General features: G+C 45.2%; 4 long non-coding RNA genes across 7 annotated transcripts; 2 read left to right on the top strand and 2 right to left on the bottom strand.

Annotated features, from left to right (window-relative positions):
• Nucleotides 1–113,675: 113,675 nt before the first annotated feature.
• On the bottom strand, nt 113,676–118,723 carry LOC127492931 (uncharacterized). The gene is made up of 2 exons (XR_007922764.2): nt 118,530–118,723; nt 113,676–114,216 (listed from the first exon to the last, which is right to left on the bottom strand). It is a non-coding gene; the product is annotated as an uncharacterized lncRNA (long non-coding RNA).
• Nucleotides 118,724–131,802: 13,079 nt separating this feature from the next.
• Nucleotides 131,803–136,018, bottom strand: LOC138849553 (uncharacterized). Its single transcript, XR_011388426.1, has 2 exons — nt 135,522–136,018; nt 131,803–132,908 (listed from the first exon to the last, which is right to left on the bottom strand). It is a non-coding gene; the product is annotated as an uncharacterized lncRNA (long non-coding RNA).
• An 11,281-nt stretch (nt 136,019–147,299) lies between these two features.
• On the top strand, nt 147,300–273,561 carry LOC127492930 (uncharacterized). 4 transcript variants are annotated; one of them, XR_011388422.1, is made up of 5 exons: nt 147,300–147,501; nt 149,240–149,767; nt 183,120–183,277; nt 263,098–263,209; nt 269,782–273,561. It is a non-coding gene; the product is annotated as an uncharacterized lncRNA (long non-coding RNA). The 4 variants fall into 4 exon arrangements; XR_011388424.1 differs by lacking the exons at nt 263,098–263,209; nt 269,782–273,561 and adding exons at nt 228,641–228,751; nt 231,256–231,663; XR_011388421.1 differs by having other exon boundaries at nt 263,098–273,561.
• LOC138849552 (uncharacterized) lies at nt 251,677–260,061 on the top strand. The gene is made up of 2 exons (XR_011388425.1): nt 251,677–256,327; nt 259,682–260,061. It is a non-coding gene; the product is annotated as an uncharacterized lncRNA (long non-coding RNA).
• Nucleotides 273,562–288,358: the final 14,797 nt, after the last annotated feature.

Genomic DNA, 288,358 nt, shown 5'->3' with positions numbered 1-288,358 from the left:
AGTCCATGCCAATTCATTATCACAAGAAATGTCTTGGGCCAAGTAATAGAGAAAGAGCCCTGGGTTTTTGTGCTTGGCATCATGGGAGACAGATGGTTTCCTGAGCCGTGTTTTAGAAGTCAAGTTAACTCCGTCTAGCATCAGAGTCTTCGGATAGCTTAGGTAGCTTTGGCTGCTGCTACCTCTTTGCTGACCCCCATGCACAAATGCATGGCCACCCTGGCCATTCAGGACAAGCCTGTGTATGTGGAGGGAGGGACCCTACAGGACAGGGTGCTTGACAGGGAGCAAAGCCATGTGGCCTGGGGATAACAGGGCTGAAACAAACAGGATTGGCCACAGTGCTTGGGGCGTGGGGTCACATGCAAAACTCTCAAGGCTCTCAGGACTCGAGCAGAAGGCGGGGCTGGGAAACACAAGGATCTCAGCTGGTGCAGCTGGTGCTGGAGGCTCATTCCCACTCTTCATTAGCCTGAATGCCTTCATTTTATTGCATCACCCTCATTGAAAGCCACATCCTACAAATTGTTGAACAGTTCCAATTAACATGGACTCTAAAAATAGTACCAGATGCCTTTTGAAGGGTTAATGATTTATTAATCAGGAACACATTAATACACATTTGTTCAAAGAGTTTTCCCCACCACACTTAGTTAAGATTAACTGACTAAGAAAATGACAGTCTTATTTGGGCAGAGATGAAAGGAAGCTTTCAGGCATAGAAAAGGCAAGAAGGCCAATTAGCACTGACCAAGTGTCCACCGTGTGACAAGCCCTCACAATAGCCATCCATGGTGATGCTGGCACCACAGTCATCCATTTGGTAGATGAGAAACCTGAAGCTTGAGGCAGAGAGCTTGAGTGAAGCAGGCAGAGAAAGAGCGGGACAGAGGCAGCAAATCAGGAGAGAGCCAGAAGCTTCTAGAAGGTGGTGACTCCCTCTCTCTATGCTTGGTGAAAACACCCTCTTCTGATAACATGCCTTTATCAGCCAAGACTCAGTAATCCATGGACTGAAGGTCTGTGTCTTCTCCCATTCCTATCCCCTAGTTCATACGTTTAAGCCCCGATCTTCAGTGTGATGGTATTCGTAGTGGGATTCTGGGGAGGTAATTAAGGTTAGATGAGACCATGATGGTGATGAGATTAGTGCCCTTCTTCTTCTTTTTAAAAGATTTATTTATTCATTTGAAAGTCAGAGTTACACAGAGAGAGAAGGAGAGGCAGAGAGAGGTCTTCCATTTGCTGGTTCACTCCCCAGATGGCCGCAACTGCCAGAGCAACACCAATCCGAAGCCAGGAGCCAGGAGCTTCTTCCGGGTCTCCCAAGCGGGTGCAGATGCCCAAGGATTTAGGCCACCTTCTGCTTCTTTCCCAGGCCATAGCAGAGAGCTGGATCAGAAGTGGAGCAGCTGGCCCTCAAACTGGCGCCCATATGGGATGCTGGCGCTTCAGGCGGTAGCTTTACCCACTACGCAATGACGCCAGCCCAGTGTCCTCCTAAGAGGAAGAGACCAGGGCATTCCACGTTTGCCCTGTGAGGACCAGCAAGAAGACAGCAAGCCAGAAAGGGAGCCCTTGCTAGGGACCAAACAGGCGGCACCAGCTCCTGGACTTCCCAGCACCCAAGGCTGTGGAAAGCAAGCTCCTGACATCTGAGCCACTCGGTCTGTTGTATTCTGTTAGAGAAAACTGAACTGGCTAAGGCAGTCATGCTGGCCACTGCGTTCTTTGGTATTGGAACATATTTCCTTTAAGTTAAACCCTAGCCACATAGTTTGGGCTTGGCTGTTTGACTTCTCTCCATCCACTCATTTGAAGTCATTTCTTGGTGCTGGCTTCTTGGCAAATGGTTGGTCCTTTCCACTTGTGTACTGATTCTCCTGAGTTTCAACCTTATGAGGCTCCTTAGTTTCCACGTTCTTTTGGGCATCCCATGTTCTCCCTCCCTAGAAACGATCCATTTCTCTAGGAAAATGGAATCCTGGTCATCTGGGGAAGGCGAGAGAAAAGGGAATGGTTGTGACTGGCAAGCGCTGCAAAGGCTGCCAGCCACCAGGCAAGTGGTGGTGGACGTCAGCCTCACACTGCTCCTGCATCTGCCCGGATGGACAACGATGCTGCAAGGGGCCAGTCTTACTGTCTTACTGCTACAGGAGTCCTGTGGTAGCAGCTGAGGGAGCCGAGGTTTCAGAGAACACTGTGTGCAGCCTGGCTGTACCTTCCCGGACCCCTATCAACGAGGCTACCCTCTTTGGTACCATTCTGTATCCCCTAACTCAGGATGTTTAAAGAATGCTGAGTTTTTCTTCTCTATTCAGGCCTTAATATTGTGCTTGAGAACAACTTCTAATTAACTTTATCCACTTAGAGTACAAAGAGTGCTAAGCCATAGGTGGCGATTTGAGGGATTTGACATAGAAATTTTTGGCTGGAGTCTAAACCCCTGGTACTTTGGTCAGCAGGGTTCCAGGAGGAGTTGTATGGTGAAATTATTCCCATACAATGTTATTTTGGCAAATTCTGGTTTACCCAGTGATTACAACCACTGTGTGCCTGGAATTGTGCCAGAGTTGTTGGGGATATGGTGACCCAGCCAGTGAGAGCTATTAGGAAGAAGGACATGTGAAAGCACCTCTGATATGGAAGGGAGGCAGCACGGTTATTGTAGCCTCAACTGGAACATAGCAAGGGGGTAGGAGCCAAGGACCCTACTCAGGGAGCAGGAAAGCTGGAATTGGAGGTGGGCATTGCATTTAGAAATAAAAAGTAATGCTTTAAGTCAAAAGAGCTACCATTTGTTGAGTGCTGAGCTTGTGATGAGTGTCTTAAATATGTCACCTCCTATAATCTTCACAATAACTCACTTTTTCAAATATCATAACTGAGGCTTGGACACCTGCAGTGACCTGACGGAGTCACAACGTTGAGCAGTACACACAGCTGCTTCCACCTGGGCTCATGGTCATTCTACAACTGAATCTGATCCTTGGGCAGGTGCCAGTCCCATCCACTCTGCCTGTTCTAGATCCCAAAGCAATGCAGATCAGTTAAGAACTTCTACAACTAAGATGAAAGTGTCGTTTGGTCACTTAGGAGATGGAGGAAGAACGCTCATTAGAGGAATGATAATTCCTGAACATCACTTGGAAAATTTCTCAGTGGTATCTGTGCTTTCTTAGTGGGAACTCCCTGCTCACCCCTTCCCAAGGGCTCATCTTACTCAGGACAAGAGCTGAGGTCTTTGCAGGGACCGGCCTCCGCACTCAGATACCCTCCAGCCACCTGCCCCCTCCCCAGGCTCTCCAGTCACACTGTTCCAGGAGTCTGTGCTTACTACAATTCCCCTCCCCACCCCTGCCCCCGGCCAGGTTCATGTCTCACAACCATGAAGAATGAGGAGCACAGATGTGGAAGAGGGTGTAAAGCAGAAGTAGTTTATTAAAAGAAGGCAAGGAAAGCGAAAGAAAGAGCAAAAGGGTCCCTGTAGCAAGGAACCATTGAGGACTGATTGGGGATTTTATGGGCTGTAAAAGGGGAAGTTCTTGTGATTTGTCTGGGAGAGGGACAGTTTCTGATTGGTTAATTGGGTGAACATTACAATTGAGGCTCAATGAAACAATAGAAAACACATGAAACTTTACCCCAAGACACATAAAGTTCTTGCTGCCTGTGTCAGTTACAATCGCACAGAAAACCTTGAGGAAAAGGACTAGCACACGAACGACATCAACGTCTGAACAGAGCCGGCAGCTTGACTCACCTTCAGATGGTGTGGGAGGGGCCCTGGTCCCTGTCCACCTAGCCAGGACTGTGCCTCTCTATCCGCACTTGCTGGGTGGTCCTGGAATCCTGTGGACCATCTTAGGGCTTTTGCACACAGTGATTCTTTTGCCTAAATTGCTTTTCCTCAGTTAGCTGCCTGGCCAACTCCATCATCCCCCTCCTCCAGAGCTTATTTACAACAGCTGCTCTCAGCTTTTTCTCCTTAGCAGTGACCTCCCAGCGTACTCATTTCATTTTTTGTCTGGATTTTCCTTCTAGAATGTATGTTTCACGAAGATGAGAAGCTTAGTCTGTTCCTCTCACTGCTGTGGGCTCAGAGTCGTTAGAGCAGTATCTGGTACTATTAGGTGATGGTCTAGTTTTGAATCATTGAGTAGGTTTCCTTGTTGGATAGCTTGGTTGGATAAAATGAAACACACATGCAAGGTATGCCCGAAGCTCTGTAGGAGCTGAAATCAACTTAGAACCAAATTCCTGTGCTGCTGTGCCTAGGTTACTGCCACCCTACACCTGCCACATCAGCTGAGTGTGGTTCTGGAGAGAATGGTGATGATACAGTCTGGTGCTTTTTTGAGTAGTCATGGCCTATTGGGTCCTTGTGAGTTGAGTTTGTCTTGGCATGAAAAGAATAATCACATTTGGGGGAATAAAAGTAATTACTCCATATTGCTTAATATATCTAATAACTGTTTAATAAAGGATATAAAAATTTCCCTGCTTTGCACCTTAGTAAATGTCACTCAATCTATAACCTAATTACTTCACTTTTCCATTTAGAAAATTAATTCATTTTGAAGGCATGAAAAAGCAGCCGAGACATTTTCCTTTCTGGCCACAGAATTAGAAACCCAGCCGAGTTTACAGACCTCTCCGTTCTCAGAGGTCAAGAGCAGAACTTCCCAAGTCAGCTAAATGGACTCCACTTATGTCACTGCTCCTTGAGTGCGACCCCAAGTAAATCAATTGGAGCCAGTGCAAGATTCTCAGGTTTCCCTCCCTCCACTCCCCCCTTCCATTTCCTCTTGCAGGAGCCTTGCTTCATGCAGAGATTTCAGCGGCAACCATTCAATACCTTGGGAGGGACCTCATTGTCTCTGCGTCTGGGACTCCTCCTTCGTGCAAAAGAGAAGGGCAACAAAGCTGCGTGCTATTTGGCTCGGCACTCTATATGTCTTTTCTTAATCATTTCTCATCTCTTTGTTAAGTGAATGGAGGAACAGATGAAAAATGATCACATTAATATTGTCTAATGTATGCCGGAAGAAAAAAAATATTGTTTAATGTTTCATAAATGCCTACTGTCGTCCAAATGTTATGCAAAGCGTTTTACATGAATTATCTCAATTAATTCACATAATGACTCCACAAGGTAGCAATAGTCATTATATTATTAATCCCGTTTTCCCTGGGTAAGGAAATGGGGGCATAATCTGCCCAAATCACACAGCTTATCAGTAGTCAAGGCTGATGCTGGGGTAAGTACTATTTTTTTTCCCTTACTTGAAGCAAAACTCAAATTTTTTCACTATCCTCTTAAGATCAGCAAGCTAGTGCATGGCAGGTCAGACTACAAAATATTCCTTCATTACATTACACATAAGTGGCTTCATGATGCCTGTGTGATGCTCCATTTAACACCAAGATAATCCTCGGATGCAGAATTGCGATCCACTGAAAAGGTGCCTGCTCAGCACAGTGTGCAGGCCCACGAGAGCGGAGCTGGGATTCCGCAGCCGGGTCCTCCGAGCAGTTCTCTGTGTGCCATCCAGCAGGGTGGGGCTTCCCCTGCGTTTCCACGCGGACACTCTCTCTGTCCTCCAAACGGGAGACTGACAAACCATGATGGAGGGAAGGCCTGGGTCCAGTGACATCTGTGGTTTCTGCTCTGCAGTGGGAAGGCTTGGGAGGAAGTGGAGTCCCCTGCAGTCCACCTTAGGAAAGCGGGACTGAAGATGCGACCCCGTAGCACCAAAGGCTGAGAAGTGTTTCTGAGAGGAAGCACATTTGCTCACGGCAGGGTCTGTCTCCAGCGTGTTCACAGTTTAAGCCTGGGCCCGGTGATTTCTCTGATGACTGTCAGTAAGCTGCTTGAAGCGGGATTTAGAATGGGAAGTCGCATGGCTATGGGCTGAGTGGCGTTATCAGACCACCGCAGTCTCATTATGAAAGCCGACACACCAAATACTAATTACAAGTTTTCTTTGAGAAGAAGACTTTCATAGATCCTTGCCTTTTTGTTCTTTTCTACTCAGTGACAAAAATCGATTGTGACTAAATCTGAGTAACCCTGGCTTTTCTCCCTTCTCTTGCTTCCTCTAAGCGGGAAGGGCACAGCCACTAACGCTCAGAGATCTCCTTGCAGGTTCAGCCTGCCCTAGGCTGACAGCTGTCCACGGGGCCTGTGGCAGTCCCTGCTTGGGTTTTGCATCAGCAGTTGTTATGGGCATGAGGGAGATGTCTGGCCAATGTCTGCAGGGTAAAAAGAATGAAGCTCTTTTCCCAGCACCACCTGACACAGTTCCCAGGGAGGGGGTTTGAACAGAGGAAAGGAGGAGGCCTGGGGGTTTCACAGGGCACAGGCTGCAGCTCCATTGGGGAGCACTTTTGTGGGACTTGACAGTCAATGGAGTTCAAATTCAGTTCTCCAGGGTGGCTGAGTGTGATTACAGAAGCCAGCGACGGAAAATACAAAGGCCTCCCCTTTCTCATTCTTGAACCACCAACTGTAAGTGCCGACAGATCGGTACACCATTGCTATTAAAAAGAATAATCCAGGTGGTTTCCCTTAGAAAGGAAAGCTCTTTTCAGAGTATGATGGATCGTTCACTCCTAAAACCCAGGAATTACTGGAGAGGGAGATAACGGGCTTCCCCCCTTAATTTTAGAGATTTATGAATTCAAACCTGTTCTAGGGTATGTGCAAAAGATGGATGGGGACTTACTGGTAGGATTAGGGTTGCTGACATGGACAGGTGGCCCCAGTGCACGCTGCCAGCAGCAAATGGCTTCTTTGTTCTTGTCTGTTTATTAAGATTTTCTACTAATCATGTTCACTACTAGAATTTCAAGGAAAATGCACAAGACAGCACAGAAATACAGAAAATGGAGCTTACTGAATAAGAAAAATGTTATTTACTAAGGTGGGGTGAGAGTTTGGCACATTCTCGCAGTTACGTTGTAGACAGAGCATGTGTTTAAAAGTAGAAAAACTGCACCTCAGTTTTGTCCACCAGGATTGTGGACCTTCCAGGAACTGCACTGCCTGCTAGGAATGGGAACTCATCGAGGTAATAGGAAATTAACATCCAGGTTTGCAGAAGAACAGCCAGGAGGCTGGTTGAGCATGCACCAAGGTCAATGCCATAAACAGTGCCATCTGAAATGGAGTCATTCCTCAGATCCATCAAGATTCCATTTCACTTGTCTGAATTTTCTATTTCCCCTAATAGTGAAAATTTACCAGATTTCAGAGAGAAAAATTTCTGTTATAAAACATATAACCTATACTTTGCATCCTCTTTGAAATCCACCATGTACTTTTGTGTGTGGATGTTCACTCTTAGGGAGAGAAGTGGGGCATTTGGTGAAGGAGGTGGCCCAGGCCACTCGGTGATGCAGGCTGGAGGTAGCATTGTGCCTGGGATGCAGTAGGAACGTAACGAGCTGTAACTGCTATGACTTTGGTGCTGTGTTTGCTGCCCTAGTTTGTAGATATCATGCATTATATTGTGATGATTATATGATAATATAAAATTGCTCCTGGTTGCCTATTTTTATTCTTTGAAAGCAGCAGCTCACAGAGCTCAACCTAACAGTCACAGGTCATAGTGAGAGTGACATGTAACTAGGGCGAGAGCAACCCGACCGTAGGTTGCCAGTGGCTCTGGGGACCCAAGGAATCAAGGTGGGGACTGGCACAACAGCCTTGCTGGGAAGTATTGAGCCAGGCTGGGGAATTGGAGTTCTTTACGAGGGGGCTTCCTGACTCCTTTGTATGTCCTGAGTGGCAGGAGAGAGGACCTGAGAGCATAAAGGGTAGGACTTTGGCTGGACAAGGATGCTCCATGCTCTGTTGGTGGCAGCAACAGACCCACCATCTACAGATGCTGAGTCTGATGTCCCTCTCTGAAGTTGTTCTTGGAGCAGACCCTACAGTTTGGATGTTGTGTCCCACAGATGCCTGTATGCAAAGGCATGGTCCTCCATGTGACACTCTTGGGAGGCGATGGCATCTTTAGGAAGTGGGGCCTCATGATAGGTGCTGAGGCCACTGCACCATGCACTCAGGAGGTAGCTCTTGCAAAAAGCATTGTTTCAAAAGCCTGCATTTGACTCCCCTCAGTCTCTCTCTGCTTCCTGGCTTGTCCTGGGGTCCTTCCTCCACATACACTCACGTCTGCTTTGGATCTGCACCACAGCCAGCATCATGCCTGCTGGACTTTCAGCCTCCCCAGTTATAAGGTAACTAAACCTCTTTCCTACATATGCAGCTTATCTCAGGTGCTCTGAGGCAGCAATGAGCAGCTGACTAATACACAGAGACAAGGTAAAGACAGTCCCTGAGGTGAAAGAGGTCAGTCTTCCATGGCCAGGAGGAGGTGAGATGGACATGCACTTGGGAACAAGGAGGGCTGAGTCCCACCTGCTCACTTTTTGTAGGCTTTTAAAGTGTGATATGCAATTTCCTTCCAGGTACCCTTGATTACCTACATTATCTTTTAAGCTTAGCTAATTGCTTGAGGATGTTTTGATGCAATGAATACTCACAAAGCAATTTCTTCTCAACCCCATACAGTGTCCTAGAGTTCAGCTCATGAACATATATGTGAAGATCCAATGAAGAATAATTATTTTCTCCCAATTTCTATGCTGCAAGTAAAACTATGCCTTTTTTGTGACAAATTTCTGAGTTGGATGTAGGAGCCCTTGGAGCCATTTTTAGACACGATTATCAATGAGCAAGATGTTCTCCTGAAAAGTTCCTGCAAAGTCAATACTGGCTCTTAGGGTGAGGCGTGAGATACGCACCTTGCAGTCTTCTTCATGTCAAAATTAATTCCAGGCCAATGGACACAACTTTGAGCTTTAAAGATTGGTGACCTTAATAGCTTTGGCAAAAAGCCTTGTGAGGAACTTTGCAAAGGATTCTGTATTGCTACATACCACTCATGGAAATGACTTCTGATGTTCGTTCCTGCACACTTGGGTTTATTGGTGCCAATGCCAAAAAACTATGGGTATGTGCCTCTTGATGTTTTGGATGTATGTTTTAATTACAGCAAGGCTACCAGCTATAACACGTAAGCCATGAGAGTTTGATTCCTAATGCAATTGAATTTATTGGTTGTGTAATAATTCAACAAGGGTGCTCAGTAGATCATCTTCCACAGAGTCACTCAGCCCCACCCCCCATGGCTCCCTTATCTTCCATGTGTGTCATCCATGCTTGCTTGGAAGGGGAAGAAAAGAGTGGTGAAGGTATGTTGGGCCTCTTAGCTCAGTCCAGAAAAGGTGCACCTCCCTTCTCGTGATAGACAGCGTGTCCAGTACAAATGCTACCTTTGGTGTCTGGGCATGCGGTGATGTGGTATTACAATCATTGTCAAACTTGGTTCAGCCATAAAGCTCTGGGGGAGGAATTTACCAGGAGTGCTGGGTGAGGAAGTGCTCCCGACTCGTCCAGGCAATGTCTAATATTGCACAGGACAGCGGACATGGCTCTGCAGCATCTCAGAGACGTGCTCACCAAGCTGTCGATCTCGTTTGTAGAACTTAAATACGATTGCTGACTCTGGGTGGTAGTTTGCCATAGTTCCCCAAGTAAATTCTTTTTCCATCAGTGGAGTGGAAGCAGCAAGGGAGGTTTGTGTACCAGCATAAGTGGAGAAGAGCTGGGGCTTTGAAGTCAGATCTTTGCTCTGTCAGGCTTCAGTTTACTTGTCCGGTGGGAGTTGTAATCATGCCCATCTCATGGGAGAGCAGTGAGGACTGGGTGAAGAGAGGCGAGGGCTTGGCATGACACACGCTCCATAAATAGTGGCTCTTCCATTCCCCACTCTCCTTTGGTAGATAATGAATGACCACCAACCCATGTAGCATGCCGCAAACCCTGAGCTGGAAGCCCAGCGTGGGTTTCAGGGCTACACTGCCGATGTGGGCAGGGGTGCTTGAGAGGATCCCTTCCCTTTCCAGCTTCTTGGGGCCACTGCATTCCCGGGCTCATGGGCTTTTCCTCGTCCTTCACAACCTGCAACAGTGGGTTGCGTCCTCTCCATCCTCGCTTTGCTCTTACCCATCCATCTGCCTTTCCATTTTAGGACCCTGTGATTTCACCCCTACCTTGGATAACCCAATCTTATCTCTAGAGTTCAGCCAGCTAAGCATTTGCAGCCTTCCTGTCTCTCCGCCAGGTAGCCTAACACGGTCACAGGTCTTGGGATTAGGGGATTAGGGTGTGGGCAGTTTGGGAAGCCATTGTTCTGTCCGAGGTTTTCTTCTGTGCTTACAGAAGTATTGGGGCACTTTCTATTCTGATTTACTTGGTGTTCTGCTCTCTCTCCTCTCTCTCTCTCTTTTTTTTTTTTTTTTTTTTTTTTTTTTTTTGCACTGACAGTGAACTGACGCTGTTAATACAGAAATCTTCCAAAGTAGTTTTTCTGATGTCTCACTCCTGTGTTTGCTCCATAGCAACTATTTTAAGCCAGGGGACCAGAATAGAGACAGTGTTTCATTATTTAAGGGTGGCTATTAGGAGCAGAATAATAATGCATATTATCAGTTTTCTCCTTGTAGGCGCTCGTGTCACTAGAAAATGCACTGAGCTGGGAGCCAGCATTCACCAGGGAGGCGTCTATTTCCACACAGCGACTCTGGGACACTCCACGTGAGCTCTGGCCCATGCGCAAATGTGGATGGAGGCCCTGCCCCGGAGAGAAGAGCACCTCAGTGGGCATCAGGGCTGGCCCCACGGCTGGTATGCATGCCTCTCTTTGCCCTCCCTGCATCTTCAAAGGCACCGAAAAGTGCTTCCTCGCACTGGGGGAGCCCGGCTGGCACCCTGAGCGTCTGTGATGCTTGACATCCCTGAGGGAGCACTACCCGGGCTTGGGGGCAGTCTCCCAGCTCCTCTGGCCTTGCTCCCTACCTCCTCCTCCTCCTTCTGCCGGGGGCCCTGCAGGTGGCAGCCCTGTGCCCAGGGCTCTGGGGTTGGGGACCGGGAACTGCTGCCGGCTCTGGTGAGGGTGGAGGGCACCATGGATGGCCTGGCTGTCAGCCCCAAGAGGGCAGAAGGTAGGTCCAGGCCGTGCAGGGAACTCGGAGAAGTTCTGTTGAGTGAACAACACAGACGGAGTCCTGTGCAGAGGTCGTCTCCACCGGCTGCTCAAGCCTCAGTGAGGCGAGCTGGGCGCGCTCTCGGCTGATGTTAGCTGGCCGCTGTGCGCCCTGGCTCGGCTCCTCCTGTGTGCATAGAGAAACACACCTAACAGGAGACCCCACCCACTCCACACCCTGCATGGAACTGTGGTCCCTGGCCCAAACAGAAGCTGTCCCTTCTCTCCAGCCCTCAGACCCTGGCCTGACCCTCCCCGCTGGTGGGCTCTGGGTTCTGGTTTTCCTCTACGAAGTGGACCGTTTCTCCAGTCTGCACCTGCCAGCCCAGCTGCCTCACCCCATGCCCAACGCTGTGATGCTCAACACTTGGCTGTGAGGAAAGTTACTGGATCTGGCCTTGCAGCTGCTCTGGGGCCTGGAGGGCAGCTCCAGGGGGTCTCTAGTGGGAACTGGGGTCATTCAGCAGCATAGACCCTGCGTTCTCACCTCACCCCTGTCTCAGACGCAGAGGACACCTTGGCCAGGAGCAGAGAAGCTGGGTCTGTCGCCCAGGATGGTGGAGAAGGAAACGCCACAGCCACTGTGAAGAACAGCATGGAGCTTCCACACTGTAAAAAACAGCTACCGTGTGATCCAGAATCCAGTTTCCAGGGATTCATCCAGAGATGCAGAAGTCAAACTCTCCAGGAGTATTCGCACGCCCCTGTTTGTTGCAGTGCTGTTTGCTGTAGACACACGTGCACAGTGTCTGTCAACAGATGAATGCGTGAAGGACTATCCAGTGGAATATTATGCAGCCTTCAGAAGGAGAGGGAGTCCTGCGATTTGCAACCACACGGATGCAACTCAGTGAAAGACACCAGTCACATGCATGATGCATTACGCGAGGTATCTAAATTCAGATTCATGGAATCAGAGTGGAACGGTGGTCACTGGGGGCCTGGGAAGGGGAAAAGCGGGAGTTACTGTCAGTGGGCAGAAGGGCAAGCAAGAGAATGAAGCTCTGAGGAGCTGGCGTGTAGCACGGAGGCCGATCTTCCAGCAGCACTGCTCCCACGCTGAATACAGACCTGATAGATAAATAGCAGGCCAGAGGTGAGAACCCCGCTCCACGCGGTCCTGGCATAACTTCCCTCTGCCCCTCGCCGTGGTGGCCTTGGGACGTGCTCGGCCCTTCCAGGCGTCAGTTCCCCATCTGTAAAGTAGTAGTGCCTCTCATTTCTAGGCACTTGTGAGAATTAAATGAATCATTGCTTTGTATCTGGCACAGGATAGTTTCTTAGTGTGGTTAAGGTTTTATTACCTGGTTATTGTTTTTATTTTTATTGTTTTAAGGAGGTGGTGTATACAGGTTGAGTATCTTTTATCTGAAATGCTTGCAACTGGAAGTTTTTCAGATTTCAGGGTATTTTCAGTTTGTGTAGTATTTGCATGATGAGATATGTTAAGGATAGGACCGAAGTCTGAATGCAAAATTTATTTAGGTTGGTATACACTTTATATACATAGCCTAAAGGGAATATACACTTTTTAGAATACTACTGTGCATGAATCAAAGTTTAATGGTGTGGCGTTTTCTACTTGCGGCATTGTTTTGGCTCCCCAAAAGGCTCAGACATTGGAGCATTTCAGATTTTTGGATTGGGGATGGTCAACATGTACTAAGTTCTTTTAATCGTGTGGTTGGATGACTGCTTGTCACTTGGATAAGCTCAGGAAAAGATGCTCTCCAGCACCATACGGGAGAACTAATGTGTGCCTAAACGACAAATTTGCACACTCACCTTTTTAATTTTCCCTGATCTCTCTTTATAAAAACTTGTTTGTTTATTTGAGAGGCAGATAGAGAAGCACAGCTCCCATGCATTGGTTTCCTCCTAAATGCTTTCAATAGCTGGAGCTGAGACAGGCCAAAACCGGAGCTGGGAACTGCATTGAGGTGACCCACATGGGTGGCAGGGACCCAACCACTCGAGCCGTCACCTGCTGCCTCCCACCGTGCACATTAGCAGGAAGCTAGAGTCAAGAGCCAGAGCTGGGAACGGAACTCTGACTGTCTGATGTGGGATGTGGCCATTTTACTTAACTGCTACGCTAAAGGCCCGCTCCAACCCTGACCAGAGTTGGCCCAACATTCAGATTTTTCCCTCCCCTTACTGGAAGTCTGTGTCACCCACTGTTGTTTTTTAAGTTCCATCGTGAAGACTGTTAATAGAAAGGATGAAGAAGTCCTCGTGCTTTGGAGGAACCCTCTGGTGGAGTGTTTCAGTGGATGGAGATCTGTGGCCCTAGCACTGGGCTGTCCCACGTGGACAGTCTCTCTGCAGAGGCTCTTCCTTGGCTTCTGCTTTAGAATCATGATGAAAATTAACCTCTGCCGCTTGAACGTTTTGTAGCTCTCTCCGACAAAATCAGCTCAGAACCCTGCATCCGTCTACTCCGGCTTAGAGACAGTGAATCCATTAAGATGGACATTACTGGTGAAATTAACCAAGTTTTCCCTAATGTGAATTTTTGCTATGGTGCTGTCAGAAAAGCATCATTTAACAGCAAGAAAAAAAGTTCCAGAAGTCCAGAGTGATATTTATCATCTCCTTTATCTGTTTAGCTACAGAGGATTCTTGCCAAATATGATAATTAATTAGCTCTGTGCTTCCAGCTTGGGGGTAATTGTCTCTCATTAGAGGCTCAAGCAGTCCCTACGTGGTTGCTCTGTGGGCTCCATCGCCTGGTGCTCTGGGAGACTATATATGGAAAGGCGACGGCCGTGTAATTATCAGTCAAAAAAAAAAAAGTCAGATGCTTACCACGTGGTTTTATATGGCTGGTGCTTCTTTTCTTTAGACTTTGTAAATAGAAGACTTGAGATGTGGGCTATTATCGAAATAAGAAAATAATACCTTTATGATCGATATATCTGACTCAACCCTGAATGCGGGAGAGAAAGGAAACCCAAGCCCTTTAAAATACATGTGGCATTTTAAAATGCATTGCTGTTCTTTGCTGTCCGGTAATTCGGTTCTTCAGCTTGGTTGTAGGATCTGATTTAGTTTGGAGCTGCTGTCTGTATCATTTTGTTATTGTTAATGCTATGCCAGGGACAAGCGAAGCGTAAAAGGCCATCTTTGTTTTCAGGGCAGCAATGATTTCTGTGTCCTTAAGGTTGAAGACAAACGGAGGCATTGCTTGAGCACCCAAAAGAATAAAACAAGCAAGTAGTGAGAGCATAATTGTATGCATGTTTGTTTTTAAAGAGATAGAGACACACTGCGCTGGTACTTTTATCTTCTTTCCTCTGGTCATCCCTGAAGAAAATCCATAACTTGCTGGCTTTGGTCAGCCCAAGCCCCTGTTGGGTGACCCCTTCCTCCCTGCCACCCTGAACAGCCACGCTCAGGCACCCAACCAGGCACATGTGTGCCACGCACCCCTCCGGGGGCATTTTTCTGTCTGCAAAGCCAGGAAGGCTGGGAAGCCAGCTCCTCCCTGGAGCACATTTGTGTCAGTGTGAGCTTCTCTGCAGCTGTTGGCGTGTGTGCGTGGAGCCTGCTTGGGTCACGCCGGCTTTCCCAGCAGTGTGGAAGGAGGGTGTGACCCCTCTGCTCCCCATCCCACCCCAGGCCCCTCCATCCACACCGACATTTGTCCCAAAGCCTTCCTTAATGCTGTAACATAATTCATTAGGACAGTCTTAATGAGCTGATAATTAGTCTGGTGGGAGGAGGTGAAGAGGGAGGGAACGGAAATGCCAGACCAGAGAAAGTTGAGCAGCCTGGGGCATCTTAAAGAGCCCTCTGAGAGCTTTTTGTCAACAAAATGGATCGCACTTGCAGGCAGTAAAACTTTCAAATGACCTTCATGTCAAAATATTAGGCTGATATTTTTCGCTGGATGGTGGTTTCATAAACATAAAAAGCACACATATCATTCAGAGTGCAGAAAAATTTGTCTCAAATATGCGGAGCTCCCCTTCTTTAGCAAAGACTAATGTAGCCTTCGTGTAGTGGAGAAAATGGCACAGCATCCAGCCTCTCCCTTCAGCCCAAACAGCCATTTACAGCAGCCTCGTGCACGCTCTTTGCAGTTATTTTTTTTAAACACTAAACTATAGACATCTATATATAAACAGGTACGCGTGAAAGAGATACATCCTAGAGAAGTTTCGCTTGTTTTTACGCAGGAAAATTGCCCATTGAGTTTTGCAGGGTGTGGAAAAGGCCAGTGCGTCGATACCAGAGGCGGGGCGGAGATGGTTGTGAACTGCAAATCCGCAGGAGTAGACCGTGCTCTTTCTCAAGGTTAGACCTCAGGAAGGCTCACAGCTGGTCGGACACGCAGACAATGTAAATGGATGTGTTCCAAGGAACCCTCCGTCCCGCTGTGTGGGGAGTGTCCGTGTGCTCCTCTCCGCAGGAGATGGCAGGCTGGAGGAGTCCTGGAGAGCTTCCGGATCCCAGACGTCACATCCAATCGAAGCAGCAAATCCCAGGGCCAGGGCCAGGCTGGAGAACCGAGAAACAACACTGATTAGAAGGAGACAGGAAAGCCAGTAATTGATAATGATTGAAATAGTGATTGTTTGGCACTTTCCTCTGAGGCTGGGGTCACCAGTCAGCAGAGGGCATTTGCACTGGGAGAGCACTGTCAGGGCTTCGCTGGGGATTCAGCCGCCTACGTCAGAACAGGCCCTGCCTCTCCCTGCTGCCTCTGGCCTGCCCGGACACATACAGCTCCTTCCTGTGTGAACCAAACATACAGCTCAGTTGTGATCCACTTCTTCACTGCCTGGGGCTTCCCAAACGTTGGCCGAGGTGTAGATCACCAGGACAGCCTACGCTAGTAGGATCTGGGCGGGTGTCAGCATCTCTGACAAGCTCTCCAGGGAGGCCATGACTGCTGGTCCATGATTGACAACCCCTGGCATTTGAAGTCACCTTAGGGTTTCATTCCACAAGACCGCGTTCTCAGACTCTCTGGTTTTAGCTTCCAGCTGCAGTTCGGGCTTTGACCAGCAGGCACAGCAGCAAGGGTGTTTGGCTGGAAGTTCACAGAACCACCTTAAGTACAGATGATTCAGGATGAGCCTATCAGACTTTTTTTTTTTTTTTTTTTTGAAATCTTATTACACTTGGATCTTATTATCTGGCTACTTTGAGGTTTCAAAGGGAAGGTCCATTTCTTTGATGTACATAACAAAGCTCTTGAAAAGAGAGTGTGACTCAGTTTCTAATGTTAGAAGTGAATACGCAGAGGCGTCTCTTCCCAGCCTGGGCGAGCATCGTTATGAGTCAGCCGAGGGCTTGGCTAGGCGGGGATACCATTCTAGACATACCGGAGAGATGCGAGCTAAACCTGGAGCTTCCCTTGGAAAGATCTGACCTTCAGAAGGGGCTCTGAAGATGGTTCTAACAAACTTAGACACAGTTCAGACTTCTAATATTTTTTCATTGATTACTAGAAAAATTATTTCACATGAACAGTACATGGTTTTTCTCCAAATCATCAACATGCTGCTCATCTTTGATTATTGCAATTGTGTGTCTCCAATGTGATCTAGTTTTTTTTTAATTTTTTTTTTATTTGAGAGATAGAGTTACAGACAGAGGAAGGGAGAGACAGAGAGAAAGGTCTTCCATCTGCTAGTTCACTCCCCAAATGCCTGCAAAGGCTGGAGCTGGGCCAATTGGAAGCCAGGAGCCAGGAGCTTCTTCTGGGTCTCCACATAGTGCATCTTCTACTGTTTTCCCAGGCCATAGCAGAGAGCTGGTTTGGAAGTGGAGCAGCCATGACATGAACCGGTCAGTGCCCATATGGGATGCTGGTGCCGCAGCGGAAGTGTAGCCCATTATGCCACAGGTTGGCCCCTATAATCTAGTTTTAATCAGTTTTTAGAGGAGTTCCAGATATCCTTGAGCCCCTTTCAGGCTGGCTCGTAGGGCATGGGGCTACCTTGGCATCACAGATTCCTTTCCTGGCTCATTGCCAGGACATCAGCCAAGTCTTCTGCATGGTGTGTTTCTACAGCCCTGTGTGCATGACCCATGTCCTGTGGTGATGGTCAGAACTACCTTATAAAGAGAGGTGATCCTCTGACTGAGTGCTCAACCAAGCAGTTTCCAAGTCCCCCAAGAATTTTAGGATCCATTCATTAAAAAATGATAGAATTACCAATAAAATGGCACCAGTTATCAGGAGAATTAAGTCTAGAACTGAAAAATACCAGGAAACTGAAAGAATATAATGTTTAACAAACTCGAGAACAAACTGAAAAGTTTGAAGGCATACTGTCTTTCCAGCTTCTCTGTTGAGTGCTTTAGTAAGACCAGTTTTTCTGGATGGTCTGGATGGCCAGTTTAGCACTAAAAGTAGCAGTTCAGGAAACTCCTTGGTCCTGGGCCAACTGAGATGATTACCAACCCTGAAATGCTTGTGTTTGCTGGTGTCACTTTCAGCAAAATAGTATCCTGCAAGGCTTGGTGGGGCCTCCAGGGCTTTCCTAACTATATTTGGCATCACAGGGAGGGTTCCAAGACGGTCTTCCTAAAGTCAACAGTATTAGCTGACCCTGTCCTGTCTGGCCCTAAGACTGGGAGTGCCTAGATCCACAGGGGGCTGCCTTTTGAAGAACGGACCTCTGTTGTTTGCCAGGAGAGAGGGGCGTGGTGTGAATGCATCACCTGGCTGTGAGGCTGGGGAGAATGCACTAACATGTGGGGACAGTCCTAAACTTTGGTTCATGTGCTATTATTTGCTCATGTATTGGCTCATCCATCTCTGCTCTGAATTTGCCAGTAACTATAGGCTTATCCATGGTGACTCAGTCATCTTCTGGTCATTTCTGGCCCAGACCAAATTTTCAGTTCATCGAAATTTATAGGAACTTTGGTTGTCAGGGGGAAATGTCAAGTGTGGAAGGCTCTGAAAGTCTGAGCAGGTGTGCTCAGGAACTTCTCGCCTTTTTTTTTTTTTTTTTTTTTTTTTTTTTTTTGCCAGGCAGAGTTAGTGAGAGAGAGAGACAGAGAGAGAGAGTTATAGACAGTGAGAGAGACAGAGAGAAAGGTCCTCCTTCCATTGGTTCACTCTCCAAACGGCCGCTACAGCCGGCGCTGTGCTGATCCAAAGCCAGGAGCTGGGTGCTTCCTCCCAGTCTCCCATGTGGGTGCAGGGACACACTGGGCCAACCTCCACTGCCCTCCTGGGCCCCACAGCAGAGAGCTAGACTGGAAGAGGAGCAACCGGGACTAGAACCCAGAGCCCATATGGGATGCTGGTGTCGCCGGCAGAGGATTAACCAAGTGAGCCGCGGCGCCGGCCCTTGCCTTTCTTAATGAGGTCAAAGATTGCTTCCCAGAAAACTCTCTGTAATACTATAGAAAATCTTTCTTCCCAGCTGAGAAAATGAAACAAGAAAGAGCCAAACAGGTATCAAGTTCCATTGGTCCTTCGTTGATCATAGTGTGTCCAGGCATTCCACTTTCACCAAGCTGATCACTGAGCCCCTGTGCAGTGCGGAGCATCACCTACGTGGGTTTCTGGGATCCAGAATTTCTCACTCCCAGCCTGGCTTCATTTGAATTTGCCCTGTCTAGCCTTTCCAGATTTAGCTTCTTGGATCAGATTCTACCATGGGTCAGAAACATTCTCCTTCCTCTATCATTAAAGTTCTAACCCTGCTGTTTAGTTAAGAGAGTTCCCAGAGAAAATGTGAGTGAGGAAAGGGATTGGCTGGGTGAGTGCTGTGGTGCTGAGCTGACCGAGGCAGAGAGCAAGCTTGAGCAACCGCAGGAACTGGCGTGTGGATTTTCTGGAGAGGGGATAAAGCCCAGCCACACAGGAGTGAAGGAGACTCCTCGGAGCCTCAGCAGACCAAGCTGGGTGCTGTGCTGGAGTGCATGCTGCCTCTGTGTCCTGCCATCTACTCACCCTCTCAGCTGAGCACCCCTTGGCTTAATGCTGCAAAGAGGTGAAGAGGTGGCTGTCCATCATGACCCAAGTTTAGCAAACTCCATGGAAAGAGAAAAAAAATCTCACCTGCAGATTCATGTAAGCAGCCCAGGCAATGGCGTCAGCTTTGCTGGGCCAGATGCCCACCTCTTGGTGCATGTTGTTGGACAGTGGGGCAGTGTGTCCATGCCTGTGTCCTCCTTGAAGCTGTGAGAGACAGTGCCCCCCTTACAGATAGAGTGGAAGTGGGGTGGCTGCCTCCTGGGAGCACACTCAGCCCAGAGCACACCACCTGGCCAGGGCAGTTGGGCTTGCAGAGTGCGACTCTACCCAAGAGTGGACATTTGAATCCGAGTCCTGGTATTCATGTGTGCAAGTGAGTAAACTTAAATGGGTGACTGAAATGTGCTCTCATCACTCTGAAATGTGTTATTCCGGTGTCATACCTAGTGATTAATTTTAAATATCCCACCGTTTCACAGCCTCTGATAAGAGGGATGGACAGAATGACTTCCGTTAACCAGTGGTTTCAGCAGGACTCCCCCGAGTCCTCGTAGCATGTTCTTAGCTAAAATTTGAATCTCGTGAGCTGGTCTGCAGGGCTTTGGCAAAGAAAACCACTCGGTTTACAACTCTGCAGAGAAGCTGTGCTGGGGACAGAAGACTCACCTGGGAAGATCCCTACCCAAAGGCTCATGGTTGGCAGGAGGGAGCATGAACCAGGACATGGCGAGCTCTGGCTCCTGTCCTGAGCCTAGGAGTCAGCCTCGCTCACCCTTCCTCCATCTCCAGGGCGTGTCCCCCAGATGTGACAGATCTAGCTGGGTCACTGCAGACATTGGGTCCCTGTGTTTTTCCAGTCCAACTTGAATTTCTTAGAATGCGAAGCATTTCCTGCTGTTTGCCTGGTGCTTGGCTCATGGTATTGCAATTTCCTCCTGATCACCCTGCTCCCGGTGGCAGAGCCAGGATGAGGAGTGCCAGCATCTCCAGTCCATGCCCTCTGAGAGCCACGTGGCCCGCACTTGCAGTGTCAGCCAAGCCCATGGGACCAGGGTGGCATGCATGCCCTACCCATCCTAATCCTGTGTACCCCCCAGCACTGTTGGGCAGATCTGAGTTCTCAGCCACTGAGTAACCCACCGATGGGGCTCTGAACAGATTGTCCATGGTCCTCAGACCTCAGCTGCCCCTTGGTTAGGTGAGGATGGGACACCTCTTGCAGGTGGATGTGAGGAAGCACCTGCTTTGGGGCTCGCCCCAGAGGAGGAAGGCAGTAAACACAATCTTCCTGTCCCTGCACCCTCCAGTCATGTCTGTTTATTTGTTTTGGTTTTTGCTCCTTCCTACTACAGACTCGTTGCTTCAGCCAGCCCGGATGCTACACTGGCCCACCCCTCCCTGTGGCTTTGTTCAGTGCCGTGACACAGCTGACCGTTGGGCTTTCCAGTCCCTGCCCCCATGGAACAGACTCTTCCCATGCCCAAAGACCGTTTCCCACCCATCGACGTCAGCACTGGTGGGTGCTGATGGCCCCTTGGTGAGCACCACGCCCCCTTCCTGCTTAGCGGCAGGGGCCAACAGTATGTAAGTGCCACCTGGGCATTAGCTTCTGACCCAGCACCACGTGGGCTCTGTTTGCCAGGAAGAAACTGGATGCTCCTTCAATTTCCCCATTATCCCTGATACTGGAACGTGTTGACATGTTTCCAGATGTTGCTGGAACCCTGTGACCTCCAGCAAATTGTCTGTGTTACACAGAGAAGAAAGAGCCAAAGTCGGAGTGAGGTGTATGCACAGAAGGCTCCTGCTGCCCTGGTCCTGGTCTCCGAGTCGTGCGGTGGGGCTCAAAAACTGAATGCACTCTTCCAGGCTGTTTCTAACCCTGAGGCTACGTAGAAAAAGGCTCTTGCTTCCTTTTATTTGGGTCAAGTTTTATGACATGATTATAAACCCTTGGGAGTTTGCACATTACTGGAGATGGTGCCTGAACTTTGATTATCGCAGTACAAGGGGTTTTTAAAGAAGTTTGCAGGGTGAGAGTGAAGTGAGAGGAAAACACTAGGGTGCATGGGTGGCTGATGGCCCCTTATCATGGACTGTTTGGGAGGCAGCCAAATGGCCGAAATGCCAGTGTCCGCCTGGATGTGTGACATATAATCAAATGGAGATCATATTTGTGAAATACTAGGAGGTGTAACTGAATTAATCTCCTTGTTTGAAATCCATGCATTGCACCTTTTTCTTTGTGGAACTGTATGCTGAGTGCCGAGTAAGACAAAATGTAGAGAAGCCCTTGTTGCTCTTAAATGTGTTGAAATCACAGTGAAGCCCGTCTTTGTCCCCCTAGCAATGGAGTGAGGAACCTCTTCCTACTTCCCCAAACTGAAAGAGTGTAATTTTATAAAATCTCACCATTTTCAAGCCCTGGAAGATGTATCCAAGGCAGCAGTATTTGGATGGAGAGAGATCTTCCGTGTGTTGGTTCCAAATGCCTGCAGCAGCCAGAGAGGGTCCAGGTGGAAGCCAGGAGCACAGAACTCAATCTGGTTCTCCCACGTGGGTGGTGGGGCCCAGACATTGGAGCTGTCAGTTGCCGCCTCCCAGGGTATGCCTCAGCAGGAAGCTGGATTGGAAGCAGAGCTTGGACAGGAACGTGGCTGTCCAGTGACCTCAACACTGTGCCACGTGCTTCCCCAGAAAAATGATTTTTAAGCCCTCTTTTAAATTTGAGAGGCAGAGAGATAGAGGAGAGATAAATAGAGAGTGAGAAAGAGAAAGAAAGAGAGAGATCCTGTCTGCCCCAAAGGCCCGCAGCTCCTCTGCTGGTCCTAACATATGTCTTCCACATGGATGCAGGCACCTGACCAAGGAGCCATCACCACTGCCTCCCAGGGTCAGCTGGGCATGGAATCCGATGTAATACGCAATGTGGGTCTCCTAACCGGCACCTTAACTCCTAGGCCAAATGCCCACCCAGCTTTTTAAAGCATTTTTTGGCGTAAGGCTTTCCGCATGAAAGGCTGTCCCTATATCATGTGCAGATCTCTGTGCGTCTGCAGAGACATTCACCCATGAAGCCGTCACCAATGTCAGAGCCATCAATGTATCCAGCGCTCCCCAAACTTCCTTTCTCCCTCAGCTGTTGCTTTCCTGGCGTCATTTGCTGTGAGATTTCACGTGGGCTGTGCCCTCTGAACAGGTTTTAAGCACAGTGAAGCGCACTGTATTGTCACTTATGTCCACCACGCTCCAGAGAAGAGCTCCAACTGAAGCTTTGTGCCCTGTGACCATCCAGCTCCCATTTCTCCTTGGCTGAAGCCTTCATAAACCAGCCTTCTACTCTCCGCTTCTGTGAACCTGACTACTTTAGATTCCACACACAAATGAGATCATACCGCATTTGTCTGTCCATGTCTGACCTTTATGGCATAAAGGTCAGTCTATACTATAACTAACATGGCAGGGTTTCCTTCCTTTTTTAAAAAAAATTTCTTTAATTTATTTTTATATATATATATGTGTGTGTATATATATGTTGTATATATAGAGAGAATATATGTATATAAATATATACATATATAAATATATAAATACATATATATGTATATGTTTATATAGAGAGAATATATATGTATATATCTCTATATAATTCTATATATAATTCTCTCTCTCTCTATATATATATATATACATATATATATACATATATATACATATATATAGAGATATATGTATATATATATATATATATAGAGAGAGAGAGAGAGAGAGAGAGAAAGAGATCAATCTTCTATCTCCTAGTACACTCCCGAGGTGGCCACAACAGCCAGTACTGGGCCAGTTCGAAGCAGGAGGCTAGAATTTCACTGGGGTCTCAGACGTTCAGGCCATCTTCTGCCGCTTTCCCATCAGCAGAGAGCTGGATTTGAAATAGAGTAGCTGGCACTGGGAATGGCGGCCATATGGGATGCTGGAGCTGCAGGCTGTGGCTTCAACATCTATACCACAGCGTCGGCCCCAGGGGTTTCCTTCTTGTATGAGTCAGAATAATATTCTCTTTCAGGTGCATACCCATTACCTTTGTCCGTTTTTAGTGTAGGGCTTTAAACTGTTTCCTTATCTTGGTTGTGGTGATGCATGTTGCACTGAACCCTGAATGTGGCTGTATGTTAGACACACAGTCATGATTTCACTCCCTGAGATGCACAGTCAGGAGTGGGATTGAAGGATCATACAGTAGCCCCATTTTCAAATTTGTTGCAGGACCTCAGACTGTTTTTGAAGATGATCACACCAATGTGCATTCCTGCCAACAGGGTGCCAACATTTCTTTCCTTCCACTTCCTGGGCAAGACTTGCTGTCCTTTGTCTTTTTAATAGCCATCCTAACAAGTGTGAGGTGAATTTCCTTGCGGATTTTACTTGCATTTCTCCAATGATTAATGATGTTGAGCACATTTTTAGAGACCTGTTGGCCATTTGTATGTCTCTTTTTTGTTTTGTTTTGAGCAATGTCCATTCATATCCTTTGCCCATTTTTAAATTGTGTTGCTTTTTTGATATGCAGCTGCACAAATTACTTGTACATTTTGGATACTAACACTTTTGCTGCACAAGTTACTTGTACATTTTGGATAGTAACACTTTAGCAGCTAAATGATTTGCAAATATTTTCTCCCATTTTTGTAGGTTGCTTGTTCATTTTGTTGATTTGTTCCTTTGCCATACAGAAGAATTTTAGGTTGATGTAATCCCACTTGTTTATTATGTTGCTTTTGTTTTCTGTGTTTCTGGTGTTATATCCAAAAAAATCATTGCCAAGTCCCCTGGGTTTTCTTTTAATGTTTCAGCGCTTAGGTTGAAGGCTTTTATCCATTTTAAGTTAATTTTCTGTACAGTTTGAGATAAGGGTCCAGTTTCATTCATTTGCATGTGGATATCCAGTGTTCCTAACTCCATGAATGGACAAAATTGTCCTTTCTGCATTGTGCTTCCTTGTCACTCTTGTTGAAAGTTATTTGACCATATATGCATGCTTTATTTTTAGGATCTTGATTCTGTTCCATTGGCCTATGTGTCTGTTTTTAGAATGATATCGTATTATTTTCATTATTTTGTAATATGTTTTGGAATCAGAAAGTGTGATATCTCAAGATTTCTTCTTGCTCAAGATTGCTTTGCATATTTGGAGGCTTGTATGGTTCCCTACGAATTTTAGAATCAGGTTTTCTGTTTCTCTGAAAAGGCTGTTGGAATTTTGATAGGGATAGAATTAATGTAGCATTTTGGATGGTATAAACATTTTACCAATATTAATTCTTCCCATTTGTGAGCACAGGATACCTTTTCATTTGTTTGTGTCTACTTCAATTTATCTCACCAATGTGTCATAATTTTCAGTGTGCACATGTTTCACCTTCTTGGTTCAATTAATTCATAAGCGTTTAACTTACTTTTGAGGATATTGTGGATAGAGTTTTTTTTAAATTTATTCTCAGATTTTTCCTTGTATGTTCATTGTATGTTGCTTTTGTTTCTGCAACTTTGCTGAGTTCATTTATGAGTTCTAACTTTTTTAGTGGAGTTTCTGAGATACTTCATGCAAGATCATGCCAGCCTCAGACACAGGTAATCAAGTTTCTTCTTTCAGATTTCAATGCCTCTCTTTTCTTAGCTTTGTTCGCCTTTCTATTATTTTACTAGTTTATTTTATGCATTGACCTTTATTATTTCCTTGCTTCTACTAACTTTGGGCTTATTTTGTTTTTCTTTACCGAGATGTCAAGTTAGGTTGTTTACCTAAGAATATTCTTTTTTCTTAATGTAAGCGTTTAATGCTATAAACTTCCCTCTTAAAATTGCTGTTGTAGCATAGTGTCGCTCCCCCTCTTCATGGAGGAACGACACAGAACCCTGCCTAGGCTTCATATCCGAGTCACGGCACCATTATGTCACTCCCCGTCTTCATGGAGGAACGACACAGGACCCTGCGCTGTTCTTTCGTCTGCTCGGCCCTCCCCAGGTTTGCTGCTGGTTCTTCCCGGGTTGGCTGCCGTCCCTTCCACCTCTGTGGAAGGGCGGTTCCCCCTGGCCACTTTCCCCACTTCCGCAGGGGAGCGGCACACCGCCGGCCGGCTCTCTCGGGGGCTGCACAGGTGTTCCTTCAGATAGATGTTTTTTGTGCATGTTGTCTCTCTCCTCCTTTATAGTCCTCTTCCACCAATCCCAACTCTGCTACCCACACGCCGAGTACGCTGCTCTCCTCCAATCAGGAGCAGGTCCTACAGTTTATTGGTGGAACTGGAGGCAGCTGCGTAGAAGTTGTTGCTCCCTTCTCAGCACCATATTGTGGGAGAGCAGATGCATAGAATAAGTCTTAATTCCAGTAACTTAGTCTAGTCCGAGTTGTTCCCAGTTGCTCCCCACAGCATAGTTTTGATATTTTATGTTTTATTTTTTATTTATTTCAAGATATATTTTTGATTTCCCTTTTTATGATTTTTATGCTTTCAGGAATTTGTTGCTTAATTTATGCATATTTATTAATTTTTCATTTTACTCCTGTTATTGATTTCTTTCATACCGTTGGAGTAGGAAAAGATATTTGATTGATTTAAACCTGCTTGAGTGGATTAAGACTTGCTTTGCTTTACCAACTGTTATGTCTTACATATGAGCTCTCCTGGAAAATGTTCCATGTGTGTGAGGAGGATGAGTATTCTGCTTTGAATTAAGTGTTATGAATATACCTATGGCTCACTTGGTCTATAGTCAGTTGTTTCCTTAATTATTTTTTGTCTAGATATCTAGTTGTTATTGAATATGGGCTGCTAAAGTTTGCTACAATTCTTGCATTGCTATGTCTTTATCCCTCTACAGACTTTTAAAATTGATTTATATATTTAGGTGCTTGGGTGTTTATGTATTTACAACTGTTATTTCCTCTTGTTGAATTGAACCATTTATCATCATATTATGACCTTTTTTGTCCCTTGTGATGACTTTTTACTTTAAAGTCTATTTTATCTGATAAAAGTATAGCCACCTATTTTCTCCTTTGGTTATCATTTGCCTGGGATATCTTCTGTTATTTCAGTTTCAATCTATGATTGTCCTTAAACCTAAAGCGAATCTCTGATAGGCAGTAAATAATAGCTTTGTTTTAAAAAAGATATCCATTTGGTCTTTCTGTATCTTTTGGTTAGATAATTTAATCCATTTATATTTATTATGGATAGACAAATATTAATTAGTTCAATTTTTTGGTTGCCTCTGGTTCTTTCTTTTTTGGTACATCCTTTGTTCTTTACTTCCTTTCTTGCTGACTTCTTTGTGATTGATATTTTTATAGTAGTGGTAGTATGCTTTGACTATTTTCTATTGTTTCTCAGTGTATAACTATAGGTTTTTTGTTTGTGATACCATGAGGCTTACACTAATGTCTTATAAGTGTTTACTTCTAAGATAACAACTGAATTGTAATTGCATCCAAAAACTGCATCTGTATTCCTCCCCTACATTTTATGTTATTAACATCTCAGTTTTTATCTTTTTATGTTAACAAATTATTGTAGGTATGGTTAGTTATTTTTAATACTTTTGTAACTTTTATACTAGCCTTAAAAGTGATTTGTGCACCACCATTATCTAGTGTTATAGATGCTGAATTTGAGTATGTACTTGAGTTTATATAATACAGTATCTACTATTCTGAGTTTGAGTTTATATAGGACTATATATATATATACTTAAGTATATAGTCATATTTTCCATCTTTTTTATAACAATGTATTGATTTATTTGAAATGCATAAATATATATAGAGAGAAGGAGAAGGATGTCGCTCCCATCTTCGTGGAGGAACGACACAGGACCCTGCGCTGTTCTTTTGTCTGCTCGGCCCTCCCCGGGTTTGCTGCTGGTTCTTCCCGGGTTGGCTGCCGTCCCTTCCACCTCCGTGGAAGGGCGGTTCCCCCTGGCCACTTTCCCCACTTCCGCAGGGGAGCGGCACACCGCCGGCCGGCTCTCTCGGGGGCTGCACAGGTGTTCCTTCAGATAGATGTTCCCCTTAGATGTTCCTCGTGCATGCCGTCTCTCTCCTCCTTTATAGTCCTCCTCCGCCAATCCCAACTCGGCTGCCCACACGCCGAGTACGCTGCTCTCCTCCAATCAGGAGTAGGTCCTACAGTTTATTGGTTGAACTGGAGGCAGCTGTGTAGAAGCTGTTTCCCTTCTCAGCGCCATATTGTGGGAGAGCAGATGCATAGAATAAGTCTTAATTCCAGTAACTTAGTCTAGTCCGAGTTGCTCCCCACAGATCCCCCTTTCTTTTTATTTTTTGGCGTTGATACGCGCCTGTCTTCGGTGCCCCGCGGCACACACTCTGCTCTGCTTGCTAGAGTTGCCCACAGGTGCTTACAAGTCCTATCAATCAGGCAAACCGAATCCGGGTCCTCTCTTCGCCATGTTGTGAGGAGGTTTTTAGGCACTGATGCGTGCCTGTGTTCGGTGCCCTGCAGCGCATGCTCTGCTCTGCTAGAACTGCCTGCAGGTGCTTACAAAACCTAGCAATCAGGGAAACCGAATCCAAGCCTTCTCATTGCCGTATTGTGGGGAGACTTATTGATGTTAATTCGTGCCTGTCTTCGGTGACCTGCGGCGCATAAGCTGCTAGCCGCCCGCAGGTGCTTATCGTCCTAATCAGGCAGACCGAATCCAAGCTCTCTCATTGCTGTGTTGTGGGGAGGCCTTTCTCTATTTCTCTATCTCCGGGCATTCCTATTTCTCCTATTTTACTTCTATCTACCAGCATTCCTATTTCTCTCATTTTACTTCTAAAACTTCTGTTTCTCTTATCCCTGCGGCTTCCCGGCGCCCGCCCCGAGGCTGCTTCTCGGCTCTGCGCAGCTTGGCTTCGCGCGCACACTCCGCGGTCTCGCACTAGCCCAGCGTTCCCTATCTACTTGTGCCCCGCATGCTCTCTCTGCGCGTGGCAGACTCCGCGAGTCACACAGCCCCAGCTCACGTTTCCGCCACTAGCATTCAATCTAAGTTCCCCGGGCTAACCTGGCGAATTCAACCTAGCTCAGCGTCTGCGCCTTTCAGTCTGGCTTCCCGTCCTTTGCTCCCCGGGCTAATCTGATGGATTCCAACCTGGCGGCCCACGTCTCTGCCTCCGGTTCCAGATTTTCGCCTTTTGCTCCCCGGGCTGACTTAAAGAATTCCAAACTGGCTTACATTTCCGCCTCGGCCTGCACTCGCGGCTTCAATTTCCCTAACATTTTTCTCTACCCGGTATGTTTCCCTAAGTTTTCTTCCAACAATATTCCTCCCTCATTTCTCCTGGCTTCTCCCCACAGTCCGTATTCGAGTCTGTTTGTTCTAGCTTTCACTTTCGCTTTCAACCTTAGAGATTTCTCCCAGCTTCCCCCCGTAGTCCGTATCTGAGTCTATGCCTAGGCTTTCAATAGCTTCTTCCGGCACCTTTTTCGTCTGGCTTTTCCCTAGGCTGTTTGCTAGTCTCTCTCTCCGATATTTTCCACTTCTTCCCGTTTCTTCCCTCCTAGGTTTCCTATCCGAGTCACGGCACCATTATGTCGCTCCCCCTCTTCATGGAGGAACGACACAGAACCCTGCCTAGGCTTCATATCCGAGTCACGGCACCATTATGTCGCTCCCCCTCTTCATGGAGGAACGACACTAAACCCTGCCTAGGCTTCATATCCGAGTCACGGCACCATTATGTCACTCCCCGTCTTCATGGAGGAACGACACAGGACCCTGCGCTGTTCTTTCGTCTGCTCGGCCCTCCCCAGGTTTGCTGCTGGTTCTTCCCGGGTTGGCTGCCGTCCCTTCCACCTCTGTGGAAGGGCGGTTCCCCCTGGCCACTTTCCCCACTTCCGCAGGGGAGCGGCACACCGCCGGCCGGCTCTCTCGGGGGCTGCACAGGTGTTCCTTCAGATAGATGTTCCCCTTAGATGTTCCTGGTGCATGTTGTCTCTCTCCTCCTTTATAGTCCTCCTCCGCCAATCCCAACTCGGCTGCCCACACGCCGAGTACGCTGCTCTCCTCCAATCAGGAGTAGGTCCTACAGTTTATTGGTTGAACTGGAGGCAGCTGTGTAGAAGCTGTTTCCCTTCTCAGCGCCATATTGTGGGAGAGCAGATGCATAGAATAAGTCTTAATTCCAGTAACTTAGTCTAGTCTGAGTTGCTCCCCACAGAAGGAGAAGGGGGAGAGAGAGAGAGAGGGAGGGAGGGAGGGAAGGAGGGAGGGAGAGAGGGAGGGAGATATCAGTCTTTCATTAGTTGGTTCATTCCTCAACTGGCTGCAATGGCTGGTGCTGGGCCAAGCTGAAGCCAGGAGCCAGGAGCTTCTTCCTAGTTTCCTGCGTGGGTGCAGGGACCCAAATACTTCAGCCATCTTCTGCTACTTTCCCAGGTTCATTACAGGGAGCTGGATTGGAAATGGAGCCACTGGGACTTGAACTCGTGCCCATATGGGATGCTGCCACTGCAGGCAGAGACTTAGACACCTACACCACAATGCCAACTCTGACATATCTTCATTTTACTAATTTGCATCCATTCTTTAAAGAAAAGATTTATTTGAAAGTCAGAGAGAGAGGGAGAATGAGAGAGAGGAGAGCTTCCATCTACTAGTTCATCTCCCAAATGGCTGCAATGGCCAAGGCTGGGCCAAGCTGAAGTCAGGAGCTAGGAGGTTCATCCAGGCCTCTCACATGGGAGGTAGGGGCTCAAACACATGGACCATCGTCCAGCTGCTTTCCCCAGGCCATTAGCAGGGAATGTATTGGAAGTGGAGCCGCTGGGACATGAACTGGTACCCACATGGGTATCATCCCACATGGGATGCTAGTGTCACAGGAGATAGCTTTACTCACTATGCAACAACACCGGCCCCTAATTAGTATCCCGTTCCAACTAGAAGAACTCTCTAGCTTTTTTTTATGAGACGGGTCTAGTGGTGATGAACTCACACAGCTTTGGTTTATCTATGAAAGTCTGTATTGATCCTTAACTTACGAAGGACGTTTCTTCCTTGTATAGTATTCTTGATTGGCAGTTCTTTTTCTTTTAACAGGTTGACCATCTTGTCTCCCTTTCTTCTGGACTGCAAAGTTTTTGCTGAGAAATCTGCTGTTAGTCTTATGAAGATTCCCTCTTAAGCGATGAGTCACTTGTCTCATGTTGCTTTCAAAATTCTCTCTGCCTTTAACTTTTGGATAAAGTTAAAGACCAAAATATGTTGAATTCAAGACCTTTTTATTCTCAAACTATTTGGGGTTCTTTGTACTTGTGGATCTGGATGTTAATTTTTCTCTGCAGATTTGGGACGTTCTCTGACATTGTTTTTACAGTAAAGTGTCGTCTTCTTTCTCATTTACAGCTCCTACAATTCCTGCTGTGCACATCTTGGTTTGCTTGATGGATTCCACAGGCTTTTTCATTCTTTTTCTTTTTGTTCTTCTAACTGGATAATTTCAGATGATCTGTCTTCTAGCTCACGGAATCCTTCTTGAGCTTCATTGAGTCTTCTGTTAAAGTTCTCCATTGAATTTTTTAGTTCAGAGATTGTGTTCTGCTGCTAAAGACTCTCTGTTTACGTATTATTTTCCAGAATGAATTGATGTCCGTGTGAGTTTTGTTGTAGCTCACTACACTTCTTTAGAAATGCTTTATTTGTTTTTACTTATTTGATAGGTGAGCAACACACACACACACACACACACACACACACATGGTGGAGGGGGAATGGAGATATCATTCATCCAGTGGTTCACTCCTCAAATTCCCACGTTATCTGGGGCTGGAGTTGTATTTTATTTTCTTAATGTACCATGTTTTCTTGATTTTTCATGTCCTTTGAAGTCTTGCATCGCTCTCTTCATTCCTGCATAAGTGCTCACTCACCCCAGCCTTTACTGACTGGATTTGTGTGAGAGAGACCTTCACCAGCGAGCTGAGCTAGAGGTTTCAGGGCTCTTCCTGAACTTTTCTACAGATGAGTTTATTCCATTTCTCTTTTACTTCTTTGTGGGGGAAAACTTAGGATGGTGTTGCTTCTCTTGATCCCTTGTATTTGGAGCCTATTATTGATTTTCCCTTGGGCAGTGGTCTGAAGTGCCCAAATTTGTGTGCCTCTTTACAAACCAGCAAAGTCAAGCAGCTTATGAGAGCCACACCTGCTGTTGGTGTCTGTGTGGAGTCTGCAGAAGCTTATCCTGGGTGTGCATGAAACGCACAAGGTGCTGTGCAGGGTGGATGCCACTTGATGCAGCCACCAAGCTGGTTGACAGGATCAGCGGTGAGGGCTCTGTGCTCCCTCTTCACCCTGTTCCTTGCTGCCTTAGGCCGACTCAGGCATGCCAATCCCCTCAGGCAGAGGTGGGCTTCCTCGCTGCATCCTGCAAGGCTGGAAAAGCCAGCCTTTGCCTGGCAGGAAGAATCACAGGCTCAGGGGTCTGTCTTAGCCTAGGTGAGCCGCTCTGGGAGGGGGCGATGATGACGATGTGAATCTGCTCCTCTCACTCACTGTGCACTTCATTACTCATGTTGGAAGTTTTGCTTCACTGGGGAGCTAGACCCTCCCAGCTAGAAGCTGGGCAACCCACAAGTGCTTCTTGTCCAGTGCTGCTTGCCAAAATGAGTGGGGATGGTGTCAGCATTGTAGTGTAGCAGATAAAGCTGCCGCCTATGACGCTGGCAGCCCGTATGGGCGCCAGTTAGTGTTGCTGCTGCTTTACTCCTGATCCAGCTACCTGATATTGTCCTGAGAAAGCAGTGGAAGATGGCCCAAGTGTTTGGGCCCCTGCACCCACGTGGGAGACCTGGATGAGTACCTGACGCCTAGCATCAGCCAGGCCAGCCCTGGCCATTGCTACAATCTGGGGAGTGAACCAGTAGATCGACGATCTCTCTCTCTGTCTCTGTCTCTGTCTCTCTCCCCCTCCACCTCCTCCTCTGTCTCTCCTTATCTCTCTGTAACTCAGACTTAGAAAATAAGTAAATGTTTTAAAAAATGAGTGGAGATGAGAGCTGGATTTTCCTACTCTGCCGTTTTGTTGACATCCTCAACAGCTTCTAATCACTAAGGTAACGGAGTTCAGAGGAGATATTTCAAAATATTTAAGTAACAAAACCCCATTTTGAAATACAGTTCATGTAGAATCCTGCTCTGGACTGAATTCTGCCCCTTCCCATTCTTGCCAAAGCCCTGACCCCCTGTGTGATAGTCTGAGAGTCAGACCTTTGGGAGGTTAAGGGGGAGATTATGAGAGGGATCCCATGAAGGGATCCGTGTTCTTAAAACCATGCAAAAACACAGTGAAAGGGGACCGACTGCAAGCTGGAGACGGCTCCCACCAGAACTGACCAGGCTGCGCTCAGACCACAGGCCGGTGTCTGAGATATCTACAGCGCACTTTCTCATAGTTCCAGTAGCTGAAGGTCTCAGATGAAGGTGTCGTAGCTGATGGTTTCTGGGGATGCCACCTTCCTGCTCTGTCCTCACACGGCCTCTTTTCTGTGCAGGTGGAGAGAGGGTGTGCAGACTTCTCGTGAAGACACATTCCTGTCACATCCTAGCTCCACCTAAGGCCCTATATCCAAATACAGTCACAAAGGGCTTCAACATAAAAATTTTGGGGAGATGTAATCCATTTCACAACAAAGGTAACTGAATTTCTAACCCATGGGACTGATGTGACATTTCAATGAGTGAATGTGGAAGAAATGCTCAAAGTACTACCTTGTGCAGGATAAGTACTCAGTGATTGCTGGCTGTTTTATCCCTGGGATATCATGGGTTCATAAAATGCATCCCATCCATATTATAGTGAGAAGTGCCCATAGTCGGCGCCATGGCTCACTAGGCTAATCCTCCACCTGCGGCGCTGGCACACCGGGTTCTAGTCCCAGTTGGGGCGCCGGATTCTGTCCTGGTTGCCCCTCTTCTAGTCCAGCTCTCTGCTGTGGCCAGGGAGTGCAGTGGAGGATGGCCCAAGTGCTTGGGCCCTGCACCCCATGGGAGACCAGGAGGAAGCACCTGGCTCCTGGCTTTGGATCGGCTCAGCGCGCTGGCCACAACGCGCCAACCATAACGGCCATTTGAGGGGTGAACCAAAGGAAAAAGGAAGACCTTTCTCTCTGTCTCTCTCTCTCACTGTCTAACTCTTCTTGTCAAAAAAAAAAAAAAAAAAAAAAAAAATAGAAGGGCCCAAACTGTGGGAAGAGTGGGCAGGTTCACACAGCTTTGCTCAGAACTGTCTTGAGAGAGACAGGTGGCGTTAGCTCCCTGTCTCGTGTGGCCTGAGCCTGGACACCCGTGGGACCCTCAGGGATGTGGGGACAAGTGAAGCTACTTCATGTCTTGGCAGTTGAGTGTGAAACTCTCTGGCTACCTGCCTTCTCTCTTCCCAGCATGCAGACCATGACTAGGGGTGACCTCAGTGTAGGACTTGTCCCAGTTGGGGGCCTGCACATTTCAGGTTTATGAGCAGGGCACTGGTCCAAGAAAGCCAGCAGCAAGAAATTCAAGTGCCAGGTTGGGTGCAGAACTTGGATTTCATGACTATCATGTTGGTATCTAATCCAGTACCTGACAAACATAGTGTTTGGTAATTTTTATTGAATCAATGAATAAGTGAATGAATGGTGGTTTGATGGCATATTATATTTGTTATAAGATTTATTTTATTTTTTTTGGAAAGTCAGAGTTACAGGGAGAAAGAGAGAGAGAGAGAGAGAGAGAGAGAGGTCTTCCATTCGCTGGTTTGTTCCCCAAATGGCTGCCATGGCCAAGGCCAGGCCAAAGCCAGGAGCCAGCAGTTTAATCAGGGTGTCCCCCGCGTTGCAGCAGCCCAAGCCCTTGGGCCATCTTCACTGATCTTCCCAGGCCATGAGCAGGGAGCTGGATTGGAAGTGGAGAAGCTGCGGCTTGAACCAGCACCGCTATGGGATGCCAGTGCTGCAGGCTGCAGCTTTAGGTGCTATGCCACAGCACTGCCCAGCACGTTTCTTTTAAAGAAGGGAAAGGGGAGGGAACATGGAGGAAGAGGGAGGAAAAGGGCTCAGCTGTTCTGCAAGACGGACGCCTCTGTCTCCACTCTGGAACCTGGCGTCATGAGCTTACACCTGCCTCACTAGGACACCCATTCTCCCATGCCCCTGGGCTGTGCTGAGACTGGCTCTGCCCAGGCTTCCTGACACGGGAGACTGACTGGCAGGTGTGAGAGTCCACGTGGCAGGAAGGTCATTAACCCGGAAAGGAAGAAAGAAGAGACAGAGAGGCAAAGCTCCTTTCTGTGTCCATCAGCACCCTTGCCATTCCTCTTTGCTCGTGCTGCTCCCGGGCGTTGGCCCATTGTGAAGCTTGGTGCAGAGGGAGACAGCAGCACGAAGAGTCACGGGAAGAGGCACACTGGGTGCCGAGCCGTCCTGGTGATAGATGTGAGTTCTGGGTGCCCACGAGGCTCGATTCTTGCATGAGTGAGGGCAGGCCAGGGTGACTGCACGTGCAGACACAGGGGCACACGCTTGGTGCAGATTACGATGCTGCCTGGGACACCCGCAGCCCTAACTGGAGTGCATGAATCTGAGCCCTGGCTCCACTCTGACTCCAGCCTCCTGCTGACGGGTACTCTTGGAGACAGCAGGGCATGGCTCGACTCCTGGCATCAGCCTGGCCCACCCCTGGCTGTTGTGGGCATTCAGAGATTGAACCAGCAGAGGGGAGATCTCTTTCTATCTCTTTCAGTATCACTGCCTTTCAAGTAAATAAAATAAACAAAAATAAAAATCCTACAATTAAAAAATAAATAAAATTAAATGCACACACAGCCTATGCAGGGGCGTGTTTCTGTGCCCAACTTTGAGAAACTTCTCTGATACGAGGGTGGGAAGAGCACACGTTTGGAAGGTGAGGGACCACGGTTCAAGACCACAGCCCACGAGTCACTCTGTGGCTTCAGCACCGCCCACGACTCAATTTTCTAAGATCAGAAGTTTGATCATCTCTGAGGCCCCCCCATCCCCTCCATCTCACAATGACATCATAGGATTTAGCCTTCTGCTGAAAGGACCCTTTGGCCCCCTGTGGCTCTGAGCGGGCACCGTGGGGTGGCCGTGAGAGCTGACCCTGGAGGCCGCCTGCCCAGAAGGGGGAGCAGCCTCCTGGATCAGCTTCCCTGGGCCTGCTCAGGACCTCTCAGGCACCCAGGGCGATGGGAATCTGCTCCCACAAATGACAGAAATGAGTCCAAAAATCAGGGCAACACAAACCTGTGATGTTTTCTAAGGGGTTGTGATCTGTGAGGAGAAGGAACCGTGAAGGGAACAGCCATGGTGGACTGGAAATGAGAGTCTCACAGATTATGGGTGCTTGTGGCCCCGAGATGCCCATTCCCGCAGCACTGCTTGTCCTTTGGTCAGCACACCTGGGTGGGTGTCCGGCTGGAGGTCGGGCCTCCTGGAAGGAGAGAGATAATCACCGGCTGAGGCCAGCATTTAGACCTATTGTTGGAGCACAGAAAAACAATTTGGGATTTAGGGGGTTAAAATTCCCAGTCGCTTTTTTGAAAATTGCCCCCACAGATGAATAATAAAAGACATTTTGGCCATTTGGTCATAAATAGTACAGTTCAATAGCGTAAGAAATCATGGCAACAGTGCAGGGAGACATAAAAACCTGAATTATGCATTAACGTGTCATGTGAGAAGAAAAAGTGCTAAAGAAATAGTGTAAGAAAAATAAATAAAACCACATTAAAAGTGAACATGTCCCATTTGGTCAGTTATGTCAAATGCAAAACAACAAAAAGCACCATTTGGAAGTTCACAACATTTTTAATTTTACTGCTGCCTTCTCCATTATAAACTCTATCAAGGTGTGAATAGAGTCCAGAGTGAAATCGATTTTTATGCCCACATCGAATATAAATACATTTTTAAAGAATTTGCAAGCTAGGATGTGGATAAAATTAATAAGCTAGAGCTGACACCGCTTCACCATCATTATTTTCTTTAAGAAACAGCACATTCCACTCAGTCTTCCAGAGCAGGTGTTGGCAAGCCTGACTCCTGGCTCCAAGGTAGAATGGAATGTGGTCCATGTGCTGAACGTGGCCTGATCCTCTCCTCTGTTTGGTTGGTATTAGCTGCATTTTCTTATTGTTATCAATTATGGCAACAACATACTGGCAGGTAATCTAAGGACTTGCACTTACTGAACTAAGTATTCTCATGGATATGAAGGGGAGGGGCCCACAAAACCAAGCCATAGCTCTGCCTTTTCTGAAAATAGGGAGCTTCCTTTATTTATTTAGGAATAAAAATTTTGTAAATACAACTTTAGGAATACAGTTATTCCTCTCACCACACCTGCCCTCCCACCCACACTCCCACCCCTCCTCCTCCTCCCTCTCCCCTTCCCAGTCCCATTCTCCATTAAGATTCATTTCAGTGAACTTTGTACACAGAAGACCAACTCTATACTAAGTAAAGATCTCAACAATTTGCACACACATGCACACACACAAAAAAACTTTGAGAACTAGTTTTACAGTTAACTCTCATAATACAACTCATTGAGGACAGAGGTCCTGCATGGGGAGTTAGTGCACGGTGACTCCTGTTGTTAATTTAACAATTAACACACTTATTTATGACGTCAGTGATTTCCCAAGGCTTTTTTTTAAAAAAAGCTTTATTTATTATTTATTTGAAAGTCAAAATTACACAGCGAGAGGAGAGGCAGAGAGAGAGAGAGAGAGAGAGAGGTCTTCCATCCACTGGATCACTCCCCAATTGGCTGCAACAGCTGGAGCTGCACTGATCTGAAGCCAGGAGCCAGGAGCTTCCTCTGGGTCTTCCCATGTGGATGCAGGGGGCCAAGGACTTGAGCCATCTTCTACTGCTTTCCCAGGCCATAGCAGAGAGCCAGATCAGAGGTGGAGCAGCTGGGTCTTGAACTGGTGCCCATATGGGGTGTCAACACTGCAGATGGTGGGTTTACCCACTATGCCAAGTGCTGGCCCCACACCTGAGGATTTTGACATGGGCTGCCTAGGCTATGGAAGCCTTTTGAATCCATAAACTCCATCAGTATTTAGATAAAGCCATAAACAAAGTGGAAGATCTCTCCTCCCTTTAGAGAAAAGTACATGGCCACTTCTTTCCATTGGGGTCTCACTCACAGAGATCCTTCATGTAGAACATCTTTTGCAGCAGTGTCTTGGATTTCCATGCCTGAAATGCTCTCACGGGCTTTTCAGCCAAACCAGAAAGCCCTAAGGGCTGATTCAGAAGTCAGAGTGTTACTTAAAGTGATTGTCATTCTATGAGTCTGTTGTGTGGACTTCTTCCCATGTTGGAACATTCTCTCCTTTTTAATTCTGTCTATTATTATTACCAAACACTTCATCCTATTTATATGATCACTTTAACACTTAATCCTATCTATATGTTCACTTTAACACTTAATATGAACACTTTAACATTTAAGATGGTATTTCTACCACCCAACTTGATGGGATTTGATGTCCCATGACAAGTTTTTAAAATGTACCCTTATAGGACGACGCCATGGCTCACTAGGCTAATCCTCCGCCTGCGGCGCCAGCACCCTGGGTTCTAGTACCGGAAGGGTTGCCAAATTCTGTCCCGGTTGCTCCTCTTCCAGTCCAGCTCTTTGCTGTGGCCCGGTAGGGCAGTGGAGGATGGCCCAAGTGCTTGGGTCCTGCACTCGCATGGGAGACCAGGAGGAAGCACCTTGTTCCTGGCTTCAGATCGACGCAGTGCACTGGCCGTAGTGGCCATTTAGGGGGTGAACCAACAGAAGGAAGACCTTTCTCTTTGTCTCTCACTCTCACTGTCTAACTCTGCCTGTCCAAAAAAAAAATGCACACTTAGAAGAAAATCCATGGGAATGTATGCAGAACTATACAGCTTTACAATTACAAACTTCCTACTCCCTCTCTTATTCCCACTCTTATTTTTTTCTGAAATCCATCCTCAATTGACTTTAAACACATATGTGTAACACTATGTTAAGTAAAGAGTTCAACAATTAGTATGAAGAAAAAATGAAAAATCAAACAAATAAAACTGTTCCTCAACAGTCAAGACAAGGGGAGCTCAAGTCACCCATTCTTGAGGTGTCAATTTCACTTCTTCAGATTTTGTTTTAGGTGCTCTATTAGTTCTCACAGATCAGGGAGAGCATACAGTATTGGTCCCTTTGGGACTGGATTATTTCACTACGTATGATGTTTTCCAATTCATTCATTTTGTTGCAAATGACTGGATTCCATTTTTTTTCCTGCTGTGTAGTGTTCCATAGAGTACATATCCCATAATTTCTTTACCTAGTCTTCAGTTGACAGGCATTTAGATTGATTCCATGTTTTAGCTATTGTGAATTGAGCTGCAATAAACATGGGGGAGCAGATAACACTTTTATTTACTGATTTCATTTCCCTTGGTTAAATTCCCAAGAGTGGGATGGCTGGGTCACATGATAGGTCTGTATTCAGATTTTCGAGATATCTACATACAATCTTCATAGTATCTTTACCAGTTTGCATTCCCACCAACAGTGTATTAGGGTACTTTTTTCTCCTCATCCTCACCAGCGTTTGTTGTTTTTTGATTTCTGTATGAGAGCCATTCTGACTGGGGTAAGGTGAAACCTGACAGCTAGTGATTCATGTGTCTGTTGGCCATTTGGATTTCCTCTTTTGAAAAATGTCTGTTTAAGTCCATTGGCCAACTCTTAACTGGCTTATTCATTTTGTTGTTGTGGAGTTTCTTGATCTTTTTGTAGATTCTGGTTATTAATCCTTTATCAGTTGTGTAGTTTGCAAATAATTTTTTCCATTCTGTTGGTTGCCTCTTCATTTTCCTGACTGTTTCTTTTGCAGTACAGAAACTTCTCAATTCGATGTAATCCCATTTGTTAATTTTGGTTTTGACTGCCTGTGCCTCTGGGGTCTTTTCCAAGAACTCTTTGCCAATGCCAATGTCTTGCAGGGTTTCCCCAATGTTCTCTAATAATTTGATAGTGTTGGGTTGTAGATTTGCATCTTTAATCCATATTGAGTGGGTTTTTGTGTAAGGTGTAAGGTATAAGGTATGGGTCTTGCTTCATACTTCTGCATGTGAAAATCCAGTTATCCCAGTGTCATTGCTTGAAGAGATTGTCCTTGCTCCAGGGATTGGTTTTAGCACCTTGCTCAAATATAAATTGTTTGTAGATGCTTGGATTGATTTCTGGCATTTCTATTCTGTCCCATTTGGTCTATCCATCTGTTTTTGTACCACTACCAGGTTGTTTTGATTATAACTATCCTGTAATGTGTCTTGAAATCTGGTATTGTGATATGTCCAGCTTTGTTTTTGTTGTATGATATTGCTTTAGTTATCTGAGATCTACTGTGTTTCCATGTGAGTTTCAGCATTATTTTTTCTGTATCTGAGAGGAATGTCTTTGGTATTTTTATTGGTATTGCACTGAATCTGTAAGTTGTTTGCAAAAGAATGGAGATTTTTATGATAGTGATTCTTCCAATCCATAAACATGGAAGATTTTTCCATTTTTTTGTATCTTCTTCTATTTCTTTCTTTAATGTTTTGTAATTCTCATCATAGAGATCTTTGACATCCTTGGTTAAATTTATTCCAAGGTATTCGGTTTTTTTTGTATCTATTGTGAATGGGATTGATCTTAAAATTCTCAATCTTCACCTTGGCATTGTCTGGGTATACAAAGGCTATGGATTTTTATTTATTGATTTCATAGCCTTCTTCTTTACCAAACTCTTCTGTGAGTTCCAATAGTCTCTTTTGGACTCTTTTGGAGGACTCTTTTGAATCCCCTATATATAGAATCACGTCATCTGCAAATAGGAATAGTTTGACTTCCTCCTCTTTTTTGGGTTTATAAATTAAGATGATGCTGGCTTCATAGAAAGTATTTGGGTGTATTCCCTCCCTTCCAATTGTTTTTGAATAATTTGAGAAGAAATGGAGTTAGTTCTTCTTAAATGTCTGGTAGAATTCAGCAGTGAAGCCATCCGTTCCTGGGCTTTTCTTTGTTGGGATGGTCTTTATTCTGTATTGGTTATTGGTCTGTTTCAGTTTTCTTTGTCTTCATGGATCAATTTAGGTAGTTTGTATGTGTCCAGGAATCTGTTCATTTCTTCTAGGTTTCCCATTTTGGTGGCATATAGCTTTTTCTTCTATTTCTGTAGTGCCTGTTATTACTTTTTTATCTCTAATTTTATTGATTTGGGTCTTTTCTCTCATGTTTTTCATTATTTGGGCCAATGATGTGTTAATTTTATTTAATTTTTCAAAAAAAAGCTCTTCATTTTGCTGATCTTTTGCATTTTTTTAATTCAATTTTGTTGATTTCTTCACTAATTTTACATATTTCTTTTCTCCTACTAGTTTTTGGTTTGGTTTGCTGTTGTTTTTTCTAGATCCTTGAGATGCCTTGGGAGCTCATTTATTTGATACCTTTCCAATTTCCTGATGTAGACACCTATTGCTATAAACTTTCCTCTTAACACTGCTTATGCTGTATCCATAAGTTTTGATATGTTGTGTTGTCATGTTTATTTGTTTCCAGTAATTTTCTGATTTCTCCTATGACCCACTGTTCATTCAGGAGCGTGTTGTTCAGTCTCCATGTGTTTGCATATGCTCTAGGGATTCCTGAGTTGCTGATTTCCTGCTGCATTCCACTGTGGTCTGAGAAGATGCATAGCATGATTTTGGTTTTTCTAAATTTGCTAAGACTTGCTTTATGGCCTAGTATGTGGTCAGTCCTAGAGAAAATTCCATGTAGTGGTGAGAAGTTGTGTATTCTGTAACTGTAGAATTAAAAGTTCCTTAGATATCCGTTAGGTCCATTTGGTTTATAGTGTTGATTAACTCTACTGTTTCCTTGCTGATTTTCTGCCAGGTTGGTCTGTCCATTGCTGAATGTGGGTTATTGAAGTCTCCCATTACTATTGTATTGGCGTCTATGTCTCTCTCTAGATCTCTTACCATTTCTTTTAAACAGCCAGGTGCCCTGTAATTAGGTGGATATACATTTATAATTCCTATTGAATTAATCCCTTAATCATTACATAGTGTCTTTTTCTCTTTTAACAGTTTTTTGTGTTAAAGTCTTTTTTGCCTGATATTAGGATAGCTACACCAGCTCTTTTTTGGTTTCTGTTGGCATGGAATATCTTTTTCCATCCTTTCACTTTAAGTCTACATGCATCTTTGTTGGTGAGATGTGTTTCCTGCAGGCAGCAAATAAATGTGTTTTGTTTTTTAATCCATCCAGCCAATGTGTATCTTTTAACTGGAGAGTTAAAAGATGTCTTTTAAGTTAAATGTCTTTTAAATAGAGAGTTGAGGCCATTTACATTCAAGATGACTATTGATGAGTAACGATTTTGCCCTGCCATTTTCCCAAAAACATTCCTTCTTTTTCCTCTGAATTTCCTTTGAACTTTTACTGTGAGATTTTCTTTCTTTACCTTCTTTCATAGTAATGATCATGTTTCTGTGTTTCTGTGTGCAGCACCTCCTTAAGCATCTTTCACAGGGCTGGATGGGTTGTTACAAATTCTTTCAATTTCTGTTTGTTATGGAAAGTTTTTATTTCACCTTCATTCATAAGTGAGAGCTTTGCAGGGTATAGTATTCTGGGTTGATAGTTTTCTCTTAAGACTTGGGATATATCTCACCATTTTCTCCTAGCCTGTAGGGTTTCTGATGAGAAGTCCACTGTGAGTCTAATTTGAGATCCTCTGAATATAATCTGGCATTTCTCTCGTGTGTATTTTTGAATCTTTTCTTTATGTTTTGCTGTTGTGAGTTTCATTACAATGTGTTGTGATGGAGATCTTTTCTGATCATGTCTGTTAGGAGTTCTATGTGCTTTCTGTACTTGGATGTCCCTTTCTTTCTCTAAATTAGGGAAGTCTTCTATTATTATTTCACTAAAAAGGCCTTCTAATCGTTTCCCTATTTCCATGCCTTCAGGATATATTCAGGATCTCCTAGAACCTGTATATTGGATTCTTTGATAGTATACTGTAGATTACCAGCAGTGTTTTTAGCTTTCTAATTTTCTTTTCTTGTTTTTGGTTTGACTGTATACTTTCCTGTGCTTTTTATTCTAAGTCAGATATTCTTTCTTCTGCTTCACCAATTCTGTTGTTAAAGCTTTCCACTGCATTTTCTATTTGTTCTATTGAATTCTTCATTTCATTTTGATTTCTCTGTAAGATCTCAATTTTGTGGGAGAGATTTTCTTTCATGTCATGTACAGATTTCAGTAGTTCATGAATTTGCTTCTGATTACTTCTATGTATCTTATGATCAATTTTTTGAATTCCATTTCTGGCATTTCTTCAATCTCATTTTCTTGACAATCTAATATTGAAGTGTTCTGTTCTTGTGGGGGTGTCATATTGTCTTCCTTATTCTTTTTTTAAAAGATTTATTTATTTATTTATTTGAAAGGCAGAGTTATAGAGAGGCAGAGTGAGAGAGAGAGAGAGAGAGAGAGAGAGAAAGAGATCTTCCATCTGCTGGTTCACTCCCCAGATGGCTGCAATGGCCGGAGCTGTGCTGATCCAAAGCCAGGAGCCAGGAGCTTGTTCCAGGTCTGTGAGGTGGGTATAGGGGTCCAAGGACTTGGGCCATCTTCTACTGCTTTCCCAGACCATAGCAGAGAGCTGGATTGGAAATGGAGCAGCCAGGACTGAAACTGGCACCCATATGGGATGCTGGCACTGCAGGTGGCAGCTTTACCCACTATACCACATCACGGGCCCCATCTTCCTTATTCTTGTTTCTTGAATTCGTGCATTTGTTATTCAGCATTTGTGGAGATACTCATTGACAGCTTCTCCTCCTCCTCCTCCTCCTCCTCCTCTTCTCTTCTCATTCTTCTTCTCTTTATCCTTCTTCTTCTGCTGTAGTGGTTTTTATCTTTTTACTATTCTCCTGTAGATAAGTGGAGTGTCTGCTTTCAGTGAATATCTAGAGGCATCTGGTGGGTGTGGTCAGGGAGCTTTTCAGTGCTCTGTGGTGAAGGGATTTCTAAGGTGATACACCCAGGGTTGGCATGGTAAATATCCTCTTTTTTTTTTTTTTTTTCAGAAAGGAGGTTTATTCTGCTCAACTGAGCTCCTCTCCTCAAAGGAGACTAGTGTCTGAGTGCTATTTGTCCACTCTGCCCCAAGGTCTACACAAAGGATCTGTGCAGTCCTCAGTGTAAGCTCGGATTCCCCAGCAATGTCCCCCACCAAGTAACCAGGAAGCTCTGAGAGTGTGGAGTCTCCCACAGCGACTGCCTAAAGCCCCACTTGCTTTATTTTTTTAAAAACCATTATTAATTTATTTGAAATGCAAACTGTTGGATACAGAGGGAGACAGATACACACACACACACACACACACACACACAAAACCTTCCATGTACTGGTCCACTCCCCAAATGGCTGCAATGGCTAGCATTTAGCAAGGCTGAAGTCAGGAACCAAGAACTCATCTGGGTCTCCTGCATGCTGGCAGGGGCACAAGGACTTGGGCCACTGTTTGCTGCTTTTCCAGGGTATTAGCAGGCAGCTTGGTCAGGAGCAGAGCAGACAGGCCTTAAATGAACACTCCAATGTGGGATGCTACATTACAAATAGTTGCTTCACCCTCTGAACCACAGTTTCTGCCCAGGAGCTTGCATGATAAACACCAACTTGGAGAACTGAACAGACCTGCTTTGCTTTATTGTTGTTTGGTTGTATTTTTGGGTAAATTGCCACAATTTTCTGTTTTATGGTTCAAGGAGAAAATGTCACACCAGCATGAAGGATGCCACATCTGGAATCACTGGATTCAGTTTGACTGCAGGATTTAAGATCCTACACTGGAGGACGGCCCAAGTGCTTGGGTCCCTGCCACCCATGTGGGATACTGAGATGGAGCTCCAGGCTCCTTGCTTTGGCCTGGCCCAGAGCTGGCTGCTGTGGCCATTTGGGGAGTGAACCATCATATGGGAGACCTCTCTCTCTCTCTGCTTCTCTTTCTCTCCCTGTCCCTCTGTGTGTGAGTTTGTGTGTGTGTGTTTCTTTCTATTTCTCTAACTCTACCTTTCAAATAAATAAAAATAAATCTTTACAAAACAAAAGGTCCAGTGTGAGAGCTATAGGGCTGGTAGATGAGGGGCTTAATCCATTTCCACCTGGTCTCCTGTTGTTCCTGTCCTGTCTGCCTCTTATTTCAGTGGACTCTGCTGTGCAGGGTCAGAGGAAAGGGCAGGGTTGTGCGATGAGTTCTCTAAATGCTGAGTCTCTCTGCCCCGTAAGTGTCACACCAAGCAGACCTTCCACGCCATATGATGGTGGTTGAGATTTCGGAAAAGATTTCTCATTTGGACTGGGAGACTTCCAAGTGCACGCTGAGGCAGGAACTGCTGAGATTATTTGTAGCCCAAACTTTATGCTTGAGTTAAAAATATATCAAATAAACAGTTGGTATGTACCCCCACATAATTTGTTGTATCAGGGTCATCAATTCCCATTTCAGGCTGTCACGGAAGCATTGAGGGTGCCATGGCTCCAATGTCTGTCCCTCAGAATTCATGTGTTGGAAACTCAATCCCCGGAGTCAAGTGCATGACATTTGCAGGTGATGGGAATTAGACAAGGGCTCCTATGAAGGCTTCCGTGGCTCTGTGAGAAGAGATGGGAGCCTGCAGCTTGCTCTGGCTGGCCACATCACAGCTCTGATCATGATGATGCAGCTGAAGACCCTTACCGGACACTGGGCACATATGGACACCATGCTCTTGGAGTTCTCAGTCTCCAGAACTCTGAGTCAAAGCAAGTCTCCATTCTCTACAGATTACATGGTCCCAAGCACTCTGTCACAGAAGCGGAAGATGGACAAAGACAGATGCTCTTAGGCTCGGGGTTCTTGTTACCGTGGAGAATTACTCATAGCCCAGCGGGTTGCCCGTGGAACAGTGGCAAGCAGCCAGTTAGAGCAGCCAACCCCCAGGCACAAGCTGTATCCTTCCTACTGCATATTCTTAAGGGCGCCGTGCTGGGAGAATGAATATCTTCACCACATGGCCTTCAGTACTTCATGGGCTGGGTATGTCTTATCCATTCCCATCAATCCACTTGGGGATTCCTGACTTACCTGTGCAAATTCTTACAATCCTCCCTACAGTGGGAGGGTTGGAATCAGCTTCAACTAGGCTGTAGAATTGGAAGCAACAAAAATCTTTTAAAATAAAGACCGAAGAGCTGTGGCTGGAGGTGCCTACAGGCGATGTGGGACAGGAAGATGAGCCTTCACGGCTGCAGCACAGGTCAGCTGGGAGGGCGTGGGGAGCCACGTGACCTCTGTCGGCAGGGCATTGGTTCCAGGACACTCACTGATAACCGAATCGCAGATGCTCAAGTGTCGTATGTAAAACAGCCTACGGTGCACGGACTTCTCCCACATGCGGTAAATCACCTCTAGATCCAAATCAAGAGCCGTGTAAATGCTGTGTACACAGCCGCGAGGCTGTGCTGTGCAGGGAATGAGGAGGAAGAAAGATATATACACGTTGAGCGCAGACACACTTTTGTTTTGGAACATGTTATCTGTGGTTGGTTGAATCCATGGATGTGGAGGCCACAGATCCAGAGGTGGACTACATTATTTTTTTTTTCCTCTATGAAACAGGATAATGATAACCACCCTTGATATGCAAAATCTTTGTGGTTTTGGGTGAGGTGAGAAAGGCAGCACTGAGAATTACAAATAGGCATGGGAAGTGGCCGGTCCTCCAAGATCTGGCAGGGTGCATGCATTGCTGTTGTGGCTGTAACTGGCTCTTGGCTCCTATGTGACAATTTTCATTAAGCCAGACATCATGTTATCTGCCAAATCAATTTGTCCCCCTTTTCTGAAGCTTAGGGCAATGTCTTCTAGTCTTATAATTTCAGTTAAGTAAATATATGCTATACACAAATATACCCATCCAATGACAGCTGATGTCTCTGCACTTATGTTGCTGGGTCGTTAAGACAAATTCTGGCCCACTTGTCACATTTGCTATACTATTTTCACCGAGGAGAATAAATATACAAATAACTGAATGGTTTTCTGTAGTCTTTTCTGTGGATGGAATTATGTTACCCAGACAAGGGTGGGCTCAAGGGGTCCTTTCAGTCTTGTTTATTTCAGGGTGCTGCTGCTACTGTAACAGGTGTATTTCTGGAATAGTAAAATTGCAGGCCGACAAGTAGGTTAAGTAGATAACTGCCTCTGAGCAGGTTCCACACTGGGGTTCCCAAAGTCCTGATCAAAATTGAAATCTGTCAAGATGGTGGAGAAGGGTGGCAACTGCACCAATGCTGACTTGTTTTGTACCAAATGAAATGTTGAATGCTTCTCCCTAGATAAAAAGAAATCATTGCTAACGACTGGCATCCATCACGCTGTCATCTATTTGATGCTCGCCCCTGAAGAGGGGAAAATGCAAAATAATATTTGTTTCATTGTAACAGGAAAGCAAATGCCTTGTCAGAAAAGTGTTATCCAGCGAAGAAATTGCTTGAAAGTTTCCTTTAGCTGACTAAAGAGAAAATGTAGTAAATAACTGGGGAAAATGACTAAGAAGTGCTTACAGAAGGCTTAGGTTAGCTGCTTGGAGACTGGCAAGATGGCAATTACAGAATGAAGGGATTAAAAGTAACATAAATGAAAAGTAGGAGGAAATGAACTCCATTCGAATCTCTAAAAATGGCTTAAATAAAATGCTCATTACAGGGAGGCTTCGAGAGGCCCAGGAGAAGCCGCGAGGATTAGGATGCGTGGATTTAGGGAGCCTGCTGTCGGCAATGTCGAGAGAGCGCTGTGGGGTGCCTTCCTTTCTCGGCATCTCTCCAGCCTGTGCCGTAGGAGTTCTGGTTCAAACCAGGGTGTTTTCAGTTTTGTCATCGGTGTTAATTTGACATTTCTTTTCTTTGGATTCATTCTGGGCAAGATTCCACAAAAATACATACTTCGAGCTTATACTTATTTGTGAATGTTCCTTTACATAAGAAAATCGTACCAAATAGTATAGCACAAAATGATCCCTGAAACAGTTACTGCAATTTCGGCATGGAAAGTAAGTGAATAAGCAAATGCACCTCTAATCTTAACTCGAAGGCATTTCCATAATTGACGCTCGGCAAGCCGACTGTGAGTGATGGGCTTGAGCGCTGAGGGATTTAACTTGAAAAGGCTCTGACACTTAATGATTTATAGCCATGTTCCTCCCTGAGCCGGGCCCAGTATCTGCTCGGCACAGAACATGACCGGGGCAACGGGGAGCCGAAACCTCATTTAGTTACACACGGCCTAAATGGCGTGCAGCCCCAAAGATCAACCTGATCTTAATGGGAAGCCAGCGCTGCCGGGATCCGAGAGCAGGCGGCAGGAGGCCCCGGGGAGGTGTTCTGGACTAAGGTTTATCTGCTCCCGGGCTGGAGGCCCTGCTTCCCATAGCTCTGTCTGTTGTGAGGCGCCCCAGAAAGTAGGCGGTTCTCTGGCACGTGCTATCGCTTTCCACGTGGAGCTATTTTGTCCTCTTGAATATTTCATCACTCCCTAGTCGGCTTCCCTTTGCTTTGCTAAGCACTCTCATTAGGCAAACCCCGAGGTGCTGAAAGATCTGAAGCCGATTTACCACCCTTTAAAAATCCTTATTTCTGGTATAAAGAGGAATCTGTGCCTTGGGAGACCATAGTGGCCACACGTGCCGTCACCAAAAGAACCTCATCACTGGTGCAAGCCACCCTTTCCAGTATCTGTAACCGAATCAACAGTGCAGCCATTAGACAAGTGGATGCGATTCGTCTCCGATTGACTGGGAGGAGTGGGACTACGTGCTAAGTCTAACATGCTTACCTCTGCACAACCTGTAATGACAGGGAATGCTTAGTGGCTAAATCAAGGCTACATGGGGGTTTGGGGAGTTGAACTATTCAGGAAAGAAAAGCTTTAAAATACAGAGGGCCCAAAGAAAGGTCTAGAGAAATTCGAGGAGCTGCAAGATCTGTAACCCTACCCCTCCATCTGAGCTCGTGGGGGCAGCCGTGTGCAGAGGGGACAGCAGACACACAGGGGCTACAGACCACCCCGGGAGATTTGTGTGCTCGGCACAGGTGCAGAATCCCAGCGTGTGTCTCCAGGGCTCAGAGCACTGAGAAGGGTGCTGAAGAAGCTGCCGGAGCTCCGCAGTGGGAAATGACCGTGATGATGGCAGAGCTGGGGTGACAGCAGTCCAGCTGGGCTGACCGGCGGCCACAGGAGGGCCACCTGGATAGAAGCCATCTGAGAGCGCATTTGAGGATCACATCTCAGCCCCCGCTCCACACACGCACCATGTAGAAGCGCACTGCACCATGCGGGTCCTTGACATCAAGACACAACTAGATCATCTAGCGATCGTTGACTAACGCTTAGAACTGTAACCCAAGCCCACGTTCAGATCGCTTCTTGAAGAGTTCTCTCTGTGGACTGACACACAAGACTGTCTAAGATGACTGTTGTGAGTTGCTTCCAACAGACGACCTTGCTGGGGTCCAGGTGCATCCACGAAGGGGATGGCAAAGGTTCTGAGTACAGAATCACAGCACGTGACTGTGGTCAACAGCAGGGGTGACCACGGTGGCTAAGCTAAGCTGAAGGCCTCATGATGAGGCCTAGGCCTGATCCGGGGGGACTGGTGTCCTTACGGGAACAGGAACGGTTTGGATGCAGAGACAGACGTACACGGGGTAACCATGGAGAGCACCACGTGACGAGCAGGTGGAGATGAGAGCATTGCTTCCACGAGTCATGGACTCCAGAGGTGACCAGCAAACTTTCAGAGTCTCAGGAGGAGCCGACCTGCTGCCTCGTGACCCTGGGCTTCCAGCCCCCAGAACTCTGAGAGCATTCTGCTTTTAGGGTTCCAGTCTGTGGTCCGTCCTTACAGCAGGCTTAGCAAAGTCATGTAAGCCTGTTTTCTGGATTTGCCAGGGTTCAGTGTTTTTTTTTCCTGAGCAGGTTACTGAATGAGGATTTACTATCTTCTGAGACAAGCCTCCTTTGCCCACCACACGCTCACTGGGACACACAGTGCCGTCATCACAGGAGGAGAATGCGGTTTCCTGACTTGGGTCCCCTCCTGTAGTTGGGGGTTCCCGGAGGGTCTCATGACTGAAGGTGGCCATGGTCACCTCTGCCTCTCACTGGGGCAAAGCCGGCTCCCCCTGCCCTCAGGGGCCGCCTGCAGCCACAGTGTGTGGTGTGCAGGGCTCTTGCTGTCTCTCATGTTGGTAGAGGGGTGGGGTCACCTTGGCGCCCCTCTGAGATGCCTCCTTCTTATGCCAGCAGCCACTCCTTTGTTCTGCCATCTGGGGATGTTGCCTCTAGAGAAGGCAGAAAGGCCTTTGCCTACCAGGCTGCATCTGGTTTCTAGACCGGCGTGGTGTGAGCCAGCGATGTGAGACATGCACAGTTTCAAGTTTTCTACTGATCACGCTCAAAAGTCGGAAGGAAGGGGGTGACGTTCACCGTATAACACGTGCTGTCCCGTTCTCTGCAGGGCACGCTTTCCGAAGCCCCAGCGGATGCCTGGAACTGCAGAGCACTGATCCCTGGGTACAATGCTTTCTCCTGGTCACACGTGCTACTGAGCCAGGTCAGCTTACGCAGCAGGCACAGTAAGGGATTAAGAACAGCAGTAACACAACAGAGCCATACGCAGTTGCAGCAGTGTCCTGTGACAGAAGTCATGTGACTGTGGCCTGTGCTCCTCTCCACCTCGCTGGTTGTACTGTCCTTGCCCTGGGTGTGGTGGTGTGAGATGGTACAGTGCCTATGTGAAGTGAAGAAGGAGGTGTACGCTGTGGGCCTGTGGCAAAGTGTGAGGCTACGGTAGGGGACAAACACTGCAACCTATGACAGTGGATCTGATAGCCGAGAAGGCTCCTTATTCACCAATGGGCAGGTGGGCAGTGTGTGCAGTGTAGACAGTGTATACAGTGGGCAGTGAGTGCACTGTGGACGGTATATACAGTGGGCAGTGAGTATACTGTAGACAGTGTATACAGTGGGCAGTGTGTACAGTGTATACAGTGGGCAGTGTGTGCAGTGTGGACAGTAGACAGTGTGTGCAGTGTGTACAGTGTAAACAGTGGGCAGTGTGTACAGTGTAAACAGTGGGCAGTGTGTACAGTGTGGACAGTGTATACAGTGGGCAGAGAGTACACTGTGGACAGTAGACAGTGTGTGCAGTGTGGACAGTGTATACAGTGGGCAGAGTGTACAGTGTATACAGTGTATATAGTGGGCAGTGAGTACAGTGTAGACAGTGTATATAGTGGGCAGTGTGTACAGTGTAAACAGTGGGCAGTGTGTGCAGTGTGGACAGTGTATACAGTGGGCAGTGTGTGCAGTGTATACAGTGGGCAGAGTGTACAGTGTATACAGTGGGCAGAGTGTACAGTGTGGGCAGTGTATACAGTGGGCAGAGAGTACAGTGTGGGCAGTGTATACAGTGGGCAGAGTACAGTATACACAGTGGGCAGTGTGTGCAGTGTGGACAGTGTATACAGTGGGCAGAGTGTGCAGTGTATACAGTAGACTGGGTGTGCAGTGTGTACAGTGTATACAGTGGGCAGAGTGTACAGTGTGGATAGTAGACAGTGTGTGCAGTGTGGACAGTGTATACAGTGGGCAGAGTGTACAGGGTATACAGTGTATATAGTGGGCAGTGAGTGTAGTGTAAACAGTGTATATAGTGGGCAGTGTGGGCAGTGTATACAGTGGGCAGAGTGTACAGTGTATACAGTGGGCAGTGAGTGCAGTGTGTACAGTGTATACAGTGGGCAGTGAGTGCAGTGTGTACAGTGGGCAGTGTGCACAGTGTGGACAGTGTATACAGTGGGCAGAGTATACAGTGTGGACAGTGTATATAGTGGGCAGTGAGTACAGTGTAGACAGTGTATATAGTGGCCAGTGTATACAGTGGGCAGAGTGTACAGTGTGAACAGTGTATATAGTAGGCAGAGTATACAGTGTATACAGTGGGCAGTGAGTGCAGTCTGGGCAGTGTATACAGTGGGCAGAGTGTACAGTGTGGACAGTGTATACAGTGGGCAGTGAGTACACTGTGGACAGTGTATACAGTGGGCATTGACTACAGTGTGGGCAGTGTATACAGTGGGCAGTGAGTACACTGTGGACAGTATATACAGTGGGTATGTACAGTGTGTACAGTGGGCATTGACTACAGTATGGACAGTGTATACAGTGGGCAGTGACTACAGTGTGGGCAGTGTATACAGTGGGCATTGATTACAGTGTGGGCAGTGTATACAGTGGGTAGTGAGTACAGTGTGGATGTGCTGGACAAAGGATTGAGCCATGTCCCAGTGGAATGGCTGTGGACAGCACAGGGTTTCATCACACTACTCAGGACATGTAATATCTTTAGACCTAGCTGGCTATGGGTAACAGAATCCATGGAAAATAAAACCCCAGATAAGAGAGGACCACAGTCATTTATTTACCCAATGTGCCCAAGGTATTATCATTTAAATCCTTAATTAATATAAAAAGTCATTGAACGATTTTAACCTGTTTTTGTTTTGCTAAGTATTCAAATTCCAGTAAACATGTTGCATTCACAGCATATCTCAACTTAAATATCCACATTTTTAGTGCTTAGTAGTTATATGGAACTATTGGCCAATGTATTTCTAGAACACAAAGCCTCTTCAAGTCTCCTGCCTTATTCTTTTGAGAGAGAGAGAGAGAGAGAGAGAGAGAGAGACAAGGAACTCAATCCAGGTCTCCCACATGGGCAGAAGAAATTCAGCCACTTGGGTCATCACTGCTGCCTCCCAGGGTCTCCGATGGAGGAAGTCAGGAATTGAACCCAAGCACTCGGGTGGGATGCATGGGTCTTAACTGCTATGCGAAGTGCCAGCTCCAGGCCTCCTCTCTTGACGTCGCACCTTTGCAAGGTCCCTGTCCCTAGGGCTCTGGCTGGGCATGTGGGGCAGCCCGTGGGTCAGCCAGAGCACTGTGCTCCTACACTGTGGGTGCAGTTCCACTCCAGCTAAAGGACTGGGGTCAGACCTGTGCTACCCACCTCTCCCTTCAGCTGGGATCTTTCTTTCACACTTCACAATCTATTAAGCAAAGAGCCCTGGGCCATCTTGTTTTCTCATCATGTTCTTTTTTTACTCTTTCTATTTTTACATGGACTTATCTTTGACCCTTAAAGAAATCACTGATAGGGCATTATTCTATATCCCTAAAAGAATGGCTGTCTGGCTAATTGATTCCCATTTGTCAGTTATCCAACAGCAGCTGGACTGCCTGATTCCTGATGAATCGCACCACGAGTGAGAATCTTTGATAAGACGAGGTGTGGTTTGCTATGGAGATCACTGTTCTCTGGTTCTGTTTGCTCTGTCTCCATATTTCTCACTCACTTAAAAGCTTTGTTGTATCTTTCACTCTATCAGGCAAGACAGGGCTGTAAATTCATCTTTACATGTGATTTCCTCTCTGGGATAACTCAATTATTCTGCTTCTGGTACTTCATTCCCTATTAATGGGGTTGCTTGAACTTTTTGTAGTGTTTCTTCCTAGTTTATTTGATTTATCGGCACTGTTTAAATTCCTGTTTCACACTAAATTCTTCTTTCTGATTCCATCTTACCTCTTGTCCCCATAATTTTATTCTCACTAATAAGTGCTGACATGTGTTAACTACCACGACTGCCAATACTGAGCTACAATTCATGTCACCCATTAATCAGTCAGACTGCTGGGATGGGATCTGTTCCACTGGTCCTGGTTCTTACCACAGCATGGTGCTTCTCAATCCTATTTCAGGCTTACATTCTGGTGCACTTGGTATGTTTTGCCCATTATGTGTCCAGGGGCCACAGAGCAGAGAAGCAGGCCGTGGGAGGTTGTGACTCCCACACCAAGGAGAATTCTCTGTTCTCTCAACCTGCGAGAGGGAGAGGAGGGCACACTCCAGCCGTGGTCTGTCCTCTTTGGTACCTCTGACGAATGACTGCAGGTTTTCCTTCCCAGACGGCAGCAGCGGGGATGGAAGACGCTTCTGCAGACCTCTGGGTCAGGGGATTCTGCGAGCCCCTCACTGCCATGTCCAGCAGCACCCTCCACCACTGAGCAGCAACTCTTGAATTGAAGGGTCCAAAATTGCTGCTTTTGAAAGTCAAGACTTGTCAAATTTTAGCGTCTTGTTGCCATTTGGTCTAACATTCCCAGCTCATCACATGTTGTGGTTGTAAGCTACAATGACGCCGATATCCGCTTCTCTGTGTTTGGGAAACCTGGGTGTTTCTGTGAGACTGCCGCCTGTGATGGTTCCTGGTCCTGTGAGACCCCATTGGCAGTGTGAGAACATGAGGATACACAGTATCTATGAAAGAACCATGAGAAAGAATTAGATGGAAAGCAGCAGGTAAAGGGTGGGTTCTGCATGCCAGCTTTGCTCTCCTGGAAGCACCGTGGGGTAATTCCTCAGCTTCCAGCCGCTGCTACCCTTCTTGGCTGGATCTCCTTCCCTGGGCAGCTGCGGTGCAGTGGTAAGCCCACCTGAGATAATGCTGGTTTGTCATCTGCCAGCTGTGCTAACTTATGGGCGGGGACTTGTACTTCTCCATGTTCCAGTTTCCTCTTCTGTAAGTGGGAGCATGTAGTATAATTACCCACAGCAGTGTTATGATATTAAATGATTTATATTAAATGCGTAAGTAATGCTTGTCTCTCAATAAATAATAGCTATTATTTTTATTGCAATAGGAAAAAAGGAAGGTGATTAAACCAAACCCATTGTGAACTCCTGAAGTTTAAGAAGAGAGTGCACAAAGGAAGCATTAGGTAGGAGCATGAGAGGCGACTGCAGGGGCAGCAATGGATGTTTTTCTGCTGAACAAACACCAAAGTGCTCCATGGATTTGGGTGTTTATGGGCTTCAAGGCTGTTAAATGAAGAATAGGTTTTGGGCATGAGAAGGTCGCAGAGGAGAGAGAATTAAGAAGGAACATCAAAGAAGGACAGTTGGTCAATAAAGTGGTGGTAGTCTAAGGTGTCAGACAAGGACTTTGGCCCCCAGCAAGTTAGAGTTCTCCAGAGAAGCAAAGCAGTAGATTCAACTCTCACGTCTACACCTATGCTGTCTATGCCCATGGCATGTCTGTGGCTAATGCTGTTTCCATGTCCAGGTGTGTGCTGATGGCTATTTTTACGTCTGTGGTTATGTGTGTGCCTATGTTGATGCTGAGGTCTGTGACTACATCGATGCTGATGCTTATATGTAGGCCTGAGTATGTCTGCTCCTGTGGCTGCTGTCTATGGCTATGGCTATGTGTGTGCCTGTGTTGATGCTTGTGTCTGTGTCCATGTCTACACCCATGCTGATGTCTGTGCCTGTGCCCAATTCTATTTCTATGCCTGTTGTTATGTGTATGCCTATCTGCATTCTCAGTGCCTATGAGTATGTCTTGCTTATTTCCCTGTATATGTGCTTATGGCTTTTCCTGTGTCTATGTCTAGCCCTGTGCACATCTACGCTTATGTCTATACCAACATCTATGTCTATGTCTGTCTTATACATGTGCCTCTGTCTTGTCTGTCTAGATAGAGATGAAGATAGATTGAGGTAGATAAATAGATCAATAAGAGGAGATTTATGATGGGGGTTGGCTCATGTGAATGTGGAGACAAAGAATTCCTATGGTCTGCTGTCCGCAGGCTGAAGACCTGGGACTGCTGGTGATATAATTCAGTCTGAGGCTGATGGGCTGAAAACTGAGGGATAGGGGGATGAGAAGGGTTGGGAGGAAGAGCTATTGCTGTAAATCCTGGAGTCCACAGGGCTGAGAACCCAGAGCTCTGATGACCAAGGACAGGAGAGAAGCGGATGCCCCAGCTCAGAAAGAGAAAGTGAGTTCTACTTTTTCTAGTTGGGCACTCCACACGTTGGTTTGTAGCCACTTAACACTGATAAGGGTATATCTTTTCCTTCACTCAATCAGCTGATTCAAATGTGAAGCTCTTCCGGAAACACCCCCATGAATAATGTTGTATCAGCTACCTGGGCATCCCTTAGTCAAGTTGACCTGGACAATCATCATCACACCAAGGAATGGATTGCAGAGAAGGAGGCTCCTTCCCCTGGACATGGTCTTTGAGAGAAGGGAAGAAGACAAGAGAGGAATGTGAACAGAGAGAAGACCACAACGTAGAAAGGCCTGGGGATCTCATGAGAGAGACAGAGCCCTGAGGGATCTACAAGCTGTGATTCAAGCAAGACTCACTGTGGTCCACTTCAAGAAGGGGATTTGGGCTCATGCAGTTGGAGACTGGAGTCAATCCAGGGTAGAAGCATTGGCATGTGGCATGCTCACGGACAAGGTCCTCGTCAGCACTTTGAACCTTTGACAAGCAACGTGAATTGACGGGGCTTCAGATGGGATCAAGAGAGCAGTCTGAAGTAATCACTGCTCAAAACCCTTATGATATTAAACCTATACCTTATATTGCTGTTAAGCCCCAAGACAATCTTACCCTGACAGATTTCTCAGGCAGCATCTAGCATCATAGGTGGTGGCTTTACCCACTATGCCACTGTGCCGGTCCCACCCCTTGCTTCCATTCAAAAGCAAGGCTCCATGGCTGAGGGAGAAGGGCCGGTGCTGGAGTTGATGGGCCAGGCAGGAAGGTGGGGAAGGGACTGGCAGTGTTGGCAGACCCCGGGGGCCCACAGGAGGCCAGGGTGAGGCTCTTAACATCATACTGAGGTCACCATGTTTGAAGGTGGTTTTATTCAGTTGAAAATTACGGGTGGCTCCATTTGTATCCTGTGTGAAATTGGGAAAAACATATTTTAGGAAGTGAATGCAGCAGTGTCTCAGCCAGAACTGGTACTCAAGTGAAATGTTTGGCAAAAACTACCAAAGAAACATTTCTGTCTCAGAAAGAAACAAATATAATTTCTTTGCACAATCTCTGTCTTTTGCCATGTTCTTGTTTGGAGTTTCCCCTGTCAGCCAACAAATGGCATAGTTTTGTGTTTAATTGACCCACCTGCGAGTGACTCTGGCATTGGAATCTTGGCATTGATTACACTGTTTCTGGCAAGCAGGAAGCTTCAAGGCTTAGATTTATGTGTACAATACCCAGACATGCACAGCCTTATGCATATGAATGTATTTAGTGACTAAATGTGGAATTCTAAAGGGCTAGAGGGATCTTCATGGTTTTCATTGTCTAGCGTTTGAAGGGAACATATCCCACCTTCTATTGGAAGATTTTTTTTCTATTTCTTTGCAACAAGAACAACCAAATGAAAAGAAGCATAATTTCATGTTTGTATTTGTATAAAAGCTGTCAATGATAAAAGAAAGAAAATTTTCTCAAATGTAATCTACATTTGACATTTTGTAGGTTGGAAGGAGATGTTTTCTTTTTAAGTTTTTTTTTAATAAATTAAATTACATTTTGCCATGATTTTAAACATTATTTTTATTCAAAAAAGGCAGAGAAGAAGAGGGAGAGAGGGATAAGGGAGAAAGGAAGAGAGAAATGGATAGACAGAGAGACATTTTCCATCTGTTAGTTCATTTATCATATGCCCGCAAAGCTGGGACTGGGCCAAGCCAAAACCAGGGACCCGGAACTCAACCCACGTCTCCCATGTGAGGAGCAGGGAACCAAACACTTGAGCCATCGTCTGTTGCCATCAGGGTGCATGATAGCAGAATATGGATCAGAAGTGGAGTGAGAATTTAAACCCAGGCACCCACATGTTGGATGTGGGGAAATGTGATGTGTTAACCTATGTACCAAGTACTCACCCCCTTGTAAAGATTCTGAAGAAATTTTTTAGTTTTAGGACAGGAAACCTTGAAATTTGAAGTCTACAACCTCTCAAAGTTCTAGCAAATAGTCCTTAGGGAAAGAAAAGGATGTATCCCATCTTTAGTTAGAGAATCATAATTGGCAATGAGTAGCTGCCAGACTGGAATTCTCAGGTACCAGCCTTTTGATGGCTACCTGTAATTTTGTCAACTTTGGAGATTTCAAGAACATAAAGTTAATTAATAATTAATCAGAATTTCCTCATTGATAGTCTAGTTCTCTAATTAACTTCATTTGCATACTGCTTCTATTTTTCCCTGAAATGGAAAATTCATGGACATCCTGGCTATTAAAAGGGGTTGAGTTAATTGGACTTGCCCCAAAGGGTAGAGTTAGAAATGTGCCAGGAGATTCCAATTCAATCCCATAAAGGTGGCAGGTACCAATGCCATATCACTAGTTAAAGTGATCAGTTTCAGTTCATAATTGATCATAATGATAAAATTAAGAGTCAAAGGGATCACATAAACAAGACTAGTGTCTGCGAATACTAACTGATAGAATTAGAAAGGAGAGAATGATCCAACATGGGAAGTGGGATACACAGCAGACTCATAGAATGGCAGATGTCCTAAACTGCACTCTGGCCTCAGAATCAGCCTGTAAGGCATTTGGATCTGGCTAAAAAGCCCATGAGAGTATTTCAGGCATGGAAAACCAAGACACTCTGGCAAAAAAAAAAAAAAAAAAAAAAAAAAAAAAAAACTAAATGAAAGATCTCTGTGAGTGAGATCCCAGTGGAAAGAACAGGCCATCAAAGAAGGAGGTACCTTTCTCTGAAGGGAGGAGAGAACTTCCACTTTGACTATGATCTTGTCTAAATAAGATCAGCATTGGTGAACTCAAAAGGCTTCCATAGCCTTGGCAACTCATGACAAGAGCCTAGGGTGATTACTGATGCCATAAACAAGCGTGTCTATTGTTAAATCAACAATAGGAATCATTGTGCACTTACTCCTCATGTAGGATCTCTGTCCTTAATGAGTTGCACAATGTGAATTAATGCTATAACTAGTACTCAAACAGTACTTTACACTTTGTGTTTCTGTGTGGGAGCAAACTGTTGAAATCTTTACTTAGTATACACTAAATTGATCTTCTGAAGCCAGAATCCAGAAGTTTCTTCTGGTTCTCCCACAAGGGTGTAGGGGCCCAAGGACTTGGGCCGACTTCCATTGCTTTCTCAGGCCACAGCAGAGAGCTGGTTCAGAAGTGGAGCAGCTGGGACTAGAACTGGTGCCCATATGGGATGCCGGCACTGCAGGCGGCGGCTTTACCTGCTACGCCACAGCGCCAGCCCCTCGCTGCTCTTTTCTTATCCACTGCAGAAAGGACTGGGTTTACTCTGCCCTAGTTGCCATGGATAGGCTAGCCCAGTGGTACCATCCCATAGCTGTGGCCTGCTGTCTCCCATGTGTGTCTGTGACTCAGCAGGCAACACTTCAGTGCCTGGATTGGGCTGAAGATCTGTCACTTGCCTCTCAAGTGGCTCTTCCACCCTTCTGCAGAGACTGCCTGAATGTTCCCGTGAAAGTCCACTCCTCCCAAGGCCCCCTGCGTGTGATCTCAGTTATCCACAACCCTGCTCCGGAATGTGTGACGTGAGCCAATCAGCCAGAGCATTCTCCAACCCTTAATAACAGGCTCATCATCCAAGCTGGCTCAGTCACAGTGAGTCTCAGACCCGCAGCAGGAGGCTGTTGCTTTCCTTCTGGGGTCTTGAGCTTGGGGAGGAATGAGACACTGCAGGAGCCTCATCCCCACAAAGGAGCGACCTTCAGAGAAAGGTTCCCACAGTAGCGGTGGAACCAAGAGAAGGGTGAGACAGTGAGTTCCGGCAGTATTTACACCTCTGGGTCAAGATGCACGCCAAGCTTTGTGCTGACTTCCGTCTGTCCAAATGCCTTTGGCTTGCACTGTTCTTCCACTTGCATCTGGAGAGAACTGCCTCATTCCAACTGATCTTCAACGACACACTTTATGGAAGGATTGAAGGCACCATCTTGTGGGACTCTGTGGAGGATATGCAATCAAGATAAAACCTGTGGTCCTGTCCACAGGGAGTTTGCAGTGTCAATTATTGGCGGCGATAGAAACGCCTCAGCCTACCCAGTGGTTAATCCACTCTGGCTTCCCTCTCAGCTTTGTTGAGATGAAGACTTCATGCCGCTTCTACTTTCTACATTTATCCTGCTGTCTCCAGTGATTGCTTTTGGCAGGGGTTATGTACACAAAGTGCTTGTTGGCATACAGTAACAATTTGTGAGGCTGTGTTAGAATAAGTGGCTGATCAGCATTTGATCACGGTGACATTTTAATCTTTGAGCTCTCAACATTTCATAAAATTTTGCAAATGCAGAAAATTTTTTTATTATTTCTAGAATGAAAAATGTGGGGGAAAGCAGAAAGGTTGTGGGGTGTGAAGGTTAAGGTCACTATGAACCAAGTGGACCCTCTTGGTCCATTCTTTTGTGAAGATGAGAGTTTGGCAAGACAGTTAATCTCCCAAGCTTCAGTTTCCTCCTATGAAAATGAGGCTAATCACACTAATCCCACAGATTTAGTGTGAGGATTAAATGCTTTAGTGTGTGAGGGTCTGGAGCAAAGCGTCTCACACACAGAAATTGCATTAACTGTGGACTCTGTAGACTGACTTGTGATAGAAATAGACAAGTATCAGAATTCTACCTAATGGGAATGGCTTTTAAAGTTATAAAATGTCTCATTAACTGCGTGTTCTTTTTGAATTATCATCCTAATAAGTCACTTGAAGATGGCATGAAATTGTTTATGTAGGTTTGTCAATTAAGCTTTACTTATTTGAAATAATAAAATGATGCATTTTAATGTGAACACTCACACCATGTAAAACATGTCAAGTAAAAAGAGACAATTCCTTCACTTTCCGTAGTTCAGATAGAACAGTGTTAGTATTTGGGGAGGAGGGCTTTATCCTGATATCCTTGAGTGAACAGAGAACATGTGTGTGTGTGTGTGTGTGTGTGTTATTGAAGATGGGTTTCTGTGGCTTGTGTTTTCCCCAAGTGATGTATTCCAGACATTCTTCAAAAAGGACACATCGAGGCATTTATGTGGTTGGAATTTGCAATGGAGAGGTCATAGCTTCTGTATTGCATTGCCCCAAGAGCTTGGATCATCTCTTATGGTGAGCAGTTGTCTGCTGTCTGTGACCAGTCAGTCGTATTTAAATGCTCCATTGCCTCACAGAGGAACATATATCTCATGAAGATATGTCTTATATTTCCAAGAGTGACCTATAAAAGCATACATTTTGGATTTCAGATTTGTGGAATATTTTAAATAAAAATTGAAAAATAGTGATAAAGAGAAATTTGTGTTGGTTTATTGCCAAAATTTTTGGTTTAGAAAGGTACTGAAATGTCTAAATTAAGGGACTAGTGTTGTGGCACAGTTAAGCTCCACCTGAGATGCCAGCATCCCGTATGAGCACTGGTTCAAGTCCCAGCTGATCCACTTTTGACCCAGCTCCTGCTAACATGTCTGGAAAAGCAGTAGAAGATGGACCAGGTGTTTGGGCCCCTGCAGCCCATGTGGGAGACCCCAGTGGAGTTCGGGGATCCTGGCTTTGGCCTGAACCTGCCCTGGCCGTGGCAGTAATTTTGGGACTGAGCCAAGAAATGAAAGATCTCTTGCTCAGTCGTCCCCTTTCTCACTGGCAATCTACATCTCAGATAAGTAGAAAAATGTTTCAAAAGAAGAAATGTCAACATTAGTAGTAGCTGAGTAATGTTTTATAATTATGGTTATAAATCAATACTAAACTTTATACTTTAGAAAATACATAGTTTTTCTACTCAAGCTAGCTCTATTTATGTTGAAACAATGAAGCATGGTAACCCGTAAATATATATAGGATTTCTTTTCAGTTAAATTTAAACACCTAAGAATAATTGTGTGTTAATTAAAGAGTTCAACCAATAGTATTAAGTAGAACAAAAAAATACTAAAAGGGATAAAGTATTAAGCTCTTCATCAACAGTCAGGACAAGGGCTGATCAAGTCACTGTTTCTCATAGTGTCCATTTCACTTCAACAGGTTTCCTTTTTGGCGCTCAGTTGTCACCGATCAGGGAGAACATATGATATTTGTCCCTTTGGGACTGGCTTATTTCACTCAGCATGATGTGTTCCAGATTCCTCCATTTTGTTGCAAAGGACCAGATTTCATTGTTTTTTACTGATGTATAGTATTCTATAGAGTACATGTCCCATAATTTCTTTATCCAGTCTACTGTTGGTGGGCATTTGGGTTGATTCCAGGTCTTAGATATTGTGAATTGAGCTGCAATAAACAGTAAGGTGCAGACTGCTTGTTTGTTTGCCAATTTAAATTCCTTTGGGTAAATTCCAGAGTGGGATGGCTGGGTTGAATGGTAGGGTTATATTCAGGTTTCTGAGGAATCTCCAGACTGACTTCCATAGTGGCTTAACCAGTTTGCATTCCCACCAACAGTGGGTTAGTGTCCCTTTTTCCCCACATCCTCTCCAGCATCTGTTGTTGGTAGATTTCTGAATGTAAGCCATTCTAACCGGGTTGAGATGAAACCTCATTGTGGTTTTGATTTGCATTTCCCTGATTGCTAGTGATCTTGAACATTTTTTTATGTGTCTGTTGGCCATTTGGATTTCCTTTTTTGAAAAATGTCTACTGAGGTCCTTGGTCCATCTCTCAAGTGGGTTGTTTGTTTTGTTGTTGTGGAATTTCTTGATCTCATTGTAGATTCTGGTTATTAATCCTTTATCTGTAGCATTGTTTGCAAATACTTTTTCTCATTCTGTCAGTTGCCTCTTCACTTTCCTGACTGTTTCTTTTGCAGTGCAGAAACTTCTCAATTTGATGCAATCCCAAATGTTAATTTTGGCTTTGACTGCCTGTGCCTCCAGGGTCTTTTCCAAGAAGTCTTTGCCGGTGCCGATATCCAATGTTCTTCAATAACTTGATGGTGTCGGGTCATAGATTTAGGTCTTTAATCCATGTTGAGCGGATTTTTGTGTAAGGTGTAAGGTACGGGTCTTGCTTCATGCTTCTGCATGTGGAAATCCAGTTTTCCCAGCACCATTTATTGAACAGACTGTCCTTGCTCCAGGGATTGGTTTTGGATGTTGATCAAATATAAGTTGGCTGTAGATGTTTGGGTTGATTTCTGGTGTTTCTAGTCTGTTCCATTGGTCTATCCATCTCTTTCTGTACCAGTACCATGCTGTTTTGATTACAACTGCCCTGTAGTATGTCCTGAGATCTGGTATTGTGATGCCTCCAGCTTTGTTTTTGTTGTACAAGATTGCCTTATCTATTCAAGGGCTCTTGCATCTCCATATGAATTTCAGCATCATTTTTCCAGATCTGTGAAGAATGTCTTTGGTATCTTCATTGATATCGCATTGAATCTATAAATTGCTTTTGGGAGAATGGACATTTTGATGATGTTGATTCTTCCAATCCATGAGCATGGAAGATTTTTCCATTTCTTGGTATCCTCTTATATTTCTTTCTTTAAGATTTTGTGATTCTCATTATAGAGATCTTTAACGTCCTTAGTTAAGTTTATTCCAAGGTATTTGATTGTTTTTGTAGCTATTGTGAATGGGATTGATCTTAGTAGTTCTTTTTCAGCTGTGGCATTGTCTGTGTATACAAAGGCTGTTGATTTTTGTGCATTGATTTTATATCCTGCTTCTTTGCCAGATTCTTCTATGAGTTCCAATAGTCTCTTAGTAGTGTTCTTTGGATCCCCTAAATAAAGAATCATATCATCTGCACAGAGGGATAGTTTGACATCTTCCTTCCCAATTTGTATCCCTTTAATTTCTTTTTCTTGCCTGATGGCTCTGGCTAAAACTTCCAGAACACACACACACACACACAGTGCTTCCATCTACTGATTCCCTCACCAAACGCCCGCAACAGCATGGCTGGGCCAGACAAAGCCAGGATTCCAGAACTCCATCTGCGTCTCTCATAGAGATAGCAGGAGCCTAAGAACTTGAACCATCATTTTCTGCCTCCCAGATATGTTGGTATGAAGCTAGATTGGAAGTGAAGGAGCTGGGACTTGAACCAGACATTCTGATATGGTTTAGTCATGTCCCAAGTGGTGGCTTCATCTGCTGTACCGTAATACCCATTCTGAAACAAATGAGCACATTTATGAAAGTTAGGAGATTTTCTGGAGTGATTTGAGTCCTGCTAGTACAGACCCAGGGAGGAAGCAGGTGAGGTTGAAGTGACGGGATTTCTGCCACCCATCTGGGAAACCTGGATTGAATCCTCCACCCCCGGCTTTCATGTGGCCCTGCCACAGCCGTTTGGACATTTGGGGAGTGAATCAGTATAGTGGATGGAAGTGCTCTCTTTCAGTGTGTCTGTCTTTCTCTGTCTCTCCAATAAAGCAATTTTGAAAAGTTGGAACCTTTAAAAAAATTTTTGGCATTGATTTTTAACTTAATTAGCTTATGGCAGTTTTGTATAATTTGATTGTAAGAAGTTTTTTAGATTAGTTTTTGAGGTAGGATGTGGTTGATTTTCGCAAGTGTTCTGTTGCATTCTGCAGCTGTTGAATCCAACAATCTCTTATACAGTCATTCAGTGAAACTTGCTAATTGAGGTGTTCAAATCTGTATTGCACCGACATCTGGTCTGCTTCTTTTTATTAGGTACTGCCAGGGGTGTGGTAAGTCCCCCACTGCGCTTGTGCATTGGTCCCACCAGCATCCCTTGCTTCCGTGTGGATTCGCCCCTGCACCAACCTCTCCAGCCCTGCTCATGCCCCCTCATGTACCTGCACTGGCTTTCTGAAACACAGCTGTAGTTAGGCTACACCACAGCTACAGCTCCCTCAGACAGCCAAGATTTATTGCGTGTCCAGGATGTATCCGACACTGTTATAAGCCTTAGGGATATAATCGCAAGCCAGAGAGATAACATCTAAGCTCTCACAGCACTTACACGTGGATAGACAATAGATAGATCAATGACAGATAGATTGATAGCTTCTTTTGTTGATATCAGGGTTCAGTTCAACTTCCTTAACGCGGCTTATAAATATTGGTCTGCTTTGTTCTCTGATAACCCCCACAGCCTTTTATCTTACTTAATGTCAGCTCCTTAAACAGACAGACCCACCTGTAGTCCCTTCAAAGCCCCGGGCATGTAGGCGTACAGCCGTACATGGCTTCCCCCATCTGTTTCCTGGCTGCTGTCTACTCATTCTTCCACTTCAGCTTAGATGTCCTTTCTCTGCGGAAGCCTCCCAGACCCCTGTCCGTGTTAGACACCTTTCCTGTGTGCCCACAGAGCGCTCTGTGCTGCACTTCCTGCTGTTTTATTTGTGCAACTCACCAGTTTGAACTCTGAAGTCAGAGATTGTCTATGTCTACTCTTGAATACACAGTAGTGTAGTCTAATAACTATTTCTTGAGAGCTTGTTAAATGCATGTGCAATTAAGAAGGTACCATTGCAAGGTGTTATTATTTCCTGTGTGCTATTAGTGCTCCTTCATTTCCGATACATGAAGATAGCAGAGTTATGAGGCATATCTAGAAAGGCAATGTGTGAGAGCATTCTGGTTTTTTGAGGTAGTTCTGCTGGTTTCTAGCATGTACTTAACCCCTCTTTGCTTTGTGTAGTTCAATGAAGTCTCTTTCCTATCCTCACCAATAGTTCATATAGATGATCCTATCCAAACCTTCAAGTCCATTTTGTGGGTTGTAAAAGGAATTCAGTGATGGATATCTAAAAGACAGAACAAAGGAGAGGACTCTATTGTCTTTGTATTTTTAGAGACTTGGAGATGCTGTTAATGACGTCTAAATAATACACTGTTTGAGATTTCACTTGGGAAAATCATGACATGCATGTTAAAAAATTCAAAGAATCAATGCATAAAGGATTGGATAATCAGCCTTTTGTAACACTCTTTAGTTCTAGTTATCTTGTAAGATAACTAGAGTTTTCCAAGTTTCAGGAAAAGACATTACATTTTTCATGTCTAATTTTTCCTCTTCTCCTTTTCCAGTATTGATGTCTCCCAGGTAGGGTGAGCCACCCCTGCCTCTGACAGCTCCATGTCATACCCACAGGCTAGCTCAGCACTCAGCCCCGCGGGGCAGCGTGGGGCAGCTCTGCAGCAGGGTGTGACAAACTTCTCTGTACCATTTCAGCATTCCCTTTGGCTCTGCAGAAACAAGGCTTCCCTTGTCACGTGCCCTGATATGATTGTGATGTCAAAGGCACTTAGCTTTGCTTTGTTGTCCGTTCATGCTTTCTCCCATCTTTCGATACTTTGTTTTGTGAACTGTGGGAGGAAATCTAGTGATATCTCAACAAGGACAACTTTGAAGAGGGTTAGTTGGTTATTTTACAGTGGGTAAGCAGTTCACAGAAAGAAAAGGAGGAGGTGTCACTATTGGGCTAGTGGTGGGGATGAGGTGATGCAAGAAGCCTGCCTGGCACACTCCTGGAACCTTAAAGAGGCTCCCCGTGCACCCCGGCTCACCATCTCTCTAACCGCCTTCCCCAGCATCTGGGGTGATTGGGAACAGTAGCCAGCAGGTATCAAGTGTCAGGATAAATTGTCTACTGCTGCATGAGCACTGGCTATGAAATTGATTTGCTATCTTTTGGGGAGTGTAGTTTTGTAATAAAAACAACATAAAGTTCAAACCCAACACATTTATTATTTATGTCGGTATTCAAATTCAGAATCAGCAACAAGTTTACACTCACTCCTCTGATGGGTCTCTCCCTTTCTGACTGGGTGAGGCGCTTTTCCCATGTTTTGCAACAACTGAACCATCTCAATCTGTGGACATCACATTCTTCAGAAATTGCCAGGATGCAGTAACCTCCCCCCCCCCAAAAAAAAAAAAAAAAAAAGAAAACCTTGGATTAAAACAACAGCTGTCCTGTTCATAGTTCAGCAGGTTGGAGATTGTGGCAGCTCAGTGTGGTCGCTTTTCTAGTTTCTGCTGGGTACACTCATGCAGCCTGCTCTGAGATCAGTCAGGGGCAGCTGGTCTAGGGCAGCTTCAGCTGAGAGGCTCAGCTCTGCCTCCAGGGATTCTCATCTTCCAGGCTGGGCTTGTCCTCGTGCTGGCTGGACAGGGTTCTGAGAGAACAAGCGGACTCGCACAGGGGCTCTGGGAGCCTGGGCTGGGAGCTAGCGTGCTGGGACTCTATTGTGTCTGAGTGGCCTAAGCAAGTCACAGGACCAGCCTTGGTGTAAGAGGAGGGGAAGACACAAGCAAGAGTGAAGGATGCGGATATTTTTGCGGTCTTCCTGACATTGCTGTATGCAGACTTCAGGGGAAAGATGGTAAGCTGAATAAAAATGTTCACTTTTGCTACTTCCCAAATTCCAGGTCAAATGGCAAAGCCTAAACGCATCAGACAAATGGAGAAGATGGGGGACAAAGTAGCACATGCTGGGAGCTGGGAGCACACGGGTGAGTGGCAGCAACAGTGAGGAAAACTGAAGCCCAGTCACCCCGGGAGAAAATCAGGGGGCTCTTGACTTCTGACCCAGAACCATTGGATTCTTAGGAGCTGGAGAGGTCGGAGATGCCCAGAGGCAAAGCAGGTGAGAAGCCAGGAGGATGGCTGAGAGTCTGCCGTGGGAGGGGCTGCATTTCCAGATCCCTCCCCAGCACTGCAGAGGATTAGAGGTGAAGAGGTCCTGTGAAGGTTGGGCAGGGTCTTTGGACTCAGGGACATCAGCCATGGAAGAGGCTCCCATGCTGTTGAGAAGAGAAGGATTCAGTGACAGTGAGTCTGCAGACGTGCACAGCCCTAGGCTTTCCCCCTTACTTGACTTCCAGAAGGGCGGCAGACACCAGTTTTGGAATCTCTCATACAGAAATTCCATCAGTGGAGGATCTATTCGACCCAAGAAAAAGTACCAAAAAACCAGGGATACCAACATGAACAGACCTGGTCACTCACACTCAGACAACCATCTGGTTTTTAGAGCCTGTCCTTACATATAAACAGACAGCTGAGATCACTAGTGATTTTAAGGAAGCCTAAATGTGAATGTAAATAGGAGACCAAGAAAAGCAAACAAGAAAAACAATTTACAGAAACATGAATTCTGAAGAAAGAAAATACTAAATGCAAAGCCCTTCATGAATATATTCAATGTGATTTAAAAAAATTGCAAATATCCCGACAAAACAGTACACTCAGAGGGTAAAAAATGTTATTTGAAATTAAAATATAGCAGTCATTTAAAAAAGTGCATGAGGGGAAGTGAAGATACAGTTGAGGAAATACACCAGAAAGTGAAGCAAAAAGATAAAATGATGGAAAGTAGCAGAAAAATTACAAAATAATAAACCAGTATCTCAATAGTAGGGGTCTGGAGAGAGACACTAGGGAAAACTGAGCACAGAAATAATCGTTGACATAAGAGAACATCTCATAACTGAAAGAGGAATTTCCAAATTGAAAGGTCAATAAAACAGTTTGGAATAGTGAAGTTAAAGTACATCATCGTGATATTTTGGAATACTGTGGACAAAGAGACGATTCTTTAAGCTTTTGAGAGGACAGTACTGGTGTCATCCAAATGATCTAGAATCAGGATGGTTTTGGACTACTCAATGTCTATATCAAAGGATAGAAGACAATGGGGAAAAATGGCTTCAACGTTCTGGGGAACATTATCTCTAGCTTAGAATATTTTACCCATCCCAATTCTGAATCAAACATGAGAATGGAAGAAAGACCTTCTCAGGCAAACATTTCTCAAAAGGTTTAACTTCCATACAACCTCTCTCAGGAATCTAATGAAGGGTATGCATCATCAAAGCAAGGCAGAAAGCCAAGGAATGGGCAGACCTGGGACCAGGGATGCAGTGAGCACTCTGTAGGAGAGACAAAGTGGGAATCCAGAATGAAGGCACGAAGGTCCTCTCAGTGCAGAGCAGGTGCAGGCAGCATGTGGTTACCAGCCCAACCTGGAGCAAGAATGGAGGGGACCCTTTAAGAGGGTGGAATTGATAGAATAATTGGTGCATCTGAATGCAGTAAGAAGAGATTTTGAAAATAAGTGTAGGGGCTGGCATTGTGGTGCAGCGGGTAAAGCCGCTGCCAGCAGGGCAGACATCACATATGGATGCCGGTTGGAGTCCTGGCTGTTCTACTTCCGATCCAGGTCTCTTCTATGGCCTGGGAAAGCAGTAGAAGATGGCCCAAGTCCTTGGGCCTCTGCACCCACATGAGAGACCTGGAGGAAGCTCCTGGCTCCTGGCTTCGGATATGCACAACTTGGCCATTGCGATCAGTTGGGGAGTGAAACAGTGGTTGGAAAACCTCAACCTCTGTCTGTCTCTTCTCTCTCTGTGTAACTCTGACTTTCAAATAAATAAATAAATCTTTAAAAAATTAAGCATGGAGTCTGGGGTCAAAATATTGGTAAATACATGAAGGGAGAGCAAATAACAGCAAGATTAAGAAAGTTATTAATTCAAGTAAAATTAGCAATGTGGGGGAAACAAAAGATTCACCACACCATGTGGTGGGATTAGCATTTACATAGATATAAGGATGCAAATACTAATGATCTGGCTGACTGTGACTGTGTCTGCATTGGGAAGTTGGCTATGGAAGGAAGGGTAGATATGGGTGGAAGGGGTTGGTGAGCAAGCCCACTGCATTATGCAAATCCTGGGTGGACCATTCCCACGGTGAGTGGATTCCCCAGAGAAGGGATCCCAAAGGATCCTTCTATAGAGGATACAGAGAGATCCACCTTGCAGGAGCTGTGCTTGCTGGCAGTGCCGTGGGCAGGGAAGAGAGCTAAATATTCAGATTTTGTGGTAGGAAATCACTTATATGTGCTAGAACACGGACAGAAATATAGATAACATAGATAGATAGAATGAAGACATAGCGCATAAACATGTACTTTGGAGATACAGAGGGAAATATCAAAAGAGACTAGTTTCCTGGGATACAGAAGAAGATAGAGTGGGGTATGTTGCTAGTCTTCCAATGAATTTCTAATGAATTTGGAGACTCTGACTCTTCATGTGCATCCAGCATGGATATATATAATTTTGATAATAATAAGCCTTTAAAACGGTCAGTAACAAACTGCATCATCTTTCAAGGATCAGATTGTCTTTGAACAGGGCTAAGGAGACAAATGGATCAAGACCTTTCCAAGCCCCTCCCACTGACCTGCCCTGAGTAGACAAGGACAATTTTAAAACAGTAAGGGAGGCAGGTGTTTGACCTAGCAGTCAGGATTCCAGTTAAGATGCCTGCATCCCATATTAGAGTGCAGGGGTTCAGTTTGCAGATCTAGCTCACAATTCCAGCTTCCTGCCATTGCAGATCCTGGGAAGCAACAGGATGGCTCAAGTAGTTGGGTCCCTGCCATTCATATGGAAGACCTGGACCAAGTGCCCAGTGCTCAGCTTTGGCCCAAGCCAGTCTTGGCTATTGCAGGCATTTGAGAAGTGAATTAGTGAATGGGATATCTCTCTCCTCCCTCTCTCTCTTTCTCTTGAATAAATTTTTAAAAGTAAATAAAAAGAGTAAGGGATGCAATGCCCCATATATAAACTGCTTTTATTTCCAGCAAGCTCAAGGAGATTAGGGAAAGAAGTAAACAGATTCATTTATTTTTGTATTTTTGTAACATAAAATTCCAGTTACAATTGGTCCAGCCCTAGGATGTGTGCTGAATAAATCAAATTGAAGTTTTTTGGCAAAGTTCCTTGAGGTTGAATAGGTGCATGATTGGGTATTTCATCCCCTCTCAGATAACATATCCACCTTGGTGTACTGAACAGGTTGTTAGTTTCTTGAAGAGGAGTTCCTTCCTTTTGCAACTGCAACTACAAGCTGAAGCTATGAACAAAGAATAAAGCTCACATAGCTGCCTCTTCAAAAGTCTGTTGTTGGCATCTGATGATTGGAATATGGAAAACATTATAAGAAAAAGTAATTTAGAACACAAGTACACTCTTGTGGGTTTTGCTAATAGCATGTCATTTAGATTATTGTTCTTAATGGTAGGACTATGGATAGATACTTTTTCTTTTCTAAAATTTTTGACGAATAAGCATTTTTAGCATTTTAAATCATGGAATTTGGTAAAATACAGCAGTTTATAAGCTACATATGTTCATGTGGCTGTTTTATTTTTAAACCACACACATATGAGTAATTCATCCTTTTTGAACAACTTCAAAATAGGATCAGACTTGAGCTGAGTGAGCTCTGCCTTCACAACTCAATGACTGTGTGGGCTCAGGTCGGACCGCAGAGTGGAAGACTGAGAAACCTGACATGTGGGCATGCAAACAATGACAGTATTTCAAGGGCAGGGGCACACTCACCAACTCAGGAGACCAGGTGTAACATCTAAAGATCAGTTTAAAATGGATAATTAAATGATCCAATGGCAAGACTGATATTTCCTCATTTTTCCAAGATGGAGTAAGAGGAATCTTGTATCCCTCCACCTGCAAAGACCTCCAACCTGGAGAAAATACATGAAACATTGGCTTTCTGGTATTTGATGTCAAGGAGAACAGGATAGTGACTCCTGAGAAAGGCAAACAAAGAAGAACAGCTCAATTGGGAAACACAGGTTACCATACACAGAATTTCCAAACCTCTGTGCAGGGAGAGGAAACCCATTTGGAGCAGGAAAAACTCCCTGTGTTGAAGAAATGAAGCCCAGAGTCCAGTGAGGGGAATCACAGGACACAGAACTTGGTTGCAAAACATTGCCTATAGAAAGAGCTCTAGAGATCAACCGAAGGTGCCACTTAGTCTTCTTCTAAGTTTCAATTGGTACTTTTGCCTGAGTAATTTATCCACCTCTGAGAGAAACAGCAACACAAAAGGAAAAGAGAGACAGCCCTCAAAGCTCACACAGGGTCAAGGCTGGTGCTGTTCATATCAGGCCAACTGGAAAACTTCAGGATTCACAGGGCATTGGACAGAGCACTCGGAAGGACTAGATTAAGATTGCTCTCTTCTCACCTAACAAAGTTTCAAAGCAAGGCTCAAAAGAATCAAACTCTTGCCAAATAACAGCATCTTAGCATGGAGCTCAAGATATTTATAGGAATACAAAAACACAAGAAACAAACAAATAAAAAAAAAACAGCATCTAACAAAATACTATTCAAAAGGCTTTTGGCATACAAAATAATGTTCCAAGTATGCAAGGAAGCAGGAAAGTACACTTCATGTGGGGAGAAAAATTGACTAATATACAAAGAAAGTAAAACATTAGATAATTACATTACATATCTTTTTTTTTATTCTTAACTTTTTTTTAAACTTTTATTTAATGAATATAAATTTCCAAAGTACAGCTTATGGATTACAATGGCTTCCCCCCCATAACGTCCCTCCCACCCGCAACCCTCCCCTTTCCCACTCCCTCTCCCCTTCCATTCACATCAAGATTCATTTTCGATTCTCTTTATATACAGAAGATCAGTTTAGCATACATTAAGTAAAGATTTCAACAGTTTGCTCCCACACAGAAACAGAAAGTGAAAAATACTGTTTGAGTACTAGTTATAGCATTAAATCTCAATGTACAGCACACTAAGGACAGAGATCCTACATGAGGAGTAAGTGCACAGTGACTCCTGTTGTTGACTTAACAAATTGACACTCTTGTTTATGGCATCAGTAATCACCCTAGGCTCTTGCATTGAGCTGCCAAGGCTATGGAAGCCCCCTGAGTTCACTGACTCTGATAATTTTTAGACAAGGCCATGGTCAAAGTGGAAGTTCTCTCCTCCCTTCAGAGAAAGGTACCTCCTTCTTTGATGACCCGTTCTTTCCACTGGGATCTCACTCACAGAGATCTTTCATTTAGTTTTTTTTTTCCCCAGAGTGTTTTGGCTTTCCATGCCTGAAATACTCTCATGGGCTTTTCAGCCAGATCCGCATGCTTAAGGGCTGATTCTGAGGCCAGAGTGCTGTTTAGGACATCTGCCATTCTATGGGTCTGCTGTGTATCTCACTTCCCATGTTGGATCATTCTCTCCCTTTTTTATTCTATCAGCTAGTATTTGCAGACACTATTCTTGTTTATGTGATCCCTTTGGTTCTTAGTCCTATCATTATGATCAATTGTGAACAGAAATTGATCACTGGGACTAGTGAGATGGCATTGGTACATGCCACCTTGATGGGATTGAATTGGAATCCCCTGGTATGTTGCTAACTCTACCGTTTGAGGTAAGTCAGCTTGATCATGTCCCGAATTGCACATCTCTTCCCTCTCTTATTCCCACTCTTATATTTAACAGCAATCACTTTTCAGTTAAGTTTCAGCACTTAAGAAGAATTGTGTATTGATTACAGTATTCAACCAAAAGTATTAAGTAGAACAAACAAAAAAAAATACTAAGAGGGATAACATATTAAGTTGCTCATCAACAGTCAGGGTGAGGGCTGATCAAGTCACCGTTTCTCATAGTGTTCATTTCACTTTAACAGGTTTCCTTTTTGGTGCTCAGTTATTTGTCACCTATCAAGGAGAACAAGTGGTATTTGTCCCTTTGGGATTGGCTTATTTCACTCAGCATAATGTTTTCCAAATTCCTAACAGGGATCACTTTTCAGTTAAAATTTAAACACCTAAGAATAATTGTGTGTTAATTACAGAGTTCAACCGATGGTACTAGAACAAAAAAAATACTAAAATGGATAAAGTATTACATTGTACATCAACTGTCAGGACAAGAGCTGATCAAGTCACTGTTTCTCATAGTATCCATTTCATTTCAACAAGTTTCCCCTTTGGTGCTCAGTTAGTTGTCGCCAATCAGGGAGAACATATGATATTTGTCCCTTTGGGACTGGCTTAATTCACTCAGCATGATGTTTTCCAAATTCTTCCATCTTGTCGCAAATGACCGGGTTTCGTTGGTTTTGACTGCTGTATAGTATTCTATAGAGTACATGTCCCATAATTGCTTTATCGAGTCTACTGTTGATAGGCATTTGGGTTGGTTCCAGGTCTTAGCTATTGTGAATTGAGCTGTAATAAACATTAATGTGCAGACAGCTTGTTTGTTTTCCAACTTAATTTCCTTTGGGTAAATTCCAAGGAGTGGGATGGCTGGGTTGAATGGTAGGGTTATATTCAGGTTTCTGAGGAATCTCCAAACTGACTTCCATAGTGGCTTAACCAGTTTGCATTCCCACCAACAGTGGGTTAGTGTCCCTTTTTCCCCACATCCTCTCCAGCATCTCTTATTGGTAGATTTCTGTATGTGAGCCATTCTAACTGGGGTGAGGTGAAACCTCATTGTGGTTTTGATTTGCATTTCCCTGATTGCTAGTGATCTTGAACATTTTTTCATGTGCCTGTTGGCCGTTTGGATTTCCTCTTTTGTAAAATGTCTATTGAGGTCCTTGGCCCATCTCTTAAGTGGGTTGTTTGTTTTGATCTTGTGGAGTTTCTTGATTTCTTTGTAGATTCTGGTTATCAACCCTTTATCAGTTGCATAGTTTGCAAATATATTTTCCCATTCTGTCGGTTGTCTTCACTTTCCTGACTATTTATTTTGCATACAGAAATTTCTCAATTTGATGCAATCCCAAATGTTAATTTTGACTTTGACTACCTGTGCTTCTGGGGTGTTTTCCAAGAAGTCATTGCCGGTACCTATATCTTGCAGGGTTTTTCCAATGCTCTCTAATCATTTGATGGTGTCAGGTCATAGATTTAAGTCTTTAATCCATGTTGTGTGAATTTTTGTGTAAGGTGAAAGGTAGGGGTCTTGCTTCATGATTCTGCACGTGGAAATCCAATTTTCCCAGCACCATTTATTGAACAGACTGTCCTTGCTCCAGGGATTGGTTTTGGATCCTTTATCAAATATGAGTTGGCTGTAGATGTTTGAATTGATTTCTGGTGTTTCAATACTGTTCCATTGGTCTATCCATCTCTTTCTGTACCAGTACCATGCTGTTTTGATTACAACTGCCCTGTAGTATGTCCTGAAATCTGGTATTGTGATGCCTCCAGCTTTGTTTTTGTTGTACAAGATTGATTTAGCTATTCGAGGTCTCCTGTGTCTCCATATGAATTTCAGCATCATTTTTTTCATATCTGAGAAGAAGGTCTTCGGTCTTTATTGGTATTGCATTGAATCTATAAATTGCTTTTGGGAGAATGGACATTTTGATGATGTTGATTCTTCCAATCCATGAGCATGGAAGATTTTTCCATTTCTTGGTATCCTCTTCTATTTCTTTCTTTAAGGTTTTGTAATTTTCATCATAGAGATCTTTAACGTCCTTGGTTAAGTTTATTCCAAGGTATTTGATTGCTTTTGTAGCTATTGTGAATGGGATTGATCTTAGTAGTTCTTTTTCAGCTGTGGCATTGCCTGTGTATACAAAGGCTGTTGATTTTTGTGCATTGATTTTATACCCTGCTACTTTGCCAAAATCTTCTATGAGTTCCAATAGTCTCCTCGTAGTGTTCTTTGGGTTCCTCAATAACGAATCATATCATCTGCAAAGAGGGATAGTTTGAGTTCTTCCTTCCCAATTTGTATCCCTTTAATTTCTTTTTCTTGCTTAATAGCTCTGGCTAGAACCTCCAGAACTATATTGAATAGCAGTGTTGAGAGTGGGCATCCCTGTCTGGTACCAGATCTCAGTGGAAATGCTTCCAACTTTTCCTCATTCAATAGGATGTTGGCCGTGGGTTTTTCATAGATTGCTTTGATTGTATTGAGGAATGTTCCTTCCAAACCTAGTTTGCTTAAAGTTTTCATCATGAACGGGTGTTGTATTTTATCAAATGCTTTCTCGGTGACTATTGAGATAATCATATGGTTTTTCTTCTGCAGTCTGTTAATGTGGTGTATCACATTGATTGTTTTGTGTGCATTAAACCATTCCTGCATACCAGGGATAAATCCCACTTATCTGGGTGGATGATCTTTCTGATGTGTTCTTGCATTCTCTTTGCCAGAATTTTATTGATGATTTTTGCATCTATGTTCATCAGTGATATTGGTCTGTAATTCTCTTTCAATGCTGCATCTTTTTCCGGCGTAGGTATTAAGGTGATGCTAACTTCATAGAAAGAATTTGGGAGGACTCCCTCTTTTTCGATTGTTCTGAATAGTTTGAGAAGAATTGGAGTCAGTTCTTCTTTAAATGTCTGGTAGAATTCAGCAGTGAATCCATCTGTTCCTGGGTTTTCTTTGTTGGGAGGGCCTTTATTACTGTTTCAATGGGTCTTTTTAGTTTTTTTGTGTCTTTCCAGTTCAATTTAGGTAGGTTGCATGTGTCCAGGAATCTATCCATTTCTGATAGATTTCCCTGTTTGCTGGCATACAAGTCCTTGTAGTAATTTCTGATGATTCTTTTTATTTCTGTGGTGTCTGTTGTTACGTTTCCTTTTTCATCTCTGATTTTATGGATTTGGGTCTTTTCTCTTCTTTTTTTAGTTAGTTGGGCCAATGGGGTGTCAATTTTGTTTATTTTTTCAAAAAGCCAGCTCCTCGTTTGGCTGATTTTTTGTAATTTTTTTTGGATTCAATCCTGTTGATTTCTTCTCTGATTTTAATTATTTCTCTTCTCCTACTAGATGTGGGTCTGGTTTGCTGTAGGTTTTCTAGATCCTTGAGGTGAATTGAAAGCTCATTTATTTGGTGCCTTTCCAATTTCTTGATGTAGGCACCTATTGATATAAACTTTCCTCTTAACACTGCTTTTGCTGCGTCCCATAAGTTTTGGTATGTTGTGCTGTTATCCTCATTTACTTCCAGAAAAATTTTGATTTCTCTTTTGATTTCTTGAATGACCCATTGTTCATTAAGGAGCATGTTATTCAATCTCCATGTGTTTGCGTATGCTCTAGGGATTCCTGAGTTGCTAATTTCCAACTTCATTCCTTTATGGTTTGAGAAGCTGCATGGTATGATTCTAATTCTTTTGAATTTGCTGAGACTTGCTTTATGGCCTAGTATGTGGTCAATCCTAGAGAAGGTTCCATGTACTGCTGAGAAGAATGTAAAATCTTTAGCTGTAGGATTGAAAGTTCTGTAGATATCTGTTAGATCCATTTGGGCTATAGTGCCCTTTAAATCTACTGTATCCTTGTTGATCTTCTGTCCTATTGATCTGTCTATTTCTGAGAGTGGAGTATTGAAGTCCCCCAGTACTATTGCATTGGAGTCTAAGTCTCCCTTTAAGTCCCTTAACAAATCTTTTAAATAAACCGGTGCCCTGTAACTAGGTCCATATACATTGATAATTGTTATATCTTCCTGTTGAATTGATCCCTTAATCATTATATAGTGTCCCTCTTTGTCTCTCTTAACAGTTTTTGTGGTAAAGTTTATTTTGTGTGATATTAAGATGGCTACACCTGCTCTTTTTTCATTTCTGTTGGCATGGTATATCTTTTTCCAGCCTTTCACTTTCAGTCTGTATAGATCTTTGTTGGAAAGATGTGTTTCTTGTAAGCAACAAATAGATGGGTTTTGTTCCTTAACCCAATCAGCCAATCGGTGTCTTTTAACTGGACAGTTCAGGCCATTAACATTCAATGTGACTATTGATAAGTGGTAACTTTGCCCTGCCATTTGCTAAAGATATTTTCTAATATATGCTTTGAATTCCCTGTGATCTTTTGCTGTGAGGTTTCCTTCCTTTACCTTCTTTCATATTGATGACCATGTTTCTGTGTTTCTGTGTACAACACATCTTTAAGCACCTTTTGCAGGGCTGGACGAGTGGCGACAAATTCTTTCAATTTCTGTTTGCTATGAAAAGTCTTTATTTCACCTTCATTCACAAATGATAGCTTTGCAGGATATAATATTCTGGGCTGGCAGTTTTTCTCTCTTAGTACCTGGGCTATATCTCGCCATTCCCTCCTAGCTTGTATGGTTTCTGATGAGAAGTCAGCTGTGAGTCTGATTGGAGATCCTCTGAGAGTAATCTGACGTTTCTCTCTTGCACATTTTAGGATCTTTTCTTTATGTTTCACTGTGGAGAGTTTAATTACAACGTGTAGTGGTGAGGACCTCTTTTGGTCATGTTTATTAGGAGTTCTATGGGCTTCCTGTACTAGGATTTCTCTGTCCTTCTCCAAACCTTGGAAATTTACTGCTAATATCTCACTAAAAAGGCCTTCTAATCCTTTCTCCATCTCCATGCCTTCAAGAACTCCTAGAACCCTAATGTTGGTTTTTTTAATAGTATCCTGAAGATTCCCGACAATATGTTTTAGATTTCTAATTTCCTCTTCTTTTCTTTGGTCTGACTGTATCCTTTCCTGTTCTCTGTCTTCTAAGTCCGATATTCTCTCTTCTGCTTCACCCATTCTGTTTGTAAGGCTCTCTATTGTGTTTTTCATTTGATCTATTGAATTCTTGACTTCATTATGATTTCTCGTCACTATCACAGTTTCCTGTTGTACTAGTTGTTTCATTTCATTTTGATTCCTCCTTAATATTTCATTTTCATGAGAGAGATTTTCTATCTTGTCCATTAAGGATTTCTGTAGTTCAAGAATTTGTTTTTGAGAACTTCTTAATGTTCTTATCAATTTTTTGAGATCTGCTTCTTGCATTTCTTCTAACTCATCATCTTCATAATCTTGAATTGGGGTGTCTTTTTCATTTGAGGGCGTCATGGTGACTTCCTTGTTTTTATTACCTTGGTTTTTGCGTTTGTTACTTGGCATATTGGAGATATTTGGTTTCTTCACTGTGGTGCTTTTTCTTGTTATACTATGACTCTAGATTAAGTGGACTGTCTGTTTTTGATGGAGCCTTAGAGGCTTGAGATGGGTGTGGCCTGAGAGCTCTGTTTGGTGTGCCAAAGGTGACACTCCCAGGTTAGGTGTGGTAGATCTCTCTCTCTCTCTCTTTCTTTCTTTTTTTGATTCAAAGGGAAGTAATTGCACACAGCTGAACGAAGTTGGAGGTAGTTAGCAGGCAAATGATACACCCACAGGAGCCAGATATCGGAAGCTCTTTCCCAAGGACCACACAGGGAATCTGTTCTGCCCTCAGAGTGGGCTCAGATTCTCCTTCAGTCTCCCACTGGGTTGCCAAAGTTACGGAATTGTAGTGTCTCTGGAGAGTACTCACATGAATTCCGTGAGTTCTCTTCCCCACCGTCTCTTTTTTCACAGTCTCAGTTCAGTAGCACCACAAATTTACTAGGTCCTAATCTCCTGTTAATTCGCCCCACCCAGAGTCAGGCTTTTCTGCTAGGCTCAGGGCCAGTGCAGACCTGAGGTCCCTCTGCTTATGACGTATGTCCAAGATGGCGCCTGCTCTTTGTCTTGCTCGCCCTTGAGAGGTGAGCCGAGAGAGAGAAACCCGTGTCCGTATCAGTCACTTTTTTTTTTCTCTCTCTCTCTTCTAGTTAGCCTGGTGAACTTTTTCCCTCCGGGGTCGTTCCCTCTAGTCTCCTCTTTCCGCTTGCCTGCTGGTGTCTCGGGCTATTGAGGTTTGGCTCACCTCGCGTTCCAGCGCTGGTGTGTTGAATCTGCCACTGGTGTCCCGAACTATGGGCTCCCACGCTCTCCACGCAGGTCCACTGTGAATCACTCATTCCGGAAGAGTTTCTTCTGCTGTTTCTTCCCCTACTCTTCCTTGAACCTGCAGTATCTCCACTTTTATTAAACTGTCTCTCCCCGGACTATCAGTGTGCTCCCTTCCTATTCCGCCATCTTGCCTCTACATTACATATGTTTAATAAGGTAGAGAAAAGATTAGGCATATGAATTAGAAAACAGAAGATATAAAAAAGAGCCAAGTTGAACTTCTTGAAAAGTACAGTGTTGGCGTGGAAATACATATTGTGTAGAATTAGCAGCAGTGTAAACATCACAGGAAGAAAGACTAATGAACTCAAAGTATACCAATAGAGACCATCCAAAGTGAAGCACAAAACAAAAATAAATGTTGGATATCAGTGTTCCATAGAGATGAGGACAAGTTAAGTCTACCAATATATATGCAATTTAATTGACATCCCCAGATCAAATGGAGCAAAAAATCCTTGAAGAAATGAAGACCAAGAATTTTAAAATCTGAGTAAAACTATTTGTCTATAGATTTAAAAGTCTGAAATCCCAAGTAGAAGAAATGTGAGGAAAACTGTAAGACATTATAATTAAAGCGTTTGAAGTGAGCAATGAGAATAAAATCTTAAAAGCAGTTAGAAGATAGAAAGATGCATTATGTGCAGAGAAACATTGATGGGAATGGCAACAGATTTCTTACCAGATACAATGCAAGCCAGAAGGCAGTGGAGCAGTATCTTTGAATTACTGAAAGAATTAAACCTGTCATTCTATGCTAAACAAAGTGGTTTTGGAAAATGCAAAAGCAAAGTAAAGACTTCTGGAGTTAGTGCAAAATTTATGGAATTAATCAACAGCAGATTTATGTTACAAGAAGTGTTAAAGAAGACCTTCAAGAAAAAGGAAAATGATAGCAGGTAGAAATCCACACACAAAAATCAACAGAAAGAAATGAAGAGTACCAGACATGGTAAATGTTTGAGTACATATAAAACCTTTGTTTTGCCTATTTAAAAAGAAAATGAGTGCTTAAAGCAAAAATAGTTAACAATACATATTTTGGTTTATATAAAATGATACATTGGTAAATGCTTAACAACTGGATTTCCAGGTTGAAAATGTATTACTTCATAGCCATTTCCTGTTTCCCTGCTAGAAATGCTCCTACCACTGCTGACTTCAAGTCTCCAAACTGGGACTAGAGGTGAGAAGAGGTACAGACTGTTGACTTTTATGAGATGACACATCTGGGTTTATGAAACAATTAAAATGAAGATAGCATATTTGAAAAAATAGAATAAAGGCTAGGGGAGGAGAAATGGACATATAATGTCTATTAAGTTCTGACACTAAACACAAGATGGTTTAATATTACTTCAAGATAGACTGTGGAGACACAGAGTGCCAGGAGAGTTAAGATGGCATAATAGGGAGGGAGCTTACTGCTCTAGTCTAGGGGAAGATAGTTAGAAAAGGTGAAAGAGCACAGTCTCAGCGAAGAGTTAGGGAGAAAATGGCAGAGGAAACTGTATGCAAATTAGTGGATCTATGTGGAGGGTGTGGACATGCATAACTCAGGACCTCAGCAGCCGAGAGCCTCAATACCAGCTTTGGAGTGAGGTGAGACCAGACTGCAACAGCCCAAGCCACTGCCAATAAAGCTGCAGGAAGAGCCTGGCAGGAGTCCAGCTTGGATCCTTTTGGGGGGCATTGTACCTGCTAACCTAGATGGGAAAAAAAAGGTGCACATTTCTCTTTCCCTGACCACCCAACACATGTCCTGTAACTAGCTAAGAGAGAATGGGTGCCATTTTGGACAACAGCTGCACTGGCTCATGTCTATGTGCCCAGCAGCCAGCTGAGAGGAGATGCCTGAGCCTGGCTGGGAGAATTGACAGGGGGCTAGGAGCTGGTGACTGTGGGAGGCTTGTGTGCTGGGACTGTGAAACCACTGTGGCTGGGACTTTGGGCAGTCACTGTGGGCAGCTCCACATACTAAGGGCTCCCTGATATCCTGGTGAGGGTCATTGATGCAGGATCTGTACTCACACCGAGGACTACACAGATCCTTTGTGTGGTTCTTGTGGCAGTACAGATGAAATTTGTACCCAATGGGGCTAGTGCCCAGGCATTGATTTCCTTTGAGGAGAGGAGGTGAGTGAGAGACTACAACAGAGCTGAATAAACTTACCCTCTGTTGAAAAAAGATTCATCATGCCCAACTTGGATGTCACCTTGGACACTCCTCTCACCCTGGAGCACTGAGCAGAGCTCTCTGACCACACCCAGCACATGCCTCTGGGTATTCACTGAAAGAGAGGCCACTCCACTAAGCCACAGAGGGATAGTTCAAATACAAAAGCCAATAAAAGGGAAAAAAAAACAAGTATAACCACAAAAGTCTAATCATAAACACAGCAATTCAAAAATCAAGAATAAGGAAGACAACCTGATGTCCCCAAAAGAACATAATACTTTAATACTAGAATGTGAAGATGAAGAAATTGGTGAAATGGCAGAAACAAAGAACTATTGGCCAGTTTCCCTGTTGAACATAGACGAAAAAATCTTCAACAAAATATTAGCCAATAGAATCGAACAATATGTAAGAAAGATCATTCAGCCAACGCCACGGCTCACTAGGCTAATCCTCTGCTTTGCGGTGCCGGCACACCGGGTTCTAGTCCCGGTTGGGCCGCCGGATTCTGTCCCAGTTGCCCCTCTTCCACGCTGGCTCTCTGCTGTGGCCAGGGAGTGCAGTGGAGGATGGCCCAAGTGCTTGGGCCCTGCACCCCTTGGGAGACCAGGAGAAGTACCTGGCTCCTGCCATCGGATCAGTGTGGTGCACCGGCCGCAGCGCGCTGGCCGCAGGGGCCATTGGAGGGTGAACCAATGGCAAAGGAAGACCTTTCTCTCTGTCTCTCTCTCTCACTGTCCACTCTTTCAAAAAAAAAAAAAGAAAGAAAGAAAGAAAGATCATTCACTGGGACCAAGTAAGATTTATTCTTGGTATGCAAAAGTAGTTTAATATTTGCAAATCAATCAAAGTGATACATACATTAACAAACTGAAGTATAAAAACCATATGATTATCTCAATAGATGCAGAGAAAACATTTGATGAAATGCAGTACCCTTGGGGCTGGCGCAGTGGTTCACTTGGCTAATCCTCCACCTGCAGCACCAGCATCCCCTATGGGTGCCAGATTCTAGTCCCGATTGCTCCTCTTCCAGTCCAGCTCTCTGCTGTGGCCCAGGAAGGCAGTGGAGGATGGCCCAAGTGCTTGGGCCCCTGCACCCACATGGGAGACCAGGAAGAAGCACCTGGCTCCTGGCTTCAGATCAGTGCAGCACCAACCATAGTGGCCATTTGGGGAGTGAACCAATGGAAGGAAGACCTTTCTCTCTGTCTCTCTCTCTGTCTATAACTCTAACTGCAAAAAAAAAAAATAAATAAATAAAAGAAATGCAGTACCCTTTCATGATGAAAACTTTAAGCAAATTGAGTGTAGAAGGAACATTCCTCAACACAATCAATGCTGTTTATCACAAATCCACAAGCAGTGTCCTTTTGAATAGAGAAAAGTGGGAGCATTCCCACTGAGATCTGAGACCAAACATGGCTGCCCACTCGCTGTTGCTATTCAGTATAGTCCTGAAAGTGTTAGCCAGAGCCAATAGGCAATACAAAGAAATCAAAGGGATACAAATTATGAAGGAGGAAGTCAAACTACCCCTATTTGCAGATGATATGATTCTATATATAGGGAATCCAAACAACTCCACAAAGAGACTATTGGAACTCATAAAAGAGTTTGGTAAAGTGGCAGGATATAAAATTAACACACAAAAATCAATAGCCTTTGTATACAAAGACAATCCCATAGCTGAGAAGAACTTCTAAGATGAATCTCATTCACAATAGTTACAAAAAAATCAAATACCTTGGAATAAATTTAACCAAGGATATTAAAGATCTCTACAAAGAGAATTACAAAACATTAAATAAATAAAAGAAGTGGGCCAGCACTGTGGTCTATTGGGTGGGGCCACTGCCTGCAGTGCTGGCATCCCATGTGGGCACCAGTTCAAGTCCTGGCTGTTCCACTTCTGATCCAACTCTATACTGTGGCCTGGGAATGCAGTGGAGGATGTCTAAGTCCTTGGGCCCCAGCACCCATGTAGGAGACCTGGAGGGAGCTCTTGGCTCCTGGCTTAGGATTGGCTAAGCTCCAGCTGTTGCAGCCAGTTGGGGAGTGAACCAGTGGATGGAGGATTCTCTCTCTCTCTCTCTCTCTCTCTCTCTCTCTCTCTCTCTTTCCTCTCTGTGTAATTCTGACTTTCAAGTAAACAAACAAATCTTTAAAAAAAAAAAAGAAGACCCAAAAAATGTAAAAATCTCCATGTTCTTGGATTGGAAGAATCAATATCATCAAAATGTCCATTCTTCCAAAATCAATTTACATATCCAAAGGGATCCCAATCAAAATATCAAGGGCACTCTTTTCAGATATAGGAAAGATGATACTGAAATTCATAAGGAAACACAGGAGACCCTGAATAGCTAAAGCAATATTATATAACAAAAACATAGCCAAAGGCATCACAATACAAGACTTCAAGACACACTACAGGGCAGTTATAATCAAAACAACCTGGTACGGGCACAAAAACAGATGGATAGACCAATGGAACAAAATAGAAATGCCAGAAATAAACCCATGCTTCTACACTCAGCTTATATTTGACAAAAGAGCTAAATTCAATCCCTGGAGAAAGGTCAGTCTATTCAGCAAATGGTGCTGGGAAAACCTAAATCATGTGCAGAAGTATGAAGCAAGACCCCTACCTCACACCTTACACAAAAATCCACTCAAAATGGAGTAAAAACATAAATCTACAACCCAATACCATCGAGTTATTAGAGAACATTGGGGAAGTTCTGCGAGACGTTGGCATAGGCAAAGAGTGATTGGAAAAGACCTCAGAGGCACAGGCAATCAAAGCCAAATGGGATTACATCCAATTGAGAAGCTTCTGCACTGCAAAAGAAACAGTCAGGAAAGTGAAGAGGCAACCGACAGAATGGGAGAAATTATTTGCAAGCTATGCAACTGATAAAGGGTTAATAACCAGAATATGTAAAGAGATCAGGAAACTCAACAACAACAAAACAAACAACCCAGTCAAGAAAAAGGAAAAACTTAAAAAGGCATTTTTCAAAAGAGGAAATCCAAATGGCCAACAGACATGAAAAAAATGTTCAGGATCACTAGCTGTCAGATTTCACCTCACCCCAGTGAGAATGGCTCTGATACAGAAATCTACAAGCAACACATGCTGGCAGAATATGGAGAAAAAGGGACACTAATCCACTGTTAATGGGAATGTAAACTGGTAAAGCCACCATGAAGGCAGTATGGAGATACCTTAGAAATCTGAGTATAGACCTGCTATATGACCCAGCCATCCCACTCCTGGGAATTTCCCAAGGGAAATGAAATCAGCATATGAAAGAGTTATCTGTACCCCTATGTTTATTGCAATAGCTAAGATATGGAATCAACCCAAATGTCTGTCAACTGAAGACTGGATAAAGAAATTATGGGATATGTACACCCTGGAATTCTACACAGCTTTTTAAAAAAATGAAACCCTGTTATTTGCAACAAAATGGATGCAACTGGAAAGCATTATACTTAGTGAGATAAGCCAGTCCCAAAAGGACAAATACCATATGTTTTCCCTGATCTGTGATAGCTAATAGATCACCTAAAAGATAATCTATGGAAGTAGAATTAACACTTCAATTCAGTGATTTTGAACAGCCCTTGTCTCTACTGTTGAGGAACAGTTTTCTTTTTTTCCTATAATTTGTTGAACTCTTTACTTGGTATAGAGTTAATCCTATGTGTATAAAGTTAATTGACAATAGATCATAGTAAAAAAAATAAGAATGGGAATAGGAGAGGGAGGAGGAAGAGGGGTGAGAGTGTGAGTGGGAGGGTGGGTACAGTGGGAAGAATCACTATGTTCCTAAAGTTATACTTATGAAATGCATGAAGTTTGTATTACTTAAATAAAAGGTTTCTGGAAAAATAGAGTATAATTCCATATAGATATTAACTCTAATGCAACCACCAGATAAGAAAATATGGGATTATAACTTATATTAACAGAGATATGAAATATAAACAAGACACAGTGAGCTTAGTTGCCTTTTCAGGTGATTTTTAATTATCGGGAAGCAGATGATCTCCAGGAGGATGAGAAACCAAAGTTAAAGCCTGTGACTGATAATAGATTTGATACCAATACCAGAAAGCACATTTGTGGGAAAAATCAATAATAACCAGTAAAATTGTGTACTTTTCTATCCAGTGGGTAAGTATTTACACTTCTGGTATATATAAAGAAGAAATTATTACAGATGCATACAATATTACTTACAATGGTGAAAACTGGAAAACCTCAATCTCTGGCAGCAGGATACCCAATAAATACAGTGGATATCTCACTATGCAGCATTAAGCAAATTCGTAAGAACTACACACATCAACATGGAAGAATCTCAGGAAAATAATGTTGGGAGAATAAAGCAAGTTGTAGTAGAGCATGTGTCTCTACTACTAATAATACTAGGCCTAGTATTAAAGTTTTAAAGACCAGTAAAAATTGCTCTATGTTTTATGAATATTTACAGTACATGAGCATCTGCACTATGAAAGTACAAATGAGAATAGCAGACATCAAAGTCATAAAAATCATTACCTGTAGAGAGGTTGAGGGAGAAATGGCTTGGAGAAAAAAAAAGAGACACTGAACTCTACCTCAAATATTTTATACTCTAAGTAGAAAAGTGAGGCAAACATGGTCTGATTTGCTAAGGGTCAGTGTTTTTCTTCTGTCTCTTCTTTCACTAGTATTTTTATTTATTTATTTGTTTGTTTGTTTTTTGTACAACTCTCTGTCTTGGTTCATTCCATGTGGATATTTTAAATCTTAAGCTCATAGGGAAGCGATTTTTCTTCCTTCTTAAGATCTGAAGGAGGGAAATAGATGGTGGGTGGAAGTGCCTCTGTGTAATCCCCAAGTCTTGACAGGGGTCTAGAGTGGACTGTAAACTTTTATCTTACTTTGAACTTAAATTAGTTTCTTTTTACTACCAGATTATTGCTCATGTAGAAATCATTGCATATATATTTGTGCACATAGGTTAAATGGACATTTTGTATATAATTTATTTTTGAGCAAAATAATTAGTTTCTGCCCAGAAGGCTTAATTGTGCATAAAGAAATTACATTATTTTCATCAGTAAAATGTGACTAAATTGCCTACCAGGGTTCTCTGGGTCTGTGGAAGGGCTTTGTGTAGAACGAAACTGAAATTCTGGTGCTGGCTTTGCCCTGTTCTGACTGTGTCAGTTACTCTTCCTCCCTCTCAGCTCCTCATTAGGAAATGAGAGCAATAGATGTCCCGAGGATCTGTGTCTTGCTGGACACTTCTGGTATCTAGTGTTGTATTCCAGTACTGAACCAACACACACCGAATGAGTCACTAGATGTCACCAAGGCAGATGACATTCAGTGTCTTGTTGTCTGAATAAATACATAGCATGATCTGCGGATGGAATTTTATTGTTATGGCCATTGTGTTAGAATTCTGTGGGGAGCTTTTACAGTCTCTGGGGAATTGTTTCTTAGATGATATTTTGACTGAACTATTTACAACAGTTTCTACTATTTGCACTATTAAAGAGAGAAACCTACATCGTCTTACTTTTTCTTTCAGAGCAAAGGGAAAGTGAGGTTGCACTGCATGAAAAGCTTGGGTTTATGAGAGATGGAAACATGAGATAAGATTAAAGACTTAAAGCTGTTAACAAATTAAGTTCAACTCATTTTTGAAAGGTGCTTTAAAGTTAAAAACGAGGCAAATGCGTATAAATGTGGCCCAAGTCATTCCTCGCTTCCAATTATCAGCAGGATGTGGTGGGAATGAGGATTGGAAAGTGTGTGATACGAAGTGTGTGGTGTAAGAGCAATTGTTACAGAGGAAGTCACTGGAATGTTGTTTAGAAATATGAAGGTGCTTAAAACGTTCATAGAAAATTAACCAAATGATTATTTTGGTGCAAAAAAAATTGAAATCCATATATATGGGATTTCAAGAAGTTCATGGAAAATACATATTATGAAAAAACCTATTCATGGATTTCCGATTATTTCTGCACCAGAATAAACTTCTCCCCATTTTCCATAAACTCTTTGAGGGACCCTCGGATACTCTTCCCAACTGTTTAGGGAACAGCATTTTTGCTTATCTCTTATAAAATGTAAATAATGTCTTTTTTTTTTTTTTTGACAGAGTGGACAGTGAGAGAGAGAGAGAGAGAGAAAGGTCTTCCTTTTGCCGTTGGTTCACCCTCCAATGGCCGCCGCGGCCGGCACGCTGCGGATGGCACACCATGCTGATCTGAAGCCAGGAGCCAGGCGCTTCCTCCTGGTCTCCCATGGGGCGCAGGGCCCAAGCACTTGGGCCATCCTCCACTGCACTCCCTGGCCACAGCAGAGAGCTGGGCGGAAGCGGGGCAACCGGGACAGAATCCGGCGCCCCGACTGGGACTAGAACCTGGTGTGCCGGCGCTGCAGGTGGAGGATTAGCCTAGTGAGCCGCGGCACCGGCCGTAAATAATGTCTTAACACAATTTTCAAGTTCTCTTACAAACTGTTCTAAAAGGTCTCATTTCACAGATGAGGGAATTCAGGTATAAGTCCCTCCCCCCCACCATGCTTTTTCGTTTTGGTCATAACCCAGCAATCCCGAAGCCACTGTGGCAAACATAAGTATTTTCCCTGGGATAGACAAAGCAGGTGGCCCCTTGATCTGACTGCTTTCTGGAAGCCTGGAGGAGTGGAGCAGCCTGGCCACACAGGTAACGGGGGCTGAGGCGTGACTGGAGAACAGACCAGCAGATACAAGGAATGGAGAGCAGAGAGAAGGACTCCCCCAGAGTTAGGCTAGGACTTGGCCCGGATTGGGGCTGGCATTCGGCTTAGGGTGTGGGTTACAGGACTATGTCAAGGCAGATAGACAAGGCCTGGGGAGGAATTTTTGCAGAAGTTCTGAGAGGAAGGTCAGCGAGGATGGAATCCCTAAGTCAGTGCTTAGGAGTGTGTGGGGGCAGCACAGGTGCATCTCACTCCCAGAGCCGGTGAGGTTGAATCACGCTGGGGCCTGCTTGGCCTGCAACGCCACTGGATGGAGCTGGGAGGCCCCAGAGTCTGATGCTTTTCCCAGAGGCTTACTGAGCAGGACAGGAGCTTCACAGGCATTTTTACTTACAACCCATGGACCGTGTGCTGTGTTGAGCAGGTGCCACCAAGCAGTGTTACCAGACAGGAGAAAGGAACGGGAGAAACCTCACCTGGAACCAACACCAGGCAGGGTTGTTGTCTGTGGGAGAGTTTGCCTCTGCTTGTTCCATTGCACTCCCCCTGGGGGGCCTACCTTTCAGTGTTTAACATCACAGACTCATTCAGAGCAGCTTGTAGACTGTGTAAGGATTTCCTGTTTGTCTTCCGCTGTATAAAGTGTTTTGCTCATACAGCTATGTGTTGAATAGACAATGGAGTTCGGCAGACCTGTACCCACATCCCAGCTCTGCCATGTAGCAGCTGTGGGATCTTGGGCAATTTAGCTCTTTTCTCTAAGCCTCAGTTTCTTCATCTGTAAAATGGGGAAAACCATAATTTCCTTCCTGGCTATATCCAGGAGTAAATCATATAACTGTAGTATATAGGAAATAGCGTGTGCTAATTTCAAAACCCAGTGGTTAAACTGTTGGGTGCCTGAAATTGGTGATGGCAGAAGAATTTGCACGACATACATTTGCAAACGTGCATCTTTCCTGCACCCAGACCGTTTCTCAGAACAGCTGTGCGAGGAAAGCCCCGGAACACAGTGCCTGCATGCGGTGCTCCGGAGTGCCGGATGTTGGCGTTCAGCACGCACGGTTTCCCTGGACAAACAGTGCAAATGGATGGACAGACAATGAACTTATCTCTAAACTGCATTTACCACGGGCTTATTAAGAGGGAGAATTGTTGGGGAAGGCACATTTGGCACAGTGTTTCGGCAAGGTTGCCACATGGGCTGCCGGTGTCCCAGTGATTGAACTCCAGCTCTGATTCTGATTCCAGCCTGCTGATCATGTGCGCCCTGGGGGGTAGCAGTGATGAACAAGGAATTGGATTCCTGCTCTACCCACATAGCAGTCCTGGACTGAATTCCAGCTCCAGGCTCTGGGCCTGGCTGTTGTGGGCATTTGGAGAGTGAATCAGTGGGTGGGAACTCTCTTTCTTTCTGTTTGTCTCTTGTTGTCTCTCTGTCTCTTTTTCCTTTCTCTGCCTCCTCAAGTTAATAAATATTTTACCAAAAAAAGGAGAAGGTCACTGAACCTAGCTCTAGGCAGAGATGCAACCAGTCAATTGAGAAATCTGGTATGTTGGAGTGGCAAGTTTCTGTACCAGCTGACCTGGATGCATATCCTCCAGAGGTTTTAGCCTAAGAGCACTTTCTGCTTTGAACTTTACTTCTTCAAGTGGGTAGTATCCTGGATTCACAGTGTTGCTTATCTGCACTGCCCACAATCTTAAACAATCAGAGCTGTGGGCAGCCACTCCTGCAGGTGACCTTCTAATGGATCTTGGGAACCATGAGTCATCTGTGTGAGAGTAATTAATGCTGATGCTCATACCATCAACGCCAGGTCTTTTGTATTCACAGTTTCTGGTTGATGCCCAGTGGAGGGACTTTGCACAATGTAGCCATACTACAATTTTGCTCCTTGTAAGTATCTTCAGTTAATGTGAAGTCATTATAATGTCTGCTTCTTAGTAACAAAAGGAAAGAAGCTACTATTGATTCTGACCATGTGTCCCAGACTGCTTAAGACAGTTTCTATTTTATATAATTTTATTCCTTTCAATTAAGGAGATTCATTAAATGTCAAGTAATGATTTTCCAATTTTATGTCCCTTTAAGACTCTAATAGGAATGGATCTACATATTACAAAAATAGTATAGTATCTTAGCACAAAACAGAGAGGAATGCTTTATATGACAAACATGTACAGTTATAACAATTAAATAGTATGAAGGAATACATTTAGTAACACTTAGTAACTGAAAAGAAAATTATCCAGTATTTAAATTGTCTTGGCAAATTCAAGGCGTTTGGTCAGCAGCCCCAGTCTTGGGTTGGAAATGGATGGTTGCAGAGCAGGACGTACTCACAGATGAACTGCTGTGTAGTCAGGACTGCAGCTTCAGCTTCGTGTTCCAGTTGGAGAAGAATGAAAGCAAATCATCAGCTGGGTCTCAGTGTCAGGGAAGCCACACCGCACAACTTTCACTAGAACAGGGACTAATTCTATAACATGTGAATAAGGTACATGAAACATGGAAACTTTTAAAAGAAATACTTTTTTCCTCCTAAGGACAGAAAGGAAGTGAGTTCCAAAAACAAAAAGATCTTTATTACTAACTGGACCAGTAAGAGAGGTGAGCAGAGAAGGGAAATGGTGCTTTGTGCCAAAGGAAAAGTCTAAGCAAAGAGCAAAAGAGAAACAAAACAAACACAGGGTTCTTCAGGTTGTGGGATTGATGCTATTTTGAGCACAATTATGTGTTCCAGTGACCGTGCTAGGGCTTTACTTTAAAACTTTGATTCTGATAATCGGCATGCGAGGCAGACAACGTCTTCCAGGGCATGGCTGCCTGTGCTAGGGCTGGAATTTGAGTGCAGATACTTCAGGTCAGGACCCACACTCTAAGACGCCGGCTGCCTCCCGCACACTTGTTGGGTCTCCGCTGTGCGCCAGGTCCTTTCCTGGCAATTGCTCCTTTAGTCCCAGAAAAACAACAGAAATTATTTTTTTTTTGGAAGAGTGTTTAATTTATGTAAAATATCACCATTGAAATCCTCAAAGGTTCTTTGCTATTACCTGAATGGTCATTTACACGATTCTTTGTTTTAATGGAAAACCAATCCTATAAATAAAGACAAAATCAGAAGTAAAACAGCAGGGAAAGGCTAAGCATATTGATCACATGTGTCTCAGGTTGGTCCTTTGGCTGGCTGGACTCAGCCTTGTTTAATAACGTGGCTCCAACTGTGATTCCAGATTTGGTGCTGCCCACAGACTTATCTGGGAGCATTATATTACCAATCAGGAGAAGTTTTATTTTAGTAACTCTGGAGCAAGGCCTACACGTTTGCTTTCTCAAGTCCTCTTCTTTGAGTCTTAACTTTTCTTATGTGCCAGATAGAGATGAGAATCGAATCATGCAGGTTGCTGCAGTACACGAGGTAACACACAGGGAGCCCTGGGCAAATATGCGATGTAACAGAGGCGCTCAAGACTGGCAGGGCTCTCCTTCTCAAAACACGCCCTTCTCGGCTGCCTGCCAATGTACCCCCTTTTTTGATGTAATATATAGCAGTTGATGTTGCCTTCATTTATGCTAAATTTTTATGTCTTGACTTTTTATTTCTTGAGACCAACCCCCTTAGAAAGTGAAGATGAACTTAGCTTTTTATGTCGTTTACAAATAATCCATTCATTTCAAGGCAGAGAGACATAAAGAGGAGAGAGAGCAGATGCAGATGGAGAGAGAAGAAGGGAGGAGAGGAGAGAGGCACTCCCACTCACCGTTCACTCCCCAAATGCCCACAGCAGCAAGTGCTGCGCTAGGCCACAACCAGGAGCCTGGAACTCCGTCTGAGTCTCCCATGCAGGCAGAAGAGACCCAGGGCTGTACCCATCGCCTGCTGCCTCCCGGGATGCCTTAGCAGGAAGCCGGAATCGGGAATGGAGCTACGACTTGAACCCAGGCACTCTGATAGGATGTGCGTGTCCCAGGTGACATTTTAGCTGCTGCTCCAAATGCCTCCCCAGATGGGCCTGACTTACCTGCAGCAAATATGTACTATTGAATAAATAATAAATCATATAGCAGCATATTAATAATATAGTCAATTGTATAATATACTTATTGTATAACTGGTGATCGTTCAGTACCATCATAATACATTCATATTAATCTAGTCATAATAATAATTAGTACTACATGCATGCGTCAGGCATGGATGTGAAGTGATGAAATGGTTTTCTTCTCCCCACGTCACTTGCTAGGAAGGCAGCGTCTTCTGTGTGTGTGAGATCAAAATGGGCAGAGATGGAAAGGAGCCGTCCTCCGAGGTGACAGGCAGAGAGCAGTCACTCACTGCCAGGCCATCTGCCCTGGGGCCAGGTGAGCCCTAGCATCAGGCCTGAAGACAGTTTCCTCGTCTCTCAAAATTTAAATTTCATTAAATAATACATGTGTGCAGTTTAAAAAGTCAAGTGAGATCATGTGCTGCTTGAGGGTGGGACTTGTCTGAGAGACGTGTCCTTGGGTGTTTCCATCACTGCGTTGTCAACACAGCGTGCACCTCCAGAGTCAGCGATGACGTCACTCAGTGGGACCTTTGTCAGGACCACGCTGTGCAAGGGGTCAGCCGTCGACTGGACGTCCTAGTGTGGGGCCTGTGTGATGCACCTTCCCAACACAAAGCCAGTGTGCTTCCCTCTGCTCCCTTTCCTAGGCCCAAAGCCACCCATTCCACTGTGTTGGTAATTCTTTGCTGTTTACCTGGACAGTCTGAGTTTAGACGTCATACGTCGCCCTTTGTGAGGGAGGGAAGGTGAGCATTAGCTCTGCTGTAGCACTCGACCCATTCCCACGACTGGGAGCACTGGATGCTGACACTGGCGTGACGTTTGCAGTTCTGTTCCTGTTGTAACATCCACACGCAGAGGGACAATGCCACCTGAGGACGGAAGCCGGCGGCAGTGAGGCAGCTGCGGGCCCAGGATGGCTGGCACACCACCAGGAGCTGAAAGGGACAAGGCAGGACGCTCCCCAAGAACCCCACACCAGGCAGGGGCCTGCTGATGCCTTGGTTTGTGCTTCTAGCTTGCACCGTGAGAGAACACATTTCTGTTATCTTAACCCTGTGTGTTTTTAAGGCAGCCCTAGGAAAACAATACAGCCCCATTGATTCCTCTCTGATTTCTCTCCATATCGATCCCAGCACAGCAGTCTGTTAAAGCCTATTATTTTGTACCTGGATTACTGCAATGACAATTTACTTAATTATGCCAGAGTTGCTCCCACTTAGACGCACCACTCTGAGTTATGAGCTTTGTGGACTGTTAGTCCGTTCTTGGTCCATTTTCTACCGCAAGCTCTCAGCAGTGATTGCCCTCAGCAACCTCAGTAGATACAGCTGAATACCAGGTGGTGGCCAGGATGGCACGTGGCACCAGGGCCGGATGAGGGCCTTGGGAGACTATTTAGGCTCCCTGGACAGCATCACCTCTGAGGGAAACCGCTGGTCTTGGTCTGTTTGATACTTGGAAATGGACATTCTTGGGCTAGTCCTGTTTAATATTCCTTCTCATTCTGACATCTGAGGCTTCCGTGGTCTTCATCACATCTGCCTGGGTGGTACAGGGCTGGGGGAGGAGCCAGAAGCCCAGGACAGGGGTCAGGTGCTGGCTGTGAGGACCTGGGCAGCTTTGGGCCTGTGCCGTATCTGGAAAAGGAAGGGCACTACACCTGATGGTCCCTCCATGGCCTCCAAGCTCCAGCCTCCCCTGAAGATGACGGGAGTGGGTAAGAATAGTATCCAGCGTTTGCTGAGGGCCTGTGCTGCCTCGAGGACTGTATTGGTCCCAGGCGTCTCCATGAGTCAACAATTCTACTCAACCTCCCGGTGGCTGCAGACAGGGTGAGCCTGCTGCGGTCTCTCTGTGAGTGAAAGGAGCCCCTTTCAGGCAAACTAAAACGTCTGTCATACAAACCACGAAGTTACGCATTTAGTCTTTTTTGTTGAAATTAGGTCATAACTGGCCGGCGCCGTGGCTTACTAGGCTAATCCTCCGCCTAGCGGCGCCAGCACACCGGGTTCTAGTCCCGGTTGGGGCGCTGGATTCTGTCCTGGTTGCCCCTCTTCCAGGCCAGCTCTCTGCTGTGGCCAGGGAGTGCAGTGGAGGATGGCCCAGGTGCTTGGGCCCTGCACCCCATGGGAGACCAGGAAAAGCACCTGGCTCCTGGCTCCTGCCATCGGATCAGCGTGGTGCGCTGGCCTCAGCGCGCTGGCTGCAGCAGCCATTGGAGGGTGAACCAATGGCAAAGGAAGACCTTTCTCTCTGTCTCGCTCTCTCACTGTCCACTCTGCCTGTCAAAAAAAAAATAAAAAAAATTAAAAAAAAAATTAGGTCATAACTGGGATGGCCAACACGGGCTGAGGAGTTGCTGTGCGCTCCCTAGTAGGTTAGGGGACTTACCTTTCCTGATTAATCCTTGCCAGGACGTGTCCACTGACCCTGCACAGCTCAGCTCCCCTTCACTCAGGCCCAGGAAGTACAAGAGTAAACAAATCCTACTAAGTCTCTAGTCTCCCGGAACACTGCAATTATCCGCCCCCCGCCCCTGTCCCCACCATTCTACAAATGAGTAAGCTGGGGTTCAGCCGGGTTAGCATGCTCACATCCTGTAAGCCCAGACAGGACCAAACTCATTTCATCCTGACTCTGCTGTCCCTGGGCCCTGCCACGGGGCTGTGCGTCTATGCGTAATATCACAACGTGGGGAAAAATGATCTGGCAGCCCAAAATATAGGCATCTGATTGCTAGGCGAGTTTTGTGCACTCAGTTTCCCTGTTCAACAGACGAATTGCTAACACGTTTCTGAATCCGTAGACCTTAGAGCTACTACTAGTGGTCGGTTTTCATGGGTGACTTTCCAATGCAGCAAGCATAACAATGACTATTTAGATTTAGGAGAGGGAGGTCTGGGACATACAATGGAATGTGAAGCTGCGAGCCACACTCTCTCTGCCCTTGTGTGGAACTTTGCACTTCCCCCAAACCTCAACCCTCAGAAGCTGTTGCTTGTTGAATATGGCCTGAAGAGATTACAGCAACATACTGTAATTTTTTGGCAGTGCTCTCTGTAGATTTATTTCCTGGTCAGTCAGGTGGGACAGACTACAGATGCAGACATACCACAGGCATTTGAATGTAGAGTCGAGAACTGGAGGAAAGAAAAACCAAAACAGAAATTGCTTAGTGTGTTAGGACAGTAATGCCTCAGAATTGCGAGAAGTTTCCGTAATTACACTTGCTTGTTTCCCCGGAATCAAGCACAGAAAGCCAAGAGAAGACAGCCTTGGTGAATAGACATGACTCCTTTTTATTTTCGGTAACAAAAAATTCACACTAGCAATAACGATCGTTTTCATTAATTTTTTTTTGGCTAACCTTAATGCGTCCTCATTTGAAGCAATGCAAGTCATGACCAATGTTAATGGAAAGCTTTTTCATCTAACTGTGCAGTTTCTGTCTCTTTAACCTCTACCCCCACCTCCAGGAGGGAAATCCGTCTTGCAAAGCTTTTAGAAGGAGGCGTGTATTTCCTGAAAGTGCTGCCTCTCCCCCGCCCCGCCCCCATATTTTTACATTACTTCTTTGGGCCACTGCTCCATTCATAGCATCAGGATTTTTTATTTTCCTGCTCTAAGGGCGGAAGAATTGGCTCCATTATATCTGGTAATTTATCAAACGGTTCTCCTACCACAAAGAGCGCTTTCCCCTCTCTCTGGGCTCCTGGCGGCTCCTCGCGCCCTGCCAGGGGGAGCCTGCACACTTTCCTCTTTTGAAGAGTTCACATCAGAAGCTTCCGCCACATGCCTCTAAGATTTCCCCTCCTGAGACGCTCCCCTTCAAACCCGCACTTTTGCCTCTTCCCAGGACCTTTCAATTCCGTGATGGCAGCCAGCGCGGGCTGTGCAGGCTGACCCCTTTGAAGCCAGGGCAGACGCTGTCAGTGGTCGCTTTGGAAAGAAAAGGGTTGGTGGCGACACTGGGGGAGGGGCTGGGACTGCTTCAGCCGGCAGAAGGTGAGCTCTGATGATCCCAGCCAGGTCCCCCAGGGCCCGGTCTGAGCGCTGATTCCGGTCTCTGGGGAAATGACTGGAGAAGCTGGAGTGCTCCCCACTCCTCAGTGGCACGCCTTTTGTGGGGGAGCTCTGGCATGTGTGAGCATCACCTGGGGGCACATAGACAAATACCAGTGCCCTTGGCAGGCCAAAGCAACCAGAGCCTCTCCGTGTTGGCAGTGGGGTCCACAGTGTCCACAGCTCTGTGGCAGGCCCGAGAACCCCTGCTCTGGCCCCATGCTCATCTTTCATCCTGGAGAAGGTTCTGGAAGGAGGTGGAAGACCTCCTGAACACCTTCCTCCCATCCACACCAGCCTCCCCTTCTTATTTTCTACTTTGCACCTCGGACGTTTGGAGGCCGTGGGAAGGAGGAGGTGGGTGGCCGAGGGTAGTGGTTCCTGGGCGTGCTGAGACGCCGCGCTGCAGAATGCCCACAGGGATGAAAGCACCTGCTGGGTGTGCAGTGATGGGCCCTCTGGGAGGAGCGTCTCATAAACACCTTCTTGAATTCTCTCTGGATGCCACCCGAGAGGGTCCCAGGCAGGCAGAGTGCTTGATGCAGCTCTCTCTCAGGGGGGCTTGCAGACGCTTCTCCAGTGACGTCAGTGCCCCCAGCACACACATCCTCTAGAGTTTGCTCTCCACTTCTGAGAACCCCAGTGTTCTGCTTGTGTGGCCAAGAAGGCCTGTTTGGGAGTAAAAGGGTAAAGCCTTGGAGCAAAGGGGAAGAAAGGCAGTATGTGCTATGTGACTGTGCTGCTGCTTCATGTATGAAAGAAAGAAAAGAAATTTGATTGAAAAACCAGGACATCTGTTAACTGGGCTGCTCGCACACCTGCTGATTATCCCCAGGCTTCTGTGTGAGTTCCGTACAGATTCAGATTTCACTAGAGATCCTCGTGAGGCCAGGGATCGAGGCCTCCAGGCACTGCTGTCGGGCTCCTCTGGTCCTGCCTGGGCCTCCCATCACAGTCTCCCCACTGGCAAATCTTCACCATGAGAAGTGGACTGAAGAGACGCACTGGCGGGAACATAGGCAAGGGTGCCTTTGAAAACTCACCCTTCTTACCAGAAAGTGACTGGTGCGGGAAAGTTAGCAAGTATCGGTCAGTTGGAGCAGTTCCACTGTTACAAGTGCCACCCTGCCACACGTGGCCCGCGGCTTAGAAACCTGCTCTAGTCTTTACTCAGAAATATACACATAGTTCTATTTTGTAAAAGATTTATTTATTTATTTATTTGAAAGCTGACGCTGCAGAGAGGGAGACAGAGGAGAGAGAGAGAGAGAGAGAGATCATATATCTTCCATCCACTGGTTCACTCTCCAGATGGCCACAATGGCTATGGCTGAGCCAGGCCAAAACCAGAAGACAGGAGCTTCTTCCAGGTCTCCCACGTGAATGCAGAGGCCCAAGCTCTAGGGCCATCTTCTGTTGGTTTTCCCAGGCACATTAACAGGAGGCTGGAGTGGAAGTGGAGCAGCCGGGACAGTAACTGGCACCCATATGGGATGCTGATGTCACAGGCAGTGGCTCTACCCTCTATGCCACGATGCTGGCCCCTCTGTTTTTTAAGATGATTTAAGCAGATGTATTACATAATTCAGGAAACTGGTCCTTCACTGTGGACGCTGCGGCTGCCCTGCTGTTTCACTTTTTCTCTACTTCATCTTAGATGTTGCACAATGAACACACTCTGGCCAACTCTTTGGGCCCTCCTTGTGCTACGCTGAAAATATTTTCTGAAGCTCCTAGGGGTACCAAATCCTAACTGCAGCATTACTGGTTCTTCTGCAATTTGCTGATGCTCTCCGACCATGATCAGCGTCAGCCACGGCCCTGAAGGCCCCAAGTCTGGAGCTGACACCACAGCAGCTTTGGCAGGCCAGGTGCGCCGGCTCCTACATAGGAGCGTGACTGGGACCACCCGTGCTGGTAATTCCAGAGAAGTTCCCCAAAGAGCAATTTCCAAATCAAATCAAAAGGTATGGACATTGCAATATATTTGCATAGGTTTTCTTTAGGTGCCTTCTCAAAATCACCCAAGCCTCCCTCCTCTGGTCCTCTCTGTCCTAGGGAGGCATGGACCCCTCTCCAGGAGATAAGAAATCTGTCTCTGGGGACCTCTTATGCCGGGAACCGGACCCTTGGCTGTGAATTCAGACATGAACGTGGCAGTTGGGCTGAATCGAAGTGGCGTCTCTTTGAGCGCTGAGATTTTAGGAAAAGATAAACCATAAAACAAGCAGAGCAAACAAGGGGCCAGGAGGAAATTCTCCACCTCTGCCAAAGACTGAAAGCCTCAGAGGTTCAGAGTGAAGAGAAATGGGGGGGGGGGGGTCGTGGCTAGGAAGCGTAGCCTGGAAGAAAGGAAATTGTTGCCCAAGAGAAGGTGTTAGCTGGGGTTGGGGCTGCTGTGTCTCCATCAGCTTCCTTTTGCTCGCAGTGTCTGGATGCAGACGGATGGGAGCAGGAGGCGGGGAGGGACAGGAGTGGTGCCTGCAGGGTGCTATGCGAAGACTGTCTGCCGCCAATCTGCAGCGGACATGTGTGTGTGAGAAAATGCGCCGGTTTTTCTCACCTGACTCCCACCCACCTGCCTTCTTGCCTTCCCCCTCCTTCCTATTAGGAATTTAAAGAATCCCAATTGAAATTCATCTTTCTGCTGTTACACAAAGAGCAAGGCTGATGGACAGAAGTGTGTGGTGCCAATTAGATCTGCAGCTCCGGGTCCCTGCCTGGGATTAGAGTTTTGTGCAATGGGCTCGCCTTCGCACAACCCAAATATCAGATAACATTAAGGTTTACATTCTCCGTAGAAAGCTGTCCTGAGAATTTATTGATGTTTGCTGCATCTGATTACTCTATAGCCAGAGAAGGCCAAGAGGAGAATCTTATATTCTTCCCGTTGACCTTTGGAAAGTAGCATCCTGTGAATGCCTCCGTCAAGCCCGTGACCTTCAAGCATCTAAGACTTCAACTTGTCCACAAATTACGCCACTTTTTTTCAGTGTTTTCTTTAACGGATATTAGAATGGCACCAGTGTTTGCCGCTGTGGGTCGGAAGAGGAGTTCTGGGAGAAAGGGCAACTTTGGGCGACTGCACGGCCTCTCCACCTTGGTCCCCTGGCCTTGCTGGCTGGGAACGCTTTCCAATGAGACGGAAACAGTGGAGTGTAAGAAATGCTTTTAAAAAAGCACTCTCACGCCAGATGGAATCTCAGATCTTGCAATTTTGTTTGTTTTCTCCCTTCTCAGCTGTTTCCCTTTGAAGTCAGAGACTGTGCCTGCTTTGTGTGAGTGCAGCTGTGACTGGGCGACCATGGTTTATTTTAAGACAAGAAAAGAACTGAAGCAAAGAAATACCTATTGTTATTTGTCATCCATTAGCAAAATTCAAATGCACCCAGCCTTGTGCAAATATGCAGATGAAGGTTCTGCACTCGGAGGCTCTCTGGCTTGGGGCTGGGGCCCCAGCAATGAAGGCGGAAGCTCTCAGGGCTTCTTGTCTGTCTGGGCTCAGGCGCCCCAACAACAATGCAGGCCTGGATTTTCGCATTATCCTCTCTGATCCCTGCCCACCGCCCCCTGCCTTAGTTCAGAGCTTTATTCCTTTGGGTCTGAAGGATTGTAATTGCTTCCTATTAAGTTTTCTTTAGATTCTGTATCTCTGAGCAATCTTTCCTGCTTACCAAGGCCCTGGAAATCCCGAAAGGCCACGTCAACCGTGTCGCGTCTCTGTCTGAAATCTTTCGAGGCTCTCTATTTCCTGGGGGATAAATTCCAAGTCTGCTGCTTACCATTTAAAGGGTTTCTTCATTAGCCACTTCCTGCATTTACAGTCTTTTCTCTGCATCCTTTTTCTGGAACATTCACTGCCCCTAAAATATAGTGCACTCACCAGGTGGACGTCACGTGGGCAGGACCCAAAGCAGACCCTTGTCTGCCCCGAAGCTGGTGTGGGTCACCCGTGGGAATGCTTCCCCTGCTCTGAATTTGATGTCTTCCTAGGATCAATAGGGACTTTAGCTATTTTTGGCCAACTTTCCAGCTTTCCAGATGAGAGAACTAATGCTTAAAAATGAAGTGAGATATCCGAAACTACCATTAATGATGAAAATAACTTCATGTGTTGACTACTTTTTATAATCAGGGCAAAAGTGTTGAAAACATCTCGTTGAGTCGTCTCAACATCCTAACTCTATTAATGAGGAGCTGGAGGCTCGGCGACTTACCTGGACGATAGGAAGCAGAGCTAAGATTCATACCCCGACTGCCTGGCCCCGGGCCCCTCACTCACAGCCACTGTCTCCAACACACGCTTCCCACAACCCTTGTCACACAATGTTTTGTTATGTTATGGATGTCTCTTATTTGCACATGGGTATTTGCAAGCCTCTAGGAAGTAGAGGCCTTAGCCTCCAGGTCTTTGCAACTCACAGTATAGATTCTTGGTAAGTGTGTTGGTGCTGCCTCTCCAGCTCAGAATCTGGGGATGCCGAGTGCCTGGACGAGGCTCCTAGAGTCCCAGCCATTCTCCTCTACACATTATGCGCTAGCAGATTGGTGCCTCGGTGGTGCCTTAGCCCCGTCACCGTGTCTGTGTATGCTGGAGCATCCTCCCATGCGCTCCTTCTCATGTGGCTCATGCGCGGCAAGGGTTCTACTTCTGCAAATCTCAGAGTTGATGCTGTAAAGACAAGAGTCTGAAGTGCCATGTTTTGAGCGCCTGCTTCCTTTACCAGCCCCAGTATTTCCTGATGTTATTGTATCTGCTAATTCCCTTTACCACTCCCGGGCCCCACCTCAGTTTAGTGCATTTTGAACACGAACATGAGTTCAATCCTCATAACGAGACTGTCTCACAGTCTCATCAAGAATGATCTCTGCCCCGGGAGAGTGTGTGATCTGATTAGGGGTGCCAGGGTCGACTAAAGACTGGTGGTTTTTTCAGAGCCTGTTCTGTGCTGGCACCTGTGAGGCAGCACACCCACGGTGCATTGTTCCAGCCTCAGAGCTGGAACCTAACTCTGGGATGCAGAGAGTTTTAACAAGCAAGAAAACTAATGCTTTAAAGACTCACAACTCAGTCCAGTTACACATCAGCTAAGAGGTGGGACCATGACTTCGACTCATCTCTGGCTTTAAAATCCATTCCCTACTCATCCAGATGCTTCAGTCTCAGGAGTTCCCTTCAGGTACTGACCTGCACGCTGTCCATACAGTGCTGATGGAGTTTGGAGAACTCTGGTCTGGGCGGGACTGGGGAGGCTATAATACTTTCCCTGAAATCATCCCCAGGTTTCCAATGTCCAGCAATGAACATGGCAATGGCCACATTGGAGGATGGGACCAATGAGACCAGTGGTGCCGGTCCAGTCCTGGCTCATCTTGTGATAGAAGAACATGCTGGCCTGTGAATGCCAGACACAGTATGGGACTGCACTCTAATGCAAACTTAGCCAATTCCTGTGATGACCTTGACGGTAACACTTGGAGACGTTCTCATGGTTGTCCCTCGACGGCAATGGCTAACAGATTGGACGACTATTGGTGAGAAAGAATGGGGTCAGGTGTTATTCCTACCTGCTGTGGTTAAGTGTCTTTGTTAACGTCTTGGAGAAAATTCCGGAGGGTACGTTTGCATCACTGACATGGGAATTGGCAGTCTTCTTCACAGTCTCTCTGTCTGGGACCATGACACAGTCTTACTTCCCTGGCCCCTGGTCTGTGTCAGTCCTTTCACGGGTTCTTTGCCTCTGCATAATCGCTGAAGGTGATGCAGGTCCTCGTGGCTTTGTCCTGGGCCAGCCTCACCATTCACTCCATGGATGTTGTGAGAAAAACTTACTGTGACAACAATATGCCTACATGACTCCCTTGTTTGATTATGTGGTCCATAATCAAATGATCAACTTGGGGTAATTAGCATATCTATTGCCTTAAATTGTCACTGCCTTATGAGGAGTACATTCAAAACCCTCTGTTCTTCCTATTTTGTACACAATACATGATTGGTAACCATATTTGCCCCACTGTACCATGGGACACCAGACTTCTTCCTCCTCTATAATTGTACTTCAACGTTCATCGACCAGTGCCTTCTCACCTTCCCTCTTCTCAGTCTCTGGTAACCACCGTTCCACTCTGAATTTCCATGAGATACACATTTTTAGATTGCACATATGAGAGTTTGTGTTTTTGCGACCAGCTGACTTCACGTAATCTAATGGCACAGAGCACAGTGTTTCATGCTTGTTTGTTTCTGAGTAGCACTGCACTGTTTGTCTGTAGCACGTCTCCTTTATCCCTTCATCATCGCATGGATGTTTAGGCTGATGTCATATCTTGGCTACGGTGAACAGAGCTGCAAGAAACACGGGGGTGAGGGGGGTGAGCATGTGTCTTTGACAGACAGGCTTCATTTTCAAGAGGACAGTTCCGACCCCCTGACTCCTGGGCTTTTTGGATGGACTGTCTCACGCATATGCGACACTCCAGCAGGCTCAGTCAACCCTCTCTCTGTCCCACAACTTGGAGTTGGGGAAGGCACCTGCCTTTTGTGTTTCCTTGCCAACAATCTTGGCTCTGACTCCCAGCCTCACTCTCCACTTCCTCGTGCCTCCCACATATGCCCACCCTTCCCTGTCTGTCACTGTTACCACGATTTCTGCCACCATCACCATTTGCTGAGGCCATGGAAACAGTTTCCTAATTGATGCCTCACCCCGTATCGGATCTTACCCCTTCCTTCCATACTCAGTGGTGCAGCCACAGTGGTCTTTTTAAACCCCAGACTTGACCAGGGTGCTGTGTTGCTTGGGACGACTCAGTGGCTTCTGTAGCCTTTGGCAGCATGCTTCAGGCAGAACCCTCTCTGCCTAGCCTGTCGCACCTGCTTGCTCTCCAGCCTCGTCCTCTGTGCTCCTGTGACTGCATGGAACACTCCAGGAATGATGGACTGTGGTTTTTAGCAACTTAAAAAAGGCCTGCATCACAGCTTTGTACATGCTGTTCCCTTTTTCTGGAATAATCTTTCCTCTGGGGAACTCATTCCTGCTCATTTGTTTCTTATCCTCTTGCTTTTCCTTTCCTTCAAAAACTCCAGTCCCCCAGACCTGAATTAGCTGTTGCTTTTCTGTGCTCACTCAGTCATCACTTACAGGGAGGTAGAATGACCGGAAGTTAGGACATCTGAAGGCTGGTGGGGAACAGGAACGCTTTGGACTGCAATGTTGCAGGGAGGTGCTGAGGTGTGGCCACGTCAATGTCTCTTATTAGCAAATCAGACAAATAGCGGAGACCCAGCTGATGAGTGCTCTCATGGTGAGGGTGAGGTCAACCCCACAGCTGCTGTCATGTTCACGGGCAAGCTTCACATGGATTTTCTGGCAGACAATGCATCTCCGCCTCCGAGCTTTCCTTGCTTAATTGAACAGATTTCTGTTACAGCCAGCTAGACTGCAGCCCCCAGGAGCCAGTGCTCTGTGGCAGGGCGAGATCGGTCTTTTGTAACACGCTTACCCCTCCGATTCCTTCTCAAGATTTTGTTTTTGTTGTTCAATTACATGAATCACAAGGGTTGTGACCCTAGAATTTGGGAAGAAAATGAAAAATTAACAAGAAAAAGGTGAATAGAGCTGACAGCTCATTGTCAATGCCAATTCTACCACCTACTCCTGGCTTAGGTGAAGAGCTCCATGAAGCAAATATGGAACTCGTGGCTAGAATTTGAAGCTATGAAGATTCATGTCCTTAGTTTTACAAAAACTACTAGGCTATTCCTGGTTTCATTGTTTTTGTTTGTTTCTGTTTGGATGCTCTTCTCAGTTGTACCAATGTTTGCATTACTCTGTTTGTGTAACAGTTAAAAGATGTGTATGTAAAATCCTACCGTATTAGAGAATGTGTTATGCTATAAACCATCTTCTAATAACCAAAACAGCATATCATCAGGACACTGTAGGTTCTCAGTGAATGTTGAATTAACTTGATGAATATTAGTAAATATATTTATTGATTTTAGCATCAGAGAACTCATTTTTTGTTTTTTTTTAAGTGTTTCTAATTTGCTTTTTGTGGTTTAAAGAATTTCATTTAAATATATATTAACTATTTTCTTTCAAATTAAGATAAAATGCAATGCAGGACAAACATGTTCCTGAAAAAGGTAAAATCATTTATTAGAAAGAATTGATGTCGTGGATTTAAAGAGAATTGTCATTTTAACTAATTCAGCTAATTAAATCCTGAGAGTATTTAATTCTTGTTTTATTGTTCATATCTTTGATGAGTCTTAAACAATCATGGAGGAAACACGCGGCACTGTTTTTGTTAAGAAGTAAATAGCTCTTCTCCAGTCTGGAGAAAGGCAGGATGTAAGATCCCATTGCTGAGATGAAGACAAAATATTACCTCCCCATACTGTAGCAGGGGAAGGCTACTCCTACAGGACAGTACTGAGGTACAGCAGACCTGGTGAAACCAGGATGAGCTGACCCAGCAGGACAAAGAGAAGAGAGGACACATCGTGTGCACGGTAGCACCTCATGCACGCAGCACGTGTGTGTTTTATGCTTCCTGTTCAGGTAGGGAAGTGGGCAAAATGAATAATTGAAAAACATTAAAAATAATTGATTTCATGTTTATAGGAAGCAATCAACTTTGAATTTAAGGAAAACTAGTTATTCCATATGTAAAGCCTCAATATCTCAAGTGTTTGGGGGCTCTGACATGTCCTAAAATGTTATTTATGTTCCTACAAGTGCTTTGTTCGATCTGGATGAGCCCCTTGGTTGGAGCTTTTACCAAATGTAGAGCATTTTCAGTCATTATTTCTTCTCTTATTCCGTCCACTTTCCTGAGATCTTGATTGTATCGTATGTCTGTCTGTCTGCATATGATTGCCCAACAGGTATCTGAGGCTTTGTTTGAATTTCTTCACTTATTTTTTCTCAATTTTTCAGATCTAGTAATTTCTATACATCTCCAAGTTCACTGAATCTTCTGCCCTTTCTAATCTGCTGTTAAGCTAAGCCTATAAAATTCTCATTTTATATTCTTCCAGCTCTAGGATCATTTTTACAGTTTCCACTTGGTTTCTGAGAGTAATCTGTTAATTCATTGTGATAATTCTTTTCTTTAAGTCTCCAAACACACTTATGATAGTTGATTTAAAATCTTATATCCTAACTGGAATATCCATATTAGCTGGGAATTATTTTTTGACTGCTTCTCTCCTGAGTTCTGTTCAGTTTTCTGTTTCCTCCATAGGGGTATTTTATTTTACAGGATTTATTTACTTTTTGAAAAGCAAAGTGACAGAGAGGGAGAAGAGGCAGCAGACAGAAACTGAGATCTTTCATCTGCTGGCTCACTCCCCACATGCCTGCAACAGCCAGGGCTACTCCAGGCCAGAGGAACTCCATCCAGGTCTCCCATGTGAGAGACGGGAACCCAATTGTTTGGGTCATCTTCTGTTGCTTCCTGGACACATTAGAAAGAAGCTGAATTGGACTTGAACCAGGTACTCTGATTTGAGATGTGGATGTCCTAAGAGGAGACTTCGCCCTCTGCACTAACCAGTGCAGTGGTGTTTAATTGTAGTTGGGACATGCATGTGCAGCTGGAGTGTGAATGCTGTCCTGTGGCCCTGGACAGTACTGATTTTTGTTCTAGTCAGCAGTTAACTGGCCTGGGCTCACAGTGTAGAACCCATCTCCCCTGAAGTAGGCAGAAGCTGGAATCTTTGCTCCAAGTTTTAAACTTCTAACAGCACTGGGACCTCTCTGTGACCACATAGATTAGGAGTGAAGCTTTATCCTCCCTCCTTGGTAGGGATTCCTCCCATCTTTGCAGCTGCTCTGCTGGCTGTCTGCTCTGTTCTCTGACGCTGTTTGCTGATGAGGTTGTGATGTTCTGCTGCACACAGTGCAAAGACCAGGGGGCACCACCAGGCAAAAAGCTGCAAACGCATGGATCTCACCCCATGCAGGCATCCATCCTTCACGGATCTCCGTTCCGGTTTCTGCATTTTGGGTTGTTCTTATGGCTTGAGCCTTTCTCAGAGGTATTATGTTATATTTTACCATTGTCACCTGGGGAAGGATGGCCTGACCATGCCACTGCAACATCATTGCTCTCTGGTTAAATTCTGATGACTATCAGTGATCCCATAATTTATAGGACATATTGACAATTTTTAAAAATGTGTTATTTTATACAAAGAATCAACAAAGGACAGGGAGATTATAGTAGAAAGGATTTGGGATGAAAATGACTTATTTAGTGTTTTTTATAACAGATTTCTAAAATGGCAGAACCGAAGACATTTAAACTACTGATTCATATAATCATTTTAAAAATTCTATCTCATAGATATTCATAGAAAAATATAATGTGATAGGTTAATATTTAAGATTAGTCAGGTATGGAAGACCGTTCCCAGCAAACTCAAAATCTAGAAGAACTAGGAAGATAGGCTCCCAGCTATGCTGGTGAGTGGACCGGGCACTGTGCTAACCCTTGTCCTGAGAGTGTCCCTTACCTCTGTGGTGCTCATGTCCTCTGACATGGTCCAAGTGACGGTTGCCAAGGGAGGGCTGAGCTGAGGGTCCTGGGTGAGGTGGACCGTCGTTTGGGCAGGAAATCCAGGAATTCTGATTGCACCACATGGCCTTCTTTACAGGGAAGACTCACTCAGGAATGCTGATGCTGCTTTTGAAAGCACGGGGGGGGGGGGGGGGGGGGATGGGTAAATGTGCAGAATGAAGTGTCAGGGAACACATTCCAGGAAAGTCAGTCTCCTGGGGTATGCAGATGAGGCGTGACCTTTGAGCAGTCAAGGTCAGGAAGGTGACAGTTCCTGTATAAAAGGAAGGGAGCATCCATGCTGATGGAAGTGCTGGGGGACCCACCGTGTGAGGCAGAGCCAGTCAGGGAAGAAGTGGGAAATTCAGGCTGACTCGGGCCAGAAACTGCCCTTCAAACCCTCACTCAAAGCATCCTCAAGTCTATAGTGAGTAGAGATTTGACAGGATCCAGGAATCACAGCAGATGCCCGTGCACAGTCACACAGGAAGCGGGGCTTCCGGTCACTGTGGAGAGAAACGCGCGTGGCTCTCCATGCATCTACTGGGCGAGTGTTTCTTGGTTCTTTTTTTGGGTTTACAAAGGATCCTCCCTAAATTTTGTTCTGGGATTAGAACTCAAAGGAAAATTGTTTCAAGATGTTTAAAAAAGATTTAATTTTCTTGTTTGAAACACAGAGTGACAAAGAAAAGGAGAGAGAGCGAAAGAGGAGAGACAGAGATTTTTCCATCCATGGTTCACTTTCAAATGGCCGCCACAGCCATGATGAGGCCAGGCCAAAGCCTAGAATTCCATCTAGGTCTCCCACATGGGTGGCAGGGGCCCAAGCACTCAGACCATCTTCTGCTGCGTTGTCAGGCACATTAGCAAGGAGCTGGATAGGAAGTGGAGCAGCCAGGACTCCAACCAGTGCTCTGATATGGGATGTCTGTGTCGTAGGTGGTGGCTTAATCTGCTGTACCACATTAGCCCTAAGATTTTTACCCTAGAATGGACAAGGCAGTTTATATAATCCTGTACAGACTGCTGCCCAAACAAAATACATGACACGGATGTGCAACAAGTCATAATTTAAATGAGTTATATAGGTGGGGACATTTTATTTTTTAAGATTTTATAAATTCAGTGTAAGTCAAAAGATAATACATGGACTTTTGATAGGGATGTTGTCTCAATGATGTACTGAGCCCAGTAGGAGAGGGACTTGGAATAACGAATTTAAAATGGCAATAAATGCCTAATACGTTTGTCCATGAGAGAATGAGTTCAAGAAGTAAGATATTCTGGGGGTTATATGGTGCAACTGAATAAGCAGATTGTAAACTCTGTGAACTTACCATTGAGTATATGCTTATACATTGCCAGTTTGAACGTATGGGTGGAAATAATTTTTCCCAAAATGAGTGACTTCTTGGAAGCCATGCTAATCACTTCCTTCCACCTGGCTGCTTGTGAAGTATTCGTCTCTGCTGGACCAGGTCTCCCTCATCACCTGCATGGCTCCTACTGGGATGAACGCCACTTCATTCCTAACATCAGACTCAGCCTGAGTTCTAGAATACGCCAATTTCTTCCAGACCACTCCTTGGTTTTTCCTCATTTCCCTAAATTTATATACAATCTGAATTTTCAGACTGATTAGTATTGGATAGGTAAAAATAACTTGGAGAAATGAAAGGTTTAATAATTTCCATTTTAATAATTATTTTAGCAAACTTTTTGATGTATGACATGCACAGAAGTATATAAATCATGACTATAAAACTCAATGAATTCACAAAGTGAACAATGTGTTCCACCACAGGCCCAGGCCGGAAATAAAACACCAGCAGCACCAGTGAGGCTCCCCTGTGCCTCTGTCAACCATCACCTCCCCAAAGGCAACAGCCATCCTGCCTTTCACAGTCAGAGCTTAGGGGCTGGTGCTGTGGTGTAGTGGGTTAAGCTGCTGCCTGAAGTGCCAGCATCCCCTATGGGCACTGATTTGAGACCCAGCTACTCCACTTCTGATCCAGCTCTCTGCTATGGCCTGGGAAAGCGGTAGGAGATGGCCCAAGTCCTTGGACCCCTGCACCCACACGGGAGACCCGGAAGAAGCTCCTGGCTTCAGATCAGCACAGCTCCAGCCATTGTGGCCAATTGGGAAATGAACCAGTGGATGGAACCTCTCTCTCTTCGCCTCTCCTTCTCTCTCTGTATAATTCTGACTTTCAAATAAATAAATAAATCTTAGAAAAAAAAAAAAAAGGTCATAGCTTAGGGACCAGTGTTGTGGGGCATCAGGCCAAGTTGTTGTTTGCAATGCTGGCACCCCATATCAGACAGCTGATTCAAGTCTTGGTCGCTCTGTTCCCTTTTTTTAAAAATTTATTTATGTATTTAACAGTCAGAGTTACACAGAGAGAGGAGAGGCAGAGAAAGGGAGAGAGAGAGAGAGAGAGAGAGAAAGAGAGAGAGAGAAAGGTCTTTCTTTTGCTGGTTCACTCCCCAATTGGCTGCAACACCTGGAGCTGTGCTGTTCTGGAGCCAGGAGCTTCTTCCAGGTCTCCCACACGAGTGCAGGGACTTAAGGACTTGGGCCATCTTCCACTGCTTTCCCAGGCCATTAGCAGGGAGCTGGATTCGAAAGTGGAGCAGCCGGGTCTTGAATTGGTGCACATACGGGATGCCAGTGCTTCAGGCCAGGGCATTAACCCACTACACCACAGTGCCAGTCCCTAGGTTGCTCTGTTTCTATCCAGCTTCCTACCAATGCACCTGGGAAGGCCCCAGTGTTTGTGTCCCTTGTTACCCACCTGCAAGACCAGTTTGAATTCCTGCCCTGGCTGCTGCTGCCGTTTGGGGAGTGAACCAGCAGATGGAAGATAGATGTAGCTCTCCCTCTAACTCTTCATCTGTCTCTAACACTCTGCTTTTCAAATGAACAAATACATCTTTTTAAAAAATAAAATAATAGATTAGGCCTGCCAGTTAATGAACTTTATGTAACAGAATCATGCAAAATGTATAATTTTTGTTCCTATTCTTTCATTTAATATTATGAGACTCACCCATGCTGTGGTATGCAGTTTTGGGCCATTTTCATTGCTATAAAGTATCTCATTTTATGGAAATACCAAAACGTGTTTATTTTTCTCATTGATGGATTTTTGGGCTTTTTCTAATTTTTGGCTATCATAAGCAATGCTGCTATGAACATTCCTGTATAAGCCTTGGGTGCACAGAATGGCACATTTCTATATACACAGTGGTGTGTCCTCTGGGGGTCGTAGATAGGCACCTGTTCAATATTCCTAGATACCACCAGACAGTTTTCCGGAAAGGTAAAGATACGAGCTCACATCAGCACCTTCAGAGCTCCAGGTGCCCCAGTGCCATTGGCGTGCTCGGTCTTTTTAATGCTAGCTTTACTCATGATCATGCAGTGTCGTGCAGTTGTAATCTGCAATTCTTCGATGACTGAGTGTTTGAGGATGTTTTGCGTGTTTATAGACAATTTAGATAGGTTCTCTTGAGAAGACTTCTGCTTGTTTTTCATTTGGGTTGTCTGTTTTTCTTACAGTTAGTGAGAGCTCTTCATGTTAGGTTGCAATGGAGGTGCCCCACAGTAAGAGATAAACGCAGCACCCAAGTGGGGCTCTCCCTAGGCCTCAGTGCTTCCTGAGGACCTCCTGGAAGTTTTCCATGAGCAAATTTCTCTGGCTTTTGATGTATTTCTTTAAATAAAAAGTTTATTTTATTTATTTGAAAGGCAGAGTTACAGAGAGAGGCGGGGAGACACACACAGGGAGAGATTCCAATGGCCAGGGTTGGGCCAGGCCAAAGCCAGAAGCTGGGAACTCTATGCAGGTCACTCCTGTAGGTGGCAGAGGCCAAAGCACTTGGGGCAAGTCCTGCTGCTTTTCCCAGGCCATTAGCAGGGAGCTGGACTGGAAGTAGAGCAGCCGGTGCAGGAACTATCGCAGATGTGGGAGGATATGGGATGCTGGCATTGCACGTGGACACTTCACCCGCTGCGTCACAATGCTGACCCCTGGTGCAATCCTTTGACATGAAGGAGACTCTCAATGGGATGCTGGGTTCTCGCTTTGCACAAACGGGGAGAAGGGGAAGAAGCTGGCGTAACCTGTGTGCTTGGTTACGAACGTTTGGCTCAATGCTGGGCTTGAGACCAACAACCCCCGGAAGGTGGCCACAGGAAGGCAATGTTGGCCATAAGTCCCTCATCAGGGCTGACATGGCAGGGAAATGGAAGGGAGCCGCAGCCCACAAACAGCTGGCGAGCCCTCAGGTGAGGGGTGTTTGGGTGTCTGTGATGTGAAAGCTGACCCCAGATGGGTTCCGGCAGACACTGCAGTGCCGGGGACCTGACTACAATTCTCAAGGCAAACTGAGGTGGCGCTGGTCAGCGCTGATAGTGAGGAAATTCTAACAGTCTAAGTCCCTCCTGTTGCCTCTGCCTGCTGGCCGGAGGTCTCCCCACGGGGTGGGGGTACAGGAGACGTGGCACTTGTCTGTCTTCCTTAGGTTCGTCACGTATTTGAAGACAGCCATCACGCTGCTGTGTTGCCTCATGAGTTTGCCTTTAGATGAAAAATAAGAACTCTTCTCCTTGGAAGAAACCTCTTTAAGTGGAGTACGTAAACATCGTCACCAAAATGCACTGAAATCGAACATGAGTAGTTTATCGAGGACATTTTCTTGTTCGATATGATCCATCATTTTCTCTTTTGTTTATTTTTCCTCTTATTAAACAGCGATTACCAAGCCATTCCCAGCAGGCTCATTAAAACCCTTAACTTCCTTTGTCATAGGCAGTGCCCCTCATTTCGTAGACCAGTGGCTTCCTGCTTGCAAATACTCACTGTTACTTCTTTTCTTTCTTTTTTTAGCTGTTATCATCATCAGAATAATTTTGCAGTGGGGATCTTTTAAGTGTATGACCCTGGTGAATACCAAAACTCTGTTTGAATTTCATTTATGCTGATGTTGTTCACATTTCAAGGAAATTTTCCAAATGAATACGGCGGGTCTTTCCTGATTTGTATGAGGAAGTGCCATTCACGACTTTGTGGAGTTGAAGTTTCCTAGAGCTGTTTTGAATGTACACTTATGTGTGCTTCTGCCTCTAAGACAGGGAAAATGAGCCAGGAAGAAATCTGGTGATTTACTGCAATTAAAAAAAACCCTTTGGCACATTGGGGCCGTGCTTCTTAGACTGAAATGTATGGTGCCTAGGCATTGGTTCATTCCTAGTCCATACTACGAGTCCTGTCTGTCAGGCACCCTGCTACAGTAGGGAAGATTCCAGGGCGACGATTTCCCCCATGAGCCTACTGCTGGCTAGAGACACCAATATACAAATAGGGGCTTGAGTTCTCACCATGCTCCTGATAGAAGGTGCTCAAAAAATGGGAACCCCTCCCACTGCTGCCACAGCTATCACCACTATTGCTGCGATTTATGCTTCTGGTGCTCCGGTTACTACCGCGACTGTCACCACTACAACCGTCACCACTATCACTGTTAATACTGATGCTGCTGGTGCCCCTACTACTGCCCATGCTGTTATTAGTACTGCTGTTGCTGCTACTGCTGTTGCTACAACTGCTTCTGTTATTACCATGGAAACTGCCGCTACTACTGCTACCACCACTACTCCACCTACCACCACTACTCCACCACCATTTCAGTCCTGTTGCTGGGTAGCTATCTGACCTTTGACAAATCACTTAATCTACTGTGGCCTTTACTTCCCCCATAAATTAGGCAATGGAATTAGGCAGCTGTTTCTGTCCTCAAGGTGGCCATAAGTGTGTTACCAAAAACAAACAAATAAAAAAACGATATAAAATACTTTGGGGAATGATATTTTAACAAGCCTTGTTAAGCCTTTTAAGCAGCCTTGTTAGTGGGAGAATTCCCCTGTAATTTGTTGATATGTTATGAATCTCTAATAGTAGGTATCAACTTGCTGGGCCAGCCACTTTTCTCCCGGGCTGCCTGAGCTCTCAGAAGTCACACCTCTCTTGTTCTGGGGAAGCGATTCCCCCCTGCCCTCGGAACTGAAGTACGTTATTTCTGACTCCTCTCGGGCTCTCATGTTCTGTGACTCCTCTCTGGAGATCTCCCAGTACAGGACGATCGCACATCCTCGTGTGTGAAAGACAAATTAGTGACTGTGAGTGCTCCCGTTCCTTTACAGCATTTCCTGCTTTGCACAGCAAACTGTGTGGTCACCTTCCAGAACAGTGGTTTTCTTTCTTTTCTTCTTCTTCCTTTTTTTTTTTTTTTTTTTTTTGACAAGCAGAGTGGAAAGTAAGAGAGAGAGACAGAGAAAGGTCTTCCTTTTTGCCGTTGGTTCACCCTCCAATGGCCGCCATGGCCAGCCCACTGCGGCCGGCGCACCGCACTGATCCGATGGCAGGAGCCAGGAGCCAGGTGCTTTTCCTGGTCTCCCATGGGGTGCAGGGCCCAAGCACCTGGGCCATCCTCCACTGCACTCCCTGGCCACAGCAGAGAGCTGGCCTGGAAGAGGGGCAACTGGGACAGAATCCGGCACCCCAACCGGGACTAGAACTCGGTGTGCCGGCGCTGCTAGGCGGAGGATTAGCCTAGTGAGCCGTGGTGCCGGCCCACAACAGTGGTTTTCATGCATCCTTACTGATTCTCCCTCCTGTGCTGCTTCAGTCTGCACAGCATTTCTCCATACAAAACAACTCACTGAATACTGAAAAACTGGACTATCATCCTGCTCGTCCACCTGTCCTCCACTGACTGCCACTGATTTCCTCTATCTGATTCACTGCTGAAGAGGAAATGAGCAACAAAGTTATGTTTCATTAGCTGTAGGCAGAAGAGTACGTATGGCACTAGGCTCTGTGACAGTGCTGCAACACACGAGAGAAAGCCAGAGGCACGATCTGTGCCTTTAAGAAGCTTAAAGTCTATCACTGCTGGGTCCTGGCTGGTGTGAGGCAAGGTCTTTTATGAGGTAGCAAGTGTATGAATTAACCAACAGTGTCCGCGAGGGTTAATAAGACAAACCATTGATCACCTCCCCTATAGGAGTTTTCCTAAGAAAAAAAGAACACATACAACAAAAATCTGAATAAGAGCATATGAACTGGGTGATAACAAGTTGGCTCCTAAGTGCCCATAATTAATGATATTGACTTGATATTAAATTATTAGTTTTTCCAAACTTTTTACTTCTCCTCTTTCCCATCATTTCTAGGTGCAATGACATGCAGCGGTCTCAGGGAGAGGAACAAAGAGGGAAATTTAATTTCTGCCTGGAGGATTTCTTGAACAACTGACAGGAGCAATAGTCTGAAAACCAAACTCATTCTGATTTACAATAAACAGATTTTATTGAGAAAATAATAGGAGTTTTGGGGGAAGTTAAGGATGTCAAGATTGAATATGAAGGACTAAGCTTGAAACACTGTGCACAGAATTTATACTAAATGCTTAAGAGGAAGGAGGAAGATTGGATGGCATTGTCGTTTTTCCTCCCCACACGGAAGTGCGACTTGAAAATGAGGCTGGCTTGGGAGTGTTGAAGGAAGGAGCTGGAGGAGCAGTGCTCTACACGTTCCAGAAAGCCTTCACCCCATGCTCCTCATCGCTGAATCCTGGAGCAGAAGCAGGAGGCTTCTCCTTTGGGGTGCACCTTCCATTTCAGGGTGCAGCTGGGGGGCCCCAGAACCATAGATTTCCAGTATAGATGGTAGATGGGCAGAAGTTTTAGCTGGATTTGCTGATAGCCTTGTGACGTTCATCTACCCCAGCATGGTGCAAAAGAACACAGCTGGAGGTTCTGGAGCATCCTCTCTCTAACAAAGGGTCTAACAGAGAACCGAGAAACCCAGAGGACTTGGAGTTGCCTGGAAGTCAAAACAAAGATTGAGAGGTTTAATCGACGCCGGAGAAAAGCATAACCAAACTTTGCCAGGCGCCATGGTTCAACAACAACAGTGCAGGTGGGTGACCAGTGGGAAGAGGGAAGCGCTGAGGGAAAAGAACACTCAAGTGTCCTTGGGTTCAGAGGAGTGATTGAAGGGAAGCTACCAGGAGAGAAGAGAATTTTGAGTCAGGACTATTAGCTTTTAGGTTGAAGTTACAGAGTTTCACTGAATTGACAATTTCAAACAAATTTCCCATTGTTGCCCTAAAAGAAGAGCTTGGAAAACCAAGCACACTGAGCCCTGGTCTTGCCTGGCGAGTTGAGGGTGTTCGTGGATGTTGGTAGTGTTCAAGGAGGGAACGGGCTCTGAGTCCAGCAAAGAACAGGAGCCTGGCTCCTGCAGCTCAGAGTCAACACTCCTTCATCCTAAAGCTAGGTCTGCCACATATTGTGAATGTGCATTGGCGTGCCCTAGCTCATCGCTAGGAACAATTATTTTGGCATGTGTTTGCATTTCTCTGGTGTTTGTAGCTTAATGAGGTCTTCCTTACAACTTGATGACCACGTCACTCTGGGTGAAGTGGAATCCTCTGCGGGCCCTGTGCTTTCTGTCATGTCCTACCTCTTAGTTTCAATGCACGCGTTCCCTGTGAGCTGCTGCTGACGGACATTCCCAACGCATGCCTGCCTTTCTTGTGTCCCTGGACACCACCTGGAGTTTGGGACTGGTTAACACCATCACCCTTCAGTCTGTCATGCGGGCATAAAAAGGTAATTAGGGCTCTCACACACCCACCTAGAATCATAACTGGCTTCAAGAACTGGGTGTACTGAAAAGTAAGTGTAAATTAGATTTTTAGAAACCAAATCCCCTAAATTTTTACCAAGTGGCCTGATAAAAGAATTCTATTTTGAGTTCTATTGTGAGTTCTTTTGAAAAATTAAAACATTTCTTTAAAAATTTTTGATTGCCATTTATTTGTTGGTTTAGTCAAGCACCTTTTTTTGTGCTGGTCACTGGGATAGGTACTTAATTCCCCTTGGCTATAAATCCATGTTGCTATGACGGGGTTTGCTTGGACTGAGATGTTCTTGATGCTAGCCTCTGCATCATGACAGTAGGGTCTCTTCCAACACTGTCTAGGAAAAATATCCAAGCATGTATTTTAAGGAAAATGATAGTTTTCCCTTTGAGTGCTTTAAAACTTCTCCTTCATTATTTTCATATTTCACCTTAATTCCAAAAAGCTTTGCATTGCTGGAAGCCATACGACCTGGCCAAATTGTTTCTGGGATGGCCGTGAGCATGCATTTGGGTGTTAGCCACCACAGGTGGGCCTGCTCTCAGTGGTGGGGCTGCTTCCACCTGGAATTCTCTCTGTAGCAAGAATGTGAAGGCTGAGAGAGAACAATGCATGTTTGCTTGTCAACAGTTTCAGCAGGAAGAATTATTTTTTTGTCAGCTACTGGAATTCTGTTTTATCATTCAGCAACCACTTATTAAAGACTTATTGCGTGCCAAACACTCTTAGTTGCTGAAGACAGAGAGAGAGAGAGAGAGATCTGAGAACAACACTGTGCTCAGAGTTCCTGGGCTGAGGGTAGGAGACAGGCACATGAATAAATAATTAAAACCTAGCATTTATTTATTCACTCAACGACTCATATGCTTATTATGTTTCTAAGATAAATGTTTTACTGGAGGTCATTGACAAGGTGTTCGGCAAGGAGCCATGGGGAAGCAGTTCCCCTGGCCTGCGGGAATGGGCAGAGGGGGAATGCTAGGAGCAGTTAGGTCAGATGGTAGGGAAGCAGGGCATTGAGTGGGACCTTGATGTTAGGTGAGGAGAGGACTGTAAGCAGCAGGGTTGTAGGATAAAAGGTGAACATGGATGGTGGGGAAAATACTCTGCACAAAAGTCCATGCTCAAATGAAACTAAGCTCCTGTCCCGTAGGCGTAAACAAGCAGGAGAGATGCATACGCATGTTTTCCATCTATGAGCTGCCTTGGAAGGAACCTTGAATCCGACACTAGAAAATCAGGCATGCATTAGTCATTCCTCACTGGGTATGTGCCACTTCTGGTCGTTTAAGAGTTATTCAGCTATTTCCTTTGGCAAAGGTGACAGCTTCTGCTCCTTGCCCATTTAACAATCCGCTGGATGCTGGATGCTTACTATAAAGACTACAATTCCCAGGCTCCTTTGCCACCATGCATGATCATTCGACTAAGCTCTGGCTAAGCAACTGGAGACTTCCAGGCTGGGGTATAATGAACTCTGACTCAGCAGGGAGATGAGCTCTTCGTTCCTTCTGTGCATTCTCTTCTGATGTCTGGAACGCAGATGTGATGGCCGGAGCCAGGGTTGACTTATCCAGAAGGCATACAGCCTGGTATCCTTAGTACTTTCAGTGTTCATTAAAAATATTTTACCTCCTTTTGAAATCATGTGAAAAAAATAAACCTTGAAGTAAAAAATATTAATACAATAGTAAAATACCAATGTAACCATAAAATATTACTGATAACTTTTTAAAGGATCCATGAAGGCAAAAGTTCATAGGGCCAACAAAAGTCCAAGTGCAGCTCTGGTTGGAGCCACACCTGGAGAAAGACTGAGTTAGACACTGAGATCCCAGAGAGTTCATGGGGTGGCCACACCCCCCATGGTGCATGCTGGGTAAGCTCCTGTACATTTCAGCTGCTGTGTGAGGGTTGCTGTTCCATGTAGCTCTTTGCAGTTCCTCACAAAAGCAACTGATGCTCCTTGACAAGACCCTGCCCAGCTTCTGGGTGACTGAGTGGAAGCAGAGAAGGGCTAGCCTCAACCTTCACTTGGCTTCATATGCACCAGCACCTCTCACGTGGTTGGCCCGAGAGCTGTGCTCCATGAGGCTCAGTGGGACATGGAACTCCCAAAGTTTTTAAGAAGTTTTTCTTTAACGTATCTCTCCAGTGTAGGGCTATGGCCCCGACGTGGGCTCTGTAGCTTTGTGCCTGTGTACAAATCAACTCCAGCTAACACTTTGGAAATTTGAGATGATTTTCTCACTGTAAAATCATGGTGTACAGAAAACTCTCTCTCTCCCTCTTGACAGGGTCTTAAGAAACAGGAAGTGGTTTTCTCCTAAATGCACCCTCACATTTTCCCCTTCATTCCAAAGCCAGCCTGAATTTTGATTCTGCCCGTCCCCTCCCATCCCACTGGCATCTGGCCCCAGGGGAAAAGCTCTCCCCACATAACACAAATCTCACACGGAGAACAAAGCAGAAAGGAGCAAGCTGCAACCAACCTCTTTGGAACCACATGAGTTCCAGCTGCTCAAGGGGCAGTCCCCGTGTGGCTTGGTGTGTGTGAGTAAGCTGTTCACAGCCTCACTGCAGAACTTTCTCTGCTCTCTTGCTTGGGTGTGAGTGGGTGGCAGGTCACAGGCTGGTTGATAACAAGGGGCTACTTCTGCACCACTTCCATTTTTAGTGGAATGGAGTGTGACTTGGACACGCTCCTTCTAACAAGGGCAAAATCATAAAGAGTGTTGAGAAAAGGTTTGGTAGAAAGTAAAGCATCAGGAGAAACATAGCGCCGATATTGTTCTCTCTGCCTGTGTCCTCTCCTCTCTTTCTCTCTCCTTCCTCTTTATTCCTTGTGTAGCATCACCCAGCCTAGACCAGGTTGAGGCTGCCCTGGGTTTACTTACAGGGAGTTTCTGTGCTTTGCTGATTTTCAGTGTGTCAGTAAAAGCCAGCTAAAACATCACCTCATACATTAGACACGACATCTTGCCTTCCAGCCTTGATCACAACAAGTAGGAGAAAAGTCAGCTTGCTTAGATAAAAGAGGTACACTTGGGTAAAGGGAGTCTGATGATTGTGGGGAAAATGAAAGAAAAAGATAATAAGATAGGTCTCAAATGGAGATGGAGTGAAGCAGCAATGAGCCTTCATTTCTGAAGGAAAATGAAGAGACAGGGTGAGGGTTACCTACAGGTGGAAATGAAGACCACGTGGGCCAGACGTGCAGGAGTAGTCAGTGTGCGTGCCAGGATGGGGGGTGGTGGTGGTGGTGTGGGACATTGTGCACAGACAGCAGGAACCCCCATCTTCCTGGCCTGAATTCAGCATGGGGCGCCTGGCTATTGCTGGCTGTGGCAGGTGTGCTTTTGCCTGGTGCCTGCAGTACAACAAATGGGTTTTCATTTTTCTCTTCTACTCCCTCTGCTTCCCCCCAACACTCCTTCTTCCCTTCTGATGCCTGTCAGTGGCGCTATGCTTAAAAGACCTTGAAACTCACCTGTTCTGCTGGTGCCGTATCAGCTTTATTGACACATATTTAAATCTTGCTTTTATTGTATCCTCCGGTGGTAGGATATAAAAGATACTAAGTCGTATCTGTTAGGTCTCTGCAGCCGTTACGTAATTGTTACATGCTCCATCACGCTTTATGGCCAGACAGTTGACTGCCTTGGAAGCTGTACCTGTAAGGTACTGGAAAAATAACTAATGTTATTAATAGTTTCATGGCAACAAGTTCAGCATCATTTCAAAACAAACTTTGTGCCTTTATTTTGCTTCTGTAAATGGAGCATGGGCTCTCTTGGGCTCTGAGCAGGGGATAATTCCACGGCTTCACCGGGAAGGGTCTCCGAATGCTGTGGAGTTTCTGTCCCCTGGTGAATGTTGTCAGTTTATGTGGCAGTTAAAGCCCCAAATGGCCTGTGCAGGCGAGGACAGCATAGAGGTTAGGCTGCCTGCAAATGCCTGCCCTGTGGCCAATCCATGGGGTAGGGCATGTGGCTGTCCCTTTCCAAAACACAAATCAAAGTAAGAAGCCAATATTAGTCCAAGTGATGGCTGAATGTTTATGTCCTCTCAAAATTAGCATATAGAACTTCTAGTCCCAAAGTGGTTGTGTCAGGAAGTGAGTAAGGTGCAGCCCTCCCACAAGAAGTCTGGGGAGAATCCTCACCCCTTCTCGCCATGAAGTTAGAGGAAGAAGACAATTGTCCGTGAACAACAGGCCCTCACCAGACACCAAGACAGCTGGTGCTTCCAGCATAGTGGGAAATCAGTTGCTGTTGTTGATAAGCTGCTCTGTGTTATTCTGTGCTGGCAGCCGAAACAAAGACAACTACCACCACCAATCATGGAATGTGAGGAAGTATTTTCCACTGTAATTCGTAGATAGCTGTTAATATTTCTGCTTTCACAGGACTTTATGTGGACTTCAATAACAAAGCCTATAATAATCATTTATTTTTGTTTACTTAGAAAGCTTTCTGTATCTGAACTCTGTGAATTCTTAGGGTGCTGGGTGAGGTCCTGGAGCCACAGTGGTTACGAAAGAGAATGGCACACCTCTCTGGGAGAGCTGGACCAATCTTGGCAAGTCCACAAGGTATCCATGCAACCACAGGCAAATGATAAGCCTCTCTGAATTGCTGTGTTTTCCTGTGCAGTGTCTACTGCCTCTGTCATTTGCAGAATCAACAATAGATATTAACAGCCTTTCCCAGAACCTATAACAGGGTAGATGTACAAGAATTGTTAGCTGAACTGAACTGAAAGAAACGCATAGTTTGCTTTATTTAAACACAAGTCATTACTGGTTATTCTGACAACACCAAAATCAAGTATTGAGAACCAAAGGTCTTCTCCCAAGTAATGCTTCATCCTGCATTTTAGAAACCTGCCTCATTTTATCCTGTAAGAAACTGCCTCTGCATTTCACAGTTGATCTCCATTTCAAGCACCCAGATTAATTTCTATAATCATAGTTTCATTTTGTCACATTTATATATCTTTTAAGAAATATTGCATGAGTCGTGTTGCAGCCTAAATATATCAGTTTTTGTTAACTCTGGAGAAGGCAAGTAGAGGGCATTTTACTTTTGGAAATAGGATTTGATACAGTGAGCCATGAAGATTTGACATGCTGGAATTGTCTCTTAAGGGAAAATAGACTCTCTAATGTGGTTCCAGGCAAGAGAGGGACTCACAGGCCAAGTTTCCATCAACTTGGCTGAATTTTGAGGGAGAGTGTGAGGGCATCCTACAGGCCTGCCACAGGGGTGGGGGTGGGGTGGGGGGTGATCTCTTGAGAATGGGGCTAGAATCCTTAGAAACAACCAGGCACTACCGGCTTGTGTCCTTGTTTTGCCCAAGCTCAGTTGGTCACTGTTGGCTGGTAGGAAACGTGGCTTTTGAGCGTGTCCGCTTGGCGGATCTCACCACTGTTGAGTCACTTGGCACTGACAGCAGCCACCCTTGCTAGGAAGGAAGCGTTTTTTCCCACAACACATGAAACGCAGAGCTGGATGGCTGGCGGGTTCCGTGGCCGGACCTGGCTCTGTTGGGTCACAGTTATTCTGCCTGGCAACGGTTTTGAAGAGGCCTTGGTAAGTTCCAGATGGTCGCCACTTGCCTCATTTGTCCTCCATTTGAAGGAATTTAAAAACCGCTTGCTTGTTTGCATGCCAGGGCAGTACAGAGTTTTCCACGGTGGCAGTTCAGTGGTAAGGAGCTGGGATTTACTTCTGTGGTCCTTTGCTTTGTGCTGTAGTTTATTTAGCAACAATTGGCTTCTTTGTCTGCTTTTAGAGTTGAGTATACATTAGGATCAGCTGTATGGATTAGCATCAGTTATATGCATTATGGTCAGCTACATGCTTTGGGAACAACAACGTGCGTTAGGTTCAACTATATACAAAAGGCCTTAGGGTCAGCCATATGCATAAGGAGCAACTCCACACTTAGGGTCAGCCGAATGCATTGGAATCAACTGTCTGAATTAGTATCAACGGTCTTCATAGGAGCTAGCTAATACAGTAGGGCCAACTGTAGGCATTAGGGTCAGCCATATGCATTCAGGTTGTCCATGCACATTTGGGTCAGCCATGTGCATTAGTGTCAGCATATGAGTTAAGGTCAGCCATGTGTGTTAGTGTCAGCATATGTGTTAGGGTCAGCCACGTGCATTAACATCAGCATATATGTCAGAGTTAACTATTACATTAGGGTCAGCATATGTGTTAGTGTCAGCATATGTGTTAGGGTCAGCCATATGTGTTAGTGTCAGCATATACGTTAGGGTTAGCCATGCGTGTTAGTGTCAGCATATGTGTTAGGGTCAGCCATATGCGTGAGTGTCAGCATATGCATTAGGGTCAGCCATATGCGTTAGTGTCAGCATATGTGTTAGGGTCAGCCATGAACATTAGTGTCAACATATGCATAGGGTCAGCCTTGTGTGTTCGTGTCAGCATATGTGTTGGAGTTAGCTGTTACATTAGGTCAGCATATGCACAGGCTCAGCCATGTGCGTTAGGATCAACGATCTACTTGCCCTGCTTTATCCTCCTGCACCGCTTCACTCACCAATGAACCACTAACGCCTACCTGAAAAGTGATATTTCTCAGCGTTGCCTTTTGAATTCCTGCCACTTCCTCTTCATTGACAGAACTGCATATAGGGCCCATGTGCAAGGAAGACGTAACATACATGGCCCAACGGTGGGTCTTTGTCCTCCTTGCTGGGCCCAACCTCCACACTGATCACACAGCACCTGCTACTGGAGCATAATTATATATGAAATTCTATGCAACACTCAGGTTTATTCTTTTAAAGGCCCCAGAAATGCTTTAAAAGCAGACAATAACAAAGCCAGTAAAGAGAAAAGGAAGTTTTATAACAAACCAGGGAAAAGCATAAAAGAAACACATATAAAAGAAAGAATAGGTAAACAGCACATTGAAAAGACAGGAAGTACTTCCAGAAAAGCAAATCATTTAGAAAAAAGAGTCATTTGGGAAAGACTGATGTGTCTGAAAAAAAAAAGTAGCTAAGAATGAAGCTGACAAAAAGTCAATTAAAAAAGAAAACCTTAAAGAAAGAAACAAATATAGCATTGCTCATGCCCAGTGCTCAACTGAAAGCTTGCGTTGCTAAAGAGGCCTCATTTGAACAGAAGACCAGCCCGGCATCAAGACCATCACTTCCTGTGTGCCCCAGGTGCCCAGTGTTCCCTTGGGAATGTGCCTACTGAAATGGGTGTTAACAGTGAGGGGCTTTAGAGCATGTCTGATTACTCAACGTGTATAAGCACAGTGAAGCAAAATGAGAGAATCAGAGAGAGAGAACGAGAGCGAGAGCGAGAGAGAGAGGAAGGAAGGGGACACTTTTTGAAGGCGATTTTCTTCTCTTTTTCCCCTAGCTCCAGGAGGCAAAGGAGATTGGTGGGTTAAGTCTTCATGGGTTGAATCTCCGTGTCCTTGCTGGCCTCCAGTGGGAGAACCCCAAGCCTGAGCCTCCTGCTGTCTTACAGGGCTGTGTGACGATGCCGTCTCCAAAGGGGTCTCCAGGTCTCTCCAAGGAAATGGCCATATTCCCCCAGTTACCACGTATCAGACTGCTGCGTGGGCTTGGGGAGAGTGGTTTCCTGAGCCAGGCCACCAGAAGTTCACAGCTAGGTCTCCATGGGCATTGGCAGCGTGGGACATCCCACAGCACCCCCTCTTCCTTGCACCCTCCTCACACCATCACCCTGCCCCTGAGCAAGGGACCACTGTCGATATGTCAAGGGCACTGTGCAAGTCATGCTGGGCGTGTCAGCGTCACTCCAGTGCACAAAAATAGGACTATGTGGGAGAAAGGGGAGGAGACATAGGGAAGCTGAAAAGGAAGGAAGAAAACGAGGCGGCACTTTCTCTTCACTGCTTCCTCTAGGGTCTTTGCCCTTCTCTAACTCCAGAATTACTATTGTTGGCAAAGGGGATTGGCTGAGCTGTTGAACACTGATGGGTTTCTCTTTATGTTGATGGAGGGATTCCCTATGCTTGGAATTTGTAATGTGGGTTTTTGATTTATAATCAGAGTTTGAGGGCTGAGTATAAGACCAGACTTTAGGTGTGAATTTGCTATGGCTGAGCAGTATTTGGTTTTCAAGATTCTTCATTTAGTCTGCAAATGCCCATTTAGTGCCTGCTCTACTTCAGTGTTGGGAATTGGGGTCAAAGCAGAGACCAGGACAGACAAGGGCCCCCTGCTGGCATAGCTTCTGTTAGGAAATAAATCAGTATAATATGAATGTCAGGGGACATGAGGGACTGTGAGAGGGCACCTGCGGTCCCCAAGGTGACAGAATATTATGGTGGCCACATCAGTGTGCAAGGGCAAGGGGAGACTCTCAGGGGTCCCAACCAAAGTACAAAGAGGGAGCCCAGGCTGAGTGGGGAAGCTGTGGCCGAGCCATCTCTCAGGTGGCACGGGGTGTGTTGTGCTTGAAGACAGGAGGGCCAGAGGGCTTTGCTGGAGTGAGAAAGACAGAGGGATGTAAGACGTGAGCTCGAGAGGTAAGCAGGACACGGTCATGTAGGGCTCTGCTATAGAAATAGATTCCCCAATGATCAGTAATTAAAGCTGTGATTCCAGTCTGTACAGAGAAATAGCAGCAGTGTGCGACGAGCCCTGGTACAATCCTCAGACCTCCGCATCCGTCATTTCTGATCTCCAGGACAGCCCTTGGAGGCATAAAATCCTCACTGCAAGGACAAAGACACTGATTCTGAGGGCTTGGGCGCCGTTGCAGGGCACCTGGCTGCTGGGCGGCAGAGCTCAGCGCTGCACAGAAGTGCTCTCCGGTCACCTGTAGAGCTGGTTTAAAGCTGATGCCTGCTCCCCTTTCTGGGAGAGAGGAGGTCCAGGGCGGGGCCCAGAGACCTAAGCATTCTTCAGCAACTCTCCAGGGCCTTCAGAAGTCAACTAAGGTTAACTTGTGGGGCAGAAGAACAGCTGCTTCTCAGAAAACCTTCATTAGCAAAGCAGTCAATTAAGCGAGCAGACAGACAAACATGGGCTCTTCCTGCGCAGGTCTGACACAGCACACATGGTTGCACCGTCCCACCTAACTCTGCGTGGCCAGTAGACCCCAGTATTACTGAGATCCTACTCCTTGCCTGTTTGAAGCTTGTTTTCTCTTTGCTGAGCCTATCCAGGCAATATGACACATTTTGAGGAACTAATAAAAGGGATGTCAGACTTTTCACTAATGCAATGTTTCAATGTGAATAGATACATGTGGTGAAGTTATAGTAAGATGACAGATTTAAGGTTTTCTGTATGGCATGTCTGTTTTTCCTGGGACTCATCATACATGCTATTAGAATGGCATATTTTTGCATAGTTTAATGAATATGGTGTGTTTTACATACACATTTGTGAAACGTTTATTAATTTACCTTCTCATGTTTACTTCCTTGGATAATACGTCATCTCCAATATACCTGTGGAGTTTTTAAAAGTTCGTGGAAAATACATACTTTGAAAAAGCTATGCATATATCTGAAATTTTGTGTACCAATGAACTCATACAAACTGGGTACATTATGTCTGAACAGGGTCTATTTGCAGTACCAACAGAAATAAGATACCAGTTATAAAAGAGCACCAATCAGCACAGCATAATTCTGGTAAAATTGAAGCAAAGAAAAACATTAAATTGCTGGGAAGATTGGTTGGAAGAATAGTGAAACCACTGATACCTTATGCAAAGCTTAGGGGGACAATGCCCCAAAGAAATCGGCACTTCCTAAGTAGACAAATGACTTTAAGAAGGAATGAGACAATGTTGAAGGTGAACCTGCATCAGCAGACCATCCATATCAGTGAAGAATAAAAAGCACCTTGTCCATGCCCTATCTGAAGGAGACTGACAACCGGCAGCAAAAACAATAGCAACCCCGTAGACATCTCAATTCCGACTGAGAATTAAAGTGGGACAAGCTTTCTGCTCAATGGGTGCCAAACTGCTGCACTTAGATCAGCAGAGCTTTCAATGGGAATTTGTCACAAATGGAATCGAGATACTGAAGTGTTTCCTTGAAGAACCAAAACAGGAGATGACACCAGCTTTACTGTGCTATCCTAAAGACAAAACACAATCAAAGCTATGGGTCCCAAGAGGTGGAAGTGATCCAGTCTAAGCAAAAGTGGACCAGTCTAGAGCAAAGGTCACCGGCACGGTTTTTTGGATGCTCAAGACTTTTTTCCTGTTGGTTTTCAGCAGAGCTGAAGAATGATAGCGTCTGCCTGTTGTGAGAGTGCTTTGAAAACGTTAGCCAAAACTCTAGCAGAAAAGTGCTAGAACAGCTTCTCCAGGAAGCCCTCCTCCACCCTAACTGTGCTCCTGTTCGTGAACCCTAAGACCGAGGGTCATGTTTCCGCCTTACAGTCTGGATTGTCTCCTTCTGATGTCTTTTGTATCCTAATCGGAAAATCTTTAAGGGCATTTTAAAAACTTTTTTTCAGTTAAAAAAAAAAAATGACTGTAGTAACATGCTTAAAATCCCTTAGGAATGGACTAGATGATGGATATGATTGTTTACAAGAGTATCTAGAACTTGATGGAGCTTATGTTGAGAGATTATGTTTTTTATTTATCTTTTAACTCCATTTTCCCACAACCATTCTGGGGCACCATGATTATTATCATATTAACGAGTATTTAGCCCTAGGGTTTGGAAGGGATCATTTCTCGATTGTGATCCAGGTGAAATGGATGAGATGTGAGTCCTTTGATTAGCAAGATTGTTGTCTCACAGAGGAAAAGAGCAGGCACACCAACTGTAGTATAAGGCACAAGAGGTACCAGAGGAGAGAGGATTCACACCAGCGTGGAAGGCAGATCCATCGCAGATCCCCTGAGGAGATAATGTTCAAGCTGGAACTTGAAGGATGAGTGTCAATGGACATCCCACTGCCCGTGTTCAAAACCGAGTTCCTACTCTTGTCTCCACCCTTTGTAGTTTCCTTCCTTCCTTCCTTCCTTCCTTCCTTCCTTCCTTCCTTCCTTCCTTCCTTCCTTCCTTCTTTCCTTCCTTCCTTCCTTCCTTCCTTCTTCCCTCCCTCCTTCGTTCCCTCCCTGCCTCTCTCTCTCTCTTTCTTTCTTTTTCTTAATTTCTTTCTCTTTCTTTTTTTAAGATTTATTTATCTTATTCGAAAGGCAGAGTTACAGAGAAAAGAGGGGGAGAGACAGAGACAGAGATCTTCCATCTGCTGGTTCACTCCCCAAATGGCTGCAATGGCTAGAGCTGGGCCCATCTGAAACCAGGAGCCAGGAGCTTTTTCCAGGTCTCACATGTGGGTGCAGGGGCCCAAGCACATTGGGCCATCTTCTGCTGCTTTCCCAAACCATAAACAGAGAGCTGGATCAGAAGTGGAACAGCTGGGACTCAAACTGGCACCCATATGAATGCTGGTGCTGAAGGCAGTGGCTGGTATTCCACAGCGTCCACGGGTTTTTCCAGTTCTCATGTCATTCAACGGTGACTCTGTCCATCCTGTACCTCAGATTGTAAACCTACACTCATTTCTGAATCCTATTTTCTTATACCTTTTTTTTCCAGTCTACCAGCAAATTGTATCTGCTGTATCTTCAAAACACATCCTGTTGAGGCTTAGATGGAAAAGTTGTCTTGTTCAAATTATGTATCAGGGAAGACACAAATTTGAACCCAAACTCTTAATTCCAGACCTCTTCTGTATTCTTCCCCTAGGAAAGCATGGATGTAGAAATGTTGCTTCATGGGGCGATATCTGAGGAAGAATCTTGAGAATTAGACTCAAAGGGAGGCTGGAATCAGATCATGGAGGGGTTTAAATTCCACGTTGAAAAGTCTGGATTTTTTTTTTTTTCCACAAACAACAGAGATGTTAACAATGTAGGTAGAATGGATGGGGTTTAAACCACTTCAGGAGGATTCACGTGGCCACAGGCCACTCTCCCATGAGTGGAGAGAGGCATCTTGAGGCCAAGGCTACGCCCATGGTCTGGGTGAGAAGCACTGGTGTGCCATGAGGATTATCGCCTGGGAATGGAAGGAAGTAACCACACTGGACATCTCAGAGTTAATTACGTGTCCATTGGCAATGCAGTGGCTTCAGAGGCAAGAAAGGAAGACTCAGAGGTAATGGTTACACACAGCAAGTGCTCTAGATGGAAGTGCTGAGCCACGTGTATGACAGACAGTGATGTTCTCACCAGAACATTATCTTGCAAGGAAAACGAGAAATTTCATCGATTTTGAGGTTCCTGTGGGTCCTTTTGCAGAAAATATCAAATCAGGTAGATATATGGAATGAAGGTGTTGAGACTCAAATTATGTATTTAATAGAAAGTCATTGAATTTTAATATCAGCAATGTTTTGGACTAAATAATCTGAAATTGTTCTTTAGTAAACACCTAGGCAACGTCGAGAGCACGTATTGTATAAAAACTCTTCTAACTACAATCTCAAACTCACAAGATGCCCTCTAAAGAAAAAAATATTTAGAAAGTGATCCCAGGCTGATCACAGTCCTGGAGCATCGGGTTAAGAAAAACACGAAGGAGCTGCAATTCGATCCTCATGAGCTGACACAAGCCTCTCACGTACCGTTTGGCCATAGATGTGCCTGCACAAGGGAAGACCACCACAAGCAATAGCCACACAGACAGCTGATATGGATAGGAGTAGAACAATAGAAGAGTGGAAAAGAATGGAACAGAAGAATCCAGAATTAGACTTACATGCATGCAAAAACTCAGAAACAGCGCTACAAAATCAGCAGAGAGAAGGGTATAAATTCACCGTCACAGAACAATTGTCTATTATTGTAATTCAAAGAGTTTGATTGCATTTGTACCTCCCATTGTACACCCAAATCAATTAAAACAGTAAAACTTACAGAAGATAACAGGAGACCATATTTTTAGTCTTGTGGTAAAAATGAACTTTTAAATGTGATATACAGAGCACAAACCTTAAAATGGAAAGACTGATACGCTGACTACTAAAATTAAAGCTCCTCTCCACAGAGATGGCTTTAAAAAGATGGAGACTGGAAGAAGATGTTTGCAAAGGTAGAGAACCTAAAGTTTTGCATCCAAAGCATGCAATGAAACTCAACAATTTAAAAGGACATGTGAACCAGTCAAAAATAAAGCAACTACAGGCCAGCACTGTGGTTCACTTGGCTAATCCTCTGCCTGCGGCGCCGGCACCATTGGTTCTAGTCCCAGCTGGGGCGCCGGGTACTAGTCCCGGTTGCTCCTCTTCCAGTCCAGCTCTCTGCTGTGGCCCAGGAGGGCAGTGGAGGATGGCCCAAGTGCTTGGGTCCCTGCACCTGCATGGGAGACTGGGAGGAAGTACCCGGCTCCTGGCTTTGGATTGGCGCAGTGCCGGCTGTAGCAGCCATTAGGGGAGTGAACCAACAGAAGGAAGACCTTTCTCTCTGTCTCTCTCTCACTGTCTATAACTTTCTCTCTGTCTCTCTCACTGGCAAAATAAATAAGTAAATAAATAAATAAATAAATAAAGCAACTACACAAGCAGGAAGTTTTTAAAAACAGGAGATTAAAAAAAATATAAGGGGCCAGTGCTGTGGCCTACTAAGCTAAGCCTCTGCCTGTAGAACAGGCGTCCCATATGGGCACTGGTTCATGTCCCGGCTGCTTCTCTTCAGATCCAGCTCTCTGCTATGACCTGGCAAAGCAGCAGAGGATGACTCAACTGCTTGGGGCCCCAAGCCCATGTGGGAGATCCGGAGGAAGCTCTTGGCTCCTGGCTTCAGATGGGCCAAGCCTCGGCCATTGTGGCCATTCGGGGAGTGAACCAGTGGATGGAAGACTTTCTCTCTGTCTTTCCTCTCTCTGTCTATGATTATACCTCTCAAATAAATAAATATATATTTTTAAATGAAGCAAACTACACAAGCAGAAGATACTGAAAAATATACTTAAAAAATAACAGGAAATCTAAATGCCCACTACAAATAAGAGAATGTTCAAACTTTCGATTTGAAGATTGAAGCAATGATGAAATGCAGTTTGCCACCTGATAACCTGACATGGCCCAGATGAAGCAGTAAGGTATCCTGGTACACTGCTGGTGTGAACGTTAACTGTTTCATCACTTAAGAGAGCAATTCAGGGAAAGTAACAATACTGGAGATACTGCTACCTAGGATTCCATGCAGTGTTCCTAACGGATGTATCCCAAGACTCCAGGACTTAGACAGAGATGTTGTCACTCATACACCTGTGTGTCATGGAAGCAGCAAGAGATACAAGAAAGCCATCAAAGATGGGTCCATGCAGAACCTCCACAAAAAGAGGAGAAAGAGCAGGAGGAAGAGAATGTGGAAAAATAGGAGGAGCACGAGGTACGTGGGTCAGTACTGTTGCAGACAAGATGTTAACAAAGAGGGTTGGCCAAGTTGCATCCAGTGATACCTGTTTGAGCAAGGTGACTTCATCAAGGAACTGCTGATGATGGTTAGAGCACCTGCTGTCTGTGATGGCACACTTGGGGTGGACTCCCAGCTCCAACTCTGGCTCCTGATTCCAGCTTCCTGCTAACGTAAGTCCTGAGAGGCATCAGTTGTAGCTCGCTTGGGTAATTGGATCTCTGCTACTCATTTGAGAGAACTGTATTGAATTCCTGGTGCCTGGCTTTGGTCCTCTGTCTCTTGCTGACATTTGTGGAATAAAGCAGTAATGGAAGTGCTCTCTCTCTTCCTCTCTCTCTCTCTCTCTCTTTGTCTTTCTCTCTCTCTCTCTCTCTCAAATACATACATACATACATAATAAATTTTGAAGCTGGAATAGGGACAGAGGATGTGATGAAGTGATACCCATGTCTGAATGGTTTTGTTTCTACTGCAGAGATGACTAAAAACTGTGTTTTTTATATCTTACAAATGGAATTCGCATATATTGAAAAGCAGGGAACAACAGAGGAAAGAAACAATCACAAAAATACAAGTGCTTAGTAATGATCCCAGGGTCACACTACATTTGAAAATATATGTGTTTTTAATTGCACTCATTTCAAGAGTTTTTTGTGGGCTTCTGGAGTTTTTGTTCTTTTTTATCAGGCAAGAAAAGTTTTTTTTTTTTTTACTTTTATAAGAAAAGTTTTATTATAAGATTTTGGAATTGATGGGTGGCATTCTTTCTGTTTCCATAAACTTTTGGTGTGAGCTCACTTTACCTTGTGGAATGCATTATATGAAACTACAGTGCACTTTTGTTCAGAACCAGGTTTTGTTTTAAAAATCCCCTTTTCTTTTTAATTATTGGGAGAAAGGGAGAAAGCTGTAATTGTCTTTTCTCTCTAGGACACTTTTGAAAAACATGAATACTCCCTGGCAGTCTTTCTTTGGCTGGGAGAGAGCCGGCTTGCCCAGCCCCAGCCAGGTTTCCTGTGGCTGCTTCCTTGCCCTCCCCGCCCGTGCACCCTGGGGCTGCTGAGGGTCCCCGTGCCAGCCCTGGCTGGCCATACGCAAGTCTGCTGACTCCCAGTCAGCACATCAAGGGGTGAGGAAGAGCTCTGGAGACTGAACCTTGAAGGCTTCCCTTTGAAGTCACATTGCATGGCAGCTGCGGGGAAGCACAGGAAGAAGGCTCAGAAAACCTCTTCCCAGAGCTCCGCGGGGAGCATCGGGGCACGGGGACCATGGGAAGACCCCCCCCCCCCTTGCCGCCTCATTCATTGGAAGCTCCTCCCTTTCTCAGGGCACGGCCTGGAGACTGAGGCTTTGCCTCGCTACGCTCCTCTTTCTCCGTCTACCTCCTCACCATGTTCTGGATCATCCCTTCGCAGTGGAAGGCAGGTCTGAGTCTCCTGAGAGGCTCTGTGGCTGGGTCCACCAGGCATGGCTCTTGACATGCTAATAAAGGAGATGAAGGGAAATGGAACAACCTTCCTGCCTCAGCAGTATCTGCTTCTTCCACTCATTGTTCCACTGCAAAATCTTACGTTGCTGTAAGAAGCTGGAAAGCTAAAAAGCAAAACAAAAACAAACAAAAAAAAAAAAAACAAAAAAAAAACAAAAACAAAAACAAAAAGCATGGTATAGATGGTTAGTTCCATCCCTTAAGCCCATTCTTCTTATCTTAGGAACAGAACCTTCACTTTGCTGTCTATGCAGACCACGCTTGCAGGGTTCCCTGGCAGCTTGTTTTGCCCATGAGCGTGCACTGAGCACGCACAGAGCCACGCTGGACACCCTGGGTAGTGACCTTCAAGGCATGAGGCTTGTCTGGCATTCCTTTCCTTTCTGTGCTCCTGAAACCTGTGTTTGATGAAAGCCAGCGCTGGACAAGGCTAAGCTCAACACCTCTGGAAACGCAGCAGCAAGACAGAAGGGGGGTGCCACACCCCCAGCCTGATCCACTACAACGTTATGACAGGAGCATACACTGCCTCCCTATTTAAGCTGTTCCCAATTGTGGTTTCTATGATAGCAGCCAAACCTTTCATTCTAACAAGTATATGAGGAGTCTCCAAAGAGTTCATGGAAAATTCTAATTATAAAAATATCTATACATGGATTTCAAAGAGTTTTGCCCCCAAATGAACTTTTAATTCCATCTTTCCCTGAACTTTTTGAGGTTCCTTCGGAGACACTGATAAATGTTTAAAATGTGATCCCAATTACATGAAGGTGGAGGAATAATACTGAATTTTATGCAAGTTCTGAGGCCATGCAGATTAGCTCAATAAATGATTCATGAGCCAGGTGAAGTAAATATATATGGAGGCATTATTAAGACATTAAAGTACTTACAAATTTAAAGTAGTACTGTGTGTTCATGTACCTTGGTAACCTGGAAGCTGGGATTATCGAAAAACCTTTTTGCCACCTTATTTTTTGGAAGCATGAATTTGAATCTAAGTCTATACTTGCCTTGGTGATTCTGGTGGAATCAATACTGAAGAATTGATCTGTGGGACAAGCAAGTCAAGCTTTTGCCATGTGACTGACAGGTGAGGTGGCCATTGATCATGAGGGCCCTACCTGAGAAGATCAGGAGCTCTGGTACAGATGTTTATAAAGAAAACTTGACCTCAAGGTCCTCCAGGAAAGGGTCCAAGTGGAAGTTTGCTCTCTTTTATCAGTCTGTGGCTGGTAGGACAGGAGACAGGCATAGAGGAGAGCTGGCTTCTTATTTGTGAAACAGAGTTCTCAGGTTCATAGGTGGGCGGACAGTAACCCATCCATGCCGCTGTCAGCCAGCTCCGGGGCTTCTTGTTCCAGGGGTTTTGCTGCCAGCTGATGGGATGCTACTCCCTGAAAGAACCATTTCCCAGAGGCTCAAGAGGAGAGATTGTCTCAGGGCCAAGGTCACTCGGCGAAGCTGTTGGAGTGGGACGTCTACAGTCTTGGCATCCCGGCTGTGTGAGCCTTGGCACGCGGTGCTCACGTGGGCGTCTGTCCTCCTCCACCCTCTCTGCACACTTTGGGATGGTCTTCGATGCTGGTTTTAACTTGTCTGCTATTTGCATGCCTCTACCAAGTACACAGAAAAGCAAAATGATTTATTTTATTTCATTTCATTTTATTTTATTTTTAATGTTTTCTTATTTTAATCATCCCCATTCTGACCAGCCAGCCTCAGGATTCTCTGTGTTGATGGTGAAGATTTTAAGGTCGTGGCCACAATAACAGAAATGCTGCGTGACCCACCAGAAATCAACAGGAAGAAGCTCCAAGGTGCCATCTGCCATTCGTGCCAGGTGTTCTCATTTGGACGACAGGACCACGGAATAGCAGCCTCAATTTCTCACCACCATCTTCCTATTCCTCTTCTCAAGGTATTGCTACAGACAGCTGGATCAGAGGCCCTTGTACTTGCAAAAGAAAAACAAATACTTTCGGATGGCAGGGAAGATTCCCCTACTCTGCTCAGGAGGTGGGGTGTGCAAGGGCCAGGACCAACCTACCAAGGTGACTGGACTTGGGCAACACTTGGGAGATGCAGATGCCGGTCTGCTTCCAAGGCTGCTTCTGTGCTTCGTCCCCCCTTAAACCACACAAATTCCCATTTTTGCTTTTCAACCCCTCTCACACACAGGCTGACGTCTACCTTCCTACCCAATGGAGGTCTTCAACTCCCAATTCCCCGTGGCACTGCTCTGGGTCCCACCCACTCATTCTCCTTTAGGACCCTCTGGGTCCTTTCTCCAGTCTCCTGATGGTGTTTTTGTCCTCTGTTTTTCATTCTCCCAGCACCTTGTGGTTTCCCAACTTGCATTTTAACTGCAAGTCTTTATGTTAATGATCCTTGGTCTAATTTCCTTATCTGTGCTGGACCGGGGGGGGGGGGGGGGGGGGGAGGGGTTTACTCAGCACACCTGTGCTCTAACACATAGTCCTGTGATTCTCCACTATGCTTCCTCCTCCTGAGACAGAAACCCCGCTCAGCCATCAGTGTCTGTAGGAACAAGATGTCCAGGCAGGCAGGAGACAGGGGAGCCGTGGGGTAAGGTTGACATCTGGGTCCTTAACTCAGGGAATGAGAAATGCCCGGAAGTGAGGGATGAACGGTGGTTCCTTTCTACTGGGTTTGGAAGAAGAGCTGAGCCTTCACTAATCACTGATCAGTTATTGCCAATTACTGCGAAATGGGCTATGGTCTTTCGGGCATCTCCACTCTGAATTCTTCATTCGGGAAGATTCATAAAGAAAGAAAAAGGAGAAAAGTGGTGGGTGGGGGAGAAAAGGAAGTACAGGCAGAGTGGTGGGGATCCAGTAGGCAGAGGCGGCTCCTTCAGGAACTGGAGAAGCAAAGCTTTCGGTGTGCCCTGTGCAGTTCAGCTGGAGGGGTCGGCGTGGGCGAGGAGTGAGAGAGCAGAAATTCCACCTAGGCCGGTGCCAAGCCTTAGCATCTTGGGGATGAAGAGGTATTATGTTTCTGAGGAAGATGGAGTGAGGGAGAAGCTGAATTCAGAGATGATCTGGGCTTTTTTGAGCAAATGACATTTCCTATTCCCCAAGGCTGGAAATGACTGTCTCTGATACTAACTCCCTTCCCGCCATATCTCCCCAGATGCCTTTTAGAACCGTAAGATGGCAACTCAGTGACATGAAAATAGGTTAGGTTTTTTTACAAGTTTGAATTTAAGTGATGAAAATTGACATTTTCATCTTGCAAAAGAAAATGAGTTGCAGATCTCCTAAATAAAAACTTACAAACAGAATGCCAGCGTCTGGGAGTCAGAGCTTTGCCTATGAGTGACATGCAGCTTCGCCAGGGCTAGACTTTGAAGCGTTCTATAAAGCTTTTAAGGCAACGAGTGGCTTTGAAAGCTGAGAAACTTGTAGCACTAAATATTTTAGTGCTGATTTATGAACAGTGTTCAGAAATATGCCTTTTCTCTTATAAGAAAAAAAGCCCTGACACTTGGTAAAATGATGAGAATTTATGTGCTAAAATGTTTTGCATGGCAGCCTCTCAGTAATAGATTCATAAATATTTCCTCCTTTTAATTTAAAAGTCGGAACGAATTAGGAAAAAGCACGGAATTAAAGGCGGATTGTCAAGTAGAGAAGACAAACTTGGGGTTTCACCTGACCTGGCAGTCTTTGAACGGGGAACCTCCAGTCCCATCAAAGGCGGGTGGGGATGACCTGCGTCACCCTCTCTCTCTCCCTCCCTCCTTCTCTCTCTCTCTCCTCTCTCTCTCTCCCTCCTTCTCTCTCCTCTCTCTCTCCCCCACTCCAACCCCACGTGCGCACACACACAGGAGCCACCAACCTCTCTCACACCAAGGTGCCCTGCGCACCGACCCTTCCTCATTTCAGCCCCCACTCGTCTGCGTTTAACCCGTGCCCCCGCAGCATTTAGCACGCGGAGAGCTTGCTCTACCGCGAAGTCACGTGTGCGCTGCAAGACCGGAGCTGCGGCGAGCTCAGCCAGCGGACTGGCTACGCAGCCCCGGACGCAGCGGTCACGGTTGCCGGGGGGTTGCCTGGGGGCTGTGGTGCCCTGGTTGGAGTCTGCCCGCAGGCTGGGCTCTCTGCCCTCCGCCTCTGGGGCGAGGGTCGCTAGCGCAGGGCAGGGGGCGGGTGCGGGAGCTCACACACACATCCGCGCACACACACACACAATGCGGGCGCAGGCGGGGCGCGCACTGCGCCCCCGTTGCCACGGAGACCGGCGCCGCGTTGGGCCCCCTTCCTCGTTCTTTCTCGCTCTCGGTCGGAGGCGCATTGTCTCCTGGAGATCTTTGTGTTCCCGACAATAAAGACGGCTGAGAAGGAAGCCCGCCAGCCCCGCCGGCGTCCGGGGAGGGACTGCGCTGTCCCCGGAGCGCGGCCAGGTCCCAGTGCGGCCCCGGGGCAGGGGGGTGGTGGGATTCTGAGCGGGAGCCCCTCTCTGCTGGCTCAGGGAGCGGGTGCTCGCTGTCCCCGCAGCAGTGCCTCCGTGGAGGGGGAAAATGGACAAAAAGCAACCAACCAACCTCGCAGGCGGGTGTTTCTGGCTCTTTGCGGTCTCACAGCTAGACTTCCCCAGAAGGCTGCTGGCCGGGGCTTCAGCGCTGTGCCGGGTCCTCCAGCAGTCTCACCCTGGGCAGCGCGTTTGCATCTCCAGTTGCAAAACACCCAGGTCGGCTTTGGTGCTGAGAGAGCTCGGTTAGCGCCCCGGAGGGGCCTCAGCGAGTGCACGGGAGGTGCATCTGATGGAAAAGCGACCCCCTCCTTGCGAAGGGATTTGCGCCAGTGTCAACCTGCCTCTCAGTCCCCCAAGCGCCTTCATACAAACAGGGGGGATCTCTGTGTTCCCACCATGGTCCCGAAGGAAAGCATTCACTCATAAAAGAAAGAAAGTTGCTCTCCCGTCGCAAATGCTGAATAACAAGGTTATGGGTATGCTTTGGGAATTAAAAAAGCAACCAGAGGCTGTATGCTTATCGAAATTCCTTGTTCATCTGCGCAGCTGAGACGTCCACAGATCTGCAACACTGCACCGTGAACTGTCCTGTTGGGGTAACTTCCCAGCCAGCCAGAGCCAGTGGAGGGGCCCGAGTGTCTGGGAGGGAAGCCCTGTGCCGGCTTCCTTCAGCCTGGTGCTGGGTTTGGGCAAGCGTGGGTCCTGCAGGATCAGGATCCTGCCTGTGGCAGTGCACATTCACGTAGCTGCTCTTAGCACCCACCTGCTGCCTGCATCTGTGACCTGGTGGCAGCAGCCGGTAACATCGGACACGTGTGCTGTCGCTGGCTATGGACATTTATTAGGTGTTGGTGGGCATGTGGTGTCTTTCCCGGAGCCATCAGCAAAAGGCTGGGGTGAGGGAGAGGATGGCACAGACTCATCCCTGAGGGCAAGATGTCTGAGCCCGGCTGTCACAGGTGCATCATTGAAGATGTGACCCCTGTGTCTGCATGTTTGTCCCACAAGGTTGGCTAAAGTCCTAGGCCTTCGATGAGACCAAGCACTTTTTTCTTTGTATTTTTGAGGTTTATGTACTCAAAGAAGTTGCTTTCATGTGTTTTTTTGATAGTTAATTTTTCTACTGAAAACCTAGAGCATCTTGAAAAAAAAAAAAAAAAAAAAAAAAGAAGCCGCCGGCGAGAGTTCTTGTTCAGAGTATTTACCATGAGAATTCGTGAAATGGCTCACCTGAGCTTTTGTTTCTATGCCAGTTACACATAGTGGCTTTACCAGGATTTGAAAACCTGTCTGAAGAGCAGGGTGAAGCTCTTCAATCGAGAAAGTTTGCACTGGGACCAGCACTGAGGTCACCTTGTTCGGATGCTGGGAAACTTTCTCTTGGCCCAGCCTACGAAATGTATGGTTTAATCAAGAGGGAAAGTTCAACCTCGGGATTTACATCTCTAGCCTAAGGAATGGACACACTGGGGCTCTATCAGCTGCCATCTGCATCCAGCAGCACATTCCTGCCCCATAGAAGGGACCTGATGCGTGGGAGTCGCCAGGTGAGCTGGAGAGAGTCAGGTGCACCAAGCCAGTCTCCCTCGGCTCGGATGGTCAGATGGACCAGAAACCCATAAGGCAGGTGGGAAGAAACAGTTCCATGGGGCCACAGGCGGACTGAGCTGGAGCCAGCAGCAGTGGGCTCCGGGGGTGAAGTGTCACTTGTCCACCCCCAATCGCCTACTGAGCTAGCAGCTCACCTCCCCTTGGCCCCACCTGCGAAGCTTTTACCTTGCATGGACGAAACCCCTGCTCATGGGGGTTTCACATATATTTATTTTCTTCTGTTCAAGTGATGACACAGATGGAGGTTCAGGGTTTGATTAAGTTTGCAACAAGAAAGAATGAAGATCTTTCATGTTTCCCTGCTTTCAGTTTCCTGGCCGGAGAGCACAGGCTCTCACAAAACCCTGTCTCTGGTTTTGACTGGGAAGCTTTGCCTGAGCAGTGGGGTTGCTTCGTGTAGGGAGGCTGTGTGGGGTTGTACGGTCCAGGACACAGTGGGGACGACGAGGGAGCACCAGTCACTTCCACTCTGCAAGCGCAGGAGGCGGGACCAGGGCAGTGGCCATGACGTGCAGGGCCCCGCTGGAGCTGCTGCTCTACACCCCAACTTCTGAGTCTTTGGGATTGCGCAACTGCTGGGCTCCCTGGCAGCCTCATTCCACAGATTACTCCCAACTGCTGCTCAGCGACAGGAGCCTTCCCCGGGGCTCAGTTAATGAATATAATTTTACAGCAACAAAAGGAGCTGCAAGAACCAAAAGTTCTAGAGGGAAAACAGCACTTTCTTTTTTTGCAAGTCGGACACAGATTCACAAGGTCTGGATTAGCGAATGCCCTGTTCTTTCCCAGGAGGCTTTGGGTTACCCACCTAGCGAGATGTTTGCTTATGGGCAAGGGTTCAGAATCCTCATTCAGAATTCCATTCGGCAGTCATAGCACGCACACACACACACACACACACACTGTCTTTGTGCACTCTGCGGTTCACAAGAACATGTGGTGCTTTGAAACTGTGTCAAGCCACATAAATGAGAAACCCAGAAAACAGTCCTCTGGCTTTGAAACCGGACTCGGCAAGTGACAGCAGGGTTGGCAATGGGGACGCCGTCGTCCAGAGCACAGCTCCTTTCTTCCTTCAGCTCTGTTTCCTCGTCTTCCAAGTTGAATGTTCCTGCCTCAGATTCAAAGGCTGCCGTTCCACCGGGACACTGAGAGCCTGGGATTGCAGTGCGGACAGCGGTTTGACTTTTTCCCCAGGAATTTCTGCTGCTCCATCAGCCAGACTTTAATGAAGACAGATAATGGGTTGGTTTGTTCTGCATGAAGAACAAAACTGAGCGAAGTACGGAAAGTGCAAACCATAGAAAACTATGCACCGATTCTGAAGACTTTTCTTTCCACCCAAATAAATGTAGCTTTAAATTTGGCATTCATTTGTGAGAATCTGTTGGTGGGAGTTCCCATTGGCACACAGCGTGTGTGGAGGGGTCAGCATTCAAAGCATGTAAAATCTCACAATTCCAGTTGTCCTGTCTGTAGCAGGGAGCGGATCTTCTAAGTCATGCCTCCCCTACGTTAGCATGTGGTGGTACTGGTGATTTCACCTGCCATGTGACCCTCAGGTGGCTGTGGAATCTCCCCCACCCCGCCAGTGTGGGCTTCCCTGCTCAGGGGAGGCCTGGGTGGCAGACTCTGGTCAGACAAGCAGAAGCCACGTGCCAGGCGCAGGTGCTGATGGTTCACTGACTGATCTGCTCCCTGGTTTACAGGCATCTATGAAACGTGGGTGAGTCCTCTGCAGAGGTACGACAGGCCCGGTTTTGCACACTGTTAACAGCCCTCCAGGCTTATAAAAGGAAATTGGTGTTAATGTAAGAAAACTGTGATGGATATAGATGTTCCAAGTGCTATTCAGTGTGTTGTTGGGAAAACTTTGGAAAAATGATAGAGTGCATCACAAACGTGTGGTGGAGGCAAATAAGAGTGTTGGTTTTAGTAGAGGGAGAAGCCCAGGTCACGCTGTGACTTTGTGAGCCCTGCTGTGTCTCTGAGTCTCCCTTCTTTCATAATATGAACATGTTGACGCTATTTTATGATTCTGTTAGTATGAAGGTGAATATATTGATTTTGTTTGTTAAGAATTTTGTTAGACATAAAATTCTTTTTTTTTTCTGATTTGAAAATAAATTAAAATAACCTGCAGGTCACTGAAAGTATTGTGCCTTTGGCACTGTGCCTGCTTCTCCCTTGGAAGGAGAAGTAGAGGGAGAAAGAAGAGAAAGAGAAATACAACTGTGTAAGAGGAGACAAGGAATGAGTTTCCAGAAAAAAAAAAGGCAGCGTGAGATGAGTAGAGATCACAATGGAAATGATAAAATAAGTTCACAAAAAAATAAAATAAAAACATAAAATAGGAAAATTGGAGAAAGCAGAAAAGTGAGACAAGACAGAGAATGGAAGTCCAGAATAACAAAATGTTATTGTCCTGTCCGCAGCTGCTGGATTGCTGGATAGCAGCGGCCACAGCTGGAGCTGGGGCAGGGGCAGCCCTGTGGGGACAGTGAGTCTGAATTGGGCTGGGGACCCTGGGGGTGGGGGAGCTGGCCAGAATAACACACAGATCAGACAACCAGGCTTTCCTTAAGAAGCTAACTGTGTCTGCACAGAAATCCTGTGGTCCTCACAATTAGATGTCTGCAAATGGAGTCCTGGTCCAAGAGTGAGAACACGCTGGAAGCCTGTGAAAAACCTCATGCTGAAGGTGGGCCATGTTCGAACTTCCATGTTCGGCTGCATCTCCTCAGCCATTCACATTTTAGACCTCATTACATTGCTTGTGCTGCTATATCTATTGCTTATCTATAGCAGAAACACCTCATAGGTATAACAGATTTGTATGTACATATAAGCTTAATATTCATAGTCATCCTGTGTCAGCCTTTTCAGTGTATGAATTAGGAGCCGGACTCAGAGTTTATGATTGGCCCAAGGTTACACAACTTCAGAAGAGGGACTTGACAGAGGGCTGAGTGTATGTGTGTGTGTGTGTGTCCATGCTTGCGGATGTGTGTTTAACTAGCAGTATCGTTCTGAGTAGCATTATACGTAAAAGGACTGATTTCACACTGATTGGGCTGTTTCCACACGTGGTTCCTCATTTTCCTCTGATGTGGTTATTCAGTCATTCCAAGATCTGCCCATGCCTTCGTCTTTCTCTGCACCGGAAGCAGATGCACCATCACGATGGGTCTGACCCAGCTGACGGCTGAACTGCAGAGCCCGAGTGAGCTGCTCTTCCTCTGAGGCTCAACCACAGCATTTCCCACGCTGAATGTTTGTGTTCATGACGTTTTTCTAACGCAGCTCGGAATGTTCACATATCTGTGATGTCATGCGAATCGTATCCCTTAGCACGCAGAAAATCCAGCTGTAATTTAGGAAACGTTTCTTAGAATCATTCAAATGTACGGAAGGTTGTCACAGTCAATACATAACCAGGCAAGTTTTATTTTCTTCCCTGCAAATGCATTTTTTTGGGAATCTAGTGCTCAAGAAAGATTTTCCTGCATTGAGGCTAAGTAGAGTTTTACAAAGGACGTTGGTCCTCGAGGAGATTAAGGCTACCCATGCATCCGTTGGCGTCACTCAGTTTCATTTCCAAAGATTCTGCCTTAGCCAGATGTCAAGTGACTGTTTCAGTCAGTGAGAGATTATAGAAGAACATAAATAGCTTATTGTCGATTCACTACCCCCACAGATACCCCGTTGATTCAAAATACACCCTACCACCAAGGCAGTGCCAGAAGGGATGCTTCCAAGCCCTGTTCTTCTTCCCTAAGTCTAGCTTGACTAGGCTAAGGAGGGATTCACATGGGGATTCAGTAAATCTTGGCTCCTAGCTGTGGCTCCATTGTTAATTCACCGAGAAAGGCCAGTAAATTAGTCTAGCTTTTATGTGCTAATGTTTTCTCATGTAAAAAATGAGCCCAGTAACAATGCTGTGCTATTAATTTTGCAAATAAAAGTTTCTCTAATGCAAGTCCTGATGATATATTACCCTGCTTACCAAGAGGAAGTTGAGTGTACAGGACTTTTTGATAAAATGCATGACATCTCTGGGCCTATTATTTAATGGGCATGGCTAACAACTCACTGAACGACTCTGAGAGGTAGGTCTTTTCTTTTAAGTCTGCAAAATGAAACAACACTATTTGATATAATCAATCTTGGACCCCTGTAAAACCCCATTTATTCAGCCAACAAGTACTGACTGAGTACTGACTGAGTGTAAGCTGCTGAGTACAGAAAGAAATAAGAAATTGTTCCTTCCCCAAGGGACTCCATTCTAACTGGAAATGAATCCATACTAACCAAATACAACTGTAAAGTATTCTAAACTTCAATTCAGTATGATTTTCCTTAACTCTGTATAGCCTTTCTGTGTAAGTAAATGCTACCGCAGAGGCACAGAAGAGCAACTCTTTTGCCAGACAGTGGGAGAGGAGGTAGCATTTAGCAGTAACTGCAGGGAAAGGTGAGATGGGAGGTGCTTGGTAGAAGGCAGAGGAGAGCTTCACAATGAGAAGGAAGGCACCTTTGTGAGAGAGGGCAGAGCACGGCATGTCCAGAACCCTCTGGCATGGTGCAGAACCTCATGGCATGGCCAGAACCCGTGGCATGGTACAGAACCTCATGGCATGGCCAGAACCCTCTGGCATGGTGCAGAACTTCATGGCATGGCCAGAACCCCGTGGCATGGTGCAGAACTGTTAGGACTCCAAAGTGCATGGAGCACAACAAATGTGGAATTGGTAAGTCTGGACCAAAAACTGGTAAAAACCCTTTATTGCTATATTTATATCTGTAGACTGAATGCTGGAGCCATCTGAGGTGTTTAAGCAAGAATGTAGCATAGTCAGAGCTGCTGTTTTTGAGATAGGTCTGTGATGGCAGAAAGGAAAGGGGCTAAAAGAGAATAATTTTAAATCCAAGAAGCTGATTTGGAGACCACTGTATCCATGACCCACCCTCACCATGACACTCGGAAAACATCAGGTAGCGAGCGGTACAAATCAACTCTATGAGATCCAGATTCTCGTGGTCTAGCCGCATCCCCTACCACATCTGTCTCTTCGCTGCTGCTTGCATGTCAAACCAAAGCCATGGTCTTCTGCCACTAGCACAGCACTGGGTAGGAATTGTCCTGGGTGTTCCTCTTGGGTCATGTGTGCTGACACGAGCGAGCGGAGAATCCTCACAGCCCTTTCTTGCCTTGCTGATTTGCCTGCTGTGACCTGGGGCGCAAATGCTCTCTGATGACTCTTAAGCTTGATTATGTGAGTGCATGCGCACTCTCTCCATGGTGTACAGTGGTCTCTCCAACTGACTGCCCAGCCTGTCCCTCAGTCCCCACCTCATTCTGCACACACACCCCCACACACCTACACCTCCCCACCCCACATCCACACCCCCACACACTCATACCCATCCCCACATAGCCACTCACACCCACAACCCCCCCTCCCCAACTGAGTACAAGTAACCAGTTACTTTTTAATTCTGTTTCTCATTCATTCAAGCATTCTAGAAGTGTGGTTGACCTACAGAGTTGCACAACCACAACAGGACATCATCAGCCATTAGTTGAGGACACGTTTTTCCCTCTTGGAACTGTGTCTAACCAATAGCATCTCCATCGCACGCTCCAGCACTCGGGAAGGCGTCACAGAAAAGGCAGCAGGGACACCCTGCTTCCTGCCTCTTTTCACAACGCACGGGCAGTGACACTGCTTTCGCTGAGACTTGTTCATCTCATGAGTTGTTAAAGATGTGCTATTTGCTTTATGCACTTGAAAAAGACAGAAGAAAGGCGTGTGGGAGAAAGCTCCTTGTGTTGAGAGGAGAAAAGGATCAGGAGTGCGTTTCTGGCATGAGCTAATCTGGAATATTCCTTGTCCCCAGAGAGGGCCATCCCTTTGAGATCATCCTCAAGTGAAGCAACATGGCAACAGCAGATTGCCTGGTGTCTGCTTTTCATTGACTTTCCTTGGGAGTTTTGCAGGTTATTGGGAAACCCTACAGCCAAACTGGTAGTTTGGTTGCCCTGCACCATGTTCCATTTGTGGCAGTTGGTTGCCTGAAATGTTATTTGTGTTTTTTACTAATATTTCAGATTTTAGTTACATTAAGGAAGAAACAATGGTGTTTCCCAAATACACTCATCTAATTATCTAATTTGAATGTTCCTCTTTCCACTTTAAATGCTTGTCTAGGTTTTTTAGTTCTTGAATTGTTTCTTTTGTTTTCTTTGACAATATTCTTGATATATAATTATTTTCACTAATTCCTTAGTGCTTCAGTGGTACATTCTTTGCTTTGTGTTTTTTATGGAGTTCATTCTGCCTTTTTTTATGATGGATTTCTCATTTTCTTGGAGTCACTGAGTATAGCACGTTGATTATGCAAACTCTTTTTAGTTCTTATCACATTTATATTTTATTTTAAATGCCATTGTTAAAATTTACAAAATGGGTTTATATCTGCACAATACAATTGACATTTTGACATGCTTAGAGTATTTGCAACCCTGGAGCTTTATTTTTCCAGGCACAAAATGTGTTCAAGAGTACAGGACAGCCTCAGAGGCACAAAGATAAAATTAACTGAATTAGTTCCATTCACCCCTCCATTTGCAATAATGAGGTAAACCCAGAAACAACATGAATAGTAAAAGATAAACTGAGAATTTTAATTTTTCTTCAGGTTTCATCTTTTAAGATGCTTATCATTTGGAGAAGGTGTTTTGGAAATTTTCTTGTCATTGGTGACTCTTGAATAAAAATTCAAACAAGGGGGCTGGCGCTGTGGCACAGCGGGTTAAAGCCCTGGCCTGAAGCTCCGGCATCCCATATGGGTACCAGTTTGAGACCCAGCTGCTCCATTTGCAATCCAGCTCTCTGCTATTGCCTGGGGAAGCAATAGAAGATGGCCCAAGTCCTTGGGTCCCTGCACCCATGTGGGAGACCTGGAAGAAGCTCCTGGCTCCTGACTTTGGATCTGCTTAGCTCCAGGTGTTGTGGCCATCTGGGGAGTGAACCAGCAGATGGAAGACCTCTCTCTCTGTCTCTACCTATCTCTGTAACTGTCTTTCAAATAAATAAAATAAATCTTAAAAAAAATTAAAACAAGGAGTTTACTATCAAGACTGTATGGATCGAAGCCAACTGTCTGATTTTGTACTTCAGAGTGATTATATATGTCTTCCTCAACAAGACATCTTTCTTCACGCTCATGTTCAGGCTTCTGTAAGCCACACATTCAATCACATAAGATCCATAGGAAATTTAAATGCTTTGAAGTTCACAGGGACACAAAAAGCCTTATGACTTTCAGGCCTGAGAAGACATTTTGGTTTTACATGGCAACAAGAGACAGAGACAGAGGCCGCGGAAGCAGGGGAGACAGTGTTCCGGGGGGGACAGTCCCCCACGAGCTGTGTAGGTCCTGCGCAATCCCTTGGTCTGGCCCTGCTAAGTCAATAGATCTACAGCAATCTACTTTTCAGGTTGATAATTTTGAGGCTGACATTGTGGCTCAGCAGGTAGAACTGCTGCCTGTGACACTGGCATCCCGGATGGACCCCAGTTCTGATCCAGCTCCCTGTCAAAGGCCTGGGAAAGTGTGGAAGATGGCCCAAGTGCCTAGGCCCCTGCCACTGATGTGGGAGACCTGATTGAAGCTCTGGGCTCCTTGCTCAGGCCTGGCACAGAGCAGGCTGTGTGGACATCTAGGGAATGAGCCAGCAGATGGAAGCTTGCTCTCTTTCTCTCTGTTGGCTCCTTTCTATGACTCTCAAATATTCTTTTTTAAGCTGATAATTGTGTATGGTGTCATAAATATCCAAATGGCCCTTGAAGGAAAAGTGTCCCCCAGCCCTGCACTGTGCTGCTCTGGGTGCCTCCGGGGCAGGGGCCTCTCCTGGGCTCTGCGGCCACCTGCCTTGGCCTCCCCTCCTGGCTCGGACCCTTCTCTTTCCTAATGGGAAGGTTCTGGTTCAGTGAGCACAGCTGGGAATGGAGAGGTAGCCTCATGGACTAAGCTGCCCCAGGGGCAGCCTGAGCGCAATCCTCCCCAGGGCGCTGAAATACCACCCAGTGGCACTCCGCGGCTAAGGAGCGCGCCCGGGGAAGTCCTTGGGGCAGTGGCCCAGGGAGGGTTTGTGGGTTGTGGCAGAAAGAGACTTTGTTTCTGAACTAGCTAATAGTTTGCTCGCTGAGCTTGAGAGACAGCACAACGTCTCCCAGGTCTGTTCTGAGCCAGTCCTCATTCGCGATAAACGGGAGCAGATCCAGCGTGAGGCCAAGGCTTCCTCAGTCCAGTTGTTTTGTGCCTGGGGTTTGGAGTGGGCTTGTGCCATCTGGAACCCTAGAGGAGCTTCAGTGACCCCTGGGTCTCTGGGAACCTTTGCTTTGGGCCCAGGGCTTTGCATGCACCTGCTCCCGAGAGCCACGTCCTCATCCCCCTCCCTCGCTGCGTCTGGTGACCTCCCCTTGGTGGCTTGCGATTGGCTGCGGCGAGAGCGTCTACACTGTGAACACTGGCAAATTCCATGCATGTGGGCTTTGTTTCCTGGAAGAGAGCACCGCTAGGTGTTTGCCAGGGCGTCTCTGTTTCTGGCTGATGTCCAGTGCACCTTGTATCTGGAAATTCTGGTCCGATTGTATGATACAATCATGCGGGTTAGCTCCCACACTTCCCTGACTTGGGGTCAGAAACACCGGGCAGTCACTGTTGGTCTCCAAGCCCTCTGCTTGGAGCTTGCTCAGCTCGGGCCTGGGGAGTTGCAGGCACTGGTTGTTCAGGGGCCCTGCCCTTCCCAGCTCTCAGGGTCATGTTATGCCACTCGGAGCCTCATTAGAGGCAGCTAGAAATAGCCACCATGTGGCCTGCAGAGCCCTGCTCCCACGAGGTGTGCCGGGCAGAGTGGACATTCCTCCGCGCTGGCCCTTGAAGTCACATTTCCCAGCAAAAAGGCAGGTCTGCGGATGACTGAGCGAATGTTCCCTGCGAAGGAACACGCTAGGTATCACTGGGGACTTCGGTCGCATTCTGTGCCCTCCAATTCACTCACTGCAGAGCGTTCTCCATGCACACCTGGCCCACGTTCCCATAGTCACTTTCCTGGAGAAAAACGAAAAGTAAAATGAAAGCACAAGCTACGTGAGAGCAAAACTTTCCATAAAACCGATTTTTAATGAGATCAAAACAGAATGAAAGTAATCATGTTCTCAAAATCATCAACACACGATTATGTGAAAATTGGAGTGCAGTCTATTTGTTTTATTTATAGAGATAGTTATGGCATTTCATTAAAAGAGTGGCAGAGCTTGGCTGTCTTTCCCATGAGATGTTTCGTGTGCGTGTGAGTGCGTGTTCGTCACATATAAACTCTCCTAAGCTTGGGAGGGAGTAAATTGTTCTGCTCTTTTGCAAACCCCATAATTCATTAGCCGCTTGCACCTGTCATGTTGTTTGTTTCCTTCCTAGTGGGAATATGTGCCCCTTCCAGAAGCCACCACCCCCTGCGACCAAAGCGACAGCAGAGAGATGCGTATCTGTGTCACTTACATCTGTTTTATATCTGTGATTTTTAGGGCCTGGCTATTTTGTGATATTCCAGTTACTCCTGATGAAGTAGGAATGCTTACACTTTGAACCAGATATTTTTATTTCTTTACAGTTCAACTAATACGTACTTAAAAACGCTTTTTCTGCTTTGGTTTGGTTCCTTGTGTGTGGGGTAGTGGTGGGGGGTGTGTGTGTGTGGGTGCGACTTGGATAATAAGGGAGAGGGGTTTAACAAGAAATCATGCAGAAACACGAGTGTGAGCTTCACCAAAATGCAGCTGCTGAGAGATAACGTCCTTCCCTCATCTGTGGGATTTTTTTTTAAGTTGCCTCTCCTGACTCATCTCAGTGGCAATTTATTTCCAGGCGGTTCAACTTTACTTTCACACTTTCATTTTTCTGCGTGGCTTTAAACAGAGCATGGACGTACTTGAGTTGTCAGCCATGTTGGGAAACTTTTAAATCGTTGTAATATTTTCAATATGAGCCTGACTGGTTGACAATTAGTTTTTGAAAGTACCTTTTGGTCTCTACTATATTCCCCTCCACCTTTGAGCTCTCAGCTATATTTGAAAGCCTAATAATAAAATCCCGAGCACAGATTTTTCTCATGACAACATTCTTGGACCATGATTACGGTTTTATAAAGCTGTGTCCTCATGGGCCAGATGACATTTCTGGCTTGTTATTTGTAGAGCCATCTTAACCTTGAACTGTCTTTAAGTCCTTCCCAGTCAGCGCTGGGGGACAGAGCCCCCTGCTGGAGGTTCTGGGCACCCGGATTTCCACTGGGACCGCAAGGTCCCTCCCAGTCGCTGGGAGACAAGGAATCTAACAGCGAAAAAACAGACGGGATGCTTTGGACTGACAACGTGAGTCACTGTAATCTCAAATTGCTTTTTCCATAGCTCTTCCTATCCTTTTGAGCCTCTGGGTAAGAAAGGGGAACACTGCTTACTCAAATCCTCCAGTGTTTCCTGGGAATCTCTTCTTTAGGTCTGAGAGCCCAGGGCTCCAGGGGGTCTTCACATGGCTGGCAGGGACCCGAGCACCGAGCCATCACCTGCTGCCCTCCAGGGAGTGTGTGAGCAGGAAGCCGGGTTGCAAGCAGAGGAGCCAGCTTGAACCAGGCACTCTGATGTGTGACTCTGGCAGCCCAAGCACCGGTTTAGTAACAGTGCCAAATGCCTGCCCCACCACACACTTTATCTAAGAGTTCTGTTTCAAAGAACATTTTACTTTAACTACTTTGCTTTAATTTTACCACAGTGTACAATACTTCAAGCTGATTCCTATCAATGTTTTCTAGTGGTTTTTTTTTTTTTTTTTTTTTTGTGCTGAGGCATACAGAGCTTTGCACTTGGGCAACCAGTAGCTTTTTGGTTATTAATTTGAGTTTTATAATTCAGTTGTGTGTATGTGTGTGTTAATTTTGTCAGTATTTTTGCTTAAACCTAGGTTCATCTATATTTTATAAAGATGGTTCCTCTTTGTTTTTTATGGACAGATTTTCTTTTATTAATTTGCAGTTTCTGAAAGTAAGATGGAAACATTTTTGATATTTTAGATTTACAGGCAAATGAGGTCTTGAATCTATAAAGAAAAAAGGTAAATTTGTCTCATACAGGTACTATATGAACAAGCCCTTCTCATGAAATCAGAGTATTTGAAAAGGGAAGTATACTATAAATATTATTATGATAATGGTTTTTCTACTTTAAAAGTGTTCTTCTAGGATCACATACATATGCAGAATCACTTTGTATGTGAGACTGGGCAATGAGGTTATTTACTGGAAAAGCACATGGAATCTCATGAAAAACTTTAATTTCACCGGATTTCCTGTCGCAGGCATCCACAGGGCTCGGATTGTTTATGGATTGCATTTTAATAAGCAAGCGTTGCTGTCCAATCCAGGTCTCTGCAGCTGGATACTACTTAGTGCATCAGCTGAAACACTTAAATGTAAAAAAAGTCTGCAGTCCACAATTCAAGTACTGTCCTATTCATCGTGAGCGAATGGGAGAGAGGGGAGAGAGTGCCTTGTGCTCCCCTCGGGGAATAGCGTTCCACTGGTGTGACTTCAGCTTTGTTCTGGGGCACCGTGTCACATGGAATCCCTTCTACTCAATTGAGGCCACTGCTAAATGTGCCTCAAAATGGTCAGAATTCTCAGGGTCAGCGGTGCTTACTGAGCCACTTCCACTTGATGCATTTCATTCTCTAAAGATTCTCGGCTTTGGGAAAAGAGCCGCTTAACTCAGGAGCAAGATAAAATTAATTCTCCGGTCCTAAGTCTTCCATCTCATCCCACCCTCACCCTAATGATCCTGAGTTAGGAAGCACCCAGCTCCAGCTCGTCCCTGGAAGAACAGGGCAGGGGACACCCAGAGGCTGCCTGCCCGCCCGTCTCTGCCTTAGCTTCCAGACAGGCGTGATCAGGATTTTCCAGTCTCTTCCGGGAACCTCTGTCAGGATTTCACAGCCTCACTGTTCACAAAGCTTTCTTTCTGTGTATAGCCCCGTTAAGAAAATGCCATATACACGTATCTGACAAATCACAAGCATTATTAGGCGTGTTTATTCAATTGTTGTTTCTTCCCGTTACAGAAATATTCACCACCCTGAAACTGCACTTGATTCCTTCACACGGGAAGCTTCTGGAAGCTGTAAGGGTGACAGGTATCAAAAAAGAAGGAAGACTGCCCCCAGGCCGGGAGGGTCTGTTGGTGTGCTGCTCTTGTTCCATGAAATCCAGTGCATTCCATAGAAATTCTAGAAGTCTTCACATGGCTAGCTCCTCCCTGCTGCTTCTGAATTGGTTTCCCAGACAAACTATTTGGGACATATTGTCACTGAAACATTATTCACTGTTTATCTGAAGTTCAAATTCGACTTTCTATCCTCTGGCCACTCTAATTCCTAGTGACTTAGATTCTGAGCACAAAATGAACTGGAACAAACAAACGAACAAAATGACTTTCATTCTACATGGAAGAAATGTATACTCAACAAACTTAATTCTTTGTGCATCGACACTGCCGTGGATTCATACATCCCCCTGGAAGATACCAGGGACTTACTCTGGAAACGTACACAGGGCGCCTCAGGAAGTTTGTGGGAAAATAGAAGTAAAAGGTAAGTTTAGGAGCAGGCATTTGGCCTGGTGGCTGAACTGCTGTCTGGGACATGTGCATCTCCTATCAGAGGGCCTGGGTTCAGGTTCAGGCTCAGTTTCCTGCCAGCGCACACCCTGGGAAGCAGTGGTGATGGCACACGTGCTTGGCTCCCTGCCTTTCATGTGGAAGACCTGGATGGGGTTCCTGGCTCCTGGCTACAGCCTACTCCAGTCCTTTTTGTTGTAGGCATTTGGGGAGTGAACCAGCAGATCGGAGATCTGTCTCTGCCTCTATCTCTCTCTCTCTCTGGTTTTCAGAATAACTAGATAGTAAAACATTTTTTTAAAGTTTATTTTGGTGCCAAAAAATTTTGAAATCCATGCATAGTTTTTTTTTTATATATATTCCTTGAGTTTTCTGTATGCATGAATTTTGGCTCTTCTTGGGGCGAAACTCAATGTCTCTAATTTCCCACAGGCTTTTTGAAGCATTGGGGTGTTCAGCAAATCCCTAGTGCTTCCCCCTTATGCACCTACCAAACAGCTGTCACTCAAGGTTCTGGGAGGTGGGCCACAGCCTGTTCTGGCGGTCGCCCCCCAGGGGCCCTGGGCAGCTCTGGAAGATAAAGCCTCTGTATCCCAGTGGCCTCTCCTGTGATCCAGCTCCTAGTCCACACCCTTCCCTCAGCCCCTAACTGTGCCCTTGGGATCCTTGAACCTCGCCCACCCCTGCACGCAGCTCCCGACTGCCCTGCCTTGGCCAGCACTGCGCCACGCTCCACACTCTGCAGCTCTTCCCGCTCCCCAGCCCCGGAGCACAGTTCTCACAAGTGCTTAACATACTCCTGAGTCAACCAACAGAAACGTGCGTGGCGACACAAGCCCGGCCCTCCCATCTGACGCACACGCTCAAACCCCTGGCTTCTGCAACAGCGCCCTACCACTGGCTCTTGCGTGAATCCTTAGGAGGGAGACTCCAGCAGCTTCGTTAAGGCCAAAAGGGTGATCCCCAGCCTGAGGCTCGTCACCACCATCAGGTCGTCCTCTGTCCTCTGCTTTAGACTTCTGTTTCTTAAACTCAGCGACTGGACAGGCCTTTCCTGAGTGTGTGTGTGTGTGTGTGCGTGTGTGTGTAAAATCCCCCCTCTCCCTCTCCCTCCTGGCTCCAGGTTGTGCTGCTCCCCACACCGCCTAGACCGCTTGGTCAGGGCACTTTGTGTTTCCCTTTCTGCCTAGCATGGAGGAGCAGGAAGAATTCCCAATCCAGCGTCAGGAAGGCCGAGTCTGAACCCTGCTCCTGCTCGTGCCTCAGTGGCGTCTCTGGCGTGGGCAGTCTGTGGCACGCTCAGGCCTGTGGCCGGCCCCATGCCGTGCCAGGCTGCTCTCTCTCTCTCTCTCTCTCTCTCTCTCTCTCTCTCTCAGGATTTTATTTATTTATTTGAGAGGTAGAGTTACATACAATGAGAGGGAGAGACAGAGAAAAAGACCTATCTGTTGGTTCACTCCCCAAATGGCCGCAATGGCCGAAGCTGCACTGATCTCAAGCCAGGAGCCAGGAGCTTCTTCCAGGTCTCCCATGTGCGTGCAGGGTCCCAAATGCCTAGGCTGTCTTCTACTGCTTTCCCAGGCCATAGCAGAGAGCTGGATTGGAAGAGGAGCAGCCAGGAATCAAACCAGCGCCCATATGGGATGCTGGTTCCACAGGCGGAGGATTAACCTACTGAGCCACAACACCTGCCCCTCTCCCTTTCTCTTTCTACCCCTGACCTGGCGTTCCTCATAGTTCGGTTCTTGTCGGGAGTGTGGGGGACCTCAGGCCCAGGGAGCTCAGCACAGTGATGTGGACATGTGCTGTGCAACTGTGGTGCCTTTTCCAGAAAGCCACAGCCTTGAACATTTTCAAAGCTGGCTGGGGCAGAGAGCAGAGTTCCAACCAAAAACAGAGCAGAAAGCCGCTCACTTCTCTTCCCAGATCTTTCAGCGACTTGAGTGTGGGCAGCTCCTCCGTGTGCCCCTGCACTGTGTCGCTCATTCCTGAGCCAGAGGGCTTTGTTGTTGGCTCTTCCTCCAGCATCTCCTCTCCGAATGACTGTGTGGGCTACTGCCCCATGCGGGTGATGCACAGCTCCTGACACAGGCGCTTGGGGCTGTGGAGGAGATGCGAAGGCACCCCGGGGAGCAGGCCCCATCCACAGACCAGATCAGACCAGATTAGCCCAGATCAGACTCCCACACAAGGCTGCCCCTCGTGCCGGCCTTGAGCGCTGTCACTGCAGAGACGGTGGCGAGGACGGTGCAATCCTGCCTGCTGACAGTGTTTTTATTTACTCTGACACATGCTGTAAATGCTGCAACTTGCATTTCTCACGTGTCACACGCCTGTTTTAGGGATCTAGAGGAAGCGTCGGTGATGGCGGTAACAGAGGCAGGGTGTGCTGTGGGTGACGGCTGGCAGTGTCTGGGGGTGTGCCCTGGTGGGACCATGAGGTGTCGGCTCCCACAGGCCTTCCAGGCGCGGTCGTGGGGAAGTGCCTGCCTTGGCTGCGTTTGGCAGTGAGGAAGCTGAGGCTGGGGGAAGTCCGTTGTCGCTCACTCCATGGCCACCTCCCCAGGCTTCAGTGGCTTAAAACAGGAAGCGGTGACTCATCCCGGGACTCTGATCCAGATGGGTGGTTCTGGGTGAGCAGATGCACGCCTTGCAGTCCAGCCAGGTTGGCCCCATGCACCTGTGCAGAGTGTGCACAGGTGACCAGGGTTGACGGGGCCTTGTGCTACATCTTCCAGCTTGTTCACGTGGTGGCCAGGAGGTCCACGTTCATCAGGCAAGGACTTGTCCCAGAAACCAAGTGCTTTTTAAACCCCAGCTGTGAGGTCCCTTGTTGTCCTGTTGGCCAAATTCACCCCATGGCTGGGCCTTGGGTCAGCGGGAAAGGGAGGTGGAGAAAGAGATGCGGCTGGTCAGGGAGCAGGAATGCAAAAACCTACAGCAGGGAGGTTAAGGAACGTGACCGGAACAGCACACACGTGGAGGAGGAGCTGGGATTTGAACCTCCATGCCTCCTTTAGCAACAGCGGCCTGATGGCTCAGGTGTAGAGAGGCAGAGCCCAAGACTTGCCAGCTCAGGTGAGACTTCGTCCCCTCTCAATTCCTCTTCTTCCAGGCCTGCGGTGAGAGCTGCGTGTTAAAAGCTCACTCCACGGAGCCGGCACTGTGGCGTAGTGGCTAAGCCTCTGCCAGCAGCTCCAGCATCCCACATGGGCACCTCTAGTCCTGTCTGCTCCTCTTCCAATCCAGCTGTCTGCTAATGTACCTGGAAGAGTAACGGAAGATGGCCCAAGGGCTCATCTATGTGGGAGATCCAGAAGAAATTCCTGGCTTTGGCCATTTGGGAAGTGAACCAGCGGATAGAAGACCTTTCTCTCTCTCTCTCTCTCTCTCTCTCTCTCTCTCTCCCTCTCTCTATATCTCTGCCTCTCAAATAAATAAGTAAAATCTTAAAAATAAAAAAAAAAAAAACTCACTCCTGGTGTGGAAGGCTGAGAAGCTGCACAGCCTTGCTGATCACAACCCCACCGGGGAAATCAGCACCAAGGCTCCCAGATCCTTCGGTCTGGCTGTTACATGAGCAAGCCCGCCCCTCCTTCTTCTGGCCACACACACCTCTCACAGCTGCCCATCCTGAGGATGGCACTGGGTAGCTCACACACAGGCTGTCCAAGCCCCCTGCCCACGTTGCCCCGAAGTCCCCCCAGATTTGCATTAAGAGCTTCTGGGATTGATTTTGGTGTGGAAAATGCGTTCTCTTAAAGAAAGGGCAGCCATGGGGTGGAAGTGGCCTTGGGGCTCCTGCAATCTGTGGGTGAGCCTGGACAGGTGGGCCCTGCTGGCTCCCTTCTGAGGAACACAGCTTGGTATCTGATAGGTCACTTGAAGTTCCTGCCCATGGACACTTTTCCAAAGCCTAATTATGGAGCATGTGCCACCCACAACCAGCCAGAAACCAGAGAGGAATGCAGAATCACAGAGGGACGTGCACCCTGCAGATCTCCAGGCCTGCAGGTGATGGTGGGGCTGTAGGGCTGCACTAGGTGCCAGCCAGCACACAAGGCCAGCAGGTGCAGCCATGGGCAGCTGCTCTGGCTCATCCCCACTGGCCCTGCGGTCTTCCTTCCCAAGGTCCCACGTCTGTCCTGGGGAGGGGTCTTCCCTTTCATCGCACAGGCACTCGGTTCCCCATCGAGGGCCATGCAAAATTGCCGGGACCCTGCCAGGAGGTCAGGGAGACATTGGGAGGCACCTGCCTGGCCTGGATGCACAATCTGCACCCCGAGGAGCTGCTGTGTGGACACTGGGAGTGGGAGGAGCATGTGGCCATGGCCCTGGCGGCCCCCAAGGCTGCTGCCGCCATGGCTCCCATGGCCCTCCCGGCCCTGCAGGCACTGGAGCCCTGACTGGGCATGCCTCCAGCACCCTGGGGCCTGCTGCATCAGGGAGCTTCTAGGGGCCCTGGCTCCCAGTCTGGGGGAAGCTTTCCTGGGGCCCAGGACTGTAGCAGCTCTCCTTCCCCAAGCTGCCTTACCTGGGGGACTCTCCCCACACAAGATTAGAGAATCAGAAATGCTGTCACTCAAAGACCACAGCCTCCTGATAATATCCAACCTGCATTTACAGGCTCCATAACACAGGCGTATGTGTCAGCTTTTCACAACTACAATGAAATGCCTGCGGCAACCTTTATAAAGCAAGGAGGTTGTGGGGGTGCAGAACCTGAACAGTGCAGCACAGGCTTGGGTGAGGTCCACTCACCATGATGCCTCCCGTGGCATCTGTGTCTGTGTCCTCACCCTTCCTCCTTGCAAAGCCACCAGGATTCCCTTGTGAGGCCTCCACCCTAAGGACTGTGCCAAACCTCCTCTCTGAACACCAGGCCTGGCTTCAGGTTCAGCTTTTCTAGTATCATCAGTGTACTGCCTTGGGGGTTAAGTTCCTGCATGAGCCTGGGGCCAGGGGACAGATCCCATTCAAACCACAGCAACTGCTGTTTCCTGTGCACACCAGAGGTTGTGTGGCCCGGGGAGGGGAAGGACTGAGACCCAGTGGTATCCTCAGGGTTCCTAACAACATTACTGCTTCACCACAAGGAAGGTAGGTGCTGTGGCACAATGGGTGCAGCTGCCACCTGCAACGCCAACATCACTTATGGGCGCTAGTTTGTGTCCCGGCTGCTCCACTTCTGATCCAGCTCCCTGCTGAGGCACCTGGGATGACAGGCAGAAGGCGGTCCCAGCGCTTGGGCCCCTGCCACCTGCATGGGAGATCCAGATGAAGCTCCTGGCTCCTGGCTTTGGCCTGACCCAGACCTGTCTGGTGTGGCCATCTGGGGAGTGAACCAGTGGATGAAAGATCTCTCTCTCTCTCTCTCTCTCTCTCCCCCTCTCTCTCTGACTTTCAAATAAATAAATAAATCTTTGAAAAAATATATTTAAAAGGAAAGATCCATCTGGGCCCAGATGCTGGCATGGACCCTGCCCATCCCAACTGTGGGCAACAGAGGTGACAGCTATGCGGGCTCTACTGATGCTTGGCTGCTCTCCATGGACTCAGAGAGGCCTTGAGCTTACCGTGCAGAAAATGAGCACTCCCTCTTGCTTTGAACTTTATTTATTTATTTGAAAAACAGAGTTATAGAGAGGGAGAGACAGAGAGCATGAGAGAGGTCTTCTGTCCACCGGTTCATTCCCCAATTGGCCTCAACAGCTGGACTAGACCAGTCTGAAGCCAGGAGCCTGGAACTCCCTCCGAGTCTCCCACTTAGGTAGCAGGGGCCCAGGGGCTTGGGTCATCTCCTGCTGCTTGCCCAGCACAGAAGCAGGGAGCTGGATCAGAAATGGAGCCGCTGGGTCTTGAACGGGAGCTCATATACAGGCTGCTGGCATCCCAGGAGACGGCTTAACCTCGGTGTCGCAATGGCAGGCCTGGAAATGAGCATTCTCAAGGGCCAATCCCCAGTAGTTCTCTAGGGCTGGCGGCAGCTGCTGTGAGTGAACATTAGCAGTGTGACCAAAGCCACCGCCGGGGCTGTTTCTTGGCCAGGGTTGGGACTGAAGCAACAGCAGCGTCACCGTGGCAGATGCTGATTTCTGGTGACAATGTCAGAACCAGAAAACAAACAGCTTGATTTCTAGGTTCCAGGTTGAGCCCGCCAGGCTGGCAGGAAACCCTATTGCTTTGTCAACGAAGCAAATTTGATTCCAAAGTCACCGAGAGAGAGAATGAGAGAAAAGAAAACCCAGCTCTTTTTCTGTCACTTTTAATACAATGGAACTTTAATAACTGACATTTCTGTATATTTTTCCTAGACTTTAAGACTTTCCTTCAATCTGGGGCCATGCAACACTTGGACCTTTTGGCAAAAAAATGAAACTTAAAAAAAATGAAGCACTTAGAGCTTGTGGCATACATGTGGGTGTTCACGTATGCGTGTCTGTGTTTGCACATACATGTGAGTGTGAGTATCCTCTCCGAATCACCCCTCTTAAAAACTGGCTGCTATCAAGAGGTCTGTGCCATGAGTGGTTAATGTGTTCCTGCCTCCAAATTGAGGCTTCTCTTTGAGGTCTCCTCATGAACTCAGATGGTTTTTATAACCCACCTAAGGCATCCAAATCATATTCAGCTCGAAGGGGATCCATGAGTTTAAACTTTGCTTAACCCTGACCAGGCCCAGAGCACAGATGGGTGGGGTGTGGAGCCCAGCACGGTTTCAGGAAGGTCTCTTTTAAAGGGTGACTGGAGCAGAATCGCTGGGTGCCGGAGGGGCCCATGTGGCACCTCTGGACGGCGTCCACGACATTAAGGTCAGGTGCTAAGAAATCAAGGTCATGCCCCATTGCATTTTTCTCAAATAGCTCGGCCCAGATAAGTTAAGCAGTGGGTGATAGCACCAAACAGATAAGGTGGCAATTTTTAACAATCTTAAAATATTGTTACAGCAAGGAAGGTCGTGATAAGATCAAAGCGTTGGGAATGATTTAATGGGTGCTGAGATTTCTTTTGTTCTCTCCTCCCTGTCATCCCTGCTCTCCACACACGTGTGCCTGCACACACACACACACACACACACACACACACACACCGGGCTACTGACAGTTTCCGGACACGAACACACGGCTATACAGATAGGCTTTTGAATATGAATGCAGGAAGCGCCAGTGATTTTTTTCCTGTCCTCAGAGCTGCTTGATTTATGGCCTGGATTACTGGAAGCAGTAATTCTTTGGTCTTTATGATGTTTTGGTGGAAGGTGCTGTAGCCCGCAGTCAGAACAGCATGATTTCAACGAGGTTTTTACAAAAAGGTCTCTGCAGAGAGGGTGGCTATGAATTGGATGGCTTCTGTAACAGAGCAGTTAATAAGACACCAGCACATTAATCATGTGACAGCTATTGGGTTTAGCAGGGAAAGGCACTGGCTTTTAGGAACAGCAATTTAGGTGACTACTGTGTTGAAAGAGTTTGGCTGAACACATTGTTTTTAACCCCGAGTTCACAGTCAAATTGTATTGGTGGTTTTTACAGACATGTGTTCATGTTTCTGGAATTTCCAATAAACCTAACGAAGTCATTAATCTCTTCTTTTATCTTTCATCCTAATGTTAATTTCCAGAGCGAGACATATGTTTGGGAATAAGTTGGTTATCTAGTAATTCTGGAAAAGCTGCCAAGGAGTTATTCTCAAATTATGTGGACCATGCACACGCAGTCTCCCCTTCCCTGTGTGGCATAACGACCTTTGTAGCCTTCCGGCAGCAAAATCAAAGAGCCGTTTGCTTCTGGTGGGTCTGACAACCCCCCTATCCCTGAAAGGAGGAAGGTCTTCCTGTGGAGACCCTGACATCTGGAGATAAATCAACATCTCAGTTCTTTGGACCAATAAAGAATCGTCCTATAAAACCTGAGAAATAAAATGAAAGTGACTCCAGGAGCCCCCTACAGCAGCAACAGTCTTCAGGGTGAGTTTTGTAAGAGACAATGGTACTACGATTTCCAAGCAAGCACTGACTTTACTTTTGTGTCCACCGTTGGTTGCATTTTATTAGTGAGAGGTCATAGAAATGAGGCTGCAGTTACTGGGCAACTAGGGTCTATGAATGAGCAGTGGGGATTAACTGCATCTCTTGTTCTGAAGGAGCAGAATGTGGAGAATCAGTGAGGAACGTGGGTACTTCGAGGGCCTTAGAATCATGGCTGCTGGAAGGAGGGCAGCCCAAGGTTCAGGTTTTGGCTTAATTTTAGGCAAGTGATTAAACAATTTTCTGTGCCTCAATTTATTTCATGTTCAAATAGGTGTAGCAATGGACCCCAAGTCACAGGGCGGCCTTGAAGATGAAGGGCCACTATGGAACAATGGCTCCATTCAAAAAAATAATCCTCAAGCAAAGCAGTTTGTGTGGGGAGCTCTCAGCAAGTAAATTTTGGCATAAACAAATTATAGATTATGATGCTATTAAAATGCAGGCTAGCTGTGGATTCAGAAAGAAAATGATAACAACAAAGGGGAAAGGTCACAGAAACAGTTTTATAGATTCCCAACTGAGTGAGAATTCATAACCGAGTATGGTTTTAGAAGGAATTCTAGGTACAGGAATTTGACATAGTCCTTAAGACGCCACTAGGGACGCCTGCATCCGTATCTGAGGGTCGGGATTCCAGTTCCAGACCCCCTTCTTTTCCCAGCTTCTTGCTAACACACATCCTGGGAGGTGGCAGATGGTGGCTGAAGGTCTTGGGTCCCTACCACTCATGTGGGGAACCCAGGTTGAGTTCTGGGCTCCTGGCTTTGGTGGGCCAGCCCTGGCTGTTGCAGCATGTGGGGAGTGAAGCAGCCGAAGGGAGATCTCTTTCTCTCTGCCTTTCTGCCACTCAAATAAAGTGAAAACACATGAATAAAGTGAAAACCACCCCATCTTCCTCCTGGGGCAGCCCACCTGCCTAACGCCACTGCAGGCTGTGGGCGGGACTTGGACACACTCAGGCTCGGTAGGCAGGAGGCTACTTGGTGTTCCTTTTCTGGAAGGCAACTGGAAACCCCTACAAATGCTCTGCTGTTTGGCTTTTGACCGATGACCACCAGTCTTCAAGTTTACACTCAGAAAACCATCACTGGTATATGGCAAAAATGCATCTCCACCCCAGAATCTAGGCTGCAGCCAAAACAAACACGTAGCTGTGTGCATTAACAGAGGGAAAGCACAAACCCAAAAACTTTGGCAAGAAGCCAAACCAAAGAACACTTATTCTACAAATAAAGTCACTGAGAGATTTCGTAGGAAGCAGTCAAAATTAATCCAAAGCCCTGAAGCCAGGATACCAGCACTCTCTGAAGTGGTGGTAGGTGGGGGATGGGAAAAAGATCTAAGGGAGGGTCTGGAAATTGCCATCCTGAGCTAAGGGGTCGTCACCCAGCTGCTGACTTGGCACAGTCCATTTAGCGTGTGTGCATATTCTGCATTCTCCAAACAGCGCTGCCCTGTTCATACAAAACAGGAAACAACAGCCCATTAATCACTGTGGTCTGCCCAGATGAATTTTATAGCCACATCTTTATTACTAGACATTAATTAAATTATTAAACTTAACATTACAACTTCCAAATGTACTACTTTTTGATCTATCCAGTATGCAAAATATACTCATGATATTGTGGACAGAAAACAGTATAGGCTATCACTTATGCTGCAATCTAATTTTGTCCTCAAAATAATGGGCCGTCCATGTATACTGAAGTATAAATGTCGGACCCTAAAACTCCAAGAAGCTCTGCAACGATGCGTTGATAGAAATGGTCTTCAGGTAATGGAATATGGGTGCCCTCTTTTCCTTTTCTTTACAGCGTTTTCTGAACGCTTTGCAATGATCAGCGCTGTCACCTTGTAGATCACCGTGTCCGTGTTGTAACCATGTGCCACTCCCACCACCAGCCCCCGTTGATGTCAAAGCAATCGTTCAAGCCCAACTCAGGAAGTCCCTCTCCTGTAGGAAGCACTTCGGGGCTCCCCACTGCCCTCCGAGTAAGATCCCAGCCCCATCTGCTGGCATCCGCACCTGCGCGCCCCTCTCCCTTCTCCTCTCTGTAGTAGGGGCCTGGGGGATGCCCTCCCTCCTCTCCCTGACTTGTCTGGTAGGTCTCGTGTCAAGCCATGGTCTTTACCCCCACTCATGTCTGCTCTTCCCTCCTCTAAGATGCCTATCCATGTTTATAATTTCACCTTTACTTAGAAGTTAACTCTTTCAAGGTTTGCCTCCAGGACTCGCTGTTTCACGGGGCTGGGATCCGCCTGCTGTGCTCACTGCTGTGTCCCCTGAGCCTGTTCTGTGCCTGTTGCCCACTGAAAGCATGGACCAGACAGACCAAAAACGGCATTTGAGAAAACAGCCAGCTACACGGAAGCTTCTGATAGGAAAAGAGTGAACTGAACTGTTGTTAAATAGTAGCAAAATAAATGGCAGTTCAAACAATATCCTAGGAGAATGCTTGTAACATGAATTTGGTTTGGGATATCACCCTCTTCTTATTTTTTTTTTTTTTTTTTTGGCAGGCAGAGTGGACAGTGAGAGAGAGACAGAGAGAAAGGTCTTCCTTTGCCGTTGGTTCACCCTCCAATGGCCGCTGCGGCTGGCGCGCTGCGGCCGGCGCACCGCGCTGATCCGATGGCAGGAGCCAGGAGCCAGGTGCTTTTCCTGGTCTCCCATGGGGTGCAGGGCCCAAGCACCTGGGCCATCCTCCACTGCACTCCCTGGCCATAGCAGAGAGCTGTCCTGGAAGAGGGGCAACCGGGACAGAATCCGGCGCCCCGACCGGGACTAGAACCCGGTGTGCCGGCGCCGCTAGGCGGAGGATTAGCCTAGTGAGCCGCGGCGCCGGCCTCACCCTCTTCTTATTAAATGAAGAAGAGAGCTACAAATAGTTGTGACAATATGAGTCATAATTTGTAAAAAAAAAAAAAAAAAAAAAAAAGATGAATTTACCAAGGCAGAGAGAGATCTGGAAATCAGTGCCCACAGCTCATCCCCAGCAGATCTCTCTGTGTGGTGAGAGAACGGAGGCTTTTTCTAAAATGTGCTTATCTTTGCTTTCTCAAACATACATTGCTATAGTAGTGAAGGAATGAAAGCAATTTTTAATTAGGAAATGCCAAAGCAAACTAGTTTATCACGTGCTGCAGCAGCACGCAGCTATAATCCACTCAGCAGTGCATGGGTGGGGAAGGTGTGGGCGGTGACTGGTGTGAAAGGAGATTGGGAATGTAGTTACCGGGAGGTTCAGTCCACCTTGAGACAGCACCAGAGCACCTCCCTGTGTTTCCGTGAGCCTCCCTTGGGACACATCAGCAGGGCACCATGGGGTTTGTGCAATTTCAGTCCACACAGAGCTCCTGTTTCAGGCGCTCTGCCTGAGTAATGTGCGTGTTGCTGGGTGCCGCTGAGATCAAGGAAGGTGTGGGCACTCACCCCGACCCTGAGAGGCTGCAGCCTGCATGGACAAGGGAAGCAGACGCACCTGCTCGGACCCCCATGCCCACCTGTGCCTGACTGTTCACAGGGCTCCTGGGCACAAGGCTCAAAGGGGCGGTAGTGTCCAAGGGTCTGGGTGTTGATCTGAAGGAGCACACCCTGGAGCTGACTGGCATTGGCTTCCTTTTCATCCTCTGGAGGAAGGAAGAGGGGGCACAGGAGTTCTCTAGGGTGCAGTGGGGGTGTGCTTTTGTTGTTGGGGGTTCACAGTGCACATCTGGGGCCCCCATGGCTGCTGACTTCTTTGCCCAGCATTTCGTCATCTTCAAGGGGGTTTTGTGGCATCAGAACAAACAACCTGCAAGGCTGCATTTGTAGAATACGGAACATTTTGTCACCTCTAGCCCCTTGTAACTTCAGAAAGCTGAGTGGTCGAAAGTAATTTTCTTAGAGTTTAAAACAAAAGAAGAGGCCTCCACAGAAAGGGCCTTGTCAGATGCTGTTCCCTGGTGGTCCAGGAGGCGCTGTCACAGATCTGTCCTCCATCTGATCTTTGAACCCATTTACTCGTGGGTGCATCCTGCAGTTTCCATAGCACCCCCATTCCAGGGGTCCCCCTCAGCCTGGACAGGGGTCAGTGTTTGTCTCCTACGTTCCTGTGCAGGGGAGGGCATCTGCTCAGAGGGAGAGAGCCTGGAGTGTTTGCATTGCTGGAGCTCTGCCCAGCGCTGGCCAGGAGGGCAAATAAGCCGTGGTGGCAGGGGTCAAGGCTGGACACAGGTGGCTGGGCAGCCTGGGCACAGCCCTATGAGAGCCTCCCAGTGGTCAGCATGCTCCATTTCACCTCCAAGTGCACAAGAGGATTTGGGAGTTGCGTTCCTTGCTGGACAGCTTCTTTCCAACTGGGAAATGGATTCTTGGGCAAACCGAGGAAGGTCCTGGGGCGTCAGCTGTGACGGGGTCCATGAGGCTCCCACAGGTGCCCCTCACCCCTTGGCAACAGTGGGACAGTGAGGCTTGAGGACTTTAAGGCAGGTGGTTCTCTTCTCTCTTCCCACCTGTAAAATGGGAAGCTTGTTCTTCAGCATCCAGACTTCGTCTCTGGCACTCCCTGGAGTCCACTCCAAAGCCCGGTCGGTAGGTGCACTTCAGGTATCCTCTGCTGCGCTGGTTCTGTGCAGCCATCTTGGAAGCCGCTTGTCACCTTGATGTCACCTGAGCACAGGGAGGCCCTGTTGGGGTGCATGGGGCAGGGCTGAGGATATTTGCCGAGGGTAGGTGGCCCAGTAGCCCTGGGACTTGGTAGCCAAGGGGAAAAGGTGCTCCTGTGTCATGGGAGAGCAGGACTGAGTGGAAACCAGGAGGCCAGGCTCATAAGTCTGTCTGGTGAACCGTGTGCACACCAGGGGTTGGCGTAGATGGCACCGGAAGTCAAAGCAATGGACTATCATGGCGGTCAGTGGAGATGAAGATGTGCAGCTGACTTCCAGTTGTGGGTCCTTCGGAGCAGACATCCATGGGTCCACGAGTTGAGGGATGCTGGGTGATTCCCTATGAGGACCTCTGTGATCAAGCCGCTAAGAAGGAAAAGTATAAGCTAATCAACACATTCAAGAGGACATTTGATAGAGTTATCAGATCTTCCTACCGACACACCTAAGCAGATCAGAATCAGGAGGAAATACATTTAAATTTGAGGAGACTGTTTATTTTAAACATGCAGACATTGTTCTAAATGGTAAAATGCTAAACTCGTTTCTACTAAAGTTGGGAACAATGAAAGAATATTTACTGCAGGTATTTGATAGCTCTGAAGATAAGAAAAGGAAATAGTCACTTAAATACTTCGAAAGAGATACAATTCCTTTTACAATGATTGAGTTCATATTGGTGAAATTCAAAATACTCTAATAAAAAGTTATTGTAATTAATGAGAATTTGGTAAAGCAATTAATATTACATGTGAAAATCAATAGCTTTCTCTCTGCTAGCTATAGCTAGCTAGACATGAAAATAAAATAAAAATAATAAATATATATTTTATATGAATTATAAAAGTTGCATATAAAGGACTCACTCAATTATAAAGGTATAGGTGCTTTCTGAAGAAATTTTTAAAATCTTGTAGAAGAACATAAAATAAGATCTCACCAAATGAAAATATTTTATTTTTATATGAAGTTAAATATTAAAATATTGGTTCTCTCAGAATTAACATATAAGTTTATGCATTTCCATTTAAAAGTATTTTCCCCCATGAAATCATGATCTTAAAGTGGAATAAGAAAACTGTGAGCAAGGAACATGGCCAAAGGGCCTGGCCCGGCTGGACACAGACCCTGGGGTCAGCCAGCCAAGCCAAGCCATGCGGCTCTGCCACAGGCAGGGACGGAAGTCCTGGCAGCAGATTCCTGTGTGACAGGGCATCGACCAGGGGCACACTCTTAAATGATGATTTGGATTCTAGCTCACACGGCATGCGTAGTAGCAAATACAATAGGATAAAAATGCAACCAGAAAAGTTGTATAACAAACTGGAGTGGTGATGAGACCATAGGGTTGTTACAAGCAAGGAAGAACATCAGAAGCCACAAAAGCAATGATAAACTACTTGGCTATTTAAACATAAACTACTTGTTGGAAGGCAAAGATCCCTACATATAGTCAACTGGCAAGTGAAAGATGGAGGGAAAACAGTTTATTTCGCAAATGAGTTAAAAATTATGGTAAAAGTGAGTGAAATGGTTAACAATAAGATATACAGAAAGAGCATTTGTAAATTGTAAGTGAACCAAATGAAGAGGTGCAAGGACAGCCAAGCAAGCAGATATCAAGGACAACAAGTTAGCAAATCCACGCAGCCTCTGAACACATAGGGACAATGCCAACCTCCGTCCTCGTTAACTTGAGGCGATGGATTTCACAATATACCAATCCCTTTGGAAAGTTAAAAACGCTGGCTGGGATATGGGAAAACTGCTGGCTCACGAATTTTTAGTGGAAATGTGGATTGTTTCATTCTTCTTGGAAAGCAATTTGGAAACTTTTATTAACATTTAAATTATTCACATATATCCTTGACATAGCAATGCCACCTGTAGGAACCAATTCCACGGAAATAAAATATCAGGCTGTATTTACAACAGTGTTCATTGCACCACTGATCATCCTTAGCAAAACAAAGCTCCAAGTACATGCCAATTAGCATGAAAATGATTAAATAAAATATGGTACACTTAGACAATGGGATATTACGTAGTTACTTAAAATAAGATTGATCCTTAATAACTTGGGGGAATATCTCAAAATGTACTATTAAGTGAGGAAAGCAAGACCGGCAGAAGCTAAATTGCACACTGTAGCATATTTTAAAATATATTTATGTGAAAGGCAGAGTTAGGGTGGAGAGAAAAGGAGAGAGAGCATCCATCTTCTGGTTCATTCCCCAAGCGGCTCCAGTGTCCAGGCCTAGTCCAGGCAAAGCCTGGCACCAGGAGCTCCATCCGGGTCTCCCACACGGGTGCAGGGGCCTAAGCACTTGGGCCCTCTTCTGCTGCTTTCCCAGGCGCCTGAACAGAAAGCTGGATCAGAAGCAGAGTAGCCAGGACTTGAACTTGGGCCCATATGGATTGCCAGCACGGCAGGCATTCCTTTACTTGCTGTGACACAATGCTGGTGCCTGTACATATGGTCTCCACAGGTAGCCCAGGTACCTGTCAATGTGATCTCATTTGTAAATACAGAGGCTCTCAGGACAAGATTATCTTGGATGGAGGGTGGGATGTGAATTCAGTTAGTGATGTTTTTATAAGAGAGAGGCAGAGAGGGGCCGGCGCTGTAGCGCAGTGGGTTGACGCCCTGGCCTGAAGCACCGGCATCCCATATGGGCTCCGGTTCTAATCCTGGCTGCTTCACTTTTGATCCAGCTCTCTGCTATGGCCTGGGATAGCAGTAGAAGATGGCCTAAGTCCCTGGGCCCTTGCACCTGTGTGGGAAACCCGGAAGAAGCTCCTGGCTCCCGGCTTCGGATAGGCGTAGCTCTGGCCGTTGCAGCCAATTGGGGAGTGAACCATCGGATGAAAGAACTCTCTCTCTCCCTCTTTCTCTGCCTCTCCTCTCTCTGTGTAACTCTGACTTTCAAGTAATAAATAAATAAATAAATCTTTTGAAAAAAGAGAGAGAGGCACAACCACTAGAACTAGAAAAATATGTAACATTTCCAAAACACCGAGCCACAACCAGCCAAGGACAGTGATTCTGAGACATGAAAGATGTGGGGTGAACACCATCAGTTATCTTCAAAAGACACCATAAAGAGGATAAATAGACAAGCTGCACACTACGGGAAATTAGGGAAATTATTTACAAGGCTTATACTAGTAACAACTTCCTACACTTCTTACATAGCATAGATTAAGAACTCCCCCAATTCAATAATGAGAAAACAACTCAATTTTAAAAGTGGCAAGAGATTTGAACAGATACTTTCTCAGAGAAAATATAAAGATTGCAAGTAAGCACAGGAGAACAGGAACAATATCGTTATTATAAGGAAAAAGAAACAAAATCACAATGGTCTATAGATACTCCCTAAACATCCAGTGAAAATGGCTGAAGTTAGAAGGGCTGACATCATCAAGTGTTGACAAGAAAATGAAAAAAACTGGAGCTCTCCTGTCGGAAGCAGGGAGACAAAGCCATGCAACCACTTGGAAATGATTCTGCAGCTTCTTTATACATGTATTATATGATCCAGACATTTCATTTCCAGGTATTTATCTAAGAGAAATAAAAACTCACATTCCTACAAAGATTGGTACATCAATGTTCTTGGCAGATTTATTTGTCATAGCACAAAACCGGAAACTAAATTGTGGTAGAACTCTATGGCAGAATACAACCCAGCAGTAAGAAGGAATGAATTATTGATGCATTTTACAAAATAGAAGAATCTTAAAATAACTCCACTGAGCAAAAGAAGTCAACCAACAAAGTATGATTCCAATTTCTATAACATTCTAGAAAATGCAAAGTGATTTATTGTGAGAAAAAGCCGTTCACTTGCCTGGAGACAGGAGAGGCAAGCGGAAAGGAAGAAGGGGAGCAAGAGAAGAAACTATAAAAGGCCAGGAAAAATCCACAGATGAGTGGAGAGATAAAATGTGGTGTGCACGTACAATGAATCCATCTAGCCTTGCAAAGGAAGGGAATTCCCACACAAGCTACACCAGGGATGAGCCTGGGAGACACCGGGTAACTCGTGGGCATGCTTTGGTCGCTTCAGGAGGCTGTGGCAAAATCCCTTAGACTGTGTAATTTGGAAATAGCAGCAATCTGGGGCTCCAGTTCTGTAGGCGAAGGGATCCAAGATCAGGACAGCAGCTGACTGGGTGTCTGGTGAGGGTTCACTTGCTGTGTCCTTCAAAGACACACCTCTTGCTGTGTCCACACAGGGAGGAAGGGGCTTGCCCGGGCTGCTCTTCTAAGGACACTAGGCTCATTCATGAGGGTGGGGCCACAGGATCTCATCACACTGCCAGAGACCCTCCTGTGAATGCCACTGCATTAAGTGTTAGGTTTCAACATGTGGATTTGGGGGCAGACCACAGCAGCACAATTCTGCACATATGGGGTCAGAAAGTGGGATGGTGGCTGCCTTGGGCTGGGGATGGGAGCTACCCCTTTAATGGGGATGGAATGTCTTCTGGGAATTAATAAAGCATATTCTTCAGGCATTTGCTCAATAATGTGGATGTCCTTAGTGGCCTTGAGCTGCACCCCTAAGGAGGGTTAAAACGTTAGGTTTTAGATTGTGTGTATCTTACCACAATAAACAAAGAGGACCCGAGGCAACCTTAGGGAATACCAGAAGAACTGCCTTCACAATGAATGAGGCCCAGTGCAAAATAAGAACGTGGCACTTCTTGTTCTAAGATGATTAAGAATTCAAGACGCCAAGAGTGGTGCTGTCTAAGTGTGGAGCCCTGGGAAATGCTTGGCTCTGTCACCTGTGCAGCCTCCCTGATGGACATGTTCACTCTCTGGAGGTGACGGTGGGCTCAGCGGTACACGCCTAAGTCCCACCTTCCAGAGCAGCTGCTTTACTGCCTGTGGGTAAAGGTGTTGCTTAAAGAGTGTCTTTGAAGAGGAGCGGTACCTACAGGAGGCAGACAGCCTGTATTCACACAGGTGTGTGTGGTGGACATAGACTGACCCATCTTTGAACATTCATCTCCTGTCAATAGAGATTGTTTGCTTTAACCCAAAAGAAGCTAACTTAGGAAGGAAGCATATTTAAAAGCATATGATTGAAGTAAAAAGACAGCTTTATCAACTGCTGGCTGTGACCTCGAGAGAGACCAAAGCCCTCCTTGGAACAACTGTTGAACCTTACCCAGTAGCAGGGAGAGTATATGAGGAGATGGGGATACCCAACTTTCACAGTGTGGAGCCTGCCACGCTGAGTACCTGCAGGCAGGTACCAGAGCATCTTTCTTCCCTGGGGCCATGAAGGTGTCTGGGACATAGCCCTCTGGCTCACCTTCAGGGTCACTCTTCAATGTGGCATTGTGTTTGTATAGACCCTTGCCGGCTGTGCCAATGTGGAAATCCCACTGACTTCTACAGCCTCACTTTCCTGGTCTGTACCGCAGTCACGATATCGATTCCTCCTTGCTGTGGTTGTTGCGAGAATGAAAGGAAATAATCTGTGTATAACGCAAAGGCTGGAGGTGGGGCGAGATCAGCACTGAGGCCTGGCTGCTGTCCACACTTCCCTCTGCACGGTGTCCCAGATAACCTGCTAGTCATTCAGAACATGTGGCCAGGTGGTTTCCATTTTCTCAACTTGTTCCAGTTGGGAGAAAAGTGAACAAAATGCCCTATTTATTTGACTCCCAACAGTACAAATGGAGACTTGAAAACAAATACGTCAATGCTGCACATTGGACGTTTAATCAGTAACACAGCATGTCCAGAAGGGCTAAGCGACAGTTCACCAGAAAATGGAGCCAATTCAGGTGGCCAGTTTGGAGAAGTGGACACAAGCCAGAGTCTACATATTTTACTTTTTTCCCCCCAAGAAAACTTTTATTTAAGGAATACAAAATTCATGCATTTCATAAATACAACATTAAGAATATAGTGATTCTTCCCAGGGTACCTGCCCTCCCACCCACACTCCCACCCCTCTTCCTCCTCTCTCTCTCCTATTCCCTTTCTTATATTTACTAAGATCTATTTTCAATTAACTTTATACATGAACAAGTAACTCTATTCTAAGTAAAGATTTCAACAAAATGTATGAAAAAGAAAATTGTTCCTCAACAGCCAAGATGATATTTTGTCTGTTTTGTTTTCTGTAATTCTGATAAAAGTTCTTTTAAAAAGTATTAGAGGAGAACTGAACAGAGCTCCCTAGCCACACCCACACACCCCTCTAGATACTTACTGAAAGCAGACACTACACTAATGTACAGAGGCATAGTACAAAGTTAAAAGCTGCCACAGTGAAAAATCAAAGAAGAAACCAATGAGTATCTCCACAAATGCTGAAAAACAAACATACCAATTCAAGAAACAAGTTTAAGGAAGACATTATGATGCCCCAAAAGACACAACACTTCAATACTACCTTGTGAAGATGATAAGATTGAAGAAATGCCGGAAATGGAATTCAAAAAATTGATCACAAGATTGCATAGAAGGAATCAGAAACAAATGCACGAACTACTAAAATCTATACATGACATGAAAGAAAATTTCTCCATGAAATTGAGATCTAAAAAATAAATCAGAGAAATAAAGAATTCAATAGAACAAATACAAAACGCAGTGGAAAGCTTTAACAACAGAATCAGTGAAGCAGAAAGAAGAATATCTGAGTTAGAAGACAAAGCACAGAAAATTATACAGTAAGACCAAAAATAAGAAGATAAAACTAGAAAACTAAAAAACACTTTTGGGAATCTACAGGATACTATCAAATGACCCAACATATGGGTTCTAGGAGTTCCTGAAGGCATGGAAAGAGAGAAAAGATTAGATGGCCCTTTTTAAAGAAATAATAACAGAAACTTCCTAATTTGGAGAAAGAAAGGGACATCTGAGTACAGGAAGCAAATAGAACCCCTAATAGTCATGAACAGAAAAGATATTCACCACAACACATTGTAATCAAACTCACCACAGTAAAACATAAAGAAAATATTCTGAAATATGCATGAGAGAAATACCAGATTATTTTCAGAGGATCTTCAATTAGACTCACAGCAGACTTCTTATCAGAAACCCTATAGGCTAGGAGAGAGTGGCATGATATATTCCAAGTCTTAAGAAAAAAACCTGTCAACACAGAATATCATATTCTGCAAATCTCTCATTTATGAATGAAGGTGAAATAAAGATCTTCCATAACAAACAGAAATTGAAAGAATTTGTCATTACCCGTCTAACCCTGCAAAAAATGCTTAAGGATGTGCTATATACAGAAACACAGAAACATGGTCATTACTATGAAAGAATGTAAAGAAAGAAAATCTCACAGGAAAAGTACAAAAGAAATGCTAAGTAAAAATAGGAATATTTATGGAAAAATAGCAGGACAAAGTCATTACTTACCAATAATAACCTTGAATGTAAATGGCCTCAACTCTTCAGTTAAAAGACACACACTGGCTGAATGGATTAAAAAGCATAACTCATCTATTTGCTGCCTACAAGAATTACATCTCACCAACATAGATGCACACAGACTGAGAGTGAAAGGATGGGAAAATATATATTCCATGACAACAGAAACCAAAAAAGAGCTGGTGTAGCCATCCCAATATCAGAAAAAAAGATTTTAACACAAAAACTGTTAGCAGATACAAAGAAGGGCACTATGTAATGAATAAGAGATCAATTCAACAGGAAGATCTAACTATTATAAACGTTTATATACTTAATTACAGGACACCTGGCTATTTAAAAGAAATGTTAATGGATATAAAGGGAGACATAGACTCCAATACAATAGTAATGGGGGATTTCAATACCTCCACTTTCAGCAATGGACAGATCAACCAGACAGAAAATCAGCAATGAAACAGCATAGTTAATTGATATTATAGACCAAATGGACTTAACAGATATTCACAGAACTTTTCATTCTACAATTTTAGAATACACATTCTGACCAGTTTATGGAACTTTCTCTAGAATTGACAACAAGCTAGGTCATAAAGCATGTCTCAGCAAATTAAAAAAAAAAAGAAATAATACCATGCATTTTCTTGGATCATAATGAAATGAAGCTGGAAATCAGCAATGCAGGAATTTCTAGAATATATGCAAACACATGGAGACTGAACAACATGCTCTCGAATTAACAGTGGGTCATAGAAGAAATCAAAAGAAAATCAAAGAATTTCTGGAAATGGGTGAAGACAACAGTACAGCATACCAAAACTTATGGGTTACAGCAAAAGCAGTGTTAAGAATAAAGTTTATTGCAATGGGTGCCTCATCAAGAAATTGCAAAGGCACTAAATAAATGAGCTTTCAATGCATCACAAAGATCTAGAAAAACAACAGCAAACCAAACCCAAAACTAGATGAGAAAGGAAATATTTAAAATTAGAGATAAAAATCAATAAAATTGAACCCAAAAACAATACAAAAGATCAGCAAAATGAGAGCTTTTTTTTTTTGAAAAAATAAACAAAATTGACACACCATTGGACCAACTAACCAAGAAAAGGAGAGAAAAGACCCAAATCAATAAAATTAGAGATGAAAAAAGAAATATAACAATAGACACCACAGAAATAAAGAGAATCATCAGACATTATTATAAAGAGCTGTATGCCAACAAACTTGGAAACCTGAAAGAAATGATAGATTCCTGAACACATACAGCTTACCTAAATTGATTCATGAAGACATAGAAAACCTAAACATTACCAAGACAGAAATTGAATCAGTAATAAAGACCCTCACAACAAAGAAAAGCCCAGGACTGGATGGCATCACTGCTGAATTTTACCAGATATTTAAAGAAGAACTAACTCCAATTCTTTTCAAGTTATTCAAAACAACTGAAAGGGATGGAATCCTCCCAATTGCTTTTTATGAAGCCAACATCTCCTTAATTTCTAAACCCAAAAAGATACAATAAAGAAAGAGAATTACAGACCAATTTCCCTGATGAACACAGATGCAAAAATCCTCAAAAAAATTCTAGCCAATCAAATCCAACAACACATCAGAAAGATTATCTACCCGGACCAAGTGGGATTTATCCCTGGTATGCAGGGATGGTTCAACATTTGCAAATCATTCAATGTGTAGCAAACTGAAGGAAAAAAACCATATGATTATCTCAATAGAGTCAGAGAAAGCATTTGATAAAATATATCACCTTTTCATGATGAAAACTCTAAGCAAATTGAATATAGAATGAACATTCCACAACACAACAAAGGCAATTTATGTCAAACCCATAGCGAGCATCCAACAAGAGTTTATTGGAACTCGTAGAAGAGCTTTGTAAAGTAGCAGGATATAAAATCAATACACAAAAATCAAAAGCCTTTGTTTACAGAGACAAAGGTTAGTCTGAGATTGAGTTTCTAAGACCAATCCCATTCACAATAACTACAAAAAACCTCAAACACCTTGAAATAAATTTAACAAAGGTTGTCAATGAACGGTGTGATGAGCATTACAGAACATTAAAGAAAGAAATAGAAGAAGATAGAAAAATGCAAAAATCTTCAATGTCCATGGACTGGAAGAATCAATATCATCAAAATGTCCACTCTTATGAAAGCAATTTACAGAATCATTGTGAAACCAATCAAAATACCAAAGACATTCTTCTCAGATAAAAAAATATGATGCTGAAATTCATATGGAAGCACAGGTGATCTTGAATAGCTAAAGCAGTCTTATACAACAAAAACAAAGCAGTAGGCATCATTATGCCAGATTTTAAGATCTACTACAAGGCAGTTATAATCTAAATAGCCTGATACTTTTTACAAAACAGATGGATAGACCAGTGGAACAGAATAGAAATGCCAGAAATCAATCCAAGCATCTACAAGCAACTTATATTTGAGCAAGGCACTAAAACCAATCCCTGGAGAAAGGATAATTTCTTCAACCAATGGTGCTGGGAAAAGTGGATCTCCACATGTGTAAGTATGAAGCAAAATCCCCACCTTACAGTGTCTACAAAAATCCATTCAAAATGGATTAAAGACCTAAATCTATGACCTGATATCATGAAATTATTAACGAACACTGGGGAAGCCTTGTAAGACGTTGGCACAGGCAAAGAGTTCTTGCAGGCAATCAAAGTCAAAATTAACAAATGGGATTACATCAAATTGAGAAGCTTCTGTACTTCCAGAGAAGCACTTAGGAAAGTGAAGAGGCAACTGACAGAATGGGAGAAATAATTTGCAAACTATGCAACTGATAAAGAATTAATAACCAGAATATACAAAGAGATCAAGAAACTCCAAAACAACAAAATAAACAGACTAGTTAAGAAATGAGCAAAGGAATTAAACAGACATTTTGCAAAAGAGGAAATTTAAACGGCCAACAGACACATGAAAAATGCTCAGAATCACTAGCCATCAGAGAAATGCAAATCAAAACCATGATGAGGTTTCACTTCACCCCAGTTAGAATGGCTTTCATACAGAAATCAACAAACGACAAATGCTGGCAAGGATGTGCGGAAAAAGGTACCCTAATCCACTATTTGTGGGAATGTAAACTGGTAAAGACATTGTGGAAGATGTATGCAGACACCTCAGAAGTCTGAATATAGACCCACCATATGACCTAGCCATCCCACTCCTGGAAATTTACCCATGGGAAATGAAATCAGTAAATAAAAGAGTTACCTGCACCCCATGTTTATTGCTGCTCAATTCACAATAGTTAAGACATGGAATCAACCTAAACACCTGTCAACCAAAGACTGGATAAAGAAATTCTGCAATATGTACACTATGGAATACTACACAGCAGTATGAAAAATGAAATTCAGTCATTTGCAACAAAATAGATGAGTCTGAAAAACATCTTACTTAGTGAAATAAGCTGTTTCCAAAGGGACAAATAACATATATTCTCTCTGATCTGTGAGAACTAATAGAACACCTAAAATGAACTCTGTAGACATGAAACTGACACTTCAAGAAGGGATGACTTGAGTGGCCCTTGTCTTGACTGTTGAGGAACAGGGTTTTTTTTTTTTTCATACTATTTGTTGAACCCTTTACTTAAGATAGAGTTAATCATATGTGTATAAAGTCAATTGAGGATGGATCTCAGTAAAAAATAAGAATGGGAATAAGAGAGGGAGGAGGAAGTTTGTAACTGGAAAGCAGTATAGTTCTGCATACATTCCTACAGACTTACTTCTAAAGGTACAATTTAAAAACTTGCCATGGGATCCCAAGACCCATTAAGCTAGGTGGTAAAAAATGCCATCCTAAGTGTTAAAGTGATCATTTTAAGTATTAAAGTGAACATATAGATAGGATTAAGTGTTAAAGTGATCATATAAATAGGATCAAAATGTCTGATAATAATAACAGACAGAATTAAAAAGGAGAGAATGTTCCAACATGGGAAGCAGTCCACACAACAGACTCATAGAATGACAATCACTTTAAGTAGCACTTTGATCTCAGAATCAGTCTTTAAGTCTTCCTGGTCTGGCTGAAAAACCCATGAGAGCATTTCAGGCATGGAAAACCAAGAAACTGTGGCAAAAAAAATGTTTTACATGAAGTATCTGTGAGTGAGACCCCAGCAGAAGGAAGTAGCCATCAAAGAAAGATGTACCTTTCTCTGAAGGGAGGAGAGAACTTCTACTTTGCTTATGGCCTTGTCTAAATACTGACAGAGATTGTGAATTCAAAAGACTTCCATAGCCTAGGCAAGAGCCTTGGGTGGTCAATGATGTCATACATAAGAGTGTTAATTGTTAAATTAACAGGAGTCACTGTGCACTAACTCCTCATGCAGGACCTCTGTCCTCAATGAGTTATATTATGAGAGTTAACTGTAAAACTTGTTCTCAAACAGTTTTTTTTTAGTGTGTGCATGTGTGTGTGCGAATTGCTGAAATCTTTACTTAGTATAGAGTTGTACTTCTGTGTACAAAGTTAATTGAAGCTGAATCTTAATGGAATGAGACTGGGAAGGGGTGAGGGTAGAGGAGGAGGGGTGGGAATGTGGGTGGGAGGACAGGTATGGTGGGAAGAATAACTATATTCCTAAAGTTGTACTCATGAAATTTGTATTTCTTAAATAGTTTCTTTGGGAAAAAAAAACTCATTTGAATGTCTCTTTAACAGAGTGGGAGTTGCAAATGTTCTAATAATTTTTATTACTTTCATATTTAAAAATAATATGCCTCCTAAACATTTACATTCAAGATTTGCTTTTCCTCCGATGTGTAAATAACACATAGCAATTTGCATCTCATGTATAAATCTCACTGCTCTGAATGTGAGCGTTCAGGAAGGTTCCTTGTTTCTCCCCTCCGCTTTCCCTGCTGGTGGGAGTTGAGTCAAGACACGATTCCACGGAGATGAGGAGAGCTGGGCATTGGTGTTTAGAAATCCAGTCTTTTCTCATTGCTCGCTTGCAATCAGGGGCAGGGAATTGAGACTGGAAGAATTAGTACAGTTTTTCAGAAGACTAATAAAAGTATCTCACACCTCCCTATTTTCCCAGCTGAGTGCAGGGAGGCTGTCTTCTGTGCCTCCCATGGGGAGGGCTGCAGAAGGGATTTGCTGCTCAGGTTCCTTGCAGAACAGTGGTGGAGCAACCGAAGTCAATTCCCATTCCCTCGTGCTGCTGAGAGCTCGCCTTCTTCCATCCCAGCAGGGCAGGCGATGGGAAGCTGCCTCCTGGCCTGGTGTCCCTGCACTGCCAGTGGCCCGGATACTGACTGACAGAGGCCCTGCTCTGATCTGCGTGGATCACGTTGTCTGGTTAAACTCCGGAGCTTGTTTTATGCTGCGAATTTCCCGCACCGCTGGTTCCTTGCTTGCTGATCATTTGCTGAGTCTCAGCTTGGTAAAAAGACATGGAGCGGAGCCTTCCCCATTACAGAATGTGACTGAAATACTTCATTGAGTCATCCGCCTTGGGTACGACTCACTGTTTCCAAGAAACGTCTGGTAAAGCTTTGAATAAAAGATGCTACCTGAAAACAAATGGCAGTGTTCTCTGCTTATGATTCAACAGGTGTCCTGGGAGCCCCTGTTCTGATTGGCTCATGCTGGGAGGTGAGGAGCCCAGAGCAGGTTCCGCTCTTCAGGGGAACATAGACTTTCCAGAAAACACTATGCAAAGGTGTGAGGCAACTCGGGCAGCTTCAGATAGAATCAGACACCATTCATGCTTCGAGGCACCGGGAAATGGAGAAATGTGTGGGAAATGTAAAAGTGAGAGAATAGTAGCAGAAGCTTTTATCCGGTTACAATACGAGTAATGTTGATGGTTGGTGGACATGTTAATTGCATATCACTGAGTACTTACTAAGCGCTGGGTCCTGTGCTTTGCATTTTATACCTGTGCTCTTGATGTATCCCATGGCCTGGATTAATGCAGCAGGCATTGTGTTGCTATTTCTGCACACAAGGAGAGTCTTTGTGGAGAGAGGGATGGAGCAGAGCACTGGAGAGCCGAATTAGAAGAGGTGGTGAGAAGGAAGAAGGCATTCCCTGTGGGAGGGAGGGAATAGCATCAGCCAAGACATGGCACTGAGAAATGTGTAAGGGCCACCAGACCTCCCAATGGAGTGTCCTGACCTGGGGAGTGATGGGCGACAGGTAAGTGATGTGGGAGTGGCGTCAGGTGCAGCAAGACCTCACAGAGCAGGCTTGGGAATTTGGACATTGTCCCAGCATTTGACCAAATAGAAGGCTATGTGCAGCCGACATGTGGTTCAATAGGATAATAACCAAACTGAAGCATTATCTTCACTCCTGGGGTTTCTACCTGGGAAAGGCAGTAGGAATGCTGAATTTCCTCTAGCAGGTGTTTCTAACAAGTCTTCCTTCTTTGTGAAACCAGCTGGACGTGAGTCCTTATTTTGCAACCAGAAGGTCCCTACCTGAGACCACTTGGAACCTTTCACAAGGAAACCCTTGCGGTGCAAAGCACAGGAGGGGGTGATTTTGTCATGGTGCCACTCCCAGGCCAGTTCCAGGGAGGTGCACAGATTGCCCTTGACTCTCTGAAGAAGCATGCTTAGAAAATGCTGGAGTAACTCATCATAGCCCTGTCCTGTTCGTTCTTATCTCACAGGGTCAAGGGAAAGTGAACCTCACCCCAATCCCGCATCCTCAGTCCAGCACCTCAGGCCCACACAGCTGCCCAGGGCTGCCATCCCTGCTGTCCTTCCTTGTGAGATGTGGCCTCCCTGCGGGAGCCACCTGCTCAGAACGCAGCCTGCCTCTCATCTTTTTATCTCAACACATTCAGTCTCTTCAGGGCTATGCTTTATGGTTCTTTTGATAATGGAATTGCTATCTTCCTCGATAACATATGCACCCCTCTTCACATTACAAGGTTACCTCCAAAGGCTAATGATGAGAGATCCGTGCCAGCCACAGGCTTCAGCCAAGGTCAGCAGGGGAAATCTCTAATATAAAATCTCAAAGGCAAGTGTTGAGGTTGGAGCTGTGGCCCACCGAGTAAAGCTGCTGCCTGCAGTGCTGGCATCCCATATGGTCGCGGGTTCTAGTCCCGGCTCTGATCCAGCTCTCTGCTGTGGCCTGGGAAAGCAGTGGACCCTTGTACCCACGTGGAAGACCTGGAAGAAACTCCTGGCTCTTGTCTTCAGATCAGCACAGCTGGGGAATGGACCAACAGATGGAAGACCTCTCTCTCTGTCTCTCTCACTCTCTGCCTTTGCTCTCTGTAACTCAGCCTTTCAAATAAATAAATAAATCTTTTTAAAAAGGCAAGTGTCTACCTTTTCCTACCTGAAAAATCTGTGAGTGTTTCATGATGATTATGTTAGTTCAGAGTCCATTGCAAGCTGCATGCTCCATGCCATTCTTTCAACCCCCTTTGTTCCTTAGTACTGTGACAATCCTATTAACTCTCATTTGTGATGGGGTAGTAGAGGTGTGAATATGTTCTGACAACAGTATTCTCCTGGGGAGGAGAGACTCTGACTTGAAGGGACATTGGCAGGATGCTGCCGAGAAAGGGTGTAGATCATTTTCACGCGAGCTTTGAAACAAACGGCCATGCTCTCTGTGAGAAGAACAGAAGGGACGTTTGTGGTCAATAAACAAGTGCGAATGACAATTGCAGCAGGCAGAGGCTTGAGGAAGGCACAGAGGAGAGGAGGAGAAATTGTAGCAGCTTGGTCCTTGTATGACCCACGTCAGCGCTGTGTGTGCTTGAGTGGTCGGGACTCACCCCCAAGGCACACTGAGGCGTCACAAAAGGGATTGATCCTTATCTGTCACATTCTCTTACATTCTGAAGAGGAGTCCTTGAAAACAGATGACTAATTTGTTTTTTAAAGCACACACACAGGAAAAGTTTGAAAACAAATAAGACTAAATGTAGTATGTATTAATTCTGCCAGTGGGAACTTGGGTACTTGCTATCATCTAATTTCTCGAAAAGCTGCTTTTGTTGGAGGAGCTTTGTGAAAGTTTCAAGGTCTCTGCCGTCAGTCTGACAACAGCCTTGCGGGGAGGAAAGGATTGTGGTGGGTCTGTAGGACGAAGGACTCAGAGTGCCTCCACGCAGGGGTCACTGCAGGCATTTGCTGTGTATTTTCTTTCTTTTTTAAAAAAGATTTATGTATTTATTTGAAAGTCATAGTTGTGTATGTGTGTGTGGGGGGGTGGTTCTTCCATCTGCTGTTTGCTCCCCAGATGGCTGAAATGGCCAGGGCTGGACCAAGCAGAAACCAGGAGCTTCTTCCAGATCTCCCGAGTGGGTGCAGGGACCCAAGCACTTGGGCCATCTTCCACTTTCCCAGGCAGTTAGCAGGAAGCTCGATCAGAAGCAGAGCAGCTGAGACCCAAACCAGCGTCCGTAGGGGATACGGCTACTGCAGAAGGCGGCTTAGCCTGCCTCACCACAGCACCTGCCACTGCTGTTGTATTTTCAACAGGAGTTACTTGTTCACACAAGGAAATGCGGCTGACGGGCTGGACAAGCGCACACTCTGCTGCCCTTGGGCATCGCACCCTGCGGGGCTCACACGCAGACTGTGCCAGTCCCTCGAGCTGGTGTGCCTAGGCTGACATCACGCCACTCGCAGGTGACTAGCTGGCCTGCCAGGCTGTCACACACACCCAGCTTCTCACCCTTGCCCTGCTGCAGCTCCGCCCACAGTGCAGGTGTCTGGGACCTGCTGTAATGGCTGCCATGCTCCTGTGCCCCAGCTAAGAACAGGGTGACACGCCCAGCACCCAGGCCCCCTGCCTCCCAGAAGACTTCACAGTGGGTGAATGCGCTTTGCCTTGGGCTTGCCCACAAGGGATTTAGAAACGCAGGCCTCTCTTTCAGCCTACATTTCCTATCTATGCTCATGGATGGCTTGAATGCTGCCCAGTGTTCCTCCACCCTGGCTCAGAGCCCTGCCTCCTACAGTGCAGGCCTGGCTGAGCCCCACCTTTGAGTGGGGGCAGCTCCCTGCTGTCTTCCTGTCTGCGCCACAGCTTGGGGAACTGAGAGTCCGGCTTGATTCCGCCTAGGGCTCCACAGTCTCTTTATCTCCACCTAATAACGCCAGCCTGGGAGCCTCTGCCCTGGGTTTGCTCTGGCTGGACCCTGACGATTGGTGCAGACAGGAATGAATCTGCCACGGCTTTGCTTGTGCCGTTTTGTTTCTCTGTCCGTGCTCCGGTGGGGAGCCCCTCCCGCCTGACGTGATGTGCCTGGGGAGCTGATCTGACAAGAGCCTTCCGTAGTTCACAGTCATGCTGTGCCTTGTCGTTGTGCAGATAGGGCCTGGGCAGGGCAGAGGGTCAGTGAGGAAGGCCCGATATGCTTTACCAGCAGTCTGCTCTTCATCTTGAAAATGGGGCTGAGGGCCAAGGAGCCCTGTACTTGCTCTTTCTCAAACAATAGAATGGCTACTGAAAACAAAGACAAGCATGCATTATGTCGTTGTATTTTCATTTCTTGCTTACCTTAAAGCTGGTTTTTGGGTGAGTGCTTGACACAACAGTTAGGGTGCCATGCATGATGCCTGCACCCCATACAAGAGTGCCTGGGTTCAAGTCCCTTCTCGCTTCTTGCTAATGCACACTCCCAGGGGCAGCAGATTTTGGCTCAAGTGCTTGGGTCCCTGACACCCACATGGGAGACCTGGATTGAGTTCCAGGCTCCTGGTCCAGCTTTGGCTATTGTGGGCCTTTTGGGAATGAATCAGTGGGGGAAAATCTGTCTTTGTCTCTGCCTCTGTCTCTTTGCCCTTCAAATAAATAGTAAAAAGTTTACAAAACTATGGCCGGCACTGAGGCTCACTAGGCTAATCCTCCGCCTTGCGGCGCCAGCACACCGGGTTCTAGTCCCGGTCGGGGCGCAGGATTCTGTCCCGGTTGCCCCTCTTCCAGGCCAGCTCTCTGCTATGGCCCGGGAGTGCAGTGGAGGATGGCTCAAGTCCTTGGGCCCTGTACCCCATGGGAGACCAGGAGAAGCACCTGGCTCCTACCTTCGGATCAGCGTGGTGCACCTGCCGCAGTGCTCTGTCTGCGGCGGCCATTGGAGGGTGAACCAACGGCAAAAGGAAGACCTTTCTCTCTGTCTCTCTCTCTCTCACTGTCCACTCTGCCTGTCAAAAAAAAAAAAAAAGTTTATAAAACTAAAATAAAATCTTAGCGGGAAGGAGGAAGTGAGGAATGGAATACCATTAATGTTTTTTGTATCTACGAATCATATTGAATCTTAAAAACTATTCAAAAATTTAATAAATAAATAAAGAACAAAATACACAGGAATCAAACAAATAAAATAAAGCCTTGATTTTTTTAAAACATAAAATAAAGGCAATATTGTAAGTGGTAGGATAAGACTTTATTTTAGAAAGAATATTCGGGGCCGATGCTGTGGCGCAGTGAGTTAACGCCCTGGCCTGCAATGCCGGCATCCCATATGGGCACTGGTTCGAGACCTGGATGCTCCACTTCCGATCCAGCTCTCTTCTATGGCCTGGGAAAACAGTTGAAGATGACCCAAGTCCTTGGGCCCCTGCACCCGTGTTGCTGCCAGTTGGGGAGTGAACCATCGGATGGAAAGCCTCTCTATCTCTCTCTCTCTCTACCTCTCCTCTCTCTGTGTAACTCTGACTTGCAAATTAATAAATAAATCCTTAAAAAATAAAATAACCTAAAAAAAGAAGGAATATTCATTTTCTCAGGGAAATTTTGTTGTACAATAATTTTTTCATTGAAATAGTTTCTTGGGGGAAATACTTATTTCTAAGCTAGAGCATGTTGTCATAATGCTCAATTTTCTAGCATTTCTAGAATTTTATTCTTGGAAGTCTTGCCCTTCTGTGGTGTGCATAAGGATTTTTCAGTTCTGAACAAGATCCAGTTACTTTATTGCTTTATTAACCAATTAGGAAATAAAATTCTAATTTCAGAATTTTGTCCATCTTGAGAATCTGCCAGCACTTTCCACATCATTACAGACAAGTGTGATCTAAAACTTTCCTTCCAGGGGTAGATTCGTGTTTGATTTGCATGAAAACCCCAGTTGTGGGTTTATTGATGTTCATTTTTAAATATGAAGTAGGAGAAGTAGTAACTTAAGGGAGTGTTTGGTTTTGTGAAGCATGGTTTTTTTGATGGAAATGTTTCCTGTGAATTATGTACAAGTGGCAGCTTTGCAAAAACATAGTACTTAGAGCACAACATGCATCTCAACGAAAACCCTGCAAGACATCGTCTTGTTAGTGGGCGTGCGCTTGGTCTAGCAGTGAATTCACTGGTCAGGATGCCCATGATCCACATCGGAATACCCGGATTCAACTTTCAGTTCCATTTCCTGACTCCGGCTTTCTGCTAATGTGGACACGCAGGCAGCAAGGATGACTAAAGTAACTGGGTTCCTGCTATCCCCAAGGGAGACCTGGATTAGTTCCTAATTCCCAGATTTAGCTCCCTGGCCATTATGGGCATGTAAAGAGTGAGCCAGTGGATAGGAGTTTCTCTCTCTCCCTCTCTCACTCTCTCTCACTCTCTATGTCTCTGTCCCTCTGCTTCCCCAATAAATAAATAAAAATTTTAAAACAGAAAAATAAACTTAAGGGTGCAGTTTTCCTCTGTGGATGAGTTAACAGCAGCAGGATCTGGACCTACAAGCCGTGAGAGGTTTGCTGCCATATTAAGCCAACTCCATCAAGAATCAGCTCTCGATTTTCCAGAAAAGCAACTTTCTAAGGAACTCATGTGGCAGCCTTTTTCTCCAGCAGCCATCGCAATATATGTCACCAAAACCACCATAGCATATTTTCAATGGGTGTATAATCCATTTTATATGATTTGTTGCAACTCATGCTTGTAAATTCCGCATGCTTTCCTCGAACTGGGGCTCCAGCTCTTGAGTGGATTTGGACAGGACTCTCGAATTCTTCTGCAAATGAAGCTTCTTAGAGATTAGGCTCCACTCGCTCTGCCTGGTGCTGGTTTGGCTGCTGATGGCTCACTTAACTCGTTTTGAATATTAATCATTGGGGGCCTACCGCGGTGGTGAGTGCTGTGGTGTACAAGTTGCCAGCCTCCTGAGTTCAGTGGAGTTAGGTGTTTCCCCGACTAGGGGAGCCTCAGCCCCTTCGCTGCCATGTCTGTCGCTTACTGGGGGAGTTTGCCGACGTCAGTGACATCTGCAGTCATACCCCCTCCCGCACCCAGGGAGGGTGGCAATTGCACTCTCGTGGGGTGGTGAGGAAAACCTGCGAGGCTCAGGTTAATGATTTTCTGCTGCTTTGTTCCATCACAGCTCCAGTGTTTTAATCACAGCAACCTTTTCATGTGAGAGGTCCTTTGAGACTCGAAATTGGCAACAATAAAATAACCTATCTTCTTTTCAGCAGTAATTGTAGCCATAATTGTGCCCTGGCGGGTGCGGTGAAGAGGGTTGGGGGCATCACAGCAACCCTCCCGGGCTCTCCATGTGGACACTGGCAATGTTAATGACAAACCTTGCTCTGCTCCCCTTCGTTCTGATCATCTGGAAGTCTGTGCCTAAAACCAAGTCTAATGGATTGTCAAGAACGCGCACAAGACATCTGATTCCATTATTGCCATTTGTTTTCAGGAGGCAGAGTTTTAATCATTTGCATGAATAACACCATGATGTATTCATGCCAATCCAATTCTGATAATGAATTTACATGATGGAAATTTCTTAATGATTTTGATGTCAGTGTTAATAGCAACATCTGATATTTGTTCTGTGGATGTTGACACAAATTTGACTTTTAATATTCTGTTGCCAACACTGCCGGCAGTATGAAATTATTTTGCAAGAAAATGGAAAATAACTATCAGGAAAGAAGCTCAATGGGAATGAAGGTGAAGGTTGTCGGAGGTTCATGGGCCTGGGACAAGGATGTGCACTCCCATGTGACAAATGACTCACCTGGACACATTCTGCTGCAAACGTGTCTGCCGGAGACGGTGGTTTCCGTAAGAAGCACTTGTGAAAGCAAGTTGCAAGAAGCAGCTCTTGCAACTGCCTTTTCCTTGTTTTCATAATTTTATCTTCATAAAACAATCTTGCAAAACCTTTTGGAAGCCTTTTGTGCGCTACTTCTGTGTTTTTTTCTTGCTTTGCTAATTTAAACTTTAACAGGGAAAACGACACGCCGTTGTCATTTCGTCGTAAAGCACAAAACACGATCCTGTGTTGAAGTCTGCATCTACTTTCATCTGTTTCAGTCAGCTAAGCGGTGGAGGAGCTAAAATCCATTAAGAGAACGGACCCTTTTCATTGTGCTGTTTTCTCCTCAGGTAACTCGTATGGAGGGCTCTATGGGAAACACTGTTCAGTTACAGTGAGGCCATTAGACAGTCTCAGAATCTAGAAGCCGAGAGTCGGAAGCAGAAATGGGACCCGTGCCACTCAGATTCATATACGTGCACGCGCATGTGTGTGTCAGTTTACATATTTACACACAAACACACCCACCCACATCAATACATACAAGCAGACTCCAGAAAGGTCAAGAACAAATACATTTAGAAGATCAGTTCATTTTGATGCAAGAAAACTTGAAATCCCTGCATTGTTCTCTCATTTTCTCTAATTTGGAAGTCCCCTCACATATACACATTTACAAATCTATGCATATATCTACATGTGTTTATACATGTTCTATATACATATTCAAATGTCTTTAAAAACATTATTTTTTAATTATGTGATTTTCTAAGTGTAAAATACTGATTGGCCAGATCTTGGGTCATTTTCTGGTGCTGCCTTTTTTTTTTTTTTTCCTTAGGTGCAATTAGACTAACAAGAAACTCACTTCCTTCCCTACCCCTAAAGCGGCATCAGCACTGTGTGCAGGGACACCACACGGTTCACCCAGAGTTCTTTGTAGAAATCACGGTGCACAGTATCAGACCCTTGAATAAAGTGCGTGCTGGGAAATTAGGAGCGACGTGAGCGTGGGGCCTCGTGTCACTGTGGCTTTGGGGTTCAAGTGTTGTCTTGTGGTGGCCCCAGCGGACAGACGAACCCAGCGTGCAGCATTCCGCGAGGCGTCTGGTATTTAGAATCTTCCTGACGCAGGAAAAGAAGGGAGGGAGCTCGTCTTCCACGATAGCAACTGCTTCTGTCTGCCCCGCCCTGTGCAGCAGCTCCGGGGCTGCCCACTGGCTGTGCACTGACTGGTGGCAGCTATTTGTGGGTTGAAAAGTGGCTTTCCTCGGGCAGTAATTAGCATGGAGCAAGCACGAAATAGAGTGTCTTTCCCCGTTGGACCAATCTTACTGCTTATCAAAAGCAGACAGCGTTCACTCTCACTGTCCTCTTATTTTTCTTCCATTTCACTTAAAAAATTAGAATAAAAAATTTTTAAAAATTAGAAAAAAAAGAACACAGTTAGATTAGATAGAAGGATGAGCTAATGCAATTTAGACTCTGCCACTGAGCTACTTCAGCACACTTGATGTTGATAAATATTCCGAGAGGGCATATTTGGCTTGGTTAGTTATAAATAACTATACAGCTACTGAGAAGTGAAATATGGTTTTGAATGTTTCTAAACAAAAGCCTTGTGTTATCTGATTGGTCATAATTTACTAAAACTGTGTGATCACTTCCTGTAGAATCTGATGCAATGGAATTAATCTTGATGATTTTAAAGTCTATCCCTAAGTAGTAGAAGATGGCCCAAGTCCTTGGGCCCCTGCACCCACTTGGAGACCTGGAAGAAGCTCCAGGCTCCTGGCTTCAAATCAGCCCAGGTCTGGCCATTGCAGCCATTTGGGGAATGAACCAGCAGATGGAGGACCTCTCTCTTGCTCTATCTTTGCCTTTCTGTAACTCTGCCTTTCAAATAAGTAAATAAATCTTAAAAAAAAATAAAGTCTATCCCTCTGGGTGTTATGTACCATGTTGGTCAAGGAAGTATTTTTATAATTGACACTTAATAATTTTTCAGCACTGTCAGGGTATATTTTAATTCCTTTACTGATTTCTAATTGCTCTGAAAAATATGTTATGCTTGAGAGTATAGTGTGTAGTTCTTTACTGCATAAAAATTTAAAAATATGCTTTGGCTAAATCATGAATCACATATTAGGAGTAACAATGGGTATTTTTGCTTTAGATTTCCCCACATGCTATTTGCAATTGTTTACATATGTTAGAATCCCTTGCATTTAAATAGCTCATTATGCAAATGTTTAAGAAATAGTTGGTTATTTATTTTCATGGAAACTTCCACTCAAAAACTGAATTGAGATGATACCTTAACGTTGACTGTAATATTTTATGTTCAGTAATAGCACATAAATATTAATATCTAAATCAAATCATATTGAACTTTTGAAAGAAAAAATAATTGCTCGTGTTTTGAGAGAGATGATTACCATATTCTGTGAGCCCTCAGAAGGTAACAGGCCGTGGTCTTGCCTATTGGCTGGCCAGGAGAGTGCCCGTGATGGAACTTTGGAAGCAAAGAAGTTAGTGGTTGTGACTATTTGGGCTGTATTTTATGTTTTGTGCCATTCTCATTTTGGGCATAGGTTTTGATTGGCTAGAATTCCCAAGAGCCAACAGTAGCCTGGGAAGCCAAGTCTAGTATCTTTGGCATGCAGGCTGTTTCTAGTTCGGATGTCAGTTGCTCACTCTGAGTTGCCCACTTCCAGTTTGGACCTATTGACTGGCCCTGCCTCAGAATGACGTCAGCTCTGTGAAGTGCAGCCACTGACTCAGAACCAGATGTGGGGTTAGAATTGCTGCACACAGACCAAAAGCTTGTGGGTCAAGTGTAGGACTTAGATCCAGGAAGCCAGAGTTCTTGTTGATAAACTTAACTCCACTTAACCTCTTTGAGCCTTGGCTCTCTTAGCAATAGAACAAGGATGTCCAGAGTTTATTTGAGCCCTGATCTATCTTTCTTTCTTTCTTTTAAAGATTTATGTATTTATCTGAAAGTCAGAGTTAGAGAGAGAGAGAGGGAAAGAGAGAAAGGTCTTCCATCTACTGGCTTATTCTCCAGATGGCTGCTACAGCCAGGGCTGGGCCATGTTGAATTAAGGAGCCAGGAGCCAAGAGCTTTATCTGGGTCTCCCATATGGGTGTCAAGGGCCCAACCATTTGGGCCATCTTCTGCTTCTTTTCTCAGGGCGTTAGAAGGGAGCTGGATTGGAAGTGGAGCAGCCAGGACATGAACCAGTGTCCATACAGGATGCTAGCATCATAGGCAGCATCTTCACCTGCTATGCCACAATGCCAGCCCCAGTCCTGATATTTCTGATACTCACCGACTTAAAGCCTTTCAGATAAGCTGTGATTATCCCCAAAACAGAAAACCACATGCAGTAGAGAAAATGGAGACACCCCATCTGAGGTGCATGCTTGGAAAGAAAGACGTGGCAAGACAGTGAGGGACAGCAGAGGTGTGTCTGTGCCTAAGGAAGAGGAATATTTGCTCTGGATACCCCAAAGCACGAATAGTGTTCCAGGTAAATACTTGAGTGAGATGATCTACGTAAAAGACCTGCAAAGAAAATACTCAAAAAATGAAAACTCTGGTTACCATCTTGTTTATGGGAGAAAGAGTGGTGCATACTATAAAAATAAGCTTCCTTTCCTCCCATTCCCCCATCTGAGTCTGGCTTCACAGACAGATGTCCCTGTTAATAGTTGATAGTTTCTGTGAGAACCTACCATGCCATATTAATGAAATGGGCTTGACAATATACTCAATGAACTAATATTTATTCTGCTTAACTTCCCTGTGCTTTTGATTGGTATATTCCAACTTCCCTAGAGCAGTGGAGAGCAATGAACTTGAGTCAAGTTAACAACCTGTAGTCCCTCAACTGGGCACCTGCACTGTGGAAGCATCAGGAGAAAGATGGCTCTGAGACGCACCCAGGAAATATAAGCCAGTGCCTTAAAGAACATGGACAGTGTACAATCAGATCACAGGATGCTAAAAGCAGAATTTTCAACAACAAGGGAAGCAAAATAAATTTTAATTTTTGATTGAAGCTTTGGTTTCTTTGGAAAACCAGCTAAATTCCCAACTCTTATTAGTTAGGTATAAATTGGGTTTAAGATGCTACTGCATGTGTGAACGGGGTTCTGCAGGAAATGAGGCATGATGAAGGTCCTCACATGCTTTTACTCCTTTCCATGTTTTACCACTTCACTAAAGAACTTGGTGTTTTACAAATGCACGTTCCTTTGGAGGACTGTGGTTGTTTTAACTGAACAGAAATCTAACAGTGTGCCTGCAATGACTTTTGCCTTTCATGTCTGTTATTCCCTCTCCGGCCTCTGCAAACTTCCTGGAGCTTCCTGGAAGCACGACTCACCTCCTACCTCCCCCACCTCTGCCCTAAACCCCTATTGTTTGGCATTTACTCCATCATTTTACTGAGTGTTTTTCTCAAGACATTCCTGGGTTTTTATTGGCCATACCTTGTCTTCTTCCCAAGGCTCACCTTCTTAGTTTGTTGCATCAGACTTGTGGAAACACTTTAAACTCGGGTTTCTCTCTACCCTTAACATCTTAACTCCATACAATCTTATCTCTGCATCTTCTCCAGTTAAATCCTCTGCTCCTTATTGGTTTTTCTTCCTTTGAATCTTAAAAGCTCACTACTCTGAGTTTCTTGTTTTTTTCATCCATTATTTACTTATTTCCTTGTTAACCTCAATGAATTCCTATGACTTCAACTCTATCAATTCTAGGCAGACATCTTTCGTATCTATTCTCTAGCTTTGCTTTCTACTAACTTCCTAACTTATATTCTAAACTTCCTACGAGGCACTGATGTTTTAAACTATAACAAACTCTAAAGTGTTGAAAATTTGAGGAAGAAAATTTGGACATTCCAATAAAATCATATTAAGAATTTTGAAGTTGACTGGAGGTGGTGATGTAGGAGAAGGGCTAGCCAGATATAACCTCGCTATGTCATGTCTGAGTGGTGGAGGTGACCTTATGAAATCTTACCTTTGGCCCTCTCCTCTGGTTCTGTGAGTCTCATCTGTGTTTTTTCCTAAGACTTTTTAATTTTTAATTTAACAGTAGTAATTGTATGTATTTAAGAGATAGTTCAATACACTACAGAGGATCACACCAGAACCATTGGCATATGCCTCATCTGAGACATTTATCATTTCTCTGCATTGGGTACTCACAAAATTCTCTCTACCAACTACTTTGAAATAGACAACTAATTGCTGTCAACCATGCTTATTCTACTGCACTGTAGAACTTCAGAAGTTATTTTTTCTTTACAGTCATGTCCCTGTATTCATTAAGCATGCTTTCTCCATCTCCCTCATCCCATATGGATCTCAGGCTTTGGATTATCACAGCACTATCCTCAATTGTCAAGCTATGGAACCAACAATGGTGTCTATCAACAGGTGAATGCTTACAGAAAATGTGGCATTTATAGATACGCAATGGAAAGAAGGAAATTCTGTAATTTGCAGCAACAGGGACAGAACTGGAGGACATTATGTTAAGTTGTGAAATAAGCCAGGCACAGAAAGACAAATACTGCAGGATCTCACTCATGTGTGGAAGCGAAATGTTGAACTCATAGAAGCAGAGAGACTCATCTCTTTCTTCGAGCTCTCATCAGCTCCTTGATTTCAACCTCTGAGCAGATGATCCAAGTGCTCTCTCTAGACACGATCGCCACGTCCATGGAGGACTTGCCTCCTGGCCACTCCTGCTTATCTTCTGGCTCTTTACATTCCATACATCAAAAATGAAACACAACCTTCCTCCCCAAATTGCATTTCTTCTTTTTTTTTTTTTTTTTTTTTTTTTTGACAGGCAGAGTGGACAGTGAGAGAGAGAGACAGAGAGAGAAAGGTCTTCCTTTTTGCCGCTGGTTCACCCTCCAATGGCCGCCGCTGCAGCCGGCGCACCGCGCTGATCCTGGCAGGAGCCAGGAGCCAGGTGCTTTTTCCTGGTCTCCCATGGGGTGCAGGGCCCAAGCACCTGGGCCATCCTCCACTGCACTCCCTGGCCATAGCAGAGAGCTGGCCTGGAAGAGGGGCAACCGGGACAGAATCCGGCGCCCCAACCGGGACTAGAACCCGGTGTGCCGGCGCCGCAAGGTGGAGGATTAGCCTATTGAGCCACGGCGCCGGCTTTGCATTTCTTCTTAATATTTACTTGTGTGAGTGGCCATATGACAATTATAATGGCCCAAGTTTGATACCGCAGTCCATCTCTTTTCACTCTCATTTAAGCCTCCTATGCATGTCAAGTCCTGGCTGGTGTTTGTGGGCTTGAGCTGTATACGATTCCTTATGTCTCCTTCCTCTTCCACAGTTTCCAGGGTCACCTTTTCGGCTTGCACCCCTTGTGGTGAATGAGGTTATTGCTCAGGCAACTCATGCTCTCTTGCCCATTTCCATCAGAGAGGTGGACATCCCCAGTCTGTGCATATTGAGCTTGACCAGACAACTTGTTAGCCAAGGGGGTGGGGGCAGGTCGGATGCAACACTCGGATGGACTGATGCCCGCCAGTTTCTGTCCTTGCCTGGAGAAGATCGTGTCAGTATGGGCCCACTGGTTCTAGGAGGGGATGTGAGCCCCATGGAAGTCTAGGTCAACTGACTCCCAACCAACCTCAAGGTCTGTGGCCCAAAAGAGGCTCACCCGTGTTTGTCACCATAAAATTAGGAACTTTCTCAAATCATGTTAGAGTCCTTAGAAAATTGTGTTCTTTCATTTCATTAATCATTTTTTATGTTTTTACATTTGCTACTTTCAGTTTAGAAGTAACTACACTGGGGCCAGCATTGTGGACCTCAGCAGGTAAAGCCGCCGCCCATAATGCCGGCATCTCCTATGTGCACAGGTTTGAGTCCCGGCTGTTCCACTTCTGATCCAGCTCCCTGCTGATATGCCTTGGAAAGTAGCAGAGGATGGCCTGAGTGCTTGAGCCCCTGCACCCAGGTGGGAGACCTGGAAGAAGCTCTAGGTACCTGGCTTCAGACTGGCCCAGCTCCAGCCATGGCGGCCATTCAGGGAGTGAATCAGCAGATAGAGGATCTCTCTCTCTCTCTCTCCCTCTCTCTCTGAAAACTCTGCCTTTCAAAAAATAAATCTTTCTAAAAAGAGGGTTTTACTTAAAAAAGAAGTAAATACACAGTGTACTTTTAATCTAAATGTTTTAGACAGCAAAATTCCCATGAGAACTCTATGCTTATAGTGAGTTTTAGCAGGAAAATGTGTCATGACTTATGGCATTCCTTGGGAGTTCTGAAGGAGGCATTCCACCCAGAACTAGGTGTCATGAGCGCATCAGGATTAAGAAATAAAGTTTAAAAGTGAAAGGTAGTGGTTGGAGTAACCAGTGTTAAACAACCCCAGAATGTCTACACTGTCCAACCCACTCCTCCTATGGTCCATGAACTGGCAAATGCTTATTGTGCGCTCTGGTGAAAGCTCTCGGGACATTAGAAATGTCAAGGACATGTTTTCTAGATGAGTTATGTCAGTGAGCTGGTGCCTTTTCCTTACCAGTGATTCACCAAACACATCACTGGACACATTGTTTAATTACAGCAGGACTTAGCATGCTTTAGGAAATCATCTGAGTCTTAGAAAATTGGAGCAAATGACTCACTTCCTAAGAGAGAATGTGGAGGTCAGACTGCTACCAGGGAGGGTGAAACCACTGCCTGTAAGGCATCTGCAGTCCCAGTTCCCTCCCCATAATCCCACAGCTGACAGGTGCCATCTTGACCTGGCGCTACGCTGCATCTGCCCTGCGACTTTGTCACATGCAGTGCTGAACCGGAGAAGACGTAGTGGAATCCAAAGTGGGATATAACCAAATCACTGTGGCTCATTCTCATAAGCCGTGGGAAAAGACAGGATTATAAACGAATGGTTTTATAACCACTCGCTGAGTGTTCTGCACATCATGTCAGCTTTGATTACTGCGCAAAAATAAAAATGCCTGCTTCTGTGTTGTGGACTCGCCAGCCTTGCTCCATGGTAGGAAACGGTCGTATGCTAGGAATGTGTGTTTACATACAAAATGTTCGGGTGGCTTATTAAATTGTGTCATTCTGGGATACACAGTAACATTAAGTGACTCTCTTTAACACATATGCATGCACACACACACACACATACACAAACCAGATTGCATAAATGTGTAACTTTATATTTCTGTCACTATTATTAGTAAATAGGAAATGAAGTTACAATCCTTGAAATTATAATGGCAAGTGCACAAAGACACAGTTGCTGGCACAGAATTCAATTAACAGATAGCAATCACCCTTGGGTGACTGTGTGAGGTAGAAATATACAGGCATGCTAATAAGTAATATCTTAAAGCTACCGCCTTTATCAGCCAGCAGCCAGACACGGGCACAAGTGTGGGCAGACAGCATTGCTCCAGGATATTTAATACAAGCCAGCTCTCTCCATTTAAGGATTTGTGTTTAATCATTCAGCAGCATTTTAAAACATCCCGGCTGGCAAGCTTTTCAAACAGAACTGTTTCCGGCAGAAGACTGCGAGGAGTAATTTTGCTCCACCTGGTTGAGAAAGATGGGAGGGGCAGGAATGAGAAGTTGAGGAATAATCACCCTGCATTTGTATTTTTAAATGCTTTTCCTTGTCATTTTCTGACCTTTGAGCCACTCTGGTGTGCATCTGCTGGGTGAATCATGGCTTCATCTAAGGAAATGTACAGAAGGCATTCATTAACGCAAGATGGCTGGATGACTGACTTCTGCAAAACCACCCCTTCTCTGAGACAGGCTGAGCAACGCTTGCAGCCACGTTGTTCCAGGTTGGAATTCCAGTTAAAGGGGAGCACAAGGGGGTGTTCAGAAATTGGAGGCTGTTTTCCTCCCTTAGTTTCCAGAAAGGTGGAGATATTTCTGCATTTGGTCGCAGAAATCTCTCAAGTATCTGTCAAGATACTTCGTATTGAGTACAAGCAAAGAGAAAAAGAAGATGGCTGTGCAGTGAGATTTGGTGTAAGCTTTGTGGGGAGTGGGAATTTATCCAAAGAATGCAACTCCTTGCCTTTTACACAAAGGGAGATTGTCTTCTATTGAAGTAAACTGGAAGCCATACTTACAGTGCCAAGATGAAAATCCTCATCACACAGACTGGTTCAAGAACAGCTAGTCTGCTGGCATCTAGGTCAGGCAATTTGCACAGAGGTGTTGTGTCATGTTTGCTACAAACAGATGCCTGGGGGAATCTGACTGCCAAGCAGATGGCAGCGTTGGGAGAGTGTCTTCTCCATTTGGTGCCTTGACTCAATCAAACCTCCTGGAAAGCCCTTAGTTCTATAAAGCACGGAAGGAGGGAGGAGAAGGAAGATGAGAACAAAACAAGAGCTTGGCTGAAGGTACAACTAAGTAAGGTGTGAGTAGATTTCACTTTAACTGCCATTTTCAAGTACGTAGATCCTTTTGACTATTTCTCCTTCAGGTTCAAGCTTTGAGGTTTTCAAAGTAAGAAAAGAGATGGAACAAAAAGCATAATAGAAGCTGTTGTTGAGTCCAGAAATTGAATGCTTCTTAGCTACTGGAATTTTAAGCATGCAGATTTTTTTTTGGAGTATGAAAATGGCACTGCTAGTCTGAGATTGAAGTGCCATTTGCAGTTTCCAGCCTTAACTGACCAAGAGTTGGCTTTTGGGGATCAAGACTGTGCTCCCTGCTGGACTGTTCAGTGACCACACCCTCCCGGCAAGATCTGAACTGTGGTCTTAGGAGGCTGCCCTCTTGACAAAGTCCCCATGCAATTACCCTTGGAGGAGAACCTTCTCTGCAACAAAAGGGCCGTTTGTTTCCATGGGGAGGCTAGGAAGACAGTGCCAACATTTCAGCCCAGCTTCTGTGGTTTCTCTTCTGTAGGGTAACTCTGGCTGCACAGGCCTGGAGTCACTTCACTGATCGCGAGAAGGATCGACTGTGGCCAGATTTGCAAACAACAGAATGTCTTAGATTTTCATCTACAGCTTCACAGAGAACCGTGTGGACAGTAGAGTGGACGTTCTCTGAGAGTCAGCTGGGGACTTGGGTGTTTGGGTACAAGAGGAGCCTTCAAGTCCTCTAAAGAAAAGGTGCAGGAGTTCCTACGGACTTTGCCCATTTCCTCAATGTTTATTAACCTTGGCTACATCCAGAACTGTGCATTTCTTTCAAGTCTCATTGCAATAGACCCTTTACTAAATTTCTATCCTTCTTGAAAGAAACAGCAGTTGGTGTGGGGTCAAGACATAGAAATTGTGAAATACAGAAAAAAACAAATACTTCTGCTTGTTAAAGAGTTAGCCTGTGGGCTGGAGTTGTGGTGCAGCAGGCTGCTCCATAGCCTTGGATGGCAGCATCACATAGGAGCACCAGTTTGAGTTCCAGCTGCTCTGATTCCGATCCAGCTCCCTGCTAATCCACCTGTAAAAGTAGCAGAAGGTGGCCCAAGTGCTTAGGGGTGCTGCCACCCACATGGGAGATGGAGTTCCTGTCTCTTGGTTTTCACTTGTCCATCCCTGGCCATTGTGGCCATTTGGGGAATGGCCAGTGGGCAGAAGATCTCTCTCTCTCTCTCTCTCTCTCTCTCTCTGTGTGTGTGTGTCTGTGTGTGTGTGTGTCTATCCCTCCAACTCTGTTATCTGCCTTTCAAATAAATAAAATAAATCTTAAAACATTAAGTCATTATCAAGGCTTTTCAAGATCCATAAATACAGGCACTCAACACTCACCTCCTCTTCCACAGAGAAGAACCAAAACAACAAGCAACCAGGTGCATTTTGAAATGAAGAGGAAGAGAAAAACTGGGTGAGGAGTTATGGGATGGACATGGAAGGAGAGGAACAAAGCCAGCCAGCATCCGCGGCCCCCGTCCTGGCCCCATGGCAGGGGAATCCATATTGCAAGGGGGGGTGAAGAGGAGAGCCTCCGTGGAACTCACCTCAGTGAACCCCGTGCTGACCACCATGGCCAGAAGAGCTCACCGTCCTCAGAGACGGGAATCCCAGAAGGGGGCGCCTGGCCTTGGACTCCGGGTAGACTGGCTTCAGAGAAGGCACTCTCCTCATCTCTCCCTCAACAACTGACGCTGCGGCCGCACCAATGTTCTGCTTTTTTAAACTGAATTTCTTAAAAAAATTTCAAGATGTAACAATAATTGTATATATTTATGGGCTGCTGTGTGACATCGCCATGCGTGTCTCCATCAGGATAGTCAACATTGCCCTGTCTTTGACATCATGTTATGATTGGAAACTTGGAGCTCTTCTTTTTGCTCATAAAACGTAGGCTAGGCTATGTTGAGCTATCACTGCCCGGCTGTGTGACTCTGCAGCAGAACACCCGTTGCTTTGATCTAACTCTGATTCTGGTGTTCATGACCCGAACTCCCTCTGCTCTCTTCTTCCCTTTCCAGCCTGTAGTAATCACTATTCAGCGTTCAGATATATGTTTTTTTTTTTTTAATTTGCACATATGAGAGAGAACATGTGGTGTTTGTCTTCCTGTGTATGACTTATTTCACTTACTATGCCCCCCAGTTTCACTAATTTTGCAGCAAATTACAGTAGTTCACTATTTTTATAGCTTAATATCATCCCACTGTGTGTGTGTGTGTGGGGGTGTGTGTCTCATTTTCCTTAGCTCGTCATCTGCTGGTGAGCACCTAGTTTGGCTGCCCGTGTTGGCTGCTGTGAACAGCAGTGAGCGCGGCAGAGCTGATTTCTGTTGCATGTGGTCAACTGATTTTTGACACAGACCTGAAGGACATACATTGGAGACAGGACAGTCTTTTCAAGAAATGGTGTGGGCAAAACTGGATTGACATAAATAGAGATTTAGAAGAATGAAATAGATCCTTACCTCTCGTGATACACAAAATTCAACTCAAGTTGACCAAAGACCTAAATATGAGACCTGAAATCGCTACAAGAAAAAATCAGGGGGGCGGACGGTGCTGTGGTCTAGCAGGTAAAGCCTCTACCTGCAGTGCTGGCGTTCTATACTGGTGCCAGTTCGAGTTCTGGCTGCTCCACTCCCAATCCAGCTCTCTGCTATGACCTGGGAAAGCAGTAGAAAATGGCCCAAGTCCATAGGTCCCTGCACCAACATGGGAGACCTGGAAGAAGTTCCTGGATCCTGGCTTTGAATTTTCTCAGCCTTTGCAGCCCTCTGGGTAGTGAACCAGTGGATGGAAGACCTCTCTCTCTCTCTCTCTCTCTCTTTCTCTCTCTGCCGCTCTGTATCTTTGCCTTTCAAATAAATAAATAAATAAATCTTTTTTTAAAAAAAGACAACATAAGGGAAACACCCCAAGACATTGAGGAGGCAATCGCTTTTTTTGGCTAAGACCCCAATAGCACAGGCAGCAGAAACAAAGCTAGACAAGCAGCATTATATCAGAATCAGAAGCCGCTGCAGAGCAGGGCAAGCAGACAGCAGTGTGTTGGTATCTTGAGAAAGGAGTCACTCTCAGAATCCATACTGCCTTAGTGGACAGAATCCATGCTTATGTCCATCTGGGGATCCCACAGACATCCCACCACATTAGCGAAAAAGAAGCACAGCCTTCTTTTTCCAAGTAGACCCAGTAGAGCAGCGGCACCTTCAACACTTTAGTCCCTGTGTGCTGCACACTACAAGGGACAGAGCATACGGAATAGCACAGAGGTGCTACCCTCAGCATCCTACAAATAAGGGGACTTCCCTCTTCAGGCTTGGGATGCAGCCTCCTCCACTCCCTCTCTTCTCTTCAACTCCCTGGAGCTTAGTTGCCCCCCCACCCCCCCCACACCCAGACTCCTGGAAAGAGCTTCCTTGACTCCAGCCCAGACCTCCACCCAGTAGCACTCAGGACTGTGCTCATACTGATCTGCCCATCAGTGTTGCTCCCATGGCTCTGACGCCACAGACGGTGACTGGAAGACCATAATCCCAGCCTAACCTGCTTCCCAGTGTCACTCCCATGCTCTTGGCTATTTGATCGGATGCTGGTATTGTATGCCACAGAGGATGGAATCTGAGAAATCCTGCTCTATCTCAGGTACACCCCACACCCCCACGACTACCATCAATAATGGCAAAAGAAGGTGTAGGAGAAATACACCACAGAGTCCAATTGCAAGTAAGGCAAAGTAGCCACAAACCAAGACCTGAAGACATATCTTAAAAAAAATCTTCTAGCACTAGAACCACTATTCCACAGTGATAAAGACAAATGATTCATCAGATGGGGAAGAGTATAAGAACACAAGTGTAAGTAAGTATGAGAAAAACAAGACAATATGATGCCTCCAAATGAAGACATTATAAACACATTGTATTTTAGTAACAGACCCCAGTGAAAAGGAGACTGAAAATGTTAAATAAAGAATTCAAAAGGATGTATACTCTAAGATATACAAGAGAATACAAACTAATAGTAGAATGAAGTCAGGAAAACTATGGATGATGCAAATAAGACATTCAGCAAAAAGATAGAGATCTTGAAAAAAGACCAAACAGAAATCTTGGATATGAAGAACACAATAAATAAAATAAAAATGTAGTTGAAATCCCTGAGAACAGAGTAGATCAAACAGAAGAAAAAATATCAGGAAAGAGATTTTAATACCATAATAGTGAAGATGTTCAATATCCCACTTCGATAATGGACATGTTACCTAGAAAAAAATTACAGGAATGTTGGAGATAGACTATGCTATAGATCAAATTGATCTTACAGACACTTCTGCAACATTTCATCAACAGTTGCAAAATACACATTCTTCTCATCAGCACATGGAACAGTCTATACTGGATCATATTTAAAGCCACAGAAGAAATCTCAATGAACTAAAAAAGCCAAAATCATATTATAGAATTTTCTGAGCGTAATGAAGTTAAACTAGAAATCCACCACAACAAAAATGTTAGTTATTAGACAAATACAAGGAGACTGAATGACATGCTTCTGTATAAGCTACGGATTACTGAAAAAATCAAAAGGAAAAGTAACATTTTAAAAACAAATTAAATGGAAATAAAATATACAACATATCAAAAGTTAGAGGATATAGCAAAAGCAATACCAAGAGGGAGTTTCATAGCAATAAGTGTCTACATACGAAAAATAGAAAGATTTCAAAGACAACCGAATGAAAAACCTCAGAGAACTAGAAAAGCAAGGACAATCAAATGCAAAATTAGTAGAAAGAAATAAATGACAATGGTCAGAGCAGAAATAAATAAAATAGAGGCTAAAACAACAATAACAAGATCAATAAAGAGTTGATTTTTTGAAAATATAAATAAAATTAAAAAACCTTTAGCTGGAATGAGCAAGAAAGGGATAGAGAAGACTGAAATCAGTAAAATCAGAGACAAAAAAGGAAAGATCAAAACTGATACCACAGAAGTTCAAAGCAATCATTAAGGACTGTTGTGAACAATTTCACAACAACAGACTGGAAGAAATGGGCACATTTCTGGATACATAAAAGTGACAAAATTGAACCAAGAATACTAGAAAATCTGAACACAGCAATAAGAAGTGATGAGATTGGGTCAGTATTAAAACATCTCCCTGAAAATAAAAACCCAGGAGTAAAAGATTTTTCTGCTGTTTTACCATACTTTTTAGGATAATTTTTTTAACTTTTATTTAATGAATATAAATTTCCAAAGTACAGCTTATGGATTACAATGGCTTCCCCCCCATAACGTCCCTCCCACCCACAACCCTCCCCTTTTCCACTCCCTCTCCCCTTCCATTCACATCAAGATTCATTTTCGATTCTCTTTATATACAGAAGATCAGTTTAGCATACATTAAGTAAAGATTTCAACAGTTTACTCCCACACAGAAACATAAAGTGAAAAATACTGTTTGAGTACTAGTTATAGCATTAAATCTCAATGTACAGCACACTAAGGACAAGATCCTACATGAGGAGTAAGTGCACAGTGACTCCTGTTGTTGACTTAACAAATTGACACTCTTGTTTATGGCATCAGTAATCACCCTAGGCTCTAGTCATGAGTTACCAAGGCTATGGAAGCCTTTTGGGTTCGCCAACTTCAATCTTATTCCAACAGGGTCATAGTCAAAGTGGAAGTTCTCTCCTCCCTTCAGAGAAAGGTACCTCCTTCTTTGATGACCCTGTGCTTTCCACTGGGATCTCACTCGAGGAGATCTTTCATTTAGGTTTTTTTTTCCCCAATGTCTTGGCTTTCCATGCCTGAAATACTCTCATGGGCATTTCAGCCACATCTGCCTACCTTCAGGGCTGATTCTGAGGCCAGAGTGCTGTTTAGGACATCTGCCATTCTATGGGTCTGCTGTGTATCTCACTTCCCATGTTGGATCGTTCTCTCCCTTTTTTATTCTATCAGCTAGTATTTGCAGACACTATTCTTGTTTATGTGATCCCTTTGGTTCTTCGTCCTATCATTATGATCAATTGTGAACAGAAATTGATCACTGGGACTAGTGAGATGGCATTGGTACATGCCACCTCGATGGGATTGAATTCGAATCCCCTGGTATGTTTCTAACTCTACCGTTTGAGGTAAGTCAGCTTGAGCATGTCCCAAATTGCACATCTCTTCCTTCTCTTATTCCCACTCTAATATTTAACAGCGATCACTTTTCAGTTAAGTTTCAGCATTTAAGAAGAATTGTGTATTGATTACAGTATTCAACCAAAAGTATTAAGTAGAACAAACAAAAAAAATACTAAGAGGGATAACATATTAATTTGTTCACAACAGTCAGGGTGAGGGCTGATCAAGTCACCGTTTCTCATAGTGTTCATTTCACTTTAACAGGTTTCCTTTTTGGTGCTCAGTTAGTTGTCACCTATCAGGGAGAACATGTGGTATTTGTCCCTTTGGGATTGGCTTATATACTTTTATATAACTACAGAAAACTTGCTGAAAATGAAATCACAACCACGGTCGCGTTCATAACAACTCCAAAGATTAAAATAAAAATACTTAGGAATAAATTTAACCAAGGATATGGAAGACTTCTACAGTGCAAATTATATGACATTGAAAAAAGAAGTTGAAGACGACAAACAGAAATGTAAAGACCTACTAGAATTGGAAGAACTAATATTGTTAAAATATCAGTTTCACCCAAAGGAATGTACAGAATCAATGTGTTCTCCATCAAACTACCAATGACTTTTTTTTTTGAAGAATTGGAATCAGCAGTCCTAAAATTCATAAAGTGGCACTAAAGTCCCCAAAGAGTCAAAGAAATCTTGAGCAAAAATACACCAAACTAGGGGCCAGTGCTGTAGTGTGGTAGGTTAAGCCTCCTCCTGTGGCGCCAGAATCCCATATGGGCACTGATTCATGTCCTGGCTGTTCCTCTTCCAATCCAACCCTCTGCTTATGACCTGGGAAAATCAGTGGAGGGTGGTTCACGTCCTTCAGCCCCTGCACCCACGTGGGAGATCTGGAGGAACCTCCTGGCTCTTGGCTTTGGATCCACCTAGCTCCGGCAAGTTGCTGTGGCCATTTGAGGGGTTAACCAGCAGATGAAAATCTCTCTCTTTGTCTCTCCCTTTGTCTCTCTGTAACTCTGCCTCTCAAATAAATACATAAATCTTGAAAAAAGGTAAACCAAACAAAACAACAACAAAACTGGAGGCATGGCAATACCTTATTTCAATAAATACTACAGAGCTATAGTAACTAAAAAGCATGATACCAGTATAGCAAACAGACCGACACACCAATGGAACTGAATACATATCCCAGAAATGAATCTACACATCGTGAACCAACTGATTCTCAGCTGAGCCAACAAAATATACAGTGGAAAAAGGACAGCTATTTCAATAAATAATGCTGAGAAAACTGGTTATCTGTTTGCAGAAGACTGAAGCAAAAGCTCCCCTCACACAACCCAACCTCTCGTGCTATACGAAAGTCAACTTGAAATGGATCCAAGACCTAAATGCACGACATGATATTATGAAACTCCAGAGGACATAAGAAAAACAATTCAAGACATTCTTTAGGCAATGGGGATTATATCCAATGATGAACAGTTATCAGAGTGAAGAGATAACCAAGAGAATGAGAGATAACATCTCCAAAGCACTCATCCAACAATGGAGTAATATGCAGAATATCAAGGAACTAAAAATAATGCAACACCAAAACCCCAAGCAATATAGTTAAGAAATGGGCCAATAATCTGAATGAATGTTTCTTTTTTTAAATTTGAAAGTCAAAATTACACAGAGAGGAAGAGACAGAGAGAGGGCGAGAGAGAGAGAGAGAGAGAGAGAGAGAGATTTCGTCTACTGATTCACTCCCTAAATAGTCACAATGACCATCTGGGGTTCGGCCTATCTGAAGCCAAGAGCCAGGAGCTTCTTCAGCGTCTCCTATGTGGGTGCAGGGGCCCAAGGACCTGGGCCATCTTCCCCTGCTTTTGCCAGGTGCATTAGCAGGGAGCTGGGTTGGAAGTGGAGCAGCTGGGACTTGAACTGATGCTCATATGGAATGCCTGCTTCAGAGGTGACGGCTTTATCCTCTATGTCACAACACTGACCCCTGAATATTTCTCAAAGAAGAAATATAAATGTCCAAAAACATATATGAAAAAATCCATCACTATCACTAGACATCAGCGAAATACAAATCAAAACAGAAGTGAGATATCACCTCACCATAGTTAGATTGGCTATTATCAAAAAGACAAAAATTAACAAATGCTGACAAAGATATGATGAAAGGGGAACTCTTATATATTGTTGCTTGAAATGCAAATTAGTATAGAAATTATGGGGAATAGTATGGTGGTTTCTCAAAAAACTATAAATAGAGCTGCCAGATGACCCCAGGCTGACTGCACAATTTGAAGAGTTTTTGCTCTGTGCATGTGTTGAAATATTGTGTTGTTTCCTGTAACTGTGTACAAGTATTATATGCTAACTAAAAATAGAAAATAGCAATGTAAACTTTGGGATCCATTTTACTCATTCCTCCTTCATGAGAATTTTTATCATGGATTTGTGCAAATTTTCCTTGACTTTTTTTTGAATTAACATTTCAAAGTCTTAGACTGTCAGGTTTGCAAAAAGCTGTGTTTAATTTGACCTAAATTTTCTCTGTTTTACATTTCTAAGAGTGTCTCCTAATTCTGTAGAATTTTTTTTTTTTTTGACAGGCAGAGTGGACAGTGAGAGAGAGAGACAGAGAAAAAGGTCTTCCTTTGCCGTTGGTTCACCCTCCAATGGCCACCGTGGCTGGCACGCTGCGGCTGGCGCGCTGCGCTGATCTGATGGCAGGAGCCAGGTGCTTCTCCTGGTCTCCCATGGGGTGCAGGGCCCAAGCACTTGGGCCATCCCCCACTGCACTCCCTGGCCACAGCAGAGAGCTGGCCTAGAAGAGGGGCAACCGGGACAGAATCCGGCACCCCGACCGGGACTAGAACCTGGTTGCCAGTGCCACAGGTGGAGGATTAGCCTATTGAGCAGCCTAATTCTGCAGAATTTAAACAGAGATTGTTGGCTAACTGATGGCTAGCCCCACCCCTACATTTCAAGGTTTTGTAGACTTCTGATCTTGATGAGCCTGGCTGGAATAAAGGGCATTGTGTCAATGAGCGAGTGGGAAACATTGGAGCTGGCGACTTCGGGCAGCAGGACTTCCCACTGGGAACTGTCTGAGCTCTGGTGTTGGGATGGAGAGGAAGCAAGGACCTGTAATTGAAGCCTTCTTCCAGGAGCTTTAGGACAATGGGTCACTGGGCATCCAGAAGGAAAGGGGGCTATGGAGGCATGAGCAGAACAGTCATCTCATCAGTGCTGGGAAGTCTAAAGAAATGGATTGAACTCTAGAGACACAGGGAAGAGTTGGCATGTCCCAGGTGAAAGTTAACAAGAGCCTCTAACAATGACAGTAGAATTCTTGGAAGGAAATACAGAGAGTAATGCAAGAAAAAAATTCAGAAGGAAACGTGAAAGAACTTAGTCACTGGTCTGGAGGGTGAGGGAGGCAGGGTGTTGAAGCAACAGTGCATGAGCTATGGAGAAGGAAGAGAGTGAAGCAGAAGGAACAACTTTAACATCTGGCAAGTACGAGGTCAGCGGCAATTTTTGAGATAGTCATTTCAGTAAAGCATTGGGGGGGAAGCAAGCAGATGGTGAGAGGGGCAGAAGGCTCTCACTGCTTTTCAAAGATGCTTGGCCTTGGAATAAAACAGACAAAGGGAGTTGTAAGATCCCCCAGTAGAATCAAGCTTCTTTGTGGGCAGAGAGGAAAGGGACATTGAGAGAGAAAAGACTGAAGATTAAATAGCACAGGTAATTAGTGGAGGAAGGTCGTGCAGACAACAGTTGGGATTTGGAGTTGAGCCAGGGCCAGGAAGAAAAGTCCTTCTACCTCAGAGCTCGAATTGCCCCATAGATAATGAGGTGGGCTTGCCTTTTGGCCCCCAGTTCCTGCTCTGTAAATTGGGGTTAATCATGCCCATTAGCAAAGTCATAGTTAAAGTGAGGGACACAAGTGCATGCAGTTTGCTTAGCACGGGGTCTGAACACCAGGCACAGGAGTGCAGAAGAACACAATAACAACGGTGATGAAAACGTTTGTTTAAAGGGTCCAGCACAGTGCCTGGGACACAGACTTCATGCTTTACCACGCAGTGCCATTAGGTCAGTAGCTGGTGCTCAGTGCTGTCTGTGCAGATCCTTGTAGGGACCTCCAGTGGAGAAACAGCAGCAGGGAAAGACTGTGCAAAACAGCGAGCTTCAGGCCCCACGCAGGTGCCTAGGAAGGCACACGCGCTGTGTTAGTGGAGTGAGGAAGCATTCTCAGCTCGCTTACCTGCACAACGCTTTAAATGAGCAAATGGAGGGGGAGGGCATTTGTATGCAGCGTGGAGTAAATGGTGCTGGGCCTGCATCGCATATAAGTGCCAGTTCAAGTCCCGGCTGCTCCACTTCAGATCCAGCTCCCTGCTAATGCACCTGGGAAAGCAGCAGAAGATGGCCCAAGGGCTTGGGCCCCTGCATCCACATTGGAGACTTGGATGAAGCTCCTGGCTTCTGCCTGGCCCAGCACTGGCCATTGTGGCCATTTGAGGAATGGATCAGCAGACAGAAGATTCTCTCCCTCCCTCTTGCTCTTTCAAATAAAGAACTAAACTTTTTTTTTTTTTAAAGATGCAACTTTGGATACCCACATCCCATCTCAGTGTGCCTAGGTTTGAGTTCAGCTCCTCTTCTGATTCCAGTTTCCTGCTAATGCGCACCTTGGGAGGAAGCCGGTAAAAGCCTAAGTAACTGGATCCCTCTCCTTATGTAGAAGACCCACACTGAATTCTGGTCTCCTGGCTTTGGCCTGGCCCAATCCTGGCTGTTATGGACTTTATGGGAGTGAACTAGTAGATGGAAGATCTTTCTCTGTCTCTCTCTGTATTTTAGATAAAATAAAAATAGATAAGTAAATGAAATGAGAAAATGGAAATGAGAATTTTAATGTCAATTTTCTAAGCTTTGCTGATATCGCTCATAAGTCAAATGCCCTACCATGGTTATTGAGTTTAAGTGGAATTCCAAAATGCTCACTGCTTTTCAATGGCCATAATTAAATTGGACTCTCAGAAGAAATGGCCTTTTGTTGAGTGTCACTGTTAGAGAAAGAAAGGTTCTGCAATTTGCTTTTATTCTGTGAAAAAGCTGCAAGTGATTCTTCATTATTGAACAAGCATAATTGAAAAGCCCGTGTTAGTTCCTGTAATCATGCTATGTCGCAGTTGTGCTATTTGGGCACACTATGTAATGTGCAGTAATCATAATGTTGCATCAAAGGGCGTTGCTCCTCCAAATATCTTCCTTCTTCATACGATGGAGGCAGATTTTGTATCATGCTCTTGGTGGATGGTTAAATAATACGTTAATAATAATGGTTGTCATTATTAAATAATAAGTGGCTTATAGGGAGGGCTTCTGGGCTCTTTTGCTTATGATATGAAGTGAACTGTTTTTCTTGATGCTTTGGTCACAGCCCCTCATTCTCCTTTTCTACCTGGGGAGCAGCTGCAAGCCATAAATCTGACCACAGCCACTCTCTTGTCTTTGAAGAGCAGAACATCTGTGGGTCTCACTGACCTGTCACCTGGAAGTTAAACTCGGTCTTCCTTCGCATACAATGCGTGTTTGCCTCCTAGGTTACTTTGCCAATAAAAGTAGCAGACGTGGTGGTGAATCATCCCACAGGTGATGCCTCACCTTCCTGGTAAAGTCACCTTCCTGAGTGTCACAGAATGTCCACAGTGCGCACCCACCTGGCTTCCTCAGGAAAGCCGACAGGCACAGACCGAGCTGGGTGGTTTTGTGGATTACGCCTTTTTGTCCTGGGTGGAAACTGGGTCCGGCCTCACTGCGCCCTTTGTTTGCAATGTCCTGGTGCCTTCTTACACTCACGCAGCCCAGGAGCCCTCACTTGGGAACTTGATGGAGGCCACAGCTCTGCCTCTGTGACTTCACAGTGTGGGGCTCCAGCCGAGCCCTCAATGGCACCATTGTTTCTGCCTGCAAGATACTTACAATGCTGAGAGGGCTGCAGTAGCCAAGAATGTCTCTAAAGGGAGGGAAATTAAATGACCAATAAAACAGGAATCTTCACAAGTTCCCATTGTGTCACACAAGAAGCAATGCTCCTGTGTTTGGGTCTGACTCTTCCAGGTCTCCCGGGAAGTTGCCAACCTCTTGCTCCCGCTCCTCCCTTCCAGGGGAGCCAGGCCTGCAATTTAAGCCCAAATTAATGAATCCGCTTCTAAGAGGAGGAAGGAGCAAGTGAACCACAGCTGTGCGTCTCAGGCCACTGGAGATTTCTGCTTCAAACTCAGCCAGGAGAGAGACTCTGAAATTATTTGATTTGGGAATGGGATAAAAAATTGATAATATCTGATTTGTAGATTAGCCCTGGAGGGGGAAATACTAATTTCAAATATCATTCATCTTCCTTTTTATCTAGTCTCTTCAAGCTGTAATGAAATTAGCTGAGGACTGAGTCCAGCTCATAGAAACCTCAGAGGAGTTTGCACATTGAACTGGCAAATTAATCTACGCACAGCCCACAGTTCAGCCTTTATTTAGTCAATATTCACAGAATAATAAATCTTGAAAGCACATTTTTTATTTCTCCATTTATTCAATGAAACATTTTCAATCAAGATGACATCTTAAGATTTATTTCTCATTTCCAAAATCATGAATTTTCAAACTAATTGCAATTTTTTCTCTGTCTAAATCTTGGGACTATTCAAGTAAATGTATTCACACGTTAAACTTAGCACACCGATTTGGAAGACGAATTAGAGCAAGACTGGGGAGATGAGAAATATGTTGAGTCCAGCAGAAGGGTTCATCATGGAATGCTCCCAAAGAATGATAGAATTAATTCCAGACATACAACAAGTAGAGATACTGTATCAGCTATTAAAATAGTGTGCAAAATAGGATTTCAGAATCTAGAGATAATTATAAAATGTATACTTTCTGGGCATGTTATACATGGGATCCATTTTTTACATATCTGGTCACTCCAATATTTCTGTGAGGCCAATGAGTATTATCAATTCATGTACTTATTGGATGGAACCTGGAACCAGTCCACTGGGTTGAGTTTTGGCCATATCACTTGTCATCTGAGGCAACTTGGAGAATCACCTGAGCTCTCTGGGCCCACATTTCTTTTCAGTACCTTGGAGATAACAACAATAAATAAATGATAGGGCAACTCCAGGTTTAAGGAACTAGACAGTCCCTGCACCCCAAGTCCAGGCTACTCAAGGACTAGACGTGGTGGAGGTTGCTGAAGTGGAACACTTCACACACACCACACTTGTGCTAAGTGCTAAAATTTGAGTAAAACCAACCTACCACCTTCAAGGAATTCAGCTTCTCGCCAGACAGGAAGACGTGAAATCAATGAAATGTAACACAACTTACACTTTTCACAATAGAAGCACAATCAATGCACAGACGTTGCCCAGGAAGGGAAAAGAGGGCTCTATGGAGAAGAGAAACTCTGCCTCGTGTGCACCAGGAAGCAGCAATTGCTCCGGTCACACACATTGAGAAAAAACATGCAATTATTTAATAAATATTTGATGGGTAAAAAGTGATTGAATGAGTGAATAAACAAATGAACAGAGCACTAGAGCAATGGAATTAACAACCAGACAAATATAAGCAAGGTGGAGCAGCCAAGCCCATTGGCTGGGTTTTGGGAGAATGCCTATGATAATGGTTAAAGAAGACAAATTTGTCTATGGTCCTTCCTGGATCAGCTGTTCAGAGCTGGAAGAGATTTTGGGATCATTTGGCTCAACAGAAATGAAGGGCTCACAGAGCCCAAGATCAAGGGCTTTGTGGAGGACTGGAATCTTCTGAGCCCCAGAACACTGTGTCCCTTCATGTCTGAGGTCTCTGCAGTGAGTGATTCCATCTGGATAAATGAGATGCCATGGGCCAGGAGGGTTAAAGAAAAGTAAGGAAGAGTTTTGGTGGATGAAAAGGAAGATGTTCTGCAAGACTGAAGAGAAAAGACCCCTGACCAGAGACACCCAGAGAGACGGGGTCTCCAGGAGAGAGCTTTCTGGAGGGGCCCGATCGTGGCTCACGCACATCGTCCTGCTCCCTAAGGAACAAGCAGAGTGCGTCTGCTGTGTTCTCCTCTTGGCACTGTGTCTTAGGAAGGCTACGCTCTGGGGGATGATGAGCCTGAATGTTTAGATTCTGGTTAGGGACCCGGTGAGCTACGTTCGCTGGTGACTCTTGGTGGATGCCCCGTGGTGCACTTGGAAAGGGCCTGTGGGTTCTCTTGGTTTAGGAGATGAGGGAAAGGGCTCCAGGCCAGGCTCATCAGAACTGCACTCCAGGCACCTGAGCTCCCTTGGATGCTGTGTTCATCCAATGACAAGGACTGCCCTCCAGGGGCTGTCCCCTAGACTCTGGTTCCCAAAGGAAGTGGAGCCAGACAGTGCTGTGGATAGCAAACCAAACAGATACAGCAATCACCTCGTAAAGACATATTAACATTTAGAAAAAGAGAGACAAGTTAATTTTGCGGAAAAAAAGATATACAGCTGTATTTATCTTTACAGAAAACTGTATATTGTCATGGTTTTTCTCATTCCACCATAAGCCAATAAAAGTTTTGGCAAGGAGCTGGTTTTCTGCCTGCTCTCAGGACCCCACATTTAAATGCAAGAAGGATCTTGCGTTTCCTCAGCCTGACCACGACAGCCAACAGCAGTGATTCACGACTCAGAGACTCCATTGTTCCTCCAGACAAATGCGTCTCTCTCGGTGCTTTTCCTACTTCCTGAAAAACATTCTGTGTGAGCCATTATTGCCAAATCTTGGAAGCACACAGGCCTGTTGTGCGGGTCTTGGGTACCCATGGAGGCAGGGTGAGTCCTTGAGGTGGTCTCAGCTGCAGTGGCCCCCGGTTCCCCATCCGCAGGTGCACAGCGGTGCTGAATCGTAGCTGTTATCCTCACTCTTCCCACATTGACTCCCAAAGGGACGATCAGCAGGACTGGCCACCTCAGCAGCTTCACGGCTGTGGGGCTTCTGATGCCGTCTGAGTGTGGCTTTGGAACGGATGTTGGAACGTGAGCCTGCACAGGGAGCTTCCTGCTTTCTGCTGCTGTCTCTTTGCCGCAATCAAAGGATGTCATGGAGCTCCCGGTTTTGCCTTGTCCAAGTGTAATGAATTTTTTAAATCCTTTACGACTTACTTAAATTGTATCCTAAATTTCTTATGAATTTCTTGATCTGGGGGACACTGGAGTTGGAACAAAAATGCCTTTGGCAGTTGGTTGAGCCGCAGCCTGAAGAGATTCAGATTCTAGGCATCCGCCTCCCGCTGCAGGCCTGTCGGGTTCCACACACATGGCCGTGGCTGCTTGGGCTCTGGGCACAGTCTTGTTTGTGCAGGTATAGCCTAAGGTGGCAGTGATTGGAGAGAAAGGCATTTGGGAGAGGCAATTACAGCACACGTATGTGCTTTGATCAGAGACGCTGTTTCTGAGCTCATCGCTTGAATGGTGCAATTAGACGCTCTATTGTTTGGTTTTGAAGAACCTATTCAAGAACATACTTGAATCATGTGAGTAAGTGGATTTGTTGAAATCTACTCATTTTACAGTCTTTGAGTGTCTGACATAGGTATAGCATGGAGACCACAGACCACTTATGAGATCAACAGAAGTGCTGGTGTCTGGATTATGTCAGGGTCTGTTCAGAGGGTGGGAGGGGCTCCCTGGTCACTTCCACCATGGTAAAGGACAGCCCAGTAGTGACTGTGCTGTCACAACCATGTGCTGCACTTCCAAGGCCTCCCCAGGCAGCATGTGGCCGTACATGGCCAAGAAAATGGCCACTGTCTCCGGCCCCTTGGGAAAGAGGGCGAGCTTCACCCTTCATGAGCATGAAATGGTGTCTCCTACGCACATGTCTCAGGTCCTTCATATAGTCATTTGCTTTTTTATTTGATAAGTATTTGTTAAGCACCTACTGTTTACTGAGTGCTGGGGACACAAAGAGAAGACAACTCCCAACTGAAACTCTAGTGAGAAAAGAAGGGCACAGATAAAGTGCATCATCTTGTGAGGTTTCCTAGAAGTGGCACCAGGGATACCAAGCATTGAGCATGGAACAAGGACTGTGAAGTCTGGGTGATGATTAGAGAATGGAGGTGGAGGAATGCGTGTTTGTTCATGTGTGTGTTTGCACATTTACATGTGTTTATGTGTGTAGGTTTGCATGTAAGTTTGTGTGTAGCAGTATGTGCATGTTTATATATGTGTTGATGTGTGGGCCTATAAGGTGTTTTTATGTATGTATGTGTAAGTTTCTCTGTTCCTATTTACATCATGTGTGTGTGTCTTTGTGTGGGTATGTGTGTAGGGGTGTGTGTGTGAGAGAGAGAGAGGTGACATAACAGAGATAGCTTTTGTCACCAGTTTGACATCTTAGAATTCTCTGTCTGAAAGTTCATTTTTGTGTTTTGATGCTTTCGAATCTTAGGTGTGGAAAGAACATCAAAAGCATGTGCAGGTCTGTGCTCGGGCTTAAGGAATTGAGGCTCTGGGCGTCACACATCCTTTTATTTTTAAGATTGATTGAGTTATTTGAAAGTCAGAGTTACACAGAGAGAGAAGTAGAGACAGAGAGAGAAAGAGGGAAAGAGAGGTCTTCCATCTGCTGGTTCGCTCCCCAGTTGGTCCCAACGGCCGGAGCTGTGCCAATCCAAAGCCAGGAGCCAGGAGCTTCTTCCGGGTCTTCAGGGGCCCAAGGACCTGAACCACCTTACACTGCTTTCCCAGGCCACAGCAGAGAGCTGGATTGGAAGTGGAGCAGCCAACACTCGGATTTGTGCTCATATGGGATGCCGGCACTGCAAGCAGCAGCTTTACCCACTACGCCACAGCACCAGCCCCTCGCAGGTCCCTAATTAGGGATGGAATCCTGGGAGATATTTACAGAAGTGATCTTAACACTGGCGCTCGGGCTTCTCAGGGAGACTTTCTACAAGGGAGAGTGAATTTTAATTTTATGGCTTTGGTTTTTTTATTCGTATAATCTGAAAAGTTTGTTAAAATTAAGAATGTTGTTAATTTAAGAAAGCCTTCAAAATTGCCAGTATTAATGATCTTGTAATTTATTATAATATTTACAATGTCATACACGTGGCAAACTAGGAAAACAGCACAAGGAAAGCTTTATAGGTAGGAGGCTCTGCGTGGGTTTACTTTATGTGTTGACTGTCTAGATGTAATTACCAATAATAACATTAGGTTCTTGGATTATACTGTTAAAAGAATATCCATTAAACATTTTTTTAAATATTAATTGTACATTTCATTTTATCTAGATAGACATTTGGTTTCCCTATGTGATATGTAACTGGTTATTTTATATTTGTGTGGAATATTTGTTGAAACTTAAAAACAATTTGAAATAAATTCTGTTATTTGGGGTCAGTGTTGTGGCATAACAAGTTAAGCTGTTGCCTGCAAAGCTGGCATCCCATATGGGTGCTGATTTGAATCCTGGCCACTCCACTTCTGGTCCAGCTCCTTGCTAATGCACCTTGGGAAAGCAGTGGAAAATGGCCCAAGTTCTTGGGCCCCTGCCACCCAAGGGGAGACTTAGAAGAAGCTCTGGATTCCTGGCTTTGGCCTGGGCCATCCCTTGCTATTGTGGTCATTTGGGGAGTGAACCAATGGATAGAAGATCTCTCTCTCTCTCTCTCTCTCTCTTTCTCTCCCTCTCTCTCTCTCTCTCTCGCTTTCCTTCTCTCTATATAACTCTGCCTTTCAAATAAGTTAAAAAAAATCTTGAAGAAGATTCTGTTATTTAGTGCAGGATTCTTTTTTTTTTTTTTTAGTCATTGGATTGAGTATGTGGCCAGGGAGATTAAACAAAATGCCTTATAGGCCAAAGGCAAAAATAAATTTTATTCATTAATAAGAGGCAAGCTCACACGTTCCTTAGATTGCTGGAATCTAACAGATTATATCACCTAGACTACCTAGCATGAGTCCCTGGTAAGTTTATGTAAAATCATTGACCTGATCCAAGGGTAGAACTCTTTAACACAATCAATGCAGGTGCAATCAGATAAGAACATTCTACTGTTTTATTAAAGTGCATCTAATTCAAAACTCAATAACCCTCACACATCCTTAATCAGGGACGACATCCTGGGAGGTATTTACAGAAGTGATCTTAACACTCTGGTGTTCAGGCTTCTCAGGGAGTTTCTACAAATAGCTCCTTCAGGGTCCTGTGAATTCTTGCCATCCACCCACCTCTGTATGCCTGCAGAGTTTTCATGATAGTAACTACGTGACTATTGTCCTTTCCCCGTCTCTAAGAATGAAAGCCTCTCTGGGGCATTGTTGGGGGCGACCTTGGGAGTGGTGACCCCAAGGGGCATGGGGCTCTGTGTCTAGCATTGTGAATGTCATCTCTGCTCCCCCCAGCTCTCCCAGCAGCAGTGGCTGGTGAGAAATCTGGGAATTATGTAGCCAGGACACAATTGCCTTGCTTCTGCAAATAATCCAAATTGGAACCACATGTATGGAACATGGGAAGCGACTTCCTGGCAGGCTGGGGCAGGAGCTCTTCACGTTGTGGCAGTATCTCCCGTATTCCAGGGGTGCCGCAGAGGGGCCCGTGGGAATGTGGGAGGAACTGTAACTTGGAACAACTGAGTGAAGCCTTGTTTTATTTTCATTCTGTTAACCTAGACTATACTGAACATGCAAAGTTGTGTTAAATATTTAAAAACATTCAAGGGTCATATTTTTTACTGAATGCTTCTCTCAGCTGGACTGGTCTTTAGCTGATTCCTAACAGTGGCCACCTGCATGGGCAAGTGGGTAGACAATGGTTCAAAATCATCACCTCAGCCAACAGGGAGTCTTCAGAAACCCAGGGCAGTGGCATGTCCCTGCTATCCCGCTTCCTGGACAGATGCCTCTGACCTTCTCCAGGCTGAAGAGCAGCGATGCCAGCATTCCCTGCCCAGAGCAGACGTCTGTTTTACCTTGAACTCTTGGACTCTTTGTTATCCACATGAGACTACCCCCTCGGGAACTTAATGCTTTATCAGAATCCCTCATGGTGTTATGGACTTTCTTTCTCAGGTTCTACCAAGTTTTACTATATATGTTCTTCCTGGGTTTTTATTTGAGCTCACTCTCTCTCTTTCTCCCTTGACCCCACCTCAAAATAGGCAGAACAATTGTCCTCATGTCATCCTCAAGTGAGCAGTGTGGTTGAGGAGTAGGTGGAGAACTTACAGGCCGTTAGAATTAAGTGATCCATTAGCCCACCCCTTGCTACCACATTTGCAGAGAGCCACTGTCAATGAGAACCCTGCTGGGCGTTGCATCTGACCTGCAGCAAATGAGCTTCCTGCTCCCCAGAGGCAAGGAGGAGACAAGGGTGTGCTTTCCTGAGGAAGAACGAAAGTAAGAGCCTTAGGGCGTGTAGGAGCAGGAATGGCGCCCATTGCAGCTGTTCAGCGCACAGCCTGGGCCCTGGGAGAGGAAATTTTCTCTAGAGGAGTCTGGAGAAGGCTCACTTCTGGTAAGCAAGGTGGCAGAGCAGTTGCAAGTGTCCAGGCACTGAGGAAGGAGAGGTATTCTAGATGGAGCAGATGACACACGGGGAAGCTCAGAGTCTGGGGAGACTGCCCTGCCAGTGGGTAACTGCTCGGCAAGGAGGAGAGAACACACGTGTACACACAACACGTGTGGCATGTGCATCCACACGTGTACAATTCACTCTCTCATGAACACAGGCATATGCATGGATACTCACACAAAGCATGTTCACATGCACACCTATGCAGTCACAGCCTGATATAACACCTATGCACACATCTTCACACACACACAACAGTGCACAGTGAGGGGAGGAGACACCAGCCCCACAGCTGCCCCAGAAAAAGGGTTACTGCAGAGGGGTCTGGGAACAGATTTTGAAAGTTGACTTCTGCAGGGCCTGGTACCTGCTTCCTGCCTCTGCCTCACGGAAATCTTTTAAAGGCCACACTGCTCACTAGTGTTTTTGGTGGTGGGCGTGGGTAGTTCACTCTCCTTGAATGCAAACAGCCACTGATTTTGACAGTGCACTGTTGTGCTGGAGGCACAGGGGCAGGGAGGGTGTGCTGGACATGGGGACTGTGAGCAGGTCCTCCCTCTCCTGCTCCTGCCTCACACTCGTACTGTCCCTTGGAATCCTTGGATGGCGTATGTGGATAAGGCAAGTAGGAAGGCTGCCTCCAACTGTGACAGAGGGTGTGCCCAGGGCCAAGAGGGAGTTATGTGAGTCAGATTGGGAAAGCTTAGGAATCCCATTTAGGTTGCCTCTGTGGACATCGTGACCAATTAATTTTTAAACCTTTGTTTATTTTTATTTATTTATTTATTTTTAAGGATTTATTTATTTATTTTGAAAGTTTCAGAGAGAGAGGTCTTCCAGTTGCTGGTTGACTCCCCAGATGGCCACAACGGCCAGGGCTGGGTCAGACTGAAGCCAGGAGCCAAGAGCTTCTTTTGGGTCTCCCACATGAGTGCAGGGCCCAAGCACTTCGGCCCTCCTCTGCTGTTTTTTTCCAGGCCATTAGCAGGGAGCTGGACAGGAAGTGGAGCAGCTGGGACTTGAATCAGAGCCCATATGAGATTCTGGCCTCCAAAGCTGCAGCTTTACCAGCTATGCCACAGAGCCGGCCCCTAAACTTTTGTTTATTTGAAAATTACATAAAGTTTACATATAAAAAGGTCATTTAACATGTATACATATGACCTAATGAAGACTAGTAAAACAAACACCCATGTGCATGCCACTCAACTGGAGACGTAAGAAGAGATTTCAGGCTCCCCAATGCCATCTGCCACCCAGAGATAGCATCGTTCTCCTGAACCATGTGTCTGCTGCCTTCTGATGAACAGGGTAACTCAAGGATTCAGAGGTCAGACCTGTCTTTGGAGGCAGGGAGGGTCTAGCAGAGGTCAGAGAATGGACAAGGAAGACATTCTGTAGCATTTGTCACCCCAGCAAGGGCCATGGGGCAAGAAGTGTGGAGAAAAGGACACAGTCAAAGGAACGTTCTTGATTGCGCTGGATTCTGACTAGGGGTGCGGGAGCATCAAGAGAGAAGCACACTGTCTGGGTTTCTGGTTTGGCAAGTGGGTGAATGAGAGGGTCATATATGTAATAGAGTAGGCTTGCGTGGAGTGCAATAGAGAGGGCTTGAGTGAGACTGTCATGGATGTAATAGAGGGGGCTTGGATGAGAGCGTCATGTGTACATAGAGCGGGTTTGAGTGAAGTGCCCTGTATGTGGTAGAACAGGCTGGAGCAAGTGTCATGCATGCAATAGAGAGGGCTTGAGTGAGACTGTCATGGATGTAATAGAGGGGGCTTGGATGAGAGTGTCATGTGTACATAGAGCGGGCTTGAGTGAAGTGCCCTGTATGCGGTAGAACAGGCTTGAGCAAGTGTCACGCCTGCAATAGAGAGGACTTGCGTGAGAGTGTCGTGTGTGTAGTAGAGCAGGCTTCAGTGAGAGTGTCCTATAGATCACAGAGTAAGCCAGAGATAGGCAAATACAAGGCATGCAGATGGACATTTTGAACTTGGAGGTGAATATGGGATTTGTTACTGTGAAAAAGGATTGGAGTCACCTGCTTTCAGAAATCACAATAACAATGATTTTCTTAATGGTTAATACTTCTGCAAGAGTATTCCCAGCACTTGCACGTGTCAGTTCATTTGGTCCTCAAAATAACCCCAGGGGTACTATTGTCACCCCATTTTCAAGATGAGGAAATGGAGTGAGAGCTTTTGAGTGAGTGGCCTAAGTACCCAGCCAAAGGGTCATAGAGCCATCTGCCCTAGAACTTGGGCTGTCAATCAGCACACCACCATGGGGGCTGAATATTTGGGAGAGAGGAGTTTCTGGGAGAAAGGAAAAGGAATAAAGAAAGAGGAGACTGGGAGTTTGGAGATTATCCATATACATGGTACCTTACAGGTTCACACCTGCGGTGTGGAGGGGGAGGAGTCTTGCTCTGTAAAGCCTGATGCAGTTTGTGAGCAAGGCTTGCAGTGGTTGGACCCCAGGGCCACACTATGCTTCCCACCTGTTCCCCAAGCCCCCAGCCAGAGGTGTGTGGACGGTTAGCAGAGGTCGTGGTCCACCGGGGGTCATGAACAGCTTTGTGCCCCAACCCAAGCTCCCTCAGATCCAGGTCCTCTCCTGAAAGCCTATCCTACAAATGCCTCTCAGCCAACGATGGGTGAATCAGTGGGTGGATGCCTGCATGCAGGGACGAGAGGATGGCAAAGGGCAATCTTCCAAACTTTTCTATCGAGTCAGTCTGTGAGCACAAAAACAAAAGAGTGGGAGAAAGCACACAGGACCTTGGGGAACTGGAAATCTGGGAGAAGGGCCTCTACTTAGAAGAGCCGCTACCTCTTAGCCAAGGATGCGATTGCCTGTGCCCTTGAGCCAGCAGGTGTGGGTGATGAAGGAACTCAGTGAACTTCACTGGGGAAATGCTGGGTTCATAGCAACTTCTCATTGCCAGCAGGACAGGAGGCGAAGGAGGCAGAGCTTACAGTGTGAACACTGAACTCATAAGGAAAGAAGAAGTACGATATTGCAACATATTAGTGATAAAAACAAATTGAATTGTGCACACGATTGATGCTCACTATTTTGCTCAATAAGCATTTGCTAAACTGGGTTGGAAAAGCTTTAACGAGATAGTCTTGGATTGGAGTTTCACTTCTGTGTTCTGTGGTTTTGCTTTTCATGAAAAGTACTGTCTACAGCATTTAGGAGTTCTGGGCAAAGCACAGTGGATCCGAATTATTTCATTATCTTGTCGTTTCTGTCCGTCAATTATCCTGGGCTGTCACGGAGACGCAGCTTCTCACTCATTACTGCGATGTAAATGTGCTGTTTACCGAGACCGGCAGCCCTGTTTTCGCCAGGCAGGACACCCTCACGCTGGAAGAGGCCAAACATCTGTGCTCACCGGCATGCCCTTTGCGGGGGCATCTTATTATGGCCCTGACAGCTGCAAAAGAAACACCATCTCCATCCTGGGAAGTGAGCAGGGGCAGAGCCACACTGCACCTCTGGACCTTTCACAGCTGTGCACGGCAGAGCCCCACCTACTCCTGGCTTGACCTTGGCTCGAGAAGTTCCCTCCTCCGCCTCCCTACCCTCCCAGGTCACAACAGAGGCCCTTTCAGTTTTGCTTCAGGACCAGAGTGGCCATGCGTGTCAGGAAGCAGCCAGGGGGTGTGCAGAAAGCCATGTCCAATTTAGGCCAGGCTCCTTACCACAAAATGGGCAGGGCCCTACCCTAGAGAACAACTGCAAGGAGAAGAGGGCACAGGCAGAACTGAAATTAAATGACAGCCCCAAGCAGTGCGAGGGAGGAGCACGTGCATCCACGGACAGCGTAGGCTTAAACGCTGCGCGCTCACTCATGCGCTCCCTTGGCCCAAGAGCAGTGCACATTTGAATGTGATTAATTCATGCAAAGTTGGCTTTGTTTAATTCCTTTGGGGGCTATTGCAAAGCAGATTCACAAAATCATAACTTAGAGAATTTTCTTTTATTAGACTAGTGTGAATCTTAAACACAAAAGTCATATTGTCAAATATCATTATGTCCCTGTGCTTTGTGATATGTTAATCTCACACCCTAAGCATTTCCTGTGCCAGGCTGTGAAGCCGACTTGTATTCGGGAACTAAATGACCTAACCATTGCATTAGTGTCTTGTAGGTAGGAAGTACTGTGCCAAACCCTGTGTGTAGTTTATCTCACTTAATTCTCAAAGTTATCTTGTAAACTAGACTTGCTGTTCCCATTTTCGGATTGAGGAGAGAGGGGAAGGTTTTATTTACTAAGTTAACTAAACTCATGTCCATTCTGTCTTCCTTATGTCAAATATGTCAATAATTATCCAGAGGCTGGCACCGTGGCTCACTAGGCTAATCCTCTGCCTGCGGTGCCGGTCCTATGGGTTCTAGCCCCGGTTGGGGCACTGGATTCTGTCCCGGTGGCTCCTCTTCCAGTCTAGCTCTCTGCTGTGGCCCGGGAAGGCAGTGGAGGATGGCCCAAGTCCTTGGGCCCTGTACCTGCATGGGAGACCAGGAGGAAGCATCTGGCTCCTGGCTTCGGATCGGCGCAGTGCGCCGGCCATAGCAGCCATTTCGGGGGGGGGGGGGTGAACCAACAGAAGGAAGACCTTTCTCTCTGTATCTCTCGCTCACTGTCTAACTCTGCCTATCAAAAAAATAATAATAATTATCCAGGAAATAGAGATTTGGTAAACATTTAGAAGGTGGTCCTTTTTATGAACTGAGTTTTATTCCTTTTGCCTTCTCCTCTTAAAACTTTGATTATGTATTTGGCTTAAAATATAAGTTTTAGGTGTTTATGTTTTTGGAAGCAACCTAAGTCCTCTTGCTTCTCTAATGCTTCTTTTTTAAAAGATTATTTATTTATTTATTTGAAAGAGCTACATACAGAAAGAAGGAGAGGCAGAAAGAGAGAGAGAGAGAGAGAGAGAGAGAGAGGTCTTCCACCTGCTGGTTCACTCCCCAAATGGCTGATGGCTGAAATGGCTGGAGCTGTGCCAATCCAAAGCCAGGAGCCAGGAGCTTCTTCCAGGTCTCCCACGTGGGTACAGGAGCCCAAGGACTTGGACCATCTTCTACTGCATTCCCTGCCACAGCAGAGAGCTGGATAGGAAGCGGAGCAGCCAGGACCCGACCCAGCATCCACATGGGAAGCTGGCACTGCAGGTGGCGGCTTTACCCACTACGCCACAGTGCCAGCCCCTCTAATGCTTCCTGTTACGGACTTTTCCTGAGTAGCCCACCCCAATTTTGCCCTTTCCTTCTTCAAAATTAAATTTAAAAGTCAGCATTTTTGTACAGCTTGACCAGATTAATTCTACTGTTGCATTTTTATACATAACAGAATAAAAGCCTGGTCTATCAAATATTTATGGTTGTTGGCTAAGGTTCACTTCAGGATCATCCTTGGTACCATTTACTTGTTGAATTTCTCTCTCTGCGTTCTAAGCTCTGTGAGAGTCAGAATATTTATGCCGGGAGCTTGGCAAGTAGAAGACACTCAGTGCAAACACACAATTTTAAATTAAATGACCCAGTATGGCCACCAGGTTTGGATTTCTATTATGATCTTTGTAAGTTCTGGGTGCATCTTTTGAATGCATTCCAAAATCATTTCCCCAATTACATTCTTTCGTAGCTCTTAGTCTTACTAGTTTTGAGATTAATTATCTAGTCTTCACAATAGCTCTTTGCTGAATATTTTACTGTCTGCACTGTCAGGCAGCAGACACACAGGGCTGCAATCACTGCAGGACCAGGACAGGATGGCTGGTGAGGTTTGGAACATTCTTGGAAGGGAAAATAAATGTGCGTTAGAGAGAAGAATGCTTTCTAATTATTGCAGTGCTCATCTACAAGGAAATGTCTTCTGGTACTTCTTTTCTTTTTGGTGTTAGATAGCTCTGGGTGGTGCTGTGTGTGTACACATGTGTGCATGTCTGTGCATGCATGTGTGAGTTCATGTGTGCATTGAACATGTGTAGAGCTCCTTTAGATATCCCCCAAACTCATCTACCTCTGGATTAAAATTCTAGCACCTTTTGTCTTTCAGTATCTAATTTTTCTTTCAGTGCTCATAGGCCAGAGCAAGACAGCAAATTATTTTAATGGCCTTAGCAGACATTACTGTTTAGTGCAGTGAGGTAACGAGTGAGAATAAATGTTTGTTTTCTTAAAGCGAACAAGGATAAATGCTTGCATGTCACCATCCAGAAGCATCCCAAACCTCCCCTTGTTTCACATGCATAATTGCTGGTTTCTTTTCATAAGCTGATGATCACATAGTATTCCGCAGCCAAATACAGACTTCTGAGAGATTTTCACACTCATTGGTTATTAAAGTTTCCAAAGATCTAAATGCTCGTAGCATCCTGAGCCTGCGATTTTCAACAACAAGGCTTTAAATTCTTGTGACATTTAACGGAATTTTCTGTGGTGTTAGAGCCATGTTCTACACAAAACGCATTATGCAACATTTGATTTTTCTCTGAGGAAAAAAAAAAGATAGCTACAATGAACTCTTGAGAAAGGAAATACAGTTCAATGGAATTTTAAGTATGCATGTTAAAAATAGGTAGTGTATCCGTGAGCTCTTGGATGATGCCTAATCAACAGGAATTGCATCTCAAGCAAAGCCTGCCCTTTCCACAATGTGCTTGGCACCCTCCGGCATCAGCTGGGATGTGTCGTGCACTGGGATTGCTGTGGCCTCTGAATTGCTGCACTTGAACTCTTCTAAGCCATTTGGAGTTAAAGGTCATGCCAACTACCACTGGCAAGATAATGTCCTAGAATTGTCAATACAGTCTGTGATGTGATGTATGACTTGGAGTCAAGTGGTAATTGGTTGGCAGCTGCCTTTGAATGGATAATTCCTCTCCTTTCTTAATGCTGACAGATAAAAATGTAGATATTAGTGGAAATGAAGGAAGCCTCTTGGTCCTAAGTGCAAGTCGGAAGTTCACCGATTGTTCTCACTTTATGTATTTAGTTTTCACTTAAGAAATGGATTGTCTGGCTGTCGAAGAGGGAGGAAATGACTGCGTTGAGTGGGAGGCACTGCTTCCCTGTCCATCAGGCTCAGGAGCCTGGGTTTGCTGATGTCTAACCCACCAGCTCCGCAGCCTCCCCTTACCTCTGACTCCCAGTGCCCAGCGACACCTGCTCCTCTTTCTTCCATCTCTTTAGAGAGGCCTGTTCTTACCAGAGAGCCTGAAATACATACACTTAGTGTGTGTGTGTGTGTGTGTGTGTGTGTGCATTACCATTTTCCCATTTGTCAGACCTTTTGAGAACATCTGTGACCTGTCAAAGACAGTCCAGATGAGTCTCAGGCTAGGCTTCCTTACTTGTGAACTTGACATATTCACATCTGATGGGATAAAAGTTGTTGAATATTATGGTTAGCGATGAATTAAGCTTGTGATTGTAGAGTGGATTGAAATTATATTTCTGGGAAAATTAAAGAAAAAGAGAAGAAGGAAGGAGGGCGATTGAGGGAGGGAGAGAGGAGGAGGGTAAGTATGGTTATCTTCTTAAACCCGTACATATAAAATATATGAAATCTGTTCCCTTTATATTAATAAAAATTTGAAACAGACAAAAACATACATTCTCAATAACTTCATGGAGGTTAAGAAAGATGATAAACAATTTGAAAGATAGCAGCTGCAAAGTGCTGATGAAAGTGGAATAATGGTTTCCGGAGGACTGTAGAGCAATGGCATGGTGCAGGTGTCAGTAAAACAGAAAAGGCGTGTGTAGCACTCCACCGAGCAGTGAAGAATTCTTGGTGATCTCAAAGTAATAACTGGTAGGAGATCATCACTAACATGACAGCCTTTGTGCCAAGACCAAACAGATTGTTTCACTGCCAGTTTTTAATACTTGCCCGTAGAGAAGGCACAATTTATTGTGAGTGTTTATGGAGTAATGCTATGGTCTGAGTGTGTCCCATAAAACTCCTGTGTTAGACCACCAATGTGATCATATTAAGAGGTGGGGCCTTTTGTAGGAGGTGATTTAGTCATTTGTGGGCCCTCATGGATGGATAAGTGGCCTTAGGAGAGGGCTTAGGAGTGGCTTCAACCCTCTATGTTCTTCTGCCTTCAGGGATGCGAGGATTTGCTCTCTCCAGAGGACACAGCCACAGGCACCCTCTTGGAGGCAGAGAGCAACTCTCGCCAGGCACCACACTGACTCCTGTCAGATAGTGAATTTTTACCTGTAGGTGTTTTGTTACAGCAGCAACAGACAGTCGATATTTTCAGCTCCTTCCAATATTAAGATTAAATGATTCCTGGAGTCCATCTCATTCTGTAGACTTTCTTCCCTCAAGGCTTTTCCCTTCCCCCTCCCCTTCTCCTCTCTCTCTCTCTCTCTCTCTCTCTCTCTCTCTCTCCCTCTTTCTCCCCCTGTGGGGTCTCAGAGCTGGCTGCTCAGTGCCCAGAGAGAGGAAACTAAGCTTGCTCAAGCCACTAGAAGGGAATTCGGTTTCCTCCCACCGGAATGTCTGGAAGAGATGGCCACATGGCTGTTGCACTGTCGGCTGTGGGACACTTCTGGTGAATGAGCGCAGTCTGTCCCAGGCCAGACAGAAGCTCTCTGTGTGCTTGGTTAGACAAGGAGGTGCGGTGGGTTGGGGTATGTCCAGGAGGTTCATCTGTGGCTCTATGTGCCTGGGATCCCGGAATTTCAGACCTTGGTTGCATGAGTCCACATCGGGAAGGTCTCAGGCAGGGTAAGCCTAGCCCCTATGCCCAGACTTTATTCACAGTCTAACATTCCAGAGTTCATTTTCCATTGAGGGTTTCTAGTATCCTGCTTGCCATATTACATTAGGAGAAATTCTATGACAAACTTGAACTTCAAAAGAAGAGTCAGGATCTACCTGTGGATTCATAGGGCCCCTATGCAAATAGATCCATATATTTCCATCCATTCTCTAACTTATGGGGTTCTTCCTTAAAATGATGACCTTTTTCAGGTCTCCAAATGTCTTCATATATCTTCTACTAAGGAAAATGCCCTCCTAACCAAAAATATCCAGCTTTTTTTTTTTTCAAGAGTAAACTGTATCCTCATTGCCTTGCCAACAGAATTAGGAAATGAGATTTTTCTAGATAAATATTTTTAAATTCTACTTTTCTGAGTGCTCAAATGTATACATTTTTAGTAAAAATAGATGTGTTTTTCAAGATATTTTCTAACATATAAGTATTTCATGTAAAAACTTTGGCCAATGTGTGAGAATCTGGATGAATATGCAATATTCATGTACAATTATGAAAATTCAAGAAATTTATAAGATACAATAGATTAAAGTGTTAAATAAAATAAAATAAAATAGCAAAGTTTTCAATAGCACACTATGTAAAAGGAGGAAATTAAATGATTCAATATGAACTTGCTAATGTATTTAGCATTTGCCCTAATAATGTTTCTTAATAAAAGTTGGTTGGCTTTAAATGCCACTCTCCAAGATGCACAGTTATGACAGCTTTGCAGGGGACATTGTCATGTGACTCATATTCTTGTCTTATTATCCTTATTATGTGGTAGGAACAACAGGATACTTGGCCAAGGACAATGAGAGATGCTGACGATCTGTCTTCCATTATTAAGATGATGGGAAGAATTCTGATGCAACAAAATACATCAAGCGACCAAATTTAAAGCTTCCCAAGTTCTTCTGCAAATGAAATAAACAATAAAGTTAAAAATGTGAAATCTTTATGTTTTATATGTATGGTGATATCAATCTGATTTTATATTACTTTTCATCTGAAATGGAAATACTTTCGGATTATTTGCTGTTTAATGCAAGCAGCTATCACCTTTCTAGGAAATATCTTTGGTGCAGGTTCTTAATAAGCACTAAATATGTCACATAAAAGCTAATGGTTGGGGCCAGTGCTGTGACACAGCAGTTCAACACCCTGACCTGAAGCACCGGCATCCCAAATGGGCAGTTCTAGTCCTGGCTGCTCCTCTTCCGATCCAGCTCTCTGCTATGGCCTGGGAAAGCAGTAGAAGATGGCCCAAGTACTTGGGCTCCTGCACCCATGTGGGGGATGCAGAAGAAGCTCCTGGCTCCTGGCTTTGGACTGGCGCAGCTCCAGCCGTTGTGGCCATCTGCGGAGTGAACCAGCAGATGGAAGACCTCTCTCTCTGTAACTCTGTCTTTCAAATAAATAAAATAAATCTTAAAAAAAAAAGCTAATGGTTGAAAGTCAGGCATGAGAAGATGGACGTGACACCATCAAGCCCTCAAGGAGCTTGAACTCTAACGGGGATATGAGACACATGAACACGCCTGGAGCACAAAGATGCCCGTGTGAGCACTTTCAGTTGTTGTCCGCAAGGAACCACAGGGCAGGAGGTTTGCCTGAAAGGAGCAGGTGACTTGTGAGTTGGGAAGGAGGAGAGGCTGGTACTGGCTGGAGGAGCAGTGGCAGGGAGGGCTGCCTGGAGCCAGGATGTTTGCTCTGGGCTTGGAAAGGGGGTTCCTGGAAACAGGGGGTCAGGCAGCATGGGGACTGTGGGTAGAGAGAAGGGGGAGAGCTGGAGCTCACAGGGAGAAGAGCAGTCTGTAAGCCACTGATGTGGCTACTGCATGTGAAACGCTGGAAGCCAGTGCAGTGACCTTCAGGGTTGCTGGTGGCAGCCCGAGCTTCCCTAACAGACACTCCACAACTTGCTCAGCACCCACATGACTCCATAATCGGGAAATTCCACACCACAAATTTTCTTTCGTGCACAGAATTATTAAAAATGGTATGGAAATTTAATTTCAGGCTATATGTATAAAGTACACATGAGACATAAATGAATGCAAGTTTAGACTTGAGTCCATAGCCATGCTACCTTGTTCTGTATATGCAAACATTCCGCAATATCAGCAACCTGAAATCCCAAACACTTCTGATCCCGTTCATTTCAGATGAAGAATACTTAATCTGATCTGCATGATAATGGTGGGCTTTATGTTGATACCAGTGTAGAGCCCCAAAGAAGTTTTGCAATGAAATCATGTAAACTAACCTGGAAAATTAGCTTGATAATGTAATAGACAGAAAACATGGAAGACGAGAGCAGTTTAGAAAGGTGTACCTGTATTTAGCCTGAGAGTAGGCAGAGCCTTGTTGCAAAGGGGTAGCAACAAATACTCACACAAGTCAGGCTCCCGGACTCCTCAGGTGTGGAGTTGTGGCCCGAAGCTGCCTCATACAAGATGGAACAAATGGGTGTAGCTATGTTCCCCTAACATTCTATTGGCAAAATAGTATTTAGCCTGTAGGCTGCCATTTGCTGATCCTTGTTCATTAGGTTTTAAACTGACAAGTACTCTTCAAGCAGGGAGCACAGCATCGCACGCTCGAAAGAAACTGGATTTGGGATCATACGTGTTTGGATGTTTATTCTGGCTCCTATTCTAGCTCCATCAAGAAATAAATATGATCATGTTTGTCAAAGCACCATACACTTAGCAGGAGTGCAGATAACATCATCCTCTTTTCTCCTATTCAGTGGCATAACATTCACATGTTGTTTACAAAAAAAGAAAGATGGTAAAGGAAGTATTTACTTCTTTCTGGGACTCAGTTGTACAAGATCGACTTTCTGCTTTCACACTCACATTCAAGTGCCTTCCCATGCAGGATCTTCTCCGTGTCTGTTAGGAACAGGTAACCCATCAGCTTCTTTGGGTCCATTGTCTTAATAATCCAGTAAGTGTGGACAAAAACGATGCCAGTGGGAAAAACCACAGTCACCAACGATTGATCATTGGTGATGATGAGACACTGGGTTAATGTGCACACAGACACTTATTAACTCCTTACAGCTGCTCATGGTATAAGCATTACTGGTTTTATTTAAGAGATGAGGGAGACAAGGATAAGAGAGGTTGATGTCACAGAGCTGGACACCAAGAAAGGGGCAGAGCTAGGTTGCAAGCTTATTTTTCTCCTCTGTAGTTCTTACATTGCTCTTCTCTCAGCTTCCCCTGTCTCCTCTCCACCTGTCAACGTATGATCAAGTTCTGCTTGAATCCATTTCTTCCTGTAAAACCTTTCTAGAATATTTTAGCTTGCTTTGATCTCTCCCTCCTGTGGCATCTGCCATCATTTAGAGCCATCACTGTATGAGTCTCTGTGTCTTGCATGAAAGAGAATTTCGGCTTCCTCAAGGCAGATGACCAAGTCGCCCCTTCCGTTGTTTGCGCTAACTCGTGAACATTTTGAGTCCTTGCTTGTTGAACAAATATTTACTTAGCACCTGCCAGATTCTGTGTGGTCAGGAATTTCTAAAATGTTACAAGGAAGGAAATATTCAGAGAAGCAATCCGTTTAATGAAGGAGAGTGAGCCTAGATTTCTTGGGCATTTGAAGGAACATAAATTCACGCCAAGAAGGGATGTACTTAATCTTTGAAGCCAGGAAAAATGACTGTGGACTAACAGGAGTCACTTGGTTGCTTCAGAGACTCACTCTAAGAGCAAGAAGGACCCGGTTACAGTTGTCTTCCAAGGCTGGACTTTGCACTTCAGGTTTTGAAAGTGTAGCCTGCTGACTCCTCACTGTCTGCAGAAACAGGAAGACCACTCTTGTGCCCAGCTCTGCGGTGATGTGCTTGCCACAAGTGAACAAGTCATCCAAGGCGTGGAGATCAAGGCCTGGAGAGCAGGGCTGGGCTCCCAAAGCCACAGCAGCTGGGCAGAGACACCTCCAGCCTCCCTGTGCTCTGTGGTGAGTGCTCCATAATTATCAAGACTGCTCTGTGAGGAACACAGGAGGTGCAAGTCCTTCGCACACAGCCAAAGCTGCGGACTGTTTTAGAGGTTGCCAGCTGACCCAAGCTCTAGCATGCGTCGAAGGCAATTTTTTCCGTATAATGTAATCAGGGAGCCTGAGGACTGACTTGCTCTATTAGACAACAATCAAGGGTGGGTAAAACAGTCAAGTCATTTTATGGCTTGTAACTGTACAGTCTTGGGGAGGTCTTGGGAAACCGTGGATGGATTTAATGAGTTGTGCATTTTATTACCTGTCTGACAAGTATTTTAAATAGCACTTGCCTTTCTTTTCATGTCCAGTGCAAAATGAAATAAGGGGCTTTGAAAATTATTGCTTGGAAAGAAAATTATTGCAAAAGGAAAAGTCATGATGTCAGCCTTTAAGTTGGCCCAAAGAGACGCTGAAGGCAAACCCAGTCACTCCTGGGCGTCCCAGGGGAGCAGGGAGATGAAGCTGTAGCACAAATGCCGTTCTGTGCAGGACAGAATTCACATTACAGGGCAGGCCCCAGGGGCTGGTAAGTGGTCGTCACTCGTTCTCAGGCAGCCGAGCTCAGGACTTTGACATTCTGCTCTTTTAATGGGTTCCCAGGAGAACAGCTTTTTGGTTGACCCAAAGTTAGAGGTAGCGTGAATTCCCCAGGGACCTTATTTAATCTTGTGTGATGCAGAGAGATCCCTGGGCATTGCCAAGGAGACTAAGATATTTGCAGGTTTCTACCAGACAGCCGGATCACAGGAAACTAATTGGCGTTTCTGTATAATGCTGGGGAAGAGAACAATCGCCAGGAATGTGGAGAGTTTGTCAAAGACTTGTAATATCAAGACCTCAGAAAGCTGAGATTTCATTTTTGGTATTGATTAAAAACTCAGGCTTTATAAAGAAGTTCTGAGGGAAAAGTGCCATTTTCCACGGAGAAATGTTTTAGGATACAGTCACCACATCAAGGAGGTGGGGTGGGGGAAGGAGGCAGTGAAGGGTGAGGAGGAGATGGCACAGGAACAGCTGGAGAATTTGTGTGAATTTTTGCATTCCTAAAATATTGACTATTAAAGCCAGAAGTCAGGAAGTCGAATTGCTCTGTGGTGAGAAGATAGCAAATTGATGCCAAATAGAATTGGTACAGGTTGTGATGAAAATGGGGGCAATGCATGTTCATGAGGCACTTACTATGGGGTGTGCAGGGTACTCTACCTGTACTAAGGGATATGGTCTCTTTCCTGAATTTAGCACAGGGTGTCCAAGGAGCCCACTGCTGGTTCAGATGGAATTTCACTGTGAAAATGAGCTTCTGTCTGTGTGGCCATCAGTGAGCCAGTGAACATCAAGAATCAGGTCATGTTGGACTGTGGTACCTTGATGCTGAGCAGCTGAAGCACTGAAGCCGGCTTGGGAGCTCAGCCACGGGATGGAGGTGGCCTGTTTCCCCTTCCAGCTTCCTCAGACCCCCTCTCCACAACCCCAGCTCACGAACCTGTTCTCCTGGGAAAACATGTTAACTTGCTTCATTCAAAAAACCAACTTCCGTGTGACCCAGGCAAGCCTGATTCTGTGTGCACGTGTGCAGGGAGTCGGACGGTCCTCCTGGGACTGAGGGGTTCATGCTCGCTGCTGCCTCCCCAGAGCTCCCGCAAGCCCCAGAGCCCACTCCATTAAGGGGCCCTGGCCTTATCCAGGACACGGGAGACAAACCTTTCAGAGTGCACACCTTCTGCTCTGCCCTCAGAGGCTCTGGTCTGCATCCGTGGGCTGCAGGCTGGCAGGCGTGCAGAGGAAGGTACGGGAGGCCTCCACTGAGTTCTCCCTGTTCTTCTTGAGGGGGGTGTGGGAAACCCTGAAGGCAGGAGGCCAGGAGAGTATGGCAACGGGAGCACAGACGCTGGGTGAGGCTCTACACAAGCACCGTGCAGGCCTTGCTCTTCCCCATCACAGGGGAGCAGACACAGCAGGTGCGTCTTGCAGCTGCTCGTGAGAACATCGAGCTGCGAGGTGCTGCCCTCCGCCTGGCACGGCCTTTCTGACCAGGTGGTGTCTACGCTTTGCTTTGGCAAAGGGTTTGTGCTGAGGCCCTGACACCTGTTATCTCCCTCTGAGTTCCGGGAGATGCCCAGGCAAGGCCCTCCGAAGAGGTGATTTGAGCAGAGACCTGCATGAAGCGAAGGAGTAGGTTGTTCAAGGGTCCCAGGGAGAAGCTTCCAGACTGGGAGCAGCCCATGCGTGGGACCCGAGCAGAAAGGAGTGTGGCATGTCTCACAGACATCAGGGAGAAAAGAGGAGGTCCCTGGAGGCTTTTCACGGAGGGTCTGTTGGTCTCGGAAGGCTCTGGACTTGAGGTCATTCTGATGGTGGGAGGGAGCCTCAAGGAGAGTCACAGCAGGGGAGGAAATGACCACCACGTGAGGCAGAGGGCGCAGTGGAAGTGGCCGGTTAGGGGGCTGGCGCACGAGGCTATGGGAAACCAAATAAATGCGATGCTGGGAGTAGGTGCTTGTGTTGGAAGTGGGTAGGACTGCAAGAAGATTCTAGAAGGAGCAAGGATGCCATCCCTGAAATGAATTCCTGGTGCAGTGGAGCGCAGGGTAACCTGGTCCTGCCAGCTGGGCCTGATGGGGCAGCCCCAGCGGGGCCAGATATTCCACCTCTTCTGGGGGTGTTGGAGCGTTTCCCCCCAGGGGGTGGTGTTGAAATGGTGACACCTCAGTAACCTGGGACACAATGGGGTGGCCCCTGAGGTTGTGGGGCTTGAAGCCTGGACACGGATTCATGGGGCCTGATCACAGGTTTGTGATTCCTAGCTGCTCTGTGCCTCCATCTCTTCATCTGTAAGTCAGGGGTTGGAACAGTCACAAAGTAACGGATAATATAAGGCAGTAAATGTCAAGTGCTCTGATGTGGGCCTCCTACATAATAGTTTTGGGTGAATGGTAGAGTTAGAGCTGGCAAAAGAAATGTGGCAGAACGAGGCATTTGGAGTGGAGGGTAAGATGCTGTCTGGGATAGCTTCATCCCATACGGGAGTGCCTGGGTTCCAGTCCTGGCTAGCTTCTCTTCTGATTGATTCCAGTTTCCTGCTAACATACCCTGAGAGACAGCAATGATGACTGCTCAAGTAGCAGGGTCTCTGCCACTCAAATGAGGAACAAGGATTGAATTCTAGGCTCCCGCTTTGGTTTGGTCCAGACCTGACTGTTGCAGGCATTTAGGGAGTGAACCAGACCTGACTGTTGCAGGCATTTAGGGAGTGAACCAGTGGATGGGAGATCTCTGTCTCTCTCTGCCTTTTAAATAAATAAAGTAAGTAATAATAATTTTTGAAAATGTAGACATGACTCGGTTGTTTTGTCCTGTCTCAGACTGAGACAGAACTTTTGTAGGAAGAAATTCATCAGGGTAAATAATTTGACATTTATGGTATTAGTTACATGAGGGTTATGTGATTCTACTTAATTGAAATTCAAAATGGTATGAAGAAACCCATTTGTTACTCCCAGCTGCATGGTGACACAGAGGAAGATGGCGATAAAACAAGCTTTACTCTTTTTCTCACTAACAAAGAGGATCTGAGACTCAGGATCTATTTGAGAGTTCCAAACAAGGGAGCTTCGTTCCTGCCACATTGTCATCATCGTTTGTGTTCTGTTCCACTTCCCTGATTTAGATTCTATGCTGATGTTTCTCCCAGTGTGTTCCATGGGCCACCCCAGTTACAGTCATCTGTCTAAGAAGGCACACGCACATTCAGGGGTCTCCTCAACCTTCGTTCCTGCAGGTGCGTGTGTTTCTCAAGTCCTATGCATTCCTGTATGGAGCAGTTTCTTCTCCCAAGAGTAGAATGTTGCAAATTGGGACTACAAGCCCTGAAGCAGAAGAGCACAGAATCTGCTTTCCCACTCCCACTTGCAGATGAATGCTGTTAGCACAGCATACTCAGAAAGGGTTTGTACTGATAGCCGTCTATTATTGTAGTTTTCCCACACTACTAATGGTTGTTTGTCCTATTAATCAAGCTATATTATGCAGAAAGAAATACAGATGAAACATGCCCACACACAGGCGTTTCAAATGCTGACCCTTCTACTGATGGGGATTTTAGAAGAATTGCTTCATCTTAAAATGAAACTAACAATATTTATTTGACAGTAATATAAAACTAAGTATTAGGTTTCTTCCCTTTTCTAGAAGTGTGAGAACTATTCTGTATGGGAATTCTCTTCACTTTGATCATTCAGAAAATGTGTCCAGATGAGGCTGAGGTGGGGAAGTAAGAAACTGCCCATGGACTAAAATATGGACTTTGTTTCAAAAATGCACTAGAATATAAACTTAGAAAAATAACAATAGGGGCCAGTGCTATGGCACAGCAAGTAGAAGCCGCCTCCTGCAGTGCCGGCATCCCATATGAGCGCCAGTTAGAGACCCAGATGCTCCACTTCCAATCCAGCTCTCTGCTGTGGCCTGGGAAAGCAGTAGAAGATGGCCAAGTCCTTGGGCCCCTGCATCTGTGTGGGAGACCTGGAAGAAGCTCCTGGCTCCTGGCTTTGGACTGGCGCAGCTCTGGAGAGTGAACCAATGAATGGAAGACCTCTCTCTCTCTCTCTCTCTCTCTCTCTGCCTCTGACTTTCAAATAAATAAATAAATCTTTAAAAAAAATAACAATAGCTCAGATAATGGAAATTTTTCTTTAATGTTTGCTTTAATATTTGAAGTCACAGGGAATGGGATTCTCTTTGCAATATATAGAATGTGAAAGTTTTTAAGTAATAAGCTGTAAAACAATCAAACTTAATAACAGAAGATAAGTTAGAGAGGAAATCTGGAAGCTGCTTTGCAAGTAGAGTGAAAAGATTCTACAGGAGACCTAGAGAGAATCCCCATCTGTCAAGTGAGTGGGATGAATGGGTTTGTTTGATAAGCTGTGTGTGTGTGTATGTGTGTGTGTGTGTGTGTGTGTGTGAGAGAGAGAGAGAGAGAGAGAGAGAGAGGGCTGGGCCAAGCTGAAGCCAGGAGTCAGGAGCCAGGAGATTTATCCGTGTTTCCTGTGTGGGTGTCAGGGGCTCAAGAACTCAGGCCATCTTCTGCTGCTTTCCCAGGTGCATCAGCTGGGAATTGGAGTGGAGCAGCCAGAATAGGAACTGGTGCCCATATAGTATGCCTGTTGTAAGTAGAAGCTTAATCCACTACACCACAACTCTAGCTCCAGCTGTTGTGTTTTTAAGTCCCAGAGATGCATGCGTGGATCATAATCAATCCATATACTTTTATAAATGTTTTATTTCCTGAGTAGCAAAAATCTAGATCAGAAGCAAAATTGACCTGTTTTAGGAAAAGGAATTATGTTGAATGGTAAGCCAGGGATTTTTATTTTTTATTTTTAAAGCAACAGCTATTTTCCCTGTAATGAAGTAGAACGTTTGAAACTTGAGCTTTTTATGCAACGATGCTGTGAATCAATATTGTTTTTAAAAATATAGATTTTATTTGTTTATTTGAGAGGTAGAGTTACAGACAGAGAGAGGGAGAGACAGACAAAAAGGTCTTCCATCTGCTGGTTCACTTCCCAAATGGCTGCAAAGGCCAGAGTTAGGCTGATCTGAAGCCAAGAGCCAGGAACTTCTGGGTCTCCCACGTGGGTGCAGAAGCCCAAGCACTTGAGCCATCTTCCACTGCTTTCCCAGGCCATAGGAGAGATCTGGATCAGAAGAGGAGCAGCTGGGACATGAACTGGTGCCCATTTGGGCTGGTGGGGCTGCAGATGGAAGGTTAGCCCACTACACCACAGCGCCGGCCCCAGATTCAGTGTCTTGACCAGTGATCATGAATGAGTCGGGAAAGCATCTGAGTGCTCATCACAAGGGAAGGATGTCCAGAACAGAGGACGCTGCTCAGACAGCTCCCCATGGAGATGCAGGAAGAGACCCAGCGGGGAAGCTGGTAGGGGACTGGTCTGAGGCCAGGAGGCAGCCCAGCCAGGCTTCCTGTCTGAGAGCCCAGGAGCCTCTGAAGGAAGCAGACTGGGGCCTGGGTCACGGCTGCTCTGATTTTACGCTTTCATTTTCTTCCCCAGATTAAAGTCGTCGATTGCTCTGTCAATCAGCACTTTGCAGAATCCCTGGGGAGGTTTACAAGGTTAAGTATTTTTAGCTCCTTTATCAGATTAACACTTTTCTTTTTGGCTCCGACCAAACATACTTCTTACAGGTTAAAGCCTCAGGAGTTGGGAAAATTCACATGGATTCAATAAGGCATATTGACTAAGTTTCTGTTTCCCACAGGATCCTGAAGACTTCTTTGAGAATATGTACCTGTTAAGAAAGCTTTCTTCCCAAGGTCTTCCCCTCACTGCCTCATCACCACCTTCCTCCCTACTGGTTGGACACTTTCCATGGAGTTGTCAATGATGACTGAAAGCAGAACTCTCCAAACAAGGGTCCCTGGGGGGCCTCTGGGAAAGTCTATCATCTGAGAATCCCTCTGTCTCTAACGAGAGGTCTTCCATGCACCAGAACTCCCTTCCAGTAAGCCTGGCAAGCCAGGACTAGTGAGTTATCAATTACTTATCTTGAAAAATTGTGGTCAGAAGAGCTCAACCGGTAGTGACACATGCCTAAGGCAAGTTCTGTGGGTAGATGCAGCTGTACAAATTTTGAGACCCAATAAAAATTAAAATACATGCCAGCACAGGTGCTAAAGTGTGGAGTTTTCCTTTTAGGATATTTTATTACTGATAAACATAATACAGTGATAGCAATATATGAATCACAGCATGCATGTATAAATTGTAAATAAAACTTTTAGAGTTAAAATTTTATGTAATAAGTAATATTTTATGAAGGTGATATCTTTATTATTCCTGTGATTTTTTAGCTTAATTTTCTGGAAATTCATTAGATCGACAGAATTTATATGTTTAATAAGGCAGTTAATGCAATATTGCAAATAATTTTCTTTTTTTTAATTTTAGGAGGATCATTCTGCTGAAGCAAATGAAATGTTTCTTGTAACTGTTTAGAGTATTTTGTAAGCTGTGATAGCACTGAAATAAATTCCTGACAGATTATTCCATAACGTAAATTTTAGTGTATTTAGAGATGACGATTCTAATTGAAGATTTTTTTCTAAAAAGATTTAACACCTAGTACAGATCAAGTGTGTGTAAATCTGGATTTAGGTATAAGTTTACGAAATGTCATTTTAATATTTCTTCCAACACTTTCTGTAATTTGTGTAAGAAATTGAAAGTGGCTTCATGATTATAATTAAAAACTCCCATTTGTGCCTTTAATAGTTTCAGTGACAAGGAAGAAAGTATTGGTCGGGGCCAGCACTGTGGCATAGCGGATAAAGCCACTGCCTGCAGTGCTGGCATCCCATATGGGTGCCAGTTTGTGTCCCGGCTGCTCTACTTCCTATCCAGCTCTCTGCTATGGCCTGGAAAAGCAGTGGAAGACGGTTCAAGTCTTTGGGCTCCTGCACCCACATGGGAGACCTGGAAGAAGCTCCTGGCTCCTGGCTTCAGATCGGCACAGCTCTGGCCTTTGCGGCCAATTAGGAAGTGAACCAGCAGATAGAAGACCTCTTTCTCTCTCTCTCCTTCTCTCTGCCTCTCCTTCTCTATTTCTGTAACTCTGACCTTCAAATAAATAAATAAATCTTTAAAAAAATAAAAAAAAAGAAAGAAAACATTGGTCTTCCCTATTGCTAAGTGGTTTATTTAAAGTTTCAAAAGAAAGTATTGTGTTCTTTTCCATCAAACATAAAGATCTCTGCATTTAATTCCATTTCTAAGATATTCATAGGTCTTTATAGATAGAAGTTTTGCAATGTTGCACTTTTTTTTAAAGATTTATTTATTTGAAAGGCAGAGTTACACAGAGAGAGGGAGAGACAGAGAGATCTTCTATCCACTGGTTCACTCTCCAGATGACCTCAATGGCCAGGGCTGGGTCAGGAAGAGTTTTTCCTGGTCTCCTGTGTGGATGCGGGGGCCCAACCACTTGGGCAATCTTCCACTACTTTCCCAGGTGCATTAGCAGGGAGCTGAATAAGAAGCAGAGTGTGCAGATTCAAACAGGCACGCTGTTAGGGGATGCCAGCATCACAGGCGGCAGCTTAGCTCTCTGTGCCGCATCGCCAGCCCCTTCACTACTTGTCAAAGCCAGGGTCTCTAAGCTCTTTGGAAACTTCTGATAACGTCCTGACAAGCTTTCTGATGACATGCATTCCTGTGCCTTTATGTTGCCACTATTTACTGTTAAATGTTCTCTTGGGTGCTTGCAGATCCTGTCTGGGAACCCAGGCTGGAAGTCTAGCGCAGTGTGCTCCAGAGACAGACGGGCAGCCAGCCCCACGGCGTCCTAGGTCTCCCCCACACGCAGCACCTCTCCTCTCCCGTGCTTGTTGCGGAGGCTGCCTCTGTCATCTCGGCCACAGCCCTGAGCCCAGGTCCTGGCTGTGCATGCCCTCCACCCCCCACAGCACGCAGAGGTCTCCAACGCACACACCTGTGCGCCAGGTCAACTGCTACACCCGTGCTGTGTGCTGAACCTCTGGGCTTGACCCTGCCCAAGTGCAGACTCTGTGCACACTCCCTGTTCCCTCAGGCTTCACCTGCAAAATTCAAGTGCAAAGGCAAGATTATTTCAAGACAACAGGGCATTCAACCAAGTTTAGGGTCCCATGCCACTGCACTGATAGCATAACCATTTGCCTTTCTGTGGGCAAAATTACCTGGGGAAATTCACCTCACTTCTTTGAGAAATTACTTAAAATGTAGAGGAAAATGTGGGGATGCAAGACATATTTGGAGGGTTTCTGAGTGGGAAATTATAGAATAAGCCCTGAAAGAATAACTCAAAGTGGGAGATTGTGGTCAGATTCATAGCCACTGGGTGAAGTTACAGTTTTTATTTTCATAGACCACAATCACAATTCATAATCACAATGAATCATAATTCTTTATCAACACCTCCTACTCTGAGAATCCTTGAAGGAGTGGGAAATTAAAGACATTAGCAATGCCAGCTGAGCACAGGAAACTTCAAGAATTTGAACATTTCCTCCCCTGATATTTCTTAGTTTCCTTGTATTTGACAGCAACTATTTATAGTCACTCAGTCTTGTAGTATTTTCTAGAGCATTCAATTTAGTTTTCATTGAAATGTCTTCCCTTTTGCATTCAGATGTTATTGATATGTTCACCTATGAGTGTGAATGCTTTGGAGACCTCATTGTAAAGGGATAAATCAGGTGATGGCCTCAGCTGGTCTTTGTTTGAACTAGTGGGTCATAGTCTGTTATCCGGCAGTCTACATTTTATTCTTGGGCTCAATAGACAGACCAGTATCTGGACTGCATCGTCTTGGTTCATGATTGACCTGTGGTGTCATGTCATTGGCAAAGAGTGGTGGACTTTAGAAGAAATATAGCAAGCCATTTTCACATTTATTATAGTTTTTAAGGGTGTGGTCAGTAGGTCTGCAAAGTCTTCCTTATGAGGGCACAAAAATATAATGTTCGTTACCATCCTTGTGTCAGAAAAAAGCTTTGCTTATGTAAAGCAGCTATTCCTTCACCCTGTTTATGCTAAGACACTCAGGACCACATTTGCCTTCTTACAGTTACTGCAAAGAAAGGGAAGGCACAGATTCACTGGCTTCAGTTTTTTCCTCTAGACATGGCTTTTCCTCTATTCTAGTTTATATTTACTTTGTAAACCTTGCTGTGATTCATGTAATAATATAAATCATTTCAAGCCATTTTCATAATGCAGTAGAATTACAAGACCAAACACACGTACTCTTAGAAATTCCTTGGTGCTGTCCTCTCATTTTCCCATGTTTAGTGGTTATGATCAGGTGCCCCTAAGGAGCGGAAGCTGTCCCTGATGCTGACGACTGTACCGTCTTATTGCCAGATGGTACACATCGAGAAGTTTGACTTTTTGGGCATGCTTCTCATGTGGCCTAGAGGGAAGAAGGGAACATTTACTAGAAAACTCATAGATTCAACATACATTGTGGGGAGCAACTCGGACTAGACTAAGTTACTGGAATTAAGACTTATTCTATGCATCTGCTCTCCCACAATATGGCGCTGAGAGAGACCAAACAACCTCTACGCAGCTGCCTCATCAGTTTGATAAGCTGCAGGAGCTGATCCTGCTCCTGACTGGAGGAGAGCAGCGTACTCAGCGTGTGGGTAGCAGAGTTGGGATTGGTGGAAGAGGACTATAAAGGAGGAGAGAGACAACATGCACCAGGAACATCTATCTGAAGGAACACCTGAGCAGCCCCGAGAGAGCCGGCCGGCGGTGTGCCGCTACTCCGCTGAAGCAGGGAAAGCGGTGGGGGGTGCTGCCCCTCCACGGAGGTGGAGGGGCCGGCAGCTAACCTGGAACGGCGTCGTTTCTCCACGAGTGAAGGACCGGCACCTAACCTGGGAAGAGCCGGGCAGAAAGAACAGCGCAGGGTCCAGTGTCGTTCCTCCGCGAATGGGGGAGCGACAATATGTAACCCAAAGTAAAGGTGTTATCAAATGGTGCACAACCCAGGACTCTCAGGCCCCAGGAGTCTGGCCTGTTGCTAGGATAATCCATCTATTATCCCTGGGAAATTAAGTGTGTCAGACAAAATTTCCCCTGCTGGTTCGTACCCTCATGCTGTTACCAGGATGGCAATCCAGGCTTTGAGCCAACTTTAGGTGCCCCCCATTCTAGGTCCTGATAGAATTCAAAGGTCAGACAAGATGCATGTTTCCAGTTCACAGACATCCTCACTATTACGTGTGGTCATGCAAATGTCGTCCATGCATCATGGTAACATTTTGCAAAGGAAACCTTACTGGGGAAACAGCTCTTCCAGTCCAGTGGAAGCCTGGGCCCCACGCTGTCCATCTCAGCACAGCCTTGCCGGCCCTCCTGCTCTGTGTCCCAGGGGTTCCAAAACCATAAAGGCAGCTGGCGGGGAAGACATGCCTAACACTGGGACTTGAGGAGAGGATCCAATGGAAGACACCAGGCCATTCCCCGAAGAGCAGATGTGTGGCCAGTGGAGACCACGGCTGGGTGGATCTAGGCTAAGATTGATGATTTGCTAAACACCCCTATTAGACATTTCTCTTGGACACTGCAATAAGCAGACCTCTCCAATAAAACACTGAATGAACTGGAGAAATGGATCCCATTTAAAAGAGCGTTTAGGGTGGCGTTGTGGCAAAGCTGGCAAATCCATTGCCTGTGATCCGGCATCCAATATGGGTGCTTGTTGTGTTGCAGCTGCCCCACTTCTGATCTAGTTCCCTACTAATGGCCTGAGAAAAGCAGTGGAAGATGGCCGAAGTGCTTGGGGCCCTGTCACCCATGTGGGAGACCTGGATGAAACTCTTGGCTTCCGCCTGGCCCAGCCCTGGACACTGCAGCCATCCTGGGAGTGAATCTGTGGATGGAAGATATCTCTCTCTCTGTCTCTTTCTCTCTCTATAACTCCAACTTTCAAATAAAATAAAATATTAAAAAAAGAAGGAAAGAACATTTACTCAAGTCCATTAGTTGATTGTTACTTTAATATTATAAGTGAGGCTGTTGTTTTGTGAAAATGAAGAAAGGGAAAGAAGTTTCAGTGGACATTATCTTTGCATCCCACATCAGAGTGCCTGGGTCTAATATCCAGCTCTGGCTGCCGATTCCAGCTTCCTGCTAATGCAGACCCTGGAAGGCAGCAGCGATGACTCCTATAGTTGCCTGGATGAATCTCCTAGTTCCCAGGTCGAACCCTGAACCCTGGGCTGGTCCCAATGATTGCTAGCATTGATTTTGGATAGTGAACCAGTGAATCTAAGCTCTGTTTGTCTGTCTGTCTGCATCACAAATAAAAACTAATTTACAAAATAAATGTGAGATCAGAAGAGGGCATGGCCATGTAGGGCAGAGGTGAGTTGCTTACCTGCTTCAGCGGGGAAGGCAGTTAAATATTGCAAGGCTGTGTCTGAAATTACTAGTAAAGCAGGAAATAAGGTGTTCTGACTTTTTAAACCACTCAAAAATGCGAAAGTGCTTCGCTGTTTCTGGAACCCAGGACTGTGAGCATTGGAAAACTTGTGCCCGGAGAGTCCTAGTGCAGTTGTCCTAACAAACACTGGTCTTAGGGAGGGTTCTGGGACCTCCCTGAGGGCCTCAGATCATGGAGCAACTTTTTCAGAAGGGGGCTGGGGAAAATAGCTCTGACAAACACTGTGGTAGGCAGACCCCGAGAACAGAGCAAAATAATCCTGGAGCCCCAGAGGAATGGGAGAGCTCAGGGTGCTTGACTCTCGGAAACCAAGACCTTGATGAGCATCCAGCCTGGTAGTCCTGGTCTCATGTGGCTGGGGACCCAAGCAGGAGACATGACAGATGCAGCAGAGGAATGAACGGCGGGACCAGAGAGGCCTCGGACTAAGCCCTGTGTGCAGGACGCCCATGCATGGGATCTGCTCTTTATTTATTTATTTAGTTTTTCTGCTGAAAAGTTTTAATTCCCTCAACTTAAAGTGCTATTTTTTTCTTTTAGAAATTTAGAATAAATAATGACCTCCACTATTTTGTGATTCCCAGAGCACATGTAATATATGATTTATTTTCTCCTGTGGGAAATGAAAATAGCTATAATGCTATTCATTTCATTCTTGAACAGAAACTCACAAATTTCTCCATCCCACTTTTGTTTTTTGTCTGTTTAAAGAGACCTAGCATACTTTTTAAAAATGATTTATTTACCTATTATTTGAAAGACAGAGAGAGAGCTTTCATATGCTGGTTCACTTTCTGAAGGCCCCTAAAAGTCAGGGTGTGGCAGGCTGAAGTCAGGAGATGGGGAACCCCATCAAAGACCCCCATGTGGGTGCCAGGAACCCAAGCACTTGGGACATCACCCTCCGACACCCACGTGCCTTAGCAGGAAGCAGGAAGAGGAGTAGCCAGGACTCAGAGGGGTCACTCTGATATGGGACGTGGGCATCTCAAGCAGCAGTTTAACCTGCTGAGCCACAGAGCCTGGCCCAACAGACTTGTTTTCTTAACTGAGCAAACTTTGTATTATAGCTTTATCTTTTCATTTAGAATCCTGTCTAAAGAAAACAGGTTAAAGGACACACAGTCCATGGGTCCACTGTGTCAATGACACCTCCGAGGGCAGCAGACGGTTGCCTCTTTACCCTTCTATTCTTTCAAGCTGCCCTCACTGAATTTTAGTTTCTTCTGATGAATAGGGGTGGGCGTTTTGTGCAGTGGTTAGTACGTTGTTTGGGATGCCCACATACCATCCAGGGTACCTGGGTTCAAGTCTGGCTCGGTTCCCAAATCTAGCTTCATGCTGATACACACCCTAGCAGGCAGCAGGTGATCCTCATGATGGAGTCCTGCCATCCACATGGGAGACCCATTTTGCGTGCCGAAGGCCCAGCCCTGGTTTTTGAGGGCATTTAGGAAGGACATCAGAACAAAGGAGTTGTCTCTGTCTCTGTCTTTGACTCCCCTCCCACTGTGCCTTTTAAGATTGAATTAAAATGTAAATTTATTTGCAAAGGAACTAATTAATGGATGCCATAATAAAAGCTTACCTAAAAGTGGCTGTTCCTCTAAAACCCCTTTCAAAACCATAAAGCTTTATTGAAAAGAAAGTTATAAAAAATTTAGTCTTCAGAGTTTTGCAGTGTATCCTACACGTATACAAAGATGTGTAATCACATTATGCCAGGGACTCTATCACATAAGACTCTTTCAGTAGAGTTCTCACTTCCTTGGCTGCACGTAAATACCAAGACTCAAAGGCAAATCAGTCTCTCTTTTCCATCCCTTTTATACCTCTGATATTTAATGTTTTATTTGTAATTTATTTGAGAGACAGACAGAGCTCCTATCTGCTAGTTCACTCCCCAAATACCTACAAGGTGGGGCTAAGCTGGGGGTGAAGTTGGGATCTGGGATCTCCATGCATGTGGTGCCAGGGACCCACCTACTGGGGTCATCCCTGCTTCCTCCCCAGGTTTGTGTTAGGAAGCTGCAGTCAGGAGTTGGGGCCAGTTACTGAATCCAAGTACTCTCCTGTGGGACATGGTCATCTTAATGGACTTCTTAGCCACTAGGCTAAACGCCTGCCACACATTTCTTGTGTAGTTCCTGTAGATGCAAGCAGCTAAGAATGTATGTTATGCAAATATACACCATTTTTAGCATTGCTTTTGGTATAGTCACTGTGTCAAGTAATAAAAGTATTTTTGAGCTATTCTGAATCAAGTCTACATGGCAAAAAAGAGAAATCATTCAGCTAAAGTGCTTTAACTGTTCTCATGGCTTAGAGTCCCCATGGTTTCCTATAATTGAGCAGTGTACTGAACATGTCTTAGATATGACTGTTTTGTTGCATTATTGGGGTACATCTGGTAATTTTAATAGCTGCACTAACATTTTGGGATTCGGAGCACCTCACATGGAGCCAATACAGTGATGCTTTGGCTGGCATCTTGGATGCTGGCTGGCATTTGACGAGGATGGCTGTTTTGCAGAGGAAGCTCAGTCATCCAGAATTGTGCAGGACTTTATACCTGAGGCTTTACATTCTATTTTGTAATCTTGAACTTGAAAAAGTTCAGTGCTTGGAGAAAGCAAAATTCTTCTTCAATACATTGGAGTCACACTGTCCTAGAAGCAAAGGGGACATTGATTAATATTGAGACAAACCTCCTCATTTTACACTTTCAAGTAGAAAGTTGAGTTCTAAGCAAATAGAGAAAGAATTGCCAGGGGTTATTGCAAAACATCAGATGGAGGAAATTTAGGAAAATACTTTACTCAGAAATTCATTGTTTCTTGAGATAAGTTTTTTTTTTTAGAAAAATAATTAATCTCTTTGTCAGTGCTTTTAATATGCCATTTAGGACTTTTTTTTTTCTTTTTTCACTTTTACACACAAAGACTACAATGTTATTCTAGTGTCTTTTCACTTAAGAACATTGTTGTTTTAGCTTTTCTATTTAGATCAGCTACTTTTCTCAACTCTTTAAATGACAATGAGAAGCATTGCTTTTTTTTTATATTCAACTGACAGATTCCTAATTATTTAAAGGAATATAACTTCCCTTTGTCAAAAATGTGGTGAGCATACATGTTTGGGAAAGTTTGGGACTGATCACTTTGTCTATTGTATTGCTTTGCTTATTGTTTTTAAAGATTTATTTATTTATTTATTTGAAAGAGTTGCAGAGGAGAGGGTACTGAGAGAGAGAGAGAGAGATCTTCCTCCCACTGGTTCACTCTCCAAATGATTGCAATGGCCAGAAAAGAGCCAGGCTGAAGCCAGGAGCCAGGAACTCCATCCAGGTCTTCCATGTAGATGGCAGGGTTCCAAGAACTTGGGCATCTTCTGCTACTTCCCCAGGTGCTTTAGCAGAGAGCTGGCGTGAAAGCAGAGCAGCCAGGACACCAACCAGTGCTCATATGGGGTGCTGGCATTGTAGATGGTAGCTTAACTGGCTGTACCACAATGCCGGCCCACTGTTTATTCTTTTCTTAATATCACAGTGTGTTGATGTCACAGTTTTATGTTGTCCATCTTTCTTTTCCATTGCCATTGGCTAGGTTATTCTGGCTCCTTCCAACTTACATATAAGTTTTAAAATCAGTTTGCCAAATTTTGCAAAGAAAGTATTCTGAAATTCAATTAAGATTACACTGAGTCTTTGGATTCAGAATTCCAAAGATTTTTTTAGGTGTCATTTTTGCATAGTAATTATTTACTTACCATAAATCCTATCCTGTACATCTGATATAATTGATTATGTATGTGTTATTTTGTATTAACGTAGCCATCTCCTTGGGCATGTTTTAAAAAAAAAGTTTCCATAGGCTGGTGTTGTGGTGTAGTGCATTAAACTGCTGCCTGAAATGCTGGAATCCCATGTGGGTGGTAGCTCGAGTCCTGGCTGCTCCACTTCTGATTCAGCTTCCTTCTAATGCACCTGGGAAAGCAGACAACGATGACCCAAGTGGTTGGGTCCCTGCACCCACAGTGGGACCTAGCTCCTTGCTCCTGACTTTGGCCTGGCCCAGCCCTGGCTATTAAGGCCATTTGCCAGCAGAGGGAAGACCTCTCTCTCAGTCTCCCCTTTACTGTCTCTAACTCTTTCAAATAAATAAATAAATCTTTTAAAAAAAGTTTCCAACTTTACTTAAACTGAACAAATAAAAATTATATATATTCAAGACATATAACTTGATGTTTTGATATAGGTATACTTTGGTGAAATGATTACCATAATCAAGCTCATTAGCATATTCATCATGCATTTATGATGGTGTGATAGTATTAAGATCAACATTTTTAGAAATTACAAATATACAATACATTATCAATATAGTCAATATGTTGTACATTAGGTATTCAGTATTTATTCACTGAACTTTATTTTATTAACTGAAACTTTAAAATCTTTTGCTGATATTGATTGATTCAATCCATGAACATGGTATGCCCCACTTTTTTTTTTTTTTGGCCAGGCAGAGTTAGACAGTGAGAGAGAGAGAGGCACAGAGAGAGTTATAGACAGTGAGAGAGAGAGAGAGAGAGAGAGAGAGAGAGACAAAGGTCTTCCTTCCATTGGTTCACCCCCTAAGTGGCCGCTACAGCCAGTGTGCTGCACCAATCTGAAGCCAGGAGCCAGGTGCTTCCTCCTGGTCTCCCATGCAGGTGCAGCACTTGGGTCATCCTCCACTGCCTTCCCAGGCCACAGCAGAGAGTTGGACTGGAAGAGGAGCAACCGGGACAGAATCCAGCCCCCCAACCAGGACTAGAACCCAGGGTGCTGGCGCTGCAGGCAGAGGATTAGCCTAGTGAGCCATGGTGCCAGCCATGCCCCACCATTTAGTTAGATAACCTTTCAAGTCTCATAGTTCTGCTTTAAAATATTCAGTATTGATATCATGAACATTTTTATTCTAATTATTTAATTTTTGTTGCTATTGTAAATTATTTAAATGTTTAAAGTTTTGAGTCTTATATATGTATTACTATATAAAATACAATTGATTTTTATATTGATTTTTAAAAATATTAATAGCTATTATTTTTATTAAATTATGCATTGAGCTTTCAGCTTTTCTATAAGCTTAATGAACTCATTTGTGAATAATGCTAAGTTTATCTGTTTTTTCCAAATTGTGATAATTTCTGGTTTTTCCTTCTTTTTCTTCCATCCAAGACATCAGCACAATATTCAGCATTTGTGGGGATGATGGGTGCCCTTTCCTTGTTTGTGACTCTGGCAGAAAGTACTCGAAATGTAATAAGTGGGGCCAGCACTGTGGCACACAGTAGGTTAATCCTCTGCCTGCAATGCTGGCATCCCATATGGGCGCCCTGGCTGCTCCTCTTCCAATGCAGCTCTCTGCTATGGCTAGGGAAGGCAGTAGAAGATGGTTCAAGTCCTTGGGCCCCTGCACCCTCATGGGAGACCTGGAAGAAGCTCCTGGCTCCTAGATCCTGTCTCCTGGCTCCTGGCTTCAGATGGGCATAGCTCCAGCTGTTGTGGCCATTTGGAGAATGAATCAGCAGATAGACAACCTCTTTCTCTGTCTCTCCCTCTCACTTTCTGTAACTCTACTTTCCAAATACATAAATAAAAAATCTTTTTAAAAATGTAATAAGCATTATGAAAACTTAGAGATTTTTCCACAAATATATCTTATTAGATTACAGAAATTTCCCTCTATTGCTAATTTGCTGACTTGAAAAACTTTGAACAGATACTACATTTTGTAAAATGTTTGATAAACTAGAATTAGTTAGATTTAAATGTCTTTCTTCATCAAAAACATCATCATTAAGAGTGTAAGAGGATAAGTTGTGGACAGGGATCATATATGCTGTGATACCTATGATGGCAAAATACCTAAAACACGGGTAATATAACTAAATTGGGTTAAAAACAACTTAGAGATTCCAGTAGTCAAAACTAGTAAAACCTTTTTTTTTTTTTTTTTTGGACAGGCAGATTTAGACAGTGAGAGAGAGAGAGAGAGACAGAGAGAAAGGTCTTCCTTCCATTGACTCACCCCCCCAAAATGTCCGCCATGGCCAGCGTGCTGTGCCAATCCGAAGCCAGGAGCCAGGTGCTTCCTCCTGGTCTCCCATGCGGGTGCAGGGCCCAAGGACTTGGGCCATCTTCCACTGCCTTTCCAGGCCACAGCAGAGAGCTGGACTGGAAGAGGAGCAACCGGGACAGAATCCGGTGCCCCAACCGGGACTAGAACCTGGGGTGCTGGTGCCACAGGCAGAGGATTAGCCTAGTGAGCCACGGTGCCAGCCTAGTAAAATCTTTTAAAAATGTTGGATTATGGGTTCAGCATTGTGATATAGTAAGTTAAGTCTCCCCCTGTGGTGTGAGCATCCCATAGGGGTGCTGGTTTGTGTACCAGCTACTCCTCTTTCTATCCATCTCTCTGCTAATGGCCTGGGAAGGAAGTGTCCTCTGCACCCACATGAGAGACCCAGAAGAAGTTCCTGGCTCCTGGCTTTGGATTGGCCTAGCTCTGTTCTTTATGGCCATTTGGAGAGTGAACCAGTGGATCGAAGGCCTCTATCTCTGTCTCCCCGTTTCTCTGTCTGTAACTCTGCCTCTTAAATAAATAAGTGTTTTTAAAAAATGTTGGACTATGCCCCCGAAATAAAACAAATATTCACTAATCCATACCAATATAAAGAAATGATGAAATAAAAAATAACTGGGTGAAAAGGTACAAATATTTTTATAGAAAATCAAAAATCATATCTATATTTCCTCCTCCCTCTAGGATGTTGGGCTTGAATCCTCATCCCTGGAGTGTTGGTTTTAATTAGTATCTGGCCCCTAGTGAATAGCGAGTAGAAAAGGAAAATAGTAGAGCGCAGTGGAGAAGCCAGGTAGCACCACCTTCACTGTGCGATGAAGGTTTTCTCACCAGTGATGAGTCGTGTTGACAGAATTCACTCTCGGATATGGTGCAATGAGATGGACATTTCACCTCTCTCCCAGTTCAACTCTCTCTGCTCAGGGTACCTTGGGGACAATGGTAGAGAGGATCATGCAGTGTCTTAGACACAAAGCCAGATGTTTTGTTTATAGCCCGGAAGAGGGCATTCAGGATAAACCACATTGAGGGTTGTTGAGCACAAGAAGCAAGGAGAGAAGTCAGGGAGCTCAGGGTTCCAGGGCAGAGACCATGCACAGAGAAGGACGGAGGGGATGCAGGGGAATGGTTTTGTTAAACCCTGTGTGAAGGGAACACCTCCCACTCGGACACAGATGTCAAACATGAAGTCTTGCTTCTGCTTGTAGGCACCAAGGCTGAAAACAAATGCACATTGGAATAAAACAGATCCAAATATGTTGCCCAAAATTATTAAATTATTACTCTTAAATGCCAATTATACATCCACGGAAGCAGTGTTACATCAAGGTCACAATTTCCATGTTACCAAAATGTCCATTCCTTCCTAAGTCAGCGATGCTAATGTAGAAAGTCCATTCTTCAGTACACATTCAGTAATGAAGTGACTCTCGGAAGGGATTGCCTAGTTGATTTATTGCTGCAACTAGGTGATGGGAAGACTGCCACTGGAAGGCTTTTACAATTTATCAAGTTGTATTGGCCTAAGGAAGGGTAATTACTTTCCCAGAGTTGATGTGATGTGTGAACTAATACAAGCACTGGGGGTATGAGCAAAGTCCCAACTTTTACTGAGCCAAATTTAAACTGAAACATATTTACTATACATAGAACAGACATTTAGCAGTTTCAAGGGCTAGCTCCTGAAACAATGTAGTATTCAAGTAATGCAACATCTATGCTTTTTCTTCCAAGCAGATGGTGGCCAGGAGCTAGAAGGACTCATTAGCCAAAGGATGTGCTTATGCAGCCGGCTTCACAGAAAATTGTCCTCCAGAAATTATAAATCAGTGCATGTCATGACTTTCAGAGTGGCTCATGAATAATGAAAATCACAAGCACCAACCTTTTAAGTGTTGATGTATTTTTAAAATTTGTGTAGCGGAATCAAGACTAGAAAGATACTTTCTTAATCATCAGTCATAAGTTTATATGTTGCCATGGAGGTAGTTAGCCTAAAAAAGAGAAAAAAATGAGGGTACAAGATAACTTTAAATATTCAAAATGTCATCCTGTGGGAGATGATGCAGATTTATTCTATAAAATAAAAAGCAATCAATAGTGATAATGAGAAAGCAAATTTAGATCCATCAAAAGAATGACGTCTCTAATAATTATAAATGTCCAACAAGGGATCACTTTTGTATTCTGTCTGATTTTTGCAAAGCAAGGAGTTCCCAATCACTGAATGCATTCACACACAGGCTCCATTCAATGTCAGAGAGACACTAGAACTGATTCCTGCTAGGTGTGGGTTGAAGTAGATCACCTGGGCTATGACTTAAGACTGTAAGCACTTGTGTTGGCTGTTTTACACCAGTAAGTCAAAATTCCAGGTAAGATTCCTTTTCTGGAGCATAACAAAATGTATTAAATGAATGCCTTCATGCATGTTTTTGTTATATGGTGTTACACGGTTTAAAGAGTCTGTGTCAAAAGTGAATTTCGTAATGAAATATTTTTCTTTTTTCTTTAAAAGACTTACTTATTTGAAAGGCAGAGTTACAGAGAGGCAGAGAGAGAGAGAGAGAGAGAGAGAGAGGTCTTCCTTCCGCTGCCTCACTCTCTAGTTGGCTGCAATGGCTGGAGCTGTCTGATCAAGAGCCAGGAGCCTCTTTGGGTCTCCCACACAGGTGCAGGGACCCAAGGACTGGGGCCATCCTCCACTGCTTTCCCTGGCCATAGCAGAGAGCTGGATCAAAAATGGAGCAGCTGGGACTTGAACCAGCACCCAGATGGGATGCTGGCACTGCAGGCGTTGGCTTTACCCACTATGCCACAGTGCTGGCCCCTGAATGCTTTCAAACGTCTCTCTTTAACCTATCAACAATAAAGTCAAAAGATTGTTAAGAGTTGTGGTGGGAGTAAAATGGTGAAGCTAATTGGATAAAGTTACTGGTGGTCCATATGGGATCCCTCTGATCTCGTCATCCCCTTTCAATGCGGGAATCATCCACCACCACCCCACCATCGTATCTATGTATTTCTGTTTCAATCCTAATCCCCTCATTTTGTCTTATCTCTTATCATGGTAATTAGATTAGGAACTGTCATGTGGCAATTATCATGTGACAAGCTGAACCTCAGTCACATTTTCCTGACATTCTTGTTAAGAGACCTAAACTCCCATTTCCCCTTTCTTCCGTGCTTGCTAAGCTGTGGCCTGTCAGCTTGTGACTGATGGCCACTTTCCTTTTCCTAAGGAGACAGCTCCTCTGGAGCAAGGAGAACTAAGACTGTGGTTGCAGAAGTAGGGATGAGATAAGCTGGGATAGAATAAATATTGAGCCCTTGATCTCAGATTCCAAGGTAGTAGATCTCGGCCTGCCTTGGTTTGTGTAGCTCTTCTTAGGAGACATTACTATCCTTTCAATAGAAAGCAACAACAGCAAAAAGATATGCATTTTTTCATTCAAGATACTGCAAGTTGAGTTTTAATAATAGTCTTCTTTGGTAGTATGGAAACTCAACTAGAAAGTGGAGATAATGGGCGTGATGAGCACTAAGATAATCATGCAAAGGGCTTAGAACACCATATACAGTAAGAACTCAATGATTCTTTTTAACTGAAGAGAACAGCTAGGATGCTCTAATTGGTGCAGAGAAATGAAGACAAGCTTTTAGAAATACAGATGTCTTTCCTTTTTAATTATTTTCCTTTTATTTGGTGAGGGGAGAGAGAAAGAGAGGCAGAGATGAAGAAAGATTATAACTGGAATTAAGTAGAAACATAATGTCAAATTTTAGATACAGACTGATGCTGCCTTTAAAAGAGGGAAATTCGGGAACAGGAGCGAGCTAGGGAGATCACATTGCTCTATTCAGTTTAGAACCTGCAAATGTTGAGTTGACAATGAATGACAAATTTAAAGTTTAAAAAAATTGTCACACAGTAAATTGAGTTGAGAAAAAAAGGGTGTGAGTTATGTATTTTGAAGTTATTCAGTTCCATTGAATTAAATATGTTTTATGAAGCCATGTTATATGCCTGGAATTGGGGGAGGGAAGGTGGGAGACCTCCCATCTGATGGTTCTCTCCCCTGATGGCTGCAAGAGCTGGGAGGTCAGGGCCAGGCCAGGCCAAAACCAGAAGCCTGGAACTCCATCCAGGTCTCCCATATGGGTGCAATAGCCTAAGGACTTGGGCCATTTTACACTGCTTTCCCAGGCGCATTAGCAAGGAGTTGGATTGGAGTGGAGCAGCTGGGACTTGAACCGGTGCTCCTTTGAGTCACTAGTGTCACAGGCAGTGGCTTAACCTGCTGTACCACAACACCAGCCCCTCCTCTTTCTTTGAAAGTTATGAAAATGTATAATTCCAGAAAGGAAAGATTATCATGGATACAAGAAGTGGCAATCAATCTTTGAAAACCTGATAGCTTTAAAATCCATCTTATGTCATCCTTACCTGGAGCTTGTAAGGTAACATTTGATACCTTAGAGTGAATTCATCTACTGGGAATAGAAGGCGGAGTCTACACATCCTTTCTTAGGCCTGGTTTAGTAACACATGGAATCTCACCACCTTCCTTTCCAGAAGTCTTGCACCAGGAAGCACCCTCAGTGTTGCTGAGCCCTCAGTGATGACCCGTACTTCCCATCAACTTATTCACACCGTTACCCAGCCCACCTGCAGCCACACTGGCTTGATGCCCAGATGGTCACTTTCCTGAGCATGGTGGACCTGGCTGGTGACCCTTGCTGATGCTTGCCACTCTCAGAGTCTCTCCTGGCTGCTTTTGCACCTCCTGTACCTTCACTCAGCCTGTCAGGCATCTCCTGGATGCTGCCTGCTCCAGACACTGGCGCCTTCCTGCACAGTTTTGCTTTCTCTGTGGCTCCCATGCCATAGTCCAATGAGGTTTGCCTGCAACAAGAAAAACTCCAGGCCACTCTTCAATTCCCCTCCCTGCCTGCCTTCATCAAGGGTAGGGGGTCCTCTCTCTCCTTGTTACCTGCTCATTGCCCACCCCTAATGAACTGCTTTTACAATATCCTTTCCCTTGCTCAGTCAGCTGATACTCACTGCTGGTCCTGTGAGTTGATCTCAGAGTAATCTTCAGTTTGCTGCATTGCAGAGGCTTGGGTTGGTCTGTTTGGTCTGTGGCCACAGAGACTTCTTATTTTGCAGTTTAACTGGACATGGTTTTGGAGAGGAGGCACCAGCAGCTCTGGCTCCTGAGGTGATTAACATAGAGACTTTAGTTTGATTTCATGGTTAAAAATTAAAAAAAAAAAAAAAAAAAAAAAGAAATCACACCACTCCCCCCTGCTTTTGCTTTAGTCTGAGCAAACCTGAAAGCGTACTTGGGCAGTGCTGTGTTGTTAAGTTGAAACTGGGAGCAAGATTATTGTTCTCAGGATAAGATCCGATTTAATCCAAATCTCCTGGTGGATTCTTTGCTTCAGAAAAGTCAGAAACTGTGCTTGGCGGCCCAGACCTCTCCGTGGGATTATTGTTGAGTGCCCACCACATGCCTGTGTATGTTTGCTTATCTTGTTTACTTTATTGAATGACAGCTTGTGTCTTCCTTGACTTAGCTCACCGGTAGGGAAAGAAAATGGTCACAAGTTTGTATTTCAGTGTGTTTGATTTTTAGATTATCAGTCCCTCAGGAAATAGGATAATTGTCATAATTACCATTTTCCAAATAATCCCATGCAAGCATCTCAGGATTATTTAGTTGTGGGCATGAAACCGAAAGTGGTCATTTGGAGAAAATCTCTTTCTAATACAGCTTGTAACTGCATTATGCCACTTGCTTTGGGAGAACATAGCTAAATTTGCAAGCAAGATATTTTGCAGAATTAATATTAGTGCTATTTGATGTGACTTGTAAAATTCTTGGTTTGTTTTAGAGACCGCTGTCATATGCTAAAATTGTTGATACATGGTACAAATTGATGACAAAGGAAGTATTGTAGTGGCTGGTTAAAATGCAGTCTTGTTAATTGGTTGTAATTTATTTTTAATTTCTATGAACAGCACATGTATTCCTAGGAATCACATTCTTCCATAAAGTAAACAGAATATATCTTCATTTTAGGTGTTTTATATAAACTACCCCTTGTATGTTCATACTTTTACCTTATTCATCTTTTTAGATGGACATTTGGGAATCCATGCTTTTGAGTTTGTAAAACTGAGATTTCAGCCATTTTCCAGTTTCATCAGTCAAATTCCCACAGCAGCACTGACCTCTTGTCATCAGATCTCTCAAACTCCCACATTTCTTGCAAAGATGCTCACACGCCACGCCTCTCTCTAGTTGCCTACCGTGCTTCTAACAGGGCTTCCTACAATTAGAATCCAGGATTTACTCTCATGCCATATAAAACTTTATTGCAGTATATGCTCTGCAAAGACATAAATGCCAAAGGTAGACATCAGGATGGATATTTTCATTTGTATTTAATCTGTTCACATGTGCTGAGATCCATATGTTATTTTGGAATGCTGGGGGAAGGCATGCAATTAAACAGAAACCCACAGAAGACAAAACTGACTCTGCACATTGCTGATCACCTGGAAGAAAAGGTATTTTCTGATAGAGTGGATTTCTTCTGTGGGGTACAAAGGTGCCATAGATAGATTATGCGGGGTTTAAGATATTCTTGTACTAAGTGAGCATCTGGTTTTAAAAAGCAGATCATTATTATTAACATTCCACCTGTTTCTCTTCCTGACTGTACATCTATCTAGAGGTACCCCATTTGCCAAGTTTCATGCTAACTATTCTTTTGCTACTATCATGTATACACAGTGGTGGATAGAGCTCTAGATTATGGGTTCGGTACTTTATATTCACTACTTTGTAGCACTCCATGGAAAAGATATTTTGCAATTGCTCAATTAATTCCTGTGTGGGTAGGTATTCCGATTACAAGTAGTGTTGTAATAACATTAATATATCCCTCCTAGTCTGCACAAACAATAGTTTCTCTGAGGCTCACTTAGTCCTAAGGAATTCTCACATTCAGCTTTACAAGGAAATACCAAATTATAGCAAAATGTCTACAGTAATTTACACTCTCACTCACATGTAAGCATTCCTATTGTTCCACATTTCCACCATACATGACACTATTGGAATTTTATTTTGCCAATGTGGTGGTAGTGAAATATATTTTAAATGGTGAAGTTAATTCTCATCTTATTTATTTATTTTTTTTAACTTTTTTTTAATCTTTTATTTAATGAATATAAATTTCCAAAGTACGACTCATGTGTTACAATGGCTTCCCCCCCATACCGTCCCTCCCACCCACAACCCTCCCCTTTCCCACTCCCTCTCCCCTTCCATTCACCTCAAGATTCATTTTTGATTATCTTAATATACAGAAGATCAGCTTAGTATACCTTAAGTAAGTATTTCAACAGTTTGCTCCCACACAGAAACATAACGTGAAAAATAATAGATGATTTTTTTTAAATGATGATGAAATCAGATCAGACCTATTGTCATGTTTAATCCCAGTGAGAGTCAAGTTGGGAATTGATAATTTCTTTCTTTCTTTTTTTTTTTTTTTTTTACAGAAGATCAGTTTAGTGTACATTAAGTAAAGATTTCAGTCGTTTGCACCCCCATAGAAACACAAAGTGAAATATACTGTTTGAGTACTCGTTATAGCATTAAGCCTCAGTGTACAGCACGTTAAGGACAGAGATCCTACATGAGGAGTAAGTGCACAGTGACTCCTGTTGTTGACTTTACCAATTGACACTCCTGTTTATGGCATCAGTAATCTCCCTATGCACCAGTTATGAGTTTCCAAGGCTATGGAAGCCCCTTGAGTTCTCCGACTCTTATCTTGTTTAGACACGGTCATAGTCAAAGTGGAGGTTCTCTCCTCCCTTCAGAGAAAGGCACCTCCCTCTTTGAAGACCTGTTCTTTCCACTGGGATCTCACTCACAGAGATCTTTTTGCCAGAGTGTCTTGGCTTTCCATGCCTGAAATACTCTCATGGGCTTTTCAGCCAGATCCGAGTGCCTTTAGGGCTGATTCTGAGGCCAGAGTGCTATTTAGGACATCCGCCATTCTATGAGTCTGCTGAGTATCTCACTTCCCATGTTGGATCACTCTCCCCTTTATTTATTCTATCGGTTGGTGTTAGCAGATACTAGACTTGTTTATGTGCTCCCTTTGACTCTTAGATGACTGAGATCATTTCAGATATTTGTGGCCCATTCATGTTTTCCACTTTTGTAAATACATGCTATCATGTCTTTTTTGGACAAATTTTTCCATTGGATTGTTTGTCTTTTTCTTGATTGTAAACATTTTCTTTTCTGCATATTAGTATATGTTATTAATCATTCATTTTAAGCATTGAAAATACCTTTTCTTTGTTGATGGTTTGCTATTTCACCTTATTCTCTCTTTAAACTAATAGAAATCTTTTCATTTTAATGTGGTTAAAATTACTCATTTTTTGGATGTACTTACATTTTTCTCTAAAGATTTAGTTAGAAATTTTATTATTTGTCAACACTAATAGATAGTTATTGTATTCATAATTTCTAATTGATCTGCTACACACACTCCTTCATAAGTTGTTTTTATGAATGTGGATCTGTTCCTGGACTCTCAATACACTTACCTTTATAAAATGCCACACTGTTTTAATTATTACTGTTCTGCAATACACTGTGGCTTCCATGACTTAGTTTTTATAACTTAATTACCATGACTTTATAAGGCGCCTTCATACCAGTAGGCAATTAATTTCACCTTGTTTCTCAAGAGGGCCTTGGACATCTTTGCCTAGCTATCCTTTCTTCTAAACTTTAGAGATGACCTTTGAAGCTTATGAAAAAATTACTGGAAAATTTATTGGCAGTATGGTGAGTCTATGGATCAATTTGTCAGAACTGATGTGTGTTCAATATTGAATTCCTATAAAGAATTTGGTGTATCTATCATGTTATTTAAGTCTTGTTTAATACCTGCTTTTAAATGTCTTGCTCATCTTTGGCAAGATGTCATCACATAATGCTTACATTTTTTATTTTGGCTTCATTCTAAGATCTTATATACTTTTTAAATTTTAAATGATATCTTATTTTTGATTATTGAATAACTTGCTATGAAATGGAAATGTAGGGGCTGGCACTGTGGTGTAGCAGGTTAAGCCTCTGCCCGAGACACCTGCATCCCATGTGGGTGCTGATTTGAGACCTTGCTGTTCCACTTCCAATCCAGCTCCGTGATAATGTGCCTAGGAAAGTAGCAGAGGATGGCTCAAATCCTTGGGCCCCTGCACCCATGTGGGAGACCCAGATGAAGCTCCCAGCTCCTAGATTTGGCCCAGTCCAGCCCTGGTCATTGCAATCATTTGGGGAGTGAACCCGCAGATGGAAGATCTTTTTTTCTTTCTCTGTTTCTCCTCCTCTCTTTGAAACTGTTTTTCAAGTAAATAAAAATAAATCTTTAAAAAAAGAGAAATAGACAGCCGGCACTGTGGCTCACTTGGCTAATCCTCCATCTGCGGCACCAGCACCCTGGGTTCTAGTCCTGGTTGGGGTGTCAGATTCTGTCCTGGTTGCTCCTCTTCCATTCCAGCTCTCTGCTGTGGCCCGGGAAGGCAGTGGAAGATGGCCCAAGTGCTTCGGCCCTGCACCTGCATGGGAGACCAGGAGGAAGCACCTGGCTCCTGGCTTCGGATCGGCACAGCGCGTCAGCCACAGCTGGGCAGCTGTAGCAGCCATTTGCGGGGCAGGGTGAACCAACGGAAGGAAGACCTTTCGATCTGTCTCTCTCTCTCACTGTCTAACTCTGCCTGTCAAAAAAAAAAAAAAAAAAAAAAGAGAGACAGAAATAGAAATGCAACTCAATATTGTATATTGATTTTATTGGCAATTTGGCCAAATTTTTTAATTTATGAAACAACTATATATTACTTAAGATTTCTTTTTAAGTGATCATATTTTCTAAAATAATGACAACTTGATTTTTATCCTGGTTTCACATGTAATTTTTTAAAAAAGAATTATTTATTTATTTGAAAGAGAAGGAGAGGCAGAGAGAGAGAGCAAGGACTTCCGTCTGCTGGTTCACTCCCCAATAGGCAGCAACAGCCAGAGCTGCCCGATCTGAAGTCAGGAGCCAAGAGCTTCTTCCAGGTCTTCCACATGGGTGCAGGGGTCCAAGCTGCATTTGAACAACTTTCGACACTTTCAGCCATTGTCAATATCTCTTGTTGATTCTGATGCTTTATTGACGTATTCTCCTTCTGTGACTCTAGTTATACAAATGTTCACATATTTTACTTTTTGAGGAACAATCTCTCGCATTCCCTATCTCTTTCTTCTGTGTTACATTCTGCGTGATTTCTTCAGCTCTATCTGCCAATTCACTAATTCTTTTCTCAACTTTCTCCAATGTGCTATTTAGCATGGTAACTTATTTTTAATGTAAGCTGTAGAAGAAAAAATATTTTTTCACTCTTATTCCAGTGTTCATGCTTTAAAATAAACACACTGCTTTCCTATGTTTTCAGACTTGTCTTTGTTTGAGCATACGAGGTATAATAAATCTGTCTTCTGACAATTCCTTCTGTGAGGTTTGCTGCCCTCTGCTTTAGCCATTTCTCCTTTGTGGTTTTACTCCTGTGAGCTTTCTATATGCTATTAAATGCTGATCACTCATCTCCTTGGACTTCCTGTGGGAATATTTTCATGCCCAAAAGTCCTCAGTGTGGAGGATTTGGATCCACTCTGACAACTGCCTGTTGTCCCATAGAACTCTGAGCTGCAGCTCATGTGGAGCTGTAGCAGGCATTTCTGACAGGTCATGGTGAATGCAAATTATGAAAAAACCATCTATGAGTTTTAAATTTTTTGGCAAAAATAAATATTTTTAATTCCATTTTACATGAAATTTTTAATCCCACATTTCTGTCATCATCATCATCATCATTGTCTATCTTTTATCATTTTAATTGCTTCAATAAGGAAAGTTGGGGTCACTTGTGGAGGTATAATATAACTTTTTAAAAAAAGATTTATTTACCTATTTGAAAGTCAACACTACAGGGCTGGAGAAAAGAAATACATCTTCCATCTGCTGGTTTACTCCCCAACTGGACTCAATGAATAGGGCTGGGTCTGGCTGAAGCCGGAGCTTCATCTGGGTCTCCCACACGGGTGTCAGGGGCCCGAGTTCTTGTACCCCCTTCTACTGCTTTCACAGTCCCATTAGCAGGGAGTTGGAACAGAAGCAGAGAAGCTGGGACTGTAACCAGCACTCCCATATGCGTTGCTGGCATTGCATGTGCTAGGTTAACCCTCTGCACTGCAGTGCCAGCCCCCATATGTTTTATTATGTAAGGACTATAATTTGATATACCCTACATGTTATCCAGTTATTAAATATTTTATATTCCCGATATACACTTACATTTTCTAAAAATGATTTTAAGAACCTTGAACTCTAGAATTCAAGAAAAGATGCTCTATAATAATAGTTCTTAAAGGATTGGGCTGTGTGTTTCTGCGTGAGAGGTGAATACAGCCTTTATTTTGCTATTCTTCCCCAGATTTTGTTCTATAAATGTATATAGGTCATGCTTTTCAAACTTCCATGTAGACATTGTAATTTTAAGCATTTTTCTAAGAGCTTCCACTAAGCATTGAGTGATGCTGCTTGACGAAACAGGATATACTAAAGGCAGCAGACATCACAGACAAAGGGGAAAATTCTAAAACTTGAGTGCAATAATAAAAGACTTCAAATAGCTAAGGCAGTCTTGGGCAAAAAGAACAAGACAGGAAGCATCATACTATCTGACTTCAAAATACAATAATAAAGTTGTAGTAATTAAAACAGCATGATGCTGGCATAAAATAGACACCTGGGCAAGTGGGACAGAATTGAGATCCCAGAAATAAATCCACACATTTACAGCCAACTGATTTGTGACAAAAGTGCCAAGAATACGCAATGGGGAAAGGACAGACTTTTCAACGTGTGGTGTTGGGAAAACTGGATGTTCACCTGGAGAAGAAGGAAATTGGATCCTCATCTCATACCACATACACAAATAAACCGTAAGTGAATTAAAGATTTAAATGTAAGCACAGAAACTATGAAACTTCCAGAGAAAAACCTAGGGATAAGCCCCATGATGTTGATCTGGACAATAGTTTTTTTGGCTATGCCTCCCAAAGTACAGACGACAGAAGTAAATCTAGACAGATGGGATTGCCTTAAACTAAAGATCTTCCGCAAAGAAACAACTGATAGAGTGAAGAGACAACCTTCAGAATGGAGGAAAATATGTGAAAACTATGCATCTGATAAGGGGTGAATATCCGGAGTAAGTAAGAATGTCAAACAACTCAAGAGCAAACAGAACAACATAAACAAGAAACAACCTGCTGGAAATGTTGACAAAGAACCTGCACAGATATTTTTCCAAAGACTATGTGATGCATTAAAAAAGTGACCAATGGCTACATTAAAAAATAATCAATCATCAGAAAAAAATGTAAATAGAAAATGTAGTGAGTTGGGCTTTTATGAAAAAAATAAAAGCTAACAGGTTCAGTGAGGATGTGGAGAACACACCATAGATGAGAATGTAAACTGGTACAGCCATTATGGAAAACAGCCTGGAGGCAATTTGAAAATTAAAAGTGGAATGACCATATGTTCCAGCAACATCACTGTTGGGTGTATATTTTAAAGAAACGAGACTGGCTGTCAATAGTTATCTGACTATCTTGTTGATCGCAGCATTATTCACAATAACTAAGTTATGGGGTCAGCGTAAGTGTCCATTAAAGGATGAATGTATAAAGAAATTTGGCATAGACACAATGGGATACTATTCTATCTCAAAAATAAGAAACGTTGTTGTGTGTGAAAACATGGGTGAACCCAGAGGACACTATGGTAAGTGAAGTAAGCCAGACACAGGAAGATAACCCAGCATGCTCTCACTTCCCTGTGGAATCTAGAAAAGTTGATCTCATGGAAACAGAGAATAGAACAATGCCTGGGTGGTTATGGGTGGTTCCGGAGCTGTTTGCCAGAGATCCAAAATTTCGGTGCAATAGAAGGAATATGGCATGACAGGATGACCAACGTGAACAATGTATTACATTCTGGAAACATGAAGAGAGTGGATGCAAAGGGTATCACTACACGCATCGCAGCAGTGAGAGGTAACGCACGTTTCTCAGGCAGACTGAGCAGTTTCACAACGCACACATACTTCCAAAGCATCACGTTTTAGTTGATAAATACAAGCAATTCTACGTGTCAGTTTTAAAGAATCTAGGCAATAGATGCTCTGGAAAAAGTTCTAGAACACTGACCAATTTTACAACAAAAAGAGTTTCCTTGGTGGAAGACAAGAATGGAGAAAGACCCTGCCTTGTGGGCTCACCTTATTTCAAATATTGGAATAGATGAGAGAAATGAGATATGTATGTAATAGTTTTTTTCTATTTTTTTTTTTTTTTGACAGGCAGAGTGGACAGGGAGAGAGAGAGACAGAGAGAAAGGTCTTCCTTTGCCGTTGGTTCACCCTCCAATGGCCGCCGCGGCTGGTGCGCTGCGACCAGCGCACTGCGCTGATCCGATGGCAGGAGCCAGGTGCTTTTCCTGGTCTCCCATGGGGTGCAGGGCCCAAGCACTTGGGCCATCCTCCACTGCACTCCCTGGCCACAGCAGAGAGCTAGCCTGGAAGAGGGGCAACCGGGACAGAATCTGGCGCCCCGACCGGGACTAGAACCCAGTGTGCCAGTGCTGCAAGGCGGAGGATTAGCCTAGTGAGCAGCTGCACTGGCGTTTTTTTCTATTTTTATAAATTTACCCATTTTTGCTGAAAACAGATAACACTGAAAGACTATTAAAGGCCTTTTGTTACTTGGTGGAAATCCATCAGAAAATTTTGGGGTGAAGTTCAGGAAAAGATGCCCAAAGGCTGATGAATGTGTTGTTTTCCAAATGAAGCAGCCATGACTCACTTGAGATACTCATGGAGAGCCAGTTTTGACACAGAGAATGAGGAAGAGCTAGCGAGGTGTTTGGGGGCGACACAGGGACATCCACACACTTACCTGAGCTTGCTCATCGTTGGTGTGTCCAGCTCCTGATGTTCCGTTTGTCACCATTAAGTGCAGGGCGAGCAGGGGTTTAATCTCTGTGCCTCTGGGTGCGGAAATCAACAGTGTTTGTTCATCAGCACAGGACAGGGTCAATGGGTCAGCTGGTGACCTCTAACTTCTGAGGGTTACTTTATGCAGAGGTCACCTTTCTCCCTAGGCTGTGCGGGTTTATTCCTTTTGTACACATATGTTATTTTGACAAACATATTGAGAACTAATTTACAAGAGGCAAAATCCAGATATAGTCTCCTAGAGATGCCATAAATGCAACCCCGGCACTCAGAAAGGCATTTCCCCGTGGTGTGCAGCAGTGCCCCGTGAGGCACACTCCATCCTCATGGCTCCAGCCACTTGGGGCAGACGGCGTTATTGGGCAGGCAGAGCTTTATTTATCACACTTCTCTGTGTACATTTATGGTGCCGAATAAATGTTAGATAATAATTACGGGGATTTTAATATCTTCCCTGCAGCATCTTCCTTGGTGGGAGATGGCCGGGTGGTCATTTAATTTTAACCATCATTCTACATATTTTGAGCAGAGTAGGAGCTGCCTAGGTTGACAGTTGATAATAATCTAAACTTTTTTTTATATTCAAAGTGAGTGGAATGGCATTTATTTATAAGACCTGGGGGTCTTTTAGTAATTTTTTTTTTTCTTTAAGATATTGGTCTTAGCTTCATGTTATGTATTTCTTTGTGTTCTTTAAATTGACGCACACAGGCACACGTGTATGCATACACAATTTATGCAGATAGATGCACACATGTACACATGTAATTTATAAAGTCTAAAGCACAAAGATAAATATATACACAGATATTTATTTCAGAATCTTATGCAAATTTGAGCAAAAAAATCACAAGTGCATTTCAGAAGTAGATAAGCAAGTGAGTAAATAAACACAGACAGAGGAAGAAGTGGGTTGTCCTCAGACTAATGCCATGTGGTAAATGGCGAGATAGTGCTGATGTTGCAATATTGGTTTTTTATATCCCTTGAAATGAAAATTCAAAGAGACAAAAATCATCAATGAATGAGAAGTCTGGGGGGACATTTTTAGGAAGAGCAACCTATCTGTTTCAAAAATAATCGTATAGTGAAATTGACCAGCTCCTTGATGGACTGATGAAAATGCACATCTCTGGTGAGGGCAGGCAGGTGCTGCACCTCTCCCGGCGAGGTTCTCTGAGAAGATGCTCACACAGATGAGGACCCATTTCCTGCACCATGCCGAACCTCAGACAAGGCCAGCTCAAGGAGCCTGTTCCAGAAAAGGGAAGAAGGCACCGTTTTCCTCACAAACATCAAGTTCGTAAAGGAAAGACCCTGAGGAAATGTTCTGGAGAACAGAACAGAGATACACGCCAACTAAATGCAGCACCCGACCCTTCCTGGGCTGAACGGATGCTATAAGGGACATTATTGAGTTAACTGCAAAATCTGGACTACAGAGGGTAGGATAGGAGAAAGTGCTTTGTCTGTGTGAAGTTACTCAAGTGGGTGACTGCCCTGTGATTGTGTAAGATTCCCTCACTATTAATTATATACACCGTAGTTTTTATTTAAGGGTAAAATTATACCCCATGCAAAATTAATAGATCTATTGTTTTTGAAATTTTTATTTATTTGAAAGGTAGAGAGAGAGAAAGAGTGAGTGAGCAAGCCCGGGCTCCCATCTGCTGGCACATTGCCCAGATGCTGGAACCCTGGCTGGGTGTGGCTAAAGCCGGGAGCTGAGACACTACCTGCTTCCTCCCAAGGTGCACATTAGCATCAAGCTGGAATCCAGAGCCGTGATAAGAAGTGAACACAGGCACGCTTATATGGGATGTGGTCATCCTGGGTAGCATCTTAGCCACTATGCCAAATACCTGTCATAAAGAATCCACTTTTTGTCAGCTCTTATGTACATATCAATATATACATAATTTTCATTATTATTTCACTATTGTTAGCTATTCTATTTCTGACTTATAAAGCCTGAATTAAGCAAATATTTGTCTTTTGAGCAATATGGGAAATATTTCCAGGAGTAAAGCCTTGTGAGAAAAACAGCATTTCTCTTTTTAAAACATGCTACAGCAATGGCTAAGTGGTGTTAAAATGAATATGCTTTTAAAATATATGTGCAGACTGTGTCCTTCTTCCATCCTTGATTTTTCTTGTACCCTCCTTTGAAGAACAGGGAGCTGGCAGGTCTCCCAGTGATGGGGCTGACAGTCCCCACTCTGCTGAGGGTGGCAGGGCCGGCACCAGGTCACAGGTCGAGAGAAAGCCGAGTCCTCTCTGCCCTTCTCCTCCATCTTCCTGTCTCCCGTCTTCTTCCAGGAGTTCCTTTATCTCAGCTCCAGCTTGCTCTGTTCCCAGAGGGTTCTGATGACTTCATCTGCTGTGTGTCACACAGGCTCAAAGAATCCATGCAGACACAGTCGGGTGACGTCATCCCCTGGCATCTGACCACGCACCAGCCACTCCTCACCACACACAGGATGGGACTCAGGAGTCTCTTCCTGAATGGGCTCCTTGAGGGACAGTGGAGACCGACAAGCCAGGGACTTGTTTCCTTTGTACATTCCTCCACGTGAGACCTCCCAGTGCTCTGGGAGGCGCCGTGGGAGTCGGCTGTGCAGAGGGAACAAGACGAGGACGAAACTTGTATGTCTAGAATGAAAACTCTGCCAGGCTGTGAACTGAGGACATCCCTGTGGCTGGGGACCCCATCCGAGTGCTAATGTGAGCAGAGCTTCTGATTTCATGGCTTAAAATAAAATGACCCAAATATAATTACGAGGCTGATTGATTTATTTGTTCTGAATCAGTGACCCTTTGCTGGAAGCAGTGGGTGCTTGCATGAGGGGCACTAGAGCCGTTCCGTTGGAAGACTTGGTTCCCTCCATGGAAGCGGACACACTGCTCGTTGTAATCATTGGACCCACTTAGCTAAATTTCGCAGAAGAAGCTGCATCAAAGCTATACTGTGTAACTCACGGGCACTCAGCACTGCCAGCTGTCACTAGGGGGTGACAGCGTAGGCCTCCTTTGCCTGCAGTGCTGGCACGTGGTCTCACAGGACCCTCTCCTTTGCTGCTGGCTAACGCATAAGGGGCACAGACAGAACATCTTAGATCCCTGTGTGCAGAGAAAACATTGTTTTCTTTAATACATTTCTTCAGGAGTTTTCATTAATTTTTAAAATTTTGACGGAATTTAGATGCTTTAGCACTTTACTTTTACTTTACTTTTAAGTAAGGTTATTTTTTCCTAGATTAAACTTTTGATTTAAGAAGTTGAGAGAGTCCATCAGCTTAAAAGAAATACAGGGTTTTTTTTTTTTTTTTTTTTAATGTAAGCTCCTAAAAGCTCATATCCTAAAGTAGCATACTCATTAAGAAGTCCATGAATGGGCTTTAATTTCTCTATTTTGCTGCCTCTAAAATTGTAAGTACACCCATTAAAATGCATGAATGGCAAGTGACTGTCAGTTTGTTCTATGCAGATGAGGTTGTCAGTTGTCAAGTCTGTTGGCACTGTCTTCTTAAAATTAATTTTGGTACAACTTCAATCAATTCTTGCAGCCACACATACAGGCTTATTTAACCTTGCTTCACAAGCAACTGTAAAAAATAAAACAAAAGACAATATCGAAGTACGTGAGCCTGCTTTCATGTCATAGCACAAAAGATTAATGACCATAAGTACAAAATGCTTTGAGGAAGGAGTCTGAGTGGAGTTCCTGGGGAGAGTCTGAAGGCACGTCACTGCTTTCAGTGCGTGAGTGAGGTCAGGCTGACAGACGGGCTTCTGCTCTCTACAAGGCTGGAGGCTGGGCTCACAGGGCCTCCCTTCGCAGACCCACTCCGGGTTTACACTGGGATTGCTTTCCCACGCAGGCACTGTCTGGCATGCTCATATACTCCTGCGATAGCAGCAGTGAGCATCTCCCTGGGATGCAGGGTACTGAGACCTGGAAGGGAGTAAACAGACAGAGCAGTGAGGGCTGGGGCGGGAGTCAGGGCTGTGCTGCGGCTCTGAGAACAGCTCTGTCAGCCCCGTGGGACTTCCTTCAGCACCCCCATCTTCAGCCTCACATTCCTACCAACAGACTTAATGTGGTCCTTGAGGTTTGAACCCTCACGGAATACAGTGTGTGGACGTCTGACTATTACAGGAGCGCCTTTGCAGCATCGATCTTGGTAGGGCAGCGTGAGCACGGCTCCTAAAAGCCAGAACTCAAGAGTGGTGTTTTGCAGACACACTTCCCTGGCAGCGCCCAGGGTGCAGGTGGTTGAGGGTCGCCTGGTTACATTCAGCCAGAAGTATAGCTCAAGGAAACATATTGAAACTTTTTACTATCCGCCACAATGCAGCATAACAATGAGTCCATAAAAGAGTGTCATTTCTAAGGTTCTGGGGCGAGGAAGCCTGTTGGTTAAAGAAATGACTGCTTTCCGCTTTTACTGGGTCTGGGCAGTCGGACACTGCAGCCACACTTGCCTTTTATTAGGATGCAGCTGACACACATGTTTATTTAGTACAAGTGGCCCCGTGAAGAATCGTTACGTCAGAAGCCAGTCATGTTGAATAGTCCTGCCAGAAATTCTAAGCCCATGAACCAGGTGAGTTGCAGCCATGTTTCCAGGGCTTGTCCAAGCTCCAGAATCGCTTGCAGTGCTTAGGAAAAACTCAGTGTGGGGTCCACTCCAGAACTGTGAAGTCAAGACCAAAGAAGAGGCCAGACAATCCGTATTTTTAAAAGTTCTCCTTTGGAAATGATCACAGAGTCATGTGCATCTGCAAGAAATAGTACAGCTTGTCCCTTGAATCCTTGTCCTGGTTCTCTCCAAGGGTAGGATCTTGCCTAATTGTAGGATCGCATCACAACAAGGAAACTGACTGGAGTATATCCACTGAGCTTATACGTGCCTCACCAGTTTTTGTAAACAAATCTCTGCGTGTGTGTGTGGATGCATTTAGTGCTACGTCGCTTTATCACGTGGAGTGATCTGTGTATCCACTGCCACTCTCAAGCTACAAAAATGCTCAACTCCCAGGCTGCCCCAACCACTTTTTTTTGGCCATTTTCACCACTCTCTCTCCTCCACGTCCTGCCAGTCGCTACTCTGTTTCCCATCTTAGTAATTTTGTCATTCCCATCATGTTCTGTGAATGGGATAATATGCTACGTCATCTCTGGGGATTGCCTTTCTTCACTCAGCATAATTCTGTGGAGGTTCATCCAAGCCACTGTATGGACAAGGAGCTGCAAAACTTCATGGAAAAGGAAATTAAAAGATGTTTATTTTATTTTTCAAAAGATGTATTTACTTATTTGACAGGCAGAGTTAGAGAGAGAGAGGGTGTGTGGCATCTTTCTTCTGCTGATTCACTCCCCACATGGCTGCCACGACTAGGGCTGGGCCAGGCTGAGACCGGGAGCCTGGAACTCTACCTGGGTCTCCCATGTAGGTTACAGGAGCCTAAGTACTTGGCCATCATCTGCTGCCTTCATAGGTACATTAGCATGGAGTTGGATAGGAAGTGGAGCAGCTAGGACTCAAACTGATGCTCATATGGGATGTTGGCATCTCAGGTGGTGGCTTAACCCACTACATCATACTCCAGCCCCAATAAATTTACTTTGATGTAATAATTTTTGAAATCCATGAAGCTGAGGGGTCTTCATAATGTTCACAGAAACTATGCATTATGAAAAACTGCATGGATTTGAAATATTTTCACACCTAAATAAGCTTTTAATATTATTTGTTCATGAACTTTTGGAAGTACCCTCCTGTTCTTGCCCTTTCTTTTCTATTGCAGAGTGAAATCCATGGTGTGATGCACCACAGTTTGGTGAACCATACATCTTGTGGGGGGCATACACACTGCTTCAACTAGGGCTATTATAAGTGGATCTGCCGTGTACACTTGGGTAAGGATTTTCACATGGCTTAAGTCTGCATTTCTACAAGATAATTGCTCAGTGCAATGGCTGCATCACACGTCAGTTGCATGTTCAGTTTTTAAATAAATTTCCAGTCTGTTCTTGAGTGGCTGCGGCATTTCACACTCCAACCTGCAACATAAATGAGTGATCTAATCTCTCCACCTCCGTACCAGCACTGGCGTTTTCACTGTTTTTATTTGGAGCCGTTCTGATAGGTCTGCAGTGATATCTCATTTTGGTTTTGATTTGCATTTCCCTAATGACTAATAATGTTGAGCATCTTTTCATTTGCTTATTTGCCATCTGCATTTCCTCTGCTGTGAAATGTCTTTTGCCCATGGTCTAATTGGATTGTTTATTTATTTATTTTTACTGCTGAGGTTTGAGAGTTCTTTAAATTCACGGTAGTAATACTTTGTCAAATATGCAGTTCACAATTTTTTTTTACCAGTTTGTAGCCTGTCTTATAATCTTAACGAAGTCTTTCACAGACCTGGAGTTAATTTTCTTCAAGTACAACTGATCAACATTTTCTCTTAAGACTGGCTTTTGGCATCACAATTAATAATAATCCATCTTCTAGTTTAGGTCCTCAAGGTGGTTTCATTTTCTCACCCTAAAATGTTTCCTTTTATATTTAAAGTCCATGATTCATTTTGAGTTAAATTTTGCTATAATTGTGAAGTTTAGGTTGAAACTAATTATTTTTTGTAATAATCGTTGCAGTAACCATTACTGAAAAGACTAGCCTTCCTCTGCTGGCTGGTTTTGTAGTCTTGTGGAAACAGCTGGCTGTAACGTGTGGATCTGTCTTTGGTTCCCCGTCCTGCTTCATGGGCTACCTGGCACTGTCTTACTGCTATGCCTACACTCAGCAAGCCTCAAGGCAGGGGCAACTGACTCCTTCCACTTCACTTTCATTGGAAAAATTTGTGTTTGCTTTTCCATTGAATTTTAGAATTAGTTTGTGTTAATTAAAAAAAAAAATCTTTGGGGACTGACATTGTAGTACAGTGGGTTAAGCCCCTCCTTAGGGTATCACTCGCATCCCATATTGGAGTGACAATTTGAGTCCTGGCTACTGTATTTTTTTTAAAGATTTACTTATTTATTTGGAAGGCTGAGTTACAGAGAGAGAAGGAGATAAAGAGAGGGAGAGAGATCTTCCCTCCACTGGTTCACTCTCTAGATGGTCTCAACTGCTGGTTCTGCACCAGACCAAAGCCAGGAGCTTCCTCCAGGTCCACCACATGGTGCTTTCCCAAGCCAGTAACAGGGAGCTGGATTGAAGTGGAACAGCCAGGAGAAGAACAGGTCTCCATATGGAATGCCAGCACTGCAGGCAGCAGCTTTACCTGCTGTGTTACGACACCGTTCCTGGCTACTCTGCTTCTTATCCAGCTCCCAGCTCATGCTCCTAGAGAGTAGCAGGTGATGGCTCAAGTATGTGGGCCCCTGACACTCATTGGGAGGACCAGCTGGAGCTCCTGGCTCCTGTGTCAGCCTGGTCCAGTTCTGGCTGTCAGAATAATCTGTGGAGTGGGCCGACAGAAGGAGTATCTATCTGTCTGTCTGTCCATCTATCTATCTATCATCTATCTATCTTCATCATCATCATCATCTATCTGTATCTCTGCCTTTCAAAAACACATAAATAAATAAATCTTGCACAAATTTAGATGGATAGAGCTGGCACCATGGCTTACTTGGTTAATCCTCCACCTGTGGTGCCTGTATCCCATATAGGTGCCAGGTTCTAGTCCCGGTTGCTCCTCTTCCAATCCAGCTCTCTGCTGGCAAGGCAGTGGAGGACGGCCCAGGTGCTTGGGCCCCTGAACCCGCATGGGAGACCAGGAGGAAGCACCTGACTCCTGGCTTTGGATCGGCGTAGCTCTGGCCATAGGGGCCATTTGGGGGGTGAACCAACGGAAGGAAGACTTTTCTCTCTGTCTCTCTCTCTCACTGTCTAACTCTATCTGTCGAATAAATAAAAAAAGCACTGATCCTGTGGTTTAGTGGAAGAGAATTGGCACCTGTGTTGTCTTCCAGTCCACAGACACGATGTGCATCTCTGCTTGTTTGTGCCTTCTCTGCTTCTTTTCATCAGATAATCCCCAGCATACAGGGTCTGCTTAACTCAGCCTAGACCAGCTGAGAACACCAGGCACAGCCTGGTCTGTTTGTCATGCTGAGCCCTGGCTACAGCTGGCACACTTCCTACAGGTTCTCGGTGACCAGATTCACAGCTGGGCGCTTGCCTGGCTGCAGCGCATCACCAAATCCCAGAGGTGGGAACTAAAGCCCACAGCCCTCGAGGTCCTCTGAGAAGCAGGGATGAGGCAGCACTGCTCATGCAGATTTCGGAGGTGACAAGGCAGGAGCTCAGCAGGTGGAGTCCGACAGGTCTGACAGGTGTTCAGGACACTGGAGAGAGCACCTGGGAGAGGCTCAGCACAGCACCAGTGAAGAAAGCCTCTGCCCAGCCCTGGGTCAGCACCAGGGAAGCCTGTGGTTTGTAGAAACTGGCTGGGCCACTTCCCCCACCATGCTTTACCCCTGCCTGGGGCAGCCCTGGGGAGCCACAGCCTGGGACTGATGTCACAGCAGGTGTAGTGTTTGCACACAGCTGGGCCCTGGGCCCCCATAAGCACTCTCTTGAAAGAGACCCCATGGGCTGGCGCTGTGGCATAGCAGGTGAAGCCACTGCCTGCAATGCCAGCATCCCATGTGGATGCCGATTTGAGTCCTGGCTGCTCTACTTCTGATCCAACTCTCTGCTATGGCCTGGGAAAGCAGTAGAAGATGGTCCAAGTCCTTGGGCCCCTGCCCCCACGTGGGAGACCTGGAAGAAGCTCCTGGATCCTGGCTTTGGATTGGCACAGCTTTGGCTGTTGGGTCCATTTAGGGAGTGAACTGCTGGATGGAAGATCTCTTTCTCTCTCTCTCTCTCTCTCTCTAGAGTTCTCTGCATGGAGAGTGGCTAATGTGGCCACCCCTGCCTATCACTGCCTTGGCCGTGGGCCAGTGCCTCTTCCTGATGAGCCAGCCCCTCTCCAGAACTGTCACTTCTGTGGGGCTTGGTGGCTGTGGTGGTTTCCTGTTGCCACCCCTCTGAGTCTGGCATCACCGGGCACACTGGGCCAGGCTCCTCCCATGGAAGGGAAGGGCCCTTCTTACTCCTCCCTGCCCCAAGTTGCCCTGGGAGTTCTTGGGTTTGGACAGCTTCATTCCAGCCTCAGCCTTTGTCCCCCCAGGTACCTGTGTCTCACCTCTTGTTCATGGAACAGCCGTCAAATTGGATGATGATCATCCTGATATGTCGTAATGACCACATCTTAACTTGTCTGTGAGGTTTCTGATGCAAAATGGGGCTCAGGGCACAGACACACAGTGGCTCTGCATCTGCGGGTTTCACCGACTGCTGAGAGATAGTGTTCAGAAGAAATAATCTTGTCTCCAGTGTACAGAATTTTCTGTCCTCCCTAGACAATACAGAACAGCTATTTACATAGCAGTTACCTTGTATCAGGCATTATAAATAATCCAGAGAGATATAAGATACATGGGAGGAAGAAGATCACGGATTAGATGCAAATCCCTTGCTGTCTTGTATCAGTGACTTGAGCATCTGTGGATTTGGGCGTCCATGGGATCCTGGAGCCAATCCTACTGGATATCAAGGGATGGTGGCATCATTTAGGGGATTCCTGGTGGTTGCAGCTCTGTTTCCAAGAGTTGCAGCTCTGGCCATCTCAGCCTCCTCAGGCTGGGACCTCTACACTCTCTGGTCACAGTTGGCCCTGGAGAGGGCACCGGGAACCAGCCCAGTGCCCTCTGGGTGTGCTGCCCCCCTGGCGGGCCAGCAGCCCTGCCTGTTGCTGCAGGTCAAGATCAGTTCCTCATCCATATGGTCACTGTGACTTCACTGCCCTCCTTCTGCTCACTGACCTTGGGAGCCCATAGTGTGCAGATGGGACTCCTGCCTGTGCTTCCACGGAGGCTGCTCTGTGCTCTCTGGCAGAGGAAACCGGGGCCTGGGGGCTGCAGGCCCAGGCTGGAGGGGGAGAAGGATGGACTTCAGTAGGCTGTGAGGAGGGACACAAGGGGGTCCCCTCCTGCTTCCACCACTAGGTTCCCTGATCTGTGCCTTCTTCCTGGGGAGGCACTCCCGCCAGGATGCCTCTGTGCAGGGCACAGGCCGTGTTCTGGCAGAGAACTACGTGTGTGCTGGCTGCTGCTGAGCCTGTGTAGGCTGCTTCTGATGCCCAGGATGATGGCATGTGTGCCACAGCCAAGGCCCAAGCCATACCTCCCTAGCAGTGAGCCAGGTCCAATGGTCCAGTTAGGTTGGTGGCTACCAGTGCTGGCTGAGGCTCCACAGGACAAAAGAGGCCAAGCCATGCCCTGGTATTCTCACACAGGGCTCTGCTGTGGTGGGTTTGAGGCATGCTTCTTCACAGAGGTGTCACTTTGGGACAGGCATTGCTGGAGCAGCTCAGGTCCGGGGGCCTGACCTCAGGAAGCTGTGCAGGGAGTGGCCTCTGCATGGTGCCCCCAGTGGGAGCAGGCTCATCCATCTAGGCTTTGAGACTGCACAGATTCGGCAGAGGTATGATGTTCAGGGCACCCTTGCACGTCCACCTCCCAACTGGGACGTCTACCTTTGCACTCCCAGCTACCTTGACGGAGTAGGTGAGCAACTCTGGCACTGTACGGCCCTGGCATTCAAGTCCTGAGCTTTGTTTCTGCTGTAGTGCAGAACCTTGCATCAAGCAAGCAAAGCACTCGCTCGGCTGGTACTGTGTCTCTTTTTCCCACTATCTGTAGGGCATCGTCGCCATGAAATAAAGCCAGCCAATTCCCTGTCCCTGTAAGCCCTGTCCCCTCCATGTTCTTCCAGGGCTTGAATCATCTCATGAGTGCGGTGCTGTCTCAGGTCCACGGGGCGAGCCCCGCAGCAGCTGAGCTGCCACCTGTGCAGGGGACTGTGTGTGCCTTGCATTCCGTGGGACTGGGATTTCCTTGACAGGTGGTGAGTGGTGAGTGAACTTTTCCCCAGACCTCAACTTCCTGCTTGCTCAGTCAAGGCCACTCCTGGTACTCTCTGTGTCACTTTAGGTCACCAAAAAGCAGAGCTCAGAAGAGATTAGGATACACACGTTAGCTTCCCATGGTAGTCACGACAAAGCACTGCAGGCCATGCTGCTCAGGCTGAGGTGAGAGTGTCCCCAGGCCTGGTGCCTGCTGAGGGCGAGCAGCAGGAAGCTGTGCATGTGCCTCCTCCCCCACCCCTTCACGCACTGCCTGTCAGCATCTTCCCAGCATCCTCCCTCTGCACCAGTGTCCCCTCTGTGTAAGGACACAGGCACATTGGTTCAGGGCTCACTCTGGCAGCTCATCTTCACTTGACTACTTGTGTAAAGACAAGATTTCTAAATAAAGTCACCTTTGGAGGCCCTGGGGTTAGGTGGGGGTTTGTGCATCATTTCACCCATTGCAGTGTGCACGAGAAACCCTGCATCGGCTGGGAGCAGAGCCCCGCATGAGCAGCTTCTGGCTTAAAATCTCTGCTGGGGGCTGGGTTGAAAATAAAAATGAGATAGTGGGGCCAGCGCGTTGCAGATTTCAAGGGCTTGAGGGAGGAGATTCTGGTGTTCAAGAAATAAGAAGCTAGTGAAAATTCTGGAAATAGAGTGAACTCAGTATCTAAAGAAGAGTAATCCACCTGTGGTTCGGGGCAGTTCTAGCCAGGCACGAGTGCAGGCACTGTCGCCGGCATCCAGATGCATCCTGCTGAGGAAGCTGGGTGGAGGCGGTGACAGTTTTGGAGAACTGCGTAAACAGAGCAGCTTTCTGGGGGACTTCTGAAGGAAAAAAAAAATGACAGAATTCAGTGCCTTGTTCCCAGGATAACAGTGACAGATGAGATAAAAATGACTCCAAGAATTTGCATATGGGAGTGTAGGAAAATTGGTTCCATTAATACAGAGGAAGTCCCAAATTGTTTTATCACCAGAAAATGTGGGAGCAGGCAGAATTTATTGGCTCATATTTAAAAAAGCTGGGAGTGGATCAGGTGCAGGCCGATTCAGGGACTGAGATGTCCTTGGGATGCTGCTCTCTCCTGCCCCTGCTGGCACTTCTCGTTGGCTTCCTCCCCACCCTGAGCAAGAAGCGGTCCATGCTGATACCCCCCGGACTGGTGCTAACCATCTCAGCAAGACCTGTACAGCTGGTCAGGAGATTCACTCTGACTGGGACAATTTGGACCACATGGCTACCCTTCCTAGAACTGATTTCATATTGAGGGAGTTTTGTGCGCTCATTTGGATCAATAGACCGGGAAATCTCAATTAAACCCCACAGATGGAGGGCTGAAGACAGGGTGGTTGCCCACAGGAAAACCAGGAAGTATGGGGTATACAAGCACAGAGACCCAGAGAGGGAGGAAGTGGAATGGATTATTAGGGAAAGAGGATGGTTTCAGAAGGGTCTTCTGGAGGTGGCTCACAACTGAAACGGTTTTAGAGTAACCGGGCTTTGCTTCTCTGCTTCAGGACTTCTGCTGGAGCCATAGGGCTGAAGACAACAGACAACAAGCACTGCCTCAGCTCTGAGAGAGGAGCTAAGCCCAGATGCAGAACTTGCAAGGTACATACGTGAAGGCGGACCATGGGCTGGCACTGTGGCTCAATAGGCTAATCCTCCGCCTTGCGGCGCCGGCATACCGGGTTCTCGTCCCGGTCGGGGCATCGGATTCTGTCCCGGTTGCCCCTCTTCCAGTCCAGCTCTCTGCTGTGGCCAGGGAGTACAGTGGAGGATGGCCCAAGTGCTTGCGCCCTGCACCCCATTGGGAGACCAGGAGAAGCACCTGGCTCCTGCCTCCTGATCAGCGCGGTGCGCCGGTCGCAGCGCGCTGGCCATAGCAGCCATTTGGGGAGTGAACCAACAGAAGGAAGACCTTTCTCCCTGTCTCTCTCTCTCACTGTCCACTCTGCCTGTCAAAAAAAAAAAAAAAAAAAAAAAGAAGGCGGACCGTGGAGGGCACAGTGGGTGCATGTGAAGGGCAGCCAGGGAATCGTGGAGTGTGAGTGTGATCTGCTGGTTTTCCCCATTTTTCATAGATCATAGAAACTCTTCATTTCCAACTTGTCTAAGCTGAATACAAGAAGGAAGGAGGGAGAGAGGCAGAAAAGAACAAAACCATAAACTCAGGCTAGGCTGTCAGGCACGGACGGGTGTCTTCCAGGAGCTTGCTTAACCTCAAAACCCTGAGGTTCTCGCCACTGGAGTGGGCAACGTGGCCCATGGCCGAGTCTTCGGTGCGTTCCGTGTAGTCCGTCGGAGTTTGAGGGATATGTGAAATGCAGTATTAGCTCCTGCAGCCCAAGAATTCTTGAGGTGGGGCACCGGCTGGAGTTGACGCTGAACCTGGAATGAGGGCTGAGAATGACCAAGGACGCTTCCTGTTTTGACTCCTGAGGTGGGGGTGGGGCAGAGAGGGAAGCAGTTCTCTCGGCCAAGTGCATCTTGCAGAGGATGGCTGCAGTGGAGGGACCCAACCCAAGAGGACAGCCTGCCAAGGGGAGAGGGTCCTCCACCAGGACCTGGAACCCCCGCCGGGCAGAGGCAAGAGGGTCAGCGCCTCTTCTGCACTGGGGAATATGTCCTGGGGATCCTTGGAGGGGCTTCGCAAACCCCCAAAAGCCCCTGAGAAAGGGCCCCCTCTACTGGCTGACTGCTGTGAGAGAGCAGCCCAGCCACGGAGTTCATCCCCATCTCTCAGGAAAAATTTTGAGAAGATGTGAAATGTTCATGAGATTAGAGCTCCAGTCTAAACTGGAGGGGACATCTTAACACGGAAACGAAATCATTCTAACATCTGTAACATCTTGCTGTGCCCATGCAAGAACCAGAAGCGTAGACCCCACAGTCCGTGTGTGATGACTGCTGGGAAAAGCACCGTCATTTCCCGTTGGTAACACTACTGCAGCCCAGCGAACACACTAGTTACTGGTACACCAGCCACTGGACGCAGCAGCCACCGAGCACAGCAAGCACATTTCCTTCCGATGGGGGCACCCTCCTCTGTCCCTTCTTATCCAGCAATAATCCCTGGGCCTGCTTGGAACATTTTCTCCCAGAAGCCTTATTTCTCCTTCCTCTTCTTGCATCCTTTGAACTCCTTTGCCGCAGCCACTGCTGCCCAGGGACATCACCAACATGAGCAGTTCCCTTTAGGAGGGTTTTGTCTTGAGGGATTAGCGGTTAAGTTGCCAGGACTCTGTTTCCACAGGGGGAGCAGAGCCTCGGGACTGCAGCTGATTAAATATTTGGGGAGTGGGTGCAGGATCCGAGGCCCCGACCTCAGGAGCAGGGCTAGCAAGGGGAGCCCTGGGCAACAGAGCGCGGGAGGAGGGTCAAGGCCTGACTGTCGCCAGCTCTAATCGGGCTTTCGGTGGGGGAGGGGGCTGCTTGGGCTTTGCAGGAGCTCTTTCTGGGGTGTTTACTGTCTGCTTTTCAGACTGTGGACATAAAACGTAAAGAGAAAGTAAAGAGAAAGAACTCATTTTCCCTCAGGAGTCCAAGGCCAGGCTGCATTCTCCAGGAGCCAGTGGCTGTTTCCATTGATCAGTGGCTGTTCTGAGTGGCTTGGATGCTGTTGATCCCTGCGTGCTGGTCGCCGCAGCCACGGGAAGAGGGAACGCCAGGCCCTGGACTCCGGCCGAGGTCAGCTCCCTTCCTGCTGGCCGAGCCCTCTTCAGCTCTCCCCATCCTGGCTTTCTTCCTCTTCCCCGGAGGCGGCTGCAGCCTGGACAGCTTCTTCCCGCCTGGGTGGTTGGGGGCTTTTCAAAAGCCAGGCCTTATTTCTTGGGAAAACTCGGCTCAGTAGAACATGCAGCTCCTGTGTGTGCCCGGGTCAGCAGCGCAGGTGTCCTGCAGGGTGGCCCTGGAGCCGCCCAACCTGCCCCAGGCCCCCGCGCCTTCCTGCAGGCCTTGCTGGCTGATCCCACGTGTGCTTCTGTCCTTTCCCAACCAGGGCCACTGGGGTGGGCGTCACTCCCTCTTTTATTCTTGCCCCTCCTTTAAGCATTTTTCTTTTACTTTTTGTGCAAAAAATAAAATGGAGAAGGCCCAGGGTTGCCATGGCAGTACCGTTGCTGCGGGCCTTTCGGTGGATTTGAGCTCTCAACTTTGAAAGAAGGACTGACCTCAAAGGAGCTGGCGGGAGGGAGGGAGGGAGCGAGGAGAAAAGGCAGACCGGGCACAGGCGGCAAAAGGGAGTGCGCAGGGAGAGGCTGGGCAGAACTTAAAATACATTCGCGGTGACATCACTGTCTTTCCCAGGCAGGCCACTGACTCGGGAGGCCCGGAGTCCATTCAGGGCCCCAAAGCCGGCTCTCCAGGGCCCGGGAGCCATCTCTCTCTTCCTGAATGCCTTTTTTGTTGGGACACAGTGGGCTGTTTCTGAGGGCCTGCTTAAATGACTGAGTAATTCGCTGCTGTTGCCAGGAAGTCTGAGCCACTTGTGAGCTAACAATGGTGAACTTTATCTCTCATCCCATGCTGGAAGCCCCAGCTGTAGGTCTCGAATTTTAATACGGGCTTTACTCTTGCCTCCGAGGTTATGGTAATATTTTATCCATCCTTTTGCATTAAGTCCCAGGCATGGCTGCGTTTGAGAGCCCAGCCAGTGCTGAGCATTGAGGTAGGTCTCGGGGTGCGGGTGTGTGTGTGCCAGGGGGGAGATGGCAGCGAAGAGGAATTAGAGGAAGGAGGGCAAAAATGTGGTCTCCCTCTTAGCTGGGCGGTCTGCCCTTTAAAAGGTGGGGCTCTAAACTGACCTGCAGCAAAGAAGAGAAATATTGCATTCGGACACCAACATCTCTGGACCAGAAAGGTTACGTTAGCAAGTTTTTCCGTGTTGCAAGCACTCTTCTCTCTCTCCATTGCAGCCAGAGCCGAGGATGTGCTCAGAGGCAGGGTGAGGCCGGGGATCCTCACTCGCCTCGCTCCAGGCAGGTGCCTGCATTCACTGTTAACTGATTTCCTACCGCAGGGAGCCTAACACCTTCTTCAGTGAGGGCTCTTAGCCACTTCAGGGTCTGAAGTAACTGTAAGCTCTCTGCCCCGTGAACAGGGACAGAAACATGGATCACAGCCTACAGAACTGTTGTACAAAAAGAGAAAACAGGAATCAATGGTTAGAAACTGATAAAAATTCCCTGAAAAAAAAAATCAACAACCGAAGAGTAGCAGCTGAAATGGAATTAAATAACTCAAGCAAACATTGCAAATACCTTAGATTAAAAGTGTAAAAAAATAAAAGTAGAAGCGAGAAACACAACCCACAAGAAAAAACCAAGAGTTAATGGGGCAAAAGGAAAAAAGAAGAAAACACAGGAGATGTGAAAGCTAAGTTGCAAGGATGCCAAAGAAGCACAGATTCAATGAGAAATTCAGTAAAGACCATCAAAACATGAAGGGGATCACCAAGGATATTAAGATAGAAAAAGAAAATTGGAGCCCGCGTTGTGGCATAGCTGGTAAAGCCATTGCCTGCAGCGCCGGCATCCCATGTGGGTGCTGGTTCGAGTCCCGGCTGCTCCACTTCCAATCCAGCTCTCTGCTATGGCCCGGAAAAGCAGTGGAAGATGGCCCAAGTGTTTGGGCCCTGCACCTGTGTGGGAGACCTGAAAGAAGCTCCTGGCTCCTGGCTTTGGATCGGCACAGCTCTGGCTATTGCAGCCAACTGGGGAGTGAACCAGCAGATGGAAGACTTCTCTCTCTCTCTCTCTCTCTCTCTTTCTCTCTCTCTTTGCCTCTGCCTCTCTCTTTGTGTAACTAGGCCTTTCAAATAAATAAATAAATCTTTAAAAAGAAAAAGAAACAAAGAGAGTGAGAGAGAGGAATGACAGAAACATTAGAGAAGAAAGACGCCACAGATGTGTTGTGTGAACTCGTGTGTTCCTGCTTCATGAGGTGGTCGCGCCCAGGCACTCGGTCACACGGGATCCTAGCACTGTTGGTATTTTCAGATGTGGCTGTCATCTGCAGTCAACCCATTTGAAGGAAGGAACAGGACTCTGGTACTGTGGGTGGGCCTCCTCGAACCTGTTGGAAGACTAAGGGAAACTCAAGATTCCCCATCAAAGAGGAAATGTCATGTGTTCTCAGATCTGTGGTAGCTAATGTGCACAGTACAAAAAGTGAACCCGTAAGAGTGAAACTTTCACCTCATGACTTGATGGCTGCTTATGGCCCTTGTGTATACTCCTGTGGAATGGAGGACTTTCTACTTTTCCTTGTTGACCACTGTATTTAGTGCCATATTAAGCCTGAAGTAAACTGAAAGTATATTATCACAAAAATTAAAAGAAAAACAAAGAAAGGAAGGAAGGAGGAGGGGAGGGAAGTTTTGTGTTCTTAGAATTGTGTCTATGAAACATATAAAATCTGTTTTCCTTATATTAATTGAATATACCAATGTGTGATACAATTTCTTAAAATAAATCTCTAAATATCCTGTAGGTTCATCACGACCATGTGTGGCTGTGTATCAGAATTCAGACAGTTTAATATTAGGAAACCGTTTTAACATATTTTTCTATAACTTAGACCAAGCAGAAAAGTCACATGACTCTCCAGAGGTACTGGAGCCTCTGACAAAATATAAGTCCATTCTTTATAAAATCTTTTGAAAACAGGAATGAAAATGCTTAACATAATACAAACATATTCAGAAAAACAATTATGAGCAATTTTGAAAATAGGATTGGCATGTTTACATCCAACTTTGCAGCATATTATAATCATTCTTAGCTGGGCAACACTCGAAACACTTCTCCTAAGGTCAGAGATAAGACAAGGCTTCCTCTTGCCTTCACTATTTTTTTTTACATTTTTCGTAACCATTGGCCAATGTAATTAGATGAGAAAGGAATTAAAAGCGGAAGAATCAGAGAGAAAGAAATAAACTCTCCTTTGTAGGGACATGATAAAATACCCAGAGAACCGCAGAGAATTAATGATAAAACTAACTTAACTGAAAAATTTAGTAGGATATCAAATTAACATGTAAAAATCAATAGTCTTTAAGTATACAAAACAATTAAAAGTGTAAAAATGAGAACATTCCAGTTACAATAACAATTAAAAAATAAATACATAGGAGTAAACCTAAGAAGAATTTCTTAAAACCTATCTCAATAAAACTGTAAAACAGAAATATGCACTAGAAGATGGAGATGTGGCTGCAACCTCAAAATGACAATTCTGTCCGTGTTAATTTCTAAATGTAGTGCACCAGTCAGCTACAAAAATACTCACACACAGTCACAATCTTTTTTTTTTTTAAACTTTTATTTAATGAATATAAATTTCCAAAGTACAGCTTATGGATTACAATGGATTCCCTCACATACTGTCCCTCCCACCCGCAACCCTCCCCTTTCCCACTCCCTCTCCCCTTCCATTCACATCAAGATTCATTTTCCATTCTCTTTATATACAGAAGATCAGTTTAGCATACATTAAGTAAAGATTTCAACAGTTTGCTCCCACACAGAAACATAAAGTGAAAAATACTGTTTGAGTACTAGTTATAGCATTAAATTTCAATGTACAGCACACTAAGGACAAGATCCTACATGAGGAGTAAGTGCACAGTGACTCCTGTTGTTGACTTAACAAATTGACACTCTTGTTTATGGCATCAGTAATCACTAGGCTCTTGTCATGAGCTGCCAAGGCTATGGAAGCCCCCTGAGTTCACCGACTCTGATCATATTTAGACAAGGCCATGGTCAAAATGGAAGTTCTCTCCTCCCTTCAGAGAAAGGTACCTCCTTCTTTGATGACCCGTTCTTTCCACTGGGATCTCACTCGCGGAGATCTTTCATTTAGGTTTTTTTTTTTTCCCCAGTGTCTTGGCTTTCCATGCCTGAAATACTCTCATGGGCTTTTCAGCTGGATCCGCATGCCTTAAGGGCTGATTCTGAGGCCAGAGTTCTGTTTAGGACATCTGCCATTCTATGGGTCTGCTGTGTATCTCACTTCCCATGTTGGATTGTTCTCTCCCTTTTTTATTCTATCAGCTAGTATTTGCAGACACTATTCTTGTTTATGTGATCCCTTTGGTTCTTAGGCCTATCATTATGATCAATTGTGAACAGAAATTGATCACTGGGACTAGTGCGATGGCATTGGTACATGCCACCTTGATGGGATTGAATTGGAATCCCCTGGTATGTTTCTAACTCTACCATTTGAGGTAAGTCAGCTTGAACATGTCCCAAATTGCACATCTCTTCCTTCTCTTATTCCCACTCTTATATTTAACAGCGATCTCTTTTCAGTTAAGTTTCAGCACTTAAGAAGAATTGTGTATTGACTACAGTGTTCAACCAAAAGTATTAAGTAGAACAAACAAACAAAAAAAATACTAAGAGGGATAACATATTAAGTTGCTCATCAACAGTCAGGGTGAGGGCTGATCAAGTCACCATTTCTCATAGTGTTCATTTCACTTTAACAGGTTTCCTTTTTGGTGCTCAGTTAGTTGTCACCGATCAGGTTGAACATATGGTATTTGTCCCTTTGAGATTGGCTTATTTCACTCAGCATAATGTTTTCCAAATTCCTAACAGGGATCACTTTTCAGTTAAAATTTAAACACCTAAGAATAATTGTGTGTTAATTACAGAGTTCAACCAATGGTACTAGAACAAAAAAAAAATAAAAATAAATAAATACTAAAATGGATAAATCTTTCTTCATCAAGATGGCCAGGCTGACACTAAAGTTCATGGGAAACACTGAAAAGAAGGTAGTGATACATATTAAAATATACTGTAAAGTACAATACTATAAATCAAATAGCCTGAACAATTTTATGAGAGGACAAATAAATGGAATAGAACACAGGGCCAAGAAAGAGACTCAACTGTGGGTTAGAAATCAAGTTTCACATGAATATGGTATATCCGTCCCTGGGTGCAAAGGTAGAAGTTTTAACAGCTATAACTTCATAGTCAGTGGGAAGAAGACGTTAGATCCCTTTCTGTAGTGCAAGTGCAGAAGACTTGCACCCAAAAGTCAAAATTCAAATGCAATAAATGAAAACACTGATGTGTGCTTACATGGCATTAAGCACCATATTTAAGACCAAAAAGGAACAAAAAAGTGGGAAAAAACACAGGTGAAAAGCAAGATATCTAATGTGCAAGGAATTTTACATACTGGAGGAAACAAGAGAAAGGGAATTACAAATCATTCTTCAGTAGAAGATTCTCAAAAGAGATGCAAGAACTGCTATTTATATAAAGAGATGTTTAACTTAACTCATAATAAGAGAAATACACATTAAAACTACACAGAGGGGGCCACACTGTTGCGTGGTAGGCTAAGCCTCCACCTCCAGTGCCGGGATCCCATATAGGCACCCGTCTGTGTCCTGGCTGCTCCTCTTTGGATGGTGCTCTCTGCTTATGGCTTGGGAAAGCAGTGGAAGATGGCCTAAGTGCTTTGGCCCCTGAATCCATGTGAGAGACCCGGAAGGAGCTCCTGGCTTTGGATTGGCCCAGCTCCAGCCTTTGTAGCCATTTGGGGAGTAAACCAGCGAATGGAAGATCTTTCTCTCTGAATCTCCTGTTTGTAACTCTGCCTCTCAAATAACTAAATAAAATCTTTTTTTAAAAAAATTTAAAACTACACAGAGACATCATTCCTTACCCAGCCAATTGAATAAAATGTGAACATTTAGGATGTGCTGTTGGCTAAGCTATCTGGTAGCAGGTGTTGTTGGTGAGAATTCACAATGGTACATGGGCTGGCGTTTGGCACGGTGGTTAAGCTATCACTTGGGACGCATGCATCCCATACTGCAGGGCCTGGGTTCAAGTCTTGGCTCTGCTTCCAGTTCCAGGATCCTGTTTGTTAATATGCCCCCTGGGAAATGCTGATGATTCTTGGCTCCTGGTTTCAACCAGACCCAGTCCCAGCAGCAGTAGCTATTTGGGCATCAAACCAGTAGGTGAACAATCCCTCTGTGTCTTTCAAATAAAAATAAAAAACCAAAATGGTACACTCTTTTGGATGGGGAATTTGGCAATTTCCAACCAACCACATAAGCATTTTATTCTTGAACTCCAAACTCCCACTTCTAGAAATTACTTTGAAGATCAATCACCAATCATACCCAATAAAGGCATATGGTTATTTACTACAGCAATATTTATAACTAAAATATTAGCTACTCCTAAATGTCGGTACAGAAGAGATTAACTTTACCAATAATGGTAGATGTACTTGACAGGGTGTCATGAAGCTAGAAAGAGAATGAGACAGAGCTGTCAGTGAGAACAAGGGATGACTTCTGGGATCTATTGTAAAGGGGAAAAATCAAGCAGAAAAAGAGCAGAAAATAATAAAATATGCACATCTGCTTATCATTTAGCTATTAAAATGGTGTGGTGTTGTGGCATTGTGGGTAAAGCTATTGCCAGCAACTCTGCCATCCTATATGGGCACCGGTTCATGTCACAGCTGCTTCACTTTTGATGCAGCTCCCTGCTAATGGCCTCGGAAAGCACAGGATGGTGCAAGTGCTTGGGCCCTGCCACCCGATGTGGGAAACCTGATTGAAGCTCCTGGCTCCTGGCTTGAGCCTGGCTCAGTCCTGGCAGTTGCAGTCACCTGGGGAGTGAACCAGTGGATAGAAGATCTCCTCTCTCTCTCTCCCTCTCTCTCTCTCCCTCTCTCTTTATAACTCTGACTTTCAAATAAATAAATACATCTTTCTTTTTTAAGATTTATTTGAAAGGCAGAGGTCTTCCATTGGCTGGTTCACTCCCCAATTGGCTGCAATGGCTGGAACTGAGCCGATCTGAAGCCAGGAGCCAGGAGCTTCTTACAGGTCTCCCATGCCGGTGCAGGGGTCCAAATACTTGGGCCATCTTCTACTGCTTTCCCAGGCCACAGCAGAGAGCTGGATGGGGAAAGGAGCAGCTAGGACTCGAACCGGTGCCCATATGAGATGCCGGCACTGCAGATAGCAACTTTACCTGCTAAGCCATAGCACTGGCCCCAGGATAGCCAATTTTGAAAACGTTTTAGATCTGCTATAAGGTTGACCAAGTAAGTTATTGGATTGATGTAGGAAATCATGATTAAAAGTGAAGAATATATATACATATATATTCTAAAATATTATACATTATATTATATATTATATATATATTATATATGAGAGGCCTTCTAAAGTTCATGGAAAAGGTGTGTGATGAAAAAAATATTCATGGATTTGAAAATTTTTCACACACAAACATGTAATTCCATTTTTTCCTCCAAGCTTTTTGCAGTGCCCTTGTGTGCATGTGTTCCTGTATTCTTCTCCCTCCATCCCTCCCTCCCTCCCTCATCTGTCTCTCTATTTACCTATAGCTTGATGGTCCTGCTGCCAAAGCTGTCTAGGAGAATGATAAATTCATTTAAGTCTATTGCCTGGGAGTGCAGCAGTCCTGGCACTCTCTCTGCCTCTTGCCTTAAGAAATGCATTGATTCAGATGTGCATTTGGTGCTTGGCTTGCTTGCTTTCAGTTTCAGAGTGCCTGGGTCAAGTCCTCAGTACCCTGCTCCCAATCCAGCTTCCTGCGAATGCGCACCTAAGGAGGCAGCAGTCGATGGCGCCAGCACGTGGGGCCCTGCCATCCATGCTGGAGATCTGGGTTGAGGTCTTCTGTGGAGTAAAGCAGCAGATGGAAGCTGTCTCTCCATATTGCTCTCTGTCTCTCTGCCTTTCCAATAAAAAAATTTGGATTTTTTTTATGGATCCTTATTCATGTTTCAGTTGAAGTCTTCATCGGTTGGTGTATTTTTAGGATCTTGCATTTTCGGGGGTGGACTTTCTGCGCTTTCTGCGCTTTCTGGAATGCTGGGGAGGATTATCTGTTCCTGATAAGTTAACATTAGCGAAGGCTTCCCATCTCCAGCTCTCCGACCCTTCAGTGGAGTAGAACGAAACAGCAACAAAGTCCCTTTTCCCAGGAACACTGAAGATCCTCAACAGCGGAGAGGTGCTGAGCACAGCCCTTCCTCCTCGCATGGGCTGGGCTCAGCCCAGCAGGGACAGTGAGAACAGCCATGCTCCGAGGGACGCACTTTCAGTCTAACTGCGAATTGATCGAGATCTATCTTCCTTAATGGTTAAATCAACTTCAGAAATCCACAGGAATGAGAACCTGGAGCCCACGGCTCTGCACACTCCCCGTGGAACTTCAGAGCAGATTGTCTGCTTGAGACTAAGGCGGGGTTAAACTTGCACATCCCTGCAGGACGAACAGCATTAACTGACGCAATCCCTGCTCATAAAAACAGACTGATGGGTAATAAACGAGGGGGAAACCTTTGTGTTTTGTCCTCCATCCCTTGACACGCAGTGCCAGCTCTGACACTAGTGTGCACGTGAATACAGCACGCGGGTGTTGGTGGCCTGTGCTCAGTGGTACACAACCCACAGGCAGCTGGAACCACAGCCAGAGCTTCAGCAGACCCTGAAGTCACATGCTGGTTCTGGACTTTGCTTGCAGGATTTCTGCTTCTAAATTAGGCCCTTACCTAATAGGGAGATGCAAATCATTTCTCAGTTTGAAATCCTGGTCACGCATATAGAACACCACGAAGGAAGCCTCAGACACCACAAGCTGCCGGATGACAGCAGTGCCTATGTCATCATCCTCTAGAATACGCTGGTGCTTTGTTATTGTCGGTGTTAAAGCCAGCCAGACCATGACGTTTGTCTTGGAGATTGCCTGCGCCAATAGGAATAATCGCATTTATGCTCACTGACTTAATGGCAAGGGAAGCCTTCAGAATGGAATGGAATAAAAATGCAAAGCTTACGGTCTGTGCCAAGAAACACATTTGTATGTCTCATGGGAGGGCTTATTAAGAGGGGTGGGGGCGGATAACCAAAAAGCCTTGCATTTGGTGGTTTGTGGCCAAAAGGTAGCATGCTTGATCTTGTGCTAATTTACACTTTGTTTTTCCCATCTTAGAGTTCTGTTCCCTGTTATCAGTATTCCTGTTTACTTCCTTTCTCCATATTTTAAGAATTCCTGTCTTTCTCGTTTTATCATTTTAAGAGCTTGGGTGATTGTTTCTTTTGCTGTTTTTCTTTCTGCTTTTGAATCCACTTACAGAAACTGAGTTCTTAATAACATCCATTCTAATCATCCAGTTCTGCGTCTTCACTCTGCCTTTGTCCTGGGAAAAATCTTTCTTCATGATTCCTGTCACTTTAAAGTTGCAATAAGTAAGAGTACCAGTGTGTATGTACGTACACACAGACACATATACCCCCATACACCTCCTACACACACATGTACACACTCATGTATAGGTAATCTCGGTGAATCTCAAATGAAATGGTATGGTAAAATGGCCAACAGATATTCCTGGAAGAAGAAAGAACAGATTGGTACAGGACGTGGGGTGTGCTACACTGCGAAGTTATCTTCAAGAGTTGATGTAGGAGGCTCTAGGAAGTGAACGGAAGAAGCAGAGGAGACTCACAGATTGCTTGAAATGATATAAATTCACATGAATGCAGATGCAAAATACCTGCTATTTTACCATCACCCAGTATTTAGGATAAATTCAGAGCCTCAGGAGAGTTTCAGTACATCAAGAAATGTTCTGGTCAACTCTGAAAGTGACATTGTCAGTGCACAAGACCGCGGGGAGTTGGGAAGTGAATCACTGGGCCACAGCCTCAGGGAGTGTAGGGCAGTGTGGCCCCATTGTGCACTGAGCCGAGTTCACGAGAGTCCTTGGTTTGAACTTGGTCGTGTGTCCATCCGTTAACCAGATAAGGTTGCTCAGCAGCCACGTGTTGCTGTCTAGTCTGTGCCAAGCATTTTGTGACAGTGGACTTGGGAAGGTGGCAGATTTAAAGAGCTGCAAGAAGAGGACAAGATACTGCTTGATGATGTATTGGACATGGGAGTGGAGAAGAGCCAGGCTTTGGGATGACAGGCTCACCACTTAGATAAATAAGTGGATGATGGAGCTGGGCAACAACAGAGCAGGGAGAGAATGAACTTGGTTTTGAGCCTACCAAGTGTGAGATGAAGTGGGCCTTTTTAATGGAAAATTCTACCAGGCATTTGGATATCCAAGGCTGAAGCTCCACGCAGAGCAAATAAGCAGGAATGAAAGCCAAAGAGGGCTGTAGACACCTCCAAAAGCAAGAGGAGAAATGGCTCCTGGGAGCCCTGCTCCCTGTCTGCAGGAAAACAACCAAGGGGTGTGAGAGGTAGCTCTATGCGTGGAGCTAGGGCCACAAAGCCGCAGGTGAACCAAGAGAGCTTGGTGTTCCAGAAGATGTGGGAAGAAAGCACCCAAGAGCAAAGACAAAGGCAGCTGTGCAGCCGTGGCAGGGGCCAGTGAAGGACTTGGCTGTCAGAGACGCTCTTGTCACAGAGATGGGGCTTGGGGTGCAGCAGGTTGACACAGTACAATTCCTGGACTTGGCAAGCTTGCCTGACAAACAGCTGAAAACTATAGCCAAGAGATACTGTCTTAATTAGAGAGGGATGTGGAACCAAAGGAAACTGGCTTGCTTGTTTTGTTACTGTTTTTGGTTTTTGTGTTAGTGAAAGGGTATTGTGACACAATGGCTTTAGCCATCACTTGGATGCCTGCATCCCATATCACAGTGCTGGGGTTCAAGTTCACAGCTGCTCGGCTTCTGATCCAGCTCCCTGCTAATGTGCTGGGAGGCAGCAGATCATGGCCCAAGTATTTGGGTTCCTGCCAACCGTGTGCAAGACCAGACAAGGATGGAGCTCTTGGCTCCTGGCTTTGACCTGGCCCAGTCCTGGTTATAGTGGGCATTTGGAGACTGAACCTCTAAATGGGAGATCTCTCTCTCTCTCTCTCCCTCTCTCTCTCTTCCTTTTAGATAAATAAACAATTGAAACTTTAAAAGGGGGGGATCAAATCTTTCTGCTGGGATCAAAGCTCCTGAAGAGGGTTCATTGGCTCCCCCCAACTCCCACCTACATCTCCTCCTCACCTATGGTGCCCCATGCACAGCAGTGGTCAGCAAGGGTTTGCTGAGTGCACAGGTGCATGATGGACAGGGGACCATGGTGCATCGATCACTGTCCTAAGCTGGAGACTCCAGGTCTCTCTCACCCTGAATTAGTCCCAGCAGTCTGTGGTGAAGCCTGCAGGTGTGTTGTGCACAGGAAACCCTTGGAGTGCTCTCTGGTCCTGTCTGCAGCCAGGCATTTAGGAGCCTGCTCTTTGAATAACGGAAGCTCCGTGCTCACTCTCTAAGGAAGTTCCTGCCAGTAGAATGTTAACTTCTTTTATAGATATTTTCCTGTTTCATATCCACCGTATTTGCATAATGTCCTATATTGATCAGCTCCCTCCCTCCTTGCTTAAACCAAACTTAGCTTCACTAACCTCTGATCCCTTGCCCTCCACGACTTCATTAAAGAGAGAAAAGTTGGCAAATGCCACCCTGGACGTCTGAGAACAGTGGTGAGTGCCTTCCACTCCCCGCAGCCATCCATGGGGCTCTGTGCGTGCCAGGAGCGGATCTGCTCTCAGATGGTGTGGAATGACTTTGCAGCCCTTACAGGTGCAAATTCCATACACAGCCAGTGGTTCACACATTTGCAGGGGCTCTGTGGACGGACTGCAGGAAATCTGCACTTGGAAGCTCAGGCCTGCATTTCCCAGCAACTTCTAAGGCCAGTCCTGGGCTCCATGCTGGGCCCGAGCGTCCCACCCTGCAACTCTAGGAATCTTTCTCTGGCAGGCTTCCTGATGCTTCCTGCACACTTCCTGCCCCTCAACAGGAAGTTCTGCAAGGGCCCTGTCCTTGGGTTTCTCCAGGGCTTCCACTGTCGCCAGCAGAAGGAAATGCTTTTCTGCACAGCAGTGGGAAAGTGCACCACAGGAAACGAGCCCAGCCAACAGTAATCCCCCCAATACATGTGTGCACACGTGCACAGACACATACAGCAGACATACATGCACACACACACACACAAGGCATGGGGTACTTTGCAGTTTCAGCACACCCAGCTTTAATGACCCAAAATAAAACCAGAATGACTTGGCCTGTGAGGACAGTATGATGTAAGAATATAGGCTATTTGAGTCATGCTTCTATAATTTAGCTGAGTGCTTTCGGACACGTTATTTAAACTTTCTGAATCCCAGAGGCCTCATATATTTAATGGAGATGTCTAATGGTTGTTGAGGGGATTAAGTGAGATAACTCATGTTAAAAGCTTGGCTCAGTGGCTGGCACACAGCAACATGCCCATCATCCCAAACAGCCATTACTGATTACCCTCCTTTGCCTATGGAAGACACTGCGCTGGAAGAGTATGAAAGATTCATCGTGGATATATAAAGGGCCATAGAGAGAACCACAGACAACAGAACCCTTGTTGAGCTACTGCTCTACCCTGTGCACTAGGGACTGCAATGGATCATATCAGTAATAGTTTGCTTCAACCAGCCTATTTTTAGCACCTTCAGTGTAGAACCGGCACGCCATTGTGATAGAATTGAGCAAAGGATTCTTTCTCCCCACTATCCAAATATAAGACATTTGATCTGTTTCTTTACAATAGAAACATTGGGGCTTTAAGTTGTGTTTTTTGACTTTGATCTAGATGCCTGCCACTGTGTAGACAGAGACTCCCAACTCCTCGAAGAATGAAAAACAAGGCCAACAGCTTAGATGGGGAGCAATGCTGTGTTTGTCTGGTGTCTGAGACAAGGACACTAATCCAAAGTCCAAGCCCAAGGGAATGAGCGCCAACTCACTTTGTAGAGGAGGCTGGGTCTGTGTCTGTGCTCACCGAGGCTGCTGCAGCCGAGGCTGTTCTGTGAGTGAGCTCAGCTTGAGGACGGCAGCCACGGATCCTTATCTTCAGCCAGGGTCACGCCCTCAAGAATATCAGCAGCAAGGACAGCCGATGTGGAGCAAGAACCTTGACCTCACAGCTGAGGGTGAAGGACTGTGGGCACACATGGGTAAAAATGACCACTTGCAGGCCTGTTTACTCGCGTGCCTGCATGCCCTGCAGATGTGGCCAGCATTTGTTGCTAAACCAGGGTAATAAGGAATGGAGGTGAGTGTTCCCTATCGTTTTCATCTCCTTCTCTTTCCATTTCCTCTCTCCCCCACCCCCATTTTTAAAGCTCTAAATGACAGCCAGGCATTAAAAGCCGACTTGAGCCTCACTGGGATGATCTGCAAAAGTCACTCCCCAGGAGACTGTGAGCACAGCTGCCCACTGATAACGGCACTTGCAGATGCTGCACAGCGCGTCATTCGAACGGACACCGAGTCTGAAAGCTGCCCCTGGGTAAGAGCAATGCAAAAACAGAATCAAAGAGTGATATTTCATAGACTCACACTGAGAACCCTACAGGAGAGCTAGGAGACAGTGCCCATGAAAGCGAAGCAAGAATAAGGTTTTGGCCAGCGTGGATGCAAAGCAATTCAGTGTGTAAAGACTGAGAACAGGGGCTGGCACTGGGGCTCAGTGCATTAAGCCACCATTGAGATGCCAGCATCCTATATGAGCACCAGTTGGAGTCCCAGTTGCTCCACTTTTGATCCAGCTTCCTGCTAATGCACTTGGGAAAGCAGCAGATGATGGCTCAAGTACCTGGGCCCCTGCCACTCATGTAGAGTCAAGGATAGAGTTCCAGGTTCCTGGCTTCATCTTCAATGAACCTTGGTTGTTGCAGGTATTTGGGAAACAAACCAGGGGATGGAAGATCTCTCTTCCTCTCTCTGAATCTCCCTATCTCTCTGTGACTCTGTCTTTCAAATAAATAATTTTTTAGAATGTTTTATTTATTTATTTGAAAGGGGAGAGTTACAGACAGTGAGAGGGAGAGTCAGAGAAAAAGGTCTTCCATCCTTTGGTTCTCTTCCCAAATGCCTGCAACGGCCGGAGCTGTGCTGATCCAAAGCCAGGAACCAGGTGCTTCTTCCTGATCTCCCATGCAGGTGCAGGGGCCGAAGCACTTGGTCCATCCTCCACTGCTTTCCCAGGCAACAGCAGAGAGCTGGATTCAAAGAGGAGCAGCTGAGACTAGAACCAGCGTCCATATAGGATGCCGGCACTGCAGGCGGAAGATTAACCTACTGGCCACAGCGCTGGCCCCCAAATAAATAATTTCTTCAAAGGCTTGGAACAGTGGGCTCCTGAGTAGTTGGGTGGGTGTGGCTGCAGGTGGCAAGTAGTGCCTCCCTGCAAATGCTGGACGGTCTGCACCAAGTGCTGGAAACAGTGCTGGGAGTCAGCTTTTTGGGTCCTTCCCTCCCTCCCATCCCCCACCTCATCTCTGAGGCTTTGTCAGTGATGGAGTTCTTTTAACCCACATGATTGGTTGTCTCTCTGGAATGCTTAATTTCTATCAGGTTACACTGTTGCTTTCACATACATTGTTCAGAGTCAATGTTGAAAGGAAACAACAATTGGGAATCTTCATTAGCCTCACTGCAGGGTGTGTTGGGGTACTACGAACACATGGTCTTTCTTCTTTTAAGATTTATTTATTTGAAAGGCAGAATTACAGAGGAGGAGAAAGAGAGAGAGAGTCCACCCACTGGTTTACTCCCCATATGGCTGCAAAAGCCAGGGCTGGACCAGGGCGAAGCCAGGAGCCTGGAACTCCATCTGAATCTCCCACGGGGTGGCCGGCCTCAAGCACTTCAGCCATCTTCTGCTGCTTTTGGCAGGGAGCTGGATCAGAAGTGGAGCAGCCGGGACTTGAACCAGTGTCCATATGGCAGCAGTTAAACCTGGTATGTCACAATGCCTGCCCCCACAAGCATTCTTGTGCATTTGAGACAGTCTCTTGTCCTAACCGTCTACTGGACTGTGAGCATACTGTGTGCATATTTATATTTCTGAACATGCCTGTGTTTCTACATGTGTGTTAATTTCACAGATTGCCTCATTTGTATGTGTTTCCTTTATCCATGCAGTGTTTATAACCCGCAAATGTACATGTATATACCCAAAATATGAGCCAGTTCTGCTTCAGCTGGAAAGTGAGGTGCTCACCTGCAGTCCTGCATTCATCCTCATGCTTCCCTGGCCCTGGGGGACACCTGCGTGCAGACCACCCACAGCACAGCCGGCTGCACCCTTACCCTCCAGCTCCCCACAGAGCTGGCACGCTCTTTCAGAAAACGGCCGACCATGAACTGCCTTTGCTTTAAATTCTTCAGTGAGAGGAAACCTACGGATTAAAAGAGACTTCAGCAAAATGCCAGTTGGTTGCAAAATGAACCTGGTCTGAACAAACTTAAGCAAAATTTATACACACATTCAACCTTTAAACACAACATGGTATTTGATCGTGCTCATCTGATGCTCTCTCAGTGTTCAGGTGTGATTCTGGCTGCATTATTTATGGAGGAAATACAACAACAGCTGGAGTTTGCACTAAAATCTAGGCAGGATGGGGAGGAAAGCGCGGAGCTTGGGTGAAACAAGGGTGGCCGTGGGTTACCGAGGGCTGGAGCCGGATGACATCTGTGTGAGGTTCGTCATTCTCTTCTCTACACTTCAGAGCGTGTTTAAAAACCTGCTGCTCTCTTAAAACAGCTCCGTTGGCTCACCAGTGCACTGTGGATACAGCCAAGGCCTGCTGGCTTCTCTAGCCACATCCCGGGGCTCTCAGAGTGCCCAACGGCCAGCACTTTGGCCTCTTGGGTTCTTTCCTGATTCTGGGGCATGGCACCTGCTCTCGCATCACCCATGGATGCTCCAGATCAGCAGGCACTGAGGCCTCTGATCCCAAATCAGCCCTCGAGAGAGTCTTCCACTGGCAGTCACCTCGGAGTGCCCTCCCCATGTACGGCTTTGTTTTTTAGACTATGACAAAATTCCAGCAGCAGACGACGGCTTCCAGAAAGCTGGGGCCACTCGGCTTTCCCCTCCTTTACCCCCGGGCCCAGCTTAGAGTCTGGTGCATGGTAGAACTCACCAAATATTTGTTGAATAAATAAATAAATGTTATAATCCACAGTGACAGAGAGAAGTCCATTCCCATGTGTGGCAGGCAAACCTTTCCTTT

This window comes from Oryctolagus cuniculus, chromosome 5 (genome assembly GCF_964237555.1).
Source record: "Oryctolagus cuniculus chromosome 5, mOryCun1.1, whole genome shotgun sequence".
NCBI lineage: Eukaryota > Metazoa > Chordata > Mammalia > Lagomorpha > Leporidae > Oryctolagus > Oryctolagus cuniculus.
The sequence above is the reverse complement of the archived record's forward strand: the minus strand, read 5'-3'. Positions and strand labels throughout refer to the sequence as shown.